The 288,358-nt window shown below is 31.3% G+C and overlaps 4 protein-coding genes across 7 annotated transcripts; 2 read left to right on the forward strand and 2 right to left on the reverse strand.

The window, feature by feature from the left end:
- Positions 1-716: 716 nt before the first annotated feature.
- On the reverse strand, positions 717-8,089 carry LOC134706825 (kelch-like protein 21). Of its 2 annotated transcripts, none has more exons than XM_063566128.1 (2): positions 7,786-8,089; positions 717-2,585 (listed from the first exon to the last, which is right to left on the reverse strand). In XM_063566128.1, exon 2 carries the CDS (start codon positions 2,562-2,564, stop codon positions 834-836), a length of 1,731 nt encoding a protein of 576 aa, XP_063422198.1. In that variant the 5' UTR covers positions 2,565-2,585; positions 7,786-8,089; the 3' UTR covers positions 717-833. The 2 variants fall into 2 exon arrangements, with proteins under 2 accessions (XP_063422198.1, XP_063422197.1); XM_063566127.1 differs by lacking the exon at positions 7,786-8,089 and adding an exon at positions 3,209-3,403.
- Positions 8,090-12,017: 3,928 nt separating this feature from the next.
- LOC134706826 (splicing factor C9orf78 homolog) lies at positions 12,018-29,521 on the forward strand. Its single transcript, XM_063566129.1, has 9 exons — positions 12,018-12,209; positions 14,958-15,072; positions 15,406-15,464; positions 17,664-17,744; positions 19,346-19,414; positions 24,053-24,184; positions 24,591-24,724; positions 27,674-27,772; positions 28,832-29,521. Exons 1-9 carry the CDS (start codon positions 12,112-12,114, stop codon positions 28,906-28,908), a joined length of 864 nt encoding a protein of 287 aa, XP_063422199.1. The 5' UTR covers positions 12,018-12,111; the 3' UTR covers positions 28,909-29,521.
- Positions 29,522-32,704: 3,183 nt separating this feature from the next.
- On the reverse strand, positions 32,705-151,938 carry LOC134706827 (voltage-dependent calcium channel type A subunit alpha-1-like). 3 transcript variants are annotated; one of them, XM_063566130.1, is made up of 50 exons: positions 151,296-151,938; positions 145,353-145,608; positions 124,175-124,198; positions 123,138-123,188; positions 118,154-118,354; positions 113,668-113,773; positions 112,798-112,937; positions 107,238-107,341; positions 106,474-106,647; positions 105,475-105,698; positions 102,814-102,917; positions 99,571-99,686; positions 88,288-88,347; positions 87,758-87,868; positions 87,124-87,190; positions 84,026-84,153; positions 82,190-82,302; positions 81,059-81,171; positions 80,439-80,570; positions 79,552-79,624; positions 78,412-78,532; positions 77,983-78,083; positions 76,516-76,575; positions 75,664-75,791; positions 70,812-70,918; positions 70,081-70,104; positions 68,628-68,742; positions 67,966-68,155; positions 67,326-67,432; positions 61,003-61,099; positions 60,309-60,469; positions 59,503-59,646; positions 57,393-57,594; positions 56,705-56,869; positions 54,617-54,763; positions 51,347-51,436; positions 47,942-48,064; positions 47,356-47,421; positions 46,601-46,692; positions 46,156-46,306; positions 45,588-45,715; positions 45,175-45,377; positions 44,495-44,599; positions 43,955-44,064; positions 43,410-43,427; positions 41,162-41,277; positions 40,710-40,821; positions 39,776-39,916; positions 38,407-38,710; positions 32,705-37,024 (listed from the first exon to the last, which is right to left on the reverse strand). In XM_063566130.1, the coding sequence occupies exons 1-50, from the start codon at positions 151,750-151,752 to the stop codon at positions 36,072-36,074; spliced, it is 7,335 nt and encodes a 2,444-aa protein (XP_063422200.1). In that variant the 5' UTR covers positions 151,753-151,938; the 3' UTR covers positions 32,705-36,071. The 3 variants fall into 3 exon arrangements, with proteins under 3 accessions (XP_063422200.1, XP_063422201.1, XP_063422202.1); XM_063566131.1 differs by lacking the exon at positions 39,776-39,916 and having other exon boundaries at positions 70,812-70,930; XM_063566132.1 differs by lacking the exons at positions 39,776-39,916; positions 54,617-54,763 and adding an exon at positions 56,206-56,313 and having other exon boundaries at positions 70,812-70,930.
- Positions 151,939-236,569: 84,631 nt separating this feature from the next.
- LOC134705675 (uncharacterized) lies at positions 236,570-242,038 on the forward strand. Its single transcript, XM_063564396.1, has 4 exons — positions 236,570-236,632; positions 239,800-240,090; positions 240,247-240,892; positions 241,092-242,038. Exons 1-4 carry the CDS (start codon positions 236,570-236,572, stop codon positions 242,036-242,038), a joined length of 1,947 nt encoding a protein of 648 aa, XP_063420466.1.
- The last annotated feature ends 46,320 nt before the right edge of the window (positions 242,039-288,358 follow it).

Raw genomic sequence — 288,358 nt, forward strand, 5'->3', positions numbered from 1 at the left:
GCGAGCAGGATATTCAATAACCATTTTAAAACGCAACATTATATTGAAGCATAGTCATGACAGTTGTATCTCTGGTACATAAGTGTCCGAATCATTACGTTTGTTATATTTGTTAGTTGTTGATTGAATGTGTCAGTCTTCATTTCCCCATCGCTAGGGAACGCAAAGCGCAAGTTAAAGCTATGTTAAAGACTGCTGTTGTTTGCTCTTTGGTCGCAATGTTGTCTCTTTCAAATGTTCCCCATTTCCATTCTCAATTTTAGTGATGCCAACAATCAGACTAGGATAATTGGATACCTATTTGAGTAATCAGTCCCTCCTATGTTTTCAACCCAGATCCCTGAGACTTCACAGTAAGGTTGCACATAAATCTGCTAATCTAATTTGTGCACCTGTTAACTTATAATGAAATAGTTTCACGAATGTATCCCCATTTTATTAGACTTATAATGGCTAGTTATATTTTTAGCAAAATGTACCGGCAAAGTTAACGCTATTTTTGTGTAACCAACACGTCAGTTCAGATCCTTAAATCTTTAAAGAACATTTGCTTCCTATTTTTTTCTTATTTCATGTTGCCAATTTCTAGGATTTATTTATATATCCATCAGTTATTGAAGAAATAATATGTGCAAACCGGCCATTTGAGTCCGAGTTTGATTAATTTTTAATTAATTTTCTCATTGTTTAAATAAATTAGATGCCATAAGTCAAACTGATTGAAATAAATTTATAGATACATATGCATTGAACAGAAAAAAACACATTTGATTGTCAGCCACCAGAAAAACAATTTCAGAAGTAAAGCACATTTAACATTACAATGATTAAGATTACTTTTCAGCCATCACAAATTCTCTCGTGAAAAACTTTTTTTGCATTACAATTTTTAACCCTGCAAAATTGGCTCGAGGCGGAATAACGGTAGTTCTGTTTTGATCAATGTGTTTAGTTGATAGGTCAACTGAAATAATGTTTTGGTGAATAGAATTCCCACTTTCTCCACCCAAAATCAAAACATTTCCTTTATGATGAATAGCACAAAATCTTCTGCGTTGAAAATTTGGAATTGTTGTAACAATTCGGCAGCTTCCGTCTTCGGGTACACAAATCACATTTCCGTCGGTACATACGACATGCATATTTTTATCGGATACTATTGCGCGTGAAAGCTTGCATGGCGATGGTAGATTTGCAACAATGCATCCTGATTGCAATCGCGTATCAAAATATTGAATCGCTTTTGTTTCTTTGTCGTCGGATAAGATGCCTCCAAACACAAAGATCTTCTCTTTCGACACAGTAGAAGACATTGAACGGACAGCTTTCGGTAAATGTCCCGCTTTTTTCCACGTTCTTTGATTTATATCATACTCTTCGACACTCGAAAGTGTTTTGGCAGATTCTTCCTTAATGTTATCGTCATACCCTCCTAGGACATAAATTGAACCTCCGAGAGCCACCATCGAGTGGCGACGTCTTCCTTGTACTGGTGAAGTGCATCGGTACCACTCGTTATTTTCGGAACGATATCGCAATAAACAATCTAATTTTTGTGAACCTCCCGAAACAAAAATGTCATTTCCATATACACATGATGCGAATTCACGGCCTAACGGAAACATAAGTGGTGTAAGAAAGAACCACTTTTGTTGAAGGAAGCTGTATGCGAACACATCTACAACTTTCTCAGACTGACTATTGTAACCTCCTAAGACAATCAGAACTTCTTCCATTGTCAAATGATTTCGAAACGCAATTCTATCTGAATTGAATTCTGAACGTCTTGCTGGCAACATATGGTAGGTTATTGCCTCTTTAACAATTTCCCGGCATCTAGCGTTTTCTCTCACTAGTTCCATTGGCTCGACTTCGTGTAACAAATATTCTGAACCCAGGAGCGGTAAACGAAGATATTCGAATAGTTGGATTATTTCCTCCTTTCTCTTGGATCCATCTGATTCGTGCCATCTGAATACTGCGTCACAAACTACCTCCTCATTTGTTACATTCAAGTTGTCGTCCGTTATTATTTTGATTAAATCATCCTTGTCCAGAAAGAGGAAATCCTCAGACCTACAGATATCAGTGAAATTCATTAAAATCAGTGTCCAAGCCTTCGTACATAGAGATGGACAATCGTAAGATTTCGCAAGTTTCCATGCACCTAAAGAGTTGTCTGAAATCAGATTATTCTGTAGAAATTGTTCACATTTCTCATGGAGTTGTCGCATTTGAAAAATTGCCGCTGCTTTCAAAAGGTCTTCACAGTTATCAAATGTCACGACCTTTCTCCCTGTATATATAAAATCTAGGATATTTTCAAAAATACCAACACTACAGTCTTGAATATTCACTGTCCCGTTTTGACTTTCAATCATACCTGATGAAAACATTGCATCAAAGTACGGCGATATGGCTGCCAGAACAACTCTGTGACAATTGAATGTCCTGTCCCCGACTACTAGTTTGGTGTCAGTGTGTCTGTCGTGTTTGTACATATCCTCTAAAGAATTGTACAGTTCTCTAGAAACTTCGTCTCGCCAGCAAGGTGTCTCAGTCATTTTATGTTTTAATCTAGTTTTCTGAAAAGAGAAGAAAAATATCAAATCAGACGACGATAATATGTTTATATATTTTTTTTCACTTCCCAAACTGGTTCTTTAAAAATTATAAAACTTTCGAGTGTCAGCTTTTTGTCAATTGTCATTCGTGCAATAAATCAAAATGCTTCAACATGGTTGTTAGGAACTTAGTATTAAAATGCTCAGACTCGATTGTGTTTTTGTTGGTTTGTTTCTATAGTTTATTTCTAATCTTATAGGTAAAATTAGTCAAAAATAGAAGGTCAACATCCACAACAAGTGTGCAGTGAAGTTTAAAAGAAAGGTGTTAGAATAGAAAAAGAAAGAAAGGAAAATGAATAGTCAATCGACAAAATGAATGACATTTTTGAAATTTAGGAAAAAATATGTTCATTTACCGTAATTGGTACATTTTTTGTAGTCTACAAAAATGTACCAATTACGAAATTTGAACGTTTATTCCCTAAATTATTGTTTGCCGAATAAATTATGAATTACTGAGAATATTGACTCATTTAAAAAATGCTTCAAAGTGTTTAGGATGTAAACATATTAAGAGTACAATAAAACAAATGACAAAAATCTCATGTTTATGTCACCAATTCATTAAATTTGTTACTTACTTGCAGTCGCATATACAATTTATCCATTTTTAATCGGAATAAAATGCCACTATACTTAAACACTGTTTCCTGTTTTAGAAGTCGCAATATTAAAAGGACCCGTGTTTATATAAGTGCTATGGATCGATGATGACTAAACTTTTGTCTATATCGGACGAGAACGGACAGAGTTAAAGAGGAAACCGATATAGCTTTTATTATTTTCATGCGACATATGTTGGTAATTCATTAATGTTTGATTGTAAATGATCTAATGACCAAAAAAATACTAATTGCTTGACTAATCGGATCTCTTTTTCACGCCATTGCGGATATGTCTTTAATTTGCCATATGCATCCGGAAAGTATATATATATATATATATATATGGTCTTCTTTTTAGTTGTTCAGGAAGTAACGTAGTCTAGTACTGGTTGATCGCTTGGGACAGACTTCACAAGTTCGTCAACATTATTCCAACTATTTTTTTAATAATAAGACCTGGTTTATCATCGATTGTAAAGGAGTCAAATATCCATCAGACAAAAGTACAAGAATGTAAAAAACTACTGGTCTTCACGGTCTTAAACAATGAGCAATAATTAACTATAAAACACTTCTACGGCAAATCATGAGAGGTGGTATGATCTAAGTACTAGGTACTTTACAGAATGAAAGATATGCATGCGTCTTTACTAATCGCAGAGGTCTACGTGTTATCCCGGACATGCAACCTTTCTTATTATTACAAATAAAGTCTCAGATGTAATAGTAATATACAAACGATAGAAAGTTCGGCTAAACTTTTACAACAGACCAGCAGTTGTAATCAAAGGTTTCATGTTAAACACTCCCTTTCCTTGAAATTGTAGAATTACTATAGTTTCTTTACGACCGATATAAAAGACGACATACCACTGATATTTGCCATCATTTTATATTTAGTACCGATTTATTTCAGTTTATGTTTAAAACAGCAAAAGAATGTATTGCTAAGCTGAATAAAACAGTTATTCACTTTAATATGCATCTAAAACAATTTCTAGTTAACGATTAACACTTGACTTCATAACGTCTCTTGGTTACCCTATGCAGCATTGAACATTTATATGACATAATTCAATTTTATATCTTCCCTGGAAAGGAAAATTGATAAAAATCACAATATATCATTCGAGATGTTTCACTTTAATAGTTATAATGACACATCAAGAATCGTGTAGATTACTACAGAGACAATGACAGCCTTTGGTTTTGTAATTAATAATTAATCTGTCTCCGGCAATAAACATTACGAGTTAATTGCTCTGCTGTTGGTAACTTCAATATTTAACTATATATTTGGAAACCGTAATGAACATTGATCGACTGTGATGATTTTACGTTCTCCCAGTGATATTGTCACTATGTCAACAAATCACATAAACAACCCGCTGGGTGTGGTACAGATGAGAATATGGGACGCCGAGTCATGTTTGTGATCAATATAATTTCAGAATGAACATACGAAACAGGAAATTTACATATATGAATATACAATGATCTATAATGTATACAAATATTATTTATGTTTAAAATAATGATTACCGGTAGTACAGGAGTCGAGAAATGTGCTGCACCTCCATAACATTATGCTGTTACAATAACGCATTTAAAAAAAGGCACATACAATGTATAAAGAGGAATGATATGTCCTCCCGAAGAACTGTGCAATACATTGCCAGAAAATATATCAATCATCTGTCGACTGCATGATGTGTCCTCCATAAGAACTGTACAATATATTGCCAGAAAAATAGACTTCAAACACCTCATGACTGATGTATCATTTCACAAATCTGTACAATATATTGCCAAAAATCTGAGACTACTATAACTCATTTTATAGAAGTCTAAGCAGAAATGTACCAATCACCTGTCAAAAAGACTGCAAGGACTTTAAAGCATTATGTAATACCAGAAAAAATATCAAGACATGATGACTAATGTGTTCTTTCTTAGAACTGTACAACATATTGCCAGAAATATATAGTCACCTGTCTCGAAAAAGAACTACAAGGACTATAAAGCATTATATATTGCCAGAAAATATATCAAACACATGAGATGACTGATTTGTCAACCCGAAGAACTGTGCAATATACGGCTAGAACATATATCAAACACCTTATGACTGATGTATCCTTCAAAAATATGTACAGTTAATTGCCAAAAATATACCAGTCACCTGTCAAATTAGAACAATAAGAACTATTAAGCATTAATATATATTGCCAGAAAATGTATCAAACACAATGATGACTGATTCGTTCCCTCTAAGAACTGTACAATAAACTCATCATAAATACCAGGATTCAATTTTTGGTATCATTACGCCAGACACGAGTTTCGTCTACAAAAGACTCATCAGTGACGCTCAAATCCAAAAAAAAGTTAAAATTTCAAAATAAAGTACGAAGTTGAAGAGCATTGAGGACAAAAATTCTTAAAAGTTTTGCCAAATACAGCTAAGGTAATCTATTCCTGGGGTAGAAAAGCATAAGAATTTCAAAAATACAATATATTTCCAGAAAATATGCCATACATATGTCGACTGATGTGTCCACTACTCAGAACAGTGCAAAATATTGCTAGAAAATAAAAAGAAATACATTTCCTATAAAAAAAAATGTACAATAATTGAGAGAAAATATATATATATCAAAAAGTAAAATCACAAAAATACTTAGCTCAAAACTGAAAGTCCCTAACCAAATTGCAAAATCAAAAGCTGAAACACATCACACAAATGGACAAGATGGAGAGTTGTCTCATTGGCACTCACACCACATCTTCCTATATCTAAAGATACGAATGAATGAATGAATGTCCTCTAACACATCTGTATAATATATTGCCAGAAATATACTAGACATATATGTCGACTAGTATGTCCTCTAACACATCTGTATAATATATTGCCAGAAATATACTAGACATATATGTCGAATAGTATGTCCTCTAACACATCTGAATAATATATTGCCAGAAATATACTAGACATATATGTCGACTAGTATATCCTCTAACAAATATGTATAATATATTGCCAGAAATATACTAGACATATATGTCGACTAGTATGTCCTCTAACACATCTGTATAATATATTGCCAGAAATATACTAGACATATATGTCGACTAGTATGTCCTCTAACACATCTGTATAATATATTGCCAGAAATATACTAGACATATATGTCGACTAGTATGTCCTCTAACACATCTGAATAATATATTGCCAGAAATATACTAGACATATATGTCGACTAGTATGTCCTCTAACACATCTGTATAATATATTGCCAGAAATATACTAGACATATATGTCGACTAGTATGTCCTCTAACACATCTGTATAATATATTGCCAGAAATATACTAGACATATATGTCGACTAGTATGTCCTCTAACACATCTGAATAATATATTGCCAGAAATATACTAACATATATGTTGACTAGTATGTCATCTAACACATCTGTATAATATATATAGCCAGAAATATACAAGACATATATGTTGACTAGTATGTCCTCTAACAAATCTGTATAATATATTGCCAGAAATATACTAGACATATATGTCGACTAGTATGTCCTCTAACAAATCTGCATAATTTATTGCCAGAAATATACTAGACATATGTCCTCTAAAAATATCTGTATAATATGTTGCCTGAAATATACTAGACATATACGTCGACTGGTATGTCATCTAACAAATCTGTATAATATATTGCCAGAAATATACTAGACATATACGTCGACTAGTATGTCTTCTAACAAATCTGTATAATATATTGCCAGAAATATACTAGACATATATGTCGACTAGTAAGTCCTTGAACTTTAATACTGTTACTTTAATTTTTCCTCCATTCACGGTTTCAGTACTGATTTCGTGTTATAATGTATCATAGAACAAATTTATTCGTTCAATACATGTTCACTTGTGTTAGTATGTCTTTTGATTGAGTTATGCCACATCAATTGATATTGTATAGTGTGTCTTACTATGTTGTGATGTAACATTATTGTTTCAGATAAGGGTGAAGGTTTGGTACCATTAAAACGTTAATACATATTGTTTGCACCCGTCTTGTTTCAGGGCAATCATTCCACATATATCCATATTATACAAGGTGAATTTTCTTCACATATATGTATTTTTTTTATATATCAGGTGACTGCGATAAAATTTCATTTCATATACACATAGTTTTACATCATTATACTCATACAAGATACACTAAAATGTGTCGGAGTAACCAACAGAAAGCTTCCAACCAAACTACACAATAATTTGATTGAATGCAAAATGTAATTTATCGATCAAGACACAGAGACTAATATTAAAATCTAATAAACTGAATCGCTTGGGGTAAAACAACCAGCACAAATCTGTAAACACTTCCTCGTCTGCTCCACGGTTGCTGTTTATATTCAAAATTAGAGTATTGATTTTGCTGAAAAAATATATATTTATAGTGTACTGTTACCAAAGTAGAAAGTGGTCAAAGTCTTCTACAGGAAATTAAAATATAAAAATCTACAAACCTGATATTAAGAATCCATTCCAAATCCAATAGTATTGCTGTACCGGAAGTAGCTGAGTTTGTTATTTGCTCGCCAAAACGTGTTAAAGTTAATGTGATATTAAAGCCGTCTTTTGATGTAGTGTTGTATTTAATTATGTTTAGTGAGATGGTATATACAACGTTTTTAATCGATTTGGAATTGCCTTTATTTTGAAATCATATTATCTTGAAATCGACATTTGCAGGTAATTTCTAAGTGGAATATCGATCTGACCGTTACCTGTGTAATATTGTCAAAGTCTAGCATGAATAATTCAGTTGGGACAGTTTATATAATTCCATCGCAATTCCAATATTTGACATCTGCCTAGTAAATAGCTCCACCTTTATCGGACAATACGTATATCAGTTATATATATTGTTAACACATATTGAAAATAATGTTTTTTTTTCTATTGAGAAAGTTGCTGTGATAGAATAGGTTTTTCCAAACATCGCATTTGTCATGTCATAAACAACATATCAAATGATATTTTTTAGGTGTTTTTTTTTGCATTTGACTAACTTTAAGAAGATCTGAATATAATATAACTGTCTATTACTACAGTTTATGAACTAAAACCATATATAATCGTCTGACGGTCTGCTTCAATATTATAGACCATTATAGATCATTATATACGACAATTGGCGCAAACTCATTTAGAATAAATCATGGAATCTTGTTGATAAATAATGAGAATTGTATAAGTTTTGTTTTATGTATTGTCCATTTTGTTATTATGATTGTGTGGTATCAAAATCCAAACCTTAACTTCATATATAGAGACAGTTTATTGCTTGATTTGTGTCAACTATTTTCTTCCTATTACAGATTTTACATTAATGCTAGCAAGACAAATCTTTGTTTAGCTTGCTTGCTTTGCTTGTATCAATGTTTGCTCAAGCATGGCAATTAAGATAGGCGGCTTCAGCTTGTATACATCATACTTAGATTTTATTGGACGTTATGTTTGAGGTTAAGGACACTAAATTTTAGGTATTTCATTTGACCATTATATTTCATCTTCTAGTACTGTGATTTTTTTATGTTATAAAGGCAACCTGTAGCTTTGCTATATAAAAATGATAGAATCTGAAGCGAGATGATGTATCAAATATTCTTGCTTTGTACGTTTTCAAGACAAAATATTCATCTCAAACACACCCTAATATAAGAAGGTGAATCACAAAATCAGAGTAGGTGTGTTCGAATAGCTATTTTGTTTTACTTAAAGTACTTGACGATAGTCTTTAAAGTTGGATGATGAAAATGCATATCTTCGAAAAAAAACAATACAATTTTTTAGCTTCCGTTTCTACGCGATTGCGCTTTATATTTGTCATCCTGTGATGTTATAAAATTTAGTGTCCATAACCTCAAACATAACGCCCAGTAAAATTAAGTATGATGTATAGAAGCTGAAGCCCCGCCTATCTTAATTGTCATGCTTGAGCAAACATTGATACAAACAAAGCAAGCAAGCCAAACAAAGATTTGTCTTGCTAGCATTAATGTAAAAGCTGTAATCCTCTAGATTTAAAGCTCACTGAATTGAAATTTCAGCAGTAGCCTCTTCATCTGCTGTTGCATATCATGAATTTTAAGCGAATATTATAATACAGTTTCGATAAATCTGTACTGAGTATACACTACACGGCTAAGATTATGAATACTTTACATATATAAGCGGTAACAGGCATTTTGTAGACTAGCTAGCTGTACGTACACCAGCAATGCCCGCGCCATACATGTCGAACGGGACAAAAAAACAACTACGAAATATTAGTTTTCCAGCAGGGTAATGATAGTTTTGCCATCGTTTTGTTCAGGATAATTTTTGTTAAAGTTTATATCAAATGGACTCAATGTATGTTTATAACTGATAGGACAGTCAAGCTTGAAACATTTTAAATACCCTGACAAACGCAAATTTAAATGATTCTCACGAAACTTCAATGGTTTCATATCATCCACAATAAATGTTTGTAAGCACATAACCTGGGACACAACTTTAAAACACACTAGTCTATACAAATCAGTTCAATATTGCATGTACTCGCCTTCACTGGAGTCAAGTTCTAATCACTAGTTTAAATAATAAATAAACATCTGGTGTTCCCCCAAGGAACAGTTAATGTCATGTTCTGTTCCTTGTGTATATATTAAACACAGCACTCTTGAGGTTTTTTTTGGGTAGACGACACCATAATTAGCATATCAGTACGAAAATTAAAAAAAACTTAGATTCGCAGGATTTTTCCATGTCATTCCATCCAGAGAAGTGTTCGGTCATTCAGATAACAACCAAGAAAATCCCATTAAAATTCAACTATATTCTTCAGCAACATTTACTACAAAAAGAAATATCCACAACTTGATTATCTTGGCTAAACAATCCATACTAACCTAAATTGGAACAAGAAACACGCTTCGTCTTCTTCTACAAAATCATACATCATTGTGGCATACCTGCCAACTGTCACTATTTGCGGGTGATTTTCCCCATGAAAGCTCCCAAATGAAAATGTTGAAATGGCATATTTTGTCCACAAATTGTCCGTCTGTCCGGCTGTCCGGCGTGAACATGTCGCACCGTAACTTGAGAACGACTTATCCAAATTTCATGAAACTTAACATAGTTGTTTCTTTTGATGGTCATTCAAATGATCTGTATACTTTTTGGTGAAAATAAGATTAAAACTTTTTGAGTTACGGCACTTTATATAACTAAAACAGGGGTGTGTTTTTTTCACATGTCGTACCGTATCTCAAAACTGGCGATTCTTGATTATGGCTTAAAACTTTAAACACTTCTTAGTTATATTAATCTTAATATCTGTAAACTTTTTGGTGATGATTCAAAATTTTATTTTTGAGTTATTGAGTATTTTGTAAAAAAGGGGGAGGGTTTTTTTACATGTCGTACCATATCTCAAAAACGATTTATGATTATTGCTTAAAACTTTACACATGTCTTTGTTATATTAATCTAAAGATCTGTATACTTTTTGGTGAAGATTCAAAATGTCATTTTTGAGTTATTGAGTATTTTGTAAAAAAGGGGGAGTTTTTTTTTACATGTTGTGCCGTATCTCAAAAACAATTTATGATTATTGCTTAAAATTTTACACACTTTTTTGTTATATTAATCTTAAGATATGTATACTTTTTGGTGATGATTTAAAACTTTATTTTGGAGTAATTGAGTATTCTGTTAAACAGGGGAGGTTTTTTTTCCCGTAAGAGCCTTATCTTTCATTATTCTGTCTGTATAGATGCTCCATGGTCTCTATATCTTATCCCTTATGACCATGAAATTTTCTTCCAATGTGTCGTGACTTTCTATTGGCTCCTTTTTTCAGATAATCAATTTTCTCAGAATTTTCAGATAATCCCGGATTTTCTCAGATAATCCCGGTTTATCTCTGATAAACTAAGATTATCTCAGCTTAATTCAAATTCGAAAAAATTCTAGTTTATCTGAGAAAATATAGAAAATTCATAATGGAGAAAATCCTTGTTTATCTGAAAATTCTGAGATAAACCGGCATTATCTGAAAAAATCGAGATAATCCCGGTTTATCTGAGCTTAAGGTAAAAAATTGAGATAATCCTAGTTTATCTGAGAAAATCCTGGTTTATCTGAGATCATTTAGGATTATCTATAAAAGTGGTTCAGGCGTGCCATATGTCGCGCCGTATCTCAAAAATAATTTATGATTATTGCTTAAAACTTTGCACACTTCTTTCTTACATTAATCTAAAGATCTGTATACTTTTTGGTTTTGATTCAAAATTTTACCGTTAATGATATTTAGTTTTTTGTAAAAAAAACAAAACAGGGGGTTTCACATGTCCCGCCGTGTCTCAAAAACAATATCTGGTTATTGCTTAAAATTTTCTCAGAAACTATTTATGATTATTACATAAAACTTCCACACAAGACGACGGGCTTAAAGTTATCATGCGCTCATGGCGCAGCTGTTTATTAAACCGTGTTATATTAATATTGTATAGAAAAAATATAGAATAATCAGTTGATATTTGCCGCTGGTCGATAAGTAACCACCATATTTTAATGATAACTATGTATTGATCTTCATTAATCTATATATCATTATTTTTCGTGAAAAATTCTTAATATTTATTAACTTGAAAAAAAACATATAATATTCGGAATAAAAACGTGTCCGATACCATCAAACAACTTTTAGTGTGTCACGTCGGTTACCTCCCTTGGTAAAAAACTAATAATGTTCGTATTTTTTTGCCAAGAAAGTTGACCAAAATAAAGAAAGATAGATGGAGGCTTTTAAGAAGAAAAAATGTAGATCAATCAGAAAAAGACGCCACTCATCAGAGAGCGATGACAATTCGAACGAGGATGCAGATGACATTGAGTAAATAATTTAGTTCATAACAAATGGACACAAATACTTTTTTGTTGTATTTACACCTCAAAAACTACTATGACTAGATTTATCTGTCCAGTAGGACAATTTGTAAAGCCTGGCATCCAATAGTTATGTAAAATTTAAATGCATTTTTCTTTGTCGTAATAAGATAAAACATACATGTATCATCATCACTTTTGATGCAAAATCTTACAAATGAATCAGGTTTCTCCCTCTAACATGTCAAAAGGATCAGGATCACAATCTGAAAAATTTCATATATGTACATATATATTTATCTATGTCTTGTAAGTTATTCTTCTACATCTATGCTATTGATCTGCAGATACTGCTGTGCAAATGTCAACCTGCGTGCTCAGTATTCACAAGTGCAATTAAAGTTGGATAAAAACAAATGGTTTCTGTTTACAGCTTCAGCCTCTGAAGTTTTTCCTTGAAGCATTCTAGAGATGTAGCTTGGCAGTCTGTTCCGGTCAGTGATGGTGCTTGGAATGTAGCTGTATTTGTAGGCATCTGTGGAGGTACTAATCTGAGATGGTATTGTCTTGTTGAGGTAGATGGTCTTCTCACATATGATGGTACAATGTATGTTGACTGCGGCCTTTCCATGTGTTGCTTTGTAGAACATGCTTAGTCTACTGGATTTTCGTCTAGATTCTAACGTTTGCCATTCTACGGCTTTCATGATGTTTGTAACTATCCCAGGTTCTTGACTGTACATGTATGTTGATGTCGCAAATCTGACAGCTCTTCTTTGGACCATTTCTAGGGAGTCAATGTAATGTTTTCGATACAGATCCCATACTGCAGAGGCATACTAGAGATGTGGGCGCACTAGTGTTGCACTTTGATGTCTTGTGGACACTTTGAAATAATACATCTTCATGGTCTTAGGAATCCTAGTACTTGGTTTGATTTTGTGATGACTTTCTTGATGTGTGGATCCCAACTGAGATCTTCTGCCAATTTGACTCGAGGTATGGATATTGTTGTACTGTGGTAATTTGTTGTCCCATCATTTCATACTCTTATTGTTGATTTTTCTTTCTTGTTACCCTCAGTGTGTAGCATTTAGCTGGGTGGAATGTCATTTGCCACCTTTCTGCCCATTTAGTCAGTTCTGTTAGAACTTTTTGTAGTTGTAAGCTGTCCTCACTACCCTTAATGGATTGATATAGTAGCAAGTTGTCAGCAAATAGATGCACAGTCAGGGGACTTACTGAAATAAGTGATTTTTAAATTCTAGGTTTTGTCACAAATTGGGATTTTGTCGTTTTTTCAAAATTTTAAACACATAGGTTTAAATAATATCTTTTAATTTGTAAAATTAAAAAATATGAAATTTTTGCTTCTTTTAAGTAGCAAGGTTTATGCCTTTGATGCTATCATTTAGCTGAAAATTCTATTTTAGTTGAAAAAATGCTATAATAATGGCTATACATAATGAACTGATACTTTCTTAAAAGATTTTTCACAGCAGTGGGAGCATTTTTCCTGTGAAGTTCAAGGTTTCATCTTTCAGATTATGTAATAAAATTCTACTGTTCGCGATAAAAATTTCACTGTTCGGGGGGTAATTAAAAGAATGATACTTAAAGAAGTGATTTTTGGGAAGGAAATTGAGGTCTGATACTTAAACAAGTGATTTTTATGTCATTATCCTAGATTCAGTACAAGGTCATCACCTGAAATGACCTGGTCATCCTAGACAACACAGATGTTGGTTCTGATAAATTTAGAAACATAGTTAGTCCCTGGATCATTAGTTTTCTATATTTAAAGCTACAATAAAATTAAATCACTTCTTCTAGTGATTAATTTGTACTACTTAAATAGGTGATTATTAAAGAAAGACAACTCTTACTTCCAATCTTTATGGAAATAATGTTACTTGAGTCAGTGATTTAGAAAATCACTTGTTTAAGTAAGTCCCCTGACTGATGTAGGGTTGATTTTGATAATATTATTTGTCCCATATAGTTGATGTATATCAAGAAACAAAGTGGTTCTAATACTGTAGCCTGTGGAACTCCTGATCGTACTGGTTTGTTCTCACTGGTTTCTCCATCTAGACATACTCTCTGGTGTCGCTGAGTGAACCATGCAGAAATTCATTGTAGAGTGTTGTATGTTATTCCATAGTGTGTCATGTTCTTTAGAAGTCTTTGGTGGGGAACTGTATGGAATGCTTTCGAAAAATCAAGGATAAGCATATGCATGTCTATTTGTCTTGGAATGTCCAGTTCTCTTGCAACTGTTTCTATGCTGTTAATGAGTTTGGTTTCACATGATTTATTGATTGGTTACATCTGACTCCGTGTTGGAAGTCTTGGTGTTATGTTTTTTAAGCAGTAGCAGCATTGTATCTTCACTGTCGTATCAGTCTTTTAATATGTGTAGAGATCCATGGAACATGTTGTTCACTACCTATAGTTTTCTGTGGGATGAATTCTTTGGTTGCTTGTAGTATGATCTTTTTTAAGTATGTCCAGCTTTCTTCTACTGTGTTTTCTTCTACAGTGTTTTCTTCCAAGTTGTTAATTCTTGTTCTGAATGTTTTCTTTGAGTCCATTCATATCACCCTTTTTAAATAGGTGCACCAGTCTGAGTCTTATGTGACATAATCATTAATTTCATTTTTGCTTCTGGTTTTTCTTTTTAGATATTTGTATTATATATACATTAGTGACAGTAGTGAATAATATGTTTGATATATTTCTTTTTTATTTTCAGATCTAAATTAAAAGACATAAAGGAATTACAAAAGCAAAGAGAGAAACCCAAAGGTGTGAGTGCTGCTGTACTAGCTTTGGGGAAGAAAATACCTAAAACAGAAGAAGTAACTGATGTACGCAGCCTCCATTTTCTATATATATATGCCATTAATTAAAAACAAAAGTGATGAAATTGAAAAGATTGTCCACTGATTTCTATGAATTATTAGTTAATTCGTTGGCAATCATACATCATCTCTTATATTGCTATATTTCTACTACAAAAGGCCAACACAAAGGTCAGCAATGAAATTGTAGTAATACAGCAATATGACTTCTACCACTATAATTATGTATCTCAGAAAAGCATGTCTTCTATGACATACTTTGAGATTTTTGTGTAGTCGTTAGGAGAAATATTTTTATGAATACTTTTTAATCATTTCTACACTATTTTATAATTTTAGAAAGATCCATTTAAAAGACTTACAGGAGGAATTGTTGATATGAAAACTTTGAACAAATCGTAAGTGTAAAATTTGTCCAGGTAAAATATGTCTGGGCGGACAAATATTACTAGTATAAAAAGTCCATGGTTACAGAATTTACTAGTATATTTAGTCCAATGTTAGTAATATTTGTCCTCAGACTAATTTTCCTAGGTAATCATGTCATACACAATCCTATAATAAATTCAATTACATTTAAACCATGGAAATTTAAAAGTTATGTTTTGGTAATGTTTAAGAATTGCATAGTAATATTTTTAATAAAATTTATGTCCCTAGACTAATTTTCCTAGGAAACCATGTGGCATGTCCATGTTATTACTAATCCTAGGTTAAAATTTCCATGCCCTTAATTTTAAAAGGTGAATATGAATGTAATATGTTTCAATATTTTTAAACCATACTTAATTCATTTCAAAGCAGTTCATTTGTGCATCCTTAAATGGATAGATCATGTAGATTGTACAAATTTTTGAAAACAAATTGGATAAGCTTATGTCATGTATGTGTAGGATTTCAATGGCCTTTGTCAGCATGTATATTTGTCAATTTAGTTACTTGAGAACCTTAGCCCCTGTATGGGTGTTTATATCTTAAAGGTTTCAAAGTTTGTAACAAATATAAGGATATGGTCATTTTCATAAGTCAGCATTAAAAAAATCAGATCCAAAAATCAAGAATTCCTTTTATGCCTCCTTTTTTTTTAAGAAGATTCCATACAGTTTATATTACAAAAAATGTACTTGCAATGCAAATCTATAATACTAAAATTACAAGGTCCAATTTGTCAGCCGTCATCACGTGAAAACGACGAATCAAAGAATTCAAATTTATATACAACTTATATAGTACAAAGGTGTAGATTAAAAATTACACCACTCCAGACCCTTTTGTTTTTCACGTTATTAATATTGCCAATAATTAAGAAGTTCCGGGTCGAGTCCGATACCGATACCAATAGTATAATCACCTGTTACTTATTACCTTATCTGTACGTTCCACATCTGACAGGGGCACCACAAAACAGTGTATGCAGGATTAATATGCTATATACACGGGTCATAATCACAGGGTTGACACTACTAAATTGCCAAATTGTTACCTATTGTAGTATTTTAATCAGTAAGACTTTCTAAGATAACAATACGAATACTAAAAATCTGGACTATAAATAAGGCGTATAGGTACAGTTTTCAATTTGGTAGCGGGCATGAGTGACGTAAAACAGCGAATCAAAGAATTCAACTTATTTTATAACTAATATAAGACAATGTTGTTGATTAAAAAATACTCCATTCCAGGACCTTTTGTTTTCCAAATAATTAGTATTTATCATGACCAATAATTGATAAGTTCCAGTTCAACGGGTTCAAACAGAAATATTTGAAAGCAGAGAAAACTGTGTATCTTATAATCAGCATGATTTTATCAGATGACAATACTAATACTAAAGTAAGGCTTGCGCATTGTTATATACTTTAATTCAGTCACGGACCCGCGATGTCACGGGTGTGAACTAGTATTTCTTAAAGTTGAACCTACATGGATAATTGGTTTGTTCTCATGTGTGTTTATTTCACACAATTATTTAAGTACTTTTTCCATATCATTGAGTTGAGATATTCTAATTAAATTGATATACAAAAACCATGTGAAATAAAGTATAAAAGAAAATAAGTTAAAAATTAATTTAAACCCAAACTGCGGTCATATATTTATCCGTTAAGTGCATACATTGTGTCAATGTTTAATTCTATATTTGTAATGCATTCTTATGGTCAATTTGACCCCAATACAAATTTCCTTTGTTCTGTTTCTTATAGAAATCTCCTCGGTACAATGAGAATATATTTTATTTGAAAGCAACTTCATGCAGAGTCCTATAGATTGGCATAAAAAGTTGAATTGTAAATTTAGTGACTGGATAATTTTGAATGATTTTTTCATCTCATCCTAGCTTTGTACTTCTTTGCAGAATATGTTAAGGTTTGTTAATAAAGTATATCATAAAAAGTCATAAAATGATTAAACATCATGTATTGGAAAATATTATCAGCATGCTTCTTCACCCAACATATATGCATAAAAACAAAGTGAGCTCGAGGATAACTTGTGACTGACTGTCAATTGTCTTTCACCTGTACAGTAGAGATACATCAACAATTCTAACAGATTTAAAATCTTATTTTCACTTTATGTTTATATACATATTACAGAGATATGTCCAAAGAAGATGTAGAAGCCATTGGGACAGCATTTGCAGCAGAAACAAACAGAAGAGATGAAGACACAGAAATGTATGTAGGTCATATCTAAAGTAAATAATGGTGTTAACTCATTTCTGGAAATAAATATATACTGGATCAAAATGTTGATAAAAGGTTTATCAGAGATGCATGTAAATGCACAGTTAAGTGTAGGTCTATTTATAAACTTCCACTCAAAAAGGGTACTTACTAAATAATATCTTCAAAACTAGTTTATTTAAAAGAAAGTAAGTGTTAATATATTGTAGACACTACTCAAAGTACTAATTACAGTGATAATTAGATAAACTTTTGGAATAAGTTTATCAAAAGGATAAATAAGTCATTTGTAAGTTAACCTGATATGAGTTAAAATAAATTTACTGGCTCTATGGACAACATCAACTTAAAAATTAAGATGTTTACTTGAGTTTCAACATGAATATGTATAGCTACAGCAGGATAAAAGAGAGTGACCTCACACAAGAGTTTTTTGCTGAAAAGATGAAGGTTAAATTTAAGGTTCCAATTTAAGGCTTTTTTAGGGGGCCCGACACCCCCCCTTTTTTGTGGCAAAAAAATGATTATATAGGGAATCACTGAAGCATGACTGGAGAGGGGCCCTTCTTAGGCAGTCAATGAGATCCCCTGATGAAAATTTCTTGATCCGCCACTGACTTTTATAGAAGGTTTGACTGTTATTTGAATTTACTAAACATTCCAGAGTTGTTGTATTTAAATGGATTGAATTATAATGAAACAACCCACCAATTGACAGACTAAGCTTATGTAAAATATAGATCAATTGTTTACCATCAATTTATTCAAAATATTAGATTTACAAAAAATCAAGGCAAGAAAAACTAGATGTGTCAAAGCGACACAAATTGCCCTGTCCCAAAAAGTTGAAAAATCTGCAATTTCAATGTAAGCACATGTGGACACAAACATGATGGTAGTCTCACAAATCAAAAATCAGCTCGAAATCTGGAGGCGTCGAGAAAAAAAATCTGTATTACTGTGATTTTCAATAATTTATCAAAGTACAAAGCCCGTAATTTTAGCAAAAATTATCGGAAAGAAACTTAAACTTGATCTGTATTAACTCATCATGGTTAACTCACATACCAAAAATCAGCCCAATATCTGAAGGTGTTTAGAGAAAAAGTCTGTATAACTGTGATTTTCAACAATATATCAAAGTCCAAAGTTATTTCAGCAAAAATTAGTGAAGGGGAACAAAACTTAAACTTGATCTGTAACTCATCATTGTTTAAAACTCACATACCAAAAATGAGCCTAATATCTGAAGGCGTTTAGAAAAAAACTTTGATAATGGTTTGTTGAGGAATGACGGAATTACAGAACTATTGAATTTTGGAAGGACAGACAAGGGTAAAACTATATGGCACCGACAACTTCGTTGCGGGGCCATTAAAAATGTGATGATGAAATAAACTACTGTTACAGAGCAGATTTTTAGCAATTACTCTGTGCCAGCATAATGAATTAATGTTAAATGTCTTGCGGTTTCATTTTTTTATCTGGAACAGTTGAGCAACAACCAAATAATCTGAATTAATATATTTGACTGAAATAATTCATAATTGTATATTAAAATAAGCTTAAAAAATACTTATTTACTTTTTTAGGTTGAAATATGTGGAAGATCAACTTGCAAAAAAGAAAGGCAATGTAAATGATAAAGAAACAGATTTTAAGTAAGTTAATTCAGAAACATTGAGGGAAACCTTGTTAACAGTAGGTATCTCCAAATCATGCTAACACCATTGAAGAGTGTATTAGAAATTGAAATAGTTTCAATGTTTTTTTGGTCCATATGAAGTTTCAATGATAAGAACCCTTTCTATGTTATTATAGCTTAACTACTGTAATTGTACTTGATTTCGTGAATTGTGTATTTCAAACATGATTTTTTTTCGAAAAAAAATTGAAAAATTGTTTAACAGTTATAATTATTGTTTCTTGTGTATTAAAAGTAAATGTGTAAATAGCCTTTGGTTTAAGTTTATTAGGGTAAATAGCCATCATGTAAACTGTAGTAAGATTACAGGTATTACTCAACTGATTTTAATTTTAATTCATTAATTTGTCATTCTTCATTTGTAATACAATATGTTTAAATGTTGGTTAATTCAGGAGAAGGTTCAGCCTCTGATATAGCAGAAGATGCTCTCAGTAAACTTCATTAAATTCATGTGTATCTATTTTCCCAATAATATACCAACCCCGAAATTCATATTTTGGTTGTCGAAGGGGTTGAGTGTTGTCTTTCTCTTATCTACAAGTTTTGTATTTAATTTAAATTGTAGCTGAATTTATGTATTTACCATTTTGGGCAGTGCTGGTGTTATTCTGTCATAGAAATTCTTTCTATCAGCTGTTTTTCATATACTAACAAGCTGTAGATACAAAAAAAGATTTCATCATTGTTTATAGCTGACTAAGTGGTATGGGCTTTGCTCATTGTTGAAGAGGGTACAGGGACCTATAGTTATTAATTTCTGTTTCATTTCAACTCTTGTGGAGGGTTATCTCATTGTAAGCATACCTTGTCTTTTTAGCTCACCTGGCCTAAAAGGCCATGTGAGCTTTTCTCATCACTTGGCGTCCGTCGTTGTCGTAGTCGTCGTCATCTGTCGTCGTTAACAATTTTTCAAACATCTTCTCCTCTAATACTACTGAATGGATTTGATTGAAACTTAGCATGATTGTTCCTTAGATTATCCTGCACAAAGTGTGTGCTTTGATTTTTGATCCGTCAAAAAACATGGCCGCCGTTACTTAAAATAGAACATAGGGGTCAAATGCAGTTTTTGGCTTATATCTCAAAAACAAAAGCATTTAGAGCAAATCTGACATGGGGTAAAAATGTTCATTAGGTCAATATCTATCAGCCCTGAAATTTTCAGATGAATCAAACAACCCATTGTTGGGTTGCTGCCACTTAATTGGTAATTTTAAGGAAATTTTGCAGTTTTTGGTCATTATCTTGAATATTATTATAGATAAAGATAAACTGTAAACAGCAAAAATGATCAGCAAAGTAAGATCTACAAATAAGTTAATATGACCAAAATTGTCAATTGACCCTTAAGGGGTTATTGTCCTTTAATGACAATTTTTCATAATTTGTTCATCATATTTGCTAACTTTAAAAAATCTTCTCCTCTAAAACTACACAACCAAATTCAACCAAACTTCAACTGAATGATCAGTAGGGTGTATAAAATAAATTTTGTGCTTTATTTTTTATTTCGTCAAAAAACATGGCCGTCATGGCTAAAAATAGAACACAGGGTAAAATGCAGTTTTTGGCTTATATCTCAAAAACTCCAGCATTTAGAGCAAATAAGACAAGAAGTTAAAGTATTTATTAGGTTCTGGTCTACCTGTCCTTAAATTTTCAGCCGAATTGATGATTTTAAAGAAATTTTGCAGTTTTTGGTTATTATCTTGAATATTATTATAGATACAGATAAACTGTTAATAGCAAAAATGTTAAGCAAAGTAAGATCTACAAATAAGTCAATTTGACCAAAGTTGTCAATTGACCCCTTAAGGAGTTATTGCCCTTTAAAGACTTTTTTTCACAATTTGTTCATCATGTTGACTTACTTTAAAAAATCTTCTCCTTTGAATCTGCTGTATCAATTTCAGCCAAACTTAGGCTAAATGAGTTTCAGAGTATCTAGTATAAATTTTATATTTTATTTCCTTGTATGTCAAGAAACATAGCTCCTATGGCTAAAATAGAACATAGGAGAAAATGATTTTTTTTTGCTTTTGAAGAAAATAGGACGATTCAAAGAACATTTAAATAAATTGAAAAGCCAAAATAATCATTGATGAGAGATTTAACCAAACAAATTAAGGTGAGCGATTCAGGCTTTGAGAGCCTCTTGTTTTCTTATACTACTGCAAAAATAATTTGTGGTCGTATATTGGTATCCAGTTGTTGGCGTTGTCATCCAAAGACAGTTGGTTTCCGGACAATAACTTTAGTATTGATAAATAGAAATCTAAGAAATTTAAACAAAAAAGGTTTATAACCACAAAAGAAAGCTTGGGATGGATTTTGGAGGTTATTGTCCTAACAGTTTAGGAATGAGGAGCCAAAAAGAGGCCCAAAAAGGCATTTTCTAGTTTCCAGACAATAACTTGTGTTTAAGTGTATGGATCTCTCTGACAATTTACCTCAAGTTTCCATACCAGAAAGGGAAGGTTAGGATTGGCTTTGAGGGGTTATGGCTCAAACTGTTTTGGAATTAGGGGCCAACAAGGGTGTCTTGTTTAATGGAGATACATTTGTTTCTATTTTGGGTTGGGGTCAATATGCAACAGCTAAAAAAAGAAAAAAAAGGGAGGGGTAATTTTTTTATTTTTTGGAGGGAGGGTCAATTCTCAACAGCAAAGTGTATTGTACTGTAGCAAAAAAATGAGTATAGATTCAAATCATATAACCAATTCCTATTTCTTTGACTATTGTTATTCTGTGTCAGAAACCTATCATGTGTCAAATATTTAATTACAATCCAAATTAAGACCTGTGTCGAGCTTGAATATTGTATTCATTTTTTCCCCAATGGTTCAGGGTTGAACCTCTGCAGTCATATTCAGCTGCGCTCGGCAGAAAAAAATATTTATATTTGAAATATTGATTTCATTAAGATGTTATTATTTTACATCTGTTTTATTTCACATCAATGACTATAGAAACTAAGATATTTAAAAAAAAAAATAATATACCAGTACACAAATGTATACGGTATATATTATTCTTTTGTGAAAATTCCAGTACTTTTGAAGAATATTTTGTTTATCAAAGATCTTAGAGACTGTGTCAATGTATCAATTATTTATTTATGTATACATCTGACATTTGGATTTAAGTTTCAGTATCTTTTATGTATGAATAATTCAAGATAGTCTGATATTTTTACAAATAAAACTTTTATATCATGACTTTAGCTCAAAGTGTATGCCAGATATTAATTATTTAGATTTTATTGGATTTTCCTTTGCTTATGAAGTTGTATTAATTAAGATTTGCCACAAAACAATACATCTTCTAGGTTAATGGATGACTGTTATAAGCCTTACTAAAAAATAACATACATCTATCTTACACAATGTGTAAATAATTTATATATTTTCATGATACTTACTTGGATAAACAAAAAAAGGAAATGAAAAAGAGATAGTATATTTTTTTTTTTTTTATTTATGTTCACATTTTAATTGGTTTATAATAAATGTTGAGGTATTCAGGATTCAAATGAAAAACCTTTTATCGATGGGTAGCTGCAGATGAATTTTCTTTACATATTTGACATTGTATTTTTGTGCTTTAATCAATCAATAGACTACTTTTGAGTAAGGTGCATTTCCGTCAAAAAACTTTGGTTTTAGTGAACACCATTTGTGCGTTTAGGGGCATCTTTCCTTCAGTTCCCATGTTAAGCGAGTGGTTTGAAAACTATGATGCTCTATTGCAAATTTATTTGTTAAATTGAATTTTCATAATTGACAATCAGCACTGCTGTCATTAGCAAGGGAATTGTGAATAAGTATCTACGGAACAAAAGTTACCTATAGTTTATCCTGCACAATGATTTTCATTAAGAAACTTGATGAATGTTAATAGTGCAGGGATACAGGCCATCCCCTCTATCTGGTAAATGAAGTTATAAATGTGCACATAATTTACAATTTTTTTTACAGTTAAGGACAAACTTCAAAGTGGTCTCTTGAATGTTCATAAATATTGTCATCTATAAAATTTGTCAAAACTAGTTTATACTTATATACTGTAAATTCCAATCAGTACTTTATAATGGGGGTGTTTTTAAAGCAGTCAACAGCTTTCCACAGCTCATGATTATTTCTTGCTTGAGGCAGGCCAGGTTTTATCTAAATTGAGCTCTTAACAATGTGCAAAAACCTAAACACAGTATTTTGATGTATTTACATTTTCAATTGTGTTGGTAACCAGGTTATACTGATTGTCTAAAAATAAGACAGTTTGGGAGAAACAATTATACATGAATTGATAAAGAAATAAGAGAATCTTTTGTAGTAAAATACCTTGTCACATCATAAGTCATATAATTATATTGTCATATGCAAGACATGATATGATTACATTGTCACATCATAAGTCATGATATAATTACATTGTCACATCATAAGTCATATAATTACATTGTCAGATTACAAGACATGATATAATTACATTGTCACATCATAAGTCATGATATAATTACATTGTCACATCATAAGTTATGACCAATGTCATTACATTGTTTCAATAAGCATAACATTTATTTATTTTTCAGACCTAAGAAAAGGGGTGACACACTGTATGCTCTACCAGATAAGTTAAAGATAGAATCTTCATTGAAGAATACAGAAGATATGTTGTCTAATCAGATGTTGTCTGGTATCCCAGAGGTTGACCTTGGCATTGAGTGAGTACACACTATCTTCCTGCATGTTTATAAGAAAATCAATTTTTTACATTAGTAATATTGTTCATATATGAAATTTAGCAATGAACAATGCATTCATCTTCTCTATTATATTGTCTATCCAACAAATATTTTCCTTACACATATCTACAATTTGTTAAACATTGAGATCATATTTATTCAGCAACTTGAAAGTAATGAGTTGTAAAATGTAAGCACTTTTTAGTTCTGTGAGACATTTTTACATTTATAAAAAACTTTGCAATAATTTCTGAATTTAAAGAACTTCAAAAAGTGTTGTACCCACTTTTAAACCATTGCATTATTTTGATCATTAAAATTAAAAAAAATAAAAAAAATTAGTAAATGTGCTTGTAACAGCAATTTTTTGTTTGATTTAATTCAGAGCAAAAATTAAGAACATAGAGGCAACAGAGGATGCTAAACAGAAACTTGTACAAGAGAGAATGAAAAAGAGGGACGTAGTGTCAGACTTTGTACCTACAAATATGGCTGCTAATTATATACAACACAACAGATGTAAGATATTGTAATTTTTTTTAAACAAGAATATCAAATGTTATTTCAATAAATGAGATTAAAAAGACTCTAAGTATATATGATTATTCAAACAATGGATGAAAGATAGATTCATTTACTAGCCAATTAAACAATGGGTGAAAGATAGATTCATTTACAAGCCAATCTTTAAAAAAGTAATTTAATGATTATTCAGTGTTCACTCCAGGGTCTTTTAGCATCATACTTAGAAACAAGATGGTATTTCAATTTACCCTGCTTACCAGGATGCTAAATGAAATATCTGTGGAGAACACTGATTGTTTATCATATTACTTAGTATATCCAGAGTTGAGGAGCTGTCCAACAGTACTACTATGTGTAGAATATCTGTACAAGGGTTTCAGATAGTGAGGATGATATTTTCAACGGGCAGCAAGCCTATTGTAAAAGTTTGATAACACTTTGAGAATTATTGTCTGGATTAGTTACTTTGATTACATATTTTTATACGACCGCAAATTTTGAAAAAATTTTCGTCGTATATTGCTATCACGTTGGCGTCGTCGTCTGCGTCGTCGTCGTCCGAATACTTTTAGTTTTTGCACTCTAACTTTAGTAAAAGTGAATAGAAATCTTTGAAATTTTAACACAAGGTTTATGACCATAAAAGGAAGGTTGGTATTGATCTTGGGAGTTTTGGTCCCAATATTTTAGGAATAAGGGGCCAAAAAGGGCCCAAATAAGCATTTTCTTGGTTTTCCCACTGTAACTTTAGTTTAAGTTAATAGAAATCTATGAAATTTTGACACAAGGTTTATGACCACAAAAGAAAGGTTGGGATTGATTTTGGGAGTTTTGGTTTCAACAGTTTAGGAATTAGGGGCCAATAAAGGGCCCAAATAAGCATTATTCTTGGTTTTCGTACAATAACTTTAGTTTAAGTACATGTGTAAATAGAAATCAATGAAATTTAAACACAATGTTTATGACCACAAAAGGAAGGTTGGTATAGATTTTGGGAGTTGAGGTCCCAACAGGTTAGGAATTAGGGGCCAAAAAGGGACCCAAATAAGCATTTTTCTTGGTTTTCACACCATAACGTTAGTATTAGTAAATAGATATCTATGAAATTTAAACACAAGGTTTATGACCATAAAAGGAAGGTTGGTATTGATTTTGGGAGTTTTGGTCCCAACAGGGCCAAAATTAAACTTTGTTTGATTTCATCATAATTGAATAATTGGGGTTCTTTGATATGCTGAATCTAACTGTGTATGTTGATTCTTAACTTTTGGTCCCGTTTTCAATTTGGTCTACATTAAGGTCCAAAGGGTCCAAAATTAAACTTAGTTTGATTTTGACAAAAAATGAATCGGTTGGATTCTTTGATATGTTGAATCTTAAAATGTACTTAGATTCTTGATTATTGGCCCAGTTTTCAAGTTGGTCCAAATCGGGGTCCAAAATTAAACTTTGTTTGATTTCATCAAAAATTGAATAAATGGGGTTCTTTGATATGCTGAATCTAACTGTGTATGTTGATTCTTAACTTTTGGTCCCGTTTTCAAATTGGTCTACATTAAGGTCCAAAGGGTCCAAAATTAAACTTAGTTTGATTTTGACAAAAAATGAATCGGTTGGATTCTTTGATATGTTGAATCTAAAAATGTACTTAGATTCTTGATTATTGGCCCAGTTTTCAAGTTGGTCCAAATCGGGGTCCAAAATTAAACTTTGTTTGATTTCATCAAAAATTGAATAAATGGGGTTCTTTGATATGCCAAATCTAACTGTGTATGTAGATTCTTCATTTTTGGTCCTGTTTTCAAATTGGTCTACATTAAGGTCCAAAGGGTCCAAAATTAAACTAAGTTTGATTTTAACAAAAATTGAATTCTTGGGCCTCTTTGATATGCTGAATCTAAACATGTACTTAGATTTTTGATTATGGGCCCAGTTTTCAAGTTGGTCCAAATCAGGATCTTAAATTATTATATTAAGTATTGTGCAATAGGAAGTCTTTTCAATTGCACAGTATTGTGCAATGGCAAGAAATATCTAATTGCACAATATTGTGAAATAGCAATTTTTTTTTTAATTAGAGTTATCTTTCTTTGTCCCGAATAATAAGCTAGAAATATCTTATTGTGCAATAGCAAGATTTTTTTTTTAATTGGAGTTATCTTTCTTTGTCCAGAATCAACTTAAATTTTTGTTATATGCAATATACACTGTATATTCACTTTTTACTACCAACTGATAAATTTAAATAATCTTTACCATTCAGTGATAACAAGCAGTTTTTTTTTACATCTTAATATTTTATGATGTATTTAAATGAGTAGTTATTGTTGCAAACTCCATTAGAATATTTTAATTGAGATTAGTTTTGGAATAAGTGAAAGGGGGATGTGATTAAAAATTGGGTTCAATTTTTCTCATTTGAAATTTCATAAATAAAAAGAAAATTTCTTCAAACATTTTTTTGAGAGGATTAATATTCAACAGCATAGTGAATTGCTTTAAGAGAAAACAAAAAAATTAAGTTCATTAGAACACATTCATTCTGTGTCAGAAACCTATGCTGTGTCAACTATTTAAACACAATCCAAATTTAGAGCTGAATCAAGCTTGAATGTTGTGTCCATACTTGCCCCAACCGTTCAGGGTTCAACCTCTGCGTTCGTATAAAGCTACGCCCTGCGGAGCATCTGGTTTATAACTGGAAAGCCATGTGGTATTAATTTATATGTACATGTACATCATGAACAATTAGTCTCTTCACAGAATCTTAAGTTTGAATTTTAATACATCAGAGAAATATACACGAAGCTTGTACAAATATTTGATCAGCCTATATATTTTGTGAACTCCTGACCCTGTATTGCTTTTGTTATTTCCATCTTTACAAGATCATGAAAGAAGTCCACCTACCTCAAAAGTTATTTAAAATGTGTTTTTTTTCAGTTAATATTGAAGATACAGCACCAATACTAAAAAAGGTAGAGGAGCCTAAACCAGAACCATTGAGAGTAGGAGATGCTGAAAAATTGTCAGAAATATCAGGTAGAAATTTTTAATGTTATTCAAAATTTATCATGAAGTGAGTTATTATGTTTTTTTTTTTCCTAATTGTTTTACTAGTTAATATAAAACAAAACAATATGAACTGATATACCTTTAATAGAGTCTGACACAAGTCCTGTCTGTTAGAATTGTGTATTCACTATCTTAGTTAAACTACAGACTACTGACCTTTCTGTAAACATATATTTCTGTTTTCTGTGTGATAGTGTAAAATGATTCTTGAATGAAGAGAAAAAAATTGTGAAAGTCATGGAAAATGGTAGAAATGCTGACTTATCAATACTTTGCTTATCTATACGTATATTGTTTCTCATGAAATATTAATACATTGTATCATACTGTATTTGTCACCCTACTTTCTTTTGTCATTTGTAAAAGTGGCAGAAATGATGACTTGTCTTTATTTAAGAAAATATACTTATCATTTGACGACATCTTATCTATACATATAATATTTCTCATGAAAAATAATATCATTCTGTATTTGTCACCCTGCATTCTATAGTAATTTGTGAAAGTGGTAGAAATGATCACTTGTTAATACTTAAATAAAATAAGTCATCATCTGACCGCATCTTATCCATACATATAATATTTCTCATGAAAAATTAATATCATTCTGTTTTTGTCACCCTGCATTCTATAGTAATTTGTGAAAGTGGTAGAAATGATCACTTGTTAATACATTGTACTTAAATAAAATAAGTTATCATCTGACCGCATCTTATCTATACTATAATATTTCTCATGAAAAATTAATATCATTCTGTATTTGTCACCCAACATTCTATAGTAATTTGTGAAAGTGGTAGAAATGATCGTTTGTTAATACTTAAATAAAATAAGTTATCATTTGAAAGCATCTTATCTATACATATAATGTTTCTCATGAAAAATTAATATCATTCTGTATTTGTCACCCTACATACTATAAGGTGTTAATAGAAAAATACTGATTTTAAAATCAACTGGAATCCAGAACTTTAAATTCTTAGCATAGATTGCAAATATGTAATTATTATTTGTTTATATTAACAGGGAAGAAGAAGAGCTCAACAGAAAAAGCAACAGATGATTTTCATTACGAAAAATTTAAGAAGCACATGAGAAGATAATGAATATGTCAAATCATAAACTTAGTGCAATAAAACAATATCTGGAGTTCTAAATGTGGATAAATATTTAAAATTGCATTGGTAATGGTAAGATGGAATACTGAATAGACAATGTTTTAAGCAAATGACTGCTATTAAAATCATGGTATGCAGCATTGAACTCCTTAACTAGAACAGTTACACAAAGAGAGGGACTAGAAAGAGGTCATATGGAGAACATTATGTGTCATTGTTAGGACATCGTTATGATGCACAAGTCAATACATGCATGTTTGATGACTTCTGAACAATCATCAGAAGAGCAGATTGAAAATATGACCATGTAATTGTTATTTAAATTCAGGTTAAGAATTTGTCTTCTACCAGTAAACAATACTATGAGTTAATTATTAGAAAAAGAAAATATGTATTATTTATCAATAAGTGATGGATTGATCCAACTTTATGTACCATTTTGGGTAAAACTGTCGAATACAGTTGATTTTCACCATTAAAAAAAATGGCCAAAATGATCCAATCTTCGTAGGTTAATGTCACCTTTTAAAAATCATTGTACTTTTTTTTGTATTTTCTGGATTATATTGTCATATTCATTTATCATTAAAATCATCACATTAAAGAATTGTTTTATTTTATGTTAGTGTCTGAAAGAAGTTAAAGTATAGTTTAGTTCTCATGAGTTTTATGGTTGATAACATCATCCTCTTATGAGCATGGATAATACCAGGATTTTAAATAGCAACTGTGACAATATATTATTAATATAATTTATTTGTCAACACCTCTGAAACATTGTACAACATAGGACTTATATTCACTTGGATAATTTTAGTCTGCATAAGAAATGTGCATTATCTGGTTGTACAAATATAACATGAGATGAAGTCAGCAATTTCAAAAACCTAAGAAACTATCATTATGTCCCTTTGAATTCAGAATTTTGGCCATCAAACAACTGCAACATTTTGTCGTTGCAACTTCTCTGAAACCATACAACAGAATTTCATAAAACTTTGAGGGCAGTTTGTAGATTTGCATGTCAACAAGAAATTTGATCAGTGGACTTTTGTAGGAGTTACATGTCTTTGATCTTAGGAAAATATTGTCTGATAACAATGTAGTGGCATGACATACGTTCTTTAATTTTCTATTGGATATTTGTCTCATTCATACCAAATCTAATTTTTTGAATTCAGTAGTTGTGTGATTGTAAATTATACCACATTTTATTTTAAATTTTGGGTATTGACTAGTACACATCCTTAAATGGTCTTGCATTTAATTAACATCTTATGACATCTTCATTCAATTGTGTGTTTTTGTCTGTACATGTATTTTGTACTATTATAATAGATATAATAAATAAATAGACACTTTTTTAAAAAGTGCACAAATTATAAAAAAATGATGCCCATAAAGCTGACTGCATATGGACTTGAGACATTGTTAAAGGCTGTATTTTGTCCTAGTCTTATTTCTACACAATTTGGCTCTTGTGAACAATTGTCTCACTGGTATTCATACCACATCTTATTTTTATAAGATCTGTAATTAAGAAAATATTGTCACACTCCAGATCAGCGTCATCACCCTCAAATGATGATTTTTACCAACTTTTTGCAGTTATATCTAATATCCATAAAAGCAATTTTAGATAGATAAAAAATTAATAGAAAAACAAGAGTGCACACACTGAAGTGTCTCAACTTCTTTACAAACCATTGATATTATGTTGATAATCCTAAAGATAAAGCTTTACTATAACTATCACATAAACTTAACAAGATCCAAGAAAATGAGGTCAAGGTTATATAAACCAAAGGAGAAATAAATGTACACCTTAAAATCATTCAATACACTAAATTTAGTTGACCTTTTGCTTATAGTTTCTAAGAAATAGAATTAACCAAGAAAATCTTAACATTGACCAATGAACCATGAAAATGAGTTCAAGGTCAGTTGAACCATGCCAGACATACATGCACAGCTTACAATCCTTCCATACAACAAATATAGTTGATGTATTGCTTATTGTTTGAGAAAAACAGACCAAAACATAAAAAAGCTAACACTGAGAAATGAACCATGAAATTGAGGTCAAGGCATTATACAATTGTTCAGAATAATCAATATATGTCTGTTTTGGAAGCCTTTAAGTCAAGGTAAAATAAAACCTGCAAGACTAACATGTACATCATAAAATATTTCCATACACCAAATATAGTAGACATTGCATATAGTATTAGAAAAGAAAGTGACCAAAACTCAAAAAATTAACATTGACCTTTGAACATTGAAAATGAGGTCAAGATCAGATGACACCTCCAAATTCAACATGTACACCTTAGTGACCTTACCATCATTCCATACACCTATAAAGTAGACCTATTGCATATAGTATAAGGAAATAGGACCAGCACACACAAAATTTACTATACCCACTGAACCTTGAAAATAAGATCAAGGTCAGGTGACACCTGCTAGTTGGACACCTTACAATTCTTCTGTACATCAAACATACAAGACCTATTGCTTATTGTATCTGAGATATGGACTTGACCACCAAAAAATAACCTTGTTCACTGATCCATTAAATAAAATCCAGGTCAAGTGAAAACTATCTGAAAGGCATATGAACCTTGCAAGGTACCTACATACCAAATATAGTTATCCTATTACTCCTAATAAGAGAGAAATTAACATTACAAAAAACTTAACTTTCTTTCAAGTAGTCCCTGAACTATGAAAATGAGGTCAAGGACTATGGCCATGAGACAGACAGAAACTTCATAACATAAGGCATCTATATACAAAGTATTTAGCATCCAGGTCTTCCACATTCTAAAATATAAAGCTTTTAAGAAGGTAGCTTACTTTAGCTGTAACCACCGCCGGATCAGTGTGTTGAGTTTCCTGCAACAAAAGTCGCAGGTTCGACTAAAAATGATAAACAATACGAGATTCACAAATTTCATAAATTCTATCCCAGACAACAATGTTGGAGTCTCCATCTTTGCAGATGAACATAGAACTAGGTAAGCTGCACAGGCTTTTTAGAGTCTACAGTTACTTCATGCATAGTACTAGTCTGAGGAGTCCTCTCCAACTGATTCTCACAGTTTGTTTTTATATTCTGTTGTTTTCATGTCCAAAGTCTTGGACCTGTTATCTAATAAATGTCTAACTCTTTGATTGCTGTCGACTATATGTGTTTCTTGCTCTTGTTTACAGTTTGCTTTGTTTCACATTTTGACAGTATGGGTTTTCCTAATTTTTGAAGATGTACAGCGAGATTTTAATAAAATTGTTCACATCTTTGACCTTAGTTCATAACATTGGCAATTACACATTATTTCCTAAAAAAAATTTAAAGGAAAAGATTTTAGAACAAAAAGGGAACTGTAGAAAACATTGGAATATTGAATATTAGTGTGAATAGCAGACATGGTACAGGTATGAAAGTGTTGAATTTAAACCAATCTGAAGTGAGCACAAACATCTCACTGTACTTATCTAGGTCAAATGATGTGATTTTAGTGTGTTTTAAAGCCACTTTTAATCACTGCTTTTGAGCTATTTCATGGCTGCCAGTATATTTATTGGTGGAGGATGCCAGAGTGCCTGGAGAAAACCACCAACCTTCAATAGGAAAACTGACAGCCCTAGTTAACCTAGTTAAATAATATTGGAGTCTAGTACACCCCTACATGCAGGGTTAAACTCACAACCTCAGTGTTCTAGGCCTAGGTCATATTTCACAACTGTAAAATGTCAAACCAAATACAGAATCTCAGAATATTTTTAATTATTTATTGTATTTCAAGCAATGAAATAAAAAAATCATAGAAGTAATTCATTCTTCATACATGTAAATCAATTGTCCACATACTTAATATAATAAATAATGATAAGTGAAATTATTCATACACAATACACATTCAAAACTATGAAAGCTATGTTTATTTGATTCTTACATGATATGAGCATTGAAAAATACATATTTATTGCACTTGTTTCATAAGGACATTGATGTGCCTTAATTTGTAATGCTTATCAATAGTTCAAGAATAATGAACAAAACATATTTTATCAAATTATTGTGCTTTCAGGACATATAATTGAAAAAATTCTTTAACTTTACTGATGCAGTATAAGATTTAGATTTCCTTAAGTTCATTCTCTATTGATTGTAAGATGTTGCACAATTCTCTCAAAATTTTAAAACCCAGATTTGAATGGATGATTGATAGATGGCAATCATTTGTTACAAATGCAATACAATATATACTATGTAACTATCTAGCTTCATTGTCAATACATTATTTTATTTAATAAGTCAAAAGGATACAGTTGATCTGCATAAAAACAATCTTGACATTAACACTAGTCTTAAAGTAACCAGTTTACTACAATAAAGTGTAACAATCCTCATTGAATAACAGGAAGATTTTCTTTTTAAATTAAAAAGAAATCCCTGAAAATGTTAATTATAAAACCCATAACAAGTGAGGCCACACAAAAAGTTTTTTTCTCTGGATTTTCAAAAAATTATCATGTCGCTTAGCATTAACTTGTGTGATTAATAATGTTGTTGCATGTGGTAAAAAATAGTAAATAATTGAAAAATTCTACTTATGAAAATTCCACAAAAGTTTAAACTTCCCCAGAAATTTTCCAGATGAATATTTTAGACATCATGTTTTAACAACATTTTGAAATTATTTTCACATTTAAAGAATTTTATCAAAAGAAGCCTGGTAGCATTGCCTTCTTTCATTTATTGAAAATCCAAGGAACTTAAAAATAAATTGGTGTGGCCTAAGAATAAAATATTTGATAGAGTAATATAACAAAAATAAACATTTATAACTATAAAGATAATATGAATAACAACATTTTAGGAAGAATATTATTAAAAAGAATCCATAGAGCCAAAAACTGATTATATATGTTTCAGTAAAAGAAAAGAAGATTCACAAACATATTAAAATGAAAGATTATTTATTTTGCTGTGCTTTTAAAAGCAGACTGGCTCTTCCTTGGTTTGGTTTAATTTTCATCAAATTAACACTAAATTGCATTTCTTTATACATACCTTTTTATATGTATATTTTAAAGTGACTTATTTACTTATTTAACTTGCAGCTTAATAACATATGAATGGCAGATAAAAATAAACAAGAAAACTGTGAAAATGATGTATTTTGGATCTGCAAGTTGTGGCTGAAATATCCAATACAACTTTGTTACTACTAAAAATCAAAAGCAAAATTTTTCAGAACTTTTTTTTAGAATATCTATAGTAGAAAGTATTCAGTATCATGTTAAAAGTTTATCAGGTACACAAACAATCTGAAGACAAATGAAACATACAAATTTATATGTCATATCTACAAAATTTTGTATAAAATAACTATTTACATAAATTTAATAACACAAACTTACAAAATTTAATAAACCTATTAACTTTTTAAAAGGTGCAAAATATAATGGAGTAAGTGCTATAAATAGTTTATCTACAAAGAATCACCTACTGGAATTTACAAAACAGAATAAAATTCTGGCAAGTTCTATAAAGCTATAGTGATTGGAATGAACAAGTATAAAACAACATGAACACATTGAAACAAGCTGTCCAGAAACAGTAATACACTGTGGGGCCAGCCCCTTAAATAAAATATAAAAAGTACACAATCAAATAAGTAACATTTAATACACACTCTTACAACTGGAGATATATCACAGGAAACTTTGGGAATAATTTGTCATAAACTATAATAGAGGAGGAATAACAGGCAATAAACTTTTAAAAGAAATATACAAATTAAGGCTGGTGTCGTCAATAGTGTCAAGCTTCTTACATTATTAATCTGTTAATCTGTTAGTATTTCATTTAGAGCTATATACCTGACTGGAATGGTGGCCAAAGACTTAGCAGGAAACTAAAATAGTTTGTTGAATGAGTAAAAAGAGATATGAGGTATGCAGCAGTTATTTTGTACTTCAAATGGAAATTACCTTTAAAGCATGAAAATGCAAACAAAAAAATTGAAAATTGAAAGGCCTTTTTCACTAAAGTCAGTTGATTAATGGTTGTGGAATATAAAGTTTCTTCACAAAAAAATAATTGGAATGGTTTGACATAAAAATAGAATAAATAAATCATTGATAAATTATAAAATTATAATAATTGTGTCTGTGAAAGTGAGTGATGCTCTAAGAATGTGGTTACATGAACTATAAATTCTGTCTGTAATGAAATTTTGTGGAATGTTGAAACAGAAATATTAGGGACAAGGGCCACATCACATGTTACTGATGTATGTAAATGAATAGTCTGCTTTTTCTACTTACGCTGTCAAATGATTCAGGTTATTCCTTTTTGAAATAAAGTTATAGTGACGGACAGTGCCACATTTATGGAGTTGGGTATTGTTAGCAGCTCATGTTAAATTGATCAATTTCCATGTGTAATGTATATGAATGCTTTTGCAGAGAGAGAGTGTTAAATTTTGAACTTTAAACGATTAAACAGAGTCTTTATCTTAACAATAAATTTCTATTCTCAACATTTTGAATACATTATGAGAAGGAATAGGATCACATGACAGAAATTAGTTGCATGAGCGACACAATAAAAAAGTACTACCAATCACCACAAATGACAATTTTCTTTAAATGGGCAATGGACAATATTCAATATTGTTTAACAATAAAATATACATAATATTAACTACAATTAATTCACATTAAAGGAAGAGAAAACCATTTTATGGCAGTGAAGGGTACTAATATTTTCAAAATTTTGACAAATATTTTAACACATCATTTATAACATTAAATCTTGTACACAAATCTCAAAACAACTCATTGTGTGTGATAGCAACGTTTAAATTTACTTTCTGATTATGATACAAGATATAACACTGTTAACATACAATACATCACATTATATTGTTTCAATTGAACAAATATTCTAAAGAATTATACTAATGCAAAAACAGTGAAAAAAGGAAATGCACTTCATGGTTTTACTAATAGGTACTAAAATAAATTTCTAGAATGCCAAATTACCTACTTTCTTCACATCTGAATTGTGAAATAAAAGTGACTATTAAAAATATCCTCATATACATGTATATATAAATTAAAAAGAAAGTTGATCAACACCAATCAGATTCATCCTCATCAGAGTCTATATTTAGAGGTATATTGCTATCACTTCTCATTTCCATTTTTTCTGCTTTCTTTTTTCTGCCTTTAGGTTTGAAGCCATTAGGCACAGTCTTTAAAGGTCTAGATCCTCTATTTGAGCTTGACGAAGGGTCATTGAAATCTCCGGCTAATATCTTAGTTCTATCACTACTATTTTTATTTATATCTGGTGATTGACTACTTGCTCTTGGATCATGTCTAATGTTTGATTTTTCACGCATCCATATTTCTTGGTCTCTATTATTTCTACCTATATTTGGCAATGTTCGTGAATGCACTGATACTGTTGGTTTGTTTAAATTGTTTCTTTCTGTTGGACTATAAGGTTCTGGTTTTCCAAACTTGCCTAAATGTAAATTATAATTGTATGATCCTGATGAAGGAAAGTTTCTAGGTGCGTGTGATGGTGATTGATTTAAACGGGGAAAATTAATATTTCCTGGACTTCTTGGTGGTTGTGGTATTGTCGGTGATGGCATAACACGTGGCAAGTTTTTGTCTTTGAGTTTTGGTGTTGAAAGATTTAATGTTGATGGTTTTAAAGCTGGTGGTAAAGGAACTGGAGGGAGTTTTCTCCCCTGTTTCTGTTTCTGTTTTTGTTTTTTAGGAGGTGTTGATACTGGGCTAGGACTTCGAGATCTATCAGTTAAATTTGCAGTTCCGTAATATTCTGCCTGAGGTGTCTGTGATGGTGTTGTAGTTGAAGGAGAAGGAGACCGTGACCTAGTTTCTAATGAAGTTGACCTATAAAATGCTGAATCCCTCTTTCTCAGTGGTTGTGGACTAGGGAGTGGAGATCCAATTACATTCCCTTGTGGCTGTAATGGTGGTCTCCTCAAACTTCTAGATTTCCTTTGTTGTGGAGAATTGGGTAGACTTAAACTTTCATCTGCTTTGAAACCTGTCAAAATGGTATAGAATATTATCAATAAAATTGATTGAAAACATATAACACTCAAAGTTAATACATGTACAATTATTCAGAAATTACTTTATTTATTACTGTGATTGTTGATCAGGGGACAAAAAAGTATCATTCATTTTACAATTTATGATATGCTGGATACAATAACAAATTTATTAGAAATGAACAAAATTGTATGTCTTGCAATATTTAATATAAACACCATACAAATTTCTTGGACAGATATCAGTAAAATAAACTGTTGACACAGAGAAATGTCTGTTTTTGATGTTATAATATTTATAGTATAATGAAAATGTTAAAATTGATATGGCAATATCTAGACATGTAAAATATGCAGAACAATCTGTCAATGACCTAATCACACAAACTAATACAATGTTGATTCTGCTTTTGCCACCACTGTAAACAGCAAGCCTACATCTTATATTTTTGACTATGTTGAAGGAGGAGAAAAATAAGGTTGCAAAGTTTGTAATGAGTTGCAACAATTAATCAATCAATATAGAACAATCTTGAGTTGTCATATATGAAGGAGTTACACAGGTTGTCCTGAAGTTGATCAGGCAAATAATGTCTTTAAAAAATGCGTTCTTTCTGTTGTGAAATTCAAAATGTACAGGCAAATGTAGGAATTCCAAAGTCATCTATATGTACCCCTACCTGTCACTATGAATTCTGTAGTATAAATTGTGTTTCATACTCAACTATTTATTACTTAAAATCCAAAGGGGAACATTAATTTTCATCAAATATTTATAATATACCAAATTTAAAACTAGAGTATTAGATACAGCATGATGCAGTATATATTATTATTTATAGTTTTTGTATGCATGTCTATTTAACTGATTCTAATGTATTTCATTTACATCCATATAAAACCTTAACAGAAGCATTTTTCTTCATCGTATAAAGCAAGCATTGAAAAGCAACAAAATGCACATGATATTTTTAGATAGGAATTGACAAAATGAAAAACCAACCCTTTTTAGAAATGTACCATGCAGTTACAAAATAGAATAACAAGCCATGCATAAATAAACCATTGATACCTGCTTAGCTATGTCTCTTGTGACTTCAAATAAGTAGTAACCTTGGATTTACTATATATATAATCAATTCTTTTTAATCCTTTAGGAGGCATTCAGATATATACTTCATAATTGCTTAATTATCATTTAAAAAGCCATGACTTATAAACTGATATCTTCATGTAAATAACTTTGATGGGATGATTTATTTAGACTACATATTGTAATGGTAAAACAGAATAAAAGAAAATCTTAAGAAGGTGACCATGAATGGTTGAGATTTGTGAAAATGATCCCTGAAAACAGATAAACAGATACCATTACCATAATGTTTTCGTCGATCCATTTCAGCTATAGAATGAGCCTGATCAACTAAATTAGAAACTGCTGACGCAAATCCAAATTCATTACGACGTGGTGAAGGTGACCTTCTCTGTAACATGGGAGAATTTGTGGGTGATCCAAATGGACTGTGATAAGGCATCATTGGATGGATAGGAGATCTTTGTGAGACAGGTGTCGTAGGAACTGAAGGACTTTTACTACCAGGCCTGCTGGGAGCTGTCGGCCCTTGACCAGATGCATGTTCAGGTTTCAGACCACTTGAGAAGTCCTGCCGGTCCATAGACTAGAAAGACAAATATATTCTAATGAATTAAAAATGAACTCTTTCTGGGATCATAAAAAAAGATACTCTCTATCCTGATGGTAAACAATCTGATAAAATATACAATCTAACCATATACATTCTATAAGTACAAAAATTACTTATTTTTTTCCCATAATATTAGTTACATTGCATAATCCAAATGTATTCACAAAATTTCAAAAATACAGAATTCTGAACCATTTACCATAATATATTGTATTTAGTTGAAACTGTATTACACACACACACATATATATAATACATTGTAAACACATGAATATCAGTTTCATAAACAAAATCATATTTATCTTTACTTTTTATGTTTTCCCTTTATGTTGTCAATCAATCATTGTCATAACACCTCAGCATGGTACTAACACCAATTAAAATATGTAAATCTCCCAAACAGAATAGTAGAAAAGTAAATATAAGCATTGTCCCTGCACCAAAGCTACAAGTCTTATAAAATCATTATTTTACTTCATGTGGGTAGTTTTCTATAAAGTATAATTTTGTAACAGAAGTGTTGAAAATAAACAGGTCAACTAGTCTTATGCTTGTAATAAGCTTCAATTTCTACTTTTTGTGTAAAATTCAGACATAAAATGGACAGTAAAACCTTTCCAGTAGCTGTCTTAGTAGGCATATTTGTAATATTGGGAGAAAATATTAAATATGCAACCAATATCAATGCCCTGAATCTATGACGAGAAAATGTATTGGCACAAACAGTCACTCTAATAGCTTTAAAATGGACTGTTGAGACTTTTTATTTAATATCATTCTATCAATTTTACCTAACCTTCAACTGACTTTGATAGATCAAAGTTTATAATATCAACAATTCATATAAAAAAGTTTAAGTTAAATCAAATGAGTTTTAATGGTTTAACAAGTTTCAGGTATATGATCTAGTACAGCTTTAATTTGCTAATTGGATGGCAGTTTCAAGTAAAACTATGGAAAAAGCATAAAAAGGATTGAAACAAAACAAAAAATCCTTTAATCCCACTTCTCCAAATTCCATCACCAAACTTTGGTTACCTTCCTATGCCTGAAGTAGGGTCCATGAAAATGGACTCTTTTACGACTAACCGGTGATGAAACGGAGGATATGACATCATCACTCTCGTCCTCCAATGAAAAAGAGGAATTTATGTAACAACCAAGTTCTGGGTTGTGAACCTAAAATTTATTTCATTTAGTCATGACACACCTTTATTCTGCAGAAGAGAAGAGGTAACTAATGCAAAATAAAGTAATGTATTCTAAACTTCAAGGTAAAAAAATATATATATTTATATTTATATTCAGCATAGATTTAAAGGCTTAAATCTGTATACCTGGAATAAGATCCAATAACAATATGTCCCTGATGACATACTTAGCATATGAAGCAACTTTATTTTCTCCCATGTTTGAATTTGATTGTTACTATTTAATTCCATTTATATGAAGTAACCTTACTGAACATTGAGTCTTTTTCTGATGTCTATAAAGACTACACTTCTATCACACTACAATTCATATCCTGATAATTCAGAAATTATTGCAAATTTTGAAGAATGAACTAAAATGCAAGATTATTTACTTTATGAAAATCAGCAACAGTTATAACATTCAGACACAACCATGTGAATTCTTATTTTAAAAAAGATACTTATTTCATTGCATTATTCGCATTTATAATAAAAATCTTGCAATAATTTCTGAATATACAGTAACAAATAACATGAATAAGTGTGACTCCTGTGATATATATTACATAGATATAGGAAGATGTGGTATGAGTGCCAATGAGACAACTCTCCATCCAAATAACAGTTTATAAAAGTAAACCATTATAGGTCAAGGTACGGCCTTCAACACGGTGCCTTGGCTCACCCCAAACAACAAGCTATAAAGGGCCCCAAAAATTACTAGTGTAAAACCATTCAAACAGGAAAACCAAAAGTCTAATCTATATAAAAACACTTACATGTAAACTACTGACATCTGACTGTTGATGATGCTGGGCTTCTTTCTTTCTTTTACTACTGCCTCTTCTAAGAAAACCAGAAAACGATCTCTGCCAATGATGTTTATCTATACTGTTAACAGAAAACATGTCAACATCTAACAACTTACGTTTACTTTTAATGGAAAAAGAAGCTTTATGATGTTGACTACTTATAATTTTAACTTTATTTATATTTTATAACCACAAAAATTACAGTCGGTTGTAAGAGATTTAATTTCTTATGTTTATTGATGATTGTACACATGGCACATATACAAAATTTACTTACTTCAGGTTACTTAATGTGACTTCTTAATATATGTTAGAACAAAAATTTCAAATAAAATTGAACTGACAAAATATTTTCTTAAAAGGATTATAAGGAAAACTATCTGTTCTCACTGCAAGTAAAGCAAGTAATTAATACTGACCTATGACCATCAATATCATCTTCAGAAGAATGGTCTGATGCGTGATCTAAACTTTGATTGGATCTACCAGATACTGTCAGTTTACCCATAAATCTTTGCAATAAAGATGGTGGCCTCTGCAAAAAGTAAAAGTTAGCATAAACTCAGTGAAAAAATGCATTTATCTATAAAATAAAAATATGATGATGCATCCCACAAAATAATGATATAAGAGATGACATACAAGTTTATGGGATTATTTCATCAGTTGTGTTTAGTAAGCTTTCCCGTAGACACATTTTGATGAATTGCATTAAAAAATGTATCTAACCACAGAGCTATATACAGTTCTTATGACAAGTCCCTTGAATTTGAAAGTCACAAATGTTGGAATCTATCAATGGTTAAATTTTATATGGCCATGGCACTAGTCGTCAAAAATCAATATATATCTGCTAAATAAAGAAGATTTTGGGATTATATCAGTAGACAACACAACCTAACAACTTTAGAAAATTTTTACTTATTCATATAGCTTTAATTATAGACAGCCTTATACTACAGATACATTACAACAAGATAATTCAATGTATTCAGTTATCTTTTGGGATACAGCTGAATGTATCTTAGTAACATTTGATGCTGAGTTGCTTGTATCTAAGATAGGTCAGGTTTAAAGGTAATAAAATTAACAAAATTTTAAACCAGGTACATATATATGTATATATATGAACCTGTTGGTTTTGGTTTTCTCTATAAATATTGTATTGAATTACCTGTTCTGGAGATTCTGTAGTTCCTTGTTTTTGACCTTTTGTGACCCTTTGTTAGTATTGTTATTGTATTATTAAGCAAAGAGCAGACACTAGATTAATATAATCATGTATTCCAAGCACCACTGTTAATTTTTAGTTTTGTGTTGTCAAGAATGCTCTATGTATTTACTATGATACCTAAGATTAAGTGAGAACATTTTGACTAATGTGTTAAACTAAATTAATATAATGAATTTCACTGTCCGTGTTTACTACTTACAAAGATACCCAAAGCCAATATAAAAGTGAGAGAGTTTTGACTATTATGTTATATACTAAATTAATATATGAATTTCACTGTCCATATTTACTCCTTAAAAAGATACCTAAAGTCAAGATTTAGTGAGAGAGTTTTGACTGATAGGAAATTAATATTAAGTACTTTACTGGTAGTATTTACTCCTTAGAAATATTTATTTTAACCTTGTAGTGTATTGTGTTAATCATATGACAGTAGAAATAAATTCTGTTTCCATGATGGTTTAAAGAAAAACTCGATGATCAGAGAAGATTTAGTGAAAACAAATGAGCAACCTAATTAGTGTGTAATAAACTGATCATAACTGCTTTAAAAACACCATGTATGAGTAAAAGTTGATGTGTGTATTTTTTACTGGAAACCATACATCTTACCATGAAATGGTAGCCTATATATAAGAATCAATGTCAATCTGAATTGATAGAAACCAATACTAAGATTGAATATTTAAATTTGGTGTTTACTACATATAAATGCTCAAAGCAGTGACTTTCACATACCCAGTCTAGATAGACTGCATTTTAGTAAAAAAAAAAATATTGTACAAAAAATAGAATTGCAACAAGAGCAGTAATTGTGCAAAGTTTTGCACATGCTAATTACACATAAGCAAGATATAAAGAGTCAAAAGTGCCATATGTAAAAAGCATGCATATCAAGTACATGAAGATAATTATTATTAGATGTCAATGAAGTGCACAAGGAATTAACCTTGATCATGTGATATTGTTAATAATGACTGAAATTGACCAGGTAACCCCCACATTTAACTATATGAAGATAAAGAAACTAAATTTGTAGGAATTTTTTCTTTACGATAAAGCCTCAAAAATATGAGATATAAAGAAATTGTTACCATGGACATAAAAGAAGAATATTTTGAAAAATAGCAGATTATTATCTCTCCGTTCAAACAAAATTCAAAGAAACACTACCAATGTCTTGTAAACTTTATGAAACTCATGAAATTTTAGCTGATATTCAGACAGTTTTCAGTTGCACATATTAAGTAAACCTAAATATTCCTTGTGCAAGAAATTGCTTCAAAAGTGCATTACTAAGATTAATATGGCAAGTTAAGAGGCAAGTGCAATAATATTAAAAATAGAATAAGAGGCTAGCATTCAGTGTCACAATGTGGGTCATGGTCATCTTTGTAACCAAGGTTGACTCTTCCACGACGACCTCTACTAACCTCCTCCTTATTTTCCTCCTGAAAGTAAAAGTCCAAGGTCATTGAATGTGTGCCATGTTCAAAAATAAGACTATAGCTGGAATAGTCATTTTTCAATAAATTTTTTCTCCATCAATTTTTTTTCCCTGTTTTCTTTGATTTTCAAAGCAATGACATTTAAAATACCCAGTACACTTTAACTTTTGGGTCCTATGAATTATGAATATGACAATTGTATATGATACAGCCTATTGAACATTTCTGCTTTAATAAGGAATTGTTATATGCAATTGTTTTTAAGACAAGCATAAGCCTGCTTCCATTTGGAATTTAGCACAAAAAACAATTGAAATAAGTTTTGGCATGATGTAAGCAGATTGGATCCAAATTTCCAAGTCAGTCCTCCACCGGTACTCACACTTCCTTCAAAACTCTTCCTGCTTATGTTGACCCCTGTCCACCATTTTCATTCTAAATACATACAAAAACTGCATTTTAGTTGGCCTCTGTTGTACTATAAGGACCAATCATAGCCTAACAATAAAAGGACATGTTTCAGGTCTTACCATTCTATAAGGTCCACCTTTTGACTGACTTGCTTTGTACGCTTTCCAATTCTCAGCAACCATTAAACCAGCATAAATCTTCCCAACACTCAGATTAAAACCATTTAGTTCTGTAACAGAAAATAATAACTGTGAAAAATGTAAATATTAGGATTACACCAACCAAATATCTGACAGGATTTTTTTTGATGACGCATAAACAAGTAGTCTAAGGCCCATTATTCAGTCTACTGGTAAATCAAGTCTCCTGTAACAAGAAGCCTATTTAATTCTTTACCTTGATATACCATAGACCTGAATTCATATATGGAGGACAAAAAGTGTCTAGAAAGTCCATATATCCATAGCCATATATAAGGCCCTAAAGATTATGTTAGCAAGCAGTAACAATTACAAACAAAAACAACCGAACAAATGCATAAACCATTTACAAAATCAGCTGGATATCTGTAATAAAACCCTTCCAGATGACAGTTTAGAATGACAGAATGGCTAACATATTTATCAAACAAACATTTTTCCTAAAATTTAAAAACCTACCAGAATTAGGTGGGAGCAAATGGTCCAACATTTTTCTTGCCTGAGCAGGCCAAACCTTTTTGATTACTTCCCTCATTTCTCCATCCTTTCTGTCCATTTCTTCAGCTACAAATACAAACTTACAATCATAAATTGTTTTTATTTTCAAAATGGGTTTGGAGAAATAGGGTAAATGTGATATTTTAACTTTCAAAATATGATTTCTTTGGGTTTCAGTTGCATCGGATCACAAGAAATGTTATGCATGAATCTTCTTAAGTAAACTTTAGACTTTCTCAAAATACATAAGATACCGCTGTACAAGGATAAGATCATTTGAGTGATGACCAAGGAGATGTCTTTTTGGCTTCTTTGCTGTCTCATTATGCTAACATTGTTTTTTCTAGATATTAGACAACTACTTAGATTTGACCCCTTTCTATGTTCATGATATTGGTCATGGTGGTAAGTTAAAAAGAAAAGGTTTATAAAGTTTGCTTGATACTGGAACAAGGGTCCAGAGGACAAGATTAAGGAAAATAAATTACATCATTTGAAGATGACAAAACCTAAAATGACAATGACAGACACCCATCAATACACATAGTTCAAATGACACATTGCAACAATGTGCTTAAAAGCTGTAGAAGCACTGAATATATAACTAAAACATAAAACAATAAATAGAATTGCCAGCTTACTTGTAGACATTTTGATTCCTAAAGATTCTCTTATCAGTGCAAAAAGCGTAGTTGTAAAGTGGACAGTTGAATCTGGATATACTGGCATGTTCATCCGTATCAACTTTCTGTAAGCAAGTCTTGTTGGGCACTTTTTACCAAAGCCAACAGGTGGCTCCATGTTTCGTAACATATCATACATGTCTGTATACTGTATTCTTCCTCTGTAAAAATAAACAATCTTATATATTCATTATTTAAACAAAATAATGATAAATAGCATTATGTATGGAGAAAGTATAATACTCTTTTCTCTGATTCTTTAATGATGTACTCTTTCACTTTTCCATGATGGCCTATATAAGTAGTTTTTGCCATGTTATTCTTTAATGTTTAAACTACTGTAGGATAAGTTTTTCCAAATAAATACTTACGTAGCACCAGGATCATAGTCAGCCCAAACTCGTGTATACTCATCTAAATGATGAGGTCCCAATATGGAACTGTCTCTTGTTAAATAATCAAAATTATCCATTATAACAGCAACAAACAAATTTAACATCTGAAACAAACAAAATGGTCCACTTATTAAATAATAACCTAAGAAACATAAGCATGCCATAATAAGAAATAATTCAAAATATCAATCTTGTTAACATGAAATTATGATATCCTCAAAAACTATCATAACACAGGTATCAAAGTATAAATTCTCATATCAAATTTTATTTTTTTATGAATATTATTTTATGCTCAAGAAATTCAAAATATCAGCGTATAACTGGTATCATTTTGATACTTATCTCTATTTCAATTATCAAATGCTTGTTTATTTTCACATCATAATATGACATTCAAGAGTTAACTATAAAGTATTTTTTTAGGCACTGTAGTTTCCTCAAATGAGCAAGCAGTTCAAAATTGGTCTTAAATAATGGCATATTCGCAAGATCATTAATAAAATAAACTGAATTAAAAAAATTATATTTTTTTAAGACTTACAAGAAAAGAACAGAGAAATATAAAAGTCATGAAGTAAGGATAGGCAATATCTAATCCACATGATTTGCCAGTTAATCCTGACTCCGGATCACATTCCTGTCCACCTAAACATGATAACATTATCTGTTGCCAACTTTCTCCCGTAGCACACCTACAAAGGTAAAAACATTTATCATCACAAAATTCCAACACTTTTTTTTCTACATCCATTGATAGGTCAAGCACATTCAAACTAAAGGTGATTTTTTTCTTAAAAAGGGATATTAATTCACAAACATGTATTTTACCCTCTGAAATCAATTGTATACATTTTTGTCGTTTCAATTTGTTCAAAATTTTATGTTTCAGTTGACTTCTTATGTGGTTTTCTATACAGGCAATAAGACATTTCATAGAAACAATATTGAAAATAGCTGTGTATGTAACAAACACACTATAAACTTACCGAAAGAGCAACATTAAAGCTTGGAAAAAATGTCTAAAATTATTATGTCTTGTAATGGCTGTATGTGAATCTAACTTAATGTTCCCAAACACCTGTAAAACAAAAAATAAAGTATTATTCATCATTTAAAGGTACACTAATGTTCTAAATATAATTATGATTATCATCATTCACACAAATTTTCTCTAGCACCTATAAATGATAAAATTTCTGGCAGCAAAATATGGACATTTCTTGCCGCATGCAAGTGATTGAGGTAACATTTATACCTGAGCATAACTGATTATCCTAGATAAAATAATAAGTCAAGGAGCCAAGAAAATATTGACGAAATTTTCTTTATGCATTGAACGTTGTAAAATTTCAAACTATAGGCAAACAGGAAGTGGCTACATGGCAGATGTAGACTTGCTAATTTTCTACAACTCAACATTATCAAGCTGCAGACCCAAACATTAAATCATTCCCTTTCAAAGAAGCCATTAGAAACTTTGACAATGATTTTCTTTGTGCAAGGAGTGTTGTAAGCAACATAAAGTAATTATACTACCTAAATAAAAAAATATTACTCACTACTATAATGTGTGGGTATTTTAATGTTCCTTTAGAATTCATCAAAAATATCAGGATTTCATAAAAACTATCTTTAAAAATTCCCTGAGACAACAAACTCTACCCATAGTTAACACCTTTGGAAGACAGACAGGTAACCAATATAAACCCTGTTAAAAGACTATAAATTAATGAGAACTTACTTGCATTCCAATGATAGCATAGATGAAAAACAGCATGAGGATCAACAAGCATACATATGGTAAGGCCTAAAATATAAACAGCATTATAAATAATAGTAGTAAATAAGACAAATGGTATGGCCTGGAAGATAAACAAGTTAAATAGACAAATGCAGTATGAACTGAAAAATAAACATCAATACAAATAAACAAGTAAAATAAACAAATGTGTTTTTTTTTATTGTGTAAATAAAACACACAGTTGGTTGTCCTGTTTGAACTCTTTAGATTTTGTTACATCTTGGCCTTATTTAAGCTTACCATAAAGTAATGGTTTTGCTCATTGTTAATGGCTGCATGATGGCCCATAGTTGTTTGCATCTATATCATAAGTTGACTGGTAGATAGCTGTCTCATAAGCACTCATACTACTTCTTCTTATTTTCATATTCTATGGTATTGGTATGGTTAACACCCTATATTTTTTTTTCCAACTTGCAATGTTGACTATCCATATTATTTACAATTATGAGGAACATAGTCCTAAAGCAGTCATGATAAGCCCTAATTTTAAAACTGAACAAATACAAGACATGTTGGATCTTACCTTAAATGACTGAAGGAATGTCCACAATAACAGTCTTACAGTGTACCCCTGCCGCAGAAGTTTAATCAATCTGGCTGCTCGGAATAGCCGGAAGACACCAATGTTGAAGCTTGCATAGCTATTCTGTAATAATCAAGTGCATAAGGAATAAATAATTGTTGAAGGCAATATAACTAATGTAAAGTTCAGATGAAACATATATCTACGAGTCTCATGTGTTCGAAAGAAAAAAATAGTTTGGATGCTTGTAAAACATCACAGTTGATATTGAACAAAAAACTGACCAATTGTACACACAAAATGCATGCCTTTAAAAAATCATTACTTCAAAATACCATGCCATATGCTAATAAATAAGTCATCAAAAACAGGCATTCTTTCCTTTAATCATGCTTCAAGTGCCCCCAAAAAATCAAGTACCATAAAGGAGAGCATCCCTTTATACTGCAACCATTTTATGAAGTTTTCCATTTTGTCATATGTTTTGGAATTTTGACATAAACAATAATGTTCTTGTTGTTGAGCCTAGCCCTCACTTGTAAATCAAAGTTTTGGAAGACAGGAAGAAAGTGTCTGACAGATTTGAAAAGCACACACATGTTCAACCCATCACTGTTTAGCTGTTGACCAAATATAAAGTCATTCCAATCAGTTGTCTTATGAGAAAAGTGTGATGAAAAGTTCAACATCATGAAAAATTCATAGGATTGGGAAGCAAGATGTAGGTGCTTTGACCGATCCAATCAGTGCTCACACATTAACCTTGTCAGGAACTGACTAAATATGAAGTCATTATGTGCTCAAAAGCACCAGAAAAAAGTGTGACGTACATATTTGATGAATGGACAAGGTGAATGCAGTAGACTCCCTATTCCTTGAGTATAATAAAGAATTCTTTTAAAGGAAACAAAATGTTAGATAATGTGCATAAAAAGCATTAACAGTATAGAACTTCTAGAAAAATGCATCCGTAAAGTTATCAAAAATTCTGTATAAATTGAGTATATATGGAGCATGCCAATAAAAGGTGTCAAGAGGTCATCATAAAATCTATAACAAACAAGTATCTATTTACTATATCCAACTTTAAATCATTTCAAGTCTAGAAATTTAAGGGAATTTAAGGTTAATTTTGTATCTGATATTCTCTGTTAAAACATTTTTTTTTTAAATTTAGAATCTAAGTAATTAAAGATTTATTATAGGCTTCATGTTGACCTCTAAATGATTTTTTTTTTTTGGGGGGGGGGGGGGGGTGATATCTAATTGACATTTATTCTACAAATCCTTTTATTCACTTTAATTTATATACACAATAATACACAGGCTGAAGTTTTTGAACAGGTATTATATGCAGCTTTTACTAGTGATTGGCAAATAGTAAATTTTCCATTTAATCCTAAGCATCAACTTTTTTAGACCAAGGACAGGACATGATTCTTGAAATCAATAGACAATGATGTCACTTCACAATGCTGTTATGTCACTTTTTCATGTCCATTCACAACAAATTATCAATAAAATGAAAGCTATGTGTCATTTCTACAATGAACCAACTAACTGTATGTGTTTTATGTCTTAAAACAGTTTTTCAAGTAATTTCATATTTTGTCCTAACAGACACAAGTGAAACATATTGAAGGACGCCTCTGGGTGCGAGAATTTCTCGCTACATTGGAGACCTGTTGGTGACCTTCTGCTGTTGTTTTTTCTATGGTCCGGTTGTTGTCTCTTTGACACATTCCCCATTTCCATTCTCAATTTTATGTTAAACATGAAACATATTGTCAAGACAAAAAACTGAGAAAAAGAACAATGACATTTAAATGATTTTATTTTGATACTGATTTCATCATTATGAATATCGACTTGCACAAACTTGCTCCCTTGATATTTTTGCTAAAGAAAATATGTATAAAACACAAAAATCCATTATGATGCATGTGTACTTGTAAAGAGTTGAGAGTTAAGACCTTTTATCCACTAATAACGATATCTATCATCAGTGTTAAAAAAAATATATGAACAAATGAATTTCTTTAAAACTAAAATCAATTAATTCTTTTGAAACAGCATACAAAGTATTGATGAATTATTCATTCTATGCTGTTGAGGATGTTTCCATTGAAAATAATGTCTTCAGGTTCTCATTCCAATATTTTTATAACAGACCAAAAATCAATACAATAAGATGTTACCAACTTAACATTTAATTGTCAGCTTTGTCAAAAATAAATGTGATGATTTATTGTGTCTATCCTATTTGTGTATACTTCTATATGGGTATTACAACAACACGTGTGTAAGTAGCAGGGAATTGGTCTTACTGCTTTACAAATATAGCAAACAAGTGAATGTGAAGGACGGTGTGCATTTTTATATGAATGTTTCTCTTCAAATGCATCCAAAAATGAAAACAAAATGAAATCATGCATGCATGAAGTCATAGCAATATAAGTTTTTCAAAAGGTGTGAGTAGAAGGAAATATTACATTATTCCCGATATCAGAAGAGTTGAGACTTTGATGTTAAAACAGTACATTACATAATTAACATGTAAAGCCAACAGTATCATCATTCTTCTATATGAGTTAATATAAAAAAGCAGTTTTGAAGTTTTGCAAAAAAGTGGAAATTTTATCAACAGAAAATATCAATGATACACCAGACTTGTGTATATATGATGTATAAAAAATTAGGATTACGGAAAATTTCCACTTTTACATCTACTAATAACAAAGAAGTTTGCCCTATAAACTGTGATGAAATACTTTACCTCGCCCATGATCTATTATACAAATATAAATCGTGTGTCAAGTATTTACTGATTTTAATTGCGTAAATAAAGCTGATGTCATCCTCGTTTTTTTCTCATCGAAACATTACAAATAGCATAACCTAATTTTGATTTTTCATTTGCTAGTTGAAAGTGTACATGCATCTACTAGCAATCTTCAGGGTTTCTGGACCCAGGTCTTAATGCCTAAAGAAGTCAATACTGTGTTCATTAGACATGAAATGTGGCTTTCACAATCTGGTAATTTTACAAGTTTGCTTGATGACTTAGTTGTACATTCAATTACTTGTGTCTGTGTTAGTGTCATTTAACTCAGAGCAAAATTTGACTGATACTGTTTCCTTTGAATGTACCAAAACCATATATTGAGAAAAAACAACCTAATTGCTAGATTGCATAAGTAAAACCTGTATTTTATTACCGTAATGCATAATTGCAAGCAATGATTCACAATGGTAACAGTTGTGTTGAATGGAAATTGTTTGTATAAGTGTGTATACTAACCCCAATATACATGTGTGTATACTAACCCCTATATACATGTGTGTATACTAACCCCTATATTTATGTGTGTATATTAACCCCTATATTCATGTTTTTATACTAACCCCTATATTAATGAGGCTTATTAAAACATCTACTATACTACCAACTACCGTGATGAAATCAAATACATTCCAAGGATCTCGGAAATAATTCTGAAAAATAAAATAAAAAACATTTCTCCCTGCTTTCAATACATGTGTGAATAACACAACAGCTTAAAAAAATCTATCAAGTGAACTTGTTAATGGTCCCATGTTCACAAATCACCATGGTAAAGACAAATTATTCTATATACTTTTTTTATTTTATTTCAAAAAAAATTCCTGCAAGTTTAACGAAATGTTTCTTTTTAATTACTACACTTATAGTTTTTATATTGAGGAAAAAACTCAATTGTAACCTATTGCTTCTAGTGCTTATCTCCATTAATTCATATTAAAAATTAAAATATTACAAATTATCTCCCTTATTTCATGTTAGAAAAAAATAAATATCACAATGTTTAACCAATTAAAATATAGTTACTGAAAAACATGATTAATAAAATTATACACTGAAAAACATGGAAATATAAATTGATAGGCACAATAAATATATATATAAATAGGCACAATAAATATATATATAAATTTATATATAAGTCTGAATTGAAAACAACGAAAATATATATATATATATACATATAAAAAGTCTGATAATATGAATTACATGTAGGATATACTGGATGTTGCAGGCTAATGGTACACTAGCAATATATACAAGGTCAATAATATAGTGAGCTATATTGAAAAACACTCAAGCTCAAAGATGACTTGTAGCTCATGCTATAAACAGACAAAGCTAAATGGGAAATATCTAAAGCAGTTTAAAAGCTGGTGGGAAAAGCTATTTAGCATGCTGCATGTAACTGTCAAAAAGTAAATAACCTTGTCAGGCCTGTTTTATAACAACATTCTCCTACTCTATGAAAGAAAGGGTTTTTTAATGTAACTAGTTGAACTTTTTTCATAATTTATTTTTTATTAATTTTTCTGAGTTAACATTTGAAGCATTTTTAAAATAGTCATACTTTTGATCTGAGTTAACTATTTGAAACATCATTCCAGTCAGCTAAGAGGTATTTTTGAAAAAATAATTATATTTTGTCATTATGTTTGTGTATGAGTTGCTTTGTTTGAATGTAATATATTGTTCCTTGTTTTAGTCGAAGAATGCACTTAATGATAAATTATAAGTCATTGAACTGAATATTTCATTCTTCTATGTATACAATGAATTTTATATATTTTTATAGGGTATTTTTTAGTATACAAGATAGATTGGTATAAGAATCATAATTTAAAAAAGGCTTAAAGTATATCATATAGTTATTTAGTATATTTAAATGAAATTAGCATAGTGAAACAAACTCTTCTTACTTTGAAATAAGTACTAAGTTTGATAGCCTCATAATAAACCTTTGCATATAAGCATGATAAACTTAAACATTGAACATTTTTTCTCATCTTTTTGTTTAGAGAAATCTTATAAGTATTAGGCTATTTCAGTTGATTTCTGACAGAAAATTAGTACCTACTGGTAATAATAAATTTTGTTTAAAAATTTCTTCACATAGAACTTGGTTTTATTCACTCTTTTAATCAATTATGTGTAGTTAGCATGACAACAGATATGATAGATTCGCAATTAATAAATTGTTTATTTCAAAATCTAATCTGAAGAACTTAAGTTTAATGAATACAGCCATTCTCAATTTTATTTTAATTTTAATTGTACAATTGAACTTTTTTTGATAAAATGAAACAGCATACTCACTCCAGTTAATTCTATCATTTCTCCAAATCTCTACACAGCAAATATCAGTCAGAAAATAGCAGGTGCTTGCTTTTAATAGTGTAACAATGTTATAAGCAAAATTTTTGTATTGGTGCAGTGATTTGGTTTCTGTCCTTAATCTTTTGAACTATTTGTGTTTAATTTTAATTTTTTTTTTACATTATAGATGTTACAGTCTTCAGCATCATTAACACAATACAAACAGTATTACATAGAAAAGTGGAATTCTAGGTAAAACAATTTTATCTAAGAAAGTTAGAAAACAGAAGTTGTATTTTAACTCAAAGTCATAATTCAGGAACATTGACAGCCATCATAGTTTAAGTATTCAATAATTCTTATGCAACAGAATAAGAACATTACATGAAGCAAATAAAAATAATTTTCTTGGGACCATTTGTTTAGGACAAACATAATAGTGTCTAGTCAACTTGCTCCCAAGAAATCTTTAAAGGAACAATTAAAACAAAAATCATGAAGAAAAAGAAGCAGTCATCACGAAAATCTGGTTTGAACAATTTTATAATCTAATATGTAAATTTTGTTAGAAATAATAACTTTAAATTATTTATTTTAATAGACAGTCTCAGGTCAAAGTTGAAGGTACACTTTGGGGAAAGTTTGGACCTGTCAAATTTGAATAATGCCATAATAGGATACATTTTAAACTGCTCAATCCATCAGTCTTAAAGGAACAATGTGATTGTGACATTTAAGAAATGATGCTCTAGTTAAAGTTTACAAAATGTTACAGGCTTATCAATATACATTCAGGCTCAGCAAATTGTCAATAGGTCATTTTAATTGCAAATTCACAATGTTACTTTATTGATAGTCTGTTATGACTGTATTATTCAATTTAAGCAAAAAAGAGATTTAATAAACATTCAGCTAAATCAGTGTGAACTACAGCCTGGATTAAACTCATTTTTTGCCAGGAAGTATGTAAACACAATTTACATTTCTGATGTAAATATATTTTAGGATGAGGGTTTTGCTATGCATATTTTTTTTGCATTAGGAAGTCAAATGGTCATGATATGATTTTTTGGAAATTCATCATTTTTCTTAATCAAGTGTCTTTTATGGCTGATTACTTAAACTTGTACCCTTCAATTCATGCTAGATTTAATGCCTAATAAATGTATTTATAAACAATTATGCTTGTGAGTGGTATCATTGAATTTTCTAAAACCTTGTACCCCAATTATTGGTTAAAAGCTATGTAACCTTCAAAGATATACAAAGTTGAAACTAGAAAATTTATCTGTGAAAACTATCGGGTAAATATAGTTGCCAAAAACAAAATCTCAATTTTTCTTCATATATTTTTCTGAGGAATGGAATCTGAGGTATATATCTGTTTAAATAAGAAACAAAATAAAGTCAGTGTGAGAGAGGCACTGAAGTGACAACATGTTCAGGTTACAAGCTAACCATGCAAACACACTACTCAGGGAGGTCTAACAACATTGGTTAATTTATCTTTGGCAAACCTTGATTCCAAAAGCCAATAGCTTTAGAAAACATTCAATTGAGAACAATATCGTGAAAGTTATATTGATGTAAATGAGGACATCCTCCTGTGTTTTGGCCTTTGATTGGCTATTGTTCATCTGTATATTGTCCTGTGAATTGTCTTCCTGAAATTTTAAGCATGTCAGAATGAAAATATATGTTTTTATAGAAAAAAAGTACCAAAGATGCCTTGTACATCTTCCCATGAAGCTTTTCCGTGAGTTGTGTCTTGATGCACTCAAATTTAGATGAAGAAGTGAAAATGTGAAAAAAAAATTTAAACAGTATCTACAGTGATTCAAAAGTAATTTTTTTATTATTTCCTTTAGATTGTGTTTTAACATTTTTTTGCATTTGTAAATTTTTTCATTAAATCTTTATTTCATTAGAATTAAACCCCCATGTTGCTTTTAAATCACTGTGACAGACACCTTAAATCACTGCATTAACACAAAATCCTGGAAATATGTGAGAAAATATGCATTTTCTTCAAATGTCTTATGTCTTTCAAAATCTTAATTTTGAGTCTCCTTTTCTTTTGTCCTATTATCTAACCCTTTAAACTATAGAAATTGAGAACATTACAAATATCAGTTTGCACGGTGTCCTTTATAGATTTTAATTTTCCTTACAATACAAACTTTCAGACAGAATACTTGACACCTGAAAAAGGTCAACTATAATGGTTATGAAAAATAACCATAATTTAAGACAGGATAACAAAGGAAAGGAGTGAAAACACATAAGCCATTCTTGTGTATAATGAAAATGCATACTTTATGATTAGATTATAATTGTATCTCCTCAAAGAACAATATCTCACTTATGTGCCTTTTATACTGAAGATTAAGAAATTTTATGAATAACTTTTCCAAAACTATTGTATTAAAGAACCGTTCTTTCTTTTGCACTGAGTTAGTGAGACTATGTTCTTGAGAATTCTCCAAACCCTCATATTATGGTAATTATCAATACCTATTGACTGGGCATGCATAAAATGCAAGCTAGTGTAAAATAAACCAAATCAAAACACAGAGAGGATGTTTTCTAAACAGGAAATAAAAAGATTTAGTCTCAGCACTAACAGTAATCATTAGGCAAAGATATTTTCACTTTTTCAAAAACAGAATTCAAATATTTAAACTGACACTATTATTGCTGATAGAAAATTATTACTTTTTTATAGTTCATCTCTGTGTTCTGATATCTGACAAAATGCACTTCTTTTTTAATGAAGAGTTAGTATTCATAAAATTCTAATCTACTCCCATGTTAAGTGCAAACTTGCTCTCTTGCTGTGGCCATTGAAATAATAAAATTAATACTGAAAACTTTGAAAACATTCGAATAAAAAAATAAAATTTGCCAGTTTTTTTAAAGTTCATTTAATTCTTTTACTAAAATCATAATGTGCTGAAACACGATATACTTTTTTTTTTAACATTATCACAAAAAGATTAATTCCTATTAAAGTCTAACTGTATTATTTCTATGGCAACACTAAAATCATTAGAAATCTGAATTCTGTGTATTAACCAACACCATATAGCAGGCTGAAAAGCCTTACCAATCCAAACCCGAGTAACTTGAGGGTACATTCTATCGTGAACAAGAACGTAAAGCTCATGTTCATGATCATCAATATGTTCTTGTATTTTTCACTCATATCATCAAACTGTAGCAATAAACAAATAAACCATCAGTAAATATATCACAAAACACATTCCGTTTCTGTCAATATAGCGAATAAACATAGGTCCAATAATTCAAGCTGAAAATGCTGAGATGAACTTCCATTTTAAACTGTTGTAGGCATATCCTAGGATAAAGATCTATTTATTGGAATGAATAAAGAAAAAGTAAAATAACAAAAGTACAAAGCTCTGAGAAAAATTCTAAACAGAAATACACCAAAATATCATTAAGCCTTAACCATCTTTGAAGAGCATTTAATGTATAGACATTCAAATATATATTGGTGAAAACAACCATCTGGCTTGAATTATAATGTACATGTTGGTTATATTCTATTTGTAACCTATTTATTCACTGATCATAAGACTTACCTTCATCATCAGCACGATTGTGTTTAAAGCAATGAGAGTCATTACTAAGTATTCAAACTTGGGAGACACAACAATCTTCCAAATCTTGTATTTTATAGAATCTTTATTCTGCGGCATATAACGACAAACAGGTCTAGCATTTACAGCAAAATCTATACATTGTTTCTGAAAAAGATTGTAAGTTCTTTGAAGATATGAAAAATAGGGTGAGTTTTAGAATTCAGTTATTCACTTTATCATCAATTACATTTAACTAAAAGTTTATAAAATTTGATAAAGGCCTATACAACGACATAAAGTCAGTAATTTTTAAAAGAAATACGAAAGTGAAAATTGTCCTTGTCAATCTTGTGCATGGGTGCGCACTTAGCTACATTATATTGATTTTAAAACAGATATGAACACTTATGGTCCTGCATTTGGTTGATATTCATATTTTAAAATTGTACAAGCCCATGCTTTTCTCATGTTATTTATGAATGTTTTATGTTATGTGTATGAATAGATAACTTAGTCTAGGAAAACATGGTGAAATAGTCAGATGTTTTAGTCAACAGGTTTGTCTGAGACTTAGCAATAGTTTCATTTTTATCTCAATATCCTATACTCAATCTATGTAGATTATATTTAAAGCTACATCCTATACTAGGTCAATGCATTTTCATATTAAATTTAAAAACAAAATTACCTGATTTTTGTCTAAATCTTGATCACCTAAGTCACTCTCCCCTTGTTCTTGAAATGTTATAATGATTAAGGCCACAAAAATGTTTACAAAGAAAAATGGAAAGACAATGAAAAACACAACATAATAAATAGCCATCTCCATTCTATAAGCTTGTTTAGGACCATGATCTTCTTTTGTTGCCTCCATTGAATTTTTTAAGATTCTGAAATATAAAATTATTGCTGACTTTTTGGATGTAAATATTACTATAAGACTGATTAAATTGTATATGCATAAGCTATACAACAATAATAATCATTATACCTCAGTTATCATTTTCTATAAAAAATAAGTACACATTCTTTTCACTATTTTTCAAATTGAAAAGCGATTTACTATCTGACAGGTCAATAATTTCCAACTATTTGACCACCAGCATCATTATATTTCCTGGAATTTCAACATCAGCTACAGGATTGGAGGATGTTTTAGAATACAGTTGGAGTGAAGTCGTCATGTTTCAAATCTAGGGTTAACATCAGTGCAGGATGTAGCCTTTGCATTCAAAATTTTTATGAAGTAAACGTTGAACAGTATAGTTGTGTTACTGCTATAATAAGCAGTATATATTCTGATATTGTGGATTCACAATTATTCATTTTATACCAATTTTTAGTGGATTACGTTGGTACAGGTGACCATGAAATCAAATTTTCAATGAATATCAATTTTCTATAGGTTTGTATTAAGAATTGGCAAAACCACCAAAAATTGATGAATCCCCAGTAGTTGATGTAGCCCCTACAGTCATTGTTTGTGGTCTCTTTCTGTATAATAAAACATTTACTGACTGGATTATCATGGAATAGTAATCTTATTGTCCACTTCAAACATAACTAGTGCCCCAAGCTTCACCTCGGGGCAATAGTTGTACATGAGACAATAAACTTACTATTCCACTCATACCCAGTTGATAATTTACACCTATTGACTGGTTGTATGGGTAATAGCAAGTTTGTTGTCTCTGAGATACCAACTCTTGCTCGAGGCAAAGCCGAGAGCAATAGTTGGTATGCGAAGGGACAACAAACTTGCAATTACCGGTACAACCAGTCATTAGGTGTTTTATTATACTGAACAACACAGTCAATAAGTGTTTTTACATACCAAATTAACTAATTTTCTAAAAGTGTACAAATATCATCGGAAAACAAGAATGTGTCCCCAGTACACGAATGCCCCACTCACACTATCATTTTCGATGTTCAGTGGACCGTGACATTGGGGTAAAAACTCTAATTTGGCATTAAAATTAGAAAGATCATATCATAGGGAACATGTGTACCAAGTTTGAAGTCGATTGGACTTCAACTTCATCAAAAACTACCTTGACCAAAAACTTTAACCTGAAGCGGGATAGACAAACGGACGAACAGACTAACGGACGCACAGACCAGAAAAAATAATGCCCCCCTTCTATCGTAGGTGGGGCATAAAAAAGAAATAAATATCACATAACTTGACATGCACAAGATCGATGAACTAAACAGTTTTTTTTTAAGTTCTTCTTGTATTTGTAAATATTTCATTAATTGCAATCAAGACTAGAAATACTTGTGTTAAAATTTCCGTGCATATGATAAATTTAAGCTAAAGTACACTAAATGCAAATTCACTTTTAGAATACGACTACAGAACTCATATTATGAATAAGGTGCTATATTTTAGATCTTCAAAAAATACGTGCCAAGATTTTCTCTCTTTTATAATTGCTTCTTGTAAGTGAAATTACAATCGACACAAACAGATGTTATACTGTTTACAATATTAGAGTTTGACGTTGCCAAGCAAAATAGTTAATGACATCATTATTGTCCAATTAAATATAAACATGAAACAGTACGGGAAAGATGATTATGAAACTATTAACCAGGGTAATAGTCTTTGAAACTATTGACTGGCAAAAAGTCTGTGGAATAAAAAATAGCACAACCATTTCATAATTTTTTATATAGAAAAAACATACTGAGGTATAATAAATATAATCTATGACTGGTCCCTCTAAGGGCTAATTTGATACAATAATACTGAAAGAAACCATTCTCCCTATGTGTAATAATGCAATACTCACTGAGGCCATCCTTCTCCTGTTGTAACAGTAAACAGGGTCAACATGGCATAAACAATGTTGTCATAATGGAAATCTCTCCTGTCCCACACTCTATCCTGAACTGTAGGAGTCTCAGATCCATCTTCATATGAGAAAAACTGACCCCTAAAGAGATGGAAAGTATGCCTATCTTAAATTTTTGAAATAGGAGACCTGGTAGAAAGTCAATGCAGATTTTCAATGAGAAATCTTCAAATCATCTATGGTTGACAATAAGTTTATTTTTCTTATGAATAACAGATACACATGGTAATTTATGTCTTGAGATCTATAGTCTATGCATTTTACTAAAAAATACCGGAAGAAACTACCACATCATTTTTGTTTAAATTCCATTTTCAAGGATAATCGGTAAAAAGCTCTATAGAGCGTATGTTTGTATTGTTTAATATGAACCGAATCAAAAAAAAACTTTTGTATTGTATAAGGAGTAAATTATGAAAACCATTGATGTCGTCCGAGTCACAAGACCAAATTATGTCTATGAGCCAATAGACAAAGACTTTCAGCCTATCAGAAGAGGTATTACATCCATAATTGAACTATTCATTGAGAAAAGATGATAATTTTGATTCCTTAAGCAATGTCTGATCTGTATTAGTCAAGACTACAACAAACAATTGTTAACATTTGCCAGCATAAATAACTAACATTAACAAATACTTAGCATAGTAGATATTGTAAATATATTTGTGACAATAAATTATAAATTAATGCCAACACATTTATAAATATCATTATACTTTTTTTTTTGGACATGTACTCACTGACATTCTTGCTTTGTCTCTTTTGATTCATCAGTACAAAAGAAAAACTTCCCTTTAAATAACTGTACAGCAATTACACCAAAAATAAACTGGAACAGCATGTATACAATAAGGATGTTAAACACATTCTTCAAGGAATTCACCACACAATCAAACACAGCCTAAAACAGATACAGTTTTATATGTAATGAACATAACAAAAGACACATTTTGGGGGTTAAAATGTTTTTGTTTGCATTCATATAAAAATAAAAGGACAGAATTCAAATGTCCCCCCAGTTGCACATATTTCATATTATCAAGGGCAAAACTCTTTTTAAAAAGTCAAAAGTCTATCATTATAGATATTACTGATATTAACCTACAGAATAAGTTTTATAAAAATATTTTACTCTTGAGAGTGCAAACAATGCCATATCCATTAATTTAATTTTTAAGGGCCTACTCTTTTAAAAAAAGGCAAGAGTCCACCATTTTAGAACTTGTATGAGATATAGCTCATATTAAGCTATAGTAACAGTTTTATAAAAAATCTGGCATGAATTGTACCCTTGAGACCTCTAACAAGGAAATTTTCCATAAAGTTAATTTCCAAGGGTCTTTACTCTTTTAAAATAGTAGATTGTCCACCATTATAGAACTTGTACAAGAAATTGCTGATTTATTTAGATAGTTACTAGGTATTTTTTCTCACCTTTAACTTTGGAATTCTATTAATTGTTTTAAGTGGTCGAAGAACTCTAAACACTCTCAGTGATTTGATTGTATTCAAATTTTTCCCTGCACTTTCACTACAAAGAAATTAAAGAATATTATTTCATCAGTTCATAAAATAGAATGATTTCTGATTCTGTAACATACTCTGTCTACTGATTTTAAATTAAACATTTTTGTACAATAAGGGTATAAGAAGGGGAAACATTACTTCTCTTTACAATCTGAATCATATACCCAATCTAAACTGCACAAAAGTTGAAAAGTAAAAAAGTCTAAAATACAGAGTTTTTCCTGAAATATAATAGATTACTATTACTATAAAATATACATCTATATACATCATGTTGCTAATGAAATCGAAACTATATCATAATAGTTCAGAAAAAAAATAATTCTGTAATTTACTTTTGTATTCAATCTTATTTTATAATACCTAAGAAAGTAAAAATGGAAAGTTTTTAAACTTAACATCTTATAAAGTTGGTAGAAAAGGGATTATAAATAAAACTCAGGCAACATTTGTAGACAATTTTAAAACATATGTGGATAGATTGAGGATTTTTGATCAATCAATTCCATGCAAAACCATGTGCTGTCTTAACAGTGCAAAATGCAAGCAAAAGGTTGAAGAAAGAAATTAAACATGCTTTAAATAGAGTCCATGGTTTATTAAACTTTATTTTTATTTTTTGTTTCCAATGTCAAGATAGTGGCTAACTGGATTCATGTTTTTATGATTTTTATTTCAAATCAATAACTGCACATTATCTTTTTAAGAGAAGAATACAAAAATCTCTAGATATCCAGACCATTATAACTAACATTATAAATTAGAATGGCATAAAAAATGTACCACATTTGAGAATCTCAGAAGTGGTTCTTTTCCAATAATGTTCTATCTATAACTGTGTGCAGTTTTTATATTAGTCTAGTTGTTTATGAGGACTTGCCTTTAAAGAAAAGTATTGCCACATTGAGGCCTCAGACCACAATTAATTCCCTTTGTTCATGGTCTAGGAACATAGTTCCCAATTATCTTATTGGGTATTTCATCCTAATTAATCTGTCTACTGTTTTCATTTAAATGTTTACTATTTAAGAGGTCCTTTTAGTTGCATATATATTGAAATAAGTAAATCATGTGGAACAAAAATATTGTTGAAAGGGAAAGTAGTGATTTGGCCAATTTGAAAGTAGGATAGAAATTAACGTTCGTCATTTATTCAAGATGCAAATCCTACCATTGGCATGTTAATAGGGCTATCAAAAGAAAAAGCACTGATGGATTGCCCTGGGACAAGCATATTTGATTAGAATAGTAATGGTCTATAGGCAGTTAAATTTATTTCATGTTTGAAACGGTGCAATTTTTTTTATTCAACTTTACTTTCATAGATAACAAGAATGTGTCCTAAGTACACGGATGCCCGACTCACACTATCATTTTCCATGTTCAATGGACCGTGAAATTGGGTAAAAAATCTAATTTGGCATTAAAATTAGAAAGATCATATCATAAGCAACAAGTGTACTAAGTTTCAAGTTGATTGGACTTCAGCTTCATCAAAAACTACCTTGACCAAAAACTTTAACCTGAAACTCACACTTTCATCTTCTATGTTCAGTGGACCGTGAAATTGGGGTCAAATGTCTAATTTGGCTTTAAAATTAGAAAGATCATATCATAAGCAACAAGTGTACTAAGTTTCATATTGATTGGACTTCAGCTTCATCAAAAACTACCTCGACCAAAAACTTTAACCTGGAGAAGGACGAACGAACGGACGAACGAACGAACGGAGGCACAGACCAGAAAACATAATGCCCCTCTACTATCGTAGGTGAGGCATATCGTAGGTGGGGCATAAAAATGCATTGTAGCCAAGAACAAGAATAATTGTGTTCTGAGGCCTTGAAGTAAGTAAATTTGATTATCTGCCCTTGCATGTTGGACAAGGATTATGCACATCCTAATGTTGTGTTTTACAAATCAGTAAAATTTCATCAATAACCATATTTCTGATTAGGAAGAGTTGCCCTTACATAGAGATATAGATGGTATAGAACCAATTTAATAATATAAAGCTGTCATTAGATTTGACTATAAAGTCAACTTAGACAAAATAAAAGAGGCAGTGAACTCTTAATCTACCTGGAGAGTGCACATTTTAAAAAATGACTTTACTTCATTGATTGTTTTAGCTATCTTATACAATTGAGAACAAACATAGTGTCAAAAAACAAATTATCAATACACACTGCAAGAATGAGAACAAAATAATTGATGGTCATTCTATAAATTGATGTGATCCTTAAAGAAACATTGTTCATAGTATATAAGTTTCTGAGACATTGACTTTAAAAGAATTCTGTAAATCTTACAAACAATACTGCCACAGAGTAAAATATGTAGAATCATCTTAATTTTTTTATTCTGCTTAAAAATCAAATCAAATTAGAAAGAACCTAAAGATGTTTCCTAAAATTTTACTGTCAAAAATTTCATAAGCCAGTGTTTAGAAAATGAACATTCCCTGTTGTTTATAAATAAATGTATTAGTTGATTATAAATCATATGCGACTATCATAAAAAAGTTGCATTGAAAAATATCTGAGCAATCATAGCGATACAGACCTGTGTTAATATAATGGTTTTTGATTTTAATCATTTCCTCTTGATAAAGTTATCACAAATCAGCTTGCAAATTAAAATATTTCAAAATTTTTATATTCAATTGAAACTTTTTCCTTTAAAGCACTTTAGTCTGTATTTTATTCCCAATTCTCTCTGAAAACTCATCTGGCAAAATTTCCACTAGACAACATAAAAATCTAACAAAACCAAATTTGGAGCTAAAAAAAAATCTCATTTCCAATGCATTCAGTGTGGTTAACAATAAGTGGTAAGTAATATTCAAACTTGCCTGCCTTTTCTGCACAAAATCATAAAACTCAGTTAAAACACAGAAATATATAAAAGATCGTATCAACCCTTGTATTCATTTTTATTTTATCATTGACTGATATTCAACAACAAGATGGTACAGACACAATAAGATGAAACTAAATCATTACAGTCAAGTGTAACTGTGCTCCCTACAGCTTCTGAACAATTTCTATTCATCTCCTTCCCTTCACTTAACTTGATAAATGCTGGCTTTTACTTTATTCCAATAAGAATGTTCATTATACAAAGAAAACATTTTTTCAACAAAGGAATTTATGAGAAAAAAAAGTTATCATGAAAATTTATTTTCAAATAAGGCTTTAAATCAAATGCAAAGAGTCACTTTTGATCATTAGCTGTTCCTATTTTCATAAATCATGTAATGCATATTCCATCACTGAAAAAAAAACTCACTACAATTCAGTGAAGTTTGAAGTAGTGTTATTGTACAAATACACAATATATGGTGATCTATAGTTGTTAATTTCTGTGTTATTTGGTCTCTTGTGAAGAGTTGTATCATTGGTAATCATACCATATCTTCTTTTTTATATGTTTCATAATTTAAGAATAAAATATTTGACTGTTTCATTAGCTAATCTCTACTTTTACGAATAACTAATCATTTTTCACTTTATATCTTTCTTCATTCGATAATGATAGCAATGAAATCAATGGAATTAAAAAGTATTTAGTGTGTATTACAATGTCTGCTAGAAAACTGAAATCAATAAATTACACAGTATGTAGTGTGTATAGATCTGCTTGAAAATAACAAAAAGTTCAAACACAACAGTTGATTTTCTAGTAATAATACATTCTTGTATTACCAATCACACAAAGTGGAGTGGCTGTTTCATGGATGTTTACACAACATATGATAGCTACCTCTTATAAACACTAATAAAAACTCATTGAACTATTGTAACATATAAATAATTACTTAAATTGAATTTGCAATGTGCATATAGTTCCCAACAATGTGAATACAATCTGTTAACAGTTGCTGCAATTTAATGTCATTTCAGATGAAGATCTGAGGAAAACCTCATTTGACTTAACAAAATGGCAAATATGAAGTCTATCTTTTCTTAATTTTTTTTTAGGGGGGACGATTTACTTCAAACCTGTAAAAACATATCATGTGCTACATCATCAGTTCTGTTGATTTGAAGCGTAAGTGTAGAGATTCAAAATACCAAATTAATTGGGATTTAAAACAGAATATGGTACCATTATTATCTGATTAGGACTTAAATAAGATTTCTTCAGATCTTCATTTGATAAACAAGGGAAAATAGGTGCTGATAGTGGCTTCTCAACAACTACAAACTAATTTTTAAGTACAGACAAGTTGCACCCTACTTGAACTACAATTGCAAATTATTAGACAGAAAATTCACATTGAAAATATATTATTCAAATTGTGTACTAATTCCAAACTAACCATTTGTAAGGAATATTGGATTAACAGCTTTTGTATAAAGGATTCTATAACAAGGATTGAGGCATGGACAAAAAGCAGAGGTAATGCACTGATATATCAACATCCAGTTAAACTATTAATGCTTTAAACATACAATAGTTTAGTGTGGTTTCTTTTTTGGAAGTTGACAAACTATATTACAATATATTATTTCAAACAAAAAGTGAAATATATTATGATAGTTGATAATTCTATCGTGGATGTTGAATACAGTGATCACTCTTCATAAAACCAATCACACTACCTTCCCCTATTTAGTACTCACGTGTTAAACATACTAAATACACAGTTAAATATTTTTAATGTCATATAATGCAAAAGCAAAAAACTATCATTATGATTTTTTGGGTAAATTTCATCATTATATAACTTTCTCTTTAATTTCAAAATTCATATATATGATACCATGTTTAATTTTTTATTAATATGGTGAGTTGAAGTATGATATGGGAAAAAGCCTTAAAATCATTCAGATCAATAAATAAAACAGGGGGCACACAATGTCGAAAGGTATTGAAGATTACAGTGATGGCTATTTCTACCATGAAACTGCTGAACAGATTTGCAGAATAAATGTTATAAATATATATGTGCCTTTTGCTGTAGTTGTGTTTTGTTTGAGCACAGAAACAGTAAAGAGAAATATGCACAAAAAATTGAAATGAGCAATAATATAAAAATGTTTAAAATAAACTGTTTATACAGAGATATGTCTCCCCTGTCGACAGAAAATGCAGAAAAAATCATAAGGGCTTCCACTGAAACCTGTCACCTCCCTGTTATTGCCACTGTCTGTGTAATGTTGACCCAAAAAGTGATTCCATTTGACAGTATAATACAGAATTTTAAAAATATTCTTTTAAATATATTAACTTTTTTGTTATGCTATTTCTTGGTCTAGCATAATAATAAAAAAAGATTTATTCAAAGTCGGTTATACAAATAACAATACAAAATAATGTCAAAGATTAGCTTCTGTCCAAGTTTATAACAATCCACAAAGGTTTAAAATTTGTCATGTAAAATAAATTTAATCCCAGACTGTCTGTAAATTTTTACCGAGTCCATCTATCAGAAAAAATCTGAAACCTTAGACTAAATCTGAATGTAAACTGTAAAAAAAGTCCACAGGCGAGACAACATCAGACAAGTTTTTTCTTCTTCTTGTTTATGCTCAGGATGAATAAGTGACAAACAAGAAGATTAACATGAAAACATGCAAACAAACAATTATTATAAAATGTTATTCATTTCACACTAATGTAGAATTTATCGCAGTTTTAAAACAACATCTAGTTTTGGCATTGCAATATACTCACCCACTAAAGAATGGTCAAAATTAGAAAATAATTCCCGATTAAGAAGTCATTCAAATTTACAGTTCCATTCTATATCATTCAATTTTCTTATCAGTTTGTTTTGCTTCTGGAGGTGTAATGGTAGCTATTATTGGCCACATTTGTGTACCAAAATTAGGATTTATTATTTTTTATTTATAACCACTATATAGTCACAGTTGAAAGACATAAAAGAAGTTGAATTGTACAAGGTTATATATAAAATTGTTACTGCTGATCAATAGCAATGTATCTAAATACTTGGTATGCTTGTTTTCATTATAAGCATGAATATGTGACTTGGAAAACAATTATACAAATAAATTGTAAACTTGTTTAGTAGTTGAGATGTCATAAAAATGTGAAGAAAAGAAATTAAATGCTATTATATATGGAAGTATGTTACCCATAATTAGTCTAAATACACAACAAATCTTCTAAACATCTAATCCATTTAAATAATGTTTTCATTTTACTACCATAAAAGCCCAATAAATCTATGTTGGTGTTTATAAGTAAGATATACTTACGTGAAAAAGAAAGCAACAAGAGCACATATGACAACTGAGGCATCTAAGATATTCCACAGATCTCTACAGTAAGCTCCAGGATGTAGGATGATACCCATGTCAATTATCTGTAATATAAGTACATACATGGATCAAAAACTCTGCTGAGAGAAGCATACAACATACAATCACATGAAGTATAATATATAAAGTGTGGACAGACACAGTTACTTGCTGTGGTTGTAATAAGATTTTATCTATCGGAGAAAGTAAACTAAAGTTATATATAAACTCCTTTATGACATAAAGAAGTATAATTTCCCACCATATTTGATCTGTTATCCTATAATTCAGAAAGAGCTATATTAACCTGAACAATCCAAAGCAAAGATTTAAACACTACATCAAATAGCATAAAATTAAAAAGACAAATTTTAAATGGACCCCTATTACAGTCTTTGTTGACTTACACAGCAAATTCAAGAGAGAAAACAAAACAGCTTATTTCTGATGACAGACAACATACATCAAGGGATTTGATAGGTTTACATGACCTTTGGCCAAGAACACTATAAACAGAATGTTTTACTATAACGTCATTTGCAAAAACCTTTAAATGAATGTCTTCATGTGTATAAAAGCATACTTTGTAATTACTTACCTTTAGTATCATTTCTATTGTGAAAACCACCGTAAACACATAATCAAAATAATTTAAAATTTTGTTTCTGAAGGCATCTTCTTTCACAGGCTCTTCTGTTGCCAAGGCAATACTACTGGCACAAATGACAATCATGATAAATAAGTCAAAATATCGAAGATTGACGACAAAATGGCAGAAGCGACGAACTCTGAAAATAAAAAATTTAAGCATTTTTAAAATTACTAATTTTGGTTAAATAAGATACATTTGTAGAAGGTATTATGGAAATTCAATTCCATTTCAAATCTTTAAGTAAATGATTTAAAGTTTTCATTATTGACATTGTATTCAATTTTGTTTATAACAAGACAAAGATGTTTGAAACAATTAAGTTTGGTCTATCTGTTAAAAGATTTTGCTCTGTTTTATTTCAGAGTTGAATGTGAAGATGTAGATGAGCGAGATTGTGAGAGTGACCAGCAATAGATGTATTTACACATGTATGCAAATATGTCCGCCATTACGTAAAATCACACAGGTTCCAGTAAACTTTGACATCATAATTCAAAACATGTGATGTCACAAGGACTAAGGGGGATCTAAAGGTCATTCGGAGGCAAAATACAGCTAAATACCAAAGGTGTAAATACATTTATATAATGTATGAGTTAAGTACTTACGGATTAGTTGGACCAAATATAAACATAGAACTATATGGAAGCATTGGTTTAGGGACACCAAAACCTCCTTCTTGCTGTTTCTTTTCTATCTCAGTCAGACCCAAGCTGCTATTGTCTGAAAACAAAATAAATATATGTATTATCTATATAATTTTCATGCAAGTGATCTAATATTTTTCTAAAACACACACATAAGAAATGTTATATTAATAATAATTAGTGTCAACACTTTTAATAAAATGATTGGTAAGAAATGGTTAACAATACAACTTCCATAAAACTTGGCTTAAAAATTATTCCAGAAAAGAGTATCTGAATTTCATAAAATGTTTATGTAGTCTTGGGCCTTGAAAGATGGGGTAAAATTATTAGAATTTTTTTCCCAGAAATGCATATATGAGGTATATTCACTTTTAACATTTAAATTATATAATAAATAACACCCATTTATTTCCTTGGTTCATGAAGTAAGTTATATTCATTATTTTTCGCAATTGGTTATATTTTTCTTTGAAACAACAGGGTTAATTTATTCGTTTTTAGCAACTATAAAGTTATAAAAGAACATATTTCATCGATTTAAATTACACAAGAAATATAGTCATACAAAGAATGTTAAGAAATTTATGTTGAAAAAGTAAAAAAATGGAAAAATTCTAAGTGCTCTGCAACCAAGTGCATTTTTGTTTGTGAAAAAGGTTTATACCATTAGCAAGTTCTCAAAAGTCACCTACTTTGAAACAAATAAATAAACAGATTGTTTTGAAATGAAAAAAATGTAACAACAATCTGCAGATTACAAAGTTCCTGCTAAACAGACCTTTCTTCATAGTTTTTTGTCAGTGGGAAGAATACCCAAAGTGAGCATATTACTTGAGTGACTCTTGGGAGGATCTTTGTCAATAACATGTAGGCCCAGTTTTATATTCCTTATACATCCTCTGGTAGTGTTGCACAAATTTCTAAATTAACAACCTATTTAGGATTTGTGTTTACCCTAGATAATTGCTGCATATTGAGTTAAGTGAGTTTGATTATCTCCCCTTTGACATATAGGACCAGGATTGTATTCCTGTATCTACAGTGCATGGTCATAAGTTGTCATCATGTACTATTATTTGCAATATATTTCATAAGTAAAACCCATTTCAAAATTACTTTCTATTTACTTAGGCCCTTGGCTCCTCTGGGGAGCAGACACCATTGACTAACTCCCTCCATCTAACTTGATTAAGAGATAGTTTTTCTAGTGTGTTCCAGTTGTATCAAAATAAGTTTGATGGTATTTATTGCAGAATTTGAACAAACCAGTTGTTAAACAATACAGAAATATAGTGCAAACTTTCCCTAGAATTAATGAAAATGTGTTTGTAAGCATGTGAAAATATTTGAGATGAAAACACAGTGCAGAATCCTACAAATATGAAAGTGAGTGACCACCAGGTGATCTCACCTGCTTTCTTATGCTTCTTATCAGCTGAAAACATTTAAAATAGTCGTATAAATATCACCTGAAGTGAAGAACTTGTGTTACAAATGTTTACATTTTTAGATGTCATTTGATCCCTTTCATTGATCATAATAGATACGTCTTTGAAAACTTTATTTGGGAATATAAAATTAAATTTCATTAAAAGGGATATGTTAGAACATAGTTTAATAATAGAGAGGCTCATAATATATAAATACTACATATTACAGAGGGTGATAGAGTAGACTGTTACCCCTGGAAAGTGACAGACAACCTTTATAGAGAGGCTCATAATATATAAATACTACATATTACAGAGGGTGATAGAGTAGACTGTTACCCCTGGAAAGTGACAGACAACCTTTATAGAGAGGCTCATAATATATAAATACTACATATTACAGAGGGTGATAGAGTAGACTGTTACCCCTGGAAAGCCACAGACAACCTTAAATACTACATATTAAAGAGGGTGATAGAGTAGACTGTTACCCCTGGACAACCTTAGCTTTGTCCTATTTTTGATTTCCAGATTACTCTTCAAATAGTATACAGCAGATCACTTCATTGAATCTTTCATACTTTCATGAAAATCATAAATAGTGAACAATTTTCATCTCTTCTCTGTTGTGAGAAGACTGTATAACTTGTTTTCTTAGTTTCGACGTACTTTAATATACAAGACACAAAGTTACAACTGTAATGATTCTCACCAGAGTTAGGACTATCTTTATCTGTTTTATTCTGTGTATCTATGTTGACAGCTACAGTTTTCTTATCGACCAGATTGTTTTGATTTATAATATTCTCTTGTGTTTTGCTAAAACAGATACTGCAAATGAAATATTTACCCAGATGGGTGAAAAATGTGATAATATAACATGAATATATGAATATAAATAATGTGTACATTAAATAAGTAATTTTTTATTTGAAGTTTGTTCAATGTTTCATTTTTTTTAAAACTTTTATCTTATTATTGTTCAATATACTGTAAATTCAGAAATTATTGCGATGTTCTTATGATTGCAAAAATGTGATAGGGTTATAATCCAGGGCTTCCAAAAAATATTTGAGACAGCCAGACATTTTATATCTGATCCCAATTTTAGTCCCTAAGACTAAGTCACATAAGGCAATTTAAACATAGTAATCAGATGGCCATCCCTATGATTGACAATAGATTAAAAAAAAATGTTATTAAACTTTACATTGATATGAATTTGATGTTCTGACGTAAACTGTTAAATTGACAGTGCATCATTCAAAGTGTGCACATCAGTGTGCTCATATCTGCCTTAGACTCTTTATTTGTGCAAATTGATGTTGTCAAAAACTTTACTTTCGGTTTTATACCGGATATTGACATGACAATGGTAAAACATGGACCATATACGGATACGTAAAATCCGTGTACGTTTACAAAGCACGACTGAGTGTAGAAGCTTTTTTCACGTTATTTCTTCAACAAAATACTTCAAATGAACTTTAGATACAGGTTTCAATGATAATTTTAGCATTTTTGAAGAAATGTAGGATGCATAATTAAACTACCCACCTGTGCACATGCGCACATGTGTTCTAGTTCATACTACATAGACGTAGTTCTGACGATTTTTAAAACTTTTAAAATTTTTCATCAAATCATGTTTATAAACGTATTTCTTATAATTTTAATCTTTTGGACTAAATCCATTAAATACAAACCGCTGAAATGTTAAAAAATAATTGATCATTTTATACGATGTCCGGTACTGAAAATAGTTTACCTGTCACCTGAACAGGTATAGATTTCCGGGTTCACTGATTTCAGCTGTCCAACAACTAATTAGCCTTGATTTAAATTAGAAAGTATTGAAGTAGGACTTGTTTTGATAGTAATTAATCATCATGTCACTTTTATGACCGGAAATGTGTGGCTGTTAAAGGCAAAATATTGGGTCAAAAAGATCGTGAATTATGTAAAAATGACCGAAAAAGCCTTGATATCTAAAAAGTAAAAGACCGTTTCATGCTTTTCCCAGCCGGACTTTTACCGGACATAATACAATTGTCCGGAATATATGACTGTTTTGGAAGCCTTGTTATAATCGCAATAATCTAAACTTGCATTTTATAACTTTTTATATAAATGAACAGTATTTTTCTCAATATTGCAAAAGTAAAAATCACATTTTAGTTTAAAATGACAAAATCGCAATAAAAAATGCACGCAATAATTTCTGAATTTAACAATATTCAGCACTACAACAAAGATAAAGAAAGTGTAACCTATGGCCAATACAAAGTATAAGGATCTAATGTACCTGTTCCACTCACTTTAACCTCAGATGGACAACAAAGTAAATTTTCAATTCACCTACATTTCCAAGGGGCATAACTTTCACAAAAAAGTATTTGATAACTTATATTTTTAGGTGAAAGAGCAACTATCAAGTTGATTTTCAATATTATATCCATTCTTTTGATGTGTTTGAGCTTTCGATTTAGCCATTTGATAAGGGACTTTCCGTTTTGAATTTTCCTCAGTGTTCAGTATTTTTGTGATTTAACTTTTTATTTCCAAAGGGCATATACCTCAAAATTTTATAATCTGTGATAATATTTTTAACTTTCCAACATTTGACATATAAATCATTAAACACTGATGAGAAATGTAGATGTCAGAGTGTTTACATTGTCGTTTCCTATAACAGTCTAATTTCCAAGGGGGATAACTTTCTAATAAATAATCTAATGGTGATTTATTGCAGAATTAAACCTTAAATAAAAATTTAATTACACTCCAACGAGAAAATGAGATTATCTAGTGCTTACAACATTGATTTTCATTATCATTTAACCTTCCCAGGGGTTTAACTCCCCCACAACATCATCAATCAGTCTTATTTGTGCAACTCCGCCATCATATTGATACATTGATAACTTTTGACATATGTCAGACAGCCATCGGAATTTGAATATCTAATACTTCGCTTAGCAACAAGGGACCAACAAATGCATTTACATATTAACATTGTTCTAAATGTGACTTAAACCTTTTACTTATATTTGTATACATGTATGTGCTGTCCATATTAAACATTTTTCCCAGGTGCACATATTCTAAAGAGGACGTGAAAACTCATTACTTTTGTTTGTACCTGTACCAAGTCATGAATATGTCATTCAAAATTCCAGTTTAAATATTATCCTTGAAAATATTTGTTCAAAAATTTACAGTTTACATAAACATCAATTGGTCCGAGACCACCATTGTCGTCCCTTGATTTTCGTTGTTCACAAATATAGTCCCTAGTGTTGACAGTGGGTTACTTGCCATTAATTTTTATACCCCTTCCAAATTTATTTCTCCATGTTCAATGCCTCAAATTGCAAGAAGGGGGATGTAATTACACTGTTAAAAAATTTGGGTCCAGAATTTTAAAGGAAAGTAGTGATTTGGTCCAGCTGAAAAAGGTTGAAAATGAGCACTGCGGAAGCTGTCAAAAGATTTCAAGACGCCCTAAACATAAAATTGTCCATATTTTGAGTTAGAGGCGATGAAGTTTTCTATAAATTGGATATAATTTGTCCCAAAAGTAGTACAACACACTGTAAAAGTTTCTTTGAGAAAGCGCAGGTGGGATTTTTTTTATTTTCATTTATGTTCTAAAAGAAATGCACTACGAATTAATTGTGTTCTCGGACCTAAGAGGTGAAATCTGTAAATATAGAAATTGTACTCTGGCAACTTCCCTAAATGATTTGATGTTGTCAACTTGTCAAATAGCATGAAACTAAAGGATTTAAACTTTTATTTTATAGAATTTCTGCAAAAATGACCAATTTTGGCATTTTATGGTCAAAATAGGCATTTTATAACTTTTCCAATATTGATGCATAAATGTCATACTGACTTTCTATCTGACAGGTTTTTATGTGTCAATATTTGTGTTTCTATGCCTTTATCTGCTTCTTTTACTTATTTATGAACTCTGAATCTACAGAAAAGAAGTTTATCTCAGATAAAATGTGCAAAATGTGTTGTATCAATGACCCTTGTCTAACGCCTTGTTTGGATGAAGTCAATAGTGGGGAGCTTGGTATATAAAATTTGATGTCCATATTAGAGACCTCATTAAATTTGTATCAAATGCACTTTACAATGTCTATTGTACCTGTTCCATTTCACATAATATATTTCTTTTCTTCTGTAGGATAGCAAGTGGTTTAAATATAAGCCTGTTGAGAATAAATTGCATGCAAGTTTTTCCCTAAAAAGGCAAAAATCTTTGTTTCAGCCCATACTGCTTGTAAGAAAAGTTAATTGTGAGAGTCTTTTTGTGCTCAGATTTGTTGTATCATGTCACATGAGTATAGAAATGATAAAAAAGACACAAATTTTTATTTTTTATAGCCTCAATATGCATTTTTTAATGTAAATATGTGGCACGGCCTAAATTGACCCTAAATTTTTTCCAGTCTTACTTGGCCTAAGACCCTTTTAAACTAATATGATATGTTATTTGTAATTTTTCTTTCCATTTAAAGTACTTTAAATACATATGTAAGGATTATTTATAACCAAAAAGTTTCACAAATTTAAAATGGCTGGAAAATATTACATCTTTATGTAAGGCCCCCCTTCATTGAAAAACCTAAATTTTTAGGCGCGGGCTCATATAAATTTGACTTTTGAATAATTATGCCAAGTCTGATAAATCAAATGAGTACTCTATTGCTTTTAGTACATGATAAGTTATATATGAAGGCATTTAAAAAGATTTTTTTTGCAATATTTTAATTTTTAAAGCCCCAAATGTTGATAGTTGAAATTTTTCAATTTTAACGTCAAAATTTTACACGCAAAGATGAGTATAGAACTTAACTTAATGTCTATAATATACATCCTATTGGCATGAAACTTTGTAAGCAGTGTTATAATACATTAAACTTTGTTCATACCAAGTTTTTTTAAGATTTGTCAACTCTTTCTACCCTATTAGGTCCGAGACCACCATTGTCGTCCCTTGATTTTCGTTGTTCACAAATATAGTCCCTAGTGTTGACAGTGGGTTACTTGCCATTAATTTTTATACCCCTTCCAAATTTATTTCTCCATGTTCAATGCCTCAAATTGCAAGAAGGGGGATGAAATTACACTGTTAAAAAATTTGGGTCCAGAATTTTAAAGGAAAGTAGTGATTTGGTCCAGCTGAAAAAGGTTGAAAATGAGCACTGCGGAAGCTGTCAAAAGATTTCAAGACGCCCTAAACATAAAATTGTCCATATTTTGAGTTAGAGGCGATGAAGTTTTCTATAAATTGGATATAATTTGTCCCAAAAGTAGTACAACACACTGTAAAAGTTTCTTTGAGAAAGCTCAGGTGGGATTTTTTTTATTTTCATTTATGTTCTAAAAGAAATGCACTACGAATTAATTGTGTTCTCGGACCAATTTAAGGAACTACACATTTTTTCACTCATAACAATAATTAGAGTTGTCTTTCTTGGACTATGCTTATAAAATAACATATGTTTTGAAGCTGTTATTTTATGATGAATAAGGTGATTTATACTTACTATGGAAAGTTTCCTGTTTTATCTGGCTCATTATTCTGTGGAGATGGGGGACAGATGTTGATCCCTGGCATCCCCCCTCCATTTCCATTTCCTGCAGCTAACATTTCATCCTGCTGAAGTTTCAATATCTGGATAAAACAATAATAACTCAAAATGAATTAAGTTTTTTCTGGTTAATAAATTCCATTTTCACAATTATACATATTATTAATCACAACATCATACTACAAAATTATCCAATTACTGCACATCAAACATGCATACTAAACAAATAGAGGGAGAACATGTATATTCTTAGTTCTTAAAAATAAATGGCACTTTTATATGGATATTCCACAGTAATCATTGACTTGGTATTAACATCATGAGTTTTTAGATAAATAACTTATTTACTGTTTCGTTCCACATAATTAATATAACTATTCTAAACATTTAAAACATGTATTATAAAGAACACTACACATTACATAGGAATTAATTAACAATGTCAGCAATAATCTTAGTCTGCTAAGAGAAGAATTTGATTTTGATTTTGCTTAGATAAAAGAAGAAGCTATTTGCATGTTATTAACTATTCTTAAACAAATTTAAAGGCATCACTTCATTAGATATACCGAAGTTTTGATTCAATTTTTCTTCTCAGTGAATAATCTAGAGCTACATTAATATAAAGGCTTAAATGTGAACTATCAAACAAATTTAACAGAATTTAACCGGATACATAATTGAGAGAAATTTGACTTTTTCTTCTTATTTGCAAGATTCAGATGCAATTAATATTTTACTGTTACCCTGAAATAGTAGTGAACAGAGAACCAGTGATGTGATTAATGATAAGAAAAGGGAGGTAACCTTCTGTTTCGATGAATCGTTATATTGTCCAGCAATGCCTTGTTTCATTTCCTCTTTAAGCTGTAACAAAAATAAGCAGAACATGCATAGGCAACTCAGTTCAAATGAACAAAAGACAATATAAATATAAATAAAAAACAAAACATTCAGGTTAATATGGATAAAAGTATCAAAAATTCACAATACAATATCAAAGGTTTAGGGATATCTGTTGACATATGTATACATAATTTTCAAATCCAAGAAGAGTGAATGTCTCCATTCAGTTTGTTTAGGTTTCTTTAGTTAATTGCAGATATTTGGAAACTGACCAATCAGATTAAACACAGCCTCTTGCAGGAATGTGTAGGTTTTTTTTTTCATTTTAGGGATTTCATACAAGCTTTAAATACATTATTTCATGAAAGCTTGATTCAATGTCGCTCTTTAGTTTCAAAGCAGATAAAAATATGATATATATAAAGAATCAGAGGATTCTCAGTAAACTCATGCATGTAGCAGATCAATCACACATGACTTGTTCAAATTATTTCAAAAGCAACAAATTAAAAGCAATAAATCAATAAATAGCAAACTGTTCAAAATGTAAGCAAAAAATAGCAATCATATACATACAAAAAATAAAATTGCAATGTAAACTGAAGTATGCATGGATGAAGCCAAAACAAATTTATTGATGGCAAATTTTGGTCATCTTTTTGCAAGATATATAAATTTCTATGAAGATAAATGTAGGTAAGGCCTTAATTTCCATTTAAAATTAAATGGGAGGTTATATGGCTGAGGGATACCCTTTATCCCAGATCTCACATTTCTAATCGAGGCTATCCTTTTCAGCAGTCTAGGGGCACCTTTCTTATTCCATGCCATATGCCTGGACGCCTATTTAACACAAAATTGCAAAAGTATTTACAGGGACATCTTTAACAGGAAAGGTACATGTGCAACTCAGGCTGTTTGTATCCATATAAAATGTCTACTATCCATGCAGGGGACAACCATTTGATATTCTGTGGGGGAGGTACGGCCAGGAGGATTATGCTAATTAACTATTTATTTTTATCTTTTGCTGTGTATGCTCATTTTTATTTCAGTCAATTTTTCCTTTTGTATCTATAAATTTCATGATGCATTGGACCAAGAGAAAAAAAAATCAGATCTTCACAGGGACAAATATTCATTTTTAAATACTCCTGGCCCTATCCAGAAAATCAAATGGTTGTCCCCTTATCTTAGTTGAACAATATCGAATGCTCTCATAATGATAGGAATAAAAATTGTTATGAATAAGATGATCACAGGATAGTTACTAATTTAAACTTCATTCAAACAAATCATATAATAGCTAATGACAAAATCAACACAATTCTTTTGCCTATGGAGCTACGTGTATTTAACGGATTTTCTTAAGTGAAAATGAGACTATATATGGTATGACTACTGCCAAATTGAATTCCATCATCATACCATAGCTTTAGCATCCTCCTCGTCCTCTTCAGCAGCCGTCAGTTCTTGAGCATTGGCTAAGTTATCCACCGCAATAGCCAAGAATACATTAAGAAGGGTGTCTGGGTTATGGTTAAGGAAGTTAAATATCTTTACACTGCAACTTAAAGAATGAAAAACATGTCTACATAAAATGTTTTTCTCATTTTTGAAGGCAGTATGGTTGCCTATAAGTGCTAACATTCACTTTATTTTAACTATGGTGGATAGTTGTCTCATTGGCAATCATTCACATCTCCTTATTTTGATAAAACATTGAATTTTAAATATATGAATTGTGATGTCACTAGTATTGTTATATTTCTTATCTAGATCATCAACACCATTTAAAGAACTTTTCCCTATAGGATGAGGCTTTAGCAGACATTTCTCATTTTGTGTTAAGGATACAGTTACCAAACAATACTAGAACTATAAAGTATGTTGAGTATAACATTCCATAACCCTGAATTCCACCCCTGGATCTTATACCATTGTACATCACTTCATTCCAATCTTCTCCAGTCAATATCTGTAAAGAAAAGAACATAGGTTTGTCCCGATTGAACTATTGACATCATACAACAATCAATTTTCCAAAGTGACATCAGATATTTTGTATTATGATCAGGGCTCAAGCTACCAGGCCACTTGGGCAAAAAAGTCGCATTCCCCGACCCCCAAAAGCGAAAACAAGTCGCCCTGTTGTTTATGATACTCGCTTTCAGTCGCTTCCGTCATCAGACATTTTCTATTTTTACCAAGTTGATGAAACATCAATTTGTTATTGATAAGAAATTCAGACAGTAATGATTCATTTTTTTAAGAAAAGAGGTTGAAGCATTGTCTTTGCAGTGTGTAGCAGGCCATTAAATAAAATACAACTTTTTATCACTTTGTGCATTGATGTCAAAATTTCATGTAAACCTTTGTGATGTGCAGTAATTGCAGACAAATAGCAATAAGGTGTATTGGTACATGTCCGAGAAATGTTCATATAAATTAAGACTCTGTTCATGCTTAAAATATTTAGGTCCACTGCAATAGATTCCAATCAGCTTTAATTGAAGATCAATTGTTATTAATCTTAATTAGATTGGTGAAGTATGTAATGAACATTAAAAACAGTTTTGTTGGTAACATTTTAATAATGCAAGCCTTTTATGTATTAATAGCTTTAGCAACCAAACTGACTGGCAGTCAAAGTAATCCATCTTAATGAGGACGACACAATCCATTGTGATTGACTTAAAAGGGAACAGATGAATCAAGACAAGATTTACACAGTATATTTTGATATTTAACTGTATAGTATGGATTTGGTTCACTATCCAAAGGCTAACGGGGACCTATAGTTAATTTTGGTCTAAACTGCATAGCTCTCTCATCGACAATCATACCACATCTCTTTATTTCTATTTTTATAGTCTCAAAAAGTTGTATAAAGTTTATACATAAAACACTTGTAATAAAGATATAGGGAATGTATTAAAATGTTTATACCTGAAACACTGTTTATAAAGATATAGGGAATGTATCAAAATGCTATACCTGAAACACTGTTAATAAAGCTATGGGGAATGTATCAAAATGTGCTGCAGGTCTTCCTTCAGGGAAATTCATCCTAAAAAATATATAAAATTAGTTATGGAAGAATTTAACAAAAACATCAAAACACAGTTAGGAGGTTGCAATCTTTGTGGATTTATAGTTTTTAGCAAAATCAAGATTAGTATCTGTTGGTTTGTATTTATTAGGCCATAGAAACAGTCTGCTGACAATGTGATGATACATAGGTTCATTCTCAAATAAACTGTCTATTTAAATCAATTTTAACTAGTTGGTATCAAAGTAAATTTTCAAACATATGTAACTCTGTTACTTACTCAGTCTCATTCTTAATGTGCCTGGCCAAAGTCAGAAGTCTGTTGTTCAGTGGCTGTACTTGGTTGTTGTCTGCCATATTTGTTTTTGGTTTATTGTGTTGTTATAAATCAGGTTGTTGGGTTACTTGTTTAAATTGTTTCTCACTTTGTTACATCAGGACCTTCTACAGCATATATATATGATAAGGGTTTAGCTCATTGACCAAGGCCTATATGTTATGGGTTTTGCTCATTGTTGAAGGCTATATGGTGACCTATAATTGCTTACATCCACATTATTTAGACTCTGGTGGATAGTTGTCTCATTGGTCATCATAACACATCTCCTTATTTTTACATAAATATTATGTCATAAATGAAATACTGTAAATTCAGAATTTATTGCATGCAACTATTATTGGTATTTTGTCATTTAAGACAAATCTGCAAATTTTATTTTTGGAAAATTGAGAAAGTTTAAATTTTTGCAATAATAACCCTGTAGCATATTTTGCAATAATAAAAACATCCCAATAATTTCTGAATTTGTAGTAAATAAATCTTTATACTTACTCTCCTCCAAATAGCTGCATACCAAGAAGGGCAAATATAAGTATAAAAAGAAACAACAAAAACAGCAAACTAACAATAGACCGCATACTACTAAGTAAAGAGACCACCAGGTTTCGTAAATTAGACCAGTATCTGAAATAAAGAAGAATAAATTACATGAGGCAGCTGTAATGTAGTGTTATCTAGTCTAATATTTCTCACTGGACAAGCTATAGCTAAATGCTTATATCAAATAAACTGGTAGAGGCTAATGACAATGGTAAGTTTTTCATAAATCATTTTAACAGTACACAATGAATATGAGATATTTTGTCTATCAGCATAAAATATACATAATTCTAACTATTCAACATAAATACGTTTATATTCTTAGTCTAATGTAAAGAAATTCATAATAAAAAAAAGACACTATTCTCTGTATAGCACTGTTGAAGACCTTACTTTGACCCATAATAAGTTGTCTCATTAGCACTCATACCACATCTTCTTATATCTATCCATTTTGTAAAACAAAAAACTTTTAAAAACAGTTATATATCCTGATTTGTTTTTTTTGCTAAGTAATGTAATTAAGAGTATCCCAAATTATTTTTTTTGGCTTAAAAGAGTATGTAACTGACCTGGTAACTTTGAATATTCTCAGTAAGCGTAGAGCTCTGAGTGTACTGATACCAAAAGAATCACCATCCTTGTATTCTGACCATAATACCTCTACTATACTTCCAACAATAACCTACAATTCAAATCACATTTATAATTAACACAATTTTACATCAAGGATCATACCTCCCTGCAAGGAATTACATTGATATAATCATCATCAGAAGTAAATTCTAAAATTTTCTTAATACTTCAAGAATTTTTTCAAGATTCTTTTTTTTTTTTTTTGTGGGGATCTGTCAAAATGCCATCTTGGAAGAAAAATTGTATGAACCAAGGTCCATTTTTAGATTTTTGCAATATTTCAATAAAATTTATCCGTGTATCAGGTGACTTGACTCTCATGTGTTTCACTCTACCTTTAAAATACTATAAAAGATAAGGCAGTCATTTTCTAATGGCTCGAGTGGGGTGCTCATTTTCGCCACATCTTTTCATGTTTTCTACAGTTTATGTTCAAGTCTAAATGTTTTTTGAAGTATACTGATATTTCTATATGAAGATAACTTCAAATGTAAAATATTCTTCAGCTTGAAAACGTAATTGTTGGAATATAATCATCTGAAAAGTTAGGTTAAAGGGTGTTTGAAATTACCTGATTTTTTTGTCAATGGGGGACACATATTCGCCATTTTTACAAATCTATTTAAAACCAAATTACAGCAGCTTTAAACAACATTGTTCAAATCAATTTCATTCTAGATGAATAGCAGACATTTCAAAGGTGTTCAGAACTGAAATTTAGGGCATTCAGTCAAAGAATTACTTAGAAATACTTCTTTGAATTCATGTTTTTTTTCTCAGAAAATTGGCCGAAAATCGTTGTCCATTTTTCGGTCCTTTTCAGTAGGTGCCGCAATTTTGTCTCAGTTTTAAAAAATAATCATATTTGTTATATAATATCATTTACCAGTATATGTCTTCCATTTCAGCCATCCTTTGAAGTTTTTACACCTCAAAATCATAAAATGGCGAAATTGTGTCCCCGGCGAATATGGGCGCCCCACTCTATTCATAATTTATTAAGAATTCTTAACATTTTTTTTAAAGTACTGCTTTCTTGAGTTTACTTGATTCTAACAAGAACTTACCACACAATCAAATATATTAAAAGAAGACTGGAAATACATTCTTACTCCTAGACCATACATCTTCACTAACATCTCAAACAAAAATAAACCAAGGAACACAAACTCCATAATATCTGTAAAGATAAATCACATAGTCATAAACATACAGCAGATATATATAAAGTGACAAGTCAAAGTCATGCATTTCTTATACATTTTGTAGATGTCCTCAGTATGTGTATCTTTGGGTGCATTACCTTTGCACTAATTTTTGAAAATGCAGTATTTCATTATTAAAACAAGAGGCTGTCAGAATGACAGCATACCAGATTTTCCTGTAGAGATCTAACCACTTTAAACAGTTGAGCAAGTATATACACAACATTTAAGCTTAAAACAGCTCTGAATTTGAATTGTGATTGAATATTTGATACAGCATAGGTTTGTGACACAAAATGAAGGGGTCAAAGTACTGAATAATTTGAAATTGGACCTGTACCTTTTATGTTCAAATATCAAAATTCTAAGTGCAATGCTAGTATTTTGTCAGATTATCAAAGAACAATCCAGAAGAATTCATATTTTAATGAAATTAAACAAAAGTTTAATTTACAATCATTTTGACCTCAATGTGGACACATTTCATGAAGGAGCCCAAAAATCCCAAATCTCAAATAAATACATATTTAGATTCAGCATTCCAAAGAACCCAATAAAGTCATTGTTTGTTGATTTCAAACAAAGTTTAATTTTGGACACTGATTTGGACCACCCACCATACATCCCCAAATCAATAACCAAATAATTCTTTCAAAAATCTGGATAAAGAAACAGGTTTTTTTTTGTGGTGCACTGTAACTTGGCACCAATGAAAGTAAATGGTACAATACAAAGCACCTGTATTTTTGTTAAATGTTCAATTTATGCAATTTTAAGGATATCAGTTTACATTATCTATGCTGGTATTAACTCACAATAATAGTTTTAATAAAATCAATTTTGAATAAAAAATACTGTTTGCATTATTATCTTTTATTCCAACCATGATTCAAACAAACGATGTCATTTGGAAGGTTTGGTTCAATCTATTTATTGAAACATTGATATTGACTAGACTAGCTGAGAACCACATGAAGTCAATGAAACTGTATATTTTATAATCTGATGACTAATTGTATACTGCTTAAACTTACAGACTTCTTATATTGCATATAAATCTGATATAAAAACATTTACTAAACATGCTTATGATGAATGAACACCGTGAGATTTAATGTCTGGCCACCTGTCCCCGTAAGACTATCTACCGAATATAGAAACATAACCTTGAAACATGCAGAGATCAAGTTAACTGACCTCAATACAACACTATATCAAAATCAGCTTCTATTGTGCTTTTTTCAATCAACATTGACTTCAAAGAAATGTTAACATCTTTCTGTTTCAATTTCAAAGCCTCTCTCTCTTCTTCGTGTCAACCAAGTTAGAATTTCTTGGAAAAAAATAATGTCTTGCTCTAGGGGAATGTTTCTTTTATTCTGATGGATCAAACTTCAATAAATGTTTATTTGGAAATCTATTTCAATAAATCAAGGCATGTACATTAAACTTTTTTTTTTCTCAGATCAGGCAAAATTGAAAAGATTTTCTGTTCTCTAATAATAAATTCAATGATCTGTCTGATCTATTTAACTGTGACTTCATTATTTTTCTATGAATAACAATTTTTAGTGGGTTTTGTGGGTACAGATGAACCACAAATTTAAATACCGGGGGGGTATTAAAAAAAATTACAAGTGTTCCTCAATCCACAAAAAATGATACCCATGAAAATAACTGAATCCACAGTATACTTACATAGAAACTGTGTATGCCACAACGGTTGGCCATAATGTTCTGATGCCACACAAACTGTGTTCAGAAGTACTAATACTATAACTAGCCAGTAAAAAAATTGACTTTTTACAAGACGACGAACAGTGACTCTGAAAAGATAAAAATAATATATAACTCTATTTATAAATATAATCTTTTTTCTTGGTGCAGACAAATTGGTACCGTAAATATCATTACATATTAGGTGTTACTAGCTATATATAGGTTTATTATATCATAGAGAAATAAGATGATGGTAGAGCAATGCAATAAGCACATTATGCAATAGTAATCCTATTAGAGTGGATGATCTGTCAGCAACACAGAGAATCTGAAATAAACATCTATAGTCATAATGATGATTTTCAATTGTGTGCAAGTTAAGGAACTTGTCTTTTCAAACAGTAATTTGAAGCAGGATTGAAATCATGAAGAAATCTGAAACCAGACAAAAAGTCATATTTGAAATTCAAAATAATTCATGCATTACAGAATTATTTTTTTCAGAATGTTGTTATAAGATATGAGTGTGTAATTTAAAGAAGCTGTATTATCGCTATTTTGTGCATTTTTCGTTTGATCTATTTTTGTGATAATTTTCATATCATGCTACTCGCTTGAGATGGAATAATTATCACTAGAAACTAAGGAGGCCACGTGGCTTTGCTAACGAAATTGACACGAACGTGATGAAATTGACAACGTCGTCATAGGTAAAATAGCGATAAATAGATTATCATTGGTCATCTCAACTCGATTGCTTTTCTCACTTTCGCTGTACCAGCTCAAGCGAGAAAATCAATCTCGTTGAGATGATCAACGATAATCTATAATTATCTTAGTAATATGGATATTTCATTCTCTATTCAGAGCAATATAAGCAAAGTTTGTGATAATGGACATTTTACAATAACCTCAACAAAGCTTTTTATTAAGAATATTTTTCAGAGAAATGATTGACAAAAACAACATATGTCTTTTTTATATACATGTATATATAAATTACCAGTATTGGCAATTCTTTCAATGATAAACATGTAATCAACAAAACAAGTTTTAGGTTAAAGTCAGATCATAGCCACATGGTAAAGTTTTAGGTCAAAGTCAGATCTTAGCCACATGGTAAAGTTTTAGGTTAAAGTCAGATCTTAGTCACATGGTAAAGGAATTTAAAAGCAATATAGAAAGTTGTTGTTTGTGGTATTTGAGAAAAATAACCTAATCAAGGCAAAGCATCGTGTCAGATGCACTGACTGACATTTTTTGGTCATAAAAAGTGATAGAAAATTTGATGGACAATGGTAAATCATTACATTCTACACTCTTATCTCTTATTCAGCAATTTATACTAGAGGTCTCTTGACCTCCTGAAATAATCACCTACCAGCTAGAAACAATAAACTATGACTATTTAAAAAGATATATTCTGGTGACAGTGAGATAAAAAAAACTCTTCTTTTCATGCTTTTATGAATATATGAAATGAATAAAGATTCTATAGTATTAACATATATTGATATTTACACTAATGAATGTAAACATGGGGTCTGTCTTGTGATGGATAATACAACTGCATTCATAAGTGAATAAGCATGTGACAAAACTTGTGTTAAAGGAAAAAGTAAACATTATATCTGCCAGGTCAGACATTTTCTTCAAAACTTATTAAATTTGTTTAACGTCATAACAAATTCATGCATCTAATAATTATAAAATAAGTATTCACCGATATCTATCATTTTTGGATCTGCAAAGATTGGCACTGATGAAATTGATGTTATTTCAAACAGGAACAAAAAGTTATTAATATAACAAATATATATAAAAATTTCAACAATTACTTTAAAATTCTGGAATAAATTCCTCTTTAAAATCTATTTTTTTGCCATCTGGTGTTCATTTATAATTCAATGAGTAATATTTTGATACAAAGATTCATTCTCAATATTCAAACTTTTTAATATATACCAGTTATTCAAAGGGGAGAAGGGTTAACAAGCAAATATTTTATTATTTCATAGTAATTCAGTAATGATATATTGAAACAACAAAGATACACGGTCATCTTCATTCCAAAAGTGTAGAATATTCCTTTAAGAATAGTGATACACTGCCTTCATGGCATAATGTTACCGTATGTATAAGAAAGGAAATATTATGATACAGACAGTTGCAATATAAACAACAGGAAAGGCTGCTAGATATTTACAACTGAATGAGATTCTCTTCACAGAATCAATAATTTACATACTTGAAAAGTTAATAACTGAATGAATGCCAGCGGATTGCACAACAATCTGGCTCATTTACAACATGTTTTGAAGTATTACCATAGTTATAGCAATGGGGAAAAAGAGAGCAGATGTCAACACCACCATATATTGTAGAAAGTCTCCATATATTTTGATTGACTGATTGTTGTTTATTTAACATCCAACAAAATTCTGTATATATTTTAAAGCCATTAGATATCTCTTAAGGCACATGTCATGACATTGAAATCTCTTAGACACTCAAACATTAAAGTTAAGGAAGGTAAATGGGCCATTTGTGTAGTGTAACCAGTTTGACCTCTAATTTTAAGTGTAATAAATACATCATTCAATAGTAACTTTGTAACCTATTTTGATCAATGTTTTCTACAAAAAAGACAGTATATTGAGGGCAATCTAATTCATATTACATGTATTAGGTTAGTAATTTGTCAATTAAGTTAGTAAACAAGAATTCATATTGACACAAATTATTACATATATTACATAATATTACATATAAATTTGTGCAAAGTTGAAAGGATTTTTTCAATGTTTCAAAAGCAGTGTAGCAGGGTTGTGATCTCAAGTAAAAAAGAATATTACCATTGTTTCTATAATCCTTATAATTATTTAGAAGCAAAAACATGTACTTGTAATTTGTTTGTTGTTAACAATTGTGATAGAAAGCCAACCCTGCAATACCCAAAGCTAGATATTTCATAATACCTTATAATTATGGCTCCCAATAAGCAACCTCAATGATACAAAACAGGATTTTCCTATTATCAAAAATATTTGTAACTGAAAAAGCTTTAAAAAACTTACTTAAATTTTTTCTCTGCTTGCCAAAACGAGGCACAACGACCTGAATAATTTCTACCATAACCATTTCCTGCAACAGAAAAGAGATGTACTATAAGCAAATGTACACTTATTATGCACTGGCTTAATAAGACAGAAAATAAGTCACAAATTATATCATAACAAGATAATCATTGATGCCATACAAAAAACTGTCCCCTGAAGTTGCAGAGAAAAAAGTGCTATGAAAAGATAGATGATTTTACCCAAGTACATGTGAGCACTGAAAGTTCAAGAAGGCATTCATTTTTCAGTGAGAACTAAACATTGCATTGTATTAAGAATTAGAAAGCAATACTATGAATATATTATTGTTGTTGATTCTACCACGATTATGGAAAAAGGAAGATAGCTCCAATTTTAAATATTACTTTTAAAATGACATCATTTCTATTCTGTCAGTAAGAACATTTACTAGATTCATTCATCATGCACAATTACTATAACTTTTTTTTAGAACTGCCTCTTTTTTTACCTCTCTTGGTAAGCAAAATCTTAAACCTTAATGTCATTCCCAAATCTCTCTCAGGCATGATCTAAGTGTATGTTTGTTTAAGGTTAGACTGTTTTACATTGTGTTTACAGTAAATGATCTTACGCATATTCATATCTGCTAATAAATCATCGTCATTATCATCATTATTTTCATCACTACCATCTGTTCCTTCTTTTAACTGTCGTACTTTCTTTGCTGCAGCTCGTCGTCTCGCTGAAATACAAAACTGTACTGTATGCAACTATTGTAAGCAATGGTATCTCTTAGAGGAGATAAATGTTTCATCAAGTGCTGAGATTCTATCATAAAGTAATGCCTTACCTTGTCAATTTGAGCAGTCTGACTTTTTCAGACTAATTTATTTTGTTAAAGTAATAAGTTGAAAATATTAATAAATGATTCCAAAATATTCAAGTTCAAAACTAGCCATAGATCATCAGATTGCAATGCAGAAATCACGTTTTTCATTTTCAAAAGTGCAAAAAATGTCATAAAGAAGAATCGCTGACATTAGAATTTTTGTAAAAATCAATCAATCATTCACTTACTATATATTGTTTACTGAAACAATATTAATGTTAATAATGCTGTAAAGTTAAATAAGAGTAAAATGTTTTATAAATATTTGCTACCTTCCATTATTTTTAATTTATCTTCATCTGTTGTTCGTTCTTCATTGAGCATTACTTCTTCTGTAAAACAAAATGTTAATACTTTTTATTCTAATTTTACACATTACAGAACATATATTATTTAAGAAAAAATGAGGCAACTGTAAAAATATTGAATTTCTCCTTCACTTATAACAACATACAATGAATTTAAAGTCTTATAACTGACATAATGTTACAATAAAGATCTTCTATCAACTTTGATTTTCTTGAAGCTTCCTGACCCTTAAATTGAACCCAATTGGAAAAAGAAAATGCCTGCCTACCTACCCACTGTCTCAACTTTGGGTAGGGTTTGGGCAAACCAAAATATTTTTAAGTGTGGCCTGAAGGCAAAGTAAATTATTGGTCCAAATTTGCTGTTTATATAATGAACCAATGTTGAGCTTAAGACCAAAGCAACTTATTGCTCCACAATTTGCAGTTTTTTTTGCCCTAGGTTGAGCTTAAGATTAATACAGCGTATTGGTCCAACATTTGTTGTTTTTGGTCTAAAGTTGAGCTGAATACCAATGTAGCTTAGTTAAGACACTATTAATTCAGATAAATCATCAAATAACAATATAATGCACATGAAAAATATCTAGGATTCAGGATTGAGCAAAGTAAGATGCTTTAACAAATCAATGCAGCACCTGCTGTATAGACCAAAGCTGAGATGAAGGCCAATGAAATGGGTAACTGACCTTTACCTAAGCAAGTACAAAACTGCAAAATTATAATATTTGTATTCAACAAATTTGAAGCTAAGCCATAAAGAAATCATATTAAAGACATAAGATTTTGGCATGTATATAATGTCAAAGTGGACATTTCTTAAATCTAAAACTAAATTAAGGATTGTGCCAAATAACATAGTCCTTTATTAACATTTGTGAAGACATATTTGATATTAAGAAAAGCATTGGTGATAACTTGGCAAACTTCTCAATCAGACATCTAGCCTTCTAACAGAAAGTTTAAAACATCCCTAAGTACGTCAAGCATTGATTTAATAAAAAAAAAAATTATGTCAAACCAGTAGAACTTGATGCTGAAACTTTAATTATGAAATAATTGATATGCAAAATATATATGATAAAGACAGTTATCTTTCTGTGTCTTAGTGCTGTACTTCCAATGTACAATAAGAAGAATCTATCAACCTTGAAAACTAAACAATGATGCACACATCAATGATCATGTATATTTTAGATAATTATTTAACATGCACAAATTAATGGACCTGTTATTAGGCTGTATTCAGTACTTTTTTAATGGCATTTGCTGCAATATCTATATTGAAAATCAATATATTAGATAATTAAGTTGGCATAATCAGAATTAAATTTCCATAAAATGCAATTATCGACCTGATTATTGAAAAGACTGAAATTTATCTTTTATTTTATGTTTTACCTTGTCAATTCTATCAATAATAAGGACAATGATATTGTTGAGAGACAGATTTTAGTAGTTTGTTGTAGACCTATCATATCAATTTACACAATATTACAAGTTTGGTTTGGGTCATTTTTTTTCAAAACCTCACTAAATCCAAGTTGAATTCTATGACCTAAAATCTACTGATTGATCAGGTTTTGACCAACTAAATTACATAAATCATGCCTTAAAGACTAATAATTATTGATTTATTCCCAGAAAAAAAATAATCATGTCACGTCTCCTTTAATAGACTTCATGACAATTTAGTATTAGATGCTTTACAAAACTATTCTACATTACAATATGTTGAATGCTTATCGAATTAACAATCAGCAACTTGTTTTATATTGGTGAGCAGGTAGCTAGGGTATAAAGGTGTGTAGCTCAACAGTAATATTGGACAAAGAAATAACCTAATTAAAATATTAAAGATTAAAAACAAGAATATCTATACTCAGTTTAACATCAATGATGGGCATTTTTTTTAGACACGACTTCACAATATATTTTAAAAATCCTATTGAAAGTACAAACACATAATTGAAGACTTAGAATTCAGTTCTAACCAAAGAAAAACAAATAAATCAAAACCATTCATTTTTACTTGACTGTTGTTTTTTTCTTATCAATATCTTCTGCTTCTCAAGAAAGGAACTTCTATCAAATTTCTATAGCCGACTTTAAGGTAAGGGTTTTACTCATTGTTGAAGGCTGTACAGTTACCTATAATTGCAAACATCCACTTCATTTGATGTTTTGAGGATAGTTGTCTCATTAGCAATTAAATCACATCTCCTTATTGATATACAAATGACATAATCTTCAAAGCATAAAAATAATTCAAAAAGGTCCATTCTTTTACATTTTGTAATCCCAAAGACATTAACTTAAATTCAAACAAAATTCATGAGCTTCTTTTTTAATAGGATAGGGAAGCTGCTTTTCTCAATGAAAAGCAAGTTAAATTGATCTTATAACTTATACCAATTGTACCTTAGATGAATTTTGATATACTTTGACCTCTATCATTTCACTATTGAAACTTTTTGCAGTAAACTAAAATGTCCTTCAAGGTTTACATATAACTCTTTGCTACAATATGGAATATTATTATATTTCCTTAGATATATGTGTTAACATGCAGAGGAACATGCAGTAACATGGATGACAAGGGTAATCCAATAGTCACACTAAATTTGTTGAAGCAGTTAGAATGCAGTCAACCATTTTTGCACTTCATATGGAACAAATATGGAAAAAGACGGCACATAGTTATATTTCTACAGATTACTACACATTTATATAAGTACTGTTTTCTACATCTATTATCACATACCCTCATCTGAAGATGCATAAAGATAGAATTTGTCATTTTTAAACAAACCAGTGAAAACACGGTCAAGGTCATATATTACAAAGCAGATGAACATATAATTTTACAATAATGAACTTAAATAATGAACATAAAATATATTTGACCTACTACTCTTAGTCAGTGCCCTCATGATTATTTGTTTCTGTTTCTTGGAAACTATGGTGAAACCTATTTATAAGAGATCACAATTGAATGGACATACACAATCAGAACTCTGTTTATAAATTGAGGTTTTCTAAGAAGGTTTTGCAGACTGTTGTCTTTTCATCTTTATTCGTCAATATTTTGACTTGTAAATATGTAACAGTATATCAGGAAACACAAAACATAATGGGTCGTACAATACAACCCCCACCCCCACCATGTGTACAATAAAAGACAAACAACAAAGAACACATGGTCTGGATAACCAGATTTGATGTGGTGGGAGGTAAAACAGATTTTCTTCCCACAAATCTTCCCTTTACCCATTTACACTCTACTTCAAAAATTTTAACACGTAATAAACTAGAGGGCTGAGGCTCTTAAGAGCCTGTGTCGCTCACCTACTTGGTCTATGTGCATATTAAACAAAGGAGACCGATGGATTCATGACAAAATTCTGTTTTGTTGATGGTAATGTGTTTGTAAATATTACTTTACTGAACATTTTTGCTACTTACAATTTTCTCTATCTGTACTTGGCCCTTTAGTTACAGAGGAAACTATTTTGTAAAAAACTTACCAAAATTGATAAAAATTGTTTAAAATTGACTCTAGATCTAACTTTGCTGAACATTATTGTTGTTTACAGTTTATCTCTATCTATAATAGTATTCAAGATAATAACCAAAATCAGCAAAATTTCCTTAAAAATTACCAATTAGAGGGTAGCAACCTAACAACCAGTTGTCCAATTCATCTGAAAATTTCAGAACATAGTTATTGACCTGATAAACAATTTAACCCCTAGTAAGATGATGATTGTGGGCAAGTTTGGTTAAATTTGCCCCAGTAGTTTCAGAGGAGAAGTTTTTTGTAAAAGTTAACGCCAACAGACAAAAAGTGATGAGAAAAACTCACTTGGCCCTTTGGGCCAGGTGAGCTAACAAGAGAGCATGCACAGGCTGAACTGTCTTGTCTGGTTTACTGACCATTGATTTTAAGTTGAGTGTCTGAATTACAATCAGTTTACATGTACTACAAGGATCACTTAAAATACATTTTTTTTAAATCAATGACAATGAGGTCAAGGTCAGATAAATCCTGTAAGATAGACATTCACACATTTAAACTTTTCCATGCACCAAATAAAGTTGACTTATTGCTTATGGTAATGAAAACAGTTCAAAACACAAAAACTCAAGATTGACAATGAACCATGAAAAAAATGAGGTCAAGGTCATATGATACCTTCCTGACATATATGTTCACCTTACAATCATTCCATACACCAAAAATAATTGACATACTGCTTTAGTATTTTAAAAACAGACAAAATACAAAGCATATTACTAACCAATGAACCATGAAAATGATGTCAAGGTTATGTGATACTTCCCAGACAGATGTATGTACACCTTACAACCATTATATGCATCAAATATAGTTTACCTAATGCTTAAAGAATTTGTAAAACAGACAAAAACACAATAACCAGCCAACCATGAAAATGAGGTCAATGTCAGATGAAACCTGCCAGACTGACAAGTATCCCTTACAATCATTCCATACACAACATATAGTTGATCTATTGCTATTCTTAGAAACAAACCTAATCATGTAACTTTTAACCTTGATCACTAATTCATGAAATGAGGTCAAGGTTAGGTTTACCCTGTCTGAGGTATATGTAGATGTATACCAAATGCAGTTATCCTATTACTCATCTCATAAAATTGAAATGAAAAATTCACATGACAAAAGACAATATTTTTTTTTCAAACAGTCCCTGAACCATAAAAATGAGGTTAAGGCCAATTGACATCGGACAGATGTAAAAATGTTACAAAATGTATCAGCAAACAATGTATGTAACATCCAGGTCTACTACCTTCTGAAATATTAAGATTAAAGTTTTATACAAATAGTTCATGCCATCCATGATAGTAAGGCCAACCTTAAAAATATGTTTGTTTGCAGTTTTCCGACTACCTTCAGACTGAAGGGTCGGTAGGTAGGAAAAATATTTTATTTTATCAGCCAAAATACAGTTTAAACAAGCAGTTACACTAAACCAAGTTTCTTGTGAAGAAAAAAAACATTTTAAAACAACAAACACTGGACATGCTGAAAACCAACATCAAATGAACAGCCATTTTCAGATAAAAAAAACTTTTTAACCAAAACCGAAACTTTAACATAGTGTCGTAATCCAATTTATGACATAAAATATGGTATAATTATTAAATACTGGAACACTTATAAACAAGTAATGTCATTATGATTAGAAATGTTTTAAAGAAATATATTCTGACAGACATGTATGCTTCTTGACTAGAATATAGAGTATTTTCATCAGAAAAATGTATATATTTTAGATTTATAAGACAATTATTAAAGAGTGTATTTTTAATAAAAAAAAGTAACCATTGAATCTTCCTCAATTGAAAAAAAAGGCAACTTGAAAAAAAAGTATTAAGACATCCGACTGTTCATATTTCTAACTGGCAATATTTAATTATGTGTGATAAGGATATATTTTTGCCAGGCTTTAATGAAAACCAAAGAAATCTAAAGTTTGGGGTGAAATCCATAGCACCCCATTAAAAGTAAATGGTCTGTACTGAAATGTTTTTAATGCACAAAAAAAATTGGCAGCATAGCTCCTAAGGACATGTTTTAATTGAATTCACACAGGCCACACAGTTTGGGTATATATATTAATATTGTAAGAAAGAGAATAATTGCAATGAGTGAGACATACTCATTGCAATCGAAGATAGATTTAATATAGAGAGAGTATATTTATTTTTCAAGCTAAACATTCATTTTCTCTACATCTTTGTGTAGTTAGGGTTGCTTCTTATTGATTTGGCATGATCTATATCCATTAACATTTCAAATGAGCCCTTCCTCCGTTCAGGCGTGTTTACAGATATCCATGAAGATTTAAGTCACGGAGGAGTGGTTTCATCTTTGTTGTCTTCACAACGATTTGTAAAAAATATGCCATACTTCAAGCTGCTGTCGAATTATTTAACCACTGAAATCGGTTCCATAAAGTCAGGCTCCACAGATTCTGAACCCGATTTGTTTAAGACAGAATGGTTATCGTGTCAGTTTATATGAATATCCGCTGCATCATCGTCAATGATATCATCACACATCATTACATGTGCCTGAATCTGTATAAACAGTTTACTTATACAGTGCTGTACTAATAAACTTTTTTGTTTGTTATTTATCTTAAAATTTACAAGAGACGTTAGCATAAAGTACTCCTCCGTGACTTCATGGATACCTGTAAACAATTTCCATGTGCTTTATCATTAAATGGTCACATGAACGCTTGACGGGAGGCTAAGAAAAATCGAACTTGAAATGTGTAATTGACCCAGACTTTAAATCATCTCCGGAAAGGACCCAAAGTTCCGGATCACGTCAATAGAGGTATTAAAAAAAAATTCTTCAAATTTAAAGCAATAAAATTTTCACAGTCGGGAGGATTTTCAAGGGTCGGTCGGTAAACTGCAAACAAACAATATTTTAATTTAAGCCTAATACCTATGTCTCGCATATTGCAACTTTCATAGTTGAGAGACAAAAACCTGTGCAGTGCAGCTACCAACAGGATGAAAAAGAGTTATATGAACATCTTCTCTTCTGAGATAATCTGATCAGCATGCAATATATCATGATCAGTTAATAAAGATCAGCTATAACTAAGAAAGAGTGTACAACAAAATAATATCAATTTGTCAAGTCAGTGTGAAGAAAGAGTTTTTCAAAACTTGTTTCGGAAATTTTTTCCATCAATGTTATTAGGTGGGATTTCAAAGTTTTATGAAATTTTACATGCACAATATAAGATTAAATTATATAAGATTAGTTTGAAAAGGCTTTTTTCTTATCAGATGATTACTCAGAATACAAAAATCCTTAATATTGGAATGGTTTACTAGTTTACCATGCCTTTGAACTGGGGTAAATAAATGTATTACAATAAAATACATAAATAAACATTTACACAGAAAAAAAACCATAAACTTCAGCAAAAAAAACTGTGTAAACTACAACAAATATTGGATGTCTTTTAAAAAATTCTCAGTCAAAAGAAATCAATTAATCCAGATTTGTATATAAAAAAGAAGATGTGGTATGATTGCCAATGAGACAACTATCCACAAAAGACCAAAATGACACAAACATTAACAATTATAGGTCACCGAACGGCCTTCAACAATGAGCAAAGCCCATACCACATATAGTCAGCTATAAAAGGCCCTGATAAGACAATGTAAACAATTCAAGCGAGAAAACTAACAGCCTTATTTATGTAAAAAAAGTATGAAAAAACAAATATGTAACACATAAACAAACGACAACCACTGAATTACTGGCTCCTGACTTGGGACAGGCACATACATAAATAATGTGGCGGGGTTAAACATGTTAGCGGGATCCCAACCCTCCCCCTAACCTGGGACAGGTGTATAACAGTACAACATAAGAACGAACTATAAAAATCAGTTGAACTAGAGGCTCTAAAGAGCCTGTGTCGCTCACCTTGGTCTATGTGCATATTAAACAAAGGACACAAATGGATTCATGACAAAATTGTATTTTGGTGATGGTGATGTGTTTGAAGTTCTTACTTTACTGAACAATTTTGCTTCTTACAATTATATCTATCATGAACTTTGCCCATTAGTAACAGAGAACTATATTTGGTAAAAATTTACATAAATTTACCAAATTAATGAAAATTGTTAAAAATTGACTATAAAGGGCAATACTCCTTAAGGGGTCAATTGACCATTTAGGTCATGTTGACTTATTTGTAGATCTTACTTTGCTGAACATTATTGCTGTTTACAGTTTATCGCTATCTATAATAGTATTCAAGATAACCAAAAACGGCAAAATTTCTTTAAAAATTACCAATTGGAGGGCAGCAACCCAACAACCAGTTGTCCAATTCATCTGAAAAATTCAGGGCAGATAGATATTGACTTGATTAACAATTTAACTTCTTGTCAGATTTGCTCTAGATGCTTTGGTTTCATAGTTATAAGCAAAAAACTGCATTTTACCCCTATGTTCTATTTTTAGCCGTGGCGGCCATCTTGGTTGAATGGCAAGGTCATCGGACACATTTTTCAAACTAGATACCCCAAAGATGATTGTGGCCTAGTAGTTTCAGTGGAGATTTTGTAAAAGATTACTTAGATTTATGAAAAATGGTTAAAGATTGACTATAAAGGGCAATAACTCCTAAAGGGGTCAACTGACCATTTTGGTCATGTTGACTTATTTGTAGATCTTACTTTGCTGAACATTATTGCTGTTTACAATTTATCTCTATCTATAATAATATTCAAGATAATAACCAAAAACAGCAAAATTTCCTCAAAATTACCAATTCAGGGGCAGCAACCCAACAACCGATTGACCGATTCATCTGAAAATTTCAGGGCAGATAGTTCTTGACCTGATAAACATTTTTATCCCATGTCAGATTTCCTCAAAATGCTTTGGTTTTTGAGTTATAAGCCAAAAACTGCATTTTACCCCTTTGTTCTATTTTTAGCCGTGGTGGCCATCTTGGTTGGTTGACCAGGTCACGCCACACATTTTTTAAACAAGATACCCCAAAGATGATTGTGGCCAAGTTTGGATTAATTTGGCCAAGTAGTTTCAGAGGAGAAGATTTTTGTAAAAGATTACTTTAATTAACGAAAAATGGTTAAAAATTGACTATAAAGGGCAATAACTCCTAAACGGGTCAACTCACCATTTTGGTCATGTTGACTTATTTGTAGATCTTACTTTGCTGAACATTATTGCTGTTTACAGTTTATCTCTAACTATAATAATATTCAAGATAATAACCAAAAACAGCAAAATTTCTTCAAAATTACCAATTCAGGGGCAGCAACCCAACAACCGATTGACCGATTCATCTGAAAATTTCAGGGCAGATAGATCTTGACCTGATAAACATTTTTATACCGTGTCAGATTTGCTCTAAATGCTTTGGTTTTTGAGTTATAAGCCAAAAACTGCATTTTACCCCTATGTTCTATTTTTAGCTGTGGCGTCCATCTTGGTTGGTTGACCGGGTCACGCCACACATTTTTTAAACTAGATACCCCAATGATGATTGTGGCCAAGTTTGGTTTGATTTGGCCCAGTAGTTTCAGAGGAGAAGATTTTTGTAAAAGTTAACGACGACGGACGTTGACGGACGACGGACGCCAAGTGATGAGAAAAGCTCACTTGGCCCTTCGGGCCAGGTGAGCTAAAAAGGCTTAACTCATCAGTTAGACAAAAAATAAAAGTGGATGTTCTTTTAAAAAGAGACAGAAAATATCACAATCCAAAGAAAACCGACTAAGGCAATACAAGCCAGTCATCATGTTGAAATAAAAGTAGGGACATTGAAAATAAAGCCACTTTCACAAAATAATAAGACAACTAGATAGGATGATGTTGCATGATAAAAAGCTTCAATACATGTTAAAAACTCCAAACACAGACCTAAGAACTACTGTTGCCAAACTAGTTTATTTTGCCCTAGAAATTAATATAATATGTCTTTGTCCATTATAAGTATGATGACCATAAATGACAATCAAAAGTATAATGACCATAATAGGCATCCATGAACACATGGAATAAAATGCTTCCAATTATAAAAGGAAACATCTCAAATGTAAATTTTCAACTACATAGTGTAATATGTTTCAGCCACCTGGCATAAGTAACGAGCAAGTACACTGCCTGATACAAATCTGACAAGGACTACCAGTATCTTAACATGATGCATACAGTGTGATTAAAATAACTTTAAGGATGGAGATTTCTAAAAAGAAAATATTCCTTCATTTAAATGAATCTGGGTAAAAATTTATCATAAATTTCATGCAATAGGTCTATGATAATGTTATCATGGCATAGATTTTTCAAATAATTTATACAAAGAACCCCACTGTCATTGACTGTTTGTATTCTAAACTCTTAAAATTCAAGCTAAGAAGAAAATAAAAATAAATCAGAAATGTCAATACACAATGCACTCATTCAAAGTCAGACATTTTCATTCTAATGTTTAGGCATAGTATGCAATAAAGACTGATAAGAATAATTAAAAATTATATGAAGACTTGACTACATATTTATATATATACTGTGTACTACAACTAGATCACATACCCTCTTCTAAGGAAGCGTGAAGAAAGATAGAAATTTGTTAATACAATTATCATACCATACATGTAGGTATTTCAAATTATTGATACAGTTAATCATATCAAACAGGAACATTCTACCATATTAAATATTATGAAAGTTCTTGTTTTAACTGGAGGAAAGAACTAGAGGCACTTTGTTGGTGGTTGTCATTTCATATCATTGTGTTTTTTGTTTTAACCTGTTATGGGTAGATAATTCCAGTCTTAATCACGATTTGTTTACACTCTTAGATATTGTATACATATCAACTTCTTTTTAAAGACTGTATGTTGACCTTTAGAAACCTTTTTTTGTGTTGTTGAGTTGCTGTCTTATAAACATAAATACCCAATATCTCTTTTTATTCCTATGAATATCAATCTGTTTGTACTGAACATGTATATACTTGCTACTTGCTTTAATTCTATCCTTGTCAGAAAACTTGTCAGTGACTGACACTAGTTATATCTTTCATTGCTAAAGACTGAGATGGTTTATTCTGGTTTTTTTTTTTCTTTCTTGCAATTAGATTTCTGTCTCATTCATCTATACCCTAGATCTCATTTTATTTATATATACAGGGAAATATATCTTGTCATTAAATCCCATTTTAATAATTCTCTTTAAACAATTCTCTAAGAGGATTATTTTTTTTTTATACAAATTAACAAGACATATTTACTTAGGCAAAGGCAACATAAGTGCAATATTCAAGGCCAATATACGATCAAAAGTTGAAAACAACAATATTGCAAATTTAAAGTCAGTAGAAGGCCTTTGTTTCTTTCCTTATTCAGTTAATTGTCATACTTCCAAATGAACTCTCATTCAATGTTTTTATCTATTGAGTTTTTTACCCTTGAGCTTCCAATATTATATACTGTAAAACCTATAGGGTATTTGGATTGCAAAACTGAACAAATGATGCTAATACGGAAACAACCAATTACTGTTAAAACAGGTTCATAAAAAGTATGGTATAGTTCTTACAAAAAGTAAATAAATAAAACCAAGCACAATGAAGCAATTGTAAAATGATTAATGTGATAAACTTTTATATAGAGTTATACCTGCTTTTAATATCCATTCTAAATAGCCATCTAATTCTCTTTCTATCTGTTGCTGTCGGCGTAATTTAAAGAAAGCACGGCGGTTTTCGACTCTCTCTCTCTCTTTGGCAAATTCACTGAAATGAAAATGAATTAGACGTCATTCTATGTTTACCATATCTTTCATGGGTCATCAAAACCAATAACAATGCATGTACATAAGTGTATATAAGTTTCATAGCTGAGAAGATGCATGCCACCAATCATATACAGAAACCTTGTACATAACAACCACCAGTTTTTTATAAGAAAGCATGTCCCAATTCAAGAACTTTGCCAATGATCGTTGAAAAAAGTATATCTTTTCTATCTTTTTGTTTTGTCTTGTCTTTTACTTTCAGAGAACTTGTGGTGATGGCAGAAATTTAATACTATGATTTTTAATTCATATTTTTTTTATATATTTCGGAGTTTAGTATGACGTCCATTAGATTTTTGTTCATGGGCCAGCTGAAGCACGCCTCCGGGTGCTGGGTTTTCCCACTGTATTGAAGACGCATTGGTGGCCTTTGGCAGTTTTCTGCTCTTAAGTCCGGTTGTTGTCTCTCTGACACATTCCTCATTTCCATTTTCAATTTGATAGTACGTCTTTGCTAAATGTATTCACAGCTTTATTACAGTCTAGACTTCAGTGATCTAGAGCTTGACATAGTTTATAGATGCCGTCTTTCTTTGAAGACAGTACTGTAGATGTTTTTTTCTGTGTAATTGGGTTGTTTCATCAGCAAATACCCAAAACCTGCTTTTTTAAATGTGAATCAACAGGATTTGTTATTTTGAGTGATTACTGTGTTTTATTTCATATTGTTTCTTTTTGTTTATCATAAGTACCAGTACGTAATGATAATAATCACATGTAGTATGAATAACAGTAGCATACCACTGTTCAATAAAAAAACAATAATCAGTCTCTTCTTGTTTCTGATATTTTGATGAGGAAATTAATGAAATATATGAAACTTCCTATCCTGTTAACCCTTAGCTGTCGAATTATCTTTTTTTCTTAGCTAAATTAGAAACTAGGTACAATTGTATTTCTTTCCCATTATTTGTGCCCTTAGAAGACAGCAAACTAGTACAATTAATCTGAAATGAGAAACTGTGACGTCAAGTTTTTTTCTAGCAATAAAACAATGTGGTAATTTGATAACAGTCCAATAGAAATATATCACATGCTACAGCCGTCCATATTGATCAGGAGAGTAATAGATCAATTTGACTAGTTACTCACAGGATGGATAGCATTACCATTTTCCAAGTCGACAGATTCTTAATCAAATTTTCATGGGTTTACCAAACACCAAATTGAAACCTGAGATTTTACACAAAATTGAAATAAATTTGAAGACAAATGTATTTGTTTTTCAAACAGTCATTTAGTTCCACAGAGTTCACAGAAATCAATAAGATCTAAAAATAGGAAGTGTTTACATTTGATTGTGAATGACTTCATTGATATTTGCAAAACATGGCTTTAATGTACATTCTCCTGATAATGCCAATTTTCTACCAAGGGAATGTTAGGCTTTTATGTGATGGCACAATATCTTAAAAAAGAATAACAAATACATAAACAACATTTGCTTGCATTAAGGCTATTCAATCTATATATGTTGTTTGTCATATAAACATGACAATTTAAAGGCCAAGGTCAGATTGTTATTCTGTATACTTCAAAATATCATTATTTAGGAACAATTGGAAATTATTCATTTGTGTTTATATGGGCAAAACATAGAGAGAAACTACATCTTAGACAAACGAGATTTTAAATAAAGGTCAGGACAGATTTATGGTACATGCATACCCTCTTGTCCAATGTGGTAGGTCAATTCGCATTAGAGATCTGAACTTTTAAACCCTTTCGTGTAGAATGTAAGCCTCTGAAGTCTTTAACAATTGTATTTGTTGACAGGCAGGAATTCTTTTAATGAATGTTCCATTTAAACAAAAAGATAACTGTGGCCCAGTTATGTTCAAAGTGACATCTATAGTAAGGTTTCAGAAGAATTGAATGAATTTGGAAAAATTAACAGATGCTAACGATTCCAAGTGACAATTACGATTCCAAGTGACAATAGGAATCACGTTGACCTTTTGACTTTTAAAAAGTACAATAGAACAACCTGGATACCAACTTTATCAAAACAATCAAGTTACTGGTCTCAACACAATATCTAAACATATCAGAGAAAATCAATAATCTTTTCTCATTTGTTCTGTTGTAAACATTAATAACATTAGTTTGTTTACATAAAAATCACAGCAGAATTGTGTCTAGTCCCATCTGGGTTCAAGTGTGTTTTAGACAAATATTTGCTGTTGTCAGTAAAAAACTGAGTTTAGGTCTAAAGAATGTTGGTTATGAGCAACTTTTCAGTCATTGTTGGTATAACATCACCTATTGTTAAACCATGAAGCTAGCCTTTCCCCCCATTTTTCTAAAAGATGCCTATTTAAAAGATGTGAATGAGTGTAATTTATCATTTAACTTTAAGGTATAAAGATGTCTGTGACATATATTTAATTTTTACCAAACTATCCGTAAATTGGCCATTTTAGGTTAAATATTTCAACTTTTTCAGGTTTATAAAATTGTAGTTACATTACAACAGAAAAATTAGGTACTCAAATCTCTTGAATATGCAATTATTTAACCCCTCAAATCCCCCCCTCCCCCCAAAAAAAAAAAAATACAAAAAAAAAACCAACAATTTTATTTGGATTGATACTTCTAATCATATATTTTCTACTTTGGAAACAGATATCCTAAGGATGATTGTGACTAAGCTTAGCAGTTTCATGGATGTACTGTTAAATACTCAAAGAGTGCAATGGCACCTTGTAACATTTCCATCCCAGTGATTTCTCAAGGAAACAATAGAAAGTGGTTCAGTTCATCAAGTAGATAATAAGACTGTGGAATCTGCACAATAAAGGGCACTTAACCTTTGTTAACAATATATGATGATTATCTACCTACTAAGATAAATACTGTTCTTTAAACCAGAAGTCCTTGGCTGAAGTGATCTCAAACTAGATTTGATGGTATGATATGAATGGTCAATCTACAGCCTAATTAGGAAAATAAGGTCAATAGAAACATCTGTAAGTCATCATTAATACAGGCAAATGCACCCAAAATCAATAGTCTGAACTCAATAGTTTTATAATGTAATATATAATGTATTCAACAATACTTACCCACTTAAAACTCCTAAAACTAAATTGAGCATAAAAAAGGATCCTAATATAATAAGTGGGTAAAAATATATCCAGTTGAACCATGGTCCCATTGCATCATTTGTCTGAAAGTAGATAAAATATTGTATCTAATACAGTGTTAAAAAATTTAATATTTTCAAAATTCTTCATAATTATTTTTTATTATGCAAGACCTTTTACAGCTGACTATGCTGTATGGACTTTGCTCATTGTTGAAGGCCATACAGTAACCTAAGGTTGTTAAATTCTGTGTCATTTTGGTTTCTTTTGGAGTCTCATTGGCAATCATACCTATCTTCTTTTTATACCAATTTACATAATATGCACTTTCTACACATGCACACACATTTGTATTGCATCTATATTTAACCATCTTTGATTGCCACTTGCAAGTATCGTAATTTATGAGCCATAGATATGGAGATTTCAACACTTTGAAGTGCTCAAGTACACCCTAAGGTAAAACTAAAGGATGCTAAAATCTAAGAATCTAAGAATATGGACATAAAAATCAATTTATTCCCAGTTTAATTATAAGAATATCATATTGCTTTCTTAATATCATATCTATGTCAATCTAAAACACCAATACCATCCCAAGAGCTCTGCTCTAGGGATTATATTGGTTGGTTGGGGGGGGGGGGGGGGGGGGGGGGGGGGGGGGGGGGGGGGCTTGGGTACAGTGTATGATATTGAAAAGGCCATGTCATATACACTTTATTATATACCTCAAAGGGGATATTTTTCAAATGATATTATGTAATACTGATCTGGGCTTGATAAAGCCTTTGCAACCATGACTGATATTGATGACGTGATGTCATACAAGAAAGGGTGCGATCAAGCTTTTGCAACCATGAATGATATAGATATCATCATGGATGGCCGATTCAGTACGATTGTCATTGTCATTGATCCTATTACATATACAATTTATCTGTTTTTACATCAAAGTATATTTTTTCTAGCTGTATTCTATTGTAAATCCATATTGTAACTCAAATGGTATTTGGGATTTTGTCATTATGTTGTCTGAAGATATTTTTCTACACCATATTTAAGTTCCATATCAGTCCTTTTTCTTTTCTTTTTTCCCTAGTTGATTAGAAAACCATTACACCTAATGCACGGAAAAATCTGCATGCATAAAACTAATATCATACTTAATTTGATATTTAAATATAAGCTACTTAGTTTTATAATTTAAATAAATTATCGAACAGACACGATGAAACTTATATATCAGAAAGATTCTGCATTATTCATCAAAGAAAAGTCAATGAGTTTCTATACTAATTTTACCAGACAGAAATTTCATAACATCCATAAAAGATGAATATTAAAATTCCCCAAACATTTTCTGATGGTATACAATAAAAAATGCTGATCAGCATCGACCCTAATTGACATGACAAAAATTTTGCATTATGATTACACATAAAGAATTTTGCTTCTTTATAAATCAATATTTGTATTAAGATATATTCTGCCCCTTATAACCTCAAGGGAAATCTTGGTAATATTACTGATTTTTTTTTATGGTTGATCAATGATACTGTATCGTCATGAGATTAACAAAGACATGGCATTTGAATGTACATAATAAGTTGTAATGGTGTACTGAAATTGTCTGGAGCAATTACAAACTCCTATTGATGAAAATCAATCAAAATAAAATATTGTGAACACTATGAAGAAATCTATTTTTCACAGTTAAAGTGCACGACTCCTGTAGACTTCCTGCCTGTTATATGCTCATTTACATACTTGAAATGTAGTGAGCTCAAGACAAGAATTAACTTGGCATTTTTTTCAAATTTTAACAATTACTTATATACTGTACATTTTTTGTATATTCAAACATGTCTGGAACCTTACTTTTGCATTACTGATAAATTATCAAGGCATTTTGTAACCACAAATTACTTTAAAACCTCTTTTATATGCACAAAAAAAGGATGAGAAGTTTGGCTTTAACACTTAATAAAATTAATACAATTTGTATGAAATCCTATCTTAACCGTACAATATAATCAAGCATTGATCCTTTATTCTGACAGGCTATCTATTTTAAAACATATATTGTCTCTATTGGTACCAACACTGAATATGTTTTGATTGATTGAAACATTACTAAAATAGGTATTGCTATGCAGTTTATATAATTATATTTTTGCAATGCTTTTCTAAGTTTTTTTATGTTGTCTTCACATGCTTTACACTAAATCTTATGGATGTGTATTGATTGATATTTAGGTCTTTGAAAATATAGTTTATTCATTAATTGAAATTGGCATTGAACCAGCTGTCAATGAGTACTCTAAGAATGGTATCTTATGTATATTTTGGTGTTTTTTTGTGGGTTTCAGACAGATTTGATGAAGAAAGCCCTTTATAACCTATTTATAAGGTTTGTTCTTGTGTTGTGTTGTTACACCGTTGTCTATGTTAGGGTAGGGTTAAGTGCTCACAGACCTTCAAACCTTATTGACCAAGATATAATTGTGCCTGTCTGAAGTCAGGATATATTAGTTTATTGCGTAAATCAGTTGTTTTCCTTGGTTGCTTTCTCCCATATTTGTGTTTCCTTTTTTTTAGTGCACCTTTTGATAAGAATTCTGAACAAATCTATTTACTTACATAATATAATACATTAGTCCAGCCTTCCATTGTAACACACTGAAACACTGTTAACATAGCATAACCAATGTCATCAAAGCTAGTAATTCCAAAATTTGGTCCTACCCACACCCCTCGACACTCGGAAATGTTTTCTTGACATGTAAATCCACCTAAATCATATGCTGAACCTATTTTGTCATTACAAGGCCTTATATCTTCTTCATCACCTAAATCTATATTATCTGAAAAAGTATAGCAACAATATGAAACCAAAAATCACTTAAATTTTGAAATAATATTAACAACACATCATATGTTTGCGTGTGTGTGTGTGTATTTTTTAGCTAATGTCACAACTGATTTTATGACTGCATCAAAAATGAAAATTTTTGTTGTTGCTTCAATAACATGTAGTGTTTAACGGTAAGTAGGGTGACATGTCTTCCTTGCAGACTGTTACCTTGTAAACTAGTACCTGTTTGTTAAACGCTGGTTCAGCATGTCGATTGAGTAAAAAGCAAGGTCAAATTTATTGACATTTTTATTGACATGTTCTTGTCCTGATAATAGGCATGTAATATTTGCCACTGGTTAATAAAAAACCAAGTTATAGAGATCTCTCTAGGGAAAGTTGTTGGAAGAAAAAATTGTCAAAAAACCTATTCCATGTTACTTTTCATATTTGACCTTACTTTTTGTTGTGATATTATCAGTTTTTCAAATATTTTGGTAAACAACCTTGAAGTGAATCTTAAGACTTATCATGAATGATGCTTAAATATGTCAGGTAGATTAGGAATTTTTTATTTGTTTTTCAAATAAATGATGGCTTGACGGTAACTTGTGTCATCATTTACAGCAAAATAACTACTTATAATTCAACAAAGCTGAACATGCTGAAAGAGGGAGACATACAGAATTTTCTCTACCTCCAAAGTGAGATATTTGACCAAATGTAGAAATATATTTAAAGATATGACACAGATATTATGAGCTGTGTTGATAAATACTACCTACCTTCACTATTTACATCATATTTGACATTTAATTTAAAACAGGCACGATGGAAAGCGCCGGAGTAAAATTCTAATCCTACTATAGCAAACATAACAATAGCAAAGAGCACCAGGAGACAAACTTGTAACAAGGGGGCCATAGCCCGGATTATAGACTTCAATACAACCTGAAGACCTGAAAAATACATAAAAAACATTAGATATCTCATATGTTAAACAAAGAACTGCAGACTTGTTTACGTTTGTCAAGTCCATTTCTTAAGATATTTAAGATATCAATATAGGTATTTAAATGTTTTAAAGTTATATTTCTAGGTTTTAAATTAATGGTCTATTAATTATGAGATTAATATGTATCTATTTTCATTCATATTTACTGTATTCCATAGAAGACTTTCTAACCTATCATTGTAGTTCTCTACTCTTTGTGGTATTTAACAATCAACATCAGATAACAAAAAAAGAAAATTTAAAAAGACTTTAGACTACATCTGATAAGGAGACCTGCCAACTTCCCATTTTGTGGAGATCTCCTATGAGATGTGTTGACTGTTAACTGTTATATATTCTGAATACCTTCAAACATGCATTCAAACTTCAAAGCCATAAAAATGATATTCTTACAAATATATGTTCAATCAAAAGTATAGTATATTCATTTTAAAGCATTAAAGCACTACTAAGTGTGAAATTTATTAGATATGCAATTGATCTTACTGTATTTATCAAAAGATATATGTTCATAAAATATACATTCATACATACTTGGAATTCCCGAGACTAACTTTAAGGGCCGTAACACCCTTACGGCCCGTAATGTCCTCAGATCTATTGAACTATTTGATGTGGTGGGGTATATGGTAATAAACCTAGAAAAAAAGAAAATTCCCTACACCATAACTCCTTCACCTAGGAGGGGGGTAATCAGGAAAGCTACACTATCAACTTTGGGGGCATTTTCAGCCTCTTAAGTCAATTTTCTCTTCATGTTTTGTAAATTGTTATACCATGAATAAAAAAAAAACATCAATTGAACTACAATTGCTGTTGTAAGTTGGAACAGAAAGTTTGAAAATAAGGCTGAAAATGTACATTCTATGAACATGATGAAGCATACAATATATGTTATAGATATATAAATTAAAAAATATTCATGCATGGCTCTAAAACGAAATCTTTGTATATTTGGACAAAATATACACCTTTGACTTCAAATTAACAATCTATATTTATAACTTTTTTTCTTATTGCAAAATACCTGTTACATTTGGGGATACCCTAATTCATGTTATTATTTTTGAGCAATTTTTTCAACAACCACTAAAAGTCAAAGGTTTATAACTTTATTCAGATATCAAAACAAAAATAAACAGAAGCAAAACTTAGTCCTCCTCAAAAACTTAACATTTCAAAACAAAAACTGTTCAAAATTTTAAAAAAATCAAACCCCTTTTCTTAAAAGTTTGATTAAAATTAAAACATATTGACTAGCCATTTTTCCATGTTTTCAATAGAAAAATTCAAATCCTTGTTGTCAGGTTTATTTAGACTGCTATCTGAGCCATTTTAATTTTTGACACTTCTCCCTACTTTACATACATGTACAATGTACCCATGTTCTATATTTGTACTCTTAGCTTGTTTATACAAATTTAACATCTATTTACACATAGTATTGATCTGTCACGTTTTAAACAATCAATACACATCCAATATTTTTATCTCAAAATTATGCAATGCCTATTCAACTGACAATGGCTATCAATAATTTACAAAATACTATGCAGCCTATCCTCAGAGTGACAGCCTCATCTACAGAACACAAAATATTGTGCAGCCTATCCTCCGTGTGGCAAGATCATCTACAGAAATTGCATAATATTGTGCAGCCAATCCTCCGTGTGGCAAGATCATCTACAGAAATTGCATAATATTGTGCAGCCAATCCTCCGTGTGGCAAGATCATCTGCAGAAATTGCATAATATTGTAAAACTTTCATGGCAACCATTACTTTTTGTTTTTTAATACTTTAATTCAATGAAATTTACTTGTCACTACTCTAACTTTGATATTCAGATAATCAAGAAACAGCATCTCCCTAATGGACAAAAAATAAACAATAATTTTAATCATTAATTTTGAAGCAATGACAGATATGAATTAGATGCTTTAGGATAGAAAGTTTTTAGTTGGTACATGGAAATACCCAGATTAAAATTTAATCAGCATCTACATTTAAAAATTCAAAAACATGCACTCATAACCTAAAACATCAATTTTCAATTATCTTTTAATCAAAACTATTTTTACCCTTAAAACTGAGAATTTTAAAAAATATTTTCTCTTGAGCAAGTATTAAAAGTCTAGAATTAACAATTTATGTAATGTCATGAATGTTAGCAGATTATGAAAGGACAAGTTCATTATTAAATGTATGATGCCATCTGAAAAGACACAGTTAAAATGACTTTGTAAATTTACAAAGAGATTGCTGTTCAAAATAAAATTTGAGTACATTGTACATGTATGTTGAATTTCTCTTTATTCCAAACTAAAGCATATGAAGGGTCAGATCTATACAAAGATATGCTGTGTTCTAATAGTAAATGGATAAAACCTGATAAAGCCAGGGTATTCACTACAGAACCAAAAATAGGGTCAAAGTGGGAGGTCCATGGATAACCAGCACTTACTCTCAATTCCTGTAACAAGTTTTAATGGACGTAAAACTCTCAATGATCTAACAGCTGGTTGGTCAAACGATGGGAAAACATACTCTATCAGCCTGTGTGGTATAATTGTCAATTTCAGTATGATCTGTGTCGTTCAATTCAAAACAAAATCATTTACCTCATAATGAACAGGGATCAAAATCAAATACTTATCCAAAAAACATAACTGAAATTCTACCATACATTGTATCTATATTTTGGAATTTTTTCTCATCATTTCTTTTGATTTTTAGTGCTTCAAACCTTTTCAATCTTATGTAAAGTAACAAAGACTTCCAAAATAGCTGTGCACTGAGATCTTGTCATAAATATTAAGACATGAGCCAAGGATCCTACCAAATGAAATATTCTTCAACAAGATGCATTCAACAAAGATTCTAGTCTGAGTAACATATATTTGCCAGTCAACTCTTGGCAAATATTTATTGTTGCCAAAACTAGGATTAAAATGTTATTTCAGGTCAAAAATGTAACAATACATTATGCTTATTACACCACCAGTGAGATATCTAAACTTATAAGTCTCTATTATCTAATTATTTTAATACATCAATAAAGTTTTAACATGATTTTGCAACCCTTAAATAATTTGACTACTTTTTACTCATAGCCATCAATTATATATAGATTCTAACAATTTATTCAGGTATACTTGTACAACATTTCTCTGTAAACAGTTTCAAATTCAAACATAATGCTACACATGTACATGCAGCATCCTAAACTTAATATATATTTAAAATCTAATGTTCATGAGTGAGATATGTCATGAGATATGATTGTAATCTGTTTCTTAAATGATGTGTTTAAACAAGAATTGGACAGATTTTTTCTGCAATTTTTTTTTTCTGTACCATTTCATCAGGTATGGTTTGTTTTGTTGTGACATCACAATAGCTTACAGTTAGAGAACAGATCTCATCGTGCCTTCTTTATCAATTATCTATATTTATATAACAAATGTTTCACAACAATATTAATAATTGGATAAAAAATAATCTACATTTATCTTAACAACATTATAAACATGATAAAACAACTTAAGATTATCAAATATATATAACGTATATATGTTTATATTGTATGTGCTCTTAATATGATGTATGCATGTTGAAACATATATGGGAAACTATGATAAATGAACTTTGTAATATTTGGATTTTAATTGACATTTGAAGGATTGTATATAAATGTATGTTCATGCTGTTATTGTTATCATCATATAGTATTCATATACTTTGTTAAACATTTCTTGGGGAAATAGGGATTCTAGACCATAAATATTGGACAAACTGAAAAGATATTCCAGTGTTGTTGTTTTTTTGCAGGGTCCTTACAATCATGACAATTGAAGTTTCAATGCCAAAATAGAACATATTCACTTAAAAATCAGGAATTAACTTTAGTTCTTGATTAAACTGTGTTAAGTAACCACTGTTTTTATTACTTTTTTGCCATGTTTAATAATAAAGAATAAGTTTTAACATCATTACTCTCTAACCAACATAGAATACCTTTATGGGATGTCACAAATGCACAGTATGTCCATATGTTTATTAATTTTAACATTTAGTTTTTCATGCTAGCATTAAAAAAATAAAATATTAGTAAATATTTTAAATATGTGTATGCAAAGGTTAGCAAACAAGCCTTAATATAGTCAAAGCAAAGTCAATTAAAACTCTTATTGCATTAACTAATGTATGTATACTTTGATAAGTACTAACCACATATAAAGGTATTTTCATTAATTGAAAAAACAATCAAAATCTATGTTATAAAATTATATATATTTCAGTGTTCCAACATTTTGTCCAGCAAGGATAAAAAAAAAAGAAGCCTACTGGTGCTAATTTCAAGTAAGCACTTACATGACTTAGTTATTGAATAGGGGAAAAGATGGAGAACATAAAACCATTGGAAAACCTTACAAACAACATTGTTATGACCAATTGACCAACCATGTGACAAATGAATATTCAATATATGTTTTAGTTGTTTCTTATGATGATAAACATGATAAAGATATTTGCATATTTGTGTATATATCTCATTTTATATCTAACATAAATAAAAGGCAGCATGAGCTAAGAGAAGGATTTCTACATTAAAACTGAGACTACTACATGTATAATACATATGTTTTATATAGTAGCCTCGGATTAAAATTACTGATAGTGTCCTAATAGGCATTGGCATGGCTATTCTAAAAGTATGCTTAAAGTGTATGGACACTGTCACTGTGCTTGTATTAAATCACTCATGTGGAACACTGATTTTTTTAAGTAGATGTGCAGTAAATTTAAATATTTTACATTGATAATTTGATGAACATCTTGATTTCGTAATTCAAATTTTAATATACTTTCACTGATGATACAGATCTGAGACTACTATAACCTGGGAACAGTATATCTAACGGGAAATGAATCTGATAGGCTTTTGAGTATAAAATTGATGAAATCTCGTACTCCCCGAGACTTATAGATTTTGGTAGCGTCGGACTGAAAAAATATCGGAACTTCTCAGTAAATTAACCACATAACTCTAATCATAAATAAAAACAAGTTTTATCACAAAGTAAATATATTTTGTCATATAAAATTACCAAAATAAGTTTGATTTATTTAATGTTAATTGACTTATAATTGTTTGGAAATTTGAGAATCATCGTGGCAATTGCCATCATTTTTTCATTATCCTGTTTACATTCTGTATCATTCTGTGCTGAAATGAATGCAATTTTAACAAATTTGAAATGACGGAATAAAAGATTTATACTCTTGCATCACTATAAAACTAGTTTGAATGACATTTTATTGATATTATCAGAAATTATTAAGATAATAGCAAGTCCGTATTTTTACACATGTCCGTTTCCGTATCGAATCTTTATTACCTATGACCCGACGATAAAATCAACTACAATTAGTTAGTGTCAAGTCCCGTCAATATATATGTTCCTGCTATAACATGTGTTATAGTAGTCTCAGTACAGATGTGCATGTGAAAATACTTTTTCAAATCGTGTGAAAAATCGTGTGAAAAATCCTAAATAAAAGGTACAAAACCGTTTACTCCTTTGCATACTATGAGTTCTTCATTATCAGGTTCTTAAATGCATGCTGAACAGGATTAGTGTTTGATTGTTAAATCTTTATATTATAGAACTCTCTTCTTAGTAGTTGGGAAATATTCAGAATCAGTTAGTTAACCTACTTACAATACATAAATTGTACTTAAATGTTGAGAAAAGAAAAAATTATATAAACAAAGAAAATATTTACCATCATTTTAAAAAAAAAATATATTCTATTTTATATTGTAGTAAAACTGTTCATAATTTGGCGGGGAAATAATGTATTCTGTACTTTCATTTTATATAGAAACTTATTTTAAAAATCATACTTAGATACCATTTTCAACCATTGTCAAATATAAAACTTGTGTGTGAGGATAGAATGTTCATAATTGTATCAGTTATAAGCTTTGTTAAATGCCAAAAGAGTCCCATTCTTCTTTCAAGTAAAAGTTGTCTATGATAGAGTTATCTTATCTTGATTACAACGATATGATCTAGCTAAATACCTACCCAGTAACTACAACAATAAAATCCATTATGTTCCACACGTTACGTAAATAAGAACCTTTATGTAAACAAAATCCTAGAGCAACAATTTTCAGCAGTGCTTCTACACAGAAAATCGCTAAAAAGTACAACTCAGTGGCTTCCTAAAACAGAAATATCAAATTTAATAGTTTAACTTTTTTAAACACTGATGGTGTATCATGATTATGAGTTTATTCTGAGACTACTATAACACATGTGTTAGACTACTATAACACATGTGTTATAGTAGTCTTAGGTTTACTGGCTCTAGGAATTACTGCAATGCCGTGATAACTTAGGTTGAACGTTTCAGCTTTTTTTTCTTTCTAACAAAACTATAATGCTGCATATTTTATCTTGAACATAATTTTTGAGAACTAGCTGTTTATTTTGTTTCAATGGAGTTTATTAAAAAGTATTATCAAATGTGTAATGAACGCAAACTGAAATAAATCTGTAAGGTGTCAGTCAAGGATTTGTATATTTACTATACAAATCCTTGGGTGAGTGAACATTTTGTAAAATTTGTTATTTTAGTGGCTTGGTGAAAACAATTTGTATTCTTGGCATGTGTAAATAGTAGAATTCGATGTTCCCAGGAACATATATATTAGTTAGATATACTGTTCCCAGATGTTCCAAAGCGTGTGGACAGTTTGGCCTTGTAAAACCAAGGACGTATATATATAAGTTAGTAATCCGACATGACGTCCTTGGTTAAACCAGAGACTCTAGTAAAACCAACTCAAGTTGCAGAAAAAAGTCTTTAAGTGCTGGGTAATCCACTGATTAGAAGACAATCTTGAACTGCTTGGCAAGAATTTGTTATAATTTAAGTAAAATTATACTTACGAGCTGAACAGCCAGCGGTGTCTTGTCAAACTCCGGAAGGTGTTCCTCAAGGGCTAATACAATACAGTTAGCTATGATCGTTAGTAGTACCATGTATTCAAAAGGCGTAATACAGTTAAGGAATTTTTTATTTTTTTTTCATAATCATTTCTAACCTAATCGTCAGGTCATAGATGAACACATGGTACCTCATGTATTATTTGCATATACAATGTAGTTTAATTAAATGTAACAAATGAGTAAAAAAAACATCATCACAGAACACCACAGTTTTAAAATCAGACAAAACTACTGCCCCCTTTTTTTGACAGATGAAAAAGAAGAAACCTCGGGTGGTTCTAAATTTTATCTTTTTTTGTTCATTTTAAACATAGACAACAGTAAAAAGAAAGCATACCGACTGAGAATATATAGTCCGTTGATCCTTGGGTATAATTTGCACATTATCTTAATGTATATTTTGGTGCATGGTTGTGGCGTAAATATGAAGATTATATAATTTTTGAACGTCAGACGCGTGCTGAACGTCTACAAAAGACTCGCCAAGAACGCTCACATCGGCACTGATTGGCATAACAAAGTGAGAAAAAAAAACACATTTCTAAAACCTTTCAAAATGCATCGTTAATCTTTCATTTCTAAAAAAAACATTAATGTAAATGACTTTTTCTTTTCCAATTGCTGTTCAAGTGTAATATAAGGGCACCATGAACATATTACTTTATAAATAATTGTTCCTAAAATGAACCTTATCAAATGAAAACATAACAAGGAGATATGCAACCCATATTGATCCCCACTTTGAACTATACTGTACTATATGGGTTTCCTTAGAAATCAATATTGGGAAATTCTGAATAATCACGTATATTCGTCAAGCTTCTATCAGTCTGTCAAACTCGTCAAGAGGGGAGTTTTATGCGTCATACAAAACTATTTTTTGTTTAGAACAATATTTATTGAATCTTAAAGTGGCAGATCGTTATATATACAGTAAATTTAGATGTTCAAATATCAAAATCCCTATTGAGGTTGGTCGGTGGAAAAATACACCAAAGGATGATCGTATATGCCGCCACTGCGATTCAAATACAATTGGTGACGAATATCATTATTTTTTTACATGTACCAATGAACAAATTATGTCATTAAGAGAAAGGTATATACCTACATATTACACAAAGAATCCTTCCCAATTAAAATTTATTGGGCTATTGTCACATTGTAATGTACCAGTTCTAACAAAACTGTGCTCGTTTTTGAGACATTTAGATAAGATATTTTCATAATTTGTACTGTATGACAATGTAGTATTAAAATACATTTTTATTCACCCTACAATTCAAATTATTTCAAAACAATTAACCAATTATTATATATTTTAATTCTATTGTATGATATCGCTAATTTATTTATTGTTTGTCTTGCTTGCAAATGTATAATTATGTAATTGTTGATGTATACTTGTTATCCTCTTGTAGCACCATACGTGTGCCTAAGTTGTAATAAATTGTCTTGTCTTGTCTTGTCTTGTCTTGTCTTGAAACAGTCAAAAAGTAATAAAATATCCGGCTCAGATGAGGAAAGGTCATATGATTTTGAACTATTCGCTGATACTTCGTCGTTCTGAATTTTCTTTATGGAAATGTGACATATACTATCTTTTACTATCATAATTAACTATTTTATGCTCTTTGGTTGAGTTATTTCTATTGACACATTTCCCGTTTCTGCCAGTCTCAATTTTATTTGTTCACAATTTTTGAATAATTTGAAATACGTATGATACCTTTTTATAACCTAATGCATTCATGATTCTACAGAATATCTCAATATCAAGCAGGTTTCAGCAGTTAAACTTCGCGGTCTACTAGGACATGTTGACTTGTCTGTCCATCACTGAATTGTAAAGAAATGAATTTAATTTTCAATAAAGTGTGATGTGTTTGAGCTTTTGATTTTGCCATTTGCTTAGGGACTTCCCGTTTAGAATTCAGTTTCTCGAGATTCGTTATTTTTTGTTATTTTACTTTTTACATTTTAGGGCTTCTTTGTTTATTCCGTCCTTTTAGCGGGGACAGTTTTGATTTCTTTTTGATTGTTGTAGAGTTAAGTTAAATTTCATATCTGTTTCGACAACGACCTTTTCTATCATTAACAATTTATGATGGACAATGTATATATATCTATCATACAATGTCTAAAAATCTATAACATATTGGAAGACGGAATAGACATGTGTTAGGATAGTTTTATGAATATCTGAAGATCCTTTCTTCAGTCAAATTAGAAAGCTTTATTACCATCATCTTCATCTACCGAACGCAATATTGATTACTCAATTACTGTGCAAGTTTATTGTGTAGTTGTACGTAGAGGAGCCAAATATGACTACTATGCTGTAAATTTATCCAAATATTTCCTCAAGTGATAATTCTAAGCGATTCCGGTGTTAAAACGAAAGATAAAATTGATGTTCGTTGAATACTAGTAGTTTAACTAGACATCATTGCAATTTATTTAGTTTCAATCTGACTGGGAAGAGTGCCCATTTTTAAAGTTGTTGTAATACTTCGATTTTCTATAAAGTATCCATTAATGTACTGCTACAAGAGTCACTCTTATTGGAAGTTGACCATTAGTTTTTCTTGAGAGAGATGCTTTAAATTGTTGAAAAAAGAGGCGAACTACCGACTCTCAAGCGGATTTATATATAATCTGATTAAAAGAAGATCTTTCACTAAGCACCGTCAAATAAGCTTAATTTGTCCCTTGTCCATGTCGTACACGAGCAAACGGAAGAAATTTGAAAAAAATATCTTATTTTAAGCAGATTGATTTATAGGTAAAATGTATTTATAAAACCAAAATGGGTCATGCAACCTGATTCTAAATTGGGATGCAGCTATAATTCGTATGATCAGATATACCTACTCGGTCGATTATCTAAATGATATTATTACATATCCTATGTAATTTGCTACACAACAATTAAGTTTCTGAATTATTTATGATGAAGGGGAAAATATTAGCACTTGAATATGGCAGTTTCAAAGATAATCAATATTCCAGGAAACCTGCATGTTCGCAGATATAATTTGTAGAAAATACTCGATAAATAAATATATCATGTGTATGTTTGAGTGCGAGCAGTGCATCTATAATTTTTTTTTACATGAGTATGGAAGAGTTGTTAGTAGAGCAGGTTTACAAATTATTTAATGCCATGTTTATTATGAGTACCTATTATATTCACCCGTAACTATACCCATGCTTGCTCCCAAGATAGATGTTTATTACAAGTAATGTTGTTAGGAAGTTCACCCATGCCAAGTTTCCTTAGACATATCCAACCCTTTACTTATAAACACAAACATTTTCATGTTGTATTGATGATAATTCATAAGGATGAACTACAGCTATTCTGTTGCATTTCAATTATTTTGTCTTCCTTTAGGTTATAAAGTTTTACGTATATATATATATATATTTAAGGTTTGAAGTTGTTTTTTTTCAAATTGTTCTGAGAGACTTCAAGGAAGTTTACGAAAATTGTGAATCACATTCTTTTCAAATCAATTGAATAATAATCGATCCGTGGTGATAACTTTACCGAATTATTATTTTCTGCGATACTTCCTGGAAATGTGTTACAAAAAATGAAATCAAATCAGTTTTGAATTCAATTGTGAAATGTCAATGCATGAACATCTTTAGTATTTCGAACAATTTAGTCTAGTAAGGTGTTTTAAGAGATTTCCAAGAAATTTACCTAAATTGAAATCTCACTCTTTTGAGTTTAAATTGTTCCATTTCGATCTGTATGTAAAAAATGTTCTTTCAAAGTATGGTTGATATGTGTTTTTGTAAATCGTTATTGTAACGAGAGCCTTCATTGATATTTACCAAAACAAACAAAAAATCATACTAGTGCTCATACCCGCATCATTTTTCTATCTTAACCTACACATGTCTATTCCCAAGGCAATGAGTTTGCATATTTAATTACTATATCTGCACAAAATGATCTTTAAACTTTAATAGTCATACCCGTATCATATACTATGGTAACCATTTATATCTGTGTCAAATACTATAGTGACTATTTATGGAAACTATTAAGTTATGTTAAAAAATTAAAATAACACATAAAATAAATATCACCAGGAAGGTTCTAAGTCAAGGGCGCATAAATACCGAACTACGTAAAAAGCAACATGACCAAAAGGGGACATAAAAATAATAGCTATCTAACATCAACTTTGTCTGAGTGTTAGGCTGTTAGTTTCTTATAATAGTTATTCAAATCATAAACGAACAAGAAACAACAAAATTGGTACCATGCAAAGTTGTTCAGTTTACTAGATATAGTTTGCTCATACCTGTAATCCTGTACGTACTCAGTAAACCATACGTATCAAACATTATGTAAACGAAGCATACCCATTTATATGTATTACTAATTTATGACTTTTTAAAAGGATATCCCCATTCTATGATTATCTTGGCGTATTTTCTGATAAAGTTTTCTTCACTGAAGATAAATAAAGATCTAGAGTTGGAGCCTAATGTTCCCGGAAGACTAAGGTTAGCTGCCTTTTTGGCAACATGGCGAATATTTCCATCATATGGTCCGTTAAAATCCCCATCCTCATGACCTCCTCCTCCGACAGAAAACGTTGCCATTCTGAAAATAAATGATAATCAATTTTATTACATTGGTTGCAATGAATTACATTGAATTCCCAGTTAGATAAATCCGATAATTTCACATGTGAAATAAACGTGGTTATTTCACTCTCTGACGTCATACAACAATAGGCGTTGTCAAGACGTCGATAACGTCGAAACAAAACATGCGTAGGAAAACCATATAGTTCCTTACATTTTCTACATTAATTTCATAAAAAAAAGCAATTTGACAATGTAATAAAAAGTATAACTAATCGCCGTATTTGAATATCAAAAATAAGACAACTTGTGACCGAACGCCGCTATGGATTAAACTCGTGCTGCGCACTCGTTTAATCCATGCGTCGTTCGGTCACGCGTTGTCTTATTTTTGATATTCAAATACGGCGATTAGTTATACTATAAAGAATATCTGATAACTAAATGAACATGGTTACTTCTTTTATATCCGTTTAGTCACTTGTGTTTGGTAATTATTTAGTCAAACTACAACTGTCAACGTATCCACTATTGATACAACGTATGACACGGACAATGACATGATCTTTTTCTTTTCAATGTCTTAGTCTTTTCTGGAGACAATAACACAAAAATTATAAATTGGTCCACACACATTACATACTATAAATATCCAAGATTTGTCAGGTAAGAGCAACTGAGTGTTAAAGTGTGTATCAGTTAAAATTTGTATTACTTAAGTCAGATATTGAGATATCTAACAAAGATTGTTCGGTGACTGCAATATAATTGAAGCCAGAACAATGCTGAGTTTGTAGACTCTATACCATAATGTTCAGATGTAATAGAGTAAAGAACTATTACTTAATTGATTGTATTGTATATTCTTTTGTGTACTTTTGATATTAAAATTGAGAATGGAAATGGGGAATGTGTCAAAGCGAAAACAACTCGACCATAGAGGAGACAACAGTCGAGGACACCCGTCCATAGATCAAAACGAAAAGGTGGAAGGATTGAGAGAAAAATATGTTTAAATTGTTTGTTTGATTCTGATATATTTAAATTTTGGGAATTTGTTATCCGACAAAAGCTTTTAATTGGTTGTCATATTTATTGAAAACTGATGCTACACTATTATTCATTGTACCAAGGCATTGCAGCAGTTTTAATAAATTCAAAGAATGATTCACCGTTAATGAACAAAAACAATAAAATCGCGATAAATGAAATCATACACTTCAAGTTCAAACTATAATACATGTGTCTAAATCACAATGTTTAATCGTTATGAGTCTCAGAATATTGTGAAAAGGAATCTGAAACTTTGGTATGGTTGGTACTTCAGTTACATTGTGAATTGTATACCCCCTCCCAAAAAAACACCCCACATTTTAAAAAGTATGGTCAACGCCAGATATTGTTCCATTAACCCGTCTCTGAGTAAAATGTCTAGATTTTCAAGGCCGTGAAACAACTCGAGCTAGTTATACAGAGAGCTTAAGCATACTATCATCGCCATTTACTTCCATCGATTTTTAGCCTAAATTATAGGTATTTTGTTTATACGATTTATTCCTCTATCTTCTAAACATGTATCGATTTCTACTTTATATCACTAACTAAATCAAATAAATCTTTATTATCATTGTTTTCCCCGAGGATTTAAAATAAATATTTTTGCAAATTACAGGCCAGTGGTCTCTCTTATTTAAAAAAAAATGTTTACTGTGATCAGGTATTAACTTTTCTCGTGTTGAAAGTCGTACGGTGACCTGTAATTGCTTATATTTTTTGTACTTTAGTCTTTTTGAATATTTGATTAATTGCCAATGATATCATAACACTTTTTGTATATCAATTTTTAGAATACGAACAAACTTAGTTATCACATCATGAAAATTGTGAAAAAGGAGGGAGTGTGGTATTATGAAGTGGTAAGTGGAGACTATTATCCCGAAATCCTTCAGAGTGCGTTCCTATGAATTTTATGCGACTGTCATACAAGTGAGAGGTTTAGCTTGCTTTAAAACCAGGTTGAATCCATCATTTTCTACATTAAAAAATGTCTGTACCAAGTCCGATTATGACAGTTAGTATCCATTAGTTTGATGTGTTTGATATTGCCATTTGATAAGTGACAGTCCGATTTGAATATTCCTCGGAGTTAAGTATTTTTGTGATTATACCATTCCCACTCTCGAGAGACAGGCTTTTAAGTTTACATACTCAGGCGATATAGTCTGAAGAAAATTCTGGTCATAAAGTTACTAGTACCCTGGATCAAAGATAGCTGTTGACTGATCATCATCTTCTAATTGAAAAATTGAGTAAAACAATGGGGGTTTTTTAAATGACAAAGACAAAATGGGTACATTACGTATGTTTGTTCCGATTGAGCGATATTTTGTTTAACACAGCATTTAAGCCCCCGTCTTGTTGGAAGTATCCGTGTTGCTTTGTCTAGTATCATGTTTGTCAATTTGCATGATTGGTGTTGTCTGTTTTCTTGGACTTACTCCAGATGTATCATCTTACTTTTGACATATGTCAAAATAGTATCATCGGAATATCAAAGATATGACTCCTATTATTGTTGTAAAAAGTATCGAAAGATACCAGAAGGATAGTCATGCTTTTAAATCGAAAATAAACTGACAGTGTCCTTGCTTAAAAAAAAGAAAAAGACAAACAGACAAACAATAGTACACAAAACACAACTAAAAAAATAAAGACTAAGCAACACGAATTTTACCCCACCAAAAACTGGGGGTGATCTCATGTTCTCCGGAAGAGTAAGCAGATCCTGCTCCAAATGTGGCACCCGTCATGTTGCTTATTTTAATACAAACCCGGTAATAGGTGTAATTTGTAAACCTCTATGTTAATACATTATAATCTTAGTTTCATTAGATTGATTGTCCAACAAGACACTTTTAAATGTAGAATTACAATGTACAAGTTTTGGTTTACCGATAAAATGCAAGATGAACAATAAAATCTGACTTTAAACCAACCATAGAAACACTTCAGAAATCTGTACGCTAAGTTTTTGAGAGAAAAAAATCTTGTATTTACATGACACTAAATAAAACACCTAAGCAAATTAACATCAGTTTTAGAAATTGCTTTTAACATGATCGATTTATCAACTTATAGTGAGCTATACCCGGCTTTGAACAATTAAACAGACTTCATCACGGAGATGAAAAGTGTAATTGGGTCGATAGCAAACCGGAAACACTTGATTTAACCATAATAATTCACACACGAGTACCTGCTAGTTTCATTTATTGTTTTTAATTCTACAATTTGTAAAATAATGGTATGATGGTTGAAAGAAGGAGAAAAAGTTAAATTAAAAACAATGAATATAAAGATTTCTCTAGATTTTAAAGATTAAATATCTATTTTTTGTTTATGCCAGCATTCAAAATATAAGTATGAGTCAGACAATAATGAGTGTTTTATCAAAACTCAGGGGACAATTGATTATTTGGAAATGTTTGTAAATCCAAACCACAATTTGGTCAATAGGTTCTAAGTATGTTTCCATCAGCGGTCTTTTGTGTGTACACATAGAAACATATATATCACTCTTTGTTTTCGATTTTTTTGCACTAATTTTGAAACAAATGTACTGATAGATATTAATTGAATGCAAACTTTAACTCTCTTTTTTGTCGTTCACAAGTTTGAAAATCGTAAAAGTAAGTCTTTTAATAACCCAACATTCTGCAAAATGGAAAAAGCTTTTATTTCTTTAACGATTATTAAGAAAAGTCTAACATTTAAATTGACCGACAGAAAATGACAATACAGTCGACAGAATTTCTTGACTGTGAAACATTGTCTTTTCCAAGATGTCATATACGTTGCTAAACAACCCCCGTAAATATAAGAATAACTGAAATGGCTTGTATATAAATGCGAAAAAAATAAAAAATAATGTATGTCAAATAATAGATGCATAAACCCAAAGTGAATACAAAAACGACTTGTTTTATGCATAAAGTTGATCGTAAATAAAACAAACTGATCCACAAAACTTTAAAATATCACTTGTAATTTATTACATAGAAAAACAAAACAAAAATACTTGCATCTGTTGTCAGTTAATTTTTGACTAGTAAGATTGAATGTCCCTTTGGTATCTTTCGCCTTTGTTTTTGATATTCCAAGATTATATAACTTATGTATCGAACTGTAATTTTAACTTAAATATATATCTTAAGATGTAACACATTTTTTTTTTAGTGTGTCATCTAGGATTCTTTTTCCATTAAAATAAATTGGTTGACTTCTTTTTAGATCAAACAATTGCCGACATCAATAAAACACCTCTTTTGCAGATTTCAGCATTTTCAAAGATGTTTATAGCAATACATTTGTAAAAAATGAATTTGTAATATATTCTACGATTAAGAACAATAATCTGTAGGGAATAATAATGGTCAAAGCAAACATAAATAGTCATCTAGAAACCATCTTACATATCAATGGACTATATGCCTTCCAAAAAATCATTTCAATGAGTAGGCAAAATTGAATACTAAAATAGGACTTGGTCTAGTTTTCAACAGGCTGAATTTAGTATTTGAAATAAGTTTTTCATATATATGCATTGAGTTTGGTTATATTCATTGGATACAAGTTTCCAATCTCACATAGATGAATTTAATCTGGTTCCAAAACAATATGTGCAAAAAATCTCCCAAGAATAGATTCAGATTCTACTTAAAAGTATGAAAATAATCTCGAGAATAGATTTGTTACTGCACTGAGTATTGTTCTTGTTAATTTATAAATAAGATATGTACCTAGAATCGTGTTCTATTTCAAGTTCTATATCGTCACTCGAAACCCTAAAACTTAAAGATAAACAAAAACATGGAAACAATTATCTTGAGCGAAACTTCTGCAGTAAGTTTGTAATAATTATCAAGGATTTGTATAACTATACAAATCCTTGTACTTTTCAACAATAGAGCGAGCCATTTTATTAAAATAATTAACTTTCAAAATGAATAAAAGTCTTTATAATAAAATTATTCACAACTTATAATTACTGTACTTAAAACTATTACTGTTGATTGTTTAGCTAAGATGTGAACAGAAAAGAGCAAAATCAATACAATTTAGATATATTTTACAAACATAAGAAAAATGACCATTACAATATGAGATGCATGTCACAAAAAGTGTTAATGTATATGATGTACTAATGATTATAGGATACTACAAAGGTCAGAGTTTTGAAAAGTGTAGCTTTTATTTGTTCAACATAGAGGTAAACCTTGAATGCTTAAATCATGCTCGTATTCTTGTCTTATAAATCAAAATCATTTTCAAATAATGCCATAATTGCAGATTCTTCTAGTATTACCTGCCAAGCAATTTTTTTTTTTATTCATAGACTATTGATTGGTTGATTGTTTAGTGTTAAAAGCAACTTTCAACGGCTACCCTTTCAACACTATTGGGCTATTAATGTTTAAGTACTAGTATTAAAAAAAAAATTGTAAATTCTTTACAAAACAGAAGAAAACGTCTTGATCAAAATCGTAGAAGATTTTTAGACTCCCCTTTCTCCCAAAACAAATTTAATTTAATAAGTAAAAAAACGAATGAAAATAAATTAAAATCTCTCTTCTTTTTTTCCCATTTACAAACGAAAATCAAACAAACAGCAAATGATTTTACATTTATCTTCAGTCCTCAAGGCACTTTGGTTTTAGTATAATCTAATCAAAATATGTTAGTCTATTTAGATATTACGTTCTAACATGATTGTTAGTATTAGTATAAGATATTAGTACATAGCCAAAACACTTCTTGTTAGTTTAACAAATGCTACCTGTCGTCTGACGGCTGATCATCTCTGTAAAACGAAGAACATTGTTTTGTATATTAGATAGCAATAAGAAATAGAGGGAATCATAAGAAACTGAGTGCAGTAAGATGTGCCGAAAGCGTAAGGACATTATTCTGTAAATGCATGATGGTTCATCCAAGAATAAAATTGATGATGGAAATGAGGAATATGTCAAAGAGACAACAACCCGACCATAGAGCAGACAACAGTTGAGGCCACCAATAGGTCTTCAAAGCAGCGAGAAATCCCGCACCCAGAGGTGGACCTCAGCTGGCCCCTAAATACAATTGTGTACTAGTTCAGTGAAAATGGATTTTGGGGCCCTTTATAGCTTGTCGTTCGATGTGAGTCAAGGCTCCGTGTTGAAGGCCGTACATTGTCCTATAATGGTTTACTTTTATAAATTTTCATTTGGATGGAGAGTTGTCTCATTGGCACTCACACCACATCTTCCTATATCTAGTTATTTTAAATTTAAAGTGAGTTATCGTGATTTGTGAAATATTTAGACAGATAGGGATTCTCATATGAACTGATAACGTGGACACGTTTGGCTCAGGCACAAGGTAGTGTGTATGTTATTTTATACTCAGTGTTGGAAATAGAAAATCTGCAAATATCTCTATTGTCACAGTCTTCTTTTGAGTGAGATGTTTCCTAGAGAAACAAGATCTATGTAAATATATAGAGCTTATATAAAATATTTTGAATGAGGCATAAAGCTGCAAGAAAACCAGAATACACAATTTCTACGGGTAGAGGATCTTAAGATTTATTAAAAGTTTTACAATTTTAGATTCCAAAGTTAATAATGACAAGCCATGGTCCTAATAATGCTATTACAAGTGACAGGTTAAACCCTATGGCGCCGGTAAGCAATGTTTCAAATATGCATGGAATAAAGTAAACGTAGAGATTGGTCCCATGTGATTGGCACCGCTAGAGGAGTAAACCTCGCATAATTGTTAAGGTTGCCTTGTAGTTTTTCAATGATTCAGCTTTAAGAATCTTGATGATGGGTTAAAACAAATGTCTGGGGAAAAAAGATGTTTTTTGATTTATCTTGAGTTAAATTAAGAGCAATCGTCATCCCAAATGGTGTTTTTAGAGACCGACCCAAAGGAAGACTTTACAAACGACAACAAACGATTAATGTCATTCATAAAGTTCATACAATACTGTTGACTAAATGATACACTTTGGGAAGAATCTTACTGAATTAGATTTCGGAAATGCTCTTTGCTATACGATTTACTTTTGACAATAAGGAACACTTTTTAGAAAAATCTTGCTGCGTTTGATTTTGGAAATATTGCTTGCTTTAAGATTTACTTTTGACCAAAGGAAGACGAATTTTACAGCATTTGATTTTTTAAATGTTCCTTGCTTTATGATTTAATTTTGACACAAAAGGAACACTTTGAGAAGAATCTTACAGCATTTGATTTTGGAAATGTTACTTTATTTATGATATACATTTGATAAAAAGGAACACTATGAGAAGAATCTTGCTACATTTAATTAAGGCAATGTTCCTTGCTATATAATTCACTTTTGACAAAAAGGAACAGTTTGAGAAGCATTTTACATCATTTGATTTTGAAAATGCTCTTTGCTACATGATTTACTTATGACAATAAGGAACACTTTGAAAAGAATCCTACAGCATTTACTTATGACAATAAGGAACACTTTGAAAAGAATCCTACAGCATTTGATTTAGAATATGGAACACTTTAAGAAGAATAATGATTGCATTCGATTTAAAAAAAATGTTCCTTGCTATATGATTTACCTATTTTAAGCATGACGGCACACGAAATCTTCCATATGGAATAAATATAATTGATCGGCCAAAGATTCCCAGTTAGGCTGCCATTTTTTAATCAACTAGAAAAAATGCTTTTGATTTCCCTTATGGCAGTATAAGAATTAAATGATAAATGATTTTCTAGACACTATTTTATCACCAGATCTATCTGCAGAGTTATAAACATGTCAATTTCGTCAAAACGGAAAACATTATGCAATGAAACTTACATTCGGAAATTTACTTCTAAGCAAATTAGATTCCTACATTTTTTTTCAATATGCTGTCTAAGTATATACACAAAACATTCTCAATTTAGTATTGGAATGTTTTTCTGCAAATATTCCATTAAAGACAGACAACTAATTTTCTTCAAATGATCTGATTTCCTGAGAGGAATGTTCCATAACAAGCAGACGACTCTTTGATGCAATTTGTTTACCACCAAATAAAGTAAAGAGAAACTAAATAAAGTAATAAAATATATGTTTATATTTTTTTTAAGCAATTGAAGTATTATACACTCCCGAAGAACGGTTATCCCTTACATGTGTAACGTACTAAGCAACAGTTACTGTCTCGTATAAAAGTCACAACTATCTTGTATTGACGACATAACCATGATAACCCGGACGCCAGAATGGTACAGTACTATGCACAATGTAAGTGAATCGAATAGAAGAAAGTATTGAGAATGGGTTGTTGTTAAACCTACTGTTGCAAATATTACATGTACATGTTTGAAAATATTTCCAATTTTTTAATTTGAAATGGACCAACACGTTGAGTCGGATCTTTTAATGCTAGCTAACATGGTATAACAGCTCACAAGAAGACGCTGTGCATAGAAGAGGATTAGGACCTTTCAATGAAAGTATAAGAATATTTGAATAGACAGTAAATGAAAATGGTTCTAACTGTAACGACAGATCTAAGCATTAAGAAACAGATACAATAGTTGAAATGATGATCAAATTGATAAATTCCTTTATCTGCCATGGACACTAAATGTATGACAGTTTAGTTTCTGTAAACAGAAATTACACACATTCAATATGACAATATGATAATTATAGCAATTATTATAATACATTGATCATGTTCGTCTTAGTTGTCTTTATATTGATCGGAGTAATCAAATCAGCCAGCATATTGTGTTTAAATATACAATATACATCGATACCCAGTTACGGCATCATATTTTCCCACCTATTTTATGTAGAGATCAATTAAAAACTACCTGCTAGGAAATATTGAAGATTTGAGATGATAAAAAGGCATATAGGTTGATACTTGAAACTACATAGCCTGATAAATTGTATACAGATAGCTATAGCAATGTCAGAAATTATAAAGATATAAGTTGAGATGCAAAATGTTTCATTGGAATATCAGAACATTTACTCGAACAACGAAGGCACGAATTAATCTCATATTTGTTAAAAACAAAATATTAATACAGACAATTAGGGCGAATGTCAATAAAACAGCACTGTCGATTTATTAGGTCAGTACATCTGGAATAATTATTTTATACTAAGTAATACCTATCATGATCAAGAGGGTTCTATTTTAATCTTGCAAACTAGGAATGAGGAAACAAAAGTGATGTGGTTCTAAACTGGGATAAAATGTGGGTTGGATGTACAAGGTACAATACACTAGTCTACGGAGCACATTTATCGACCTCCAAGTAGTCACCCTTTTCAACGTATAGAAGACGTCAAATATGACCTGATCGTATACATCAACTCAAATTTTCTACCTTCTGAGCTTATATACCCCCTGATCGTATATACATCACATCTACACCCTGATGGTATACGTGACTTCAAATCTACCTCCTGATTTATACACGACGTCAAATCTACCTCCTGAGCGTGTACACGACGTCAAATCTACCTCCTAATCGTACACACGACGTCAAATCTACCTTTGAGCGTACACAACGTCAAATCTACATCCTGAGCGTATACACGACGTCAAATCTACCTCCTAATCGTACACAAGACGTCAAATCGACCCCTGAGCGTACACGATGTCAAATCTACATCCTGAGCGTATAAACGACGTCAAATGTTCTACTTCTGTACCTGGGCATATACACCAAGTCAAAATTTTCTACCTCTTGAGCAAATACAGCAAGACAAATTTTCCTACTTCTCAGCATATTAACCAAGATAATTTTCTTCCTCTATGGTATATACAGCAAGTAAAATTTTCTACCTCCTGAACATATACAGCAAGTAAAATTTTCTACCTGCTGAGTATATACAGCAAGTCAAATTTTCTACCTCCTGAACATATACAGCAAGTATAATTTTCTACCTGCTGAGTATATACAGCAAGTCAAATTTTCTACCTCCTGAACATATAAAGCAAGTCAAATTTTCTACCTGCTGAGTATATACAGCAAGTCAAATTTTCTACCTCCTGAACATATACAGCAAGTCAAATTTTCTACCTGCTGAGTATATACAGCAAGTCAAATTTTCTACCTCCTGAACATATACAGCAAGTCAAATTTTCTACCTGCTGAGTATATACAGCAGATCTTCCATCTCAGCATATACAACAATGGCTTGTCTGAACATTAATACATTACGTTAATATGAGCATATACATCAAGTCAAAAATTCAAATTTGACCCTTTCCTGTGCAAATATATACATGAGTAAAAATTATATTTCCCGAGCAAACACAATATACAAGAAGTTAGAATATTGCCCTGCATGTATACTTCTCGGTTGTACATCTTCGAAATGAGAAAGTTCTTTTGTCAACGGTTTGCAACAGCCAAATACATATAAACCCACTTTAGAATAAGATGGGGGAATTAATATAAGCAATATAAACACAATATCAATAGCACAATATTGTTGTTGTATCTATTATTATGTAATTATTTTTAAAAATGTACTGACAAAACTAACGTACTCCGAAAATTTGTTGTAGATGATTATAGATAGTGAATATCTAGCAAGGAAATGGAGTTTATGTTTAAAGGACATAAATGGGTATTTTTATACGATTCATAACACAAAAGGGGACATGTGGTAATGATCATATGGAAACTACATTTCACTGTTACTTAACTGAATTATACCTACATTTAGATAAGTACTTTACATATCGACATGATGAATAAGTAAAATGAATCATTACCTTTTGTAAATTACTTGGGATCAAATAGCTCGTCGCCAGAAAAACACAGTATAAGCCTTTACATGGAAGATATCCATTGATTAATCCTCCGAGTACATAATTCCCTCAATAAAAATATCACATTCAACACTCTTCACACAAGTTCATCATATCATAAGTTTCCGGATTTTTTGCTTTTTGATAAAAAAAAAAAATTACACGAAATTTGACACTAAGCAATTAGGCCTGAATAGCCTGTATGTGTTTGATGTGCCGAATGCGTTCGGAACCATCGATCGCAAACCAGTGTGTTAAAACATTGGTTTTCTCCTGGTAGATATTGTATTATTAATGAATCCTCAATATATCGGTAGCAGAAGACAGACTACTGAAAATCTCCAGGAAATAAAACTAAAAATGAAATGACGAAAAATAATTCTTAGTAAATATTCTGTTATTATTTACTTTTCAGTTCACGTGACGAACAATGATCGGATGAGGAGCTTAATTATTGGAAAACAGTTGTGTGATGCGATTAATCGATTTTTACAATCCAATCGATCGCCAAAATCAGTCAAAGGACAAATAAATATAGTCACGTGGTACACAAATTAGATATTTAATAATTAAATATGGTATTACCCGATTGTCATGGTCTGTCAGGACCATCTGTTCTACGATAGATTTACATATTTATACATAATATGAAATGAAAGGAGAAATATTCTATACAATGAAGGAATTTCGTGTAAGCACTGATGGTGAAACGGTCATGCAAATATTGCATGCCTTAATTCAATGATAACAGGATAATTCATACCAATATCAGTATATTTCAAAAGTATGTATTAACATAAATATTTGCAACCCCAAATAAGTCATAGTCCTGGTCATATATGTCATCATAGAACTAGCTCGTCTTTTAATAGTTTCATTCCTTCCACTATAAGGCTTTGGAATGGTATTCTTAAAGAGGGGCGAAAGATACAAGAGGGACAGTGAAACTCATAAATCAAAAATAAACTGACACACTCCATGGCTAAAAATGAAAAAGACAAACAGACAAAAAATAGTAGACATGACACAACATAGAAAAATAAAGAATAAGCAACACGGACCCAAATAAAAACTAAGGGTGATATTTCTTTTAATTATGGGATAAGGAAACATAATACTAGGTTTTGTTCCCGGTTGAGGATAACCAACATTTCTTTTTTATTTGCTCAGAGTACAATGATATAAGACACATCTTAATGTTGACATACATATTGACTTAATACTTTTTGGAAACATGTTATTCTCTTATGATATAAATATTGCTATTTTAAATCTATATTTGTTTGAAATTGTTTGTTTTTTCCATTTGTTTCCTTTTCTTTTTCAATTTACTACACTAAGTAAGCTAAGTGTCTCTTCCAATCCTTATATGTATATATATATATATAATGAGAATGACTTGTAAAGGATATTTACATGAATAAATGATGATTAATTCCCTGCATACTTAAATGTACTATACATTACGGTGTTAACACTGTAAACATTTATTTCATTGTATTTGCTCATAAGTAGTATTCATTTATCACAGACTATGTTATGTTATTTTAATTAATTAATTTACATGTATATCTTGTACATGTAGTATGGCTTTTATAGGCTGTGTCTGTTGCTTAATCTGTTTCATATCTGTATAAATAAATTATGTTTTAAATTAAATAGATATTATGTTGAAAGTCTGTAATATTTTCCACTGAACATTTAAAGCGATCATCCATTAAGTTACATAATTCTTCTTCTCATTAAGGAACATGAAGGAAACATCCACAAAAAACTCCATTAAACCAATATTCCATATTGTTTTGATGTCATTAATTTGTTAATTTTCTGTCCAAAACATTTTCCAGAAACATTCCTTCTTAAGTCTTTTTTATTAATGTAAATCAATTGTACTTGCATGTTCATGCATGTGTGTTGCAATTGCAATTGCAGTTTTCAATTTCCTGAACTAACATTTTTCATTCAAAACACAAAAGTGCCACTGGACTTAAAAAGTAACAATAACCAATCATTAATCTATTGGTTCACCTGCGAAAGCCTATGCATGTAATGTTGAAGACTGAAAAGGGGAGAAAGACCACCATTTTTATGGTTCTAAAGAGTAAACTAATTTACTTCATATAAATTAACTCCTGTTTTCTTTCTAAACCTAATCATATGGGTTAGATGTGATGGGTGTTCCCTTGGTATTAATAAAGACAAATTTAATAAGTAATTATTATGCTCCAACTGTCATATCGATTTTTGATGATGAAATTGACATTTAGGTTAAATTGCACCAATAATATAACAATGTTATTGATAAGTACACAAATAAATATCTATGAAATAATAATTCTATATGAGGTATCTTGGTGGTCAGAAAGTAACTTTTCAGTGTAACACCAGCTGTTTGTTAAGCAAAAATGTCATCATGAACAAACCGAAAAAACATCAAGGGAGAGACACCAGATAAAGATAGTCCAGATTAGACTAACAAATTCAAATAGAATTGGATCACGAACCAAAAACCTAAAATATGTCTACAACAAAATGCTTTCAATACAAAACGCAATCAATGAAACATGTCATCTCTTACTTTGATCCTTTCTTATGCCAGAAGAGCAAATTCAAAGCTTCAGTGAAAAAAGACTGGAAACTGTGAAATAACGTGTACGTTCACCATTAAAGAAATTATTTTTGTTCAAACAAATATCTACATATATTGACTGCATGAACGTTCAAAGTGTAGATTTAAAAATACAAACAATCACAGCACAGAAGCAATCAAAAAACATTGTCAAAAAATCAATTCTTGGTAATATTTTATTCCTAACAAAAAGAAATGACATTTTACAGTCCTACTTAATTTATTTATTTACATCGTAAACCAAGAATCAATGAAGTCATTCAATCACAAATTTATTGCCATTTTATTCAAAGATTTTTATTCGCTGTCATATCTAGATTTTCAGTATCAAATCAAAGTAAATGTCAAGCTCACCAACATCAAATAAACATGTCTTTATTATCGATACATTGTCCATTCCATTGTGTTCTTTGTTCGAATTGAGATAAACGAAACAGTGTTTATACATGGCTTAGGGAAACAAAGTGAAATTATGTATAAATCGACATTATGTAGTTCAAGTCAATAAGACAACAGAGATTTGTGTTTAACTAGAAGAAAAAACGATTGCCTATCAGAATACACAATCTTTTGTTTCCATTTCCTTTTAAGTTATTTGTAAAAGTGCTTAGTCTTACTATATGACTACAAAAATGGCGACCGTAACACTCATATCAGAAAAACTCCTTACTGCCATATGCACACACTCACTCCTGCCTGGACGGACACTAACATAGAATTGAATGGGTATTTTTTATTTGGGTAAAAATGCGTTGCCGAAGTGCATTCTGTATGAAATTCTGAAACGCTTCATACTAATTCTTACAATGGAATTTATTGGCTTCAGCTATGAATTGATGAGTTAATTTAAAGCAAATTCTCGTTTGTTTTCCCTTGCACTGCAATGCCGTTGTTATAAGGAATACGTCATGATTTTGATGTTAAAAAGTCTCGCTTTTGTTTTGAACCTATCAAGTCTAAGCTGTCTTGTGAAACATGCATGTAATGTAATTGTTCCAGTATAAATATCAGCTAACAGGTATATTTTTAGATATAGAAATCCTCATAAAGTTCTACTTCTAACGGTGTCAGCTATATCACATTAAAAAAACTCTGGCTAAACTAACCAGGCAATCATAACAGTCTAATCCATGACGACACCAACACTCACTGCAGAATAACTTATACAGAATATCATCTGACTAACGAATACAAACAATTATCACAAATATCATCTGACTTACTAACATATACAAACAATCACCACTGAATATCATCTGACTAACTAACAGATACAAACAATTATCACAGAATATCATCTAACTAACGAACACTGACTGCCATCCGCCTAACAGATACAATCATTCGGGTATAGATACAGACAATCACCACAGACTATCAACAGCATAACAGAGACAACCATTCGGGTAATAGATATAGACAATCACCACAGACTATCAACAGCCTAACAGAGACAATCATTCGGGTAATAGATATAGACAATCACCACAGACTATCAACAGCATAACAGAGACAATCATTCGGGTAATAGATATAGACAATCACCACAGACTATCAACAGCCTAACAGAGACAATCATTCGGGTAATAGATATAGACAATCACCACAGACTATCAACAGCCTAATAGATGCAATCATTCGGGTAATAAATCGGCCAATCATCACAGACTATAAGCAACCTAATAAGGACAAACTTTCGGATAATAGATAAAGACAATCACCATAGACTGCCATCCGCCTAACAGATACACTCATTCGGGTAATATATATAGACAATCACCACAGACTATCAACAGCCAAATAGATACACCCATTCGGGTATATAGATATAGACAATCACCACAGACTATATACAGCCTAATAGATACACCCATTCGGGTATATAGATATAGACAATCACCACTGACTATCAACAGCCTAACAGATACACCCATTCGGGTATATAGATATAGACAATCACCACAGACTATAAGCAGCCTAATAGATACACCCATTCGGGTATATAGATATAGACAATCACCACAGACTATAAGCAGCCTAATAGATACACTCATTCGGATATATAGATACAGACAATCACCACAGACTATAAGCAGCCTAATAGATACACCCATTCGGGTATATAGATATAGACAATCACCACTGACTATCAACAGCCTAACAGATACACCCATTCGGGTATATAGATATAGACAATCACCACAGACTATCAACAGCCTAACAGATACACCCATTCGGGTATATAGATATAGACAATCACCACAGACTTTCAACAGCCTTACAGAAACACTCATTCGGGTATATAGATATAGACAATCACCACAGACTATCAACAGCCTAACAGATACACCCATTCGGGTATATAGATATAGACAATCACCACAGACTATCAACAGCCTAACAGATACACCCATTCGGGTATATAGATACAGACAATCACCACAGACTATCAGCAGCATAACAGAGACAACCATTCGGGTATATATATATATATAGACAATCACCACAGACTTTCAACAGCCTAATAGATACACCCATTCGGGTATATAGATATAGACAATCACCACAGACTTTCAACAGCCTTACAGAAACAATCATTCGGGAAATAGATACAGACAATCACCGCATACTATCAGCAGCATAACAGAGACAACCATTCGGGTAATATATATAGACAATCACCACCGACTATCAACAGCATTACAGATACAACCATCATCGGGTAATAGATACAGACAATCACCGCATACTATCAGCAGCATAACAGAGACAACCATTCGGGTAATATATATAGACAATCACCACAGACTATCAACAGCATTACAGATACAACCATCATCGGGTAATAGATATAGACAATCACCGCATACTATCAGCAGCCTAGCAGATACAACCATTCGGATAATATATATAGACAATCACCACAGACTATCAACAGCCTAACAGATACAATCATTATCGGGTAATAGATATAGACAATCACCGCATACTATCAGCAGCCTAGCAGATACAACCATTCGGATAATAGATACAATCACCACATACTATCAACAGCCTAATAGAGACAACCATTCGGGTGATGTATACAGACAATCACTACAGGCTATCAGTAGTGTAACAATCAGTCAGGTAATAGAACAGAGACAACCACGGGTTATATATACAGGCAATCATCACTGACTATCAACAACCTTACATATACAATCATTTGGGTAATAGATAAAGACAATAATCACAGACTGTCATCCGCCTAACAGAGACAACTATTCGGGTGATATATAAAGACAATCACCACAGACTATCAGCATCCTAACATATACAATCATTTGGGTAATAGATAAAGACAATCATCACAGACTGTCATCCGCCTAACAGAGGCAACCATTCGGGTGATATATACAGACAATCACTTCAGGCTACCAGTAGTGTAACAATCTGCCAGGTAATAGAACAGAGACAACCACGGGTTATAGAAACAGACAATCACCACTATTTATCTGTCTAACAGATACAAACAATCACCCCAGAATATCATATGTCTTGCAGATACAATCATACAGGTAAAAGATACAGACAATCACAAAAGACTATCCGCAGCCTAACAGAGACAACCATTCGGGTAATATTTATAGACAATCACCACAGACTATCAACAGCCTAACAATGACAACCATTCGGGTAATATATATAGACAATCACCACAGACTATCAATAGCCTAACAGATACAATCATTCGGGTAATATATACAGACAATCACCACAGACTATCAACAGCCTAACAATGACAACCATTCGGGTAATATATATAGACAATCACCACAGACTATCAATAGCCTAACAGATACAATCATTCGGGTAATATATACAGACAATTACCACAGACTATCAGCAGCCTATCAGATACAACCATCCGGGTAATAAATACAGACAATCACCACAAACTATCAGCAGCCTAACAGATACAAACAATCACCCCAGAATACCATATGTCTTGCAGATACAATCATACGGGTAATATATATAGACAATCACCACAGACTATAAGCAGCCTAATAGATACACCCATTCGGGTATATAGATATAGACAATCACCACTGACTATCAACAGCCTAACAGATACACCCATTCGGGTATATAGATATAGACAATCACCACAGACTATCAACAGCCTAACAGATACACCCATTCGGGTATATAGATATAGACAATCACCACAGACTTTCAACAGCCTTACAGAAACAATCATTCGGGTATATAGATATAGACAATCACCAAAGACTATCAGCAGCCTAACAGATACAATCATTCGGGTAATATATACAGACAATTACCACAGACTATCAACAGCCTATCAGATACAACCATTCGGGTAATATATATAGACAATCACCACAGACTATCAACAGCTTAATAGATACAATCATTCGGGTAATATATATAGACAATCACCACAGACTATCAACAGCCTATCAGATACAACCATCCGGGTAATATATATAGACAATCACCACAGACTATCAACAGCCTATCAGATACAACCATTCGGGTAATATATATAGACAATCACCACAAACTATCAGCAGCCTAATAGATACAATCATTTTGGGTAATATATATAGACAATCATCACAGACTATCAACAGCATTACAGATACAACCATCATCGGGTAATAGATACAGACAATCACCACAGACTATCAACAGCCTATCAGATACAATCATTCGGGTAATAGATATAGACAATCATCACAGACTATCAACAGCCTAATAGATACAATTGGGTAATATATATATAGCCACAGACTATCAGCAGCTTAACAGATAAACTGATCGGGTATAAACAAACAATCATTAGAGGACATTATTCGGTTAACAGATACAACCACAGACTAGTGTTTGACTATCGGACACAGAATAGGAATCGAATAATTGATACAACAATCATAAAATACCATCATCCAGATAACAGATACTAAATATCGCCATATACTTTCATCTGACGAACAAATGCACAAATACTGACCACATGTTATCGACTATTTAACAGATACAAACAATGACCATAGACTGACATCTAAGTAACAGATGTAGAAATCACCAAAGAAAACCATCTGGTTGTCAGTGGCTTGTGACACAACCACGAGACATTCATTTGGAAAACAAACACAGACACTCACAAAGAAAAATCAGTTGACTTAATAAGTAGATTAAACAGCGTTAAAGATATGTTGTTGGTGCTTTTTTAACACAAAAATTGCAAAAACGTTTCTCAACCCAACGAATTAGATAACTATTTCCACCAACAGATAATAAGCTGTTTCAATATATTTCAATGTGTGGTCGTCTGAAAATAATTTATTATGGAAAACTATGGCAAAAAGACGGAAATATCGTACAGACAGGATATTATATAAAATAAATTATAACTTAGGAAATATTGATTGCTATACTATGAATACTGTTGTCATTTCAAAACACCATGCTTCTTTTATCACGTTTGCAACGAGATTTATGTGGTAAAAAGATTCTTCCGTAAACATTTTAATGTTATAAAACAAAATGTATTGGCAATTAACGGATCTTGAAGTTCAGGTCCATCTCATATGTTTTGTGTTTCATTCACCTAACATTATCTAAATGTGTTATATAATTAATAACCAGCGGTGCAACGACATCTTCAATAAATAAGTAGGTTACGAATATAGAATAAAAAAACATTCTAGATTTATAATGAAATTTTCTTTATATTTTTTTCTTATTGTTGGACGAGAATTTTTAATAAGTTCGTGTTATTATAAACCATGTCGATACCCAAAGCGTAAACTGCTGATAACATTCCCGAGGACTAATAATCTACAAGCAGCGGCGTGGACTTAGTGATTGAAAATATTTTGATATACACTTCAATAAATTCACGTTTCTGGATTTACCTTCATGGACGCTCAAACTTAAACATAAAGCCAGAGATGGGTAAATACGCTGCATTGGCAGGAGTTGTGTGACCAAATCTACCTAAACAGAATACTAATAACCGTTCTAATCTAAAGTATTTATTTTGCCTGAGGAAGTTCGAATCGTAATTATATTGATAATACTCATACTATAGTTATTGATAAAATGGGAAACTTTTCCTTTCCTATTGTTGATTTTCCGTTTAATGCTTATGAAGGCTATGAAGTGTATATATCTCACACAGTTACATGTGCAAGTGTTTTCATTAACATATCGAATTTCAGCGAACATAATATTTTCATTACCACCGTGGCTACCGTGAACAATCTCAGAAGAATGGTTTCAGGCCCGTAGCCAGGAATTTCCAAAGGGGGGTTCGTTGGACTCACAAACTCGACTTTAACAGTCACAATTCGACCAGAACGTTGACTTTAACAGTGCATATTTGTTTTCAAGGGGGGGTTCGTCCGAACCCCCCGAACCCCCCTGGCTACGGGTATGGGTTTAGCTTTTTCTCTGAAGAGGTCACTGTGTATCATCTCTGAAGGATGGTTGAGTTTTTTTCTCTAAAGAGGTCACTGTGTATCCTCTCAGAAGGATGGTTGAGTTTTTTTCTCTAAAGAGGTCACTGTGTATCCTCTCTGAAGGATGGTTGAGCTTTTTTCTCTGAAGAGGTCAATGTGTATCATCTCTGAAGGATGGTTGAGCTTTTTTCTCTGAAGAGGTCACTGTGTATCATCTCTGAAGGATGGTTGAGTTTTTTTCTCTGAAGAGGTCAATGTGTATCATCTCTTAAGGATGGTTGAGCTTTTTTCTCTGAAGAGGTCAATGTGTTTCATCTCTGAAGGATGGTTGAGCTTTTTTCTCTGAAGAGGTCAATGTGTATCATCTCTGAAGGATGGTTGAGCTTTTTTCTCTGAAGAGGTCACTGTGTATCATCTCTGAAGGATGGTTGAGCTTTTTTCTCTGAAGAGGTCACTGTGTATCATCTCTGAAGGATGGTTGAGCTTTTTTCTCTGAAGAGGTCACTGTGTTTCATCTCTGAAGGATGGTTGAGCTTTTTTCTCTAAAGAGGTCAATGTGTATCATCTCTGAAGGATGGTTGAGTTTTTTTCTCTAAAGAGGTCAATGTGTATCATCTCTGAAGGATGGTTGAGCTTTTTTCTCTAAAGAGGTCAATGTGTATCATCTCTTAAGGATGGTTGAGCTTTTTTCTCTGAAGAGGTCAATGTGTATCATCTCTGAAGGATGGTTGAGCTTTTTTTCTCTGAAGAGGTCACTGTGTATCATCTCTTAAGGATGGTTGAGCTTTTTTCTCTGAAGAGGTCAATGTGTATCCTCTCAGAAGGATGGTTGAGTTTTTTTTCTCTGAAGAGGTCACTGTGTATCATCTCTTAAGGATGGTTGAGCTTTTTTCTCTGAAGAGGTCAATGTGTATCATCTCTTAAGGATGGTTGAGCTTTTTTCTCTGAAGAGGTCAATGTGTATCATCTCTTAAGGATGGTTGAGCTTTTTTCTCTGAAGAGGTCACTGAATGGTTGTTTACCTTTATCTTTAGAAGAGTTTAGGGAAGATCATCTCTGATTTCACTTGTAAAGATATGACGTGGGACATCTTTGAAAGGGTTGTTCGGGTCTTTTAAGAAGAGGTTACCGTAGACACCCTCTGAAGGGTAATTATTTTGTCTCTTTAGAAGAGATTATCGAAGACATTCTCTAGAGGGTTATTCATTTTTCTTTCTAGAAGGGATTACCGTAGACACCCTTTGAAGGGTATGCCAGCTTCCCGATTAGAAGCGGTCACCGCGAACCACCTCTGAATGATTGTTTAACTTTTTCTCTAGACTGAGAGTCACGGTAGACCATCTTTTTGAAAGATTGGTCTGCTTTCATTTTAAAAGAGATCACGTGGACCATCTCTTAAGGGTTGCTCGGTATTCTTATTAGAAGAGATCACGTGTACAAACAAAATTTAACATTACTATACATACACGGGTCTTTTGGTTTAAAAAAAAATACTATATGCCCTGTGCTCGTTTCACAGAGCAAATCTATCCATATTTAGTATATATTATTATTCGACATTTCTCTTTCATTTTCGTTTATGGTTAAGAAACTTGAAACCAAAAGTAATGCGTCTAGATTAGGATAAAAGTGGTACTTATCAAATATGTGAAAAATAGAAGAAGAAAAAAAGTTCCCTCAAGTGGAAAGGCATATTGTATGAATTCTGGCTCGTTGTAGAAAATTCATTATGAAAACGTGCAATATGATGAATAATATATGAAATGTTTTGCAATATACTGATAACAGTGATTCACTTGTTTTGTCGAAAGAGCAACTCATAGGAGTGCTCTATTCAAGTATTTATTGATTAGTAAATTATTTCCAGAGGATCGGCAAAACATATATAGACAAATTATTGCTTGGCGAATGAAATAGACATAAATGTGTAACGTTTAACCTTGTAGTTCCAGAAAGTCGATGGATTAAGTGTTTAAGCATACAGATTTTAGCAGTTGTCTATTTATCAGAAAACATATGTCATTATATATAATCTTGGCAAACAAGTATACCATGATAACATTTTTATTTCCAAACTAGTATTGGGTAGACTTTTTAGTCGGTGCTATTTTGGATTGGACTGTCGTGTAAATATATATTTTTTGTATACAATAAATTGGAATTTTTATTTCAAAATGAACAAAAAAAATCGGTTCCCTTTCACTAAAAGTTCGTTTCTACAAACTGTTAGTTTAAGTAAACATTGACAAAAATGGCACGAAGGAAGGGCTAATTTTACAATTTTTTTTTAAATTGAAGTGGGTGAGTTGGTGGTCGGACACCTAAGTAAACCACATGTGAATGCCTACTTTAAGAGTTATTTTGGTAACGATAAGGTATTCGTAATTTGAAACAACCCCTAGATACCAAAACGATGCCAATGAAGCTAGTCAATTTCAAAGACTAATTTGTTACGTAACACATTTTCTATGTGTGGCTGTTAATATTTACACGGTGCCGTGTGAGATATGGAAATATCCTCTTTGTAATAGGACAAGTAACAAGTCTTGATCCATTTGATTCCTTTCCAGAAGGATATCGTTCTCCTTAATCACCAATCGTTGTCTCTAAAACCTGCCTCATGTTTGCTAAAATCTTTTTAATGGCAGTAAAAGATGTGGTAAATGAAACACACACGAAGACAGATAAACTATCGATCAGGCCTTTAGCAGCGGTATTTAATGTTGCAAAATCAGTCTATTAATGCATTTGTTTGTTAAAACTGGGACATTGTGTTGTATAAATTTTTGATTAGATGATTGATGGTATGTGATGGGGTTTGTTATTGGACAGTTGATGCAGACAGCAATACCAATCAATTATTGGCAAACCAATAAATTGTATAAATATAATTTTTTATTTATCTCCTTTAGGTTTCGCCAAGGTATGCAGTAACATTTACCTTGTCACTCTAATACAGGATTATATAATGGAGCACACGAGACAGTGTTGCGTAATTATTTCCAATTAATGAATGATTACAAATATTTTTCAACAATGAGCAAACCCATAGGAATCTATAGATAGGCCCCGGGATAGATCAATAATGAAACGAGTTAATTTAAATCGAAACCTATTTTTAAAAAGCTAATAGCAGTGGTGTAACGACATAACATTAGAACAAACTGTGAAAATCAGTAAAAAGGCCTTGATTCATTAGATTTAGATATATATACTTAAAATGCTTCGAATGCATTTAAGAATTGAATGCTTCTTATTGTAAATTTATTGGGGTGTAAAAGCGTTGACCGAAGTACATTTTGTATGAAGCGCTTCCGCGCTTCATTCTAAAAATGTACGCACGGTCAACGCTTTTACAACCCTATAAAGTTACAAAAAGAAGCATTCAATACTTAAAATTACATTTTTTAGCTAGGATTATAAAAACACGATTTTTATGAAGTTTAATGTAATTCACCTGTGCACTTTATAGTGGGACCTCGTGTCATCATGAATGATAAATGTTATTGTCTAATGCAATTGCTTACGGAATAACATGTGATGTGCAATTAACAAATCAGAATAACGTATTATAATGAAACATACATCTAAATTTATAATGTAATTATTTAGGTATGAAAACGCTTTTAACAAGATTTTCTTGAACCCCTCTCGTCTACAGACGCTGGGTTTGTTGAGTATACAAAGAAGATAAGATTGGGTTTGGTGAAAATACGTGGCGGTAAGGCATTGTTTCTCATAACAACTTGTGTCTGGTTGGGTTGCATATATTACAGAGGACTGTAAACTTATGAGCTAACACGAAATAAATGCTAGTCGGTATCTAAGTTCTGTCTAAAATGTGTTCGTATCCATTGTTAATTACCTATCATCCTTTCCCCAACCCCTGTTCACGCCGGAAGAACAATGAGCTAGGGTCGTGCTTTGGGATGGTATGACGGATTAGTTTACAGTAGGTCTAGTAAAATTCATAGCAGGGTTTATATTGATATTTGATAAATATGTTCTTGGGCTGAATGACTGAAAAATTACCCATGAGAAGGTTTAGATATAAAAAGAAGATGCGGTATGATTGCCAATGAGACAACTCTCCACAAGAGACCAAATGACACAGACACTAACAACTTAAGGTCACCGTACGGCCTTTAACAATGACCAAAGCCCATACCATATAGTTAGCTATAAAAGGCCCCGAAATAACTTTAAAACAATTCAAACGAGAAAACTAACGTCTTAACTTAACAAAATTGAACCGAAAAACAAATATGTAATACATCACATCAACGAATGACTGGCACTGAATTATAGGTGAATTACTGAAGTTGACCCCATTTATTTTTTGGTTGACTGGTTTGAAACAGAACTGTAATGGTGTCGTTCTAAACAGTCACACATGAACAAATAGATAAATTAGAATACATATTGCAGGATAAAACTGTCTGTATATATCGTGACTGTGTTCTCTGTAACTTAGATATGTCAAGAACACGATCAATAGATCCGTGTCACAGTAGACAAAAATCGATTGAACACCATTATCACGTGACCATGCTGGTGACAATATCATCCACTTTATGTGTCTCCTTGTTTTCTGATTAAACTCTCTTTCTCTTTCGGCGACTGAACCTCTGTCGACGTAATATATTATATTTTAGTATATATCCAACGCTGTCAAGACAAACATCTTCGTTTGCCTGACATGGATTGAGTGAGAAAGCATAATAAGTTCATTACGTCAAAAACTTGGAGACAAGGATTGGTCAATATATTTCCAAAGTTTGATTAAAATGTACTGTAATGTATTTTTCCAGTCTTGTTTGTTATGTGAAAAACGTTTATGTAGCATTGATAGTTTTTCGAAATCAGGTCCTTGGTACTACTAACTTCATTTAAACAAGAGGTCATCAGGATTATGTGCTTTCCTGTTGGCCTTAATTACAAATCAATCTGATGTCTCGTTGACGTGAATCTATAAATTCTTTTACTACCATAATAAACATAAAGGCTATACAAAAAAGCCAACTCGGTGTGTTATGATATACATCCTTGGCTTGTAGTCGACGACTACCATCTTTTCGAGATCGTATTTTAAAAAGCATAAAAATCTTAAATGTCTGTTAATATTGTTTGCGAATTTTTCAGTTCCCTCCCTACTTGCCTTTCCATCTCAAGGACAGGATGCTATATAAGAACGTACGTAATGCGCTCTTTTTGACCAATATAAACATATTTTTACACTCTGGATTCTAATTTTGGAACGTAATATGCCATATGGCCAATGAAACTATATTGTTTACACTGGGAAGAGAGCACATTACGTTCTAAATTAAGAATATCGACTCCTTGAATTTCAATTTGCAACAAATTTTTTGCACATTCGTTACTTGAAAATATAATTTTACACATTCGGTACTAGAACCATGAGAAAAACAAGTTTATACATTTTTCAAATTTAAATTGTGACCTTTGATATTGCACTTAATCCACAGTTATATCAGTTACTGCATACATACAATTATAGCTTCAATTTATGTATACTAAGCCGTTATCTTCTTTAAGTCATGTGCCTATTTGTGATTATATATAAAATCTATATATATCAGTGGCGGATCCAGCCATTTTAAAAAGGGGGTTTCCAACCCAGGATAAAGGGGGGATTACATTCAAATGCATTGATCGGCCAAAAAACAAGGGGGGTCCAACACCCGCATCCCCCCTTTTCCATGGATCCGCCAATGTATATATAGTTATTTCATGTCATGAGCCCATTATCAGCAATCCAAATCAGAGATTTAAGGAAATAATTCGTCTTATCATGCGTTGTTCGTTAATTTTTATCCTTGCAAAAGTGAGTCCATATTGTGGTGTGGGATCTATAAAAACACGTCTGATCGGAATTCCTTTATTGGGTTTGTTCATTCAAATTTACAGTAAAGAATAAAAGTCACTCTCTCTGTCCATTTGAGAACCATTGGAACAACACTAGGGGTCCGAAGCTTGGTTGTCTGTTGCATAGCCCAATTTCTTAAACCCAACATACCCTCATTTTCAAGCAGCAGTCTAACACTTTATCGAACCTATACCTATTGCATTGCATTAGTCGTTAATTTGTTCTCGTCCTCCATATACATGAAATATCTGTTACTGGACGTTAAGAGTGCAATAATCAATCAATCGTACGATTATGAACAACTAGAATTGATAATAGAACTTATAACACTATTTCACGAAAACATCTATTTGAAGAAACGCAACTCAGAAAGGATTTAAAAATTCAAACACGAGTTGTCTTGCTTTTATAGTGATACTTATGTTGGTTTTGTTTTACTATGATGCTAATTTTCAAACTGAAAAATGATAAAAATCTATAACCTTTGTTGATGACACAGATAATGTCCGTTTCCTTTTGAAATGAATCAGTTTATAAGGGGGTACGCTTGCTTTCGACTTATATGACGTTAAAACGTCAAATTTCAATTCAAACAAGCGAGACTAATATTTCTTGTAATATCTTGTACAAATGATAACATACATAGCCTACATAGTGTCAGTTGACATGAAGGAAACATGTCTGCATCTCGTGAGATTTTATTATGCAATATAAAAGCTTTTGTAAGATATTAAAGCTATTTTCATGATATTACTAATCTTGCAGCGAAAATAGCAGCAATTTCCTTTTTGCACTTGGGGGAAAGTTTCTATTATAGTTTGTGCTTACTTCATTGTCGTTTACCAATCTATGTAATTACAATTATAAATCTATTATCATTCGTTATTCAACATGAAATTTTCACAATTAATTCTCCATATTATGTGCTGTTATTCTCCGTTGACGATTCAATGGTTCTATATATATAGTATATATATAAATATATGTAACAAAAATTTTATTTAAGCACTAATGCTTTTAAAGTCGCTAATTAGCTCTCTTAAAGTCAACAATGCTTAATTTGCATCCAGTGAAACTATATAGAAATTCTTGCAATAAAATGTTAGTTAAATACAAATGTATATTACAAAGATAAATAAACAAATGATACTTACTCGGGGTAATGTTTGACATTTTTAAGGCGTGTTTGTAATATGGCACAAGTTCGGTAGTCGGAGGTGTCGACTGCCCGCCGCCTCAATGCCGGAATTTTTGGACCCTCTTCATCTTCCTCCGCCAATTGATGTAAAGGCGAAAACATGGACGGCGATGCGGCGGGGGTAGCCAGGGATGCACGACGGCGCTGGGATATGTGTCGGCTTCCGGTAGCTCCAATCATCGTGCGGGCTTTGTACCGGAGCCTCGTCGCAGCTGAAAAATACAAAAAAAGAACATATTTAAACAAAGTCATACAGGAACTGTTTAACAACATATCTTGCCAATTCAATAGACTTATTGATAGAGGTTAATGTTATTTTTGGTGCAATCACTGCAACTTAAGTTACTGTGTTTTGTGAACTACTGTGGATTCTTTATTATTCGTCGGATTCCAATTTTCATGATCTTCGTGGATACAGGTGAACCACGAATTAAAATGTTCAACGAATTACACCTTTTCTATAGGCTTTGTGTGGAGAGATTGACAGAACCACGTAATTAAATACTTGAAAAAGAAAGACTTGTTCAATCCACGAAAACTGCAATCCACGAAAAAAAGTGAATTCACAGTTACTGCAACTTATATTTAAATCATTTTTTTTTGCGGTTTGGACAAGACTGACATGTCTTTGATCTTTATTGAAATTATATATACAAATCAAAAGTTAATATTGGCCAAAGTGTAAGATATCCTCTAAAAGAATGACAGATCGATGATATCATAGTCATGATGGTCTTACTCCTTGTTCTGAGTACAGAAGCAACACATACAGATTTCAATGTACTTGGTTTAATCAGGTCTTTGATCCAAACAACGGTCCCACACTCGATGCAAGCGCGCTATGATCAGTGATATTGCCACAAACCTACTTTTGATGTATGATTTATTTTCAGGATATGAAATAAATTTTTATTTAGTTATAGAGACAAGACATTCTCTGAGAACGCAATTACACTGTTATTTGACTTTGGTCGAGATGAAGAGTGTGATATTTATTTCTGGTCAGGTACAGTAGAAAATTTTGCCGTACAATAGGTAGAAAATTAACCATCTTCTAAATTGCTAACTTTTACGTCAATTTAGCCTCAGTCGGAGGAGAGCCAACGGGAATTCATAACACATGGAATTTTTACATCAAATGTGAAGCACGACAAACTCATAAAAGAGAGACAAAATATATCAATGGACATTCTAACAAACTGACAAAGTTGTGGCAATAATAAAAAAAAAAAGACAAAAAGGACGAAAAGTACACAAAACACAACACAACAAGAAGAACTAAACCCCACAAAAATCAGCGGGTGATCTCGGGTGCTCCGGGTTCCGAAGTAAGCTGAATCTCACTACACACAATGTTGTTTTTAACAGACGTCTGTGGTTTTCAAAATAAAAGCTTTCGGGAATAACTATAATACTAAAAAAAAATAGTAGCAACAAAACTAAATTGAAACAGAATTTAAATATATCGGTAAAGTTTGTGTCTTCAATTATTTAAGTATCCAAAACTACTACAGTTACATAACGGTGGTCTTCTTTCAGAACGGTTCTCAATCTGTGGATACGGGTCAAAATCATATGCCATAATTTTAATAATTATTTACGTATGAATTAGTTTGAAAATGCATAGCACGTACATAGTTAACAATTGGCGAATCTGATGGTATATACTATATATAAACATGTTTTACTTACGAAACACACATTTCCCTTGCAAAATAAAATGGAAAGAAATCGGAATGGACCTCCCATCAGATAATTTTGAACATTTTTTTATAAAGATTTGAGCTCTCAAAGTACGAACCCTTTAATCTCGACGTATGTTTTGCAAAACTTTAATTAATTAATATATATATATATATATATGTATACCATTCTATTGATATTGCTTATTTCTCTTATTTGAATACTTGTATAAGTACAATGTATTTTAGTAACTTTTCATAATATGTATGACTAGAGAATGAATTTGAATAACATGCATCGAAACAGGAACTTATTATATATATTTAACTAACATATCTTGATATGACTATATAACTTGATATCCTACTTAAGTTAAAAAGTTTTAGACACTGTTTACTATATTTCTGTTCTGATCTACACATTTTGAATGAATGTTAAGTTTGGAGAATCAAAATATATATCATTCCTATTTCTATATTCGTCTGTAGATCACATAAAAAGTAAAATCACAAAAAAAATGAACTCCGATGAAAATTCAAAACGGAAAGACCATATTCAAATGGCAAAATCAAAAGCTCAAACACATCAAACGAATGGATAACAACTTTCATATTCCTGACTTTGGTTCAGACAGTTCCTTATTTAGAAAATGTTTTAGTATTTCATTATTTAGAGTTTTGTTGTTAATTTCAGCACAGCCGAATTTTATTCAAATACGATCAAACGGTTTCCTCTTTCTATTTAAACATGATATTGTATTTGATCTACTTCATATTTCACTTTTAAAATGTGCACTGTTTGTTAAAGAAGCACACATTTCTTCATACTATAATCTATCAATTATTATCGTAACCAATAGGTTTAAGTGAAGTTTATGTGATTTTATGTACTCAGTAATACGGAGATATGGTCTAACTATCAAGGCTAACAATTGTGTGATCCCATTAAGTATGTGAATCTGATTTGTATTTTAAATTCACATTCAAACAGTAAAATTTGTATTTATCTCAGCTTTACATTAAAGTACACATGTCATTAGTTCAGTCAGGTATGAAAACCATGATCGAAATATTTAGGTCCAGACTACAGGTCCTTTTTATATAGTCATTCACTTTTTGTCATCTTCAGTAAACTTTTTCCTGATTGAAACTGATTAAGAAAATAGATTACAGGAGAAAAGGACATTTTCAAACAACGATTCTCTCAAGATTGATTTTTTATTCAGATTCAGCTCAATTGTGATCAGTTCGAATACACGAAAAAGATTACGTTGTATATTTTGAATATATATAAATTAGTTTTCATACTTTTCAAATAAGCTTTCATCAAAAGAGTCTTTAAGTTGTATATAGCCACCAATCTGAATACTGTCTGTTCAATTAACAGATATAATTATAAATAACAACGTGTTAAGAAAATAAAACTTCATGTTGGTGGCCTAGCTTGTATGATAGAAACTATCTTCCACCCTATCTCCAACTCGTACCTTAATTTTTTTTTAAGGTAAACATCTTTCTCTTACACCATTCTTTAATTAGGAACACGAAATTTAAATCGATAAAAATGCACGTTTCCTCCTAAGCAACACGAAAAACACAAATGTTTACCAATAGTATGCAGTATTCATCTGCTTCTTTTATGAATAAAACGAGTTGTAGCTAATGAGACTGACTGTTCTCAAAACATAAATAGCAGTGACTATGAAGAGTGTCGTCAAGCTATTCAATTTGTATAAAACCTATTTAGCCTCCAAAAGTAAAGTGGCACAGTTTACCTTTAATTTAATGGTTGTTTTTGGAGAAGGGGTCAAGTATGTATTTGGAAGCTTTTAAACTAGACTCAATAATCATAGTTCACAAAGATGATCAGAGTGATGAGAGGACATCAATTATAATTATACTAAAGGGTACTTTACCAAAGTATTTGTATTGTCTTAACTTTTCTGTTTTCGTCATATGTTTTTCCTTTTTAAACTTAGTTCCTCCATCAAAAAAGAGTTCATGATGACCTTTTGGAGCTGAAAACTTATATTCGTTATCCGTACTGAATAAATAGTTGCTCAATTTTCTTGTGTGTATTCTTTTAAATCTTTCAACCCAAGAGGAATCTCTTTTCTCGGTTTGTTTCTTATTCTGTTTTTTGCTCAAAACTGCAGCTAACTCAGGGTCGGTCACAAGTGTCCGTTTTCCATCAACAGAGGAAGCGGAAGCTGAAAGGGCAATATTCCGAAACCTTGAACCTGTATTATTGCCATTGTTTCTATTTTGTTCGACTCTGTTTATATCCCTGTGTCTTTGTCGTGCAAAGGCAATTCTTGCAGCAGCCTCACCCATTTTTAACACAGTTTAGCTTATAATCCGCATTTCAGACCGAGTACAATTCTATTTTTTAACCAACAAATCACAACATTCCGGGTGGTAATTCGTTCCACACAGAGACAAATATTACACCTTTTACGAATTTTGTTTTTAAACAGTATTCCATTTCAATATCTACGCAAATTGATCCATGAACTACAACGTCATGTCTACTTATAAAACAATAATCCAAAAGTCACCATCAACATTCGAGAAGAGAGAACTAATCAGAAAGGTTGAACACGATCAAATGTGTACTTCAGCTTCATGGAATCAGAGACATATATACACATAGACATATTTTAACCTTAAACATGCATTATCACAATAATCAGGTTATTTAAAAAGAAAATCCAACAATAAGAAAGTTCACGTTAGTTGTCATTTAAACTACTCTTTGTCAACAATAGAATGAGATTGTCAAAAATAATTATTGGTCGACATGCTTGAATTCAACACTAAAAACTTATAAAACATATTCAGTAGTCACATGATTTTGATTTCGAAAGAATAAAAAAATAAGAAACTACGTTAGTAAATGCATTCAGTACACATTTTTTCAACTCTTGTTTAAACCCCTTCTGTTTATGTATCAGTATTTTGAATACGAATAATTTTTAAATGGCCCTGCATGTTGTGTAGTCACGAGTTATCAGGGTCTACGACTATATATAAATGAACGCAATTTAGAGAAATAAAAACATTGTAATGTGTCCGTTAGGCATAACATATGTGTAGGACTGAACAAACTTATTACCAAAATAACAATATTTCAGCTTTTAACGCGATTGAATCCGTCGACCCAACAAAGTGAAACTTCAAAATAATATTCACAAGAATTCTTTTTTTTTTCATTGATGACGTTGGTATGCGAACGTATTCTAGTGAAACTTGATACATTTTGTATATACAGAAATCATCACTCCATTATTGACAGTCTAAATTTCAAGATAGCTTTCAGTAAGTGCCAATATATGTTTTTGCTTCGGGAGCTTATTAACGTTGGCTTGAAGTTGCATTTCCCGTCCGTTTGTCCGTCTATGTGTCGAAAACAAATGCTTTACGGATTGTAACATGAGTATTCCATAATCGATTGGAACGAAACTTCTGTAAACAGAAGACACGGAAAGGAGACAAATTCTTTTACTTATGGGGTCAATAGGCTTTTGATTTTTGAGACCATGTTGAGTTTTTTTTTGTTAGTTTAAAATGGAATTTGTAAAGTTGGAAGGTGTATACTGTATTACCCCACTCCAACCCCCACCCAACCCCTCATATAGGTTTGCAAGAGTCAGAACACATGTCTAGTTTGTTTTCTGTTAAACTTTTTGTACTCCTTGGGGCATATAGTCCTTGCTTAGTCACGCATTTGTAGATTCTCATTGTAACACATTTATACAGGTGAAAAATAACATTAAGGGCAAATACTTCAAGCACACATTATTTCCAATCTTAAAATACAAGACAGACCATAGCGATCTTTTTTTTGTTTTCAATGAGTGGTTAGGAGAGACTCTTCTGACAATGCTAACTTTTCATTTATTTAATATATCAAATTTTGTAATACCGATATGATTGAGTTTATAATCTATCTCAATTGATAGTTTTACTGAATATTTAGTTCTTTCACAGATCAAGATCATTAGACTGGGGTCGTGTACTCTGAAAACAACTAACATATAACCCCATCTACATGCATAACCGAGAGATTTATTTCAGTAGAACATAAAGCTTTGTCCTATCTTTAATCTCTATAAGCAGAGCACCTAAATTCATAATCCATGTAATCTGCAGGTGTGTTTCACAATTAAAAACCACAGTCCGTGTCCCTTTTCCACAAGAGGATTTACATAACCTACCAAAAAATTTCAGATATCCCATCCTCTCACTCTTAGGCAGTTGTTTGAACTTCTTTGGTTTTTTCTCATTCAGATAGTCGTCAGAAGTTTTTTTCCTACTAAATTCATATTTCGCAGCTTTGTTGTTAAATTCCCTAAAATGAACTCGTTTGAATTTGTCAAACCACGTTATATGTTTCTGTTGGTTAAGTCTTTTATTACGTGATTTGTCAAGAATAGCAGCAAGTTTATGGTCCGTTTGCAGAAACCTTCCATTATTGCGCAATGGCGTTGCTCTGGACATAACGGTAGCATTATACACATCTGACCAAGACGAATTTCGATATTTGTTCCTTTTGTTTTCAATGATATCACTTTTATCCTCCAATTTAATTTTACTTTCATTTTTTATAAGTTCGGATCGCTTTGCCTTTCTTTGTTGTCTCAAAAAAGAAATCCGTCCAGCAACTTCTCCCATAGTTCAAAGAAAATCAACACAATAAAGTCCTTAATATTATATATATCCTGATTTTTTTCTTCAGAAAACACAATAACAGTTGAAATATATATAGTTGCGTTATTTTTAAACTTATTTTTTGACACTAATATAAAGTTTAGATTCTTATTTTTCAACCTTTAATACGGAATACACACTTTTCCTACTTCTTTCACTATTTAATGGACATTTGAAATGGATGTTCTTCTTTTGTTAAACACCCAACGGATTACTTCTCATCCTTTGTAAAAATATTTACGATGTAGATTAAGACCAGTTGTAATTAAATGTTATTGTGTATAACATTGATATTGTAACAAACACTGGATTTCAATTGGTAACAAGTTTTAAAATAAAACTTGAAAATATTTAGGTAAACTTGGTTAAGAAACTCGCTAGATACATTACGCATCTTTCAATTCAATTCAATTCAAAGCTTTATTTATAGTCCGCATGTTACATAACAAATAAACACTACAAAATGACACAGACATCTTTACTTTTAAAAACTGCCAGTTTATAGCAGAATATAACTTCGAGTATATATATATGTGGTGTTTAAGTTGTTTCCCAAAGCGGTTATCTTGTTTCACAATATTTTGTCTAAATAAGAAAACAAATTAACATTTTTTTTAGTTAATTTGTTTTTAACGTTTACGTTAAACGAGAGCAGTACATTGTCTTTAACCTTGATATTGCAAAAATTAAAAATTTGCATAAAACTTCATAACAGGTAATCATAATATGTTTATATTTATAAAAAAAACAGTACTATAGAACTTGAAACTGTACCTTAAAACACTGAACAATAATATCAACTGAAATGCTTTTTTTTCATTTTTTTTTTTATCATAATGACAATCCTCGACACAGTTTCTGCATAGAAAAAATAGCAGGAAGTATATCCGCTCTTTAATAATCATAGTAACTCTTTTTTGCTTAAAAAAATCATTACATTGCAGAGAAAAGAGATCAGCGGATATTATTGTTTAGTTTTTATAAGATACAATTTCATTTTCGATATATAATTCTGTTTATGTCTAGACCCAAATGCCCAGTATATGATCACCTAATATAAAAAAAGAAGATGTGGTATGATTGCCAATGAGACAACTATCCACAAAAGACCAAAATGACACAGACATTAACAAATATAGGTCACCGTACGGCCTTCAACAATGAGCAAAGCCCATACCGCATAGTCAGCTATAAAAGGCCTCGATAAGACAATGTAAAACAATTCAAACGAGAAAACTAATAAAGTTGTCTCATTCAGTTGTAAAACTTTCCTGGTGGAGACGGAAAGGAGGAGAATTCGTTTGGCTCATAGCCTGTCCGAATGAAGGTGTTAATCTAATTTAACGTTTTTAACGCACTTTTATTAACAATAATACACTAATTCGATTCCTTGGCTAGATTACAAGTAGACAATAAGGCAATATTTCTGATCCGACCAAAAATAACATCCTTTTCAAGTTACAGATACTACCTTTCTAATTTTGAGTTCATGTTCTTATTTCTTTAAGTTGTTGTCCCGACTTATAAAAAAGGAATAAAAATCAAAATTATAAACCTTCACATCTATGTAAGGGTTAAAAGAATCTGCATCATTTGAATGCGTTGTTACGAGACGACCAACAAACGAATGATATATTATTCCATTTTTTGTTCAAAGTTAACAAAAGATATGAATTTAACCAAATTGTTTCACCTATTTGAAAATGATCTATTTAATTACAATAGAGCATGCGATCTTTTTGAATAGGTGAAGTATTCCATTAAGTCTCTCTTTTCATATGTGTACATCATTTTGAACGATAAGTTTGAAAAACTGAAACTTCAATCTACATTGTGTTTACGATTTGTTGTAAATTGTCTGAAGTAGAAGGTTGGAGTGACAATAAAAAGTATATATTTTATCCGTATAATATTTAATCGACCATGAAAGCTTTTATTGGATTTTCTTGGAGAATAAACAAAAGTAATGCATATGCTAGTTTGAAATTCCAAGACAAACCATGTTTGACATATGAATAGGCATGAGTGCAGTTCTTTTCGGTCAAAATCATTTATGTGACAATATTGTGACTCATACATAGATAAAAGAAGATGTGGTATCAGTGCCAATGAGACAACTCTTCGACCTTCTAAGTCACAATTTATATAAGTAAAACATTATAGGTCAAAGTACGGTAATCAACACGGAGCATTGGTGCACATCGGACAGCAAGCTATAAAGGGTCCCAAAAAATTAGTTACGTAAAACCATTCGAAGGCGAATTTAATCTTCTTTGTTCAATCATTTACGTTTTTCATTCAAAGATATATGCATGTATATGAAGTTTGGATATAAGGGAGACAAATCAGTTGTTCATGTCTACTGTCTTTATATTATCATAGTTATTCCCCTTCCCACATGATTCGTTTAATAACATTCGAGTTCTGTACTAAACGATTCAGAGAAGGTTATTTAATAGCTAATATTCTTAGTTCAACGCCTCACACCTATAACTGTAATGTGTATGTCATGTTGTAATTAATGTTATGCTCTTACATGTAATGGGCTCTTTAATGTTTAATGTTATGCTTTTAATGGACCCTTTAATTTGGAAAATAAAAATGTTGTATTGTACTGTATTGTATTGTATTGTATAACCACCAAATGATTGTTTATTATATATCGATATCTAAACAGGTCTGAGGAGAAATGTTCAACCTCATTTTAAGCTGTCGACATTACTGTAGGACACAACACAGTCATCGAATGATAATCATTAAAACATTAAAAATGTCTCGTTTTCTATGAGCTCATTTTTGAATGAATGTATTCCTATTTTTTCCCTCTTCAATTACACCATTTGAGTTCGTGTTTTCTTTAAAAAGTACACAGGCATTTAGGATTAATATAGTTATTTAAAAAAAAAAAAGCAAAGAATAATCTACCTTATCAGATCCCGTTGTGAAAATAACGCAGGGAATTCTAGCAATATAGTTTTAAATTCACAAAATTCTTTTTTGACAGATCAAGTTAAACGTATAACTTTGCAGTGATCTACATTTATGTAGCTTAAATTGTAAATATTGCTATAACTCCTGTGGCCATTTCAGGTTAAAAACCCGAAGTCTAGCAATTTTGTTTAATTCGCACTATTCTCAATCTCTTTGTTGTATTTTCTTATCAATGCGTTATAACAAAGCTATCAAATTACAATTTTTATTCTTCCCATTTTCTATTAACCAACTTGTATTGATTTTGTCTCTCAGATTAATGAAGGATAAACAATAATTCTGTCAAGCCTTTTCTCCATAAATAAAGTATTGACTTATTATCGCTTACAGCCAACCGGAAGTAATACATACAACCAGTCGGAAGTAATGCGCAAGATTTTGTAATACTACCTTTAATCAGTGACTGAAGTTTCCTTTTTGAAGCAAATTGCAGTAAAAAGCGTAAAACTTAACAGAATAAGTTTTCTTTACATCAACATGCATGGGAAACGGTGACAATTGATAAGTTTCTAAATCATGCAACACAAACTTTGACTTCATTATTTGTCACCAGACACTTAAGGCATTTTGATTAAGACAGATGGGTTTTAATGGTATGACATCAATGGTAAGGGGTGGGTGGATAGGTGATCATATTCTGTATTCTTGGAAATTTGGAAAACGAACGCGTCATGTAAGAATCATTCTTAGAATGTAAACAATGCATATACAGTAGACGCCTAGTAGATGTTTTAAATTCTGTCAGTATTATTTTGATATGTATTTCGAAGATTTAGAAACACAATGCACGTTTTCATGATCCATTCTTCTTTCCATCCGTCCGTATACCATTTTTACCCTGTCGACACACCGGACTTGCTGTCATAAAAATTTCGAGCACGATTGTCGACTCAGAAATTAACCAATCAAAATACTGGATATGGTATTTAAAGCACACATTGTGTACTTCGAGTACACAGTAAAGTTTTATGACCGAAGTTGTCAATGTAAATGATGTTTAGTAGCCTAAACCGGCTACGGTCAACGGTGTTGGCTATTAAACAGTACTTATTTTGTCTTCTCTCGCTTATATGAAATCTGTGAAGAACTCATTCATTTTTTGGGCTGATTTCTTGTTGATATATATATTTACTTTTTATTTCATACTAATTTCATTACATCTGTCTAAATATGTGACAACTTTAAAAACGTCAAACGTTCTCCATGGGATAAGTTAAACTACGCATACTTAACTTTTATTATACTTAAAATATGAATTACATTAAGTTGTTTTACAAGAACATAATGTAACACATGTAGCTGATGTGGAATGTAGGTATCCTCTAATGTTAACTTGTAATTGATTTGTTGTTTCCTTACACGTTGAGGTTTCCTGCTATCAACAGATTTATTAAGTATCCTGTAGTTTCCTTTATTGCAAGAGGGCAAACATTTGCCAAGACCGTAATGGTTATCTATATGTTGATTAGCTGAAGGAGTCTCATTCACCAGCGGATAAATAGACAAATAATCATATAAATTAATAGTTAAAATGACAAATTGCTTCATCTAATTAATATCCATATAAAGTCGTCTAGCATACAGTTATAAGAATCTTAAAACTGCTAGATAATGCATTGGTTGTTAGACCTTTGAAATAGCAGTAAGGTTTAACAGTGCCATTCTATACTCTTATAACAAATTTTACAAACAAACTGATCAACAGAGACCCTACCTGTTGTAACAAATTCAACAAACAGATCGCTGACTCTATATATGGTCAATTATATTGAAAAAATAATAAACTACGTGGTACGTGTCAAATTTTGCAGATAATTATGGCTACTCAAATTTGAAAAAAAAACTATCTTTTTCCATTTTTTGTACATGTATATACTTGACTATATACTTGGTACCATTTTACTGGGTTTTTTTTAAAAAGCTAACAACAAATCCCACTCGTACATCATACTTACAGAACGATAACGCTCTAGCAAAACTCTTACAGTTTAAGAACTATGAAATATCAAATCATTGCATTTCAAAATACAAAACTTAAGTTATGATGTGACCATGGAGAAAATTCAATTATCAATATACTTTTAGTAGTACATCATTGTCTACACTAAACTGAAATTTGGTTGAACTACATTTAAACAAGGTGTTCACTGTTATTTGAAGCAGCATGGATATTGAAAAACAAAACCCAAAAAGATATACTTCAAATGAATGTTATTTAAATATCTTCTCAGTGCAAGAAGAGACTTCGATGCTTACGCAGGTGATCTGTAATTTCTGTCTGAAGTACAATATACACAACTGTACATCATGCAATGCTAACAAGAGAGACACTGTAATTAATAATAAAAAATTAAGCATCAGAGACTAAAATCACGTACAACATATCCCAGGGATTGAGTATTTTAACGTCATGGATAGTCAAAAAAAGACATGACATGTGCAATGCCAAAAGTAAAAGTATCGACGTGCAGCCTTTTAATACAAATGTATAATGTAAAAATGAACATGGATGCGTATTTCTACCTTACAAAAATTTAACCACGTTTGAAAAAATACTAATTTAGTTACGTTTAAATTTGCTGAGCTATATTTATGCCACTGTTGTAAACTACAATAGCCTCTATTTGTTGTTTGAATGTACAAGTACCTCACTGTGTCCACTCTGTGTTTTTGTTAGAGGTATTTCTATTCTCATCTATATCAATCTGATGAGTTAAGAATTTTTAAACGGATATTTATAGTTTTGTTCTTTTGTTGTACTGTTACATTTGGTCTGAGACCACAATTGTCGTCCCTTGATTTTTCGAATATAGTCCCTAGTGTTAACAGTGGGTTACTTGCCATTATTTGTATACCCCTTCCAAATTTATTTCTCCATGTTTAATGCCTCAAATTGTAAGTAGGGGGATGAAATTACACTGTAAAAAAATTTGGGTCCAGAATTTTACAGGAAAGTGGTGATTTGGTCCAGCTGAAAAAGGTTAAAATTAGCACTTCGGAAGCTGTCAAAAGATTTCAAGACACCCTAAACACAAAATTGTCCATATTTTGAGTTAGAGGCGATGAAGTTTTCTATAATTTTGATATAATTTGTCCCAAAAGTAGTACAACACACTGTAAAAATTTCATTGAGAAAGCGCAGGTGGGATTTTTTTATTTTTCATTTATGTTCTAAAGAAATGCACTACGAATTAATTGTGTTCTCGGACCTAAGAGTACGCCGCTGTCTCGGGTTTAGGGGGTGGCGCTTTTAAACTAGTTTAACCCACAATATTCTGTATGTGTCTTTACCAAGTCAGGAGCCTGTAATTCAGTGTTTGTCTATTGGTGCTGTGTTACTTATATGATTTTCGTTCATTTCTTCGTTTGAATTTGTTTTGCATTTGTCCTTTCGGGACCTATTATAGCTTTTTAATAAAATGGGGTTTGCTCATTGTTGAAGATCATACGGTGACCTATTTGATCTTATACTCTCGTCTGTAGTTCATTCAATGCTAACAGAGAGGATTTGTGATGTCTGTACAAAGTACAATTCACAAAACTCTATTTCGCTAAATGAAACACAGATGGATTGTACTTTCTGTTTTAAGAAGATTACACACAAATGTGCTTCGATGACCTATAGTAGTTAATTGCTGTGTCATTTGGTCTCTTGTGAATTGTGGTCTCATTGGCAATATATTCCTTTTTATATTCACTAAATCCGAACGCAGATGACATGTTATTTCTACCTGAACATACAAATGTACTTCACAAATGATACAATAAGGGTACCATGCTATTTTTCACTGCTACAAGATAATCACATGATTAATAATTGACAATGATGGAAAAGAAAAAACGGGATGATCGATTACAATTACATGGATCCGTTACAGATTAATTATCAACCACCACTTATAATATAGATCCGTACTGATTACCAGTAACTTAAATAACACAACTGAAAAAGTGCACTTTTAAACTTTAATAAAAAATTGTCTTATCTGTTCCCTGTCTTTGCATAGTATGTGTTTAAAGACAAGTAGCTCATTATCATGGTTTCTTATTAAATAGCAATAACGTTTACAAAAAAACAATTTATATTGAAATAAAATAAAACTGAGGTCAAAATTTAAATAACTCAGAAAGTTTTATTATTAACATTGATTTACATGAAAGAATGTTGTTGTGTATAGAAAGAACATACGTACAAGTACTATGACCTTATGTTTGTTTTCTATAGTCTTACTAAGTATTAGCTTACGGCTTTCTTTTCATAGTATATACCAGTATCTGTTTATTTATATTATTGTGGTGGTCCCATAACAAACCTCACATGCAAAATATTAAATCATATAAACTCGTTGACATGGAATGTATTATATTTGTGTATTAAGGATAAAATGTACTATTTTTTCAAATTACAGCAAGAAGATAACAAAATGGGCGTCGAAGAAGGACAATAATAAGTCATAAAGAAAACGAACATACACACATTCGATCAAATTGAACAGAAACATGAACCACACTATACAGCCTGATAATGGACAAAAGTAGCTCTGGAAAGGCCAGCAGTTTCTGCCCAGTAGCACCTATGGTTTTGTACATACCAAGTAACCATCCATATATAAGTCACCATTGTTAATAAGTCACTATTGGTAATAAGTCACCATTGGTAATAACTCACCATTTGTAATAAGTCATAAACAGGGAGATAACTAGGTCTTGTCTTTGACGAAACGGACCATTTTCGTGATCAATTGTCTCACAGATAATCCCTAAAGCTAGATATATCAAGTCATATTAGCGATGCGATAAATTCACATATTTGCTTTTATGAATTGGCTGTGAATGAAATGCTGACATGAAACCCTTGCTCGCACAAGATTGCGTTTTCAATTCTAGTGAGAGTTTTAAACAAGCTATCTATAGATACTGAAAGAAATTAATGCTTTGAATGATGTTTCAGGCTGGCTGAACCACTTTAGACATGCACATATTTTGGATATTTAAAAATAAGTAAGCAAATATAAATCGAAATATAAAAATCAGAAAATAGGTATTACAATTCAAATTTCCCTTTTTAATCTATCACTACTACATATGTAAAACAACAATCTGAATATAACACCACACAAATGATAGTTTTAACCCCATGAGCAGATTTACTTCAAATGTGGTTGATCATGCAATGATTTAAGTGAAATATGTCAATAACTAGAAGGGGAATTGTTTTTAAAATCTAGAGTGTAAAACTATATCACCAGAGTCTGTTCAGGGACACAATGTATCGGATAACATTTTTCTTTCAATGGCAAAAAACGAAAGATGAAGAATATACTTAGTTTGAAAATTTAGACTTTTGGCAATCTAATGAAAATATAGAACTCAGATTTCGTTATACTACATACAATTATGTATATACTCGTATGTAGTATAATAATGAAATCCGAGTTCTATACTTGAATTAGATTGTACTTTTGAATTTTTCATATTTCATACAAATGTATTTTGCAAATATTTTGTATATCTATCATATGAGTGAGTAAACGTTTTTTCCCGAATAAATCTATCACTGTTGAGTGCAGATCCATGTACATGTTACGCTTCAGTTCAAAGTGCTATTTTACTTGGAACTCTTTTTACCCCTTCCAGGCATTTCAGACCTTTACTTAACGAAAAGACACTATCGAAGTTTAAATGAATACTGCATTCGCATCAATGGTCATACACATGTCATGTTGGGCTCAAATGAAAGATAATTAATGAAATATTTCAGAAAATTAAGTTTGGAGATAATTCGTAATTTTTTGGTTTATTTCCAAAAGTCACGTGACTGTTGGCGAAAAAGTGAAAAAATACGAAATCCTTGGACAAAAAGTCATGCAGAGACATATTGGTGGGCTAATAGGGTCAGGTTTTGGTGGAAACACAATGCCTCGAGTCTGTTGAAGCCATAAAAGTTATCATAGTGGAATAAATAGACGCATAATGTGCTATAGGCCTTGAAATATAGATGTCCGTAACATTCAAAATAACTGATTTTAGACACCATTATTGTCCGATTTCAAACTTGGACCCTAATTATTGGTGTAATTCGTTTTCAATCAATCAGCAACTTAAACTTTGTTTTTACAAGTGAAAATTCATTGAATTACCAATGCTAGCTTGATCTGGGACATCCTTGACCGAGCTGGATGGAGCCAAGGGGGTAAAAAGCCGGGGGGGGGGGGGGGGGGGGGGGGCAATTTGGCACACACATTCTTTGAAAAAAAATTCTTAGATTTTCTTTTTGAAATTGAAAGTTTAATATAGGAAATAAGTTTTCCAACTCCGGCAGTGAGTCTCGAACCCTCAATTTTAGCGCCTTGGGATAGATCATCGTACCCCTGCGCCACTGGCATTGTAATGAAATTATTGAAATTTAAGTACTTAAGTCGACTACTACGGAAGAAATTCAAAAAAAAAAATAATATAAAGATTCTCACCCAGTTTGTTTTCCTTTTGGAATTATGAGTTCTGATGATAATTTTTTGTTGCCAAATGCATGATTTTTACGCAAATCTAGGAGGAATCCACTCTTTACAATGTCATTTTTTCATTGAAATATACATGTTCCTTTATTCAAACAAAAGTGTTTTCAACTTTATCATACCCCAACACTTACGAAACTATGTTTTGTTACATCTATTTCAACTTTGGAATTTTTTTTTAGAATATTTAAGTGGTTTTTGTCACTTTTCTCATAATATCTCTAAGAAATGACTTCGAATTTTTAGCGCATTTCAAATTTGTGAGTGCGCTTCTACTCTAAAAATTACATTTGCAACTAGTGTACAAGTTAGAACTATTAGTTTAATACTATTCTTCAAAAACTCACTGCACAGTTATTGAGAAAAGTCATAACTCCTCTTAAAAGAGCAGTTTTCTTTGCCCTTCTTTTTGAGAATTTTCCTCAAAATTCGACGAAAAATAAATGTTTTTTACAGAAGTATTACACATCAGTAAAAGGCGACTTATTTATTAACTAATAACGATAGAGGTTTGCTGCACATTAAATCGCATTGCTGGTTATCTGAGGATTAATTTGAGCCCTTAACCACATCTGTACGTCAGCAAATGGCTATGGAATCAGTCTAAATGCCCCAAAAAAATCTTGAAATTGGCTTCACCGGTAAGCTGTACCGGTGTGAATGGGAAGGGGTTAATATCTTCCACTGAAATTTTATGTAATTTTTTGCGTATGTTAACCAAATTGAAAAATAGAGCATCGGATTATCAACGTGTTCAATCCTAAGGGAGTAATATGATTTTTTTTTTTGAAAACCTGTTAATATTTCATAATCTCCGCTATGTTGAAGACAAATTGGTGGCCTTCTGCTATTGTCTGTTCTTTGGTCGGGTAGTTGTCTCTTTGACAAAGTTCCCATTTTCATTCTCAATTTTATAAACACTTTTATCATTTAAAAATGTTTAAATTCCATTCCATTCGACAATGATGTCTTTTGTAACGCTTTATTACGGAAATGAATCCCAAATAATTAATAAAAACACAAGAAAAAGTGAAGTTATTTAAAAAAAAAAAATGAAGTTATTTCAACAACAAAACAGTAGCAAGGGCATATACTATGTCTTCCTAATTTAACATGGTAAATTCGCAGCCCTGACTAATAATTGGCCTCTTGCAATTTTACAGAGAGTTTTGAAGTTAAACGTAATTTGTTTTGAATTTGTTTTAGGTAGCATATGTTTGGAAAAGTCACCTTCTCCTACGTTTGAAAATAATCTTGCATTATCTTCACTTGAGCAAGTAGGTTTTTAGTACTCTGGATTTCAAAACAAAAAGATTGGATCTTGAAAGCATAATCTGACACATTTTTTTTTAGAATATAAATTTTTAAACTGAACCATTCCATTATATTCGTTTGAACTTATTTCTTTATTTTTCTGATTTGGAACTTTAACTTTTACCACAGTCCTTTGGTTGTCTCTATCCAATATATTCACAGCACGCCTAGACTCATACCGATAACATCTTGACAAACGGTAAATATATTCTTCTTTTTTTTGAAGGTCATACTATTTTTTGATTTCTAGAATACTTAAAGGTGGTGTTGTGATGTTCAAATGACGTATGTTGATTTACTCTAAAGTTGAGAAAAGAAAAGATTATGTTGAACGCTTATCGATACATCGATCACAGATATATTTGTGTGTAAGAATGTATCACCAAACTGAGAGACTACTATGTGTTATAGTAGTCTCAGCACCAAAGTACAAAAAAAACCAAACCGACAGGGTGCACCGACAGACACCTTTCCGAAAACCAAACAGGCGGACAGTGCATCATTGTCAGAAGTAACAAGAGCAAATAAAATTCGAAAGTTACACTGACTTCATATAACTTTCAAAATTTTATCTTCACTGAAAATGAGGCTTATCTTAAATTCAGAGATCTGAAGGATACAAAAAAATCGAGATCCATACTGTGATAAAGCTAGATAAATATTGGTGATATTGTGTGCAAAACAATAACGAAAATTAACGCAAAATTATCAAGGATGAATTGCATTTACTGAAAGTTTTCAAATATATCTTAATATGAATAAGAATATGTGGTACGAGTACCAATGAGACAAATTGTGGCTTTCACCCGAATAAAATGTGAATATTTAAGCAATACCAAAAAATTGGTTGCAGTCATTCGACAACTGACCATTTTCCTATCCTACATTTTTATGAAACTATCATCCAGTCATTCAAAAGAAAAAAAAGTTTTGAAAGTTTACATCCCGCATTGATTATACTGAAAACATTCGATTCGACATGCGTTTCTTTACGGTATATCATGTAATAGTATAGGAACATCTGTGTAAATACATGTTAATATTAATATACACTTATTGATATAACTCAATCACACACGTCATTTGGTGTTTTGAAATCCATGGCTGTTGATATTTTTTTGCTTATGACTACAATAGGGATTGGTGATTGAAGTTTTTAACGACCTTGACTGTCTATCCAGCCCGTGAACGACCGAGAGAGGGGTTGGTCCGTTGCCCGATTATTGTACAGCTAGCCGCTGAGATAGTTTTGATTGAAGCCGAATTGAACTAGGTGGCAGCAAAGAGTGTATAAATACACAGGACTTGAATAAAAACGATCAAATAAATTCTAATGGTCGCACATTTTCTTTAAATTTTGAAACTGATATAACTTGAAAAACAAACAGTATTATTTATTTACTCACATGAAACAAACCGGGGTGTGGTATTCAGTACGTAGGAGAAACTGGACGATATTTATCTAAACGCACTCAAGAACATCTGTATCGTTTTAAAAGACCAAATAAATTCAAAAGTATCATTTACCAACACCTTAAGAAGCACAACCGACCGTTTAAATATTTAGCAGTTCAACCTTTAGAAGTAGTAAATAAGCAGCCTGGTGAATCGCATTCAAAGTTTGTACGATCACGGAAAATAATTGAATTAAATTGGATTAAAAAATTACAGACAGTTTACCCTCTCGGTCTAAATGATAATATCATGGGAATTGGTAATATATCTAGAACCAATTCCGTTAACATTTTGGATATAGTTTCTAAAACTGTTCGTAAAAACCGTTCTCACGGTCGAAGAACAAATCGGAATCAAAGAAAATTTCGGGCCAATCATACCAATATTTCGGACCTAATTTCTATTTCAAAAAACAACGGCAGACATTATCTGTTAACAAAACTCTGTTCGTTACCGATTAATAAGTTAAATAAAATTTTGGAGGATTGCAACACAATTTCATATAGCAGTCCTAAGTATGAAATTGTTCAAATTATTATGGCATATTGTTATTCTAAATTATTTCTCAAAATTGATCGCCCTGAAGATCATAAAAAACATTTTATTAAAATTAAGTATGTCAATAAAGGCTTTGATTTTGTAAATATTGCCGGTATATTTAACGACCATTCTGTTAAAGAATAAATTCCTGGTTATTTTGACAATACTGAGCTACCTCTTATTTGTTACATTTACAAGAAATCTACCCGGAAATTTGTGTTTAATTATAGTCAATTGTGTAAAGATGTTAATATCAGTGAAAATACACCTACTTCATGTAATTGCAGTAATTCCGCATATATTTATGGACCCATTTCCTATGTTATAACAGGAGATCTTAACATCGTTCAAGACCGAAAGTTAAAATCATTCCTCAGTAAAGGACCTAAATATCGTCCCCCGTCAATTATTAATTGGAATGAGTGTCGTAATATCATCCACGACTCACTCCATACTTACTGTATGAAATGGATAAAACGGGAAAAAGCTGACAAAAAATCTTTGGACTCTTTTTTTAATTCAGTAATGAAGATAGTTGATATACGTATTCAACATTTTAAAGAACATTTTACTATTAACAATAACCACAATAAACCTATTTCTCGTATCAAACATAAACTAAAAGAACTAGCCAAGGAATTTGTTTTTGTCCCGGCCGATAAAGCTGCTAATAATATTATTATTGTTTGACGTAAATTTTACATTGAGGTTCTGAAAAGGGAAATCACCAATTCACCAACATTCCAACTGACTCCATTTTCAGAAAACGAAATCTGTAACAAACATAAACTTTTAGCCACCGCTTTACAAGCAGAGCCAAATACAATGGAAGTCCCAACTATGTATTGGCTTCCAAAGCTACACAAAACCCCTTACAAATATAGATTTATTTCGTCTTCAAGCCATTGTTCAACTACTAAATTGTCTATTCTTCTTACCAGCACACTTGGTACAATTAAAAACCTTATAATAAATTGTTCAAATAAGGCCTTCGAAAATAGTGGAATAAATTACTTTTGGAGTGTCAAGAACTCGTTGGAAGTACTTGATAAATTGCATGCTCATATTGGTGATTTTGAATCTGTTCAAAGTTTTGATTTTTCAACCCTGTATACCACATTGCCTCACATTCTCATTAAGAAAAAAATCACACACCTAATTAAATGGGCATTCAAAAAATCAGAATGTGAATATATATGTTCAAACTCTTTTAGGTCATTTTTTAGTAGCAATAAACAAAAAAACTATGTTCATTGGACATGCTTTGATACTATATATGCCCTTGAATTTTTACTAGATAACATTTTTGTTCGCTTTGGGGATTCCGTATATCGTCAGATTATCGGAATTCCAATGGGAACTAACTGTGCACCACTTATTGCGGACCTCTTTTTGTATTGTTATGAGTTACAATTTATGACAAAAATAAGCAAAGACCCATCAAAACAACATTTGATAAACAAATTTAATAATACTTTTAGATATTTTGATGATATTTTGGCTCTCAATAATGACGACTTCAGTATGTATATTAATGAAATTTATCCTGCTGAACTTACTTTAAATAAAGCTAATACTAATAATGACCACTGCCCTTTCCTCGATCTTGATATCTATATCACTAACGGAAAGCTGAATACTAAAATTTATGATAAAAGGGATGATTTTTCATTTCCTATCGTTAATTATCCGTTTTTAGATGGTGACGTTCCCTTGTCACCATCTTACGGTGTTTATATATCTCAACTTGTACGATTCGCTCGTGTTTGTAACAATGTTTTAGATTTTAACGAGAGAAATTTATGTATTACTGAAAAATTATTACACCAGGGTTTTCGATATCACAAACTAGTCAAAACTTTTACTAAATTTTATCATCGGTATAAAGACATCATTCGTAAATATAGCTCAACATGCAGACTTTTTATACGTTCAGGTATTTCACATCCAATTTTTTTGTGGAAATATTCTTTATAAAGCACAAAGGTGTCAGTATTCACCTCAGAAACTTACAAAACCTTTAAATAGACTGATTAAGAAGGGATATAATTACGATACTGTTGTCAAGTCATTAAAGATTGCATATTTTGGCGTTAATATTGAGTCACTGATAAGGTATTTGCGTCGGAACTAAAGACATTTATTCTAAAAACAGTTGTTGGCATGACACGGGTTATGTTCTTCTCATATATGTTATGATGGTATGATACTAAACCCCTAACGGGAAGGATTGTGCCTGAGGTTCATATGATGAAATCATAATCTTTCAGTCAGTTTAATTGAAGTCTGGAGCTGGCATGTCAGTTAACTGCTAGTAGTCTGTTGTTTTTTATGTATTATTGTCATTTTGTTTATTTTCTTTGGTTACATCTTCTGACATCAGACTCGGACTTCTCTTGAACTGAATTTTAATGTGCGTATTGTTATGCGTTTATTTTTCTACATTGGTTAGAGGTATAGGGGGAGGGTTGAGATCTCACAAACATGTTTAACCCCGCCGCATTTTTGCGCCTGTCCCAAGTCAGGAGCCTCTGGCCTTTGTTAGTCTTGTATTATTTTTATATTAGTTTCTTGTGTACAGTTTGGAAATTAGTATGGCGTTCATTATCACTGAACTAGTATATATTTGTTTAGGGGCCAGCTGAAGGACGCCTCCGGGTGCGGGAATTTCTCGCTACATTGAAGACCTGTTGGTGACCTTCTGCTGTTGTTTTTTTATTTTGGTCGGGTTGTTGTCTCTTTGACACATTCCCCATTTCCATTCTCAATTTTAGTGTTAGGAGAGTGCGTCGGCCTTTCAACTTAAAAATATATGGCATTTCCATTACAAGTTTGTGATATACTGCTAGATATACAAATCAAGGCATCATCCATGATGACTCTCTTTTCCAGCGACAATTTAAAAGCATTCTTTTATTGTAATGAAATCAATGCGCCAATGCATTTCTTTTACATATATATAACACATTTTTTATATTGCGTGTTAGAGTCTCACCAATTACAGTTTCTATTCTAGACACACACGAAAACACTAAATGATCCCAAATGATGGATGATTGGAAACCAAAGCCTGGTGTTATTACGGCAAAGTGTTACATTATGTTGGTAATGCAAGAAATGTGCTCGAATGTCACATTAAACAGCATTGGTATAATTTAGTTTAATTTGGTGTAATGCAAATCGTTAAAGAGGGGCGAAAGATACCAGAAACATTAAAACAAGAAAACAAACAATTGTTCATAAAAGGAAACATTTTTTCATTAAAGGAAAAAATGGGTACAGAAAGTCAATTAAGTTGGTACCGTACCAAAATTATTTCAGAGAGTAAAATTGAGAATGGAAATGAAATTGATTAGAATGTTTTGGTTGGTTTTGTTATGTTATCATAAGAACATTTCCAGATTAAATTAGAATGGGTGTAATGGTACAACTTCAATACTGATGGCACTAATGGTAGTGTATAGTTAACATTAGAACCAAAAGAAGTGGAAATGAAAACCTAAGTTTAGTCTCACATTCAATTCCTTTTTACAACATTTTAGTTGATTATATGTAATATTTTCTCCTCTAGAATAGATTTGTTCTTCTGTATGTTGAATCATCAATTCTAAAATTAGAATAATATTCTTGGAGAAAATCAAGATAACAGTAAAAATTACACCTTTAAATAGCAGCTAGTATACATAATTTAAATATCCGTAAATAAACCAGGACCTACAAAGATAAGCAATACCATGAATAAATAAAATAAGCAGAACAAGGCCATTTTAAAGAGAAATAAAACAAAAAAATATAGAACGTTCATGGTAAAAATAAAAGATGGTAATTGACGTTTTAAAGCGGGTATGCTTAATACTTTTCATTCTTAACTTGACTAGTGATTATTGTTAAAAGTGATTTTGTTATCTCTTTTCCTGAATAAATCTATTATAATTATCCCTAGTTATGTACACTCCCTACACATTGGGTTATTTACACTTTGCTAGTTGCTATCTTGTTCAGAACTCTTGTTTGCATGTTTAATATTATATTCTAACTATTCAAAAGTGTTATGACCTTAAAATTATTTAACATACAAGTTATATATCGTAAAAAAAATCACAATATGAAAAAGAAATGTGGTGCATCGATATAAGAAGATGTGGTATGAGTGCCAATGAGACAACTCTTCATCCAAGTCACAATTTGTAAAAGTAAACCATTATAGGTCAAAGTACAGTCTTCAACATGGAGCCTTGGCTCTCACCAGTGGCGGATCCAGGTATTTTCATAAATGGGGGCCCACTGACTGATCTAAGAGGGGACCCGCTTCAGTTACGCTTCAGTGATTCCCTATATAAGCAACCATTTTTTTCCCAAAAAGGGGGGCCCGGCCCCCCTAAATTCTCCTCTGCTCACCGAAAAAACCCAAAACTGACTAGTGCATGTAAAACCATTCAAAAAGGAAAACTAACGTTATAATCTAAAAAACGAGAAACGAGAAACCCTTATTGCCACTCCAACAAACGACAACTACTTAAGATGGCCATACAATGAGACTATACAACAGTGACTAAAGAACAAAAACAAAGGTGCAAGAACACAAAAAATATCATATATACGTTTTATCTTGCCTTGTTATTGTTGTCCCATATTTAATCTGAAAGGTTTTTTAATGATATGTTTTCATGACAACACTCAATTTATCTTAAATGGGAGAACTTCCGGTTATGTGCATCTTTTTAATATGGCTGTCAGTAAAAACAATTAAACTATGGAAAAGGATATTGGTTATTTCACGCCATATTAATCTGAATTATGAAAACTCATTCTATAGCTACTGTAAAGCCAATAAAATGTAAATTATCTAAGAAGTCACGGAGCAATTGTGAGTCTGACATTTTGACAAGACTGATAGTTAACCTTTCATGGTGAAAAGATGAAAAGTTAGGTCAGAACTAATGATTGCGAAATTGAAACATTAGAAAATTAAGCCAATATTGAAGAAGATTTTCGCCTTTATAACAGATTAACTCTGACATTTGAGTGATTTATAAGGAATACCAAATGGAATAGTCAACCTTTTTCGTTGTTACGTAACTAAAAAAAAACACTATCGTCAAGTGCCTAGAAATCTGAGGTTAGTTTCTTGAACAAAAACAGTCAGCTTATTTCTGTATTTTGTAGTTAATAAGAGGATATTTTTATTACTTTTGAATAGAAAATGAGATGTGTACTGTACATATAAATGGTTAATGAGACATATCATATATAGATATAGGAAGATGTGGTATGAGTGCCCGAATGAGATAACTCTCCATCCAAATAACAATTTATAAAAGTAAACCATTATAGATCAATGTACGGCCTTCAACACGGAGCCTTGGCTCACACCGAACATCAAGCTACAAAGGGCCCTAAAGATAACTGTGTAAAAGCATTCCTGAATCTACCAGAGTTTAAATAAAGTAAATGTAAGCAATCAAAGGCAACCGTACTACCTTCAACAATGAGAAATATCCATACAGTATAGTCATCTTTAAAAGGCCCCGATATGAAAATATATGAGACAATTCAAACGAGAAAACTAACGGTCTACTAGATAAGATAACAACTTACGAAAAACACAGATTGTCTTTTCAACTCCTTGTATTCAAAGAGTATGCCTCCTTTTTAATCATGACAAGTGGAAGAAAGTACTATTTTTTGTATAATTACAAGATTGAAATAAATTAAAACCAGAAAATAATATAATTTTCATCACCAGAAAACAGTTTAACAAAGAAAATCCACTAAAAAAGAAAACAATCTTTGTATATTGATGTTTTACCATATCAAAGTCTGATTGAAGCTACTCAAAAGACATTTACAGTATATGAATGTACTTAAATTTTAAATGATAGTCTGATTGAGAAAAATGGAAAACTGTAATTTTCAAATTAATGCAAGACACAAAACAAATAAAAAGACAAGACAAATTAAAGCGCATGAAATATAACTTTAACTTGTATTGCTTCTTATATTCCTGTACCCACATCGAATCGCCTAAAGAAAATCGATTTGCTTACTTAATATTGTACACTAAAGTCTTCGCAGAAAATGAACAGACTTTATATAGAGATAAATGTTTAGTAAATCACTCTCGAATGACTTTTATTCCTTTATGATTGCATATTTTAACTATTATGTCAAATTATTCATGTAATTGCCATTGCAAAGATTCGTGATCATCAATACCTCGTCATGTGAGTGTTATGATGATTTAACTACTATTTGATTTCTAATTGTTGGGAAATTTAATAGGAAGTTTAAAAAGCGCAATATAATTAATATTTGTCTTACACATACGTAGAACACTACAATACAAACAAAATTATTTTCTTTATTTCTATTGAAGTTACAACATTTATTTCGGTATTCTGTAATATCTCGAACTCTGTAATGTATGAGTTGCAGAGAGTTATTTCTGCACATATATAGAATAGTGTGTTCCAATCATGCAAAAATTAAACATAGTATCATTGAGAGTGTTTATCAATGCAAAACTATGTAAAAAGATTATGAAGATACAACCATATACAAAAATGTCTATGTTTGTGTCAACTCTTAATAGGCTTGAAAGAGGTTAAATCGTACCACATGTTTATGTTTCTATCAAAACTTAAATGGCTAGTTGGGGTTCTTATATCCAAACTTTGTAGACTGTGTCACTTTGGTCTCTTGTGGACAGCTGTCTCATTTGCAATCATACCACATCTTCTTATGCCTATGTTCTGTCCACAATCTGGACGCTTGTTAGTTATTAAATCCGCAATATGCATGTGCTCCTGTCCTAAGCATGGCTAGGTATGAAAGGTTGTCAATAGTCAAGTAACGTCGGTATTTATTTTTTTTTAAAGTTTCTGTCCTAAGCCGAGAAGCTTGTTTGTTTAATAAGTCCTATTCTAAGTTTGTAAGCTTGAATGTCAGTGTTTTAATGTTCTTGTACTCTAAGCTTCAGCCTTGTATTAGATTTCGGATCTTATCGCCTCTATATAGATTGAAATAATTTCTTATATGTTAGTACTTACAATGTCTTAACTTAGTATGTCATAAAGCCAACTTATTTTTGTATACCATATACTGAGTCTGTTTTTATTCATGTTTCGTTTAAAAAAGGAGTGAAAGATAATTTATTCATACTTTTTCGTCACGTCGAGCAATTCCGATTTTCATAAAACTCCAGTTTGAAGTAATCTTACCTTTGAACATATACATGATTTTGTCGATTTTTTTTTTATCAATGACACATTTAAACCATGTCACAGTTGTTACAAAAATAAGCCTTTTGAAGATCAATAAAACATTAAAATCGTAATTACAGCTGATGATGTCAACAAATGTCTAAAAGTTTGTAAGATATAATTCAGAAGTTAATACGACTACTCATTTTAAGCGGCCTTTTGTTCTTTATATATATGTGTCTAAAAAAGTGTACAAGAACACCAACATAATTAAAAAAATATGAAACAAAAATACAAAATTAAATAGATATTTCGCATAACAAATATCCTTAATCAGTACGAACAGCTTTGTGTACAATGGTGTTATATGCTTTTATAATTTTCATAAATCTTGAATATAATACAAATTAAACACCAAAAATCGTTTGTAGAAAATTTAAAGTTACAACTTAATAATCTTGAAATCCATCCAAATTAATTGAAAACAGTTTATGGACAGTTAAGTGTTTTAGTATTCTACAATCTTGTGATTTTAAAATTAAGTATTTACAACAGGCGGAAGTGTGAAGTTATACATTTCAAAATGATTTAACACATCTAGTTTTGGATTGGTTCGATATCGATTTAGTTTTTTTTGCGGATAAGGTAATGGTTTATGAAATTGAGGATGATAAGTCAACACAAACGATACTCTTTTATTTACATGTTTCTCTTTCAAAAATTCTAAACTTTCCGTACTGACTTTCCGTAGTCCTAAAGATGTGATGGTAAGAGCTCATTTCTCATCCAGACATGACTTTTCGTCGGTAAACTCTTGTAATAACTCTAAAGGTTTATTTTTTTCTGCAAAGTATCAAAGTATTTGCTACTGGGCTAGTGAAACTTTTTAGGACTAACAGTCAACCACCAAAGCCAAAGCTCATTAGCAAAAATGAAAGACAAGACAACAACATTGTTCAATAGCGCAATAACATAATAACAGGACATATAAGTACAGAACCACCTCATCTGTGTTATTGAAACATAAAAAGGCATATAGATAAAACGCATTATCAAAAATGAATGACTAGATTATCAGATTTACCGTAGAACAATAACACAATGACGGGATGTATAAATACAGAGTCACGTCATATGTGTCAATTATCAATGAAACACAAAAAAACTTATAGGCAAAGCACATTAGCAAAAAATTAGGCAAGAAGTGATAAACACTAGGTTGGGGAGTTATAACGACCATTTCACCAACGTATGTATGGCCATCGTTGTGACTATGACTGTAAGCCAGTCTACCCTCTTAGTCGACAATTGAGATCTCCTAGTCACTATAAGACAGATCTGAACCGACTTTCAATCTTCATCATTGAGCGCAACATTTAGTAGTTCAGAGAGGAAATAGTCTCTAGGGAAAGATTTTAGATGAGGGAGTTGACAACGTTGGCACCAAATGGGATCAACAAAAAGAGGTAGTTAAAATCAAAAAGTTCTAACTGTAGACGTGTTTATTCATTTTGTAATTTATCACAACGGACTTACACTAAGTTTAAAATACTCAAGTTGTTTTAGATTGAAGAATACTAAAACCCGTATCTTTCCATATTTTGTTTCGATTCATGCGGATAAAGTTCAAGATTGATGAAATGTACCTATTTTCCACGGACGATGTTTGGTGTTTAATTTTTGTGAAAGTCAAGATTTTTGAAAACTATCATGATAGCTTTTGGCGTCATTTTACAACAGGCTGTTCATATTGATGATGGATACCTTTATTTGTTATTCGAATTATTTATTGAATAATTTTGTATTTTTTGTTGTTACTTTTCATCATTGTTTTAGTGCTGTTGTTCCCATTTTTAGACATATATTTTATTCATTTACTATAAACAGTATCGTTCTCCGTAATGATCCGACACCCTCGACTCGTAGGAATTTTTGTTGGCTTCTATCTAAAAGTTCTAATGGTAACTTGGTGCTATCATGTATATCTATTATATAGTCAGTTTTATATTTACTGTTTGCAAAAGTATGAATTATTCTAAATAAGAAGGATGTTCTTATCAAGGACAAAATACATTAGCCGTATTAGGCACAACCTTTTGGATTTTTTTTGTCCTCAGTGCTCTCTAACTTTGTACTTGTTTTGGCTTTCGAACTTTTTGATCTGAACATCACTGGTTAGTCTTGTGAAGACGAAACGTGCGCCTGGTGTATTAAATTATAAACCATGTACCTTTTGATAGCTGTTATGCGCGTGTTTTTCTGTCCTATATGTTCTCCTATTTCTTTGAATTTTAGTCCTGTCATGTAATTTTGTTATTATAATGTTATATTTCACATTGCAGGAGGTTTGGCTAGCCATAAAAGCAGGATCAACCCACCATTTTTTTTTTTTTAAATGTCCCCTATCAAGTCAGGAAAATGGCCATTGTTATATTATAGTTCGTTTATGTGTGTTACATTTTAGTGTTGTGTTTCTGTTGTGTCGTGGGTCTCAGCGTTATACTACTGTTGCCTTTAGTCATAATACGTAATACTCATTGCGAATATATTTTGAACAAAATCAGGTGACACGGTTTAGTCTGATTCTATATTATATCTTTTTTTGGATGGAGTTTATCGCAAAACAATAAAATAAGTGTGAAATAAACGACAGAACTATAAGTTATCCTTAAAACACACCCTTCAAATGGAAATCGGGTCCTCATATTTATAGTCCTTCGCCATCGGATAAAGCACTTGTATGCCGATCTTACAAGAAGAATCTAAACTATATTAGTCAATTTTAACTGCATATATTTCGTTTGTTTTGGACACAATTTTGCAAGTTGGTAGTAATTAAAGAAATTTGATGTTTTTATTTTTTTTAATATTTGCTGAACCATTTATTTCATTAGAGTGCGTAGTTCTTTGTATATGTTTTTGAAAGACAATGTATAATAATGTGTTGAAAGGCAACATTTACAAATTATGATATCAACTTATCTAGTTAGTTATAATGAATACTATACTAATGTAAAGGTGATTTATATTAGATGTGGATTCGACAGCAACCCAAAAATATAAGTTGAACAAGCACCCACATAATGACATGGTGGAATTGATTCTAGACAAGCTGCAATTAAATCTACTAGTAACGCCCATATAGCTGACATCAATATATTCTCTTTATACAAAAATATAACAAGAGACAGAAATAACTACTGGCGAAATGTCTTATTTCTGATCTGTATACTAACTAGTGACTGTCTATATTAGTTATCTCGATCATTAGAACAATAACAGATACACTAAGTATTCATTACATAATACAGGTAAACTAAACATAAAAGTCTTTTTTTTCACTGACAATTGCTTGTTTACAAGGTTTCTAAGATCCCGACTGCTCACTTTTCAATCATTGCTAATACATTCAGAAAATGCCATTATAATTCACGCTCGTGTTTGTTCAAACTCTATCTAATAACTCCTGTTCAAACAAAATCAAACTCATCTGTTGAATTAACAATTTAGATAATTTGAAATATCTCTAACCCGTCGACCTTTATGTTAGGAAATGTCTGTTAATGCTTTTCCCAAGTTGATAAAACTGTAATAGAATCAAACGTGTAAACAAACCATTGTCTTTATGACTTTACAAATTACCGACGGTGTATATTGCCTTTCTAGGAGCATAAAAGCTGGCTTTGGAATCGATCTACATTAGCTGCGGATTACATCATGAAGTAAAGTGGCTAAGCGGTCGATACCCCGTTTATATTACGACGCAATGGGATACGTACGACAATATTGAATAAAGTGTAATTGACTTTGAATTTCACTTCGTTTCTGCGATAAATTATTGATATGCGTTGTGTTTGCCTGTTGACCTCTAAAAGCCAACGATTTAATACGTACAAAAGGAAATTGGTTCAATTTTGCAAATCGGAGCAAATTTGTTCAATGAATAATCAGATTGTTCCACACGTCATGTTTTAAAGGTTATTAACGTATCTTAATATAGACTAGAATGTCATTAAACAGGTATTTTGGTTGTAATTTTTGTCAACCAACAAAAGTTGCCATCTTTTGTAGGTAGAACGAAACAATGACTCGTTAGACAAATATATGGCTGAGTATATCTGTATTTTTTACGGGTTTTCTTAATATCATATAGCCAAAGTTAATTGATAACTCTAAAACACCCATTAGTTCCTGTTCTTGAAGCTATCTTACAGTGTTTTTTGTTATTTTTGCTTTCAATTTTTGGAGTTCGGATGATCTTTGAATAGTTTGGAAGGGCAAATGAATGCTATCTTTTTCCGTCATCCGATTTGGATTATCTCACTACTTCCGCTTCCATGTCCACTAAAGGTATGACAACAATTTTATTAAAATATAAAAAAAAAGAGCGCACCGCAACGACCATAAGTGACAGAAGATTGGTTTAAAACTAAACCTTTATTAACGTGTTAAAACCAACGCATCACAATATTCTTAAATCGACATAAATTTAGTCCAAGATTAACAAAATTGAATACAGACAGAGGCAAACGATATAAAACCACTAGATTGGTCAAAAATAGTTCTAGTAATATTAACAACATGAACTCAATTTTAAGTAGGAAATAAACATGTTTATCCAGAGGTGTCTTCCAGCAACTAACATTCTTTTCAAATGCCATGCATTTACCAATAGGGCATACATAGTGTTTGAAGTTGCATTTTCTTTTTGGTCTAGAATTTGCAGGTAATATTTGGTATCCATTGTATTCTCTTCATCCGCAAGTAGCTAATCTAAATCCAACCACTAGGGATATTTACCTTTACTATCGCTATTTTGAATCCTCCATCTTAATCTAATTATCTTAAGGCATTAATACAGATAATCCTTGCTTGTTTCCGTAGCAACAGTTCATATCTACGGTATTGATTTAAAATCTCCATTAATAACATATCGAATGAGTCTCCACAAAAACCTATTTATGGAATATTTATTGCTAAAGAAACAATGTGATTCACTTTGATTGGATCTAGAAAAAAAATAACAAGAACAAGTTTTGAAAAGGAAGTTTGTGATTTGTAAATAATTAAATAGATATCAGTTTGAGACAGAGTCATTTTCTAGAAGTTAATTTATGAAGATTAGATGGCAAAAATCATATACCTTTTAATTTACCTCAATTTATTGTATTTAGAAATTGCAAGTTCATTTTTTTATTGCATTGTTTGGGAGCTGTCTTTTTTCTTATTTATATCCCTTTTAGAAGAAAGTTCAGTTTATCCTTGAAGTTCGATATAAAAAAAAACATTACAGAAAGTGTTAAAAAGACTTTTTTTATTATGCAATTTTTATATTGTTTATAAAGTAACTAATGTTCATAAATAGAAAATAAAATAGAAAACAACTTTTTTCTTGTTTGAGTTTGAAATGCTTAGATTTTCATGTTGACTATTAAGTGTCCATTTTTGATAACTTAAATTGAAATGTTGATGTCACTTTTGGCACTGGATAAATTAATAGAATGAAGTTTAATGATTGTTTTCACAGTAGTTATAATCTACATATAGCAGATGTATTACAAACTTTTATTAAGTGTAGTGTACAGTAGAATATTAAGCATATTAAAGAATGTGTTTTTTTCTTCTTCATTAATGCATCAAGTAACCTGGTTTTCAGTTTGAATGGTCTTTAATAGTTCAGACTGAAAGAAAGAAAAAAATATATACACACGACTTGCTTTAACAAAAGCAGATATTGATTGGATCTTTGTCAGACTAATATGTCCGGGTAAGGTAACTTGTCGTTTTATTGCATTCTTTCTTTGTAAGCTAGTACATTCACACTTCAACTAAGTACGTATTGAAACCATGGTATATCCATATTGATTAACTTATCCTAAATATATGCATCTAATGTGCATTTCTTAATTTAAAAATCCACCAATTAATCTTGTAGTTTTTTTTCTCATGCTTTCAATGTTTAAGCTAATGCATGGCATAATGTGAACAATTTGACATTGCACAAAAATTTGTGCAATCTTAACTGTAAATGACGTCTTTACACTAAATCCATTGATTGTTGGATGTGTACTGATTGATATTTTATTATAAGATACATGATTTGTTTAATTAGTTGTAAATGGCTTTGAACTAACTGTAAGTAACTGCGAGTACTCTCAGAATCTGTATTATTGTATTTTTTGTTGTTAGGAATGACTGTTTTCTATGGCATCTACTAAGAAGAATGAAGGTTGTTACTTATGGTAGAAAACAGTTGGCACAATTGGCTGGTAATCAGTACGTGTAATGCCCTCACATTTTATGTGTATCCAATGGGCAAAAGAGGGGTCAAAATATCCCAGAGGTATAGTCAAACTCATAAATCGAAAATAAACTGACTACGCCATGGCTAAAAAATAAAAAGACAAACAGACTAATAATAATACAACAACAAAACATTGAAAACTAAAGACTAAGCAACTCGAACCCCGCCAACAACTAGGGTGATCTCAGGTGCTCCGGAAGGGTAAGCAGATCCGGATCTTCATGTGGTACCTGTCGTGTTGCTTATGTTATTAAAATCCGGTAAATAGTCTAGTTCGGTAGGTCACATTCGTAGTGAAAAGGGAAGTGGATTGTAGTTACGATACAAGGAACATATCCGATATCATCTGTGAAACGGTTATTCCGTAATGGCCAACCCACTCGTGATGGCGTTCATACAATTAACGAAGGGATGGTTTCAAATTCATCATTTGTAATTTTTGTTTTGTTTATTAGCTTCCTTGTGAGCAGCAACCCTCTATTGAGGAAATCATGAAAGGAAATACAAGACCGGGCATATCGTATCATTTGTGAGATATATACTCCGTATTCAGGCGGTGATTGAACATTGCTATATATAAATGAAAAGTTCAATTGGGAAGATGAAATCATCTCTTTTGTCGTAAAGTTTTGTTTTCAAACGACCCTCATTGTTAATTTCTAGATGAAAGTCAAGATAAGAGGCAGACTAAACCTTATCTATTGTGTTCTTTTCAATTCTGCATCTCTATTTCGATTGGATAGATGCGTTCAACATAGTCACCAAATTTTGAATTATGTAGTGAGAGAACATCATCTATATAGGGGAAAGTAAAGTTAAGGATATTGCTAACTTCTTATCTTTCTTCCAAAGAAGTTCCTGTATGAAGTCAGCCTCAAAATAATAAAGAAACAAGTCTGCAAGAAGAGGGATACAATTGGTTCCAATTGGAATGCCGACAGTCTGTTGATAACACGTCCTCCAAAAGTAATATGCAAAGTCAAATGTTTTAATACTATTACGAGATGAGAGATTGCTAGATTGTATGAACTCTAAGAGATCTTTGGATTTTTGTTAGTATCCACATCTGATTTACACCACCTCTAGAATAGACAGTTTCACAATAACTTTGAAGCCCGTATTTGATTTCTGATAAAATGGATGTTATTAATATAGAGAGGTTTCGTAGAGAACCTCGAAGACCCGAAAATATACCGTGGTTTGTTATGACACTTATGTAGTTTATGTATCCAATACAGTGATGGAAGATCCAGTTCTTCACTTTTCAACAGGAACGTAGAACAGCCATATGATTATCCAGAATTTTCTCTTTGGTAAGTGTCGTGAGAGTAAATGTCTCCAAGTGAATTGTCAATACCTCATTCATTTATCAAGGATCTTATGTAATGAGACACACAAAAACGATTTTATTTGGGGCTTTATCTAAGGGGACAACAACATATTTGTCATGGAGGTAGGACACGTGTTTTGCAACATTTAGGTCTTTAAAGATTGACGTAAAATTGAGAATGGAAATGGGGAATGTGTCAAAGAGACAACAACCCGACCAAATAAAAAACAACAGCATAGTGAACAAACAAAATAGTAGCATGGGTTTTGTTATACCCATTTAGTTTCCTAATTCTGATTAGTAACAACGACATCACAGCCTTAATCAATTCAGAAAGAGTATCTACGTTATCTTTCTCGCGTCTAGCTCATTGCCTAGCATAATCCTTAACTGAATTCATCAGTATTTTGAAGTTGTATTTCTAATTTATAGATTTAGGCTCACAACATTTCGGACCTTTGGATAACCTTTTTCGCAGAAAAGTGTTATTGACAATTTAGTCACTGATGAGTCTTATGTAGACGAAACGCGCGTCTGGCGTACTAAATTATAATCCTGGTACCTTTGATAACTTTTTAGAGTCTCCGGTAATAACGTGGCCAGTAGGATTATTTGTGAAATTGGAACTAGCACAGGTTTCATCAGGAGGTTTAGACTTGAATTCGTCAATATTGAGAACCTACAAAACTGGTTTGTAATTGAACAATTTAGTTGCAATTGGTTTGGTACAGGTATAAGAAATTATTGGTACAGACTGACCTTTAAAATAAGGAGGTATTTCCGACTGAACTAATTTATGATGAAGGATGTTGCCTTAGTTGTCGCCATCGAAACCTTTTTTGGCAATAGAAAGTTTAAGAAAAGATCTTTTTTCTCTTTGTCATCTTTCCAATACGAACTGGTTTGAAAAGTCTGTGACTTGCAATATCCGAAATGATAGCTGTAAGTTTCTATTGACTTGAATGAGGGTTCGTAACAGTAGTTTCCAAACAAAAATTAAATACAGTTTCATGCGAATGTCACTCTCAGATTCTCTATAACAACTGGAAAGGTTGACTACATACTACACATGGGTAGTGGCTGGGGCTAGTTTTGTGTATTCCTTGAATCATGATGCCAGAAATTTTGCAGGTCTTTGACATATTAGCATCGAGTTCATTTGTATAGTAAATTTCTCTTATACAAACAGTGAGGTATATGACTGGTAGTGACAAAACGCAAAAGGTGAGGGTAATTGCTTGCATAATCGTTTTCATGAATGATTGATATTTGTTAAATAATATATCATGGATTATTTCTGACTACGACAAGGTTGAGAAAACAACACGTGATAACCTAACAATATAGAATGATTTATTGGTTAACGCCACTTCCAGCACTATTGGCTTTTCCGTGGAGGTCAGTTTGTACAGGTCAAGGAAGCAAGAGATAACCATGGACCTTCGGCAGGACAAACCCTAGTTAATCTTAATCCACGATTTTGTTTTTTGTCCATGGATTTATCAGTTTTGAATAGCGGTATACTACTGTTGCCTTTATTAATCGGAATCGAATGAACCTGCCCTGTGCGTTTTTTAAACTCACAACCTCAGTGTTGACAAGTTAGTAGTCAATAGTTGGAATAATTAGAACAGTCATCCTCCGAGGCTCCTAAGACTATGATAAAAACATGTATTTGACATGGATAATATCAACGAGCCAAACGTATTCATAGTATGACGGGTGCATTTTAGAAAAAAACGAAAATCTGTTGAAAAAACCATTGCATTGGCTTACTTCGCCTGGATAAAAGATATGTAAAATGCCTAGAAAATGTCATGTGATGCGACTTTCAACCTCGATATTGAAACGACCCTGGGGAACGAGCACTATGTCTAAATTCTCGTATTGTACTCCTTAGACCTCATTCATAACCATACGACCTCTATATAACCAAACATACATTAGACATTGAGTAGAGAGATTATTCCGAAGCAAATTAACAATCTGCTTAAAGATCAAAGATGAATATCGAATAATACGTTTTGTTCTTTTTTTTTAATTCTTATTATATATAATTACTGATTTGCATCCTGACAATAAGACATGTATCGAATGTACGATACATATACTATGAATTGTATTTTGACGAGCACTTGTACCATCAAGATTGTTGTGAATTCTGAATATATACCATACAAATCAAAAGGCGATAGAAATTATATTCGTTCATTTAGAGTAAATTAGTTCTTGTATCAATATGATTCTGTAACACCATCAATATATACATCAATTATTGTAAATAAATACCACTTACAAATGGTTTGATAATATTTGCTTTTATCTTAGCCTCTTATGTTTAGTAATGCACAAATATCAAATATCTTTATCATCTACTGGACTACTGGTGTCGGTATCGAACTTCATGAGATGATAAAACATTTGATTCCTTATTTGAAAAAAATATTTTTTTTATTCTAGAAGATGTTTTCTAGCTTAGAGTTGACTGATGTTGTTTGGTTTATTTGTGTGTCGCTACGTGTGCTGATTCAAAGGCGCAAACCCAGCACCCCCTTTCTTTATTTGAAAATTCAATTCAATTCAATGAAATGTGGATAAACCTTTATAACTTAAAAGGTGCCTGAACTCTAATAACAAAAATATGAAATTACTCGTTCAATAAATTATTATTCAGTCTGGATTATTTGCAATTTATAAAAATCAGCCAACCAATCAATCAATCAACCAGTCATTTATATTTGTTTAAAACAATCTTTCATTATAATTGATAGGTAGAATTTCCTTTGAAGGAATTTGCATTTGCTGTTGTTTAGCTAGAATGATTTCGTTTATACATAACTCATCGTACCATAACAGAATTTATTATTAATTAATTATTTCAATAGAATGTGATGGAAGAATTTTGCCAATGCAAAAACAATGCAACAAAAATAAAATAGCATAGAGACAAACGTACAAACAGTTTGTATTTTCCTACATTATTATCACAACAAAATTAATTAACACTATTAAATGGCAACTCGCAAACTTTTCAGTTGAAATATATCTATATTTTAAAAAAAAACTTTAATTTGTTATATTAACACCTACATGTTAAAGACTGAGGTGTCATGTCGGGATAAAATACAAAATGACACCATTAATAAAATGTCAGATGTACGTAAAGAACATCTATTTTGATCATCAAAACGAGACGCAGTTTTGACCAACATTAAAACAATTATTAATTATAAGATTATTCAATAAGTCTAATAAACCGCTTTATTTGCCATATTGAGTTCAACTTTTATGAACTAAAGGTCAATTATAACTTGCCTCTTTGTCGTAATTAAGAAAGGCAAGTACTGATTTATCTTTCGATCATGAACAATGTACTTATGGCAGTTACATTGTAAATTGTTATCAAAGGGACCAGGATTATAATTTTATACGACAGACGCGCGTTTCGTCTCCATAAGACTCGTCAGTGACGCTCATATCAAAATAGTTATGAAGCCAATCAAGAACAAAGTTGAAGAGCATTGAGGACCCAAAATTCCAAAAAAAAGATGTTCCAAATACGGTAAAGGTAATCTATTCCTGGGATAAGAAAATCCTTAGTTTTTCGAAAATTCCAAGTTTTGTAACAGGAAATTTATATAAATGACAATATGATTGATATTCATGTCAACACCGAAGTGCTGACTACTGAGCTGGTGAAACCGTCGGGGACGAAACGTCCACCAGCAGTGGTGGCATAAGCATTGCTAAATTTTCTACCGACGACGACAGATAATACGTTGGAAACCAATATTATCCCCTGTCAAGGACGAGTAGTTCTAGTTACATTAATAATTGTATGTTGGTGAGTAGAAAGGCCTGTAAAGTTGAGTACAGTCGCCTTGGTTATGAAAATATAACACCAGGTATTAGTAAATGATACCGGTATTAAGTACCAAGCCATAAGATGACAGTTGTTTTCATTTGGTGTTTTCATTTGGTTACATGTGCTTGAGCTTTTGGTTTTTGCCTTTTTATATAGGGCATTTCGTTTTGAGTTTCACTTAGAATACAATATTTTTGTTATTTACCTTTTGGAATGGTCAAGCACACGTAACATGTAATAACATTAACGGTACCAATTTGTCTGCACCAGATGCGCATTTTGACAATACATGTCTCGTCAGTGATGCTCGTGGCCAAAATATGTAAAATCCAAAGCTTATATAAAAGATGAAGAGCTATAATCCAAAAGTTCCAAAAAGTATCTCCAAATCCGTGAAAGGGATCAGAGCTTTGCATGAGGGAGATACATTCCTTAACTTATAATAATTTTTAACATTTTGTAACAGCAAATTTAATAACACAAAATATCCGTATTTGCATGCCAGTACTGGAGTACTGGCTACTGGGCTGGTGATACCCTCGGAGACTAACAGTCCACCAGCAGAGGTGTTATGTATTACTATATATGTCATGTGTTCTTTTGAAGTGGGTCGTAACCCATGGCTAGCTCTTACGCTTCTGATTAGCTTTATAACTACCTATTTGGTAATTGCCATTGCAATATTGCATATCAAACAGAAAATCTATTCCCTAGTATCAATTTTCAAATAAAGATTATGATTTTATTCATTAGTTATATTACTGCTGGAGGAAACAATCTGTTAACCCTCTATCTCCAGTAATTCTTGATTAGTTATTCTTTAATTACAGTAGTGAATCTCGTAAAGTGTAACCCCATGTCTCCGTGGCTCCTTAAGCGGCAGACGACACATTCTGTTCCAAGGAAATTATCTGTGGAATTTTTATAAACAATACCATTGCTTTTACTTAATATTTGATTATTGTGATGCTTTAATTTCAAAATGAAAACAATAAGATATTCGTGTGAATGCAGTTATCAAAAACGATATACTTGTAAAACAACATATATTCATACGAGGAAAACCAAGATTGATGTTAAAGTAAGATTTTATCCAAATTCAAACGATGACATATAGTCATCATAGAATGTGTTTCAATGTGACATTCAACCAATAGGAAATAAAATATCTTCAAAGTTTTGAAATTAGCCTAGGAAGTTTCTTCATACAATCTGTAAAAATATTAAATGTGTAAATTCAAAATTTGAATGTAAAACTTATCAAATAAAAATGTTATCTGGCAAGAGAACAGCATGACTTTAAGAAGTACCATAATGCATGTTAAAAGATGCACCATCAATTATCTTTTTGGTTGTATGAAACTATGTTAAATTTATCAGAATTTATTGAATAGCACCAAAACGTATTAACAAATGCTGTTGAAAACCACCACTATATAGAGCAAATACTGAGATTGTCAAATACAAAGTATGTTCAATAATCTAGAATATTGTTTAAAAAAATTGATCACATGTATTTTTTCAATCTGAAGCAATCTAAAGTCCTTTCTGAATTAAAACAAAAATCCAAAATATCAATATTCCAAAATGAAAATAATTTCTCTTATATTTGCAGTTTACAAAACAAAATGGCTACGCACGGAATGAAATGCATTGCCCTTTCACTGTGTAATCTGGGTTTTACCTTTTTGAGATGGCATACTAAATAGTCCTAGAAGTGTAAGGATGAAAAGAATCTGACTGTTAGAAGCCAGAAGTACCTTTTACTTTTCATTATTCCAAGAACTGCAGTAAGGACCATGTTTAATTAAAAAAATATCATTCCCAAACTGCACTATAATTGGCTAATTTCCACAAAGCCCACCTAAGGTTCTAGAGATATACGATGAAATTCTATTCCATCGAAGTCCTCGAAGTTTTCGAACAAAGTTTTTTTTACGGTAGTCACCTTTAAATAATCCCTCAACATTTTCATGGTCAAAGAAAACTTTGAGATAAACTAAATTATTTTAAATATAGGTATGGTAATTATTAAATCAAAAAGAACTATTTTTATAAAGTAACTGTGTGTCATAATAATTTCTAGAAATAAAGAAAAATGTCTATAATAGAACACGTAATTTAGAATTACTGTCAATTAAATAGGTTTTCTGTTCTTGTGACACTCTCAGTAGTTAATATCATCGGTCAACCAATTATATTCTCTAGGGTCTTGTATCAGTGACAAAAATAACAGTATAATAAGTGTTAATATAAATGGATTATTAAACCTCGGCTTATTCGAACCACTAGTGTATTTCCCCCCATTACGAAGCTTCAAAAATCAATGGTCGTTTCTATAGTCATTTTGGGCTATGCTTTTACCTAGCATTTTACATCCGTATAATTGTATAAGAGATACACTTCAATTCTATAACAATATAGATCATTCTGCTGTAGGAAGAAAACTTTGCAATTTATAAAACTGGTAGCCATTAAGTAAAAGGGTGTCTTTGAGAAACCAATAATCCATCATTTATGTTTTAATGAGTTCCACAAAGAGATTTCCAGCTGAATCAATGTTGGGTCAATGATCCACTACTAACAACAGACTATCTTATTTTGTTTTGACTGCCACCAGGATCAAAAGGAAACATGCATGCACATGCATTAATAATTTGTATCTTAAAAACTGCAATGCAGTACCCTTTTTTAATTACTGTGCCTGTTTTAATTGCTTTTTATTTGCCATCTTAATCTTGGAAAAAAGAATGAACGAGGTGAATTCATTGACTATTATTTGTAATGTGTTATCTATCTATATATAATCTAAAATGTTTGTTTTGATAAAGCCATTGTCGATGTTTTGTTTTCTCTAAATCTTGAAAAACATAGTATTACATGAATTCAAAACTTTAATTTTGAATAAAGAAACAGGCGAAAGGGTGATTGCATGAGACTGAAAGGAAATGAGATGGCCAAATGCGCAAACATAGTACGTGCCTCTATTCCATTGCAAGAACGCAAGTAATTAATGGAAAAAAATTAAGAAGAAAAAACATCTTTGCATTTCTCCTTTGATGCAAAAATAAAGGCAACAGTCAGTAGTGTACCGCTATTGGAATGAATTTTTAAAGTGACAACGATCAATGAAAACTTAGTTTAAAAAAAAACTTTGACAGACTTTGATTGAAAAGAATCGCATCGCTATTTTCTCGAAACTCGTATATAGTTGATGATTTAAGGTAATTGAAAGCATTATAGGATGTAAACATTTTGTTTACATATTTGACTGCATATAGTTTTACACAGTTTCTGGACAAAATAACGGCATGATTAATGTAAAAAAATTGATAAACCGAAAACAAATATGATGTAAAACAACAAACGACAACCACTGAATCTAAATTTTGAATGACACGATTTCAAAATGAGGTTTTTGTTTGCGCACAAAACAAGAAGTTTGAAGACATAATGAAAATATGTAAGACAAAAATAAAAACTATTTTAATTCTGAAATCTGATGGACTAATGTATTTTGATATCTAAAGGATGTCATTTCGTAGACTTAAAATAAAAACAAATATTTTCGAATTCTAGCGACCAACAAAGTTAAGGTTTTAATTATACCTTCTACTTTATATAATCATATTCAAAGGTTAAATGTATGTATAATAATTAGATATAAAACATTTTATTCCATATATTTCACTTTCACATGTTAAAGCTGTAAAAATGTTCTTAGACCTATAATTTAGGCGACGAATGTGCACATCTAGTTTAAACGTATTCGCCCTTTTATCTATAAAAAAAAATGACAGAAAATGGTAGTTGTTATCTAAAAGTTATTTTCTATGTATGTTGCATTGTCGTTTATTTTTTGTTTTTAGTGTTTTGTTGTTTTCCTCTGTTAGTTGATGTATTTCCCTCGATTTTAGTTTGTAAGAAATATGTTTCTCTCAAACGATCTATGAATTTTAATCAGCGGTATCCTACTGTTGTCTTTTTTAATTGCACTAAATCAACACAACCTAAATAACAGTGGAACAATCTGTAAATTACCATGTGACGCACTAGCAGACCATTTTTTTTTCAATCATGTTTAAGTAAGAAATTGTGTTCAAACTGCTTCAAATGAAAGTAATCGTTTTCCTTGTTGATGAATAAAACCAAATTGAAATAGCACTTTTGCATTTCTGTGCATTCCTGTAGTTATTTATGGTTTTGGGGAGCATTTCTACGTTCAATTATTAGATATTTAATATATATATATTTTAAATATAACTTCACTAAGGATTGGATATTGATTTTGATAAAAACTTATATGACAATAAAGATACATAAATGGTTGTAGGATGGCAGGAGGAAATTTTCATCTTTATCCTCATTATCATACTTTTTTTAATAAAATAACTTTTGGCATATTAATTTTTCGAAACATTTGGAGAATTAAAAAGGATGAGTTTTTTCAACCATTAATGCACCCATTTACTTCAATGAATGTAAGCAACAGTTATTCCTAAAAAAAGATAAGTTTAAGATAACATAAATTTTTGAGTGAAACATCTCTTCGTCTAAATATATTATTAATGGCATGATGTCAACAAAGTGTCAAACAATACGTCAATCAGTTCGATCCGAAGAGTGGGTGAAACGAATGATATTGACCATTACTGGAAAACAATAACTTATCGAATTCATAAGCAATTAATCCATGTAACAGGTTGCCTACGACCTCTATTAGGAGAGTTGATGCTCGGTTACTTTAACCTGTACAAAATAAATGAATCTGCCTACATTTTCCTTAGTGTTTAATCAAATAACTATCCATACATCCATAAGAGCCACATACAAATTCGTCAACAATGACATTATTGCTAGACGGAAGTATTGGAGGCAATAAGTCCTAGGATACCCTTGAGGGTTCTGAGAAAATGACATTCAAAAACAAAGGCAAAGAATGACGTACTTTACAATGACAAAAATACACAAAAGGACAAAAAGACAAACATTTTTTACAAATAATAACAAAAAAGAGCAACCTATACTCGACCAAAACAGGCGATTGACACACGCAATTCGATGGGACAGGATATACCCAAGTCTATAGTTGCACTCTTTGCTTTGAATATTCGCATTCGATAAGGTCAAAAACGAAAAAAGAGAGAACGTGATTGTTGCTTAAAACATCGGCTGTGATGTAAAAGCCAATTAGTTATAATACGTCGTCATAAACAAGCATATCAACTAATCAAGTCCAAGGTGGGATAACAGAAATGTCTACAATGCACAGACATGGACACAAATAATGAAAAAGTATGGCAACAGTATAATTTGAGGTATGGTAATAACAGAAATGTCTATCAATCAAAGAATCTAGTGGAGGTAAAACTAGATGTAACTGTTGACAAATAATAACCGAAACTTTGACAAAGGTTACAGAAACAAAATACAATTCCAGAGATGTCTACAATGGATAGGAAGGATCTGTAGTTAAAAACAAACTTTTCAATAGTATTAGTCAGGGCTTTCATAACAGAGACGTCTTCTATGGTAGACGCAAGAAATATGATGATGAATAATTATGGCAATGGTGTACCCCGAGCTATGTTTGCAGACCTGTGATGATGAAAAACCTGTCAAATATTAAGTCAAACTAATATTACAGAAATGTCCGCAAAAGATAGACAGGAGGAGGGTTGGTAATAAAAAATGAAAGAGAGGTAATGCTATAGTCAAAGCTATGATCAAGACATATATACGAGCAATAGGCCTGAAATTTGGCAAGGTTTAGTCCAACAATTATAGCAGAAATATTTGCAATAAAAAGGCCGGAAGAGGGCTGATAATGTAAAAGGGAGGTAATGGTACATTCAAAGTTATGGTCAATAAATCTCTATAAGTAATAGGCCGGAAGTTTGATGATGAACAAACTTAGTAAAGGTTCAATCTAAGCTATGTTTAGCATTGTTTAATGTCATACAGTTACCTATAATTGCTTACTTCTATTAATTCGAACATTGATGGGTATTCGTTTCATTGGCAATCATACCACATTTCCCCTATTTAATATATATTATATATAATATAATTCGTCTAAACATCAGCCCAACAATGTTAGATCTATAAAATTGCTTTCGCAAATGTTTTTGATTCTTCCCTCGCCGGGATTCGAACTCATGCTACTGAGATATCGTAGCACCAAATCGCCTACACTATACCCGACGCGCTAGACCACTCGACCACCTAGCAGGCAATTTGGTACCACGATATCAGTAGCACGACTTTGATTCCCGGCGAGGGAAGAACAAAAACAATTTGCAAAAGCAAATTTACATATCTAAGTTTAAATACAGAATGTATTGTCAGCCTTGTGTCGCCACCACTGCTTGTGGTCCGAGTGCTCAAATCTGTTGTAGAGTCGTCACTGGTTCAGACGTACTTAAAGTCCAGGTGTTATGATGAACAAGCCTGGATAAGGTATATTCAGAGCTATAACTACCGACTTGTAATGGTGAATAAACACATAACTGACAAAATGTGGATTCATGATGATGAACAATCATAGCAATCGTATGGTCAGAGCTAGGATTGTAGAAATTTTCAAACCTAGGAAAAGTCAGAACCGTTATTTAGCCTGATAAAGGTATATTCTATTCAGACAGACTAAGCTATGATAAAAAAACAAGTTGCTAGGCTGGCGTTATAAAAAGAGTAACAATGGTACAGTCAGATATGTAATAAAAACATGTCTAACGACAGTCGGAGGTATAATGAGAAACATGCCTACTAGAAGCAAAGAGTTAAAACTATGACTGCAGACATGATTTAAAAGGGGAAACTTGTAAGTCTAATGTCCTTGATAAGCAAGCATAGCAGTCATACGATAAGAGCTAGGGTTGAAAGAATGTTTCACAATAAGAAAATTAACGGAATATTAATGAACAAACATGTCAGTGAAGGTATAGGCTTTGCATACGTACATATTTAACAAAGATATTTTGGGATATGATAAGGAAAAAAATCTGGCAAAGCTATGACAACAGACATGTTTAACCACGAAAAAGTAGTAGGGAAAATAACCAACAAGCCTGGCAGAAGTAAAGTCAATGAAAAAAAACCCATCTTGTGTTGAAACATATATTTGATGTACTAGCCAGGTAGAATTATAGTCTATAATCACATACATTTAAATCGATGGACAAGTTTGAGGTATGGCGTTCAGTCAGTGATTTAGTCAAAGGTATGATTCGGACATGTTTTCCGAAGGAAAACTTGGTTTGTAGCCTGCTAGACAATATTATGTATTAGGAGTATCTCAAAACTAATGTTTTGTGAATTATAAATCAAGTTTTTGATGTATACAGTTGTCGCTCCTTATATTAATAAGTTGTCTGATTAAAGGTAATTTACTCTCACATCTAGAGCCTGTCCTTTCGTTGCAATAATGTAATTGTTCGGGATAGGGTGTTATCCAAATTTCAACTATCCGGTCTTTAAGCAATATTACATAAATCTGCTTTGTAAAAGGTGGAGTTGTGATATGAATGCCAACCAAACAACTATCCAAATGAGTCCAAATTATGTTGATTTAGGCAACTCTATGTTACCGTATGACCTTCAAAAAGAGGTACTTTCAAATAGAGTAATTTATAGTGTCATTATATCTGAGAGTTTACGTTTCTTCATTTTCTGAATACGATTTGTAAAGTTCATCTTGGTGGTTTATAGTGAACAGGTTTGATGTAATTTACAACTAACTTTTCTACCCTTTCCCTAATTTATTTTTTCCTCCAGATTCTTATTTCTGCAACTAATTAGAATACCAGATGTTTGGCCGTTTTTAGACAATATGAATCAACACTCATATTTCAGATACCTGGATTTAGAAAAACTTACTATTCTATAGGATATATATACGATCTATCTAATCCTGAAAATTTGCCTTTTGTTTTCTTCTTTTTTTCCATTATTCATATACATTCTTAATTAATATTGGGAGCTAAAAATATGAATATAATATTCACATTTTTTACCTAAAAGAAAAAATTGTTCAATATGCATCAGCAGACACTATTGTAATTATGTATCCAAATTTTTGTAAGATTTGTGAAATAAACAAGTCTAGCTAATAAATGGAAAAAAACGTATCGATTTCTTTACCTGACTTATCCCAGCTGTCGTCAGCATCATAATAATAATCCCTTTGCATCTTTTACCGAAACATATTAATATCCACTGAATTTTCCACACAAAAATACGATTTTAATAAATCCAAGAAATTAACACACATATTAAATTACATTTTAAAATTTGCTTAAAAAATCCCCATTGTTTTAATTGAAATACATATCCTTGCTTCTCATTTTGCGCGTACTACTGTTCGATCATATACTATATAGCCTCCCGTTAATCTGCGTGTGTTCAATGAATGTCTTTAAAGAAATATTGAATTATATTAGCAGATGTACGGAGTTGATACAAACGTGACACGACTAGGCAGAGGTATATTGCGTTATTATTAAAAATGTTCAATCACATGTACATATCAGTATTATTAATAATTTCATGTATTGACATTTTAAGAAAATCAATGTTTTATGAGTAAGATAACGTGACAGGTAAGTCAGATGTAGATTTCTTCAAATGAAACGCTTTTTGATGCTGTGATATATAATAAGGACAATAATTATCGCATTCCAATATTAAACCTTTCCAAGCGCCAAGTGCACGAGGAATAAGCAGTACATAATTAGTTTATAACGTATAGAATTCATTGAAAAAAAGGACATATGTTTTACAGAAAATTATGTTTTAAAAATTGTTCCTTGTACAGATGGACTTGTCTACACATAGCCCTTATACAACTGTGCTGAGTTGATATATTGACTCGCCCTTAAACAGTAGTGTTGAACTGGCATTGGACTTGTGTGTTTTAGGTTTGCTGATCTGGTACAGATACAGACTCAAAGGAACCGAATGTTCAGTGGTTGTCATTTGTTGATGTGGTTCATAAGTGTTTCTCGTTACTCGTTATTTTTTTATATCCATTAGACTGAAGGTTTTCCCGTTTAACTGGTTTTACATAGCCGTGTTTGGGGCCCTTAATAGCTTACTATTCTGTGTGAGCAAAGGCTCCGTGTTGAAGACCTATGATTATTTACTTTTACAAATTGAGACTTGGATGGAGAGTTGTCTCATTGCCACTCGTATCTTTTTATATATGTACCCTTATACAGCTGTTGAGTTGGTATATAGGCTCGCCCTCATACATTTGGGCTGGGTTATTATAGAGACTCGCCCTCGTACAGATGTGGTGAGCTGTCATTATACTCGTCTTGTTAAGGTTGTGCTTATCTTGCTGATCTGGTACAGATACAGACTACTCCTTATACAGCTGTATGGTTGGTATATAGACTCGCCCTTATACAACTGTGTTGAGCTGGCATTATACTTGTCTTATTAATGTTTTGCTGACCTTGTACAGATTCAGACTCCACTTATACATCTGTTTGGTTGACATATAGACTGGACATTATACATTTGTGATTGGTTTGTATATAGACCCGGCATTATACAGCTGTGTTTGGTTGCCATTAGACTTGCCTTTTAAAATTGTTTTGATCTGGTACAGACACAGACTAATCCTAATACAGGTGTTGAGTTGGTATATAGACCATCACTTATACAACTGTGCTAGATTGGTATATAGACTTGCCCTTAATCAGCTTTGTTGAGCTTCAATTAGACTTGCCTTATTAAGGTTGTACTGATCTGGTATAGACACAGACTTATACTAATACAGGTGTTGGGTTGGTATATAGACCATCACTTGTACAACTGTGCTAAATTGGTATATAGACTTGCCCTTATACAGCTGTGCTTGGCAGGCATATATCCTCTATGGTTATTGACAATAAGGTTGGTTGAATCATGTATCATCACACTATAAACTTTACGTATAAATAATTAACTTAAGATATGGTTGTGCTATATTTGAAGACGAGAAATACAAGCAAGGTGATGAAATTTTATAAATAGCATTTTACACTATTCATTTTTTAGAAGATCTAAGAAAAAAAACCATTTAAACATTTATAAAGATACAGGAAGCTATTTTCTGCTTAGTATTGAATACATAACGAGAAGCGCATGGTACTTGTCCTAATTAGACGGCTTTTAATAAACACATTAATTCTACCTATACATTAAATTGATAGACGTGTGTATAGAGTGTTTCAATTCAGTGACTCCATTTGAAGTTCTTGAAAATGAGTTTGCGCTTAAAAGCAACCAAAAAAACAATCGTTCTTTCCATACTCTCTATAATATATATGTTTACTGTCACTAAAAGTTGCTCCCCTGCAGTGTCGTTTTGAAATTTTGTCTGTCATATTATCTGCTTTTTTAAGACGTATTACAGTCTAATCCCCCCTTGGTGTCTCTTTTATTTTATTCACACATGAACAAGTGAAAAACCGATTGTGAATGGAAAAGTTATTATGTCAAGAAATTGTACCAGGTGAAAGAGAGACAAAAGATACTCGAGGGACATTCAAACTCACAAGTCCGAAAAAAAAACCTGACTTCAAAAGAAAATACTAAACAGACAAACAATAGTACACAAAACACAACACAGAAAACAAAAGACTGAGCAGGACCAGTAACTTATTCTATACGTTTATATGTTTGTGCCATTGACTACTGTTCCCTTACACTCTGTAAACTGTTCCAACATCTATTACAGTGTCCTTGATAGTCAGGAGCATTTGAAAATACTCTCATTCAGTCTTGATGAAATATGATAAATTTATGTATCATGTAGAAATGCATTATCGTGTTCGGAAACATACTCCAGGAACGTGAGGGGAACTACCTCAGAAATCAATAACTGCTCTTTGGTGTGTGCAAAAGTTAATTGTTTTAAAATTGCAATGAGCTCAATTGAAGTTTTTGTGAGGGAAAAAAACAAACATTGCTTTTGCAACGTCACGCTCATAATATAAAACGACCAAAATCTTAGTGATCGTCTTGTCTAGACAAAGGATAATAAAATCAGGTTTACTTAACAACCGTTTTTAATCAATATTTTGCATAAATTGGTAATCAGGTGAGGGGATGGATTTTAGAACTACACGTACTAGGTTTACACATACCACGCTTTACTTCAGATACGCTTTAATAGATTTTTAAGTGTAAATCATTTATGAATGGATTATTGTGTTGCATGTAACAGTTGTGGTGTTACCGTAGAACGTGACGTCAGTATCATACATTATTTATAATGAATCTGCATGGCTAACTTGGACGTCTAGTTTAGAAATAGGAGTGTTACTGATAACTTTTTATCCTTAATTTGTACTTTCTTTTAAGCAAATGTTTGGTTCTTAGTGACAGTTATTCCGCATCACTAGGACTACATCGAAAAATTATCAAAATTATCAAAACTTTTATCTCACGTTGTAATTACTTCAATTTATAAATCAGTTGTATAAATTATTCTGATTCTGATTCTGTATCAAACACTTTTATACGATAGAATAGCTGATTAATATCTATTCTCAATTAAAAAATTCTTAACACAAATGTTCTTTTTTTTGTAGTTTTGAGTAAATAGAAGAAACAGATATTATAATGCTAGAAAAATAAATGAAAATCAGTTTCCATTCAAGACTAGTAATCAATTGCCAATGTTATACAAGTTTGGTTGGTATGATTAACAGGGTGAGAAGTCTACACTTTATTAATTCCAAGATCAATAAATAGTTTGTGTCTTTCATATCGCATTATACATTTCCAATAACTACCAATTTATAAAAAATCGAACCTGTTTGTATGAACTTACAGCAGGTAGTCGTATACTTATAAAGAATGTACAAGATACAAAAGCTTCTCTGCAAAATGAACACGAATTAGATAGTATACATTATAAAACATAGATTAAAATCTAACATTATTGCTTTCAACAGATAGACGAAATGGCATACACATAGACATAACAATTTTGGAAAATGAAAACAAGAGGCTGAAGATACTTACAAGGACATAAAATGGGTTGACTTAAGACTAGATCTATCTGGGGACTAAGTTTAAAAAAAAAAGTTTTCGTGAACAAACTTAGTCATTCCAGTGGTGTGTAGGATAAGGGGTTCAAATATTTTAGACAGACAAATTTCAATGATAAGTTAAAAGTTACATCTACAATAAAAGTGAATATACGTAAGGACTTTTTGTACTTGAAATTTGTTTATTTATTCAATGTGTCCACTGAATTTGGAGAATTTTCTTCTGGATGAGGCCAAATCCCCACACGGAACACAAAATTTACATTCTTTAGCGGCTACTGTTTAATAAGAGTTCAAAATATACCATTTTTTACCGTTCTGTATACGTATATAGTTAAAGATTTGCAAATATGGTGCTTTTTTCAAAATTTTTGTCTACAGTCAATCCCTTTTCAAGAATTTCAACGTCTCTTGCTGTATATAGAAAATAAAGAAAGGGAACAATCTGAGTTAAAACTAAACAAATCTTTATAAACTGCCAAATAGGTTATGAATACCTTTTAAAGAAATTTCTTGGTTTATAAAGAAAATTGAAAAAATAGCTGATGTGTCTTAATCAACAAGTCTTAAAATGACCTAACCAAACAAATAAATCAATCTTATTTCCGTCTAATCATTGATGTTTAGAATGAAGTGACTGTTATGGTATGGTATTAAAGTTTAGTATGTCTTCAGTCGAACATGCACATATGCAGACAAAACAAGGTTCATCAATTTCTATAAGGTTTTCTCATTGTTATTTTTTGTGTTGTTGCAAAAATACGAGTTGGTTGATTACTGCAACGGTTCACCTCTATCTGTCTTTCAACTCACGTGTGCTTCCGTCCATTCATTGCACGACTTTTTGTCTTTGTTTCCGACCAGGAATAGCAAATTAAAGCTTCATAAAAAATTTAATTAAGCATCATGTGGAGCATGATGAACCGTGCGATAAGTTTTCGCCTGAATTATATAATATTTATCGAAAACTTATAGCGGTGGTTTAAGTAGTGCAAAATTGTGTACAACTTGGAAATTAGTATGGCGTTCATTATCACTGAACTAGTATATATTTGTTTAGGGGCCAGCTGAAGGACGCATCCGGGTGCGGGAATTTCTCGCTACATTGAAGACCTGTTGGTGACCTTCTGCTGTTGTTTTTTTATTTGGTCGGGTTGTTGTCTTTTTGACACATTCCCCATTTCCATTCTCAATTTTAAAAGCTCACCGTAAATCTTATATGATAATTATATTTGACGATTTTCAGAGTCGAACTTACTATGATGTTTTTAGCTAAAAGGCATCATTTGTCTCTTTGCATCACTAATAGAAAACAAGGATATGGGGTATCAAAAATCAGTACATGCACAGAATAATACACGAGAAAAAGCAAAGAAACAGCGCTTGTTTCCCCCCATCTCACAGTAAGGCTTTCAATACGAAGCAAGATAAAGAAAAAAACTCTAATCTCACTGCAAGTTTAAGCTGCCCATAGCAGCGGAATTCTTTGCAAAATGATTCGGATAGACTTTTTAGGATGATCATGGAAGTATTATATGGTCAACATAATACTTCCATGGGATGATGAACTACCAAGTCGGGCCCGTCCAAAAAACAACAGGAAAGTAAAACATATTAGACCGTTGGTTTTCCCGTTTGAATGGTTTTACACTAGTAATTTTGGGGCCCTTTATAGCTTGTTGTTCGGTGTGAGCCAAGGCTCCGTGTTGAAGGCCGTACTTTAACCTATAATGGTTTTCTTTTTAAATTGATATTTGGATGGAGAGTTGTCTCATTGGCACTCACACCACATCTTCCTATATCTATTAAGAAAAATAGTTCCTACACAAAGGTGTAAATGTGTATGCAAAATGTGTTTTGGTAATTAAGGTACCAATGAAATTTGAAGGACTTGAGATCCTTGAAGAACACACATTGACTGACAATTTAAGTACATAAAGATCCGATGTGTAAGTTTCAAGCATTTGTTAATATACTTATACTATAATTGGCAGATAATCTGTATAGATATAATTTATATTGACAGTAATGTATAATAAATCGTAATTCATTCATAAATAATAACTATTTTGGCCTGCAGCGATTTCAAATGAGATCTGTAGTAATAAAAGCCCTGACCGCGCCTGTACTTGCCTAGCGCCCTTAACCGCTCGACCAACTAGGCTATTTAAAGTATAGCTTTCGTAAGTCAAGTTTTACTTTTTTGTCAGATTTATCTAAGCTTGAAACACAGTATTTGATAAATATAGTGGCAAGTAGATGATGTACCTTTAAGATCAGCTATGTTTTGTCTGTTTTAAAGTTTTTAAATTGTCTGCGCAGTATATAAAACTCGTTAATGAGTCTTGTGTTCCTCGTACAGTTAATCGAGTTGAACTACTAACAGATCAATAGAGAAGAAACCCTGTTATTGAGTATTGTGCATGTTACTCATGCAGTCAATCGAGTTGTGCATGTTACTCATGCAGTCAATCGAGTTGAACTACTAACAGATTGATAGAGAAGACTGTACAGAATCAATAACATAGACAAGGTTGATTAATAATAAATGAAACAACAGGACAAGTGTGACAGATTTATTATAGAAATACAGTTGTAAAATCACTTAAAAGGTCATATTCAATTCTTGTATATTCATCAAATTAATACTAAAAGTGGATAAAACATTGACAAATTCACGGTTACTGTAATGCACATTATATCATCAACATTCGTAAGTTAAAAGTCAAACGGTGGTATTTCTGTTCCTATTAAAACTAGGTCAAAGACAATTTAGCCTTTCTACGTTGTTTAAGAATCCCTCACAACGTCATGCTCTTGGTCCTATATGCTGAACGATTCAATAAAATCAAAGAACAGGCTCATATCATCAGTATCACGGTTATATTTGACATTATTAAATAATACGTTTAAAACATCCCAAATACTACCAAAAACGGCATGTTTCATACTGGTCATATAAATCACGTGATCTATATTGCTTTTCGGCCCGGTCCAATAATTTCCAATACGGACTGGCACTGAATCCTTAATCCTGATATCATTGCCAGTCCGTATAGGAAATTTTGGCCCTATATTGACATCATTGCCAGTCCGTATTGGAAATGTTGGCCCTATATTCACATTTGATGTATGTAATACAGTATACAGAACAAGGCTGTATTGAAAAAGTTGCCAATACAGAAACAGCCATTTGATAAAAATAACACTATACAATTTGACCATACACTTTTACTTCTTCTTAGGAAATGCTTGATTATAGAGTTATTGACAACCTCCGTAATGTTTTTTTATTGGATGATATCAAGTTTTGCATCGTATTTGCTGTATAACTGCACATGATTCATTATTCTGGAGATATTGACTGAAAAAATATTTTGGTAAACTCGATACTTTCAACATTATGTATTCGCATGTATACTGTCACTACAAATGCTGGTGCTATTCAATTCAATTTTCATAACAAGTTTTTTGAAAAGTTCATGAAATGATAAATAAAAAAGATTATAAATGGACGTGTATAATGTGTTGCCATTGTAGCAGAAAACAAAAACAAATACACTTTTTTCTACATCTAGATACTTATGAAATATCAAAATGAAAGAAAAAATAAACATTTAAAAAATCAATATTGATTCAAGCCACTTTGTTATCCCTTTTTAAAAATTCTGACAATACTTAGAAATACGATATTCTGTTATTCTAAAATATATCGAAAATATTTTTTTGCATTTTACCTAGAATGTTCAAAAACAATAATATTAAATGTATAACATACTGACCGATAAACAAGACAAATTAGAAACAAATTAGATAAACAACCATTGAGGCTGGTATATTCAGGAAAACAATTTCAAGTTCTTTTAGACAAAGATGGGAAGAGGTGAGAAGAAGGTCCATAAAACTGAATAGCAGTCTTCGAGTGTTCAATGCCTTGTATAGAGTCAACAAATGAGACGTATGCTGATAGTGTCACTTTTTTGAAACGTTTTTGTATGTAAAAATACTCTTGAACCGATTATAACTCTGAAAACCTCCGGCTTGGTCATATGTCGGGTAGCAGAAGAACACAAGTAGTTTTCCCTTCAGAGTAGTTATATTTTTATTATAAGCTACCTTTGAAATATCAATACGTAATTACAGCATTATGAACACGCATGATATAAATATTAAACTGTAAACCCGTTGTTGCACACTATGAACAGCTGAGCCGATCAATTCAATGAATCCTTATTTCGACTTTCATTGATATGAACTCTTCACTAGGTTTACTTATAATCACATTCCAGCAGGAAGTGGAAAAAAGCATTTTTAATGAAAGTAACGTGAATATAACGTGGAATCGATATGACATGAATGTCATTTTGAAACTAACAAGCTGTTATACTGTTCAATGGTAATGACATTTGTTGTTTTGCCATATATATATTTAATCATCTTATCAGGCTTTACTTTCTATAAAGTCTTACTCACAGGTACTGCTTGATTGAAAGGAATATAATTTCATAATTTATTGTTGAATCATACATTTTTGAAGTAAACTTAATAGTTGTTCAACAGTATTATAATTGGTATACAACAACAAAGATGTCCAACATCAATACTCATAATACTCCATGGGTGACGGGGTTAAAGAAAAATGATCGAGTTTGGTCTCCCTCGGACCGACAGTTAAACCCTCGAGCCCGTTTGACTGTGCGGGATGTACAAGTACGTAGCCACGTCCTGTCACAATGTTCAATCCCAATCCTACTGTCGCTCTCTGTCACTCTAAGAACCTTTACAAACAAATTTGAGGGTCCATAGGTGGTCTGTTGAAAGACTAGATTTATGTCCTTATCCAATATACCCTTGTTTTCTTGTGTATTTCCAAATTTTGCGCTCTTCATCACAATCGACCCTCTATTGCAAGGTCTACATATTGTGTTAATTATTAATACGAAAGAACGATTTGTAAACCATGCAATATAGTAAGCTTTAAAAGGTCCAGTAATGAAAAAACTGACACAATCAAAAGGAGAAAAACAACTGTTGGATTTATGCCAAAACAATCAACGCTAAATACGTATGATAGACAGCATCAAACCAACGACTACTTATGCATTAATACGGGGCGCCAAATGGGACACTTATGGTTTTGTACTCGAAATTCAATTTTGTACGGACAAAAGTGAGTTTTGTTCAACAAAAATGAGTTCAGATTAACAAACTTGTAGCATACTACAAATTTAAATTTGTCATACAAAATTATTTTTCAGTGGACAAAAGTTACTTTTGTCATGACAAAATTCATGTTTGTAACACAGTCTTTACTTTTGTTACCTAATTTGAAAATTGGGAGGCAACAGTCAATTTTGTATGCAAATTACTTTAGTTTTGGATTCTGTGAACTTATTTGCATACAAAACTGAGATTTTGTCACAAAATTCTATTTTGTGTTTATTTTTGTGTAGACAAAATTGAGATTTGTTAAACAGAAGTGAAAATTTAACACAAAGGTCAATTTTGTGTCACAAAAGTAAATTCTGTCCACACAAAAATAAACAAAAAATATAGTTTTGTAATGACAAAATTCATTTTTGTAGACAATTTCGTGTATATTTTTGTGTTGACAAAATTGTCTACAAAAATGAATTTTGTCTTGACAAAAATGAGTTTTAATCCCGCTGCAAATGTTTGCACCTGTCCTAAGTCAGGAATCTGATGTGAAGTAGTTGTTGTTTGTTTATGTAATATATACGTGTTTCTTATTTCTCGTTTTTTTATATAGATTAGACCGTTGGTTTTCCCGTTTGAATGGTTTTACACTAGTAATTTTGGGGCCCTTTATAGCTTGTTGTTTGGTGTGAGCCAATGTTCCGTGTTGAAGGCCGTACATTGCCTATTATGGTTTACTTTTTTAAAATTGTTATTTGGATGGAGCGTTGTCTCATTGGCACCCACACCACATCTTCCTATATCTATTTGTCTACAAAAATTAATTTTGTCATCACAAAATTGAAGTTCTCATAAAACAAGTCTGTAGCACTTAGTCTTGTAAGACAGAAATGATTTTGTTATGACAGAATTGAATTTTGTACAAACCACAATTCGGCGCCCCGTAATTACAGGCTCTTGGTTTAGAACGCTTATAAAAAAAAGAATATAAATAAATTTGATCAAACACTAATGTAAGATGTACATTTTCGTCATTTGGTAAAGAATCTGACAGTTTCATTGAACATCTAATGATGATCATGAGTTAAAAAAGAGAATGTGCTGTAATGCAAGGATCGACAAAGTCCATGCCATGCCAAAGTAAATCCATAAAATCTCATGAAAAAATGAAATATGATTGATGTATGTACATCATATAAGTAAGAGTGTGTGAAAATTTCATTGGCACAGCTTTTTGGAATTTTGGATCCTCAATGCTCTTCAACTTTGTACTTGTTTGGCTTTACAATATTTTATATGAGCGTCACTGATGAGTCTTATGTAGACGAAACGCGCTTCTAGCGTATTTAATTATAATCCTTGTACCTTTGATAACTATAATAACATTCTGCCAAGTAGTTCTTAGCTCGAACGGAGAATGACTTCACTTCGATATTAACAAAAGTACATTGTCACAATTTTCCTTGAGAAACACAAGAGAGGCGAGATATGCCAAAGGGACATTCAAACTCATTTGTCTAAAAATAAACTGACAACACAGTATCAGAAAAAGAAAAGAAAAGACCAAAAACCAAACAACAGGATACAAACACAATAAAGAAAACTAAAGACTTTGCAACACGAGTTTCGTGTCAACATTAAATCATTGTATTTGTAATTTCACGTAATTGCTACATCTTTGAGAACCGCAAACTTTCTAGAAGTCACGAAAAAAATAAAAGATGAAAAGTTCAAATGAAACAAAGACAAAATCGACACATAGACTAAACCATAATCTACAAGCCGGTTCAAAATGCAATATTGTTTAACAAGTGACGTAATAGAACTGGGATATTCTAAATAAAATAAATAAAAATTTACTTTACGAGGTAAGCATGCCAGTCTTTAATTCAACATACAAAATAAAGCATAGTAAAAATGACATTATCAGTTAAAACGAACGGAAATTACTTTACAGTTTCAGGGGAATCTGATCATTTTTTCATTATTTTTGTTCTAACTTTAATGTAACATGTCTGCTTTCGTCTGACACATTCTTGTATACAGTTACACAGACAAACAGTTCACTATTTAATCAAAATTGTTTTGCGAGATTTCAGTGCTTTAAGGACACTCATTGTTAACGTCCACCCATTGCATGTTGAAAAGTACTGTAGTTTAAACGTATAAAATCAAAATTATTCATAATCTTTTTATATTTAACTCAGTTCAGACAAGAATAGTACAAATTCGATTCATGCTTTATTTTATTTAAAATGAATTATTGGGGGAAATGATTTGAGGAAACACCCATTATGTCACATCACAATTAGCGCCAATATTCCAATTTTATGTCGAACTTAATAAATGCAGGCCAAATCGATTAGATGTTTTAAAACAAATAAATAATATGACAATATTAAGCCTGTGTTCTATGTTTTAGGTATTATTATACCTTTGATTAAAATCCAACAGTTTTATTAAGTTTTAAAACATTCTCTAAGTTTGGTCAATTTTGGTTAAAACATTAATGTTCCAATAGCAAAGTTCTACAATATTAGTCAATAATCGTTCTATCTCTCTTTTTTCATGTTTATTTATCAAATTGAGGGATACTACAGATGAGAAATATAGTGTAAAGCAGAAACTAATTTGAAGTGAACAAAATATCGTTAAAATTATTTTTTTTAAGTTTAAGAAAGTAAATAATTTTTTAAAAGTTTAAGAAAGTAAAAGTACATCTCTTAATGTCATACCATTATACGAATGACATTCAATATTAATAACAATGCATTATGCTTTCTGAATAAAATCCTTAGTTACAAGAAATATATATTTCTGAAAAAAATAAATAATAGTGTATTGTTATCCATCGTTATATTAAATTGCAACAGCCTTAAAATGTTAAAATGTCAAGTAAAATGTCAACAATACTTTCCCAATGCAGATATTGTAGAGATTTATACAAACTAATTCTAGTTTATTTGATGCTGTAAAGGAATCCCAGGTATTAAATACTATCGCATAATATAGTCGATTAATTGAATATCGAAAGCAGCTGAAATGTTCCGAGATAGGTTACCATAACAACACCACCAGATCCATCATTCTGAGTGAATCGGCTTAGGATACCGACTGGAAAAGCTTTCTTTACAACTAAATTGTCAATATGGCATTACTTATTTAAAGAGAGCGAATATTTTATTAACTTTAACGGATTTAATTTGTTTTTATTTACCTGATTTTGCCACGATGACATCACTAACACTTGATAGATAATAACAAGGAGAGTAAAGACGGACAGAAAAAAAATACAAAAAATATACACAGACTGGAATTGTTTTACAACTTCAGGTTTGAAAGAAAATTCCCTGAAGGAAAGAAAAAGCGCAACACTACATTTCAATTTAGAGATTGACATATTGAGGCTATATAGAGAGATTGGTCGAAAGATATTACTGATTTACTGTTATTGATCAGCGGACCTTAACTTCATAAGATGTCTTTTAATTTTGGCGTTGGGTTGTATGTCATTGGAGTATAGCCACATACTCATATTCATACATTGTGTCATACATGCAAACGCAAACGTCATTGATACTTTAAAAACATAATAACAACCGGCTTTAAAATAAAATCATAAAGATAAGCTGTTACGAGTAACTTGCTGTGTGCGATGCAATGCATATGCATGCAGTTATACAGATTAGAGTTTGTATCAATGTAACAATGTAAATCCAATTGCACTTTCGAAAAATTCAACGATCTATACAAGTTTTTCGGTTTTCCAAAATGAGAATTTTTCAACTGTTGCGGCTTTTTTAATTCTATATGCTACGTTTAGTTAATTTTATCATTACATTTAGACACACATCTTACATTTTAAGTGGTCAGACGGTCTGTTGTGCTATGGGTATCTGAATCATTACATTACACGAGTCTTATTCCTTTTTTGATGTGGTCTTATCCATAGTGTCTACGTGAACTATCATTGCTAAAACTCGTCGTCCTTCCACACTCTTCTTTGTCTGTTCATTAATGGCCTTATTAATGAATGCAATTTATACTTCTGTGAAACCGCTTCCAAAAATAGCCTCCATTTTCAGTGGATTGAGGCTAATATGTTCCCCGTACAATTTATCTTAAAAATAAAACGGTTATCCAAGGTGAAACATTCATGACGCAACAATCATACATGTAACCATCAAATAGAATGATTGGAATATCCTTTAAAACTCAAAACCGAGATATAAGTAAACACAAACATGGATATTGTCAGTTCATTTCCAATAAGAAGATCATGTATACCGGATTGTTTAGAGTAGCTAACTATTTGATAAGATCACACCACAGTGACAGTAATGTCATTTTTAAGAACAGCTTACAGAAAGGCAATTTACTATGTCATTACAGGCAATTATGAAACTTAGAAGCCAAAAACAAATATTTTAACTAACTACATTGTAAAGGATACTACAGATGAGAAATATAGTGTAAATTATGGTTAATATTTTGCCGATACTTCATAACATTTTGATGAAATAGAAAATACCATACATTTCACATTGCACTAATAATTATAAAAAACGCTTTCCCAAGAAAATCAAATTACCAGTGGTAGGCAATTCGAAAATAATTGGGTTTTGTAAATCAATTTTTATCACTAAGGCTCAGATTAATAAGACTTAACTTATCCTCAGGATCACTTTGTGTGATTTCTTCAATTGTAATAAATTCATTACTTTCTGCCATTTAACTAAAAAGTGTTTCTATAGAGGAAATGGGAAAATGCATAGAAAAGTCAAATGTCTCCAGGACATGTGACCCAAATGTTTACAAAATAATAACTCATAATAAAAGTGCAGTTACATCGATTATAATTGGAATGCATTTGAATCACACGTTTTGCAGATGTTTAATGTAATGCAACACGCAGAATGTTTGTAAACAATGACAACTTGCTTATTGTTACGAAGAACAAACAACTGATTGTTTCTCTATAGTGCAACACTATAATCCCAGAGGAAATCTTCAGGTCAATATTCAGAACTTCAGTTCTGACATAATTTATATTCCCCGTTCAAAAAAATAGGCTCAAAAAGAGGGACCAATAAAGGCAACAGTAGTATACCGCTGTTCAAAACTCATAAATCCATGGACAAAAACAAAATCGGGGTAACAAACTAAAACTGAGGGAAACGCATTAAATATAAGAGGAGAACAACGACACAACATTAAAAAGAAACTCACACAGAAACGGATTAACTTAAGCATTAGACAAATATAACATCAAAACCAAATACATGAATTTGGGATAGATAAGTACCGTGACACGTTTTATAGTAATACGAATTCACACTCAAAAATAAGAGAAAACAAACGACACAAGGGAAACACAACGTTAAAATGTTACACACGCAGAAACGCACTTTAAATATAACAATGGCCATATTCCTGACTTGGTACAGGATATTTTTAAAGGAAAAAAGGGTGGGTTGAACCTGGTTTTGCGGCATGCCAGACCTCCCTCTGTTATGGCCATTTAAAATATAACATTAAAATGACAACACAACATTACAGGACTACAATATAAATAAATAGGAGAACACAATTGACAAAGAAACACTAAAATAATAGCTAAAAAAAGGCAACAAGTTTAAAATTTTAATACGCCAAAAGTGCATTTTGTCCACATAAGACTTCCTAGTGACGCCCAGATACAAAAGTTTAACAGCATCGAGGACCAAAAGTTCAAAACAGTAGTGCCAAAAACTGCCAGGGTTTTCTGTTAGGTACCAGAACATCCCTATTATTTAGAATAATTTATACTTTTGCAAACAGTCAATTTTATAAAATGACTATACAAAAGATATACATAATAAAACTGAAGTATGAACTAGTTACAGGAAACAACCGAAATACATTACATAACCGACAAAATGCAACACAAAAATAGACACATCCGAAAAAGTCAAAACCTCAACCAAAGGGACAGTCAAACTCATAAATCCAAAATAAACTGACAACGTCATGGTAAAAAATAAAAAAAGACAAACAGAAAAACAATAGTACACATGACACAAAATAGAAAACTAAAGAATTAGCAACACGACAGCCCCCAAAAACTATACGTGATCTCAGGTGCTCCGGAAGGGTAAGAAGATTCTGCTCCACATGTGGCACCCGTCGTGTTAACAAATCCGATAAATAGTCTAATTTGGTAGGTCACATTCATGAAATGGAAGGGGACTGTAGTTACAATGTAAGGAACATATCCGATATTATCTGTGAAACGGTTATTCCATAACGTTCATCCAACTCGTGGTGGCGTCTGTAAAATCTACGAAGGGATGATTTCAACTTCATCATTTGGAATTCTTGGTTTAATAGCCTCCTTGTGAACAGCAACCCTCTATCAAGAAAATCATGATAGTAAAAACAAGCACCAATTGGGAGATATATACCCCGTATGCAGGTGCCGCTGGAATGTCGCTACTTAGAAGTGTAAAGTTCACAATTGGAAAGCTGAAGTCATCTTTTTTCGTAAAGTTTTGTTTTCAACCGACCCTTATTGTCAATTTCTAGATGTAAGTCAAGATATGAGGCCAATTTAACTGTATCTGTTGTATCCCTTATCTCTAGTTCGATGGGATAGATGCGTTCAACATAGTCACCACAATTTTGAATTATTTAGTGAGAGAACATCATCTTTATAGCAAAAAGTAAAGCGAAAGGATACTGCTAAATTCTTATCTTTCTTCCTTAGAAGTTCCTGTATGAAGTCGGCCAAATAATAATAAAGAAATAAGTCGACTAGAGGAGGGACACAATTGTTTCCCTTGGAATGACCACAGTCTGTTGAAAAACAAATCCTCCGAACGTTGTCAATCAAACTGCCCCATCGTAAATGAATTGGACTATTCTTGTTAAGTTCCTTTTGGTCATATAGACCATAACGTTTCTATGTTGTTGTTTTTTTTTATCAATGTCGCAATTTTAATTAAGGATTGAGCGCTTATGTATTTCTTTTCAAGGTTGATAAAGAATTATATCACTATTTTACAGTGTTATAACTTTATTGAATGTTGCTCGTTCTACAATGAAATCCCAATATGATTACTTGCACTACATTATAATCAACCCTGTAATCACCTGGCATTTTCAAAATGCCCCTCCAAAGTTGGTCTACATTATCAGTGTTGTTGTCTTCACTTACTGTGCAGTTATCCTAATGTTGATCTATTATTGTTCTTCTTATTTTTCTACTGTTTAAGAATCTGACTGTTTTTGATTGTTCTACAATACCTTAAACTACAGTGTCATCACCAAATATTGTTATACATATTCCAAATCTACAGTGCAATCGACGTTTATTGGTGTTCGTACTGATATTACTGGATTATTGTTAGTTTAGTTAAGTATTAACATATTTTATTGTTCAAAATGACAAATGGATCAGACACAAGTTCTTCAACTTAGAAACGTCTTCTCCATTGACAGTGCAATCACTAATATAGTTGCTTTATAGTGCCATCACTAATATAGTTGCTTTATAGTGCCATCACTAATATAGTTGCTTTATAGTGCCATCACTAATATAGTTGCTTTATAGTGCCATCACTGTTATTGTCGGTTTGCTTTTCCTTTACTTGGTTGATATTTGATAGGCTATTACCACTTTCCACAGTATCATGATCATGACTGATGTTGAATATTTTACAAAGCATTCCCCTAGTTGTATTCTATAGTGTTATCATATACTTTATACAAACAAATTTTATAAATATTTAATGCAATACAGACCTAATTTGTATGTTACTACAAAAGTGTTACAGACAGACAAATTAACGGACGTCTTATAAAAACATTTTTTAACGAAAAGATGGTGAAAATGTCACAAAAACTATCTTATTTCATACTTTAAATTAATAAATAAACTTTTTTTCTTCCAAATATGGGTTGGGAAAAAAACCTTGAATGTAATTGCTTGTATACGATACTATCATAAATGACATATAGAACATCTTATTTCGCAAAAGTGTGTTTTTCAACATACAAAGTCATTTGGATCAAATTCCAAAGAACCTCGATATATCTATCTGTCAAATTAGTTTTTGTTTTTTAGAATTTTTAGAATTTATTTACATTAAGTATTCCGAAATTTCGCCATGTAATCAAGTTCATTTCCTTACAACCTCAAACTAATTTACAAGATACGAGAAAATTTACATTTTAATCGTGAAAAAAGAACGTACAAGACACTCTATAAGTTAAACAATTTGTAATGGTTGGTCGTGATAGTCTGAATCTAATTTTTGTTCAAACTCCTAATCTAATTATTTAGAATAAAAAAACACCAAAAAACCCCAACAACATTAGAACGCATGGAACGTAGTCTTATCAAACTTTTCATTTCAAATGTTGACACAAAACTTAAATATTTTGAAGCAAACACCTGTTATTTTTTTAGAAACAACTCAATATTGTATTGAAAGTGGGCTTCAGCTGGCATCTCATAATATACTAGTTAATCAAAATGGGCACCACACTAAATTCCGAAACATACAAATAAACCAGATGAGCACCAAAATAAAAATGTTTTTGAGTTTTTAACCCTATTTATCTAGCCAAAGTGGAATAAGAAAACACAAAACAATACACATCGTAGATCTCTTTTGAAAAAAAGTTTGAGTCCGATGTAAGAATATTTATAATTACAATAATATTTATAAACGAGATTTCAGTCATTTAGTCATCATAATCTGTGGGAGGTTGTCATAACGTTTGAAATAGAAAGAACTCCTGTGTGTTACATATAAGTGTTGTGTCGTTGTTCTCTTCTTATATTTAATGCGTTTCCCTCGGTTTTAGTTTGTTACCCCGATTTTGTTTTTTGTCCATGGATTTATGAGTTTGAACAGCGGTATACTACTGTTGCCTTTATTTAAATCTAAATACGTATACATATTTTCATTGAATATCATCAGTCTATAATAACCTGTTTACAGACACAATTTTTTTTATGTTTTCAGATAATTTCTTAATTCCCCCATTTTTATTAACTTTTGTATTTAATCAAATATTATTGTCGAAAAGATTGAAACTCTTTCAAATTTGACAAGAGCCAAAAAAAATTAATAATAATAAAAACAGAAAATGAACAAAAATTTGATCTAGATGTTTTCAAATTTTTATACTGTAATTAAATAAGATAAATATGCATTTATTGATTTTGCCTTAGTCACCAGTTCTTCAAATATATCTTTAATAAATCTTCTGATGTTAAAAGACCAATGTTTCTATACCATGAATAATACTGAGTATGCAAGTCCTACGGTTGTTATTGAACACTTCTTCCATTTATATACGCGTCTGGCGTAAATATAAAATTTTAATCCTGGTAATGTATCTATGATGAGTTTAATTATATCGAATCCATCAACTAATTCTGATTTACTTTATTTACAAATTAATTAAATATGTATTAATATTGATAATAAATAAACATGGAAGCTACAACGTTGAGTATTCATAACATTTAAGCTAACTATAAGTATATATTAGAATACCATAATTAAAATCATTTATTTTTCAATCAATTATGGGATATCAATCGGCCTAAGGTCAACAATGCCTGAGTAAGTTTGGACCTTATTTTTAATAATTTGTATTTTATTATGACGTTCTTCTTTCACTTTGGAAACAAACCGTGATCTAATTCCAATAAAGCATGGACTACACGTGATTGACGTCACATTTGAACTTGCAAAATCAGCTGTCTTTTAAAAAACGGCAGAGAAATCAAAATGGGGTTGCTCGCTAGGAAGTTAAGTATAATCATTCAAAAGTAAATATACACGTACTTGTCTTCACGTACTTGTCATTTGTTTATCGTGAAACGGTTGATTTTCTATAGCTTCATCAATTCAAAATGGATGCCTTTTGAACGCATTTTATGGGTCCTCTTCGAAGTACCAAAGTTAAAATTTTTCCTATTAGGCTCAAAATAATTCTATCCTGCCATACTTTATGCTCATTTTAACATGGGTAGGCATTATATTTGTCAAGATGTTATGCCTCGCTTACGCTCGGTATAAAGATATTGACAAATTTAAATCATATGTTAAAATGAGGATAGAGCATGACATGGAAGAATCATTTCTTAAATATATCAACAGAGAATTAAGTTATTATTCATATGAGTATCGATGTTCTGACTACTGCTCTGATGATAGACTCGGGGACCAGCAATTTCACATAACTAAAAGCTTTCTTTCTAAATTAAATATATCTGGTATGGCTTTGCTCATTTTAATTCCACCAATCAAAACAAAACTTATGTAATTTGATGCGACTGTCATACAAGTAAGTGGTTTAGCTAGCTTTAAAACCAGGTGTAATCCACTATTTCCTACATAAGGAAATGCATATACCAAGTCATGAAAATGACTGTTGCAATCCATTCGTTTAATTTGTTTGAGCTTTTGATTTTGCCATTTGAATGGGGACATTAATTTTTGAAATTTCCTTGGAGTTCAGTATTTTTGTGAGTTTGCTTTTTTTTAGTATAATTTTCTTATTTGTTTAACGAATTATCTAGATAGAAATAAATCACAGTTTAATTTTGAAATAAAATGAAGATGTACATGAAAGTTAACTTATAGTAAGTTGCGACAATCTGAAGAGCACTTTATCCCTAATTGTATATTCCTATCTATTTCGTATCTGAATATTCTTACATTCACCTGTGATTAGCTACGATTTTTTTTATTATCGGTTGACAAATAACTCGCAGGAGATAGTTTTTCTAATAGTAAAAAGTATCTTATCACAGGTCCTGTTTATTTTGTCATTCTTGATTTGTATATGATGTCCCTAATGACCTCTTGTTACGGATTGTAAATGTGTTAAGAGTGCTTCAAATAATCTTGAAATCTTAGTACGAATTTGTGGTAGTGCCGTATATAGAGTAGATAAACTGTATATGTGTACGGAGGAAAAGTATCCGTCCTTTAAAAAACAAATTACTATTGGAAAAAGTAAATACCGTATTCGAAACAACCACATAAGGGAGAGAACTGTTATTGAGATTTTGACATAATTATCAGCTACTGCTGCAAGCGATTATCAATATGTTGATGGATGTGGTTATTGAAATTATTGACAATTTTGTAAATAGTTTATCGTCCATAAAATGAAAATTGATTTGACAGAATTTTATAGTCATGAAATCATTCATATCAGTGAAAGTAAATCAATAGACAGTTCATATTCAAATTATGATTCCACGGCGAGGGAGGAAAAATGCAAACAAACTATTATATTTATTGTTGCTGTATTTCAATTTAATGATGCAGCAATGACATTCCTTAAATGATGATATGAAGTAAATAATATAGTCTTTCTAAAAGTAATTTATATGTTTGATTAAAGAAAACAAAAAGCAGCTCTGAGCTGAAGTTGTTTGCAAAAAAAGAAAACATCGACAAGACATGTAGAGTTGGCTACACATTAGTCAAATACCTTGGACATAATCATTACTAGAAACAATTATGGTTGAATTTGACTGAAATTAAAAGGTTAATAATGCATTAGGGCATATTGCAATTGATATCATAACTAAAAATCCGAAAATGCAGGTTACCTGTTCAAGAGAACTGTCATTTAATTTAAAATGTGTTTGTGTTTTGTTGGACGATTTTTGTAAACTGCTTGATAAGTATCCTTGCAAACCCTGGTATATTGTTGTGTCTGTCTAAGGGTTTTAGAAATTTCTTTGCAAATCATAAACATCAAATGTATCTGCAATTTAAAAAGGGATTAAAAACCAATCTGATCGAGAAAAAAAAGGAAACTGACATCAATTAATTTTTATTGATAACATATTTATAACCTTTGTAGGATGTATTTTCAACGGACAAACGACTACCTATTGGAACCAAAAAGTAAAATAACAAACAATACCGAGCTGCACTAAGAATATCCAATTCATAAAGTCCTTTAATAATGCGCTCTTCTACTTGTCAACTTGTTTATTTATTCACTTGAGCCTATTTTCACACATCAGCGCGAAGAATAGACCATGAACTTCATGTTCAACTATTAAGATAATGCCCTGTTATCAGATAATTTGTTTATTATGTTTATTTTGAACGCATCTTTCCCACAGAAATGTAAATAGAGATACCAAAGAAACATTTAAGTCTGGTTGATATATTGACTTTCATATAAACTTCACAATGATTGTTGTTTGAGAACCAAACTTTAATACAAAAAAGAATATTTTATCGTCCTTGTTGTGCACTTTCAATATCTATTTTGCAACATTCCAGCAGCACCTGTATATAGAATATATAACTACCAATTGAAACAGTATTAACGAGATTTCCTATAATGATTACCATGACAATGATGATTACAAGGAAGCTATTAAACGGAGTGTTCCAAGTAATAAAACTATACATACATATGTGTATCTACCTATCATATGCCATTTTTTTATGAAGCGAATTCGGCTTGTTCTGTGGCAAGCCGTTCTCGTCAAAACTATGTTTTAATAATTTTTACACACTGAGAATTAAAAATTACACAATGAGATTTCAAAAAGGCACACTGAGATGAAATAAACAGAAAAACACACAACGAGAATTTGAAATTCAACACTGAGAATATAAAATTATGTCTGAACGATAAGTTATTAAGTAACGTCCAGTCTTTATGTATTAAGATTTTTAAACTGCTGTTAATTCAGTATGGTACAGTATTTTTGACCGCAAATGAATGGTAAGAACTGCACTGAATTGTCCGCAGTGGATCAGTGTGAATATTAAATGAAAATCTGAAAATGTTCCTGGTAATTTGTTGTTTAGTATTTTAAGATTTTTTCCGATCGAACTGACCGTTTCAGACTACAATTCTTTTCAAAAGGAAAGCAAAGACAACTAGTTTAAAATAAACACTACTGATTCAAATAATGTTTACTTGTGATATTATTATATGTTGACTATTTTTTTTTTGATGGATGTAGTTTACTCCTTTTTTTATTTTGTTGCATGATTTTTGGTTTGGCTACTTGTTTTTGTCTAGAAACCCATCTGGTCGTACAGTGTTATATACATTTTTAAAATGATTTGATAAATATTGCATTCGCGTATGAAACACATTAAAAGAGTGCTATTTGCCTTGATTATGTTATAATTGATTGTGATTGAATGTAGAAATGTGAAATGTCGTCAAATTCCGGTTTTAAAATGGCAGGACTTTCATTTGATATTTTATATATTTTTAACACTTCTAGTAGCAGTTTTCTTATTTTTATTTTATGTTTTAGATTTTCCTAAACAAGCAAAAAGCGAATCAAGGGAGCAAATTTTGGAACATGATACTTACTTACTAATGAAATTAGAACACTAATATCCATTAATATTCACTTCATTATTTTTTGTTTGAACATATTTACCTTTCATGTCAGATTGTTTTGCTCACACATTGTTGTCAATAATATGGAAATCTATCGTAATGTCATACAAGCGAAAGGTTTAGTAAGCTACGAAACCAGGTTCAAACCAGCGGTTTTACACAAAGAAGTGCATGTAAAATCAGGAATGTGGCAGTTGTTTTACGTTCGTTTAATTTGTTTGAACTTGAACTTGAATATGACAATGGACTTTTCTATTAGAAATTTCCTTGGAGTTCGGTATTTTTTTTATTTTATTTTTTATAGAAGGTGACAAGCTTTGTACTTTCCGTTATAGCCAACCTATCTTTACTTCTTTTCAGTATGCTTAACAATTAATACCGAAATGAAAAACGTGTAATCTTGACTTTTTTCATATTTAATTCAAAATATATATTTTTCTTTTTCTACTAGAAGACATTATCGAAAACAGTTATTTTATGGTTTCTACATTTAAAATTACGACGTCCGGACGACATTTGTTACATTATTAGACCCTGCTAAAAATAATAAGTACAGTAAGACACTAATGGAGATAAAGGATGTCTATTTTTGCATATATGGTACACGTTTTCCTTCTGTTCACAAACAGCGTTCATGTCTTTATCGACATCCTTGTAGCACCTATTGTAAGTCCTTTATGAACATTTTAGCTATATATAGACATTTGTTATTCCGTTAAAGACCTTGTCAATTATGTTCCATGCAAGAGATAGTATGATGCAGAACGAATTGTTTTAGCAGATTCTCTTTTGATTGGGTGATACTATTGATTGTATTTATCTGTGTCTGACCTAATGTTTTTCATTACAAACATCATTAAAAGTAATTGAAAAAATCTCTTGTAAGATTATATTCAGTACTATATAAAGAACATATCTAACATGTCATATATCAATCCATCACACTATCATTACGTCTGTCTTCGCTGCAACCGGATTGTTCAATATAGAATAGTCTTCATTTTTAACTTCCGTACAGATTACTTAACTTCATTTAAAATGTATTCCTTTCACTTTCATTCCGTTGTTCATTTATACTGTATCGTAAGTAATTTGAAAAGAGATAGATAGATTAAAGGTCGGAGACAAACAATATAGAAATTTCCTGCAGAGAATGTAGATAATAAAAGATTCTGATTACACAATTTCAAATCACATATAAATGAGAAATGAAAAATAAGGCAATTCGAAAAATGGATAATACAGACAAGGATCATTTTGTTCATTTGTTAAAAGTGTAAACTATTATACACTTTTAATAAGAATATGTATAAATAGACAGTGCAAGAAAAAATCGTGCTGGACAAAGATGTTCATATTAGATCTCACTTGTAAAGAAAAGAAAATGGACAACATGGTAGCATATGACTTTAATACTTTTTGGAATTTTGAATTCTCAATGCTCTTCAACTTTGTACTTGTTTGGCTTTATAACTTTTTTGATCTGAGCGTCACTGATGAGTCTTATGTAGACGAATGACGCATCTGGCGTATTAAAGTATTATCCTGGTAGCTTTGATAACTATTTTACGCGTTTTATGGTTTTGAATTAAATATATAAATTTATCAAAGATATTGTGTTTGTAAATGTCATATCAACTTCGTAAAATTGGTCCAGTTGGTAGACTCAAAGCTGAAAAACTCCATTACGGTTAGTTATGTTTAGTGTAATTTTGTTAAAATAAAATTATAATAAATAAAGGCAACAGTAGTATACCGCTGTAAGATAATGGTATTAGAATCGTTTTTAAACAACGCGAATTTTAGTATAATGAAGTTCCTCATCATGCACTTAGGATAGGTGCAATTGTTTGTACCTGTCCTAATTCAGGAATCTGATGTTCAGTGGTTGTCGCCTGTTTATGTGGTTCATACGTGTTTCTCGTTTTTCTTTTGTATATAGATTAGAACGTTTGTTTTCCTGTTTTAAATGTTCTGCACTAGTAATATTTGGGACCATTTAAAGCTTGCTGTGCAGTGTGCCACAAAGCTCCGTGTTGGAGGCCGAACCTTGCTCTGTCATGGATTACTTTTATACATTGATACTTGGATAGAGGGTTATCCCATTGGAACTCATAACACATCTTACTATATCTATTGATGTCATTCTTAGATTTTTCAAATTCCTCAAAATACTTGTATATAATCATGTTTTACCAAATTTTCGTAATAAAGTTAACGGTACCAATTTTCTTGCACCAGATGCGCATTTACGTAAATGTTCACTGGTTATTATCGACCGTTTTTGCCTTAACACGACGGGTGCCACTAGTGATGATGGTAGTGATGGAGAACATGAACTGTTTTTCTGTCCATCTTATTCATATGTATGATGGAGCTGTCAATTTTTGTTTTGGGTTCTGGTTTTTAATTGGTCCTTTGTTTATTTTCACCCTTAAAAAGTTAATAAAATATGAAGATTCACCTGTGATGTTTTTAAGATAAGATTTAAACGGAATTGACAATACTTCTTTTATAATTATGAACGTGCTCATTGAAAGGAGCAATGGAAGGGGAAACCAACTCTGTCGGAAATCTTTATTCAATTATACCATTTACATTAAGTTTGCTGTAGAAATTAAAAAACGCAATGCCAAAAGCCGTTGTTAAAAGATTCTTTATTCAAAGTGTCTTCTGTACACATTTTTAAGAAAGCTTTTTTTTGTATAAAAAATGTTCACTCTAAGAACAAATATTGTGGCTTTCAACATATAACCAAAAAACTTGAAGAGAAGAACATTTTAATTTAAAATTTTAAACATTAATAAGCTGTTCAAAATAGAGAAAATGCCATCTTAAATGTATGCTTAAATGTTTGCTATGATGATCACATCTATAACAAGGAAACCACAGAACATGTTCCGTTTGCTACCTACGTTCCTGAGGTAGAAATAAATAGTTAGGATCAGTTGAGAACCTAATAAAGGCAACAGAAGTAGATCAGTTTTCAAAAGTCAACAGTCGATTGAGAGAAAACAAATCCGGATTACAAACTAAAACTTGACAAAATAAGGTGATAACATTTATAAAGTACAGCGTTCTTTGATGTCCTGAATTGTAAAGTTGAAGTCTTCACTTCTTGATTTTCACGAATGTCATCATGAATTGCCTAATCATTGTAGAATATTCATGTCACAAATGACTGCAAATATAGATATAGGAAGATGTGGTATGAGTGCCAATAAGACAACTCTCCATCCAAATCACAATTTATAAAAGTAAATCGTTAAAGACCAAGGTACGTTCTTCAACACGGAGTCTTGGCTCTCGAACTGCAAGCTATACAATTTGTATATTTGTAAATACAATCCCGTTACCTGTTCTCTGTTTGCGACAGGAATTGGACTTTTATACGCGTCCTTGCGTTCTAAATTCTAACCCTGGTACCTTTTCTTGATAAGTATAAGCTTTTCACTTGAAATAAGCAGTACGTTGGTGACAATATTGAAAACAAAATACAGAACCTTACAAAAAATTATTTTACTCCTGGTTTTATAAAGGAGTTTGTATATCTATGTGACAGTATATTGTATTGTACATGTATTGGTGCTATTATATTTCGGATGTCTCCTTATCTTGTAAAATGTACTGTCTTTTCTATGCCAAGAAAACCATTTATCATTGAATTAATGTTCGTTTATGTGTAAAAAAATACTTGAACATAATTATTATCTTATGTCTTTGACTTAGAGAAAATTATTGTGTGTTACCGAAATTGTTGAATCAATGGATTTTTATCAGGTTTGACATGCATCAAAAGTTGAGCAGGAAGATTTTGGTTCATTATCACCATTTTTATTATATGGGTACATGTTGCTGCATCTATAATATTTGTAAAGTGTTTTATGAACGATTGTATATTAAATACTGTGGATTCATTTATTTTCGTGGGTATCAATTTTCGTGGATAGAGAAAAAATTACATGTTCGTTGAAATTTAATTTCGTGGTTTTGACAAAGTCTGCATACAAACCTATAAAAAATATGAACATTTAATTTCGTGGTTCACCTGTACCCACGAAATCCACGAAAATTGGTATCCAACGAATAATAATGAATCCACAGTATAAATTGTCATTTTTCTTTAAAATATCGCATTGCCTGTTGATTAGAAATAACGGGTGGTGATATATTGGGACTTAACACCATACACAACCAAATAACAAATCTTGTACATACAAAGCCATATTTCTTGTGTAGTATTTATGAATTCAAACCTAACCTGAAGAACTATTATTACAAAACAGCAAATACTTCTCGCTCGCATCGTGTGTTATGTATAGTACCAAAAATACATAATCCAACATTTATTCTGGATCATTTCATGATAATAGCATCTTATAATTTTGAAAGGATAATTTTCCCGAGGAGTTTTTAATGAAAAGTACAAAACTACAAATCGTTCCGCATTACAATTTATAATCCTTTTAAACTGACAACCGGACAAGGTTTTCATTTCCGTTGATGATTATCTGTTAGCTGGCCGGAAACTGTACATGACAAATTGGCTGCCATAGTAAGAACAATATTTGACATATAGGCAACATATTATTGATGTAAAATAGCAAAATAAAACAACCCGATATTACAATTCATGATGTACCAAAAAGTTTTTGTCTGGACATGTGTAACTTTATATTTGCTGAAGCAAAATAAATATTAAGATACTAATAAAATAATGTCAAGAAAAACAGCATATAAATCTGTCAAGAAAAACAGCAAATAAAACGCTATCCTGATAGGAAAGTATTTTAGAACGTCTTTAGTTGTTTGACAATCACTATATTCGTTAACTGATAATTAAAGTAAATCTGGAAAAAAACATTTCGAAATGTATAAAATATAGTTTTTATTTATTTTGAATAATCATTGAAATAAGGCATTGCAAACACTCAATCATCCCTTCCCCTTTCATAAATGTGAACTACCGATTTAGACTATTTATCGGATTTGTTTGAAAATAAGAAAAACGACGGTTGCCATATGTGGAGTAGAATCTGCCTACCCTTCCGGAGCACCTGAGATCACCCCTAGTTTTTGGTAGGGTTCGTGTTGCTTATTCTTTATTTTTCTTTGTTGAGTCATATGTGTTGTTGTTTGTCTGTTTGTCTTTTTCATTTTTAGCGTTGTCATTTTATATTTGATTTATGAGTTTGACTGTCCCTCAGGTATCTTTCTTTCCTCTTTTATCAAGACATTTTGTTATAAGAAGTACCAATTAAATAAACTTGCAGCCATGGATATTTGTATACAAACTTTTTTTTAACGATTTTTGAGAATTTGTTTAATTGCGCATTCTGTTTAAGGTGTAATACCACCATTGATTTTCCCCTATTAGTCTTTGTTAAATTTGCACTTTTCAAAAAATTGTGCAGAATTTATCTTTGTTTCAAATAAAGAAATACTTGGCATGAGTAAAGTTTTATCCTGTCCAGTTCTATAGAAAAAGTTTCACATAACATTTCATTGCATATAAGAAAATAACCATCATTGGAAGTTAACCAATCAAATTTCTCCCCTTATTCTATCTGTGTACAAGGTTTAGTCACCATGTAACCTCAAGATTACAAAATTTTCTTTTGAAATTACAAATAAAAAATAATGGTGTTTTGAAATACCCAAGACATATGTTTATGACACAGAAATAGTTTTACTGCAAGAAAATGTAGGATTAATTGCCTACAACGGTCAAATTCAAGGGAATATTTTTTTAGACCTACTTTCGGAACCGGATGTGACGTACAATGATTTAGTGGTATTACACCTTAACTTAAAGAATATATAACCACTCATACAAAAGAAATGTTTTTGTTGTATTGCTTTTATTAATTCAACAGGTCAAGAGGAACAAATACGGATATAAATTGTATAAATGCCAAAATGTAAACAATCCAATTTACATAAAATAAAATACTGAAAAAGCTCGTGCAACCATGAAACATATATAAATGAACAGACTTCAGAACCTTAATTCACTGGTAAGTCTTAAGTAGCCGAAATGAGCGTCTGGTATCTGTGATGAGTTTATTGAATACGAATAAGTTGAAAAATGTTGAAGCCATATGCAGGTGAAGTTAATATATTGCTGCTAAGATTTGGAAAAATTATACTTTCAAAATAAAAATAGTCTCGCTTGTCTATATTATGGTATCGAGATGACCGCTTATGTTAAATTCGAGGTATAAGTCTAAAAATGAGGCGGACAGAGGAAGACGAGTCTGTTGTTTATCAATTTCTAGTTCTGGAGTATATATTTATATAGATTGCCTTTGTTTTATTTCAGTTGCTTTGGTATTTGATTTTGTTTGCAAATGTGATTTTTGTCGATGATGTTTGCAAATAAAATAATCTGCACAGTCTAAACGATGGCAATTCTACATTTTACCAATTATTGGTGTAATCACAAGTAATAATGTCATCAGAACTCAATGGAATTAATAAAGGAAATCAAATATTGTTGTACCACATAAAAGTGCATCTATTGAAATTATAAATCTAAATTATCAAGTTCAATTGCCTGTTATTTAAATACGTTTTTGTAAAGAACGATAAATATTCTTCAAATGCTTATACAATCGAAAGTTACTTCATTCTAGCACGATACATGTTTATGTTCCAGCATTAAAAGTTTTTTTGTAGAAAAAAACCCAAAGAACACGAAACTAACTTCGAGTAGCAGAACAGGAAACACGACGGTAAAATAAGGACAAATTAATAAACAAACACATAAAAGTTTTAATGATCATGTGTAAGGTTTGGTTCCATAAAAGTATTATCGCTTAAACTTATCCTGATGAATGAAATTAAATATGTTATTGGACTTTAATGCAGCAAAATATAAAAAGAAGATAAATGGCGAATCAACTTGGAAAACCCTGACAATATGACATATGACACATTTTTACATTATCCTATCATATTGAGTTTGAGAGATATATATGTTGTATATAGTGCCTTGATTACCGAAAAATAAATGATTCATAAATCTGAGACACCAGGGTTGGCAAAAACCCGGGTTTTATGAGTATTGCCCAGCCCAGTGGGAAATACTGGGAAAACCCGGGTTTTACTGGGTTTTTGTGGGTTATACTGGGCAATATTGGGTAATATAAAATACTGTTCTAAATTTTATAGAGGACAAAGATATGTATAACCTTTTTTGTTTGTCAGGATTGATAAAACTGTAAATATAAAGCAAAAACATTTTTTTAAATAAATAAAACTCTTATTTAAGAACTAACAATTTGTGTAAGAAAAATTACATTTAAAAAATGTATATGTACTGTCACTAATTAGTAAGTAATTATTCAGATTAGAATGCAAATTTGTTTATGTAACAATAATCAGCCCTTTCAATTCTATAAGTGTTAATGGCATGACCCCTTAGGGTGTTTATTTAGCAATATAAATGTATCACATTTGAAAAACAATTCACTTAAACATTGCAATAAATAATTTTTTTCAAAGTATGGATTTTTGACACAATGCTTGGTAATAAACAAGGTTTCCTTAAATGTGCAAATCTTGTATTCTGTCTACATAGAAGGGAAAGAAATTGAATTTTTCATTCTTTTAGAAATGACTGTCAATGGTTATCTGTATAAAAAGTATATATTTAGCTGTTATACTATGAAACTATACCAAGACTTTACTATTTTGTGTTAAAATAAGCTAAAAAAATCATATTGCCGAGTAATGCCCAGTAGTCCCTATTTCTAGGAGTATTGCCCAGCCCGGGAAAACCCGGGTTTTCCCACACGGGAATTCCCGGGCGGGTAATACTTTGCCAACCCTGTGAGACACACATTCATTTCAAAATATAAAATGCTTGATAAATGTTGCAAGATCAAAGTTGTTAAAAAAATGTAAAATATAATTTGAGAGTTTTTAACATCACCGTACATGGTACATACAATAGCAAAGTTCTATTGGATTCACTCTCTTTTTATGTTTTTCTATATTTAATACACTCTTTAGCTACAGTTTTTATTACATCGGTAATCTGGCTAATTAAATTAAGGAATGGGATATAACGTTATAGGGTGCACTTTATAAATACAGCTGTTTCTCTAAACACGCCTCTTTTGGGGAGATCTTAAATATTCATAGAAAATTAATTTGTTTGCATACTGGTTCCCAGTTATGCTCTGTGTGTTCCATCTCAAAGAGACATAACTTGGGAATGTTACCAGTAAATAAACATGTGCATATTATTTACATTGAAATCTGGGAAACCTTTCATTCGAGGAAGGGGTAGTTAAGAGAATTAGTGTTAGTTTAAACTCTGAGAAGTTCAGGGCATATAAATGTTGAAAATATGCCGCACAGCCCAATATTTTGACCTTTGAAAAAAATCGTGGTGCATATGAACTTTCAATTCTAGGTTAATATTTTTTTCAAATCTTCATAGTAATAGTGGTACAGTTTAAGCCATCAAAGGAGTTCCTATGGGACATTGCATTGTCAATATTTACAGACATGTAATAAATAATGTCGAAACAAATAGTATATTTTTTTTTATAAATTCAAAACTTCATTTTCGTCCATTTTCGGCGCTATAATATTTACCACCTAACGTGGATATGACGTTGACTATTTTTTCAATCGCCGAGGACATGTTACACACTTCGTAGGATACCAGTTAACACATTTATAGTCTAATGTACTATTTGCATTCGGTAAATATTTCAAATAATATGCTTTTTATGAAACTATTTCAAATTTTTACGTAAAATATTTTATGTTTTGAATTTTTTTTACACAATTCTTCTTTTTGGTAGAAGAACTTCACCCTCCCCCTTTTACGATTATCATAACATTTATTTGCTCGAAATCTATTCAAACTTCTCGCTTTGTGTCTAGGCTGCCAGGTTGTACTAAGATAATCAGGACTAGCAGATGATACCTGAAATTAATGGCAACAAAAGTACGACTATTTGTGAAAACAAACGAACGAACAGCGAAATGAAACGAAAGACAAACCAGACGATCAACAGAAAGCCGAAAGAAGTACTTAAAAAAAAAACCTTTCAAGACTACAAAAACACTCCACCGTCTAGAAGGGCTGTAAAATCAATATAACGTTGCAAGTTAACTTATGGAATTCCAATTAACAAGCGAAGGAATTTTATTACAACGCTGGTTAAGATACGATCAGTCGTGGACCAATTTTCATGTGAAATAAACTGAAGTACAACACATGATCTTGTGTCTTACGTCTTTATTGAGTATTTATCGTCAACTGTTGAAATTTTTTAATAACACTTTTTACTACAAACGCCAAACGCCAAACACCAAACACATTTATATGGTTGTAATGTAATCTATCTACTCAACATTTTAGTTCAGTGAACCATGGTGAGTAGTGCTACATTACAAATTAATCAAAACCTGACAAATAATCAACGTTTTTTTTAATAGATGACGTAACAGCAATGGTTAAAATAAACCAAATATTACAAGATATTTAGTTTCACAAGGAGTATCTGCTGCCCAGTTTTACTCCTTATTGCAGATAATAAGCAATGGCTCGTAAGAGAAGGATCATCAATATAATACAGATAATATTATAAGAGTGTTAGTGAAACTATCAAATGTCACTGTCTTGAAAGATATGAATAGTTTGGGATCTGACTATCAAGGCAAGCTTATATCAGCTTTCTTGTGATCTTTTTTTGAGGCAAAATGGAAACAAAATGCGTTCTTTTTCTTCAAATCATCAAAACCCCAATCAGACAAATAATGAATGCTGGTTGCGTTTGTAAATATTCCATATTCAATATTAGTAAAAAAGATGAAAAACAATTTATTCACAGCAGCAAATGAATTCACAAACATGTAACATCATTATTAGTATTCAAATAAATAATCAATGGTACTAGGCTCAATAAAATCAGCAATAAGCTTTTATCAAAATTAGCAAAGAATATTCGGAAGTTATCTCATTAGCAAAACATTCGGATTAAATACTTAACAGCTGTATTTGTAGCATGAGTAATATCATACAAACGAGAAGTATTTTCAATATGAAAATATCGATACATAAGTAGAAAATAGCACCAGGTAGACCTTGTACTATTTCTGAAGCAATTTCTTTGGTTATTCACTTTGCGACTTAATTTGAATGAAACCAAACTAAGTTGTTAATCACTAATCAACGAGGAAAACATATATTTACTTACTTTCGTAGACGTTAATCAAAGATATATTTTTAGAAGGAAAAATATGTTATTGAAATTTATTGAAAAATTATTATATGATATGATTTGTTATAATCTTTTTATTTATAAATTAACTGTTCACAAAACTTTTGAATTTTTTAAATACTTTCGCTTTTTTACCTCAGGACAAGATTACCTTACTGTATTTTGCAAAACTTTAAGGAACTTTGATCCTCAATGATCTTCAACTGCGTACTTTAATTGGCCTTTTTGACTTTTTGGATTCGAGCGTCACTGATGAGTCCTTTGTAGACGAACGCGCGTCTGGCGTAAATACAAAATTTAATACTGGTATCTGTGATGAGTTTATTTATATTATAATAACTTACACTGTAGTTATATAAATAATGACATAAGACCGTGAATTTGTCTGCAGTAAATATAAGGATACATACTTTCTTGCACTTTATTACACCAATAGTGCATCCTTCTTTTTTTTCCAGTAAAATATATCAGTAGTCAGCGAAATAAACATGTAACTTGACGCATTGTACTTTAAAACTTTAATGATATATCTATTTATTTCCAAGAACATATATTTAACTTTATCATTACAAATCCCACTTTTTAGTAGCTTCTGAAACCTTCAATCAAGTTAATTATGAGATAAAACGTAAGCTATAGAATATCGCATTTACGTAGGTATTTCTGTCCTAAGATGTGCTGTTTTGATTGATGCATAAACATTTCACAATGAGAAATTTAAAGTCATCCACGTTGTTCTTAACACAGCCTACTTATGATTTCTTATTAGCTCCACTAGAAACGTCACATACTTAAGTACTTGATTTTTGGCGGAGTTGGAATAGAAATTATTGTTGTGGATTATAAAGGAAAGAGGGTAGCTAGCTATCTTCCCTCAAATTCCTAATGTTTGTCTGCCAATTTCGACTCATGCATGATATGATGGCGAAAAGTTAAATAATATTCTTTATATGAACTAATAAGCACCTAAATATGGTCCAAGGACACAGTTATCGTCCTTTGGTTTTCGTTGTATAGTCCCTAGTGTAAACAGTGTATAACTTGCATGTTTTATTTGATACTCTTTCCCAATTTATTTCTTGATATTAAATGCATGAAATATTAAGTAGGAGGATGTAATTACATGTTTATAAAATTTAGGTGCTGAATATTTATGTTAAGTAGTGATTTGGTCCAGTTCCAAAAGGTCAAATTTTATAACGTCTGAAGCTGTCAAACTGAATTTTACACCCCCTTAACACAGAATTTTGAGGTAGAGCTGGTAGAAGTTTCTATTATTTTGATATTATTTGTCTCACTGGTAGTGCACTACACTGTAAAAATCTTTTTGAGAAAGAGCAGGTGCGACTTTTTTAATTTTAATTTATTGTCTAAAAGAAATGCACTACGAAATAACTGTGTTCTCGGGCCATATGGCCTAAAGATCGAAATGCAAGTTGAAGTTTGTTGTGTACCCATGGCTGTCTAATCAACAATTTTTCTAACTGTTTTTCCCCGATGAGCAAGCAGCAATTTGAAGAAATGATTTATTCATAAAGGCCCTAAAATTCAACTTTTCCAATAAAACTATATGTATTTCAAAAAGTACTTTTGGTGTCTAGGTTTAACATCTAGCTGGTATGACATACATGTAACAACTTGACTAGATACCAAACTAAGCCAATACGTACCTTTATGATTTATTTTCTTTATAGGCGGAAAAAACTATGCATTTTCGGTTGGAACCATTTTCTTAAATTTTCTAAAATAAAATTTGGTTGAACGAAAAAGTCCAACTTTGATAATCAATGCAGTCGTATATTCTAATGTTGTCTGATGCACATAAAATACTCTTTTCTTTATCTTGACCTTTTGCTTTGAAACATGACTGAATATCGTAAATGAAAAACCTTTTCACAGATGTACTTAAAACCAATATAAAAAGAAACACTCAAGCCGTTTATAGTTCTATGTTCTGGATTTAGAAAATCAAATAGTTGCATTGCGATGAAAATCAAATTTGCATCAGACTATTAATGAGTGGAAAACGAGTAAGTTACTAACAAGTCTATAGATAGATGGTTTAATATTTCAGATGTTCTTAAAGCAATACGTTCAAATAGGTTAAACGATTGCTGACTACTACGTTGTAAAAAAAGACAAAAAGAAATAAAATGAAGTAAGGTAGAAATACAATAATTTCTTCCAATCACAAAATGAACAAAACTGTAAATATACTTTCAAGCTCCTCATAATATGATCCTAAATCGTTTATGAAATGGTATAATCGATTTAAAATCAAACAGTTTTTGTTATACTTTTGTTTATGTTTCGCATATGTTTTATTTTCTTACTGAATCGGTGCTTAATTTACTATGTCCTATGTTATAAATGTGGAATTTTTGTTAATTGTTATAGCCCAATTGATAAGATTTCTGTATTTATTTATTTATATTTTCATTTAAACAGTTGATTAAGAACTTATAGGCCTATATTTCTTTTATAATAATTTGCATTTCGTGCATGAACTTAAGGATTTAATGAATTATTATATACTGTTAAGATAACTTATTCATGATAACCCGTCGGAATAGATTAGAAAATAGTACTATATTTGTGTCTGATCTAATTCTGAAGATAAACATTTTGGAACTATCATTTGAATTGTTAAGTGTACTGGTATATTGGCTTCAATTTGAATGTATAATTTGAAGTTCAAACATGAAAATAAACAAACACTTTATAACTTTTATGTGTACGATGCTATTTTCTTTGTTTGGCTTCATGAGTAACGATTAAAGCAAAATATATATAAGTTAAGGATGGATAAATATCGAAACAATTGAAAAAAACCTATGTGACCAAAAGAGGTCTAAAAATATTAGTTAGACTTTGATATTGATGATATTACTACAAACGTATAACCTTTTAAACTACAGACTTCTCATGTTCGGTGATGCAATAGATTCTACCCCTGCCTACGAACCCGATCTCTCTCCTTTTATGGTCCATGCGATTCCCTCAGTTATGTTTGTTATCTTGATGTGTCTTAATCGATTGATGAGATTAGAACATCAGTAAACAACTTTTATCTAAATTCTAGGCGATAATATTAATTAGTATTAAACATGTATTGATGTAAAACGAGAGGCACAAATTTCTAGGTAGTAAAAGTAAGAGTTGAATGCGATTCATAGGAAAATGTTAAGAATGAACTATTTCTTTACAGTATTTTTCAACCCATAACTAGAAAGGACATACACTTTCTTTATGATGTACCAGTCATTTTAAATCTTGTTTCATTATTGTAGAAGTTAGATAATATCAAGTTGTTCTCACATTAATTCATTGTATTCATTGGTAACAGAGACTTTTTGTGCAGTCTTATAATGATGACTTGTCTATATGGACAATGCATGTACTCTTGACAGGCAAGAGATAATTGATAAATGTTGGCTTATTGCATGTATGATTAGAATCTGTTTTCACCAACATTATCTTCTGTTTCCTATTATTTTGGTGTAAGAGTAATACGTTTGTTGCATGATAGGTTAAACAGCTATCATTACGTGTCATTTATTTTATTTTTCTAAGCAATAATACAATTAGTGAATATATCTGGAGTCAGGATTGCTTGATTGTTGTCTCTTTAACGTCCAGTTTTTCATTTAGAATATGAAATTCAAATTCTATGCCATTTATAATATTTTTTTTGGAATTATAAACACCATGACAGCAAAACCAGGTTGGTAAACCGACTTGACAGCAGAATAAACACTAAACATAACATGTCAAAACAATAGTATAAATACATTATAGGATTAAACGCCTTTTTTAAGGAATTTATTGGTGTATAAACTCGACCAATACACTCATAAAAAAAAAAAAGTCCGAAGGATTACACCAATGAATTCTGTACAGTTTGTCCTTTGTATGGCACAATGTCATGTCTTCCTACATACTGTTTCATAAAGTTACAGAAATTATTTATGAAATGCAGTAAACGAGTGTATATTTTTAAAATGTTTAAAAAAAAATCCCTTTTACTACGACCACATTTTGATCTTTTATTGTCTTGCCGTTGTACTATTTTATGCAAATTAAAAAGTAGGCCCATTATCATTTCTGTAAACTTCTTCGGTCGTCCCTACAGTAATTAAACTTACATGATACAAATCACCTTTTGTGGAGAATAAACTTCAAACTTCAAACTTGTAGCGTTGTCAAAAAATTCTTGGAAATAGATGACAAAAAAGAAGGATGCCACCTATTAGTTCTGTCATCAGTTCCAAAACATAAAACAATATCCATGACGTTATCATCATAGTAATTGTCATTATAATTCTAGTCTTTGAAGTTATTACGAGACATTCATTGTTATTATATTAGAAAATTGTGGAAATTGATACTGTTGTTTTAATTATACTTAAATTATTAATTAGCAAATTTTACTCGGTAAAATATGCTATAGATTGTGGTAAAATAAAATGCTATTTCCCCCGGGCATATACATTGATCAGCCCCAACAATATACCACTGAATTAAAGATGATCATACTGAAGTTGTACATTAAAGAAACAATACATGTAGCCAAGAACAAAAATAACTTATTACCAACCAAGTATTTATCCTACACCAGCAAATAATAAGAACAGTTCAAACTTTAGGCGTCATAAAATGCTCATTTCCGATGCTTCCAAGAGGATAAAATAAGTTGCAGAACTCTATTCCTTATTTATATAGAATACCTTATCTATTTTCTAGCAGAGTGTTCACCCATTCAACTAAAGTCTAAACACTTTCGTGGGTCGTTACAGTTTTGTATATGATGCATTTGAAAATACACATCACAAAAAGTGACAGCACCGTAATGTTCATGACATGCACTAATCAATGCTAGGTTTTGAGTTTAATTTGATGAATGGACAAGCTGATGGCCGCATATGCAACATATTTTAGGTTAAAATTTTAGGTGTATTTTAGGTTTAAACCCTCCCTAATTTGAATATCATAAGTAGTCCGAAAGAGTCAAATAAGCATCTGAATAAAGAAGAACATTGACGTATCCTAAGTACCTGCAAATTTTATTCACATGTAAAGATTGAAAAGAATAGCGCAGTATCATGTATAAAACAAATTTATCAAGTTTCATTATTATAACTAGATTGTAAGTTGTCAAGGATTTGGTAGTCATAAACAATACAGGAAGATTGAGTGCTTACAGGCAGGATATAATAAGGCTTTTCTATCTTGATCTTGGGAGTTAGATCGTTAACCTTTCTATAACTTGCCTTATACTGGCTCTTTTTTACCTGTATATTGCTATGATATACATGTAACAACTTGACTAAATATCAAACTAAGCCAATATGTAACTTTATGTTTTGTTTTCTTTATAGACAGAAAATACAAAGCATTTCGGTTGGAACCATTTTCTTAAGCTTTCTAAAACAAAATTTGGTTGAAAGTCCAACTTTCCGAATCACAGAATTTCAGTTGAGTTTAATGAAAATGTGTATACATTAATGTCTTAAGTATTAGAATAAAGGGTGGTGTGGGGTAAAATTGCACCTCGTTTCCCCTTTTTACAACATCAGTGTAGTCTTATATTCGAATGTTGTATGATGCACATACAATACTCTATCAATACTTTTTTCACATTCAAATTTTATTGCAAGAAGAAATTTGAAGAAATACCTTAACGTGTATAAACATAGAAAAGTGGAATGATTATTAAAGAGATAGCTATCCACCAGATTTTGAAGGCCGAAGATAGACACAAGTATATGTCACTGTGCAATTTTTCGGCAATGATCAAATCCAATATATTCTGTAGAGTAAATAATAAAAGGCTCCGGTATGACAAAATGTCAAGCTATTCCACCTTCCTACCCTTTTTTCGATAATATGACACGATGATGTAACATCATTCATGTTAACATTTTAAGAAAACAAAGCTTTTTTCGATTACAAGTTTACAATTTAGGTTTACAAAGACTAAGCTAAATATTAGTATACATCAATCTGATTTAATGAAAAGACGTCATATACCATCAAAGATAGTATCTCCCTGTGCAATACCAACCTTTTTAAATCAGTAGCTTAGTGGAATAATTCCAAAACGTATAACATAAATACTTCAAAATATTTAAAAAGGGGAAAATTTAAAATATTTAATGTGAAACTATATTATAAACCAAAGGAATAAGTGTCAAACAACTGTCATATATATATATATGACCTGGTACAGGAATTTTTCGAAGAAAATGGTGGACTATACCTGGTTCTAGCTAGTTTAACCTCCAATTTGTACGACAACTGTTTTGACTTATTTCAAAAGAAACTTTGGAAGGATATACTTAAAATCAATATAGATTCGTGTCTTATCATATGTCTCTGTGTATGGATGTTAAGCTCCAATCTGATTTAAAGTAATGATTTATCACTCGGACACGAAGATGACCGACGGACTATGTACAACTTCTATCTCGAAACATGTAGCATAACATGGTTTTAATGATGGCAATTTATATCAATTCGCTGAATATTTTTAAAAAGTACTATGAGTCTCATTTCTTAACTTAGGGGGCATCGGTGGTCGAGTGGTCTAAGAAGTTAGTCATCACTGAGAATTTTTAGTTCGAATCACGCTCGGGCAGGTGCACTCGAAATCAAATCATTTCATTACTAAGGATACCATCAAATATGTGTACACATTATGGATTAACACTGTGAAATACGAATATCAATATCATAATTTTTAATGTAATTGCAATAATGAAAGCTTTCTGTGTGATAAGACACTCGATTTCTCTTCTCGTATGTTAGTTATTGATCACCCATTAAAACATGCTAAGCGCAATAGACACCAAACTAAGTTAATTTAACAGGTTTTTTCGATACATACATCATTTCTTTTTGACTTAGTCGTAAATTACGACATTGGTGCCGGAAAAAGTACAAAAGGTCTTTCACTTAATTATAAAAGCTGTAAACTTATTACCAAGTACATTAAACCGAGCCACTCAGAAAACTAACAGCACGGTATTTGAAGCAACGGTATGAAGTAGTTTTACCATTAATTATGTTCACACGCTATTTCCTAATTCATTCGTACGTATTACTGTTAAAAGAACGAGACTGTGGACAGTCTGAAGTAATTGAATTTTATTAAGTCTCGTGAAATTTTGTTTTTCCTTTACCTTTAGTATTGTACTTTTTTCACTCCTTTTTTCTTACTGGTGGGTTAACATTTTAAAAATTATTGTATCTTTTAAAATCGAAGTAAAGGAGTGATTCAGTTCTTTCCTTACCAAAAATACTTTGTAGAAATCATGAAGGATTGAGATATATCACGCGGCAATGTTAGTGTTAAGAACTTTATAGTACGCTGGAGCCAAACAACGTCTAATGTGACCATTTATCTCTTAATGTCTATAAATGTGAAATAGATATAAGAAGATAGGATATAAGTGCCAAAAACAACAACTCCCCATCCAAGACACAATTTGTATTGCCAATGTTATTTCAATTGATCGGGCGGATCCTATGTTTTTTATATTTGCATAAGGACAGTATATTTGAAGATGTGTGTGATAAGGATGATTGCCGTGATAATTCTTATCACCTATCAGTGTCTCCAAACGCATATACAAAAAATCTGAGTGTATGATATTGGACGAATAATTGGACACTTCATTGATGAGTTTATCCTAAAACTCCTGTTTATAGATAACTGGTCTTAATTAAGCGAACTTCTTAAACCCCGCCTAGTCAGATGAAATAAAAGTAAACCATTATAGGTTAAAGTACTGTCTTCAACAAGAGCCTTGGCTCACACCGAACATCAAGCTACAAAGGGTCCAAAACATACTAGTGTAAAACCATTCAAACAGGAAAACCAACGGTCTAATCTATATTAAAAAAAAGAACACTTATGAACCACCGAAACAAACGACAACTACTGAAATCAGATTCCTGACTTAGGACATTTTAAGCCTTGAATATGACGGAGAATTATAAACAATTTCTTCATGATTATTACGTTAGTAGATCTAGAGCGGGAACAACTTATATTTGTTAGATAAGTTTATATCCTTGAATGAAAATCTTTTTGAAATTGATATAACGCTAATGCTTTTTGGGATCATTACCAGAGTCAAGATTTTTTTTATCGTCGTTTAATCTAGGTATCATAGTTAGAAAAATAAACGTTACTTGCGCTATAACTTTACATAAAGATTAGTATAAATCAATCAATACTGCAACTAGTTGTGTTAATTTCCTAAATATAGAAACACAGCTATATTTTGTGCAATGTCAATTTCATCATGGAACACTTTTTCCACAGAAAAGGGTCCATTAAGGGATCGAAATATGTTTGAAATTTGTGTTACAATTTTGATAGCTATGAATTTATTTATTCAAGTTGCAGTATAAAAACAATTTTAGGTCAATGTCAGAAAAATGTCAACTTTTTTTGTACTCGGCGCAAAACTGGGGAAGGGCTCGGTAGAACATTGCTTTTCCCAAGTTTCTCAGCCTCATACAAAAAAAGCCGATTATCTACATGCATCCTACCTACATGAAACATATAACAATCTTGGAGAAAAGAAAAAAAATCGATAGTTGTGATGGTTCGACTATGTCATTTGTCACTTTTCATTTACATAACAGGAATCATGTCAATGAAAGTATCATAGGATATGCCCAAGGTATTTTTAAGGCCTTTTTTTAATGGTCGTAGTACGGGGCGCCGAATGGGACTCTTGTGATTTTGTACTCAAAATTCAATTTTGTACGGACAAAAGTGACTTTTGTTCAACAAAAATGAGTTCAGTTTAACAAAATTTGTATCATACTACAAATTTAAAATTTTGTCATACAAAATTATCTATCAGCGGACAAAAGTCACTTTTGTCATGACAAAATTCATTTTTGTTACACAGACTTGACTTTTGTTACCTAATTTGAAAATTGAGCGACAAAAGTCAATTTTGTATTTAAATTAGTTTAGTTCGGTTTCTGTGAACTAATTTGCATACAAAATCGACTTTTGTTACACAAAATTGACTTTTGTTACACAAAAATTACTTTTGTTACACAAAAATTACTTTTGTTACACAAAATTGACTTTTGTTACACAAAATTGACTTTTGTGAGACAAAATTGACAAAATTGACTTTTGTCTCAACAAAATTGACAAAATTGACTTTTGTCACAACAAAATTGACAAAATTGAATTTTGTCTCAACAAAATTGACAAAATTGAATTTTGTCTCAACAAAATTGACAAAATTGAATTTTGTCTCAACAAAATTAACAAAATTGAATTTTGTCTCAACAAAATTAACAAAATTGAATTTTGTCTCAACAAAATTAACAAAATTGAATTTTGTCTCAACAAAATTGATTTTTGTCTCACGAAAGTCAATTTTGTCTCACGAAAGTCAATTTTGTCTCATAAAAGTCAATTTTGTTGTTACAAAATTGAATTTTGTCATCACAAAAATGAATTTTGTCGTCACAAAATTGACTTTTGTCTCAACAAAATTGACAAAATTGACTTTTGTCTCAACAAAATTGACAAAATTGACTTTTGTCTCAACAAAATTAACAAAATTGACTTTTGTCTCAACAAAATTGACAAAATTGACTTTTGTCTCAACAAAATTAACAAAATTGACTTTTGTCTCAACAAAAATGACAAAATTGAATTTTGTCTCAACAAAAATGACAAAATTGAATTTTGTCTCAACAAAAATGACAAAATTGAATTTTGTCTCACAAAAGTCAATTTTGTCTCACAAAAGTCAATTTTGTCTCACAAAAGTTAATTTTGTTTCACAAAAGTCAATTTTGTCTCACAAAATTGAATCTTACCGTACACAATTGACTTTTGTGATTTAATTTCCATATCAGGTAACAAAAGTCAATTTTGTATGCAAATATGTTTATATTTGCATACCTTTAAGACAAAATTGACTTTTGTCATGACAAATATGAATTTTGTCTACAAAAATGAATTTTGTCATGACAAAAATGAATTTTGTCATCACAAAATTGAAGTTCTCACAAAAAAAGTCTGTAGCACATATTTTTGTAAGACAAAAATGATTTTGTTATGACAGAATTGAATTTTGTACAAAACCACAAGAGTCCCATTCGGCGCCCCGTACGTAGGATGTGTAAAACAAAGCTATCGTATGACAGACATAAATAAAATAGTCTTAGACCATCCTATCACATTTATTTAAATAACCAAAATGTATAAGGAATCAAAATAAAATTTATTGTAATTTATTTCAGTATTTATGTAATAAATGGATTATAAACCCTAATTGTGTTTACAAAATAAAATAAAAAATGTTATATGAACAATTATAACATCTCTTGTACATATGGCTTTTCAATTCGACAACAAATGAAAAATGCTCGCACTCTTTTGAACTATTTGTTTTCAAATTAAAAGAAATTCTAAGTAACTTCTGGTAATGCAAGTCCTTACTGAAGTATTGACATATGTGAGCATGCACTTCTCTCATTCTGGCAATAAAACTCTAGCTAAAATGTCACTTCATTTGACTGCGTGGGCTGTATAAATATGCAGTCTAGTTTGATGGGGTTTGGTATGCAAAAACTCCAGGTTTAGAACAACTTCGGATAGTCGTTAAAAGCGTTCAGGTTTGAAATATTTCATATAGAAATCTTATCAAAATACAGTCAAACCTTATAGAATGTATAAGAAATGAAGAATGGTTTTATTATAGAAACCAGTTTAATAAATTATTATAAAAACTGTTATCAGCAAGATTTGTGGTAATTTATATTAAATTAATATTTTATAATCACAGAAAATAATTCAATATAGTATTAAACATTCTTGCAAACGAGATAATGAAGTTGAAGAGCATTGAGGGCAAAAAAAATCTTAAATTTTCCAAATACAACAAAGGTAATCTATTCGTGAGGTAGAAAAGCCTAAGTATTTCAAAAAAATAAACAGGTGATTTATAATTATGACCATATCTATGATAATTCATGTCAACACAGAAGTGCTGACTACTAAAAATCAACTACGTAACATTCTCGTCCTTCGGTGGAATAGCTGTCTTATTTTCAATCATACCCCATACGTTTATGGTTTTACTATTACCTATCAATTAATTAATTGGACAGTAGTTTATCATTTTTTTCTTAAAATGATATTTCCAAAAACAGGGATATGACATTTGTTTTTAAATACTCTGTTTCTATGTATGTTGTCGATTTTTTTGTAGCAGTTTAGTGTTTTAGTTCTTTCATTTATTTTCTCTTATAATTGATGTGTTTCTCTCAATTTTGGTTTGTGACCCAGATCTATTTTCGGTTGATCGATTTATGACTACGAAAAGTGGTATATGACTGTTGCCTTTTACGATGTTTAAAACTCGTAAATCGGATTGAAATTAACACATTGAGGCAGCAAATACAAATTTAGGTGACTGCATGACTACAAACGGAATGAAACCTTGTGGTGACAGAGTAGCCGCTACCCGGTATGCAACATCACCGTACATGCAAAAAATAAACGTAATACAGTTTGACTTATTTTGAACAAAAAATCAAATGTAACGATCATCTTTTTATTTGTTTGTACAATTTCATCCGAATACACTAGGTGTTGTATGCAGTGTTCTTTTTAAAGTATTGTAACTTCTCTATTACAGCTGATTCATATGGAAAGAAGAATAATGACTATGTTCCAATGTAACGTTGATAATACTATAACAAGTGACATTAAGAAGAGTATGCTGCAGAATTATCAGTTAAAAACAATATTAACAGAGAAAGCTATCTCGAACAACAATAAAAGTGTTTTAAGAAACTTTGGATTATTTAAAAATATTATACATTTCCTCTTTTTTAAGAATGATCTCCATTGAAGAGCAGTATAAGACATTGGTATAATTCCATGAGGATTATTAAGTAAGCATGTAGCAGTAAGATCGATCATCTTACTATCTTGTCGATCAGTGCGAATGAAGTTGTCTACGACAACGCCTTGGATAAAAAGTAAAGTGAAAACCAGACTTGCGATGGAAAGCCAATACTTGTAGAACGACAACATAATTGCCATAATTATTATACCTAATACATCGATAGGATCATAGTTAGAATAAAACAAGTCGTCAAAATATTGATTATTAATCTAAAAACAAAATCCTATGTTTTATTTCTTAAAGATGATCTTTTAGAAAATGTTCTCGTTCGACCCTCAGTTCAATGCAATTTTTCGATTTCTAATTTAAGCAGCTTTAAATAAATTAGGTCGAAATAAAGTAGTTAATTGTAAGCTTTTATACATACGGTCAGACACAATATTATTTAGTCAAATTCAACAGTTGATGTATAATGTTTCGAAGGAATTATTATTAATCAATCTAAACTCAAAAGTATTAATAATGTTCTCATTAGCGGCCTTTCCAACAATTGTCTACACCTACAGTGGAGCACGACTACGACAGGTAAGATGTGAGGGGTCGTCTCAAAAATAAAAATTGAAATAATACAATACAAAAGATATAATGCTTGAAATTTATTCGATTGAAAATGGCATAACTTACCAGCAGAGTAAAATGGCATGGATTTTTAAATTCTGACGGAAAAAAAATGATCAACTCATTTTCTGTACGGTGAAAAAAAAACAGAAGAAAAAAACAGATAAAAAACAAAAAAACAACCAGCGATCTCTGATTGACTAAAAAGGAATCAAATATGAAGGCGAAGCATAATTTCCAACCTGAGAAGGCCCTACACAGTATCAACTTTTCCAGGACTTTGTTCAGGCGCACAAAACATGCGACGGAGTTTTACTAATCTAATTAGATAAATTCCCTTATGCATGGTCATAGACGAAATTAACAAAGAATCATTAGTACGAAAAAAAATATTAAAAGATTACAAAACCGGCAAAGATTTGTCAAGGAAAAAAGAAACAGCAAAACAATTTCTGACCCGTTTACAACATAACAATGACAGTGTAACATATACAACCAACGATATTTGATAAACACGGATCCCATTAAATTCTATTGCTAAGAAAATCCCGCTTCTTGTAAGAAATTCGGAGGTAATGTTCGAGAACATAGAATGGCTCTACGATAAAAAGGACAACGTCGATTGTTTTTTCGGAACACAGGCAATAATATTGGACCATCAGTTCGTGAGGACAACCATATAATTAAATGAGAAAAAAAAATAGTAATTGGACTCCAAACCCCTGGTAAGCACTATCTATAAAAAGAATTTACATTGAGAAAGCTCTATAGTAACTAGTATATTGAATTATAAATTCAATACGCAGGTAAGTTTTGATACATCTCCCCTTTTTCAAGAAGGAAATGCACCTACTTTAACAAGAGATCTTGATCTTTTCCTTCGACCTTTGACATCAATATTTTTACCCCTCCCAAAATTGAACATGTACATAGGTTAAGGTTTAGATCGTTTAAAAGGCCTCGACCGTGTTTACAAGCAGGATTATAAACGGACAGACAGTCCAGTAATGATGTTTCAGAAATTTTCAGAAAAACTTTTACAGATACACATTTATACTTATTGGTATGCGCCATAATCATTAAGTTGAAGAGAAAGCTGATCAGGACGCGGAAGGATTGCAGTAATTTTTAAATCAATTCAACGTGAAATTTGGTGTAAATACATGTAACAAGTATATTGAATGATAGAGAAATATTTTTATTTACATTTTATATTTTTTATATCTTCTGTAGCTATATATAACTGCCAAACCGAATTCATATATCGTAATGAGAATCAGACGTTTTTGTCTTTGAGACGACCGCTCCATTTTACCTGTAAACTGTAAGTGTCAAGAGTCGTTGCTGAAAAGGTCTAGTATGCTGAATATATTTTACGGATGAGATGACGTTTTGAATTGCCAAAAATATTCTTTTCTTACATTTATGACCCGCAAGAAGGCTTTGAAAATCACCTTGTAAAAAGGGATCTTCAATATGCACATCTGACAAAAGTGTTTTCCCCTAAATTCACAACAATTCATTCTAAAATAAGGAGGGTTTTCACATGTTAAATTGTGTAGTCTACGGGTGGTGTCAACTAAATATAGATGCCCAAAAACTCAATTTTATTTAGAAAGAACAAGTTTTTTCTAAATGTTGCTGTATGTGTATGTACATGGTTATAATGCAATCCGTTTGTAAAGTCAAACGAGTAATAACAACACTTTCATAAAAACAATTGTAAGTGCATTTTCATTAACGGTATTCGGTGTAGTTTAATTCCGTTGGTCTCTTTGCCTTATATTGTATTTAACTGCAAGTTGAAATGGTTTCAACTTTAGGTTGGTCGTTGGTAGGTAAATACTTTACATACGATTATCATTTACTATTTAGGGTACGAACATGATGGCCTTGTCGAAAACATAGGGATAATTACATTTTCATCTTCATTTTTGAAACTACTTGACCAGTTCTGTTTCAAATTGGTAGGAATAATGTATGAATAAAATAGTTATCAAAGGCTTATAATTCGATACGCCAGACGCGTGTTTCGTCTACATCAGACTCATCAGTGACGCTCAGATCAAAATATCATTCATAAGCCAAACAAGTAAAAAGTTGAAGGCATTGCGGACTCAAAATTCCAAATATGTTGTGCCAAATACGGCTAAGTTAATCTCTACCTAGGAAAAAAAATCCTTAGTATTTCGAATAATTCATATATTTGTAAATAGAAATTTCTAAAAATTACCATATAATAACATGCTTGCCAACACCGATGTGCGTGCTGACTACTGACAACTTTTATCTTCACGTGGTGGAATATTTTAATATATAAGCCATACAAAGTCAAATTTGTCAGGGTTAAAAGACAGGGTAAAAATTATTTTCAAGGTGAGCAATTCAAGCTCCGAGGAGTCTTTAGTTTTTAAACAATACGGACAAATGTTTAAAATTTATTGTCAAACGTCAAGTACGTTGCCTTTGTTGTGTAATCAATTACACACAACTCATATTAATTGAAATTGAATTCATAATTGATTAAACCTAACTCTGTTATAGAAAAACAAATGTGAAACAATTAAGTTCACGACAGAAGAAATTTATTGTCATGAAGTTCATGTAGGACTCGTTAGCTCCAAGCTTCTGTTTTTCTAGATATGATTTGTTATCAACAAAACCAGATAGCCAGAACTACAGGTGTCAATCTTGTAATTATTGACATTCTTTCACATGATAATGATTTGCATAATAAGTCCCCATTATTAAAGTAATTAAATAAACCACACCTTCAGATAACCAAAAAAAACCCCAGTAATTTCCCCCTGTTTCAAATTTTATACTAATAGTGGAAGGGGTAGCATTCTAATGGTAAACTGGCGACTAAGTAAACAAAATCAAATACTTTCTAGATTTCAATGCTTGTTAAATTAAAGAGAAACTGATCAAGATAACATGATTGTGGTGCAATTAGAAATAGACAACGGTAATTTATCGTGCGTTAAGGCTTTTGTTATTATTGCTCTTATAAATGTCAAATATATTCATAAGATAAAATTAAGAAATAAAATAAAAACATCCATAAACTAACATGGAAATCACCTGATGGAAGAACAGTAAACCAGATTGACCACATACTGGTGAATAAGAAGTGGCGTAGATCATTAAGAGATGTACGAGTACTCAGAGGTGCAGATGTAAATAGTGATCACTATCTATTGAAAGCTACCATCAAACTAAAACTAAGAAAGGCACCTACTGAAAACCAGAATAGAAAGAGACTAGACACAGCAAGGTTGAAGTCACCACATGTCAAGAAAGCTTTTTGCTTAGAATTGAAAAACCGGTTTAGTGTGCTAGACAACTCTGATGATGAAGAAGACAGTGTACAAAAGAAGTGGGATAACATCAAAGATATTTATGTAACGACGGCAGAAAAAACAGTTGGTCACAAAACAAAACAGAACAAAGACTGGTTAACATCTGACACCTGGCAAAAAATTGAAGAAAGAAAAACCATAAAACAGAAATCAGTAAATGCAAAGTCAAAAAGGTTACAAGATCAACTACAAGTAACATACAGAGCAAAAGACAAATAGGTTAAAAGAAGTGCTAGAAAAGACAAAAGACAATATCTGGAGGACCTAGCAAAAGAAGCAGAAAAGGCAGCCATTCTGGGAGAGTTCAGTACAGTTTACAAAATCACCAAACAACTCTGTGGAACATCAAATGCACAGACAGCACATGTAAACGACAAAAATGGCAAAGAATTGAAAACTGAAAGGGAACAAGCAGAAAGGTGGGTCCAGCATTTCAAAGAGGTATTAAACTGCCCTGAGCCTGATATCTTAGCTACCCCTGAACCATCAGAAGATGACTTAAACATCAACACAGAACCATCAACTATAGAAGAAGTAAGAATTGCCATTAAATCATTGAAGACAGGGAAGGCACCAGGCATCGATTCCATCCATGCAGAGATGTTAAAGGCAGACATAGATACATCATCTAAGGTACTCCACAATCTTTTCCTTGTCATCTGGAAAGAAGGGGACATTCCATCAGACTGGTGCAAAGGCCTGATTGTGAAATTACCAAAGAAAGGCAATCTACGCAACTGTGACAACTGGAGAGGGATTACATTACTTTCTGTCCCTAGTAAGGTATTTTGCAAAATTCTGCTAAAAAGAATTGATAAAATTGTGGATGAAAAGCTTAGAGAAGAACAAGCAGGCTTTAGAAGAGGTAGAGGGTGCATTGACCAAATTTTCACTCTGAGGAACATCATCGAGCAATGCATTGAATGGAACACACCACTTTTCATCAATTTCATTGACTTCAAAAAGGCCTTTGACAGTATACATAGAGAAACTCTTTGGAAAATTGTGAAATCGTATGGAATTCCACCAAAAATTTTGATGCTAATAAAAGCCTTCTACAACAGCTTTGAATGCAGTGTCATCCTTGATAGCTCTATCTCAGACTCATTTGAAGTTCAATCTGGTGCTATTTTTACTGGCCATTGACTGGATACAAAGACATACAACATCAGACAAAAAAAGGGGTATCCAGTGGACCATGTTTAACCAGCTAGAAGACCTTGATTTTGCTGATGACATAGCCATATTATCAACATCAAGTGGACACCTACAAGAGAAGACCAACATACTTAACAACTATGCAAAGCAAACTGGTCTGAATGTCAATGCCAAGAAGACCAAGGTAATGTCAATTAACACCAGAATTACAACACCAATAACAATCAATGATCTGCCAGTGGACAGTGTTGAAGATTTCACTTACCTTGGAAGCATCATAAGTAAAGATAATGGAACAGGAAAGGATATAAAGGCAAGACTATCTAAGGCACATGCAACATTTGCAAGACTTCATACTATCTGGAAGTCCAACCAGTACAGTTTAAGGACCAAACTGCGAATTTACAACAGCAATGTAAAATCTGTCCTGCTGTATGGTTCAGAAACTTGGCGTGTTTTAGTTAGTGACCTTCAAAAATTAGATGCATTCCATACCAGCTGCCTAAGAAAGATCAACAGAATATTCTGGCCAAATAAGACCAGCAACAAGAGCCTTTTGGAGAAATGTAATGCTAAGAGCATAACAGCAGAAATTAAACAACGAAGGTTTAGATGGTTAGGCCATGTACTGAGAATGCCACAACACCGCACACCAAAAACAGCTCTATATTGGACACCACCAGAAAAAAGGAAACCAGGGAGACCTAGAATCACCTGGCGAAGAACTGTTACTGCAGAATTAGAAGCAATGGGTTACACCTGGGGCCAAGCCCAGTACATGGCTAAGGACAGAGATAAGTGGAGGCAGTTTGTTGTGGCCTTATGTCCCACTGGGGATGAAGAGGATAAGTAAGTAAGTAAGATCAAGATAACATGATTGTGGTGCAATTAGAAATAGACAACGGTAATTTATCGTGCGTTAAGGCTTTTGTTATTATTGCTCTTATAAATGTCAAATATATTCATAAGATAAAATTAAGAAATAAAATGGAGAACGTGTCAAAAGGACAACAACCCGAACACAGAGAAAACAACAGCCATCCATGTCAAATTTGTACGTATATGAATGTGTAATAATTTAGTAATATAATTTCAGAACTGATTTAACTACTGTTTAAGCAAAAAATAAAAGAGTCTTTATTAAAGAATTGAATGCTTCTTTTTGTAAATTTATTGGGGTGTAAAAGCGTTGACCGAAGTACATTTTGTATGAAGCGCGGAAGCGCTTCATTTTAAAAATGTACGCACGGTCAACGCTTTTACAACCCTATAAAGTTACAAAAAGAAGCATTCAATACTTATAATTACATTTTTTAGCTAGGATTATAAAAACACGATTTTCATGAAGTTTAATTTTTAAATTCACCTGTGCACTTTATTGTGGGACCTCGTGTCATCATGAATGAAATGTTATTGTCTCATGCAATTGCTTACGGAATAACATGTGATGTGCAATTAGCCAATCAGAATAATGTATTATAATGAAACATACATCTAATGTAATTATTTTCATTTACTAGTTTCAAATTTGTATATGTCAACTTCCTATTTCTCCATAGTTAGTACATACCCAATCGTATGCTGCTGTTTACATATCTTAGTAGTACGGTACGTTCACAATGGAGACATAATAAATACTTAAGATTTTAAATTATAACAAATAACATAAATATCACAAAATATTTATTTCCTTGAAATGATAAAGATGACACAAATGTAAGATAAACGAATAAAGAAAGATAAAAAGAAACAAAGACAGAAAAAAGAACTTCTTAATAAAATTAAAAATCGATAAAATAAATGCAAAATAAATGAACAAATATTCTTAATAAAAAAATTAATCTAGTTACCTAATGACACAGGAATATATTTTACGGACACATCCACGATTCCGATGACCTATACAAGTCGGTGTCTAATATCAGAAGCGATTCCTTGATATTGAGACACCAGATTGATCGTCACACCAGTAAATTAACTATGTCCTATTACCTATTACGAAACTTTTTATGAGTGACGATTAAAGTGTCAAACAACCCGTGAGATCCCTTCATGTTTTGCGTTTTATTTAGATTTATAAGTTTCAAATTTGATATTCTATTCGTGTGTATATTTCAAGATAAATTGTATTTCAGTTAAAATAATATTATGTGTCACTACATACCTATGGTAATATATTTAAGTAATTTTCATCTTACATTTAATATTCATTAATAAAGTACTTTAATTTGAATATTGTCAACTCATATTTGAAATTTTGCAGTTTCTTTTTTTTTTTTTTTACAAATTTCGAAAAAACGTCGATCTTCACGTTTTAAACAAGTAATCTCGGTTCTTTGACTTCGTATACACTTTTGGACTTTGAAGTATACTAGGTCATTTAGACTTAATATAACAGAAATAATCCATAGAGAGCTTCTTCTTCAACACAAACACATATATAACTATTATAATGAAGTAATCTCACCAATATGTCATGTTTTAAATCAGCTAATATGTTCTAGCATTGTTTTCTTTCTGACATTGCATTGTTTACAATTGAAATTGGATTTATACATGTCTGTCTAGGTTCATATTGTTTTGCAATCTTGTAATATTGCATCGAAACATTGCAGTACATAATCAAAAATGAAACCTAAAGCATGACAACTCAATTGACAAATTATAATTTGTAAAAAGAACTGTATTGCCGACTTAGTAATTACGACCAGTATATTAGGTTTCTTATATTTTTTGTATTAGAAAGTCTCGTCATTGTTATCAACATAAAACAATATTAACAGCAATGCTTGTCTATCGTCAACATAAAGTTGCTCAAATAATATAAACATAAGGATATGATTAAATGTTAATAGGCAATCATGATCGAGGTTCATGATTTGGATCAACCACATAGACATTAGGCGATTTAAACTTATTATGTAAATATCAAACAACCCATTTTATAATCTCGTTCATCGAAATAGCCATACGTTAATGAAATATCAAGCAATCATAACCCGAACGGGGTAAGCACGTTTGCCTCTTTAATAACGATATAAAGAATGGAAAATCACAAAAAAATCTGAACTCCGAGGAAAATAAAAAAAATGATGTTCCTCCTCATCAAATGGCAAAATCCTGAGTTCAAACATTTCACGCGAATGGATAGCAACTGTCATACTCCTGACTTGGTACAGGCATGAATAGATAAAGAGATATTGCATTAGAAAAAAAACCCACACAAACAATATTATACACAAGGATTAGAACTTACCTTTCTTAAAAACTGGCAGAAAATTTCAAATGAACTGTTCGAAAACAGTTTTGACATCTTAAGAACAATTATCACGACACCTTATGCAGAGTTTCCGGGGAGGGATAAATCCTACTTTGTGAAGAATCACTCTGATTCAAACAAAAAATTCTCTGAAACCTATATTATCAAGATGCTTGATTTCTTGATTGACAACATATTTGTTACGTTCGGAGGACGTGTTTTTTCAACAGACTGTCGGCATCCCAATGGGAACAAACCGTGACCCTCTACTTGCTGACTTGTTTCTTTATTATTATGAGGCTGACTTCATGCAGGAACTTCTTAGGAAGAAAGATAAGAAGTTAGCAATATCCTTTAACTCTACTTTCCGCTATATAGATGACGTTCTTTCACTAAACAATTCAAAATTTGGTGACTATGTGGATCGCATCTATCCCATAGAATTGGAGATAAAGGATACTACAGATACAGTTAAGTCGGCTTCATACCTTGACTTACATCTAGAAATTGACAATGAGGGTCGGTTGAAGACAAAACTATACGACAAAAGAGATGATTTAAGCTTTCCAATTGTGAACTTCCCATTTCTAAGTAGCAACATTCCAGCAGCACCTGCATACGGGGTATATATATCCCAATTGATACGATATTCCCGTGCTTGCATTTCCTATCATGATTTTCTTGATAGAGGGTTACTGCTCACAAGGAAGCTATTAAACCAAGAGTTCCAAATGGTGAAGTTGAAATTTTACGGACGCCATCACGAGTTGGTTGACCGTTATGGAATAACCGTTTCACAAATGATATCGGATATGTTCCTTACGTCGTAACTACAATCCCTTTCCCTTTCATGAATTTGACCTAACGAATTAGACTATTTACCGGATTTGTAATCACATAAGCAACACGACGGGTGCCGCATGTGGAGCAGGATCTGCTTACCCTTCCGGAGCACCTGAGATCACCCCTAGTTTTTGGTGGGGTTCGTGTTGTTTATTCTTTAGTTTTCTATGTTGTGTCATGTTTACTATTGTTTTTCTGTTTGTCTTTTTCATTTTTAGCCATGGCGTTGTCAGTTTGTTTTAGATTTATGAGTTTGACTGTCCCTTTGGTATCTTTCGTCCCTCTTTTCCGACAAGCAACGTGAATATCTCTTTTCTTAAATTTAATTAACTGTGTTATTCAAAATATAATTTATATAAAAAAAGTCAACAAAATAATATAAATATGGAATAAATGTAGATGTTTATCAATTTATTTTATTCTATTAATTTTGTTGAAATTATTTATTAATTTTCATATGTTATTTAATAATAAAATGCATTCATAGTCCAACCCAAGTAATGAGACTGACAGTTTTACCCTAGATCATTTTAAGGTAGACTTGTAAATATTACTTTTTTTTACATAAATAAGGCCGTTAGTTTTCTCGTTTGAATTGTTTTACATTGTCTTATCGGGGCCTCTTATAGCTGACTATGCGGTATGGGATTTGCTCATTGGTGAAGGCCGTACGGTGACCTATACTTGTTAATGTCTGTGTCATTTTGGTCTTTTGTGGATAGTTGTCTCATTGGCAATCATACCACATCTTCTTTTATGTTTTTTTCATTTAACAATATTGCTTTGACAGATTATTTCGAACATTTCTGAGGGAACTGGCTCCAACTGTATATAGCATAAAATAACGTTCACGGTTACTGAAAACAAGCAATCGATGTACATGAAAACATGATTTTGTTCTATAGATATATATATCTATTGCAAACCTATGCAAAATAGCACTGCAAGGAAGCAACAAACGAAACATTTAAGTGTTCCTTCACACCATATTTTAGCGACATGATGTTCATTTTTAAAAAACCGACAGGGCAAGATTGTCATTTTAATTGTCCTTACATATAATCATATGATTGAATAATTTGTCTTTTATGATATTCTAAAAAACAATATATATATACTAAATTACGCCTGCTAAAATCCAAGTAAAATGTCAAATAGCGTAAAAGATCTCACAGCAGCAGAGATGAAAATAGCTTTAGTAAAAGCACGTCTCATTAACTGCTGTGTTTTTATATTTAATTCTATTTTCCCTTAGGAACGCTAAAATCAATAGCTGTATCTTGTTACTAAAGATTACATGAAAAGGTATCAAAAGGGATTGTCAAACAACTGAGATCCGTCGCACTGTAAAAGGTTTTCATATTCATTAATGGGATAAGTACTAAAGATTCTCATATTCATTTATATAAATTAAACAGCAGAAGAATCCTGAAAAAGTCAACTCAGTTGTGTGATCATAAGTAAATATAATTAGTGCAATCAATGTTTAGTATTCAAAGAAATGCTCATTAAACGACAAAAAGTTCGTCGAGAAAAGGATCAAGAAAATACATTCTGAATTTGTAGGAATGCTATTCACCAAAAATACTGTAATTGTTATCTTTAAGCAGTAGTTTTGCCTCGCTAACAAGATTGCATAACGTCGAAAAGTCTTATTTACATTTCAAATAATGATCAAGTTGAATTTACTACATTAAAAGGGCGTTTTTGATCACCATCTTCGTCAAGTTTTAACACAGAACTGTGAAATTCAATTAGTTATTTCTCTTGGGGTGTTTTGTTGATAAATTCAGAGATTTAAAATGACATTGATAAGGAAGGTTATGGAGACAAAATAATACCAAGATTATATCGAACATGTTAATTTTCTGTGTAAATCGACCTGTAAAATGGATTTTTATGTTTGATGATATGCACTTTTTAATAAGATAATTTATCACAAGATGCATAATGGCTAACAGTGAATACAAACATTTGAAAAATAACTTTAACAATTAAATGTGCATTTTTATGCCCCACCTAGGATAGTAGCGAGGCATTATGTTTTTTGGTATGTACGTCCGTTCGTCTGTTTGTCCGTCCGTTCGTCCTACTTCAGGCTAAAGTTTTTGATCGAGGTAGTTTTATATGAAGTTGAAGTCCAATTATCTTGAAATTTAGTACACAGGTGCCCTATGATATGATCCTTCTAATTTAAATGCCAAACTAGAGTTGTGACCCCAATTTCACAGTCAACTGAACATAGAAAATGACAGTGCAAGTTTCAGGCTAAAGTGTTTGGTCAAGGTAGTGTTTGATGAAGTTGAAGTCCAATCAAATTTAAACTTATTTCACATGTGCCCTATGATATGATCTTTCTTATATTAATACCAAACTAGAGTTGTGACTCCATTTTTACGGTCAACTGAACATAGAAAATGACAGTGCAAGTTTCAGGTTAAAATTGTTGGTCAAGGTAGGTTTTGATGAAGTTGAAGTTCAATCATCTTGAATCTTAGTACACATCATGGGCCCTATGATATGATCTTTCTAATTCTTATGCTAAATTAGTTTGATCCCAATGTCAAGATCCACTAAACATAGAAAATGATAGTGCGAGTGGGGCACATCCGTGTACTATGGGCACATTTTTGTTGTTTAAAGATTTACAAAATCGAAGAAAAAATGTATGTTTAATAACTTCCCACACAACAACAGTTTACTTGAGTCGTTTTAACATATAGAAAAAAATACTGATCATTAAAATGGGTTCTAAGGTGGTTTGACATTCACGATAGTAGACGTGACTGTTTCTGCATGTATAATAAGTTATCAAAGGTACCAGGATTTATAAATATGAAATACTATGAGCGAGAGAAAGATCGTACTCTAAAGGACATGTCCAATACTCTCTTCAGGTTACTGCGTTATGCGGTATCTCAGCACAAATAATTCTATTTCGATCTGTGAAATGCAATTTGTTAATTCTAAAACATAAAAATAAGTTAAAAGATGATACACTTCAGAGCATTTACAAGACCGATGATACAAATTTCAAAACAAAAAATTTCAAGACTTAGAAACAGAGAACCTGTGAACTTTCTGGTTCAAAAGCAGCTCCTGATTTTAAAGCATTGGATCATTCTGTCTTGAGTAAATCGCGGTCAATATAATATCTTAATACCTGACATCACATAGTACTTGTAGAGAGGTCAGTCCATATGGTTAGAATTCCTATAGGTCATTATCACCAATAATGCAGTGTAACAAGCGATCATCACATTTGCATAATTTGATAAGAAATGTCTCGGCAGATATCTTAGAAACCTATGTTATAGCATATATACCGACTTTTTCGGCGTGAAGAGGATTAGTAAACCACAATGAAGGTCTTCATAAAGACATCCTCATAAATAACAAAGACCCGATTTGATTCGTTAATTCAAGACACATTTGTATCTATCGAAATCATTTGTACAACTGACGATGTCACTTTTTGTCCTGAGGTTTAAAACAATTGGGAGAAAAATCATTTCAAATATAACTGTCAGTCGTATTTTTCAAGATGGGATGATAAAATATATTCCTCTTCTAACTTATAATTATAAACGGTATGCAGGTCCTTATTTTTGTATTTTTCAATGATCTGTTAAATGACTTTCTGTGAGACGTCTCGGGAACGGGTTCCTTTTTTCTATATATAGATACTTTTAAGTAATGGATAGAATATTTTATATCACAATTGAATCTAGACCAATAAAAAATTGACACTAATCGATTGAACCACTTTTATCAGAAATATTCAACCGGTCAGGGCAGTGGTAATCGGCTCAAAATTGTAAAATACCTATGAATAGTGTATTTCAGAAATAAACTTTCATGGAGTTTTCTTATACTTGTAGATATTCGTTATAAGAAATTTGATGAACAGCTAAAACGGTCTGCATTTCGTCAGGTTTTCGACTAATAAACAAATAGACACATCGTTAACGGAATACTAATCAGAAGAAATCTAATGTGTCTACTTATAGCGTTAAGAAGGAAGATAATTGGAAAACGTAAATAGACATTTCCTGCTCAAATAACAATCAGGTCAGAGGAGTAAATGATAATGAGTGAGGGCGACTTCTTGGCAAATCATACAATGAATGTTAACAAGTGGTCAAACGGCTGTATGATTTGTTTTCAAAATTGTAGCAATACAGATAAACCTATGTCACGTTGCAGACTGATATTTAAAATTCAACAAAATATGGAACTCTTCTCCAAGAAAAAATACCAATATCTACTTTAAAAGTTATAGTATAGCTAAAGACTTATCATTCATTTACATTTTAGTCTTATCCGATAGTTTCTTTCTTAAAATTATGCATTTAGTTTTATATAAATGAAAAATATTGAGATTGACAAATGGTTGAGGTTCCTTTACCATTAAGATTGTTATTAAAATATATATCTTTTATGGTATATTATAAAAGTTAAATGTTTTCCTGTGCATACTGCATTATCGAAATGCCATTTCAATGGTTTCAGATAGGATTGTCTATGCAAAATGTCAAAGTCGTAATATTTATATAAGGAACTAAATCATAATCATGTTCAAGAAATAACTGAAAGGCGAACAATAGCATTACAAAAATGAATCACGTCATGTTCTGGAAACTTTCATTTAAATCAAACTCTGAAAAATGAACATGGGTACATGTTACATGCTGACATGACAACTCGAAATTGACCAGTAAGAAAAATTGACATTTAAGAGAACAGCAGAGTGTTGATTTAGGACTTTTCAACAAATAACATAGCAGGAAGAAATAAAAGTATGGCCGCTGCTAATGTAGGCATTACAAAGTCAATATCGTAACGTTTTAGACGACAATAAAATATTCCAAAAATAAAGGAAGCAATGTAATTAAAATATCTTAAAGGGTTCTCTTGAATCACTTACTTATTTCAAGGAAAACGTGTATTTTAGTGCCACATTCTTTCATATGGGAAACTGGTCAACTACTTCATAAATTTGGAACCTTTATATTTTCACTGTCGATTTCGGCATATAAACTGAAGATATAATGTTTCTGATGATAACTTGATATCTCTCACTCGACATTCGTTTGTTATGTCATTAATAGAACTAAACATCGAGTAATTATAAATTCAAAGTCAGAAAGTTCTTCCCCTCTTCTCCCAATTTTTGAAAAAAAAGGACCTACATGTATGGTATGTTATGATGAGATTTCATTACACTATCATTATTGAACCGGGGTTTTGCAGGTATTTTCAATTATTATAGTGTGGTGTTACTTTAAGTCCAAGACTGGAAAAGACAGAGGTTTGTGTGCGCGTGAAAGTGGTTTAAAATAAAACATAAACAGAAAATAATTCACTTCTACATTTTTAGATTTTTTGAAATAGTAAATTTTAGTTTTCTAAATGACAGCGTTTGAAAATTAAGTACGTATTTCAATATTCTGTTTAATCTGTTGGTGGTGCTATATGTAACCTATGTCTTTTTGGTAATTCCTAGTATTCTGTAGTTATATTTCATTAACGTTTTCTATGAACTCCTCCTCTCAAATCGTAATAACTAAAACAACTAGTATCTCAATTGTTTGTAAAACAATTGAAAGGTCTTTCCTGTAAAAGTGATGTTTTCGTAATGTTCTTTGTACGACCTTTCGTTTGATATACGACAAGCATACCTTCCGAAACTTTTCGCTTTTTACACTTATTGACCTCATCGGCCTGCATTTTTGAGATCGGTAGTATGATATATGTAACACAGGGTAGATGAGCTTTCATTTGATATGCGACAACGCAATGTTCTAAAAAGTTTGATTGTTGCACTTAATAACCCCGTCCAACTAATGTTTGGAGGTCGTGAATTTGATATTTCAAATATACACATCATGACCTTTCATTTGATATACAAAAACCCTATCTTAAAAGAAAATTTATGTTTTGCACTTAATGACCCCACCCAACCATTTTTTTGGGGACATCAATTTGAAATTTGAAATGTACTCTTTATGTTCTTTCATTTGATATGCGACAACCTTACCATCTGATAAATTTGAATTTTTGCACTAAATGACCCCATCCTTCCCCCTGGGATGAAAAAGGGGTTTACAATTTTCATTTTTAAGCAGAGTTTAGTAAGACCTTCAATTTGATATATTAGATGACCCCATTTGACAAAGTGCAAAAAATGATGCAATATCAACTATATAAATAGAAATTATGAAACTTACAAAGTCAATGCAAAACATGAAAATTTCAAATTGAATTTTTGGTGTTTTTTTCCATGGAATGTTTTTGGTATTTGGTCAAACATATAACTATGTCAACCTCTTCAATTTCTTAAACATTTTAAGTGGTAAGCTCTTGATGATTCAGAAATACATGCCTCCGCTCGCAAAACTTAAAACTGCATTATCTCTAAAACGACAATAGATATCTCAAATCTGTTAAATGATAAATGATCTACAGTTAAAGGACAACATTATAGAAAAAGAATTAAGACAATTTTAAAGTTCACTAAGGTCACAATTAATCATCAAATATATGATGCAATACAAAACTTGAGAACCGGAAGTCGTAAAGACATGGGACTATCACCATTCAACTCAGGACCACTTGACCTTTTAAATATCACAAGGTCAAGGTCATAGTATAATGTGAAGGTCAAGGTGAAATTTCATCATGACCTGACATTGACCTCAAATTGAAGGTCTTGAACTACTGATCATCTTTTAAATTTATAGTAGGTTGATATATGTTAACTTTAAAAAGATATACACACAATACTATACTTTTAAGAATCATCCCGTTGTAACTTTTCAACAGACGGTCGGACATGTTTGGGCTTATTGCATACAATGTAGAGCTCGTCGAGAGGAACAATTTACACGCTGTATGTATGCAGCAAAGTCTTATCGTTTTCCTAATATGTAAGCTTGAAATTGCAGCGTAATTTTTTTTTGCACTCAGTGACCTTTGACCTTGACTGCATATTAAAGGTCACATGAATTAAAGATTATTGGTGAAGGTCCCAAGTCTCTACGACTTCTGGTTCTAGAAATACAATTTTTCAAAAATTATGTTCAATTTTTCAAGGAGAATAACTCCTTATAAGGGTTAATAACAAAATGATTGTACATGTTTATTAACATTGCCATCTGTTCCTGTACATGTTGCCGTTTTCAAATCGATTCTATGTCTTATACTTTTTGAGAAAAATGCAAAGGAAAGAAATTGTTTCAAGGGGATATAACTCTCATATGGGATGATGAAATCCTTTGCAGCCTCATATGGTAATACATCATGATGAGATCTACCTATTGTCCAAATAAAGTCATGATATCTTTAAAAACAACAAGGGGGGGCCATGTTGAAAAAAATCAATAAAAGGGAGATAACTTCTCAAGGGGATGATGAAATCCTACAAAAGTTCATCTGGTAAAAGTTCATGATGAGGTCTATCGATGGTCCATATTTGGTCTCGATAACTTCAACAGAAAGGGGAGGAGGCCTTGTCAAACAAATGTTGGAAGAAAAAAAAGAAAAAGAAAAAACACTAGTATCTCAATTGTTTGTAAAACAATTGAAAGGTCTTTCCTGAAAAAGTGATGTTTTCGTTATGTTCTTTGTACGACCTTTCGTTTGATATACGACATGCATACCTTCTGAAACTTTTCGCTTTTTCAACTTAATGACCTCATCCGGCTTCATTTTTGAGATCGGAAGTATGATATATGTAACACATGGTAGATGAGCTTTCATTTGATAACCGACAACGCCATGTTCTAAAAAGTTTAAATTTTGCACTTAATAACCCCATCCAACCAATTTTTGGAGGTTGGGAATTTGATATTTCAAATGTACACATCATGACCTTTCATTTGATATACAGCAACCCTATTGTAAAGAAATTATTTTTTTTGCACTCAATGACCCCATCCAACCAATTTTTGGGGGACGTCAATTTGAAATTTGAAATGTACGCTTTATGTTCTTTCATTTGATATGCGACAACCTTACCATCGGAGAAATTTGAATTTTTGCACTAAATGACCCCACCCTTCCACCTGGGATGAAAAGGTGGTTTAAAATTTTCATTTTTAAGTAGAGTTTATTAAGACCTTCAATTTGATATATCAGATGACCCCATTTGACAAAGTGCAAATAATGATGCAATATCAACTATATAAATAGAAGTTATGAAACTTACAAAGTCAATGCAAAACTTGAAAATTTCAAATTGACTTTTTGGTGGTTTTTTTTCCATGGAATGTTTTTGGTATTTGGTCAAACATATAACTATGTCAACCTCTTCAATTTCTAATACATTTTAAGTGGTAAGCTCTTGAAGATTTAGAAATACATGCCTCCGCTCGAAAAACTTCAAACTGCATTACCTCTAAAACGACAATAGATATCTCAAATCTGTTAAATGATAAATGATCTACAGTTGAAGGACAACATTATAGAAAAAGAATTGGGACAATTTCAATGTTCACCAAGGTCACAATTAATCATCAAATATATGATGCAATACCAAACTTGAGAACCGGAAGTTGTAGATACATGGGACTATCACCATTCAACTGAAGACTACTTGACCTTTCAAATATCACAAGGTCAAGGTCATAGTATAATGTGAAGGTCAAGGTGAAATTTCATCATGACCTGACATTGACCTCAAATTGAAGGTCTTGAATTACTGATCATTTTTGCAGTTTATAGTAGGTTGATATCTGTTACCTTCAAAAAGATATACACAAAATACTATATTTTTAAGAATCATCCCGTTGTAACTTTTGAACAGACAGTCGGACATTTTTGGACTGATCATATAAAATGTAGAGCTTGTCGAGAGGAACAATTTATACGCTGTATGTATGCAGCAAAGTCTTATCGTTTTCCTAATATGTAAGCATGAAATTGCAGCTTAAATTTTTTTTGCACTCGGTGACCTTTGACCTTGGGTGCATAGTAAAGGTCACATGAATTACAGATTATTGGTGAAGGTCCCAAGTCTCTATGACTTCTGGTTCTTGAAATACAATTTTTCTGAAATTATGTACAATTTTTCAAGGGGAATAACTCCTTATAAGGATTAATAACAAAATGATTGTACATGTTCATTAACATTGCCATCTGTTCTTGTACATGTTGCTGTTTTCAAATCGATTCTAGCTTGAATACTTTTTGAGAAAAATGTAAAAGAAAGAAATTGATTCAAGGGGACATAACTCTCATAAGGGATGATGAAATCCTTAGCAGCCTCATATGGTAACACATCATGATAAGATCTAGCTATTGTCCAAATAAGGTCATGATATCTTTTAAAACATTTAAGGGGGGCCATGTTGAAAAAAATCAATAAAAGAGAGATAACTTATAAAGGGGATGATGAAATCCTACAAAAGTTCATCTTGTAAAAGTTCATGATGAGGTCTATCGATGGTCGATATTTGGTCTTGATAACTTCAACAGAAAGGGGAGGAGGCCTTGTCAAACAAATGTTGGAAGAAAAAAAAGAAAAAGAAAAAACTAGTATCTCAATTGTTTGTAAAACAATTGAAAGGTCTTTCCTGTAAAAGTGATGTTTTCGTTATGTACTTTGTGCGACCTTTCGTTTGATATACGACAAGCATACCTTTTCAAACTTTTCGCTTTTAACACTTAATGACCTCATCCGCCTACAGTTTTGAGATCGGAAGTATGATATATGTAATACAGGGTAGATGAGCTTTCATTTGATATGCGACAACGCCATTTTCTAGAAAGTTTGATTTTTGCACTTAATAACCCTATCCAACTAATTTTTTGAGGTCGGGAATTTGATATTTTAAATGTACACATCATGACCTTTCATTTGATATACAACAACCCTATCTTTAAAGAAAATTTATATTTTGCACTCAATGACCCCATCCAACCCATTTTTGGGAGACGTCAATTTGAAATTTGAAATGTACGCTTTATGTTCTTTCATTTGATATGCGACAACCTTACCATCTGAGAAATTTGAATGTTTGCACTAAATGAACCCACCCTGCCCACTGGGATGAAAAGGGGGTTTAAAATTTTCATTTTTAGGTAGAGTTTATTTAGACCTTCAATTTGATATATCAGATGACCCTATTTGACAAAGTGCAAATAATGATGCAATATCAACTATATAAATAGAAGTTATGAAACTTACAAAGTCAATGCAAAACTTGAAAATTTCAAAATGATTTTTTGGTGTTTTTTCCATGGATTTTTTTTTGGTATTTAGTCAAACGTATAACTTTGTTATCTTCTTGAATTTCTAAAACATTTTAAGTGGTAAGCTCTTGTTGATTCAGAAATACATGCCTTCACTCGCAAAACTTTAAACTGCATTATCTCTATAACGACAATAGATATCTCAAATCTGTTAAATGATAAATGATCTACAGTTGAAGGACAACATTATAGAAAAAGAATTGGGACAATTTCAAAGTTCACCAAGGTCACAATTAATCATCAAATATATGATGCAATACCAAACTTGAGAACCGGAAGTCATAGAGACATGGGACTATCACCATTCAACTCAGGACCACTTGACCTTTCAGAGATCACAATGTCAAGGTCATAGTATAATGTGAAGGTCAAGGTGAAATTGCATCATGACGTAACATTGACCTCAAATTGAAGGTCTTGAATTACTGATCATCTTTGCAGTATATAGTAGGTTGATATCTGTTACCTTAAAAAAGATATACACAAAATACTAGATTTTTAAGAATCATCCCGTTGTAACTTTTGAACAGACAGTCGGAAATTTTTCGGTTTATAATATAAAATGTAGAGCTCGTCGAGAGGACCATTTTATACGCTGTATGTATGCAGCAAAGTCTTATCGTTTTCCTAATATGTTAGCTTGAAATTGCAGCGTAATTTTTTTTTGCACTCAGTGACCTTTGACCTTGGGTGCATATTGAAGGTCACATGAATTACAGATTATTGGTGAAGGTCCCAAGTCTCTACGACTTCCGGTTCTGAAAATAAAAAAAATCTAAAATTGTTCACATTTTTTCAAGGGGAATAACTCCTTATAAGGGTTAATAACAAAATGATTGTATATGTTCAATAACATTGCCATCTGTTCTTGTACATGTTATCGTTTTCAAATCGATTCTGTCTTGAATACTTTTTGAGAAAAATGTAAAAGAAAGAAATTGCTTCAAGGGGACATAACTCTCATAAGGGATGATGAAATCCTAAGCAGCCTCATATGGTAACACATCATGATAAGATCTAGCTATTGTCCAAATAAGGTCATGATATCTTTTAAAACATTTAAGGGGGGCCATATTGAAAAAAATCAATAAAAGGGAGATAACTTCTAAAGGGGATGATGAAATCCTACAAAAGTTCATCTTGTAAAAGTTCATGATGAGGTCTATCGATGGTCCATATTTGGTCTTGATAACTTCAACAGAAAGGGGAGGAGGCCTTGTCAAACAAATGTTGGAAGAAAAAAAAGAAAAAAAAGAAAAAGAAAAAAAAACATTAGAAAAACAATAAGGTCTTTCCTCACGTAGGGGAAAGACCTTAAAAACATTAGAAAAACAATAAGGTCTTTCCTCACGTAGGGGAAAGACCTTAATTAGAAAAACAATAAGGTCTTTCCTCACGTAGGGGAAAGACCTTAATAACCTAGATGATACTGTGATAATACCGGAAAAAATAGAAAGCGAGATGTTGCAAGAGTGCAAATGAGACGACAATTAACCAGAGACGAAGATGTTACTATTGGTTTCAATAAGTCAATTAACGGTTCTGTTTTTTGGCGACCCAATACTGTTTTGTAATTTATGAAGACACTGGCATGAAAAACATGTGGAAATTCAGAATTGAAAACTAAAAGCCTGATTTATGCTCATTTCTCTAATGCGACAAAGTTTGACAATTTCATGTAGAACGATGTTGTTTCATGTAGTGTTTAACAATCTGATGTAATCCCTTAATACCATTACATATTAAAAGTGATTCATTGGTAATGATGCATATTTCTGACAACATTATAAACTATTGAAACATGTGTGAAGAATTTATGGTGACTCATCGGAGTTACTGATTCAAATAGCCGTACTACAATTTACGTTTCATATACTTGTAATTCATAGAAATATAAAAGCAAATCTGTTTTTTTAATTTATTATTTATTCCATTAATTGTCAACTTAAAGTAAACGTAATACCGTGTGATCCTAAATGCAGTTCAGTGCGAAATAACTACAGTTAAAATTATGCGCACGAGTAAAACCAATCATTTACCTGCATTACCAGACGTTCAGTTCATGCAATATTGCTGATTTTAACCATGGACTGAAAAAGTTGTTCTACAAATAAAATTATGAACAAAGCGAACTAAACCAAAACGAATTTTAACTAAACACGTACGAGTTTATACATGCCAGAATTTATTTTTTCTAACTGGAGTGCTTAATGCAGCTTAACAATTGTAGTTATCGTGGCAACTTTACATGGCAAACCTCATTAAGCTGCAAAAACTTGATATAGTCCTAATTATCTTTAATATTTCAATTGGATTTTCTATGCAGCTGATGAATTTAAAATGTAATGTTTTACTTTCTTTATATTATTTTGAATATTGTACTTGTATTTCTTTGAAGATTACTAGTTTGTTTCAGTCCATTACCAAACTAAGAGCAGTAATATTTAATAACTGTAAAGAAAATCTGCTATTACCATACATTGTCACGGAAATAAATATGCAAACGAAGCTTGCAAACATACATATATATATATATAATAGTATAAAAGAAGGGCGAAAGATACCAAAGGGAATACAAGTATTAAAATGAAGAAGAGAACCTGTCTTTTGGGGGATATACCTTTAGTGCGAACGAGCAGGATTAAATTGGAAAGGACATTCCATGTACGAAGTAGAAAAAACTGTACAAGTTCAGAAGAAAATGCTGAAGTATAAAAGAGATATACTAGGTATTAGTGAAGGTGGATAGGTTGTAGGTCAGTAACAGCAGCAAATAGAGACAAGTTATTTACCCTGAGATAAGTAATAAAATTTCTTTACAAACCTCCTACATAAATGATAAGCACACAGGTAAATCTCTAAATGAATGGAAACATGTGGATGAAATATTAATTGCAGATAGATTATAATCACAATATATGAAACTAGCTCTCATTTAATGTAATGCATCAGCAATTGAAACAGACACAAAAATTAAAACTTTATGGACTTCTCTGAAAACCTGGGAAGCATATTGGATAGAGTACATACCTGCTGATGTGCTAGTAAATGGACACATCAATGCAAATATATGAAGTGATAATACCGGAATAGAGAGAATAATCATCAAGGAAAATAAATTGCACAAAATATTCCTTGCACCCAATTCTTTTAGATCTTTCGAATGATCAAACTGAAAAACAAATCGCTATCAAAATATAATAATATGATCAAAGAAAGTAAAACGATTGTTAAGAAAGATTAAAAGAGCCGTGTTTAAAAGCATGCACAGGAAGCAAATTAGACATTAAAGTTGTGTACTAAGTATAAAATTACTACAATCAGATATAAGATACAGTAATGTACTAGCTTATGTTTTTACTAACATATGTATACATTAAGTACGATGTAATGCCTTATAGAATCTAATAAAGGTATAATTGTGAAAATGTGAAAAGGTAGATTTAAACTATGTTACAACTGGAAATGAACTTTCAATTCTTAGTAAAGTGTTCCTCAGAGTAATCATATGCCATCGTAAATAAACTATTTTTCAGAATAACAGAATCTGCACTGATTAACTCTCTTTAACACAATAGAACAATACATATAGTTGCGAAAAAACTAGAACTAAATTTCATTTACTTTTAAAGAGCATGTTTCACTGTAACATGATAATACATAAATGAAATCTTGAGAGCAAACGAAATATTTACTATATGAAAAGTATAAATGCAACGTGTTACACAGTGAACATTTTTCTTTTTGATTCTCAGTGGAAACAGGGTCAATTGGTGTTTGATATCAACACTAGTAAATGGTAACACCGGAGTAAGTTTGTCATGGCAGACTTGTTTCTTGCAGATGACAACGTTTCCAACAAACTTGAATAAACATCCATAAAAAATAATTTAAGTCAACGTCAAAACAAATTAAACATCAAACAATATTGACAACTCTAACATCTTTGAAATAGAAAACTTCACATACTTAGGCAGCGTTATAAGCATTGATGATGGACCATCAAAGACAAAACATTGAAACAATGTAAAGAAAGGTTATCCGTCTGTCAACTCGAGATCAGCATCTCTTGTCAGAAACAAACCCTAGACATTTAAAACATCAATGTCAAATATGTACTACTTTATGGCTCAGAATGTTTGAGAATAATACAAACTGACTTCAACAATTTGCTGCAATCCACAATACTTGTTTACAAAACATTTGCTGATTATTTGGTCCAAAAAAACTTGCCATATCATCGTTGAGGATACTACCTCAACTGGGAGTTAAATACTAAATATCTGGCGCTGCTCGAATCTTGCGTCAAATACATGGAAAATACACAAGGAGAACATTGAAATCATCACTTTTGAAGTCAGGTTCTCGTTGTCAATTACTAGATCGTAACGTAGATACCAGTCTGGAGTCCGTTTGTTTACAATAGTTTTATCATTTGCTGAAGTAGTGCTTTGAACCGGACCTTTGTATTCTATTAAACAACTTGAAGTGTTCATTTAGGAAGCAGTTGTAAAAAAAATGCCGAAGATGCCAGCATTACATTAAACACATGATGTTTTGAATTAATTTCTGTGATTTGCTATGTCATGAAATAATACGACTGATATATAAAATTTGCAATCTGATTAAAACACAATTCTTGGTCCACGCTTCGCTCACGAGGATCTCACAATTTTTGAAAGTGTATCTCATAAACAAAACCTGAGGATGCGGAGAGGTGGTTAATGTAGAAAAAAGTAAAATGGGGCGTTTACAAGACATTATGATAGAAGTGTGTACACAGAATATGTATTGAAATAATCAGATTGTAATATTTGCATTTGTAAATCTTGTTAAATAGGCAGATCAACAGTTGAAGAGATTCTACATTCGAAGATTATTTGCTGATTTTATAGATAAAATCATAATATATATAATGTATATATATGGAATGTAGTTTTTTTGGAAATGTAAACTTGAAAGATCTAAATCTCAACAAAATTGTGCATGCTACTACAGTAACCGGTTGCATGTAGTATATTTACATTTCACTCATAAACATTGTTTATTTTATAGCTGACTATGCGGTAAAGGCTTTGCTCATTGTTAAAAGCCGTACAGTGACCTATAGTTGTTAATGTCTGTGTCAATGTGGTCTCTTGTGGAGAGTTGTCTCATTGGCGATCATACCACATCTTCTTTTTTATATTGACTCGCACTCTAATTTAAAACTGCACCAATATAAGTTATTACAAGACCACAAATAATTAACTTTGATAATAGAAAGCTTCATCGAGGCGTCTTTCAAATTAGTTGCCAAGTAGAGGGTAAATTTCTAGAAATTGAAATGTTAAATTTGAACAACGCATACTTAGTGTTGTCTACCATTTCCCAATAACAAATTGTGGATATGCCGTTGATATCAGATTATAAAGATACTTGTTTTGTCAGTATGCACGGTGCTAGTTTTGTCAGTATGCACATATTATAATCATATATACACATTTCATAATGATTTTGTTTTTAAATTTAGTATGAGTGATGTTGATGATGGAAGCGTTTAACTACCTTGACTGGTCTTTCATCCCTCACACGGTCGGTACTATGAGTGATGGTTTGCTTTGAAGCTGACACATTTTACGAATGATTTTTTTTTCACATTGCTTCCGGTATATGGAATTAAATATTGTTTACGATACCCGATGAACACTTTCTATTAAGGCTTCTTTATGAGTGAAAAAAGACAACAAAAGTATTCCCCTGTTCGTTCAAATATCATATATCGATTGAAAGAAATCAAAACCGAGGGAAACACATGAACTATAACAGGATAAACAACGACACAATAGAAACACTGAAGTGCAACAAGAAACTAAAACGACAATACAAAACACACAGAAACGAACTATAAGAGGAAAACAACGGAACAGCAAAAACAAAAAACAAGAATTCGCACAGCAAAATAATGAAGAAAATATTTCTTTGAAAACATTGTATTAATCTTATTATTTATGGTTATCTGCACTTTAAACAATATCAATGCTTAATTTTCTGTCAGTACCTATAAATCCAAAAAAATTGATATAATTTAACAATCAAATTATCTAATATAGATACTGGCCCATTCAGTTGTGTCATTGATTCTCGACTTATTTATTTTGATATTGAACTTAAACCCTGCATACCACAAAACGTGAAACAAAAATACTAAACTTTGAGGTTAATTTAAAAATGTCGAATTCAAACGTTATCAATCAATGATAGAGTGGAAAAGTCGAAAATACCAATTAAACAGTATTTTTCTTTGGTCCCGCTTAAAATTAAATCCACAAACACTCACAGTAGTACTGTATAACAATGCCGCAGCGTTCAGGTGCATCTTGACTGGCAGTTTGCAAATGATTTCAGAGGACAATCAATATCTAATACCAGATATTAACTGAACATAAAAGCAAAAATATAGTAAAACAATTGACAGACACAGACAGTTCGTAAGATGGTTGAATCAATCAACGATTCTTATAAGGACATCAAAGTAGTTTCAAACTATTTACTCATAAACTTGAGCTATGATTTCAGCTTTAAACGTAAAAGAATTAATCATTCCAGACAGTCATATAATTTCATATAATTGGTATAGAACGGGTTCTTATAAAAAAAAAAAAAAAGTAGTTGATAACTCGGTCTATGAGTAGACACGTGTCTGATTTTGAAAACTATGTTAAACTCTTGGATGTGTTTCGGTTCTTTGTTGTTAAGTGTTCGAGTTATTGAAGTATTATATCCATCATTGGGATATTTTTCAGTATCTATGTCGCACAACAATCAGTAAATGTTGTGCAACTATCTTCTCAAAATAATACATACTGTAAACCAACTTATTTTCGCGAGCAATTTAATTTCGCGAGTAGAAAAATAATGCGAATATAAATCGTCGCGAATATGTAAAACTCAGATCTTTCCTTGTTAAACCACATCAGGTAAATATAAAAATCGCAAATTAAATAGCCGCGAAATAGTCTAGAAAGGGTAAAACGCGAAATAATGTATCCGCGAAAAAAAGTTGGTTTACAGTAATTTAATGACAATACTAGGTTTGATATCTAAGTTATTTTAGAAGCACCTTTTCCAGGACTTTTTGTGATAGTTTCCATTCATTGAAAGAAAGTATTAAAAAAAAATTTTAAATGTCATCATTTTGAAATTAAATAAGAATATAATACAGTTAGTGCTATTTTCGCCTTGTAACATACTCTGAGTCCCTTGTGTATAAAACAGCTTCCTGCTTCAGATGTGTTTCTCTTTAAATGGTTTAAATTTAAATGAATATTACTAGTTAGTCATTTTAAATTACTGTGATATTGCATGAAACAAATTCATATACAAATATATAAGATTCAGTTACATGTACAGACCTCTAATCAATAATGAGTATGCTTTGTATATTATCATCATCATATATAGATGTGCACTGATATATGGTTTTGTTTTGTTTTATATAAATGTAGTCGTGTTTCTATGCGACAGTTTACACTGACATTACTATCTCAAAGAAGGTTGGATATAATATGTAACATAAATTGGGAAGACCTTCGACGACGATCAGCAAATAAAATAATGAAAACATTCGTCGACTTGTTAGATATGTAAATTCGTGGTTTAATGAGATATGTTTAGAAGTAATTTTCTGGATATATTTAAACATAATTGATTTTATTTGTTTTCCTGGTCAGAAATCAAACTACAAGCACTATTAAGATTGGTTGATTGATTAATTGCGGGTTGTTTAACGTCCAGTTACCATATTTCATATATTTTCAGGACGACTGTGACAGAACAATGTCAAGTTAATATGGAATAAGGAGATTGTGTTCAAAATCAAGCAAGATGATATCCAAATACAGTTCTATACTTAATTTAACAATTACTCCACAATCGTGACAATAAAAATAATTGAACGAATTATAAAGCAATAACAAATATGAAATGTTTCCCCAGCAACTTTATTTTACAACTGTTTTGATATATTGATTGTACATGAAGTTCTATATTTAAGATATATTCCATACACACTAAAATGAAATGATTAAAACAAACAGATAAAAATAATTGCGGCTTTATAGCTGTTCTGGCTTGCAACATTGAAACTTTTGACTGCTTTTTTTTTTTTTTTTTTTTTATCAAATGCAGTTTTCCATCAACAAGCACATGGAAGATTTCGAAGCTCAATGTTATTTTGAAATACTTCTCCGCTCACAACCTTTCACAACTAAAACCACCCTCTTGGAGCCATAATAAATTTCATTCAATTGATTATTATGAAATTGAGATTACAATTTACTTAGGAAATCTAAGCAATTTCATGTCAACCAGCTACTGTAATTAATGTGTTCGTGCTCAAGTCACAGACCACAAGCAGTGATACAGCGTTATCATCATAGAAAAACTCAAATAATCAATGTCGGCGAAAATTGTAACATTGACAGCTGGAATGAAGTTAACATATTCTAGTTTGCACTATTTTCTTGTTAAAATAGTTAACAATTTTCAGTATGTAAAATATTTATGTACTCAAATATTCAACCTAAAATTTTAAAAATGAAAACAACAGATTGCATAAAAAATGTTTAATAGAGAATCAAAATAAGATATAATATTGATAGTCGAAATCGACAATTTGTCATTTTGAAAGTTTATCAACATCAAGCTCTCTCATATAACATGACAAAGGGCCGTTTGTAGATGCAAGACTAAAAATGTTCAGACCACATTGTGTCCCGTGGCAATGGCCTGTTGATATTCGGATTTGCGATATCGTATGCGTTATCATACCACTTTGGAATTTATTGAAGCCAAGCTTCCTGTTCAAATTTATTAAAATTATCTTTGTTTACTGGATAGATACACAGTCTTTCAGTCTCCTATACAGTACATATGCATCAATGGGACTATGTGTATGTAATCAGAAGAGTTGAGATTTGACAGGTGATGCATTATATAGCAATACCATATACAGATATTTACAAAAGATTAATTCCAATTTAATGCTATTAGAAAATTTCAAATACCTCAAATGTAAAAGAAAGGCAATTATAAAGCTATGATATCCTCGGCAATATTCAAGACCGGAAGTTGTTCGAAATTGATGAAACTCAGCTTGAAAGGACTGATTCGAAGAGTGTTCGGCAATTATAAATGAACAGAGAGAGAAGATAACTTTGTACAGGTTAGACGTTAAACTAGAAATAATTTGAGAAAAATACAAGAGATAATAGAATTGACGAAAAAGGATGTATTAAAAGTATGATTGTGTATTACTTATTTGAATCTGATATGTTAAAATGCATAATAAGTATATGCTGATTTTACACTCAAGTGCTCTTGTCTCGTGCTTTCATTTATTGTTTTTTCTTTTATTTCAAAAACTGCTTTCAATAGTTCTTAATGATATAGGATTTTGACAAGTTTTCAAGTAAAAAGTGAAATCACAAAAATACTGAACGCCAAGGAAAATTCAAAATGGAAAGTACCTAGTCTAAAGGAAAACATCAAAAGCTCAAACACATCAAACGAATGGATAACAACTGTCATATTCCTGACTTGGCACAGGGAATTTCTTATATAGAAAATTGTGGATTAAACCTGGTTTTTAAGCTAGCTGCTAAACCTCTTACTTGTATGACAGTCCACCAAGAGCAGCTAAACCGATTATCAAGTTAATCAGATGCACTTTTTGGGGAGAAATTATCTGCTTTTTATTGAACACAAACAAAATTAAGTACCGACACAAATGCATTTATGTAGTATAGTGTTTAGAAAAAGGACCTTGATGATAGTTGATAAAGTCAAAGATAATAAAAAATTACTCAAGCGAAAAGAAAAAAATATATTGACCCTCAGGGACAAAGTAGTGTAAGCTTATATTCGTATTCCATGATATCCAAAAGACAGAAGAAATCTGGCACCAAAAATCCTCTTTTTACAAATCAGTAATTATAATTTCTTCAGAATACAGCTCAAACAACTATCATGCTATTTATAAATATCAACGCTCAATAACATGTCAAAATATTCTAGAAGCGTAAAATTACCAAGAAAAAAACAAGATAATCAAGCGATATGGTGAAGTTTGAACAATGAACGTTAGAAATCAGACTGATAGAAAATTCACTTAGGAAGAATAATCATGTCGAATTATCGAACAATTATTGCCACTTCCCGTTTATCTGCAATCCATTTACGGACAATAAGTTAGTCGATATATCTTCATGATTAAAGAAATGTACATTTAATGGAGCCTGAAATATTTCAGCATTACCATATTTGATAACTTTTACAAAATGACAATGTTTGATTGTTGTTTTTATTTTAGATTGGTAGATGCACACCTTATGTTTTTGTTGTCCGAACTGATGACCGGGAAATATAATATAAGTGATGTATCACTAACGATCAGTTACTTTTATCAACAGTTAGTATTTTGTAAGTTTTTCCGGTATTTACAATACACCATAATACCTTTCATGGTTCGTGTTACTTTATATTATGAACATAACTGTTTATTATTGCTTTTATTCTTGTCATCAACATTATCTTTTTTATTCTATTGTGTGACTCTTAAATTGTTTTAGTTCAACCTCTTGCTTGATGGTCTGCAAAGACATATATCCTTGTGATATGGCCTGTACTAACACATAGCTTTGATTTTTAAATAGACTGTTTTATAACGTATATGATAATGACAATGTGCATTAAAAAGTTTACAAAATAAAGAGTAACAGCAAAGATTTGAATATTTTTAAATCATTTTTACCAAACATGTAGAAACAAAAATATCTGATTGAAAAGAAAAACAGAACTAATGTAGTTTCATATTTTTGTCTTTATTTATTTAAAACATTAAAAAGCAAAAACACACTGTTTAGTTACGAACGAAACTCACCATATTGAATAAAATTGAGAATGAAAATGTGGAATGCGTCAAAGAGACAACAACCCGACCAAACAGCAAACAACAACCAAAGGCAACCAATGGGTCTTTCATACAGTGAGAAACTCCCGCACCCGGATGCGCTTACTTTCTTTAATATTAGTATTATCTCATCGAAGATTGTATGTTGATATGTAGATACGAAAAATATATGAGTAGCATAAACCTAATAAGACACCAACTAAACTACAGGACAAAACCAGCAAAGACTCTAAGCCAGTACACACGATAAGATAAATAATATGTTCTTTCATAAATACAAATCTTAGCTTACCTTTTATCTATAACCAATCAAATTGTTACAATATCGATCATTTGTATGTACACGTGAAATTTCAAGTGCATGTACCGAATTCTTGCAAAAATGGATGGTTTCACAAAAAAAATTGTCGAAAAAGTGAATTTTGTGGAAAAGAAAAATTACAATATTTTTTTTTAATTCTTCAAAGATCGTTCTGGTTAACTATCTGAATAAAATCATGGTTAACCAAAAATTAAACTCTTCTGTTCGAAAATGCTTTTTTTCAATAACTTCATCACAGAAATAAAATACAATACAGACTGATATAATTACTTCATCTTCCATTGTTCACATCACGTGATAGGAAACATATAAGTAAAGAAAGTTAATTGTTTACAACTTATAAGATTAATCTTTGCATGTGTAGAAGGGAGTTTTATAAAAGTACAAAAATCGTATGATACAAATATAATATTGCTCCAACCCAAGAACGTTCAGAATAAATTTACCAAAGACTGCTAAAGAACTACCATCTACCCTTAAAAAAAAAATACGAACATACAAACCAATATAAAAAAACAAGAACATCTTAAAGGTTTGGGTGTGAGACAACAACCAACCTTTTTTTACTTTTGACGGGCATTAATTTTGTGACAAGAATTTTCAAAGGTATCATGATTATAATTACGCCAGACGCGCGTTTTGTCTTCATAAGACTCATCAGTGGTGCTCAGATCAAACTGGCTATAAAGCCAAACAAGCACAAACTTAAAGAGCATTGAGGACCCAAAATTCCCCCCCTAAAATGCCAAATACGGCTTATCTATTCCTTGTATAAAGATTGATATCACATATTCTTTGAGTTTCTATTAAATTAACGAGGCGGGTTTATCTTTGCTAGTACCTTAACTGTCTTATCTCAAACATGAAAGTATGCATTAGTACGCAGTAAAATGAACCATAATCAGTGAAAGTACTCCCTTAGATTATTTTATAAGTAATGAATACCAATGTTAATATTTCTTGAGTTTATGATTCTAACTTTCTATTATCTCATCTTAGCATATGAATCAATTTTATCGTGTACCGTTTTGGCTTTGTCTTTATATACAGTTTAAGGTACAACAGAGCTTACATGTTTAGTGAAATATTTGAGATATAAAGACCGTAAAGTATTGACAATGATTATGCTTGGAATTCAGAAAAAGCTAAAGTTGATACATAAGTAACAAATAAAGTTCAAATAAATTTCAAATACTTAATGCAATGTATGGGACTAAAAAGGAACATTTAGACGTTCGAAATGTCAAGCATATTTTTAAAAAAGTTACAAAAAAAAGGAGGCTGAGCTTATAGATGTATACCATCTGTTCAAATTTGAATGGATAGTGTGATAAATTCGAGATATCGAAATAACACCCTATTAAGTGAAGCATTTTATTAGATGTGAAATTATTTGTAAATGATTTGCATATCTTCTAATACCGTATTGTGATTAGTCCAATAAAAGTTTCACCTTGGTTTTCATTTCGATACACAATGTTGCTGAAACTTCTTTCGTTGCCTATGTAATAAAATACCGATTTCATTTTGAATCTATTTACAATACACATGAATGGAATCATGGGGTTCCATGAAATTGAAATCGAAAGAAAAAGTACTTGGGTTGAGATTTAACTCACAACCTGAATGAATGCCAGTTAATACATCGATAAACATTAATAGAACTCCATGTTGCTTATATAATGAATTTGAGTTGGCATGTTTATGCAAGTTAAATATGATTAGTGATGAGTATTTGCATGTACTTCATTGTTTTTAAAGCTTATTATTTCTACATATATGTCAGTTAAGGTGTATCAATCATTATTTCCAAAATTGGTGATGATATCGTGTAAATACAATTATTTTCAGTATGATAATAAAGTTCGCTTGGCGGTGTATTAATATGACAATGTAAGATCTGGTTTTTGGTTAAATGCTATAACAAATTAGACGCAGATGGAGGAATAATTTGATTATTCTCAGTGAAAACTGGTTTGAGTTGTTACAAGGGATTACATTGTTATGGATTATAGTAAGGAATAAATATACCATTAACATTTTAATAGGAGAATTGAAAAAGTATAAATATTCATATGCATATTCATATTAATATTTTTTGCTCGATGAAAACATGTTTAAAATGTTATGAGCCTGAATTTAAGTGGCTGTCATTTGTAGATGTATATTGCATTTGTTTGCTGTATATTGTTTGGTATATAAATCAAACCTGTCGTTTCTCGTTTGAGTTATTTGCAATTTGGCAAGTCATAGGCTTTTGTAGCTTGCTGAGTGGTATGAGTTTAACTTATTTTTAAGACCTTTTAATGAACTACAGTTGCTTAATTTACGGCAAGAAGTCTCTGATGTAAAGATACCTCATTTGAAATCATACCACGTTTACCTATTTTGACATGTTATGTACTGATCTTAATTTATTCCTTACCAAGCCGAGCAACTTATTTGACTAAACTCCTTAATTGATTTCACCTACCAATGATAGTTATGGAATTCTTTTGATTAAGACTAATACAATTCCAAAGTATGATAAGTAATCTCTATGATTGGGAAGAAGTACAGTAATCAATGGCAACAATTTATATATTTGACAAATGCACCAACGATAGCGATTCGAATCTGAAATTACTACAACAATATAACATTATAACATTGTGTTATCACACTCTGCCACAACAAAATCATGTCCTTTATTAAGGTTAGTTTATGAATCTAAAAATGATTTTGGATTAGATTCAGTTCGCCTTGTATCATGCCTTATAGCCATAGTAGTCAGTGCGTCTGTTCTGACATGATTTATAACATACTTTTTAAAATAATCAATTGGAAAAAAAATATCAAGAAACTTAGGTTTCAACCTTTAGATTACCTTAGCCGTATTTGGCACAACTTTTTGGAATTTTAGATCCTCAATGCTCTTCAACTTTTTATTTGTTTGGTTTATAACTATTTCGATATGAGCGTCACTGATGAGTCTTGTGTAGACGAAACGCGCGTCTGGCGTACTAAATTATAATCCTGGTACCTTTGATAACTATCAACACCCTAAGGCAATGCTGACTTTTGATTAATCTGACTGTTATATAATTTCTGTGTGTATGGTCATAAAACTCGTCATGTATTCGGGTATTATACAACATTGGATTTCAAATGTTTGAGTTTGATCGTCCCTGTAGAATTTTATTCCAGAAAAGCGCATTGGAAGCATCGAAGGAGGAAGTATGATGAGAACCATAATCTGGCACTATAAATTGAAATATAATAAACATATTCAAACCTTTCAAAATTATAATAGTATTATTGACAAATGAAACTATTTCATTAATTTGGAAACATGAGTGCACTTAGGTAATTTTTTATATCCCTCTGACGTCATAAACCAGTCGAAATTTTCGTTTTTGATTTAAAATGGAAATTTCATGCATAGATTTTGGTTAACATAAATGTGATTTATTAAACAATTTCTTTACAAAATATCTTCAACGGTAAAGCTCTTGCTCATTTCTTAACAATAATGACAATATATCAGAATGAGGCTGTTTTGGTAGATTTACGCTAAATGGAAGGAGTGTGAAGACCTAGTAAGCCAATATGTGATACAAATTTCAAAAGGTTAATTATGATTTATGAAAGACTAAATGATAATATTTTGTAGATTTATAATATATTTTGATTTTGAAATTGACGAGAACAAACGTGGTTCTATATCTGTTCTCTAAAGAAATGTTTATAGTAGTTAAAAGTAACATATAATCATTGGATAACAAATCTTTTGAAAAAAGAAAGAAAAATAAGGTATGAGAGAAAATGATCCAACTATCAACAATTGCTGTGTCCGCACTTACTTTTTTTCATGGGATTTTTTGCAAGACGAACAAACTTTAAAGCACGTGATTTTTGTATGTTAATTTATCATGATAATAAGTTAAACAGACTGTGTTTACGTTAAAAAAAAATAAAATTGAAGAACAGTTTTGACCCTTGCATGATTCGAAATTTCCTTTATTGGCATATCGTTTTGCACTAGTCTTATTTCCTTTACGAAATTGGAACCCGCTATCTCGTTTATTTCTTCATCTCCATCTGTAAAAATAAGCTTGTCAAGGAAAGCCATTAATCAAAGTTCATATAGTTACTCCAAGCAGATTGTACATTTATTCTGGGCAGTTTTCTATTGTGTTCTGTAATTACCAATACCGATGTTTCCTGGTTATTTTCTTTTTAATGACAATAAATGATACGGTCATGTATAACACGCCAAAAAATACATATAAAAAGTAAATAATTGCCAATATTCATCTGTGAATATAACAATAATGAACTAGAAAAGAAATGTGATAGATTTGTGTATATCATGGCGAGAGGGATAATTATCAATATGAGGGATTCGAGTTGGGAAATTGCATGAACAGTACTGTCATTTATTTGTTGAGTTCATATACAGAGAAAGAAGACAGAGGGGGGAATGACACTTTTTTGGAATGGTTTTCGGTAAATGCATAGGCAACAGTGATGCTTTAATTTTAATTGCTAATAAAAGAAATCTTTAAGAACGATTAAAAGTAATGTTTTTCCATTTTATTAACACAGCTTATCTACCGAGATGTTATTTTCTTACAGACATAACAAGGTTATACATACGTAAAATAAAATAACAAAAATATAGATCATCAAAAAGTTCAAACCGAAAGGTCCCTTATCAAATGTCAAAATCAAAGGCTGAAATACATCGAACAAATGGAAAACAACTGTCATATTCCTTACTTAGTACAGGTATTTCCATACTGTTAGCTAGATAAACCTCCCTTTAATCATTACTTGTATGATAGTAACATAAAATTTCATTATATTGAAAACAATGTGTAAACAGAACAAACAGACATAATAGATACAAATGTCGAAAATAGAATTACAACAGTGCCATTGTTTTATAATATTAATCACTGTAAAAACAAACAAATATGTCAACAAAGAGAATTAAAATGGCATATAGACAAAGCACATAAGAAAAACTGAAAGACATAAATAAAAAAAATGTTCCACAGCAAAAAGAAAATCATTGTTCGAACGCATGAGTATTCTGTTTTCATCAACTGAACCCTTTTATAACATGAAATAAGATGTTCTTCAAAATATATGATCAAATTTATGTCAGTGATTATTTAGTTCTATGAACTACATTTACATTCAAATAATTTGTTTTTGTAAGAAGGAAGGCCATTAGATATATCTTATTATAGTACAATAAAACACTAAAACGTCCTGAACAGTAATCCTCACTTGCCACTTATTCAATAAACAGTGTCAAATTTCAAACTTACACAGAAAATTGACCGTTTTAAATACCCTTATTGGCTTCAGAATTTACTGGATTCTATTTGTACTCAACACAAAATAGAAAGGCCCAATTAACATCAATTTGTACTTGTGTACAAGCCGCTTACAAATTACTTTTATTTTACGAGTCAATAAATGGTCATTCTATTTTTTTACCATGTTTGTACCAGATTTCAAGGTTTTTTTTTAATAGCAGGGATAACAAAAATAAGTAAAGTCTATATATCATATTATTTATGTTTTTGGCACGGGAATTTTGTATTTTGTTTTAGATCAGCTGCTATTTTAATTAGTAAATGAAGGCTTCTTAAAAATTGACATTCGTGCTGCAAATTTAATGACGTTTGCGCTCTCAAAAATGATATTTAAGATTTTTTCAGATGACATTAGCGCTTTATCAGCATGACATTTATATTCAATTCAAAACGGATTTGAAAACATGTATATATAAAGGTATAATGGTTATAAATCCTGAGACAAGTGCCAGTATTCCAACGGCAGAATCGGTCGCCAATAAACTATTCACACTCATATGAAAACAAATGTCTGAAGATCGGACGGAAATATGTTTTGATAAAAACCTCAAAGCCCAAATGTCAATAGTTTTTTGGAGCGCGAACATCCTGTACCTGAAATTAAAGACATTTTTTTAGATTGTTTTGTAAGGTTATTCATTAGTCGTTAGGGAATTTATAAATCAATATATATCATAAGGAGCTGTGGTATGATTGCCGATGAGACAACTTTTCAAAGTTTAGTTATAGGCAATCGTACGTTATTCGACAATGAGAAAATCATATTTAATATAGTCGGCTATAAAAGGCCCTAGCATGAAAATTATGAAACAATTTATAGACAAAAACGGACCAATTCATTACAAAAAAATTTACGAAATTTACGCAGGCACATGAAGAATGTGGCGGGGTTAAACATGTGTTTTAGCGCTCTATACCCCTTAAATAGAAGTATACTATAACAGCAAAAAATAAGAAAAACTTATTAAATCAGTTCATACTTTACAGCAGGAGAGAATAAAACTATATATAGAAGCTTCAAAGAGGAAACTTTAAATTGCTATCGGTATCATATGTTCGTGCTTTTCATAAAATGGATATCAACAGAAGAAAAACTGTTCAAGCAAGTCTAACAAATTTAACTATTGTTTATAAGAATTCACTATACCCTATCGCTTTATCAAGGGACTGAGATCATTATCGAGGACTTCCACAACCAGTTATAAATTCCGCGCAAAAACTTAAGCGATGATTCATTCATCAAGGGATCTTTCTTTCTTGTATTGTTTATTGTTTTACAAAGGCTACTTTATTCTATTTTACTTCTGGATTATAAGCTCGTGTTGATATATCAACAAGCAGGTAAATTAGACGCATGCGAACCAGTTATACAGCAATTTGTTTGAATAAGACTTTAGAAATATCTTTCGCTTAAAAGATAAATATTAAAGTTCAAAACAAAGAAAAACAATCCAAAAAAGAAATAGGATTGGTCAAAGATGAGAGCTTTCAAAACTCGTTGATCAGAAGATTGTCGTTAATCATTCCGCTTGAACTTTGAAAAGGTCATATTTCTAGCCAAATGAACAATTAAAAGAAATTGTAGTGGCATATAAATGCAACGTGCGACACCATATTGATTACAATCAAAGCACCGGTATACTGTTAACTTACATGATCACAGTATCTGTATGATGCTAACGAAAACTGCAATATTGATAATTATTTGTTATTTGAGAAAAGCCCAATGAAAATAGTTCCTACGTTTACAAGATGACGTTAAATTTTAACTAAATCTAAAAACAAAAGGTGTTTTTTTTAGGGTGTCGATCGGTTTAAAAGTCGGGAAATTTTGTTTTTCTTTTCGATGCAGTGGTTTAGTCTGAAAAATTAGTTCCAATTTGAGTAACCCGTAGTATATCAGTTAAGAGTTTTCTATGAAACTACAGACTTACTGATGATTAGTATCTTGAAAAAATCGAGCAATTAATTAACTTGAAAGTTTTTATCTGCACATTGTCTGGGCGGTCAAAGAGACTATTAAGAAAGAGAATATGCATGATTTAATATAATGGGGTATTTAGGGTTGTCGCACACTATATCATAACCAATATGTTAGATATTAGACGGTAGTACTAATGTTATATATGGTGAGTATACCCTTATTTGAAAATTCTATATTAATCGTTATCATATTTATCTTCAACTAAATTATATATGGGTTAGCTTTAAGAGATGTATAAGACTAAAGGTATAACGTGTATCAAAGGCTTGTACATAATAAGTTTATGTACACCCATATGTAAGGGAAATCGTATATAGCATATTGGTTTTATAATTTGTTCTAAAATCTTGTATAACAGGATTTGATGGGAAAATATTCTTTTTTTCAAATTTATCATATTTTATTGAAATTTGTACATTTGTTAGTTGAAAAAAATCAGGTACCTGTACCTTATCCCGGTCTCGTTAACATTAGTAAATAGCATATTTATACAGCTATTGCTATTCTTAGAAAAAGTTTGAATGCTCAGCAAGGAAAAAATATTTCGTTTTTCATATATCCAACGCAAACATAGGTTTAAACGTAGTTTTCAATTTATCTTTGTTTAAATTTTTTCGTTTGGGCTTGTATCATATTTTCTATCCGGTTTATATGAACCTTTCATCCTATATTGACTCTTGAAATTCAAATGTCTATCTTAAATTGAGGGTAAATCATATGGCCTTCCAAATACCGTTTCGATCTCGTACATCACTGAAGAGACATATATTGTCGAAATCTAGATATGGTGTACAAAAAAATATTGACACCTTGTTTTTGTGGCTTAACATCTTGGTCACACGTTTATTGTGTTCTGTTTAGTATTAAATTTATATTAAAATCCATTTTGATACATCTCGTGATAAATTTTATTTGGCAATCGCCAATGGCAGTCAGCAGGGTTAAATAACATCAGTTGTTCGACGTGTTAGTCAAATGCGTTTTGTTTAAATATACTTTTTCACTTTTTTGGTCTCTTGGAAAATGTTGCTTATGCTGTATGTAGACCCTTCTACAACGAAATTTGTTTAACATACACACGTATAAATTTTTTTTTTATTTATCGATATAAACCAGCATACGTTATACTTCATCAATCGATAATGCAACATGCAAATTGCAAAGTAGGCGTGAATTCGCCCTCATCCGCTTATAGGGTAAATTCCATTATCTTATAAATGTTTATTATTCTTAGCAGATTAAGTCTGCACTAGCATTACTCATTTTCGTATACTCAACGTTTTATTTAAGTATTCCTGGCTTTTCTTTTTTTTTTATAACAAATTAGACATCCATACAATAACTTAGCACAACACCAACTTTGTAAATTGGTCGTTAACTTGTTTTGATACCCAATTAGATTAATTTAACATCCGTACAGTATCAAACTTTCCTGATTCTTATTCTTAAAAGATCAAAATTACGAGATCGCTTCGCAAAACTTTGAAATAAATCCTGTTAAAACGTAAATATAGTTTCAAATAGATTACAAACACGTGCAATTGCAATTTTATATCTGTTTGATTCTATATGATAGGTTAAAAATTACTTTAATCATCGTTTTAACTGTTTAAGAATGAGTTAATTCAAATGTTTTACCCTTGTTTCACTTTCAATGTAGACATTTTTTTCCTTATTCCTTTTTTTATTATTAAAATAGCTGAATAAACCTGGTTTATGCATGACCCATCTCTAGATAATGAGTTAACTTGAAGGTCACATAGATACGCATTCAATGAGATAAAACTGTTTACTTGCAAGTGATTTATTCATCATCGATGTAATAAGTTTATGCTGACAAAATTCAACCAATTAAAACTGGCTGCTGAAAGCGAATAATCATTTCGCTATTTCAATTTCTTTATTAGATACAACGAACAAAAATTTGTATCTCATTTATGTTAATATCATTAAAACTATAAAAAAAACAATTGTTTTGAATACATTTAATCATAATAGGTGATTATTCAGTTGATTAAGCTTTGAAAAAGAAAGTATTGTGTTTATTTCATGCTGTAGATAGCACGTTTACGGTGGTTCCATTTTGTTCTTTTTACTTTCAAAAAATTATTAAAATCTTTTACTCAAAATTGTATATTACAATTCATTTTCTTTCTTTTTACATTCAAGTATTGTCATTTACTTCATATGGAATTTTCAAAACTAAGACCAGATATATGTATTTTGACAATCTAACAAATGTATAACTTTTGGCTTATAATCAAATACTATCTTAACGCTGATATCATGAATGCTTTATTTTATTTATTCATATCGAACTGAATTTTGAAGAATAATGGGACTAATCTTTAGAAACGGAGATAGTATTCATATCACCTATTCAGTAGGGAAAGTCACTTTCAATTACAAAATATACATTAAGAAAACATAGGCCTTACAAAGGACATCGAATTGGGTTCTGGTTTGAATTATAAATGACGGTATTATGCTACCAACGGAAGTGCAGACATTTCAGAAACGGTAAACAATGAATGCTTAAGTATGCAACGTCATTTTAACATTCAAGAAATGTATTAAACTATAACAGTGCATTATTGTAAGTTATAGCATTCTTCTTTATTAACAATAAGTCATAAGACCAAGGACAGTAAATGATGTTAGGCCAACAACAGTCCTCACAAATTATTTCATTTACAAGGAATTCAAGTTTTTTGAACGAAATAGGTTTAAATAGAGACTGATAATGTATGTGAGTTTTTTGTATATGTTAATACTTCCCACATAACGTAAGTACTATTGTAGACAAAAGCACGGACATTATTTACCACGCAATGATTACTTTTTATCATTATCTCATTATTATTTTACACAAACATATGATTATGTTTGAATGGATATTAGATACACAGAGTATATGACAAATAAATCATGGATAAACAAGTCCACTGTTTGTGTAGAGTATGTAGTTATATGTGAAATAACATAAATAAACACTAGACCACGAACTGCTGAAATGTGAACAATTTGTTCTTAATAAAACTCATACTTAACATTATTATTCAATTTTGCTACAAATGTTAGTTTTAAAATTGTCTATTCTCGTCAAATTTAAACTTTTGCATTACAAGGATACTAATGACGGTGGATAACTAATTCTAATGCATTTTTCCAATATATCATAAACACATGATTGAATCCTGATATTTCAAAATTAAAAGAACTATTTTCTATCACAATTTTGTTCAATATCAAATAGAAACAAAAATGAAGAAATTATAAAACAATTGTACATTCTCCAAACATTTCTTTTAAATTACTTTTACATCAGAGATCTATTAAATAACCATGTTAGCCAAAACAGTTTCTACAAATAAATCAACATTGCTCTTGTAAGAAATGTGCAATTGCTTTCCAATGGCAATGTTCATATTAAGAAGAAGTTTAATTTAATGTTTCCTACCTTATTTATGTAATCTTAATCTTCATCTGTCATCTCAAGAAATTAAATCCAATAAGCTGTTAATCCTTAAACATGAAAATTAACTCACTCCATTAAACACAAATTAATTAATTTCTTATCATCAAATGGTAACAAATCTCAGAAGTGAAGAATGATTAATAAATTTCCATAGAATATTACACCTGTTTATTCCTAGGCTTTATAAGCGATAGTGAACGACTGTTTATCCCAAGATACAGTGCAAACCATTGATCGGTTACAGACTACCTGAACGTTGTCAACTAAAGGCTTAGGCTTGTCTCATTACATTTTGTGTTCAACATTAGGAAGCGATTTATACATAATTCAATTTTATTCTGATGTTCAGTAAAAGTATGACATGAAATAAAAAGTGTCAAACCAAGAATCTATCACTCATTTTTTTTTAATTCAGAAAAAGTATGAGATTGCATTAATTTGTGATAAGGTTGAGACACATATGCTTCATGTTTACTTTGGGAAGTAACCGTCTTCGGAAAAGACATGTAACATCCAACTAGAAAAACACATATAAAGTTCAAAGACTTTAGTATGCCAACTAGTGAACTGTTTTTGACTAAATTCCTTATGAAGTTTCTATGATAGTAGCACATACTAATTTGAGATATGGTTTACTTTAACACACCGTGACTGTGGTCTCGTTGACACTCATACAATATCTTCTTATATTTGTATACTCAAAAGTAGTATGAGGGCCAATATGACAACTCTCCATCCAAGTCACAATTTATAAAAGTAAACCATTATATGTAAAGGTACATTCTTCAACACGGAGCCTAGGATGACACCGAACAGCAAGCTCTATAGAGCCCCGAAAATCTATATATACCAACAAAAGAATAAGGAGATGTGATATAATTGTCATTGAGACAACTGTCCTCCAGAGTGCATATAAAGCAAAGATAAGCAATTATAGGCCACCGTATGGCTCTTAACCATGAAAAAACTCCATACGGTTTTGTCAGCTATAAAATGTATCTTACTGATAATGCGATCACTCATGATGTGGAAACTGATGTCCTGATTTATCACAAAAAATTTCTTCACACAAAAAAGAAAATTGTAAAATAAAAAGCTATTCATCAAGAGCATGGGGACAAATTTTACGACATCCACACAGGTCATCACGAACAACAAAACCTACAATGTTTTATTTGATAACAATGCTCTGGGGCCTACAAATGTAAAAAGGAAATCATTGAGGATACCAGACTTGCTCTCCACGCCTATCGTTTGCATAAGACACAGCTGTGGTGCATGTTATAATGAAAGGGATGTCAAACCTAAATAAACAATTTGGTTGAATGTAGTTATATTCATAAAGAAAGGCAACAGTGGTATACTGATGTTCAAAACTCATAAATCGATAAAAAAAAAATCCGGTTCACAAACCAAAACTGAGGGAAACGCAATAAACACAAGTGAATGACGACACAATATTAAAATGTTACACACACAGAAACGAACTAAGCATTAGACAATAATGGGATAAAAAATATAACATTAAAACTAAATACATGAATTTGGGATAGAAAAGTACCGTGACACGTCTTAAAATAATGTGAATTCACACTCAAATATAAGTGGAAACAAAAGGCACAAAAGAAACACAACGTAAAAAATGTAACAGACACAGAAACGAACTATAATTTAACAATGACCATTTTCCTTAATTAGTACGAAACATTTTTTAAAGAAAAAATGGTGAGTTGAACCTGGTTTTGTGGCATGCCAAACCTCCCTCTTGTAGGGCCGTGTTAAATATAACATTAAAATGACAACACAACATTACAGGACTACAATACAAATAAATAGGAGAACACAATTGCCACTTTTACCTTGTATGCCTGTTTTTTTCACACATTGTTGTCAATATGGTTGAATTCTATGTAACTGTCATACAAGTGACAGATTTAGCTAGCTATAAAGACTAATATGGGTTAGCTTTTGGTTTTTGCATTTTCTTCGGAGTTCGGTATTTTTGATATTTTACCTTTTCGCTATTGAAACATGGTTTTCGCTCGAAATAGCCATGTCAATCGTTATTTTAGATATAAGATATGACGAGTGTAAAAATGTAACTGACACCAATATCACTTGAAACGAACAATTTCTGTAAATGGTTCCTAATCAAATTCAAACACATGTTGTCGCTTCTAAAACCAAACATAATCTTTTAAGAATGTTATGTTATTGCTATTATGATTAATAAGGACTTACTGATTTGCAGACATTAATGCGAGACAAATTCTTAAATATGTGACATAATTTTATTCAAGATTTCTTATATTGAATAATGAAGGGGAAACCAACATTACGTAATGTGAATACTAAAAAAAATATCATATATTTGAATGTTTAGGCAAATATTGTGAATTTGTAATAACGAAACATTTCATAATTAAATTTCTTTGTCAAACAGATATGAAATATAATGCGAAATCTTCAAATATGTCATAAAATATTGTTTAAACATACTGAGAGAATAAATATATATATATAAAGTATATAAAAGTACGTCTGAACCAGTGACAACTCTACAACAGATTTATCCATCGGATAACCAGCAGTGATGGTGATAAAAGGCTGTCAATACATTTTGTATTTAAATTTACAGATTTAACATTGTTGGGTTGATTTTTATATAATATATGTATACACATACAATCTTTAGTTCATGAAACGTTATTGCTTTGATTTATTCCTGTAATGACAACACTGCCATGCGATAAGACCTTGCATATCTATTCATAGAATATTCTAGATAATTAATTTGATTATCTTTTTGACTGTATCTTTGAATTTCCTCGGTTTTTGGACTTGATCATCGTGAAGGTCATTTCTTTAGTCAATCTACTGACCCATTACATGTTCCTTTTTTCCATATTGTTTTATGGTTTATTCGTTTTCACGGCATAACAATTTACAGTTTTGTCAATCCCTACTGGCCATTAAATAACCCTGCATATATCCATGTTCATACACCATTACATACGCTGGTTTACAGATACTTTTCTGTTTTAATTCAAAATCTATATAAAATTTTAATTGAAAGGCAGTAGAAAAGCCAACCCAACATTCAAGGTCTTTTCTTAAATACTTGTTATAGGAAAGGTTAACTTTTCAATATTTAACTTGTAAACTTATAATAAAAGCATTGAATAATGAATAAGAGAGCATCCCATTATACACAGATAGCAATTCAATTTCAATATCGATCTAATGTTTAAATTTTCTGATTATGAAGGTCTGATGATAGATAATATGATATAAGATCTGTCATATTTACCCATTGTGAAACTGACCGACACAGATGTTGACGACAATGATAGTATTTTATTTCAATTTGTAAATCGTCATATGGTACTCATAATGTTAAAAGGTTTTTGGATACATTTTTGTGCATGTCAGTGCAGTGCAACATTTAAGGTATTGATCCTACAAATATAAGAGTTATACTTTTTCAAAGAATTAACAAATGCAATTGTATCTACATTTGAATATTCAAAATAAAACTGTAAATCTACATGCCATGTTTACGCATCTTTAAAGATTTCAAAGAAAGTGAGTTGACACTAGGGTATCATCAAATCATTAATATTCTACGTTTGCTGCGTAATTGTCACATCGAACATATCTATCATGAGTCGTTAAACAATGAATGTATGGAACCGTTAAGATATTCCGGAAATATGCACCAACGTTTTGCTCATTAAAGTTCATAATGTTTTGTTCGTTTCAAACTAATCGATTACAGAGAAGTACATAAAAGAAAAATACGTTAAATGCAATTGTTTTGAGAGACATCTTTCACAATTTTGTTTTAGAAGTTGATGGTTCATATTAACAAAAGAAGAAGAAGAAACAAAAAGGAATAGTTGAAGAAAATAAAACCGAAAACACACTTTGGTCGAAACTGACATTAAAGAACACCACTAAAATTCGGACATTAAGTCGTGAGCCCCAAATAGGTCCATTGATTACGAACCAGAAAATCATATTCTCATATTCATATTATTTTCATATTCATATTATTCTCATATTCATAGTATTCTCATATTATTCCTACTATTCTTATTTTATTCATAATATTACTATATTATTTATTATATTCTTATATTATTCCTGGTATTCTTCTATTATTCATAATATTCTTACATTATTCATAATATTCTTATATTATTCATAATATTCTTATATTATTCATAATATTCTTATATTATTCATAATATTCTTATATTATTCATAATATTCTTATATTATTCATAACATTCTTCTATTTTTCTATTTTTTATAATATTCTTCTATTATTCATAATATTCTTCTATTATTCATAATATTCTTCTTTTATTCCCAATATTCTTATGTTATTCCTTATATTCTTCTGTTATTCCTAATATTCTTTTATTATTCCAAATATTCTGATATTGTCCATAATATTCTTCTATTATTCATAATATTCTTATATTATTCCTAATATTCTTATATTTTCCATACTATTCTTCGATTATTCATTATATTCTTCTGTTAATCAGTATATTCTTCTATTGTTCATATTATTCTTATATTACATGAAGTTATGATCCCTAAATAGGTCAAGGATTTTTTCTCGTACATGGGAAATGCTTCTACATTTAAAATACATTGATAACGAACCATATTATCATATTCTTATATTCATTATTAATAATAATCATAGTATTCTTATATATTATTCATAGTATTCTTATATATTATTCATAATATTCTTATATTATTCATAATATTCCTATATAATTCATAATATTCTTATGTTATTTATGATATTCTTATATTATTCATAATATTCGTAAAGTACTCATAATATTCTTACATTAATCATAATATTCTCATATTATTTATAATATTCTTATAATATTCTTATGTTATTCATAATATTTTAGAAATAATTCACGGGGGCTTGAATTTATCGTGATTTTACCACGTGTTGGCCCTTTAAGACAAATATTTTACCCCGAGCGATAGCGAGGCGTAAAATATCGGAACAAAGAGACAACCCGTGGTAAAATCAAGATATATTCAAGCCCCCATGAATTATTTCGATTCTAATAGGACAAATACGACGATTGTTTTGGATCAAAGCGCTTTAGCTGAAAGCACATATTTTCACAATTTAAAGATGTACATTTATATTTGATAATTACTTTTGTTCAAGTTATGCTTTCCCTCAACCCTTGAATTAAAATCTTTTGTTAATATTGTAATTTTTTTCAACTTTTAATTGACAGGTAGATAAAGGTTTGTTATTATTGCAATTACCAAATATGTTTAGCTGTAGGGCAATATATATGAAAACAGATAAATCAGACATGTGAAAATGTATTCCATTAGCACAAACTAATTTAAAAGTTGGACTAGTATGTTGTATAAAAGTAAACTAATTTTGGTATGCATTTGGACAGGATGTTAAATGCAATGTTTTAGTGCTTCTATTTTGTTTACAATTTGATTAAACAATTCCTTTAAAATTTTACATAGTTTTTAGCTGGTAACTTCCATAAACTGCACCTTGAAATATATAAATAAAGTCTTGAAGAGGTCAGAAGACAAACACCAAGCTCTTTATAAACCTTTATTCAATTGAAGTTAAAATGAATCAGAAATCAATAATGATAAAGTTTAATAAGTCACAACCAGTGCCACAATGTTCATGTATATGGGTTGTAAATTTCAGTGGTTTATTAAATAATGTAGTTTAAACTTATTATTTTTATCATATCAAATAAAATCCTTTCTCAAAAATGCTATTATTTGTTCATTCAATTTATTTAAAATGTTTTTTTTTAATTCATTGTAAACGGATGTAATCATGATTACTTTGCGAATGTTATCATCAATTAAATCAGATACTTTCAGAAATGATGAAATCATTAATTTAATTTAATCGTACAAATGACAAAGTAGTTGTAAGTTAGTCACTTACATTGAAAGTAATCAGACCCATCTCTGTAATTGACAACGGAAAAAATCATCACATCGACAATGACCAAACAACAATATAGTATGTTCCACATTCTGAATGCCAAACGATTAAACAATACCTGTAGTATTAATTTTTTTTTAAATTATCTTTTGGTGACAGCAGTAGGTTTTTTAAAAGTTTTGAATGCATATTCTTTTAACTTTGCGAAAACAAAATCTAAAATTTAAGTACTGCATAAAAAGGAATACAAGACATTCAATTGAAATCAAATCAAAGTTCATACCCTTTATCTGAACTGAACATTTTTGGGAATTGTTTAATAAAGAACAAAACGCTGCCTTCATATTATGATAGATGCATTAAAAAGTTCTTTATCCAAAATGGTGATAACAGTACCGAAAATGGCTATTTATATAAAGAGCTACTTATTAACTTTACTGTTTACAGAACTTTGAACTTTTCGAGATACTTGTAATGTTCTACCACAAGAAAAGATAAACCTAGCTGCATGTAGCAAAACGTTTCGGAAAGTTTGACCCTCAATGTCCTAACCTTCGCACTGTATTGTACTTTTGATTCTGTTGTACATGAAACACGTATCAGCAGAACACCATTCTAATGCTATCTATGATGAATGTTTTGTTTAAGAATGTTATGCAAATAACACTTTTAAAATCACTCTATACGTACATTGGAAGATATCACGATTATTTGTATGCCCCATTTATGGACATTTTGATTTCTGGTCTGTGCATCCGGTCGTCCGTCTGTCCCGCTTCAGGTTAAATATTTTCGTCGAGGTAGGTTTTGATGAAGTTGAAGTCCAATCACCTCGAAACTTAGAAAACATGTTTCTTATGATATAAGCTTTCTAATTTGAATGCCAAATTAGAGTTATGGTTCTAATTTCATGGTCCACTGAACACAGAAAATGATAGTGCGATTAGGGCATCCATGTTCTATGGACACATTCTTGTTTGCATAATTCCAACATATGCTAAACAAAAAACATAGCCCATTGTAACTTGGCACTGCTGTTATGGTGTGATAGAATGTTATGTGAAACAATGCAGGTTCGCAAATTTGTGCATCGTCCAAAAAAGCAAATTTATATTCTTTACCTAAAATATTAAATAAACAACCATACATTCATTCGAAACATTTTATTTGCACTCGAAACTGGAACGAAGTGCTCGGCACAGCATTGTTTTCTACCTGTTTCTAAGTTGTGTGCTTATAAAATTTTTTTTTTTATATAATATATAGTTATCATTTATTCATATATTTGTTTGGAGTATCTATTTCAAAAAGTATAATATATCAATAAACTACTCAATATGAAGCAAATTAAAGCACTTAAGAATAAATTAAAAGCAGTAATGTTTCACTAGTTTGAAATAATGAACATTGTCGATATGATATACATAACACTTCAAAGTATTTGTCAAATCAAAGTAGTAATTTAAACGAAAATCAACTTTTAACTTCAATAATTTCGATTAAGAATTATATTAGTATTTGCAATTTGGGATTTTTTTTTAAAGACCAATGATTTTAAACTGTTTTTAATAACTCAAGTTACATAAAAAGACTAATTAGTGGATCTATGAAAAGATACTCTCATCAAACAATGCATTGGGCAATTCTATTGTAAATGATGAAAACAAAAACATTGCCATCCCATTTACATTTCATTTATCATAGGGTAATGTTTTTCCCCCTTTTATCTGTACCACTATTGTATCAAGGTTACGTCCAATATATCAGTGACCAAAAAAACGATACAATGAAAAACGTAACTGAGTGGTTAAATTATACTTTTTCAGCGGAAGAAATAGTACAGTATGATCTTATCATTACTTCGGCATATTTCTAATAGTCTTTATCAATAAGGATTATAGTGAAAATTTAGCTGACGTAGTTTGGATAAACTAAAACAGTTAATTCTTCTTCGTAGCTTCAATAATACCTTATACAAAGTATGTTTTGAATGGGCAAATTAACATAAATAACATTGCATTAACACCAAACCTCCTTTTGTATGGTTAAAATACCACAAACTTACGTTATCAATATCTTATCTGTCTTTAATAAATTAGATATGTTTAAAGTATACATAAATATATCATTTTTCATATTACTTTCCATTGTAAAGTCGTAAGAAGGACATTTACAAATTTGAATTAAATTTCAAGAAAGTTCCTCCATCCTACAACACTAGGTCACAAATGTTGTATACTAACTCATTTATGAGAGAAATTGTTTCTTTTCATAGTCTGGTTTAATTAATGCCTTGTGTTCTCCAACTAAATTATTCTGAATTAAATTGAATGTTAAAAAGTTAAGCCAAACCAGTTAACAGTTTTGATCCAGATTTTTCCCATAGGTTTTCTTTGCTGTGTTTTTTTTTTTTAAATATTTAGTTTTTTTAGATAGGCAAAAAAGGGACCCACATTGAAAATCAACATGATGTGTCTGGCTTTATGAACCTCGTGTTATCGTTATATGTTTTCTATAAGAAAATTCATGCTTAAGTAGTGATTACTAATTTGTCTATATAGCATTCTGAATTATATTTTTACTCACAAGGAGCTTGGACTTGTTAAAACTAATGATAAAGCAATTGATGGAAATACAGAAATCTTTTTGGGTTAAAAAAAAACAATTTATCTGAATTGAACATGCTTTTGTGTGGTTTCAGATAATACCTATTCAATTTTGCATGTTTACTTCTTATTGAATTAATGTGTTTTTTGTCTTCAAAGCACATAAGATAGACAATGTTGTCTCGAATTGTCGTATATTTACCACCAAAAAATTCAATTTACAAAAATACTGAAATCCGAGGAAAATTCAAAACGGAAAGTCCCTAATTAAATGCCAAAATCAAATGATAATACTCATCAAACAAATGAACAATAATTGTCATAAAACTGACTTAGTGAAGGCATTTTCAGATGTAGAAAATGGTGGATTAAACCTGGTTTTATAGCGCTTAACATCTCACAGTCGCATCAAATTCAATTATATTTACAACGATGCGTAAACAAAACAGACATAACAGGTCAATTTATCAAAATAGAGGTACAGCAGTTATCACTGTGTCACAATCTCAATTAGAACAAACACAAAATTAACAACAACATCCATTGCTAACTTATAGATGTATTCTAAATCAACCAATAAAGGATTGAAATATTTGATTCCTGTCACTGAATGGCAAGATTCACATTAACTCTAGTGTATAGAGTCGCGTGTCTGACGTCAGAAATATGAAATAGTTTTGTCGTTCAAAAGTATTTCCAAAATTATAACTTTACATAGGAAATGGTGGTATACAGGATTGAAAAATTAAAAGTTTTGATAGAACTAGTTATAGAAAAATGACCGAGATTTAAAATTATTAAGAAGTTTGTTAGAATTTTAAACAATCCACATTTGGTTAATACCACTACACGAGTAAACAGTTTCCTATCAACTCTTATGTAAAGTCGCGTGTTTGACTTCACACAGAACGAGAAATAAAATAATTTTGTCGTTTAAATTATTTTCAAAATTATAATAGAACAATAACATAATGGCGGGATTTTTTAAAAGTACAGAGCCGCGTCTGTACCAAAAGGACAAAATGTCACACGTACAACACTCACCTGAAAATATGAAAGATAATACAAATAACACAATGTTGGGATGTATAAGTACCGAGCCATGTCAAATAGATTTCACAGAAAACAGACCAAACAGTAAAATTAATATTAATATTAGAACAAAAACAAACAAAGAACAATTTAACGCGTTATTCAGGTGATGAACAACGCCAGTACGCAGGATCAAGACCATCATGTATTATAAAGTTGTGAGATTGATACGGAATATTCATAAGTCAGGACTTGGTACCTTCCGATGAACTTTTTTTTAGAAAAAGAAAGAGACGTTCTTTGACATACTCCTGGTTCATCAACTTTCTTCTCAGACACTGGTAAAATAATAATATTAAAATTTATGATTTTTGCATTTTCGGATCTCTTGTTCTCGAGAGAAGTAAAAGAAGCTAGTTTTAGAAACAGATATAAATATTTGAAGTGTTTACTACTGCTAGGTAGCTATCAATTTACATTTGATACCGTAGAAAATGATTAGTGTATTGGTTAAAATTGAACGGTTTCTTTTTCTTCCAATTTTCAATACATAGAATAACATGAATTATATACAACAACCGTGCAAACACCTCGGTATATCTTGATTATATATTGTATTAACTTTCCTTGCAAGGCCCTTTTATTTTTTGTGCTCAAAGAAACACGTGTTTGCAAACGGATATAATATCAAATGTATATTAAACGAAAGAAACATGCCTCAGCAGCCTGTAATTCAGTGGTTGTCGTTTGTTTATGTATTACATATTTGTTTTTCGTTCAATTTATTACATAAATAAGGCCGTTAGTTTTCTCGTTTGAATTGTTTTACATTGTCTTATCAGGGCCTTTTATAGCTGACTATGCGGTATGGGCTTTGCTCATTGTTGAAGGCCGTACGGTTACCTATAGTTGTTAATGTCTGTATCATTTTGGTCTTTTGTGGATAGTTGTCTCATTGGCAATCCTACCACATCTTCTTTTTTATATATTCTACTCTAATAATGAAATAAGATACACACAACGTTCTAACATTACAACATAGTTTTGCAAGGTTAGAATTAATAAACTATTTCTTCACTTATGACGACATGC

The sequence above is a fragment of the Mytilus trossulus genome, chromosome 2 (assembly GCF_036588685.1).
Source record: "Mytilus trossulus isolate FHL-02 chromosome 2, PNRI_Mtr1.1.1.hap1, whole genome shotgun sequence".
NCBI lineage: Eukaryota > Metazoa > Mollusca > Bivalvia > Mytilida > Mytilidae > Mytilus > Mytilus trossulus.

What these genes read in the sequence shown, in the direction of transcription:
- LOC134706825 (XM_063566127.1), bottom strand. Translation starts at nt 3,235, where the DNA reads ATGGATAAATTGTATATGCGACTGCAA. An exon ending in AATTGTATATGCGACTGCAA is followed by an intron (nt 2,586 to 3,208) that starts GTAAGTAACAAA and finishes TTCTCTTTTCAG; the next exon opens with AAAACTAGATTAAAACATAA.
- LOC134706826 (XM_063566129.1), top strand. Translation starts at nt 12,112, where the DNA reads ATGGAGGCTTTTAAGAAGAAAAAATGTAGATCAATCAGAAAAAGACGC. An exon ending in AAACAGAAGAAGTAACTGAT is followed by an intron (nt 15,073 to 15,405) that starts GTACGCAGCCTC and finishes TTATAATTTTAG; the next exon opens with AAAGATCCATTTAAAAGACT. An exon ending in AAAATTGTCAGAAATATCAG is followed by an intron (nt 27,773 to 28,831) that starts GTAGAAATTTTT and finishes TTATATTAACAG; the next exon opens with GGAAGAAGAAGAGCTCAACA.
- LOC134706827 (XM_063566130.1), bottom strand. Translation starts at nt 151,752, where the DNA reads ATGGGAGAAGTTGCTGGACGGATTTCTTTTTTGAGACAACAAAGAAAG. An exon ending in GTGGCATACACAGTTTCTAT is followed by an intron (nt 82,303 to 84,025) that starts GTAAGTATACTG and finishes TTATCTTTACAG; the next exon opens with ATATTATGGAGTTTGTGTTC. An exon ending in AGAATATTCAAAGTTACCAG is followed by an intron (nt 80,571 to 81,058) that starts GTCAGTTACATA and finishes TCTTTATTTCAG; the next exon opens with ATACTGGTCTAATTTACGAA.
- LOC134705675 (XM_063564396.1), top strand. Translation starts at nt 236,570, where the DNA reads ATGTTCTCATTAGCGGCCTTTCCAACAATTGTCTACACCTACAGTGGA. An exon ending in GTGGAGCACGACTACGACAG is followed by an intron (nt 236,633 to 239,799) that starts GTAAGATGTGAG and finishes GTGAATAAGAAG; the next exon opens with TGGCGTAGATCATTAAGAGA. An exon ending in TAACGACGGCAGAAAAAACA is followed by an intron (nt 240,091 to 240,246) that starts GTTGGTCACAAA and finishes AAAGACAAATAG; the next exon opens with GTTAAAAGAAGTGCTAGAAA.